General features: G+C 38.8%; 1 protein-coding gene across 2 annotated transcripts; it reads left to right on the plus strand.

The window, feature by feature from the left end:
* Nucleotides 1-31,614: 31,614 nt before the first annotated feature.
* Nucleotides 31,615-137,935, plus strand: TOX3 (TOX high mobility group box family member 3). Of its 2 annotated transcripts, none has more exons than XM_010347856.3 (7): nt 31,615-32,115; nt 108,268-108,333; nt 112,421-112,675; nt 125,706-125,975; nt 130,034-130,261; nt 131,920-132,000; nt 135,974-137,935. In XM_010347856.3, the coding sequence occupies exons 1-7, from the start codon at nt 32,029-32,031 to the stop codon at nt 136,709-136,711; spliced, it is 1,725 nt and encodes a 574-aa protein (XP_010346158.3). In that variant the 5' UTR covers nt 31,615-32,028; the 3' UTR covers nt 136,712-137,935. The 2 variants fall into 2 exon arrangements, with proteins under 2 accessions (XP_010346158.3, XP_039334566.2); XM_039478632.2 differs by having other exon boundaries at nt 31,619-32,115; nt 112,424-112,675.
* Nucleotides 137,936-288,358: the final 150,423 nt, after the last annotated feature.

Raw genomic sequence — 288,358 nt, forward strand, 5'->3', positions numbered from 1 at the left:
CACTATTGTACTTTATTATAATTGCTTTGCACTCATTTAATTAAATTTGAACTGGGGCCAACACAAGATAATTTGTTTTCCCTGTACTGAACAATGAGTATGCAGATTGGATGTACTGAAGCAGTAATCAGCCCTCTGTTTGCAACACTTTTCTACTCTGAGTAGACATTATAATTGATAATTTGATTGTTGCAGCACTCTGTGCAATATATTTTAAAGCAACATTAACATAATGGAAATTATGTTGTGAGCTTAATCTTAGCTTTTCACTGAGAGGCTATCTGGTTCCTCAGTGTAAACCAGTCAGGGTCTGACAACAGCAGGTTGCTTTCCCACTCCTTTCTCTCGCTCTCTCTCTGCCTCTCTCCTTCTTTCCTTTCTTCTTTCCTCTCCTTCGTCCCTCGCTCCCTCCCTGCCGTCTTCTGTCCCGATTCCACCCTCTCTCGCCTCCTTCCACCCTCCCTTCTTCCTTTCTTTCCCATCTTTCTCCCCTTCCCTCTGTTCTTTCCTCCCTCCTTCCAAAACGGCACTATTTTCTTTTCTTGCCTGTTTCTCTAGCTCTATTGAAGAAAGAGAGAAGATGAAATAAAGTGTGTTGACAACAACCAGTCCCAGCTGCATTTCCTAATTTCGAGACCTGTTCACATTCAGGACGTTCAAGAAAAGCAAACAAGCGCCTTTCCCTCAAACACCTAAATGAGAAATTATTCTAGGTGGTCAGTGCGGTAGTCAGCACCACATTTTGCGGTGTTGGTCAATATGGTGAATTAATTCACAAGGCGGTCATGAGCTCTTCGAGGGTATTTCTGCACATTTGGGCAGATGAGGAAAATTCACTGATGTTTTCGTTGTCCAAAGTCCATTCTTCTTTGGCGCTGCAAACACTTTCTTGAAAAGATGAGGCCTTATGAATACATTCTGTGGACTAATTCACTTTGGCCCAAAGTTTTCCTGTGCCGTAATGGAAAGTAGGTGTGTCCGTTTGACAATCCCAGGCCAGAGATCTTGGACGCAGGTGAGGAAATTTGTGCCCCTGTGACTTCTGTTGAATTTTCATAACTCTGTAAATATTGGTTTCTGTGTTTGTTTTGGGAAGAAAAATACCTGTGAGTGGTTAGAAATGATTGTGTCTGTTTTGGAAAAGCTGAAAGAGAGGGGTCTGACCATTCTTTGTTCTTCACTAAACTGTCCGGGCCCTCAATTTGTTGCAAAAAATCTAATTTATTTGAAGAAAATCCTATTCTTTAATCTCTTTGTTCGAAGGCTTGGGCACTCACATTCCAGTCTGCTGCTTTATTTTCTAACTCTCTGTCAGTGTGGAGGAAAAATGCTACAACAAGAAGCATTTTTTTTTTTTTTTTTTTTTTTTGGAGGGGGCAACATTTTGGAGAAGGCAGATTTGTCTCTGAAACGTATTAAATTTCTCCAGTGAACGCTTGGGTGTCATCGCTGCATCTGCGTGGCTTTTCTTTTTCTATGTTTTTATTTTTTATGGAAAATTGGCCTAGAACTTAGTCACATATCAAATACTGAGTTTAGAAGTAGAACTCTTAAATTTTATTTTTTAGCTCACTATTTCCTTATCTGTTTGGGGGAGAGTGTGTTTTAGTCTCTCCCATTGATATGAGACAGACTTCTCTCAGTCGGGTCTACTGTTCTGATTATTATTATTAGAAAAAAAATTTTTTTTAACAGAAATAGGATCCAAAGAGTTAAGTTGGGTTTTGTTTTGTGTTTACATTTTAACCTCTGTTAAAGAAAAAAGAAAGAAAACTTCAACTTGCCTGGACGGAGGGTGCTTCCTCTTTGTGCACAGATGTTGCATTTAAATTGAGAAGCCCACAGCTGGGATGCTGTCACAGCCTAGAGACACAACTTCAGTTTCTTGCATCAGCCCATTCATGGCTCCCTGCCCCCAGGGACATTGCTAAGCAAGCCTGTTCCCAAATAAGAACTCAAGGGTAGATTAGTGGAGCACTGGTATCAGACATACAGCAGTTTTCCACTGCTGGAAGCCAGGGCAAAGGACCTTTATCCCAGTGGTCCCAAACACAAATTACTGGGACTTGCCAACTATATGGACATCATAGCACTTTGAAACATTCATCTTGGCACTTCAGTTTGTATCTGTCATAATTTGGTTTCCCCAAAGCAGACCTTAAGGCAAGGTTTCAAGTGTAAGTAACTGATCTGGGGATCATCCCAGTAAATACCAGGAGGAGAATGAGGGACTGGGAAAAGGCAGAAAGTCAAATGGTATGTTATCAAGCCCGTGGGCAGCTGGGGTTTGATTCTGCTGGGGAACTCCAGAAGCCAGGGTCGAACACACACCGCAGGGAGCTGGGTTATTTATGCAGAATTCCCATTAGTCATTTGTTGAGAGCTTCTCCTGAGGTGGGTGTGAATTCTCCAGGATTGTAGCCCTGCTGAACACATGGGCAGAGCAGACTCTGGATGCCAGAGAAGGATCTCAGGCAAGATGCAGGAGTGCCAGCGAGTGGAAGATGGGTTACAACAGTGCACATGAGCAGCAGTACTGAGACCAGATGGGTGAGCACAAGAAGCACTGACTACAACTCTGCCGTGAAAAATCTCACGTGCACCTATTCTATCTTCCTTCCTAGACTGTAAACTCCATGAGGGCAAGCTCTGAGCTTAAGTGTCAGTCTGTGTTCCACATTATCCAACTGGATAATAACATCACCCAAGCAGCATCCATCCTGGTCCAAGCACTGTGCTGAGCACATTATAAGGGTGACCCCTGTCAATCTTCACAACAGCCCAATGAGGTAGCTGCATCTTACAGATGAGGCAAGAAGCACAGAGTTAAATAACTTGCTAAAGTGGTAGAGTCAGGACATTTAAACTCAGGCATCCTGGAACCTACTCTTTTGGCACTGTGTGTGACCATCTCTCATGGCTGTCTGGTTAGGAATCTGAGTCTGGAAGCACTAGAGACCATCACCACCCTAACTAGAGTTGTCTTTGTTGAATACTTCTCATGTGTCTCATCTTGGGATAAGTGGTTTACATTTGTTATTTTGTTTTAATTTGCTCATTGAGGCTGCTATCCCCATTTTAGAGCTAAAGACAGTGAGGCTCAGAGACATTAAACCACACAGCTCAAGAGTGGCTCTGTCCAAACTCTTCCCCTTCCCTACACCAGACACCAGAGCTATGACTTCAAGATGTGACATTTTCTACTAGAGCCTCTGCAGGAGGTAGCAGGCAAATGATGACAGAAATCAAGAAAGTTGTATCCCCCTGACTCATCTTAGAAGTAGTAGGTGGGCCAAGGGTCAGTCAAGAAATGGAGGTCATTTAGCCTATCACTCAAGAAATAGCAGTCATTGAGGACACCTCTCCCACAGATTCCTATCACAAACCTGGCACAATCAGGTGAGGTGGTTGCTGTTTTTTTTTTTTTTTACTAAATAACCTTTGATAATATTCAAAGTGTTTTACAGTCTACTTCCCCTTCACCTGGTGCAGTGGCAAGGATACCGGAATAGAGCCAAACCTGCCAGGCTTGCAGAAGTCACTCTTCCAACTCACCTTTGAAAACTCTTTTCTCCCTATCTCTGTTCTATCTCTATGTTCCATGCATGGGGGGGAACAGTGAGGGTGCACAGTGGTTATTGCAGGTGGTGGGCTGGAGCAGGTAGGAGAAAGGGATACCTACCGGTGTTCCTCTGAAAGGCATGCTGGGCACTCTCTGGGTAATAACAACTCGGGACCTTCCTCTCTCTTCCTCTTTTTCCTTCACTGTCTCTTTCTCCTCTTTTGTCACTCCTTTTTCCATGTCCTTGCTAGCAAAGGAAGCCCAATGTGGTGGAACAAGATCTGCCTAGGAAATCAGATGACCTTGCTAACCACAACAACCACGGTCTCCCTGTTGTGCTTGGCAAAGAATGATGAATGCTGCATTCGGATCAGACGGCCCCAGCTCTGTGTTTCGATGGTTGACCATCCAGGCAACCTTTCTCTACTCCCTGGATTTCAGTCCCCAGTCTGCAACAAAGAACAGATGCACTCGATTATGGTTTTCAGCTCTTTTAAAAAACAATAAAACTTGTCCTGTGCAGTGTTTACAATTATTCTTGAGGCTGTATTTTCTTTAATGGCAGATTTCATATCAAACACAATCAGGATCCCTGGCATTCCTTTAGAAGTCAGATTTGGACACCCTAGACTCATAGTCCTGCATGGCGCTTGTTCTTTGGCTCTGAGTTCTGGCTTTCCCTTCTACCAGAGACATGCGTTTCCCATCCAGTGCCCACATAGCTTGTCCTACAGTCATCTTGCTTTAGGGTTTGCAAGAGGCTAAGGAAAGATATAATCCCAAAGGGACCCTGGAAGCTCCTAAAGTGCACATGGATAGAGAATTTACATGTCTGCATTTTTATTTTGTGAGAAAGATGGAAAACATAGCAAAACAAAAGGCCAGCAATAACCTGGGACTGACCTTAGGCGACGGTAGAGATGATGTGCCCTGTATGTGCAATTTCAAGGTGCTGTCTCACGTGAGATCTCACAGGATCCTCCAACCTGGAACCTGTAGAGGTTCTGCTTTCTGCATTGCAAGATGAGGAACCTGCAGTGCCGAGAGGTGAAAGGATTTGCCCAAAGTCACAAAGCTGCTGATCATCCAAACCTAGCTTCAAACTCAGATTTGCTTACTCTTGGCCTGGTGTTCCTTCTCTCTACCTTGATTTTAATACTATTTGATTTTCAAAATAAGTTTCTCCATTGCCTTATCTATCTGGCTCTTCTAACACCTTGGACAGGTGTGCAGGGCAGCTGCTCCTAAACACATTTCAAAAGACGAGGACATTGAGGCAGTAAGGTCATTGATATAAAAGCATAGAGAGCCGTTTTCTCTGTTGTATAATTTGAGGGATAACAGGAAGGATTTTTTACCTCTCTCTCTAATTCTAGATGGGGTAGAACTCTAACACACTCTTCCCCTTCTTTTTCTTTTTAAGAAAAAGAGAGATCAAAGAGTACCAAACACCAAATCTTGCTTACTTTGCAAATTTGAAAATATCAGTCCTGAATTCTTTTCTCTTTTTCTCCTCTCCCTTCCTTCCTCTCTTCTCTTTACTATGAAAACAAACAAACAAAAAAACAATCTAACAGTATTTTATACTTTCAAAATACTACATGGACTTCCCAGTTATTCTTACCAAAATTCATAAAGGAGGAAGGGAATGATGTGTTCTACTTCCCAACTTAAAATACCAAAGTCAACACCAGAAGTGTATGTCCAATTTCACTCAATGGCTTAGAGACAGGTGGAGAGTGAACCCCAGAACATTTGAAATTTCAGCCTGAGCCAAGCTAAGCTTCTAAAAAGAACTGTTGCTTTAGTTTTGGGAGCACCTACAGTGTGCCAGATATCTGGGGACTTTATATACAAAATCTCATAAATCCATGCAATATTTCTAGGGTGACATATTATCTCTATCTTACCACTAAGGAAGCTGAGGTGGGCCAAAGATGGCAGAATCCCACAGGCCTGGGCCTGACTCCAAAGCCCATATTCACTTTACCACATTGATTCTGCAGTAGAAACAAAATTGTCTATAATTCCCCACCTCGACCCCCAATAATCCCCTAAATCAGGGCATTTCCTTAATCCATTCATCACCAGTGACCCCTCTGGGGCGCTTGAGGATTTCCTGCAAATCCTCTGGGCTTGTCTGAAGGTTAGATAATGTGTGGGCCATGTTGCCATTGAGAAACTTCAACAATATAAAAGGAAAGACAAAATCTCGCAAGGTAGTCAATTGTGTACTGGAATCAGCTCTTGATTCTCCCTGAGCTTAAAGGGCTGTCACTTCTATGTTGCTTTGAAAGAGAGTGAAGCTGGTTGAAACTGAGTAACAAACATTCAGGAAGTGAAAAGCACATGCCACACCCTTAATGTGGTGTGCTAGGGAGGAGGGAGTAAATATTAACCAGAAGGCAAATACGGAAACATGGAAACATCCTAGAGGTAGTGCATGGAACAAAAAGCAGTGAGACTGTGTAGCAGTAGCTAAGCTTGTGGACTTGGAAACCAGCCAAGGCCTGGGTTCAAATCCTTTTACTGAAACTTACTAGCTGCAATCTACTAGGTAATTGACCACTAGGTCTAATTGACCTAGTGGTCAATTACCTAACCTTCTTAGTTTTAATTTTCTCTGTAAATCTGGGATGGTAATACATTTCTCTGAGTCTTATTATGTAGATTAAATGAGGTAATGTTTAGAGCATGTTTAGGTGTGTTACTAGCATTATTATAGGCTAAATCAATGGTAGCTCTTTAGATACAATTAAACTACCATTTACCTATTTTCAGGCTCTTCTCTCAAATGTCTTTGCTATACTCATATTTCAAGCAAAGGTTGCTTTAGGGTTTTCCTTATATTATGTATTTTTCATTTCTGGAATATGTTCTGTGGATACTACAGACGCAGACTGAATCACTTGCAATGTGAATCTGTCAGCCCTAACAATAAGAATGGCTCCTTTATGATGAGCAGGTGAGACCAGGTAATCACCGAAGAAAGACAGTAATGTATTCATTGAAATCTACTCATGGAGGAAAGAAGGTAGGCAGAAAACCAACAGGTTTTCAGAAATATATGCAAAACAGGCTTTAGGGAGCATGCCAACCCTCAGTTAACCTAAGTCCCAGTCCTGGGTACAGGTATGCCGGTCAACTGATGTCCCACAAAAATGGAGACGCCCTAGAGGCTGAAAAACAGCAGCCCCAAGATTCAGGGAGAAAAAGTTCCTGGTTCATAAGAGGCAGGAGGAAAGCTGACACCAGACCTTCCTGAAAAGAGAAAATGAGGGTATCCAATAGACAGCACGTGGTATCTGCGATGAATGTGGTGATTCTGGCCAGGTACAAAAGTCTACTGTGCCATGTGTGATACCTTATTATGAAAAGGATATTGTGCCATTAGCCAGGGCTAGTGCAATGCAGCCAAAGTGATCAGGACACAAAGATCTGTGGATAGTTTAAAGGGAAGTTAAACCAGCCTGGTATTCTCCAGGAAAGAAGAGATTACGAGGAGGGGATTCACTGGTGACACAGCATTCTGAAGTGAAAACAGAGAATAAAAGTGAAAAAGGCTATTTGAGTTCATCAGTCCTTCTTTCTCCCTGACCCACATCTGCTTCCCCAAGCAAGGCAGGACAGTCTGAAAGAACTGTATATTAGCAAGCATTTATAATGTATGAACACTTTTTAAAAGACTAAAAATTTACCTTGGATCAAACAGGGGAAAGTGAGAAAGAGAACAATGCAATATGTAATTAAGAAAAGGAGTGCCTACAGGAACCATTCTGATGATTTTGGAATAGTATCAAATAAATGGAGAAAAAAAAAGAAACCAAGATATATCATGCAATTAATATGCTGCAGAACTGGCTTTGGAGTCAGACACGGGTTCAACTCTCGCCCATCAGCTTTGTGACTTTGGGCTGGTCCCTTCGATACTCTATGCCTTGGGGGCAACACAAGCCCCTAACTCACTGCATTTTTGTGAAGATGACGTGGCCAGGTGCAGTGGCTCATGCTTGTAATCCCAGTGTATTGGGAGGCAGAAGCAGGAGGATCAATTGAGAGCAGGAGTTTGAGAACCAGCATGGGCAATATAGCAAGACCCTAGTCTCTACAAAAAAAGAAAAAAAAAAATTAGCTGAGATTTGTAGTCCCAGTTGCTCAGGCAGGAGGCTGAAATGGTAGGATAGCTTGAGCCCAAGAGTTTGAGGCTGCAGTGAGGTGCATTTGCACCACTGCACCCCAGCCTGAGCAACACAGCATCTTTTTTTCCTCTGGGGAAAAAAAAGATATATTAAAATGCCTGGAATCAGGCCTGTCATGGAATGAACACTCATGAGATGGTAACCGTTATTACTGTTGCTATTATGAGTGTTGGTCTACATATCATCCCTGCGGGAGGGTTCATTTTATGCATGAAAAAAACAAGGCACCAAGGCTCAGAGAAGTTAAAGAACTTGTCCAAGGTCACACAGGCAGCAAATGTTGAAACTGGCATTTGATCCCTGGTTTGTGTGATACTTTAACTCTCCATCCTGACTTGGTACAGGTGATGAAAGGAAAAGAAAAAAACATACATACTAGCTGTGCTTAATCCATGCTTCCTTCATAAATATACGTTTTTCTAGAAGCCCAAATCATTAGCACATCTTTAGATGCTTTCCACACCTTTGAGGGCTCTGCGGTCTTCTGTGAAAACCTGATTTATATTTGGAGATTCTGGAGAAATGAACATCCTCAAAAGTGGGGCATGGGAGCTGCATGCAGATAAAAACAGTATTCAAGATAGTGGCTTGGTGAGAGAGGCTTCAGTGATTCACAAGTGACTATGGAACCTCTCTGAAGATTCCTAAGGCTTCTGTGTGCATGTAATCCCAAAGCTTCTGTAATCCCAGTACTTTGGGAAGCCAAGGTGGGTGGATCACCTGAGATCAGGAGTTCAAAACTAGCCTGGCCAACATGGCAAAACCCCATCTCTGCTACAAATACAAAAACTAGCCAGGTGTGGTGGTGGGCGCCTGTAATCCCAGCTACTAGGGAGGCTGAGGCAGGAGAATCTCTTGAACTCGGAAGGCGGAGGTTGCAGTGAGCAAAGATTATGCCACAACATGATCTTTTTGCTGCTCACAGCAAGATTACTGTCCCATGGGAGCATCTACTTACTTAAGCTGTTCTTCTGATTCACCACGTAAGGGAAGTTGTGGCCATCCCCACTTCTTTCTTGCCTATAGTTCAGAGTCTAGAGTTTGTTTAGGACAGTCTAACCCCAACAATGGCTCCTGCTTGGGCTTTAAGCAATTTTGATGGCCCATTTCCCTTTGCCAGTGATAGGTCAAGGATGTGCATGTGACCCAGTTCCGGCCAATGAGATGTGAGGCGAAGTCTGCAGGAAACTTCTTGGTTCTGTTTCTCAAGCAAGAGAGATATGTGAAAAGAACACTTTTCCTATGACTGCTTTGTTCCAGCTTGGTATGCTGGTGTGAGGACATGATGTTTGCAACTATAGCAGCTGTTTTGCAACCTTGAGGAAAGACATTGCTGACACATTGGGAAGGCCAGATGTGGAAGAAAGAGCGTAGGTTCTTGTTGGCATCATTAAACTGCAATACCAACCCTGGAATAACTTACTTCCATACACTTTGCTATGTGAGTTCTTGCTTTATTGCTGATACTGCTATTAATTGGAGTTTCTGTTTCTAGACTAATAATATGAGACCATCTTGCGATGGGACCTGGGCATGTATGATTTAAGTATTCTAACATCATCACCGAAAGAGTTGAGAATCACTTTTCTACACCGTAAACGTTTTGAATATCATGAGAAGTGTTAATACCATTCATAAGAGGATGAGAGACTTCTTTCTGGTTGGAGTATCAGTGAAAACATCTTGGAAAAAGTAGCACGTGGTTTGCACTGGGTGGGATGGGTGGAGCCTAGACATGTGAGGATAAGGAGAATGGTCTATAAGTGAGCAAAGCCCTGAAAAGCAGAGGCTGTGTATTGGGAAGGACAGGTATCTCAATTTGGCTGGATAATAAGATGGGAAAGGCAGGAGAGAGACCGCAAAGAGGTTTGAGGCTGCACTGGGTGTTTGGGGATGATTTAATACCATGCTAAGGACTTGGCACCTGACACCGAGATAATGGTTATAGGCAATTCAAGAGAAGTTTAAGACTCAGCATGAACCATTCAAATGCTTCCAAAGCAATTAGGAAGAGAAGAAATACTCATGGAATCTCTTCGGGACCCAAAGAAGCCATATATAATTGGTTCCCCAAGAAATGGCACAGAGAGAAAAAGTTTCAGGATGTCAGAGTCAGGAGGAAGAGTATGGGATAGAACCGGATTATGGAATTTAGGGATGTCAGAGTAGGAGAGATACTGACCGACTCAGACCCTAACTTTCCAAATGCCACTGGAATTCCATCTAGGATGCTCTTGGGAAATTAGCCATTGAACTCTGTCTAATCCCTTCTGGGAAAAAGACTTCACTGATTTGCATCTGTCCTTGGACAGTTCCAACGGTATGATCGTCCAGTTTTTAATTGCCAGAGTTTGTCTTGCTATAACTTCAGACCACTGACCCTCATTTTGACCTGTGAGTTCGGAGTGGAATAGACTGAAGTATTTATTCCACCCCTCTGTAACAGGAATGCATGCAGTTCCCTTCACATGACCTCATAGTGGATGAAGCCCTTAAATTTGGGATGGCTTAACTTAGGCAATGGATATTGGCAGACATGGTATCAGCAGAGGCTTTTAATGCATGCACCCTCTTCGGCCTCTTCTATTACCATAAGAAAAATATTCCCAGGGGCACCTTCTGATTCCCAAAGAGAAAGAAACGTATGGAGCAAACCTAAACCCCAATCATGGCCTGGAGCCAAACCCAGCCAAGCCTACATTAGATCAGACAAATTCTAGCTTACCTGCAAATACATAAGAGATAAATAGATGTTGTTACAAGCCAACATAGTATTAATGTGACAATAGCTGACTAAAGCATAGAGCAAAAAGAATAGGTTTACTCCCTTTTACACCCGAATGCTCGTCAAATAGATGGAGGTCACTATTATTCCTATAAAATATTATCATTTTGTTCTCATTTATTCCCAGTGCTGATAACCAGCTCTTGTGTGACATGCATTCGAAATCCCTCCTGTATGTAATTGCTCCCTCTTTCACCCAGAGCTGAGCACACAATACTCCAGTTGTAGTGTGCTCCTTACAGAACCTAGTAGGATCATCACTGTCCTTCAATGGAGAATAAGATGTTTATTACTGCAGCCTAAAATTGCTTTAAAAATATGCTGTTTTGTGGTTGGATCCTACTGAAATTTGGGTTAATTAAAACCCCCACGTCTTTTCCAACTCAACTGCTGTCCATCTGACTCCTCAATCCTGTACCAACACAACTAACTTTTTAATGTTGAATATAGATTCTATTACTCTTAAATTGCATATGGTTGATGTTGACCTAACATCCTGGCCTGTCGGTACAATTGAATCCTGATTCTGTCATCAAATATGCCAATGATTCCCTCCATAAATGTGGTGAATATGCCTGCTACATCTTCTTCCAAATCATCACGGAAAGAATATTGAACACGACAAAAGTAAAAACAAGCACCTGTGGCATATCTCGAGAACTGAGTACAGTTGATTGAAATCTTTTCAACTGTACAGTCGTTCTACCTGTGTTCTTGCATGTTGTCCAGAAAAATATTATCAGTGTCATGGCCAGAAGCCATGCTTAGATCAATGTACATCAGCGAAGTAATTTTATCAAAAATGGCAATCAGCTGCTACACTGTGATCTATTTCTGGAGAATCAGTTTTGGGTCCTAGCAATTACCTTTCTTTTCTATCTGCTTACCAACCTTTCTCACCTTATAATTGTCAGGAAGCAATATTAAAATAATGTCTACTCTTGAGAATCTACTTTTAAAAATGTTTATGAAATTTCTCCTTGGTGAAATAGTATAATGTACTGCAGTGCACTCTAGGATGCTGTCAGGGCGCTTCTCTTGGGCTTGACACGGTCTCCTTTGTTATGTCCTGAATTAGGTTTCATTTATTCACCACCCTGGATGCATCCCGGCCTTGCTGTTGGATGGAGGCCCTGACATTGGCATGCACCCTTCCCACCGTTGTAAAACCTGCTTACTATGGTTTCAGCTAGTTTAACAGATGGAAGGGCTCACTGGGGCAGCAGCTCTCAGACTCTCAGGGTTATCCGGCACCTCCCCTCCACTCTCCTGCGTTATATACCACTCATCTCCTGCCCCAGTACTTTCCTGTTGCCACTGAGGTGCAAGACACCATAATACACACTCACTAAACACCTTCACATGGACAATGCAGAAGTGCAGAGGAGCTGAAGTCCCCTGGAAATTCCTTTCTTCCTCTTTTACAGAGGCATAACGTGTAGACGAGGTAGCTTCCTATGGTCTCCTAGAGAACATAAGACTAAAAAATCAACTTCTCAGGCCGGGCGTGGTGGTTCACGCCTGTAATCCCAGTACTTTGGGAGGCTGAGGTGGGTTGATCACCTGAGATCGGGAGTTTAAGACCAGCCTGACCAACATGGAGAGACCCTGTCTCTACTAAAAATACAAAATTAGCCAGGCATGGTGGCACATGGCTGTAATCCCAGCTACTGAGGAGGCTGAGGGAGGAGAATTGCTTGAACCCCAGGAGGCACTGTAGGACATGTTTCAGAGATGTCCCATCCAAAGTGGGTGGACTTGGAGAATTTATCCTCTGCTAAATCGTACAGATCAATTCTTTTAAATTGATGGCTATTTAGGTATCTCACATATTTAACATAATCTAAACCCTACGATCATCTGAAAACCTTACAATGTCCACTGCTTTCTTTGCTTACAGTCTGCGATTTGAACTGGACTTGGCTGGACACTTGTGCCGATCTGTCAGTGGTTACGCTTGTAGATGTGCTCAGTTGGCAGACGGGTTTGGATCTGGGCTCAGCTGGGACACTGAGATGGCTGGGTGTCGCTCCCTCTCACTCCACGTAGTCTCAGAGTCCCTCTCTTCTTCCGTTAGCTCTCCATGGTCTTCCCAGCAGAGTAGCTGGACTTCTTACTAGTAGCTCAGGGCTCTGGAAGCCACTGGGCCTTCTTCAAGCTTATGCCAGAAACCTGCCTATTCTTACCTGTGCATTCCATGGGTCGAATCAGGCCATAGATCCGGTCCAGATTCAAGATGAATGACCTTCACAGGAGTGTGGATATGAGAAAATGTAGTCACTGGGGAGTCCCCATACGAAGAGGCTGCTACAGGTGGCTTCAGGGAAGACTAAACTAGTCACAGGAACAGAACTCTCAACAGATGTGCATTTCCTTTTATTAGAATTTATTTGTAAAATTTAGTTTGAAAACATAATTACACTTTTTAATAGTGGTTGAAATCACTGACTTACATCATGGAGTTATAGAAGATTTGGAGAGATTTAACCCTTTGCCTTCATTTGACCAGTAAGGGATCTGAAAACCTGTAAAATATTCCTCTGACTTATGGTCCTGTGGTCTGTACCCCCAATTCTCTGCCCCTCTTCTTACTTTCACATGCCTTCTACTGATTTCCCATCTGTGGGCTTCAACACAGTCAGTTCCTGGATCAAAAAACATTTATGCAGTACCTGCTATGTTCCAGGCATATGTTCCAGAAAGTTGCTATTCTAGTAATTTAGTAATTCTAGCCTCATATATAACAGTGGTGTGCTGGAGCGGGCTTGGACCATCTCATGAGACCTGATTATACCTGTTCATCTCCTTCCATCTCCAAATTCAGTGTCAGCATGTTGGCAGCTTGAATTTTGTCATGACAGGAGTATTTACATCACAATAATGGGCAAACACGACAAATTGGGACTTTTTTTCCCCCCCAAAGAGCTGGTTGTTAAACATTTACTAGCACACCCTGGATTTAATCTTAAATCACATTCTCTTTCAAGCTTAGACAGGTTCTTTCACCAAGGTCCATGCTGACCTATAGGGCTCTCACTTTTCATTCGTGTATTCATTCATTCAGCAAATATTTATTGATCAACTCCCATGCTGTTTACACCATGTCTCAGGGGCAGTCCCCACTCTTTCCCAGCTAATTATTTTCAGGCAGGAATGTGGGGTTACCATTGCTAATTGTTACTTTTTTAAGAGACATGAGTAATACAGATTTTTATGTAGAAATTGTCCAATTCTTAAATGTGAACAACTACTGCCTGTGTCAAAGTAAATACATCTTTAAGTTACCTTTGGGGCTGGGTGCAGTGGCTCATGCCTGTAATCCCAGCACTTTGGGAGGCCGAGATGGGAGGATCGCTTGAGCCCAGGAATTCAAGATTTGAGATCAACCGGAACAACAAGGTTAGACCCCATCTTTACAAAACATAAAAAGAAAAAGAATTAGCTGGGTGTGGTGACGTGTGCCTGTAGTCCCAGCTACTCAGGAGAGACTGAGGTTGGAGAGCGTTGCTTGATCCAGGGAGGTGGAGGCTGCAGTGAAACGAGATCGCGCCACTGCACTCCAGCGTGTGTGACAGAGTGAGACCCTTTCCCAAAAAACAAAAAATTAGAAAGAAAATTACATTTGCCATGGAGTCCAACAGTTTGTGATCTCTGTTCTAATCCTAACAAAAGTAGGTAACAGCAAGGCCTTAGGCTCTCCACTCCTTCAGCTCCGCCAGTCACGCTCCAGTTAAACCAAGGCACACACATAGCACTCCACCCTTTGCCCTATGTCTGTTGTGCTAGTGGTGAGTTTTAGATGTGGGTTTCAAACAATGACCTCTGCTTAAAGGCCTTATAGGGCTTCCTGGCAATGCTCACCTCTCAGCCTCCCATTCCACTGTCTCCTAGATTCTTCCCACTAGGCTGCTCCGGCCTGCTTTCAGTTTCTTGAGCGTCCCATGCTGCCTTCCGCCAGAGGCCCTTTGCACTTGCCACTCTCTTTCCGGAACATTGCACTTTTCCCTCGTGAAGGTAAGACAGAGATTACTTTCTGAAACAATCTTAATTGTCCTAGACTAGATCATGTCCCTCTAATTTACCCTGTTGTTTTTGTGTTTTGCTCTATTGTAGCATGGCAGTGGTCATGAGCACGTACTTCTTAGATCTCCTACTGATGGACAGCCCCAGCTGCTGTACTCCAAATCCATCACCATATCTCTGCAGAGGCCACACTTCCCAATGGCTTTTCCCAGCCCATAGCTAAGCCCACCATGCAAACTAAGCCAGTTCCATTCTTGAGAAAGGGAGACTCTTTTGCTAAGCAACTGTGGCCTTCCCAGAACATCCTTAGGATGACCCTGAATCTAAGACCACCCATCCATCCATCCTCCCTTCTCTCTCTTCTTCACAGAACTACTTCCCGGTCTGATGGCTTTTCCTGGTCTTCTCTAGCCTCCCGGCTGCCATTTTCTTTTATTTTTTCCTTTTATTTATTTTGTTTTGAGACAGGGCCTCAGTCTGTCACCCAGGCTGAAGTGCAGTGGGGTGATCATGACTCACTGTAGCCTCAAACTCCCTGGCTCAAGTGATCCTCTCACCTCAGCCTCCTAGTAGCTGGGATGATAGGCATGCACCAACACACCTGGTTAATTTTTGCATTTTTTTTTTTTTCGTAGAGACAGGGTTTTGCCATGTTTCTCAGGCTGTTCTTGAACTCCTGGGCTCAAGCAATCTACCTACCTTGGCCTCCCAAAGTGCTGGGATTACATGTGTGAGCTATTGCACTCTACCTCCAATTTAGGCATTTTCCCCAATAAATGCCTTACCTGTTTATTCCTGTCTTAGTGTGCATCTTGGTGGACCTGAACTAACACAAGTATCTACTGTGGTGATAAATTTATGCTGATATGTGTAATTATTTTTTTAACTGACTAGTTTTTATTCCTTGATCTCATTCCTCAAAACAAACCTCTTTTTGACTTTTTTTCATTAAACAACTCAAAGCATTTAGTTTTATACATATAAAAAATCATATATGTGCAATTACTTGACACATGCTTACCTCTCAGAGTAGATATGAGGGCAGAGACCAGATTGAGCATACATTTGTCTTTGGTTTATCATTAAATCCCAGGACCTCCGCTAGGGCTGAGCTCTCACACTGTGAGCTCCCACAGTGGGTGCTCATGAACATTTGTTAATTTCATAGTGATTGAAACAATTAAAAATATAATGCAATAAAAATGGAAGGTATGCCTAAATGTAATGTATGTTTGTCCTAATTATAGGCTTTATAGTTATTTTTTTAACATAGAAAACTGAAATTGGGGCATGTTCCTGGAGAAGAAGGTAAATAAGGCAAATGTGGTCAGTCACAGCAGTCTAGGTTGTAATATAGGGACTTAGAATTGGATTACATTTCAGTGTGCTTGTAGGATGGACCTCTGGTTTTTCCTTCCCTAAGCCATAATAGTTTGGTAATGGAGAATACGCTAAAAAGTGTCAATACAAATACTAACCAAGATTGAGCAAGTCAGGTAGTAGGCAAAGAAAGCAGTTGACACTGTTTTGAGACTTGACTTGCTTGAAATCTACAGGCAGCCAGCTCCGGATCTTGGGCAAGTCACTTTGCCTCTCCAGATTCTGATATTTCCATCTTTACTATATGAGGAGTGGCCTGGAACCTCTGAGTCACCTTTAGCTTTGGTAACCCTGGATTCCAAGTGGAGAGGAGAGAGAGGGCGGGAAGGAGGGACCTCTTTCTTGTTCCTTGCTGTGTTCCCAGTACCTACCTCAGTGCCTGCATTTCAGGAGGCACTCAAGAAATCCTGCCTGAACGAATGAATGGAAACCTGAATGAAGAATACCTCTTCTTTCCCCTGGGTACACGCTGTTTCAGGGCCCCAATCTGTGCTAGCAGGGGAGGCAGGAAGCAGCTGTTTACCTTTGAGGGAGCGGCTGGGTGATCTGCCTGTGTAAACAGCCATTTACCCAGGTGTCAAGAGGAGCAACTGAAAGAGAACATACATTTATTCCTTTCCTCATGGTAATGATCCAGAAATCCTGGCTTGTCTCTGCGTTTTTCTGGGCACTGCTGCAGGGGGAGCCTGGTCTTTTTCTAACACAGCCCTGGGCCAAGCATGATCCCCAGTACTAGTCTCCACTCCTACCCCAAGTCACTCCCTCTCTAGTCACCCTTCTAGTCACCTGTTTATGCTTCAGGGCAAAAATCAGTATCTGGTTACCTTTTAATTGAATGTTTTGGCCTGCCTGTTGTCTGTACCCTTTTCCTACTGTGTAAACACCTTGAGAATAAATTGCCTTGCTCCATGCTCTATCCCCACACCTGGAAGAATGTGTGGTACTTGGTGTAACTGCTCAATCAATGGGCAAGCAAGGTTTGTGCCAAGCCTGGTTTAGTGCACTCCCCAACCTGAAAGGGTGCCTGAAATTCTCATTATTAAAGTCACATCTGGGTGAAGTCTGCATTCTGCACTCAATCACAGCATGCCACTTTTAGCTTTGTCATATTTCCTACTTTTACTTACTTATTTCCTTAATTCATCTTCCCTCTTTAAATAAATGTATTTAAAATGCAAATTGTACATCATGATTATAAATGGAAACCAATTGCACTTTCCATAAATAGAAAGTAACCATGAAAATAAATATAATAATCACAAACTGAAGTGGCAAGAGGATGGTGGATGGAACTCTATTTCAACATATTCTTTATTTTTTAATACTGGGTATTTTATTGTAAGTATTCACAAGCATCATTTTGATACAGGGTTCATAGACTTCACCAGATGTCCAAAGGAGCCCATATCATTTTCATTAAGAAGACCAGAGGAGAGATACCAAGACATTGACTGCCAAGCTTGAGATGTTTCTCTGTTAAAAAAAAATTATCAAATAGTATTAGCATGGTATAAAAGACATGTTAGCACCAAGCTGAGACTTTCTCTATGATATAATAAAAAAAATTATCAAATAGCATTAGTATGGTATAAAAGATGTTAGCATCAAGCTGAAACTTCCTCTATGATATAATCGGAAGGACTGAAAGGAAATAGAAAAGGGGCCAGGTATAGCATCTCACACCTGTAATTCCAGCACTTTGAGAGGCCCCGGTAGGTGGATTGCTTGAAGCCAGGAGTTTAAGACTAGTCTGGGCAACATAGTGAGACCCTGTCTCTATAAAATTTTTCTTAGAAAATTAGTTGGATATGATGGTGCATGCCTGTAGTCCCAGCTACTCAAGAGGCCGAGGCAGGAGGATCACTTGAGTCCAGGAGTTTGAGGCTGCAGTGAGCTATGATTACACTGCACTACAGCTTGGACAACAGAATGAGAACCTTCTCTTAAAAAAAAAACAAAAACAACAAAAAACAGAGAAGTGAGTGACTTTTTCCATGTAAATTAGTGTCTGTGGGCTCTATTAAATTATCTCAAGGAAACTGAGATGATTTAATGGAGCCCACAGACAATAAGACTTAGTAAGATGTTCAGAAAACCCAGTTGTACATATATTACTTAGCGTTAAAATTGCAAATATATTAGTACTATTATTTTGGATTATCAGTTCATATCATTAAATATTTGCTGAGGGACTATTATATACACAGCTCATGTGCTAAGCCCATGTACTAAGTATCTCTTGAGTAACGTGAGTAGAGAATGACTATGTAATCATGGCTATTTTAAAGTCTATGACTAGTAACTCCAATATCCGGACACTCTTAGGGTCTGCTCCTCATCTGTTTCTTCAGTCATGTGGTCTTGTCTCCTTAGATGACTGGTAGTTTGAAATTAGATACCAGATGTGTATATAAAACTAAGATAATTTGAGCCTCTTGGTAATTTTATTTTCTTTCAAAGAAGATTCATTTTTATTTTTAGTAAACAGCATAGAGGCAGATCACCTAATCCAATCAGGGATAATGTTTAATCAAAGCTGGACTTTGTTATTTGTGAGGGTTGGTCTATTTCTGGTTCACCTCTATGTTCTAGAGTATAGTCCTTGGTGGATGTCAACTAAAATCTTGAGATACTTATCATGGACTCTTTTCCTTATAGGGCTCTGAATTCCAGTTTTTCCATATAGTATAATAAGACTGCTAGAAGCCTAGCTCAGCTTCTCTGCTCTTAGCCACTACTTGTGAATCAGCTTAAGGCCTTGAGATGAAAAGCAAACTGAACATCGAGCACACCTCTTTGTACTTCCCTTTTCTCAAGAATCTTAGCCCCTCAAGTCCTTGCTGACATGGTAGCTCTCTAATGCCTTCAAACCAAATCAATCGAATATTTTGTCTGGCTTTTCTGGTTGCCCTTGGCTAATGGATTGATCTGTGACAAACAAGTCTGTCATTACAGCCTACAGTCCATATCATTACATGGGAAAAGCAAATTACAAAAGAATATGTAGGGTGTGATTCTATATTCATTAAAATAAAAATATTGATAATTTGTTAGAAAATGTTCAGGGATGTCATCTGAAAGAGGAGTTACCTAATCATTTACATTAGTTATCTGTTATGCAGTATTTCATTTCACTTTATATGCTACCTATTTTTTGTAATGTTTGGACTCTAGTTTTCAGTGAAGATATATTTCATAACATGAGGAAGTTTGTAAGGTCATTTTCAAAAGATGAAAGAAATAAAAAAGGAATAACAAAATAGCTGGAAAATGAGCTTGTTCTTATCTCTGTTTCCTAATCTGGGAAAGCCAAGCTTACAGAGAATCCAGCAATAGAGGGAAAGGTATGGTGCCATGATTAGACTTATGCTGTTAATTACGGTAGCCTTCCTTTACAGTATCAAGAGGCCTCTTGGTTTTGGGTTTTTCAAGGTTGGTGAGTTAACTGTAGTGACTCCAAATTATTTACTGGGTCATTTAAACTACTTGATCTGCAAATAAAAGGGAAACTGAAATTATAGAAATCTTCCAACTCTAGGAAAACATTTACTTAGCCAAACTAACTTTAGCATGCAACTAATTAAAAAGGACTTCCTTCTTGGAAAGAGAGACACATATCCAGAGTGCTGTAATGTATTTAAGAGTTCATTTTGAAAACTCTATTCCATCACTTTGTAAGTGAACACCGTAATCCAACTTTGGAAATTAATATTCACATGAGCTAATTTTTATCTTACTAATTCTACCCAGATTTCTAGCCCTTTAAGATGATTTTGAGTCTAAATCTCATTTCTAACCATCTTAATTAATGTTTTTACCATTTTGTCGACTAAGAATTCAGTAGATATATTTTCTATGTCCTAACCTGCTTATTAAAATATTGGGAATATTTTTTGAAAAAATCAGAACTGAGGGCAAGATAAAGTTGGACTTTACTGCAGACTTCTTCCAGCCTGTCAGTAATGAATCAATACCTTTGTATATGATTGTTCCATCTGCTTCAAATCCACTGACTATATTATAATTTTATCCACATTTTCCTCTTCCACTAGAGCTGCTAAAGAATTTATTCCTATTCAAGTCCTCTTAGTGAACTCACTTAGCTATAGATCACAAGAGGCAGCCCTTGCATACCATCTGACCCATGCCCCTGGCCACAGCCTATTGGACCAAGGGTAAACACTTGATGAAAACTGGGCCAGATTCTCTATCTCAAGAATTTCACAAACACAAGGGTCCTGTAACTTAGGAGCTGAAGCTACCATCATGGGGCACTCATGATGAGCTTCATACAAGCAGAAGTGTGAGGAGAAAGAGAAAACCAAAACATGCATGCTGAGAGAAATATAAATTTGAAACCATGAAGAAGGAAAAAGACAAAGGAGTAGCTGCCTATTGGCTTCCCACTTCTCTGGCGATCTGACTTTGATAACTGCACTTAGGTTCTGTGAAGATTTTTTTCCAAAATTTTAAAATAAACTCCTTATTTTTTTGGCGTGAGCAAATGTTATAGGCTGAACTGTGTTCCCTACACAATTTATTTGTCAGCCAGGTCCAGTGACTTACACCTGTAATCCCAGCACTTTGGAAGTCCTAGGTGGGTGGATCATTTGAGGTCAGGAGTTCGAGACCATCCTGGGTTTTTCAGTAGAAACCCAGTCTCTACTAAAAATACAAAAATCAGCTGGGAATGTTGGCACGTGCCTGTAATTCCAGCTACATAGGAGGCCGAGGCAGGAGAATCTCTTGAACCTTGGAGGTGGAGGCTGTGGTGAACCAAGATCATGCTGCTGCACTTCAGCCTGGGCAACAGAGCAAGACTCCATATAAAAGACTAAAAAAAAAAATTCATATGTGGAAGTTCTAACCTCTAGTACCTCAGAATGTGATTGTATTTGGAGACTGAGCCTGTAAAGGGGTAGTTAGGTTAAAATGAGGCCCTTAGGGTGGGCCCTAATGTAATCTTTCCTGTGACCCTGTAAGAGAGAGGAAGAGACACCAGAGAAGTGCACTCACAGAGGGAAGGCCATGTGAGGACACAGCGAGAAGGTGGCCATCCGCAAGCCAAGGAGAGAGGCCTCAGGAGAATCCAAACCTGCTGCACCTTTATCTGGGACTTCCACCCTTCATAACCATGAGAATATGAATTTCTGTTATGAAAGCCACACAGCCTATAGTATTTTGTTATGACTGCCCTAATGGACTCATATAGCAAGTCTAAGAGGGTTTCACTGCTTTCCATTGCATGTAACAGAAAACTAGGACTCCACTGGATCAAAACATGAGACTGAGTCATTTTACAAACTAGAAATCAGGATAGAAAGTGCTCCAGGGTTAATCAGTGACTCATGACATCGTCAAGGATCTATGTTCTTTCTGTGTTTCTGCCTCTCCAGTCTCATCTCAGCGTGTCAGCTCTGACCTCAAGCTAGAGATCTTCTCATGCTGATGAGCTAGTTACAACATTTGAAGACACGACGCTGTCCAGAAGAAGAAACTATTATATATTTTTTGAGTGTTTCTTTTTAAAAGCAAGAAAACCCTTCTTAGAAGCCCTCTTGTACTCTTTTCAACATCTTATCGACCAGAAATGCATCAGAGACTATGACTACAGCAATCATTGGCAGTGAAAATAGGGTTATCATGAAGGATCCTCCCTGGATAAATATGGTACCAAGGAGAAGGAAGAACCTAAATAAAATAGAGGTAGGGTTAAGGGAAAAGGAGAGGGAATGAATTTGGAGTAGGTAACAAACAGTGCCTCTGGTTTGTTTTACCAATGCTCCCTAGACAGGAATTCTGTGCAAAATGGTCATGGGATATTTTGACAAATGTGTTACTGAAATAGCAACACTTTCTTTAATGACACTCCTCTGATCTATCACTTTACTTAATATATACCAACAACAAGTACAAATTTGGATTTTCATAACCCTGCATAACTTAAACTTTTTGTATGCATTATGTCTTTAGCTATAGAGAATGATTTTACAGAATGAGAAACTGAGGCTCAGAGACTTGAAATTATTTGCTTGAGAACACACAATGTTTGTCCTAGCATGGTGAATAAAATGACCAGGAGGCACATGTCAGTAGTGATGGGTTAGATTGGATTAGAGCAATAAATTAGCAAAATTGTAGGAATCTAGGTGAGATTATGAGGACCTTGAATGTCAGAGGAAGGAGTTTGAAATTGATTAAACGTATAATAAAGTCTTAATCTGAGGCATGATCTGATGAAACAATATATCAGAAAGATTGATCAAACACTGGTTTCTAAAAGCAGTTAATGAGTGGCTTAACCAAATAGCAGACAGAGGCCAGACTTAATCTGAGAGTCATTCATTTTCCTCCAACCAAAATTTATTGAACCTATACTATGTGGGAGGTCCTGTATTCAGCAGTAGGGTTAAGAGGATGTGGAAAACAGGTATGGTCACTTTCCTTGTATCAATTAAGGTCAGAAGGGTCTGTATTAATCAGGATAGGCTGGGCCAAGCTGCTGTAACAAATAGACACTGGATATCTTGTAGTGCAATACCATCAAGACATGTTTCTGCTTGTGGGAATTCTGAGGCATGAATTGTCTTCTTCCATCTGGCGCCTGTGTCTTCCAAGGCCACCATAGTAGGTCAAGAAAGATATAGAGGAAGCATACCAATTCTTAATTGCCTCAGCCTGGAGGTGGCACACATTACTTCTGCTCACAGTCTGTTGACCAGAACTGGCCACATCATTTTCCACCTAACATCAGGAAAAATTGGGAAATACATACTGGGGAACATTATGTATTTGGTGAGAATTAACTGTCTGTGCCACAAAATTTTATAATAAATACCTTAGGTAAAGGTCTGTCTCTTCTTTACTCACTTACAAAGTTGTACTATGCAAGGAGTAGTTATATAAACATCATTTTAATGACAACTTCTGCTTGAGGAGAAAAAGCATCATATTAACCTTGCTTTCAGACTGTGTATCTAAGGAGAAGATAAAGAATAACAAGTCCGTACTAAAGAAAGGTGACATTTTAATTTCTCTGCCCTGCAGTATTGTAGTGGAGAGACCTCACTTTGCATCACTTTGCTGATTTTGTGTCCTTAAGCAAGTCACAGAACCTCGGTGAGCCTCCTTCAGCTTAAGAAAGAGAATAATACTTATCTACCCCAGAGAGATGTCATGAGGATCAAAATTTAAAATATAGATCTTGCAAATGTCTACATGCCACCACCACTGACACACAGAAGAAACTAATTAAATCTTAAATGAGCCTTCTTTATATGGGTCAAAACAAATTTTAGATTAGAACTCACAGCTGTGTTGTTTCCATGCCATCCTATATCCTCTCGCATCGAATCTAACTCAGCTGCTTGAACTTCAAAACTTTATGATGTTTCACTTCCAAGTCTTTCTCCTCCCCATATAACTTCCCAGCATCTTATCTCACCAAATCTTACCCTCAAACACTCACTTACTCCTCCTGCTCAACAATTTTGCTTGCTGCTTGAAACTTTTGTTAGGTCTCTAAAATACTCTTTCCATGGCACTGACTGCATTATTGCAAAATAGGGGGCTCCTCCTTACTCCTTTCCAAACCAGTCCCTCCAGAAGGATCATGTCTTCTGAGCCACTGACCTGGGGCTTGGCCATCTGATTTGCGTTGCCCAGTGAAAAGTGAATGGGAATGATGTGAGCAGAAGCTTTGACAGCCGTAGCAGGTTTGCACTCTCTTTTGCCTCTCTTTCAAGAACCACATGCCCCAGATAGAAGCATCTTTTTCACCTTTGGTCCTGAGACGAAGATGTACAAATGAACAGCAGCTGATGGGTGATAGATAGGAACAGGGCTGAGAAATAGTCCTCTGTGCTGGTAACCCACTGAGATAGTAATGGTTATTTGTTACTGAAGCTTAATCTACCCAACAGATGGCTGACGCAACCCAAAATTCTCACCACACATAGAATCTTTTCTCTTTAATAACTGTGTTCAAAACCTTCCTCCACCAGGGTATTTTTTCATCCCTCTTGCCTCCCCAAAATGCCATGTACTTTCAAATACCTTCTCCAAGAAGGTTCCTCTGATTATCCTGATCGTAAATGATCCTTCTCTTTTCTAAGTAACACCCTACATATTACCTGTAACAATGCCTGTAAATAAATCTCTGTTGACTACACTAGCCTGAGAATGGTTTTCCTATGGCACTGATTACAATATTTCATTATTACACTACTTTCCTCATGTCTTGTCATGTTTAGTGTAAACAGGGATCATGCTTTTTCCATTTCTGGAAACATAGTACCATATAATTAGAAAGGCATAGTAAACATTTGTTGAAAAATAAATGACACGGGTTTCAGCTCTGGGTAAAATGGGGTAATCACACTCTACTCTCTTGCTGGCACTGAACACAGCTCTCTAACTTGGTGCTTAAGCACACAGGGGGAATTCAGTTGGTGATGGTTCCAGATTAAGAAGGCTTAGTCTTTCAGTTGAACAATAGTTGAAATGTGGTTTTGTACTGCAGAACAAGTTTTAGACTGGTGAGATGCAAAAACTTCTTTAAATCCTTTTCTCTGGGCCTGAGAATTGGCCAGTTCAGTTACACAAACATTAACCAGGACATTGGCTCTACAGTGGCTAAAATTTTGTTCTTGTTGTGGTAGGTATGTGAGAAACCAACCAGTGTTCCTAATTCTAATGAACTCTCCAGATTTATGGCTGCAGCATCCCCAGTAAGGGGTAGGGAGAGGCATATAATGAGCTACTCTCAGAAGATCAGAAAGAAAATGGAAGGTGAGGAGGTATGATCTAGAATGCTCAGGGTGGTGTTTACATGACAATCTCCATGCCTTATGAAACTGACTTTATTTCACAGTGAAAAAGATATTTTGAGCAACAGTAGAGAGTACTTCTTAAATAAATAGTTACTTCCTCCTGGGGAAAAATAAAACAATTAAAATGTAGTAGCACCGGGCAGACTGGTCAATAAACAAGCAACTTGGACGGAAAAGGAATCAAAATCAAACATGGATTTTACTCTAAGGTCTAGACTAATCCAGGACACTCATGGAATTTGTTGCGGGTGAATGAGGGAGGAGACCACATGGGGAAAGAGGCAATAGGCAGTAGGGGAGGCCAGCTTTAGAATCAGCCACACAAGTTAGGAGAGTGTCATTTTCAGTAGCCATCCTACCTCAAGACGTTCCAACCAAGTATCAGTTCTGAAGAATCTTCAAAACTTCATTACCATCTTCATTTTCTGCCTGCCCTGGGCTTCCGGGATGTGTGGGTTGGGATAACAGGTGGAAGGGAAAACAGCAAAACTATTTCATTGCACAACTCTAGGGGGCATCATCCACACTGCATTTATGTAGCAGAATGTAATTCTCCCTTTCCTCCCTGTGGCCTCAACATGGAGGAAATGTTTTTCCTGAAGCATTTCAAAAACCACCTTTCTATTTGATTTCCATTATATATTTAACTGTTCTTCAATTCCCAAAGAGCTAGTTCAAAATTTTTAAATCTTTTCCTTTCCTTCAACATGTTGTTGACACAGGTTAGAGAGAGTAGATGAAGCTGAATGATTTTACCTACTCTCCTTAAAAAGAAAATCTCTTGTGCTAACTAACCTCATTTTTTAAAACATGCATTTTAAAAAGTGCAAATCCTCTAATCTAACTTGTAAAACATTTAATATTTTGGATATATGGCTTTAATGACCATCCAGAAGTCACGGTGGCTGGACAATGGGAGCTGCCAGACTATTGTCCATTGGCCACAAAGCCATGAGGTGGCTCTTTTTCCCAGGGCAAGAGGTCAAGCTTCACAGCATTAATTTTGCTGAGTTTCTTTGTTATAAATAACAAACAAGGTCATTTATTTTCATTTTCTGGTTTCTAATTGCATGCATCTTCTCCCGAGGATGAACTCCATAAACAGGTGGCTGGAATGCTGGGGAGAAAACTTGAAACTGTTCCAGAAAAAGAGGGCATGTCCCACTCTGGCGAAACAGTTTGATGAGTTAGAGATTTAGTCACTGCAGGATACGCACCTGCACTATTACTCGAAAAGCAAACACTCATCTGTTTGGCACGCACAGATCTATGTAAATTAGGAGAGATTTTGCTGCGAGTTCTTGGCTGTTCTGTGATCAAATGCAATTGTTTCCCATTTCTTAAGGAACAGAATCTTTATTAGACTGAGTTCTTTCCTTGGTTATTTTTACAATGTTATTGTTCTATGGTGATTAAAAAATAACATGTCATATAAATTAAGCCTAGAAGCATGGATGCTTATTGAAGAAAGGATTGTCATGCAAGGTTCCAACTATGAGAGAGATTTATGTGCAATGGTATATAGACCTGTCATAGAAGGGTTTGGTTAATATCTGCCTAATGATTTTCTCTCCTTAATGCCTCTATAGCTGTCCCTTACTGAAGAATAAAATTATGGACTGACCCCCACCCATTTGCTAAGAATGTACTGGGTCTTCAGCTTTCATTGTTCAGCCGGTGGTCTTTGTGGACAACACCAGGGGCCCCTCCTGCTGAAGACTGTCTGGACTTCCTGATTTTCACTCCTGTATAAACCCCCTCCCCCATTACTACTTTTGTCTCTTTGGGGGGAAAAATCTTTTTCACTTAAGCAAAATAAAAACTACTCAGTATTTGTTTCTGGAGTGTAATTATAAACTTCATTGTACATTCTTCCTGGCTTTGATGCTTATCTTGAAAAGTTCAGTGAAAATAAATTGTTTTTATGAAAGCAGAGAAACTATTTGATAAACACGCTGTCTCTGAAAATTGTTCTTGCAACAGAGGTCATTCTTTCACTTTAAAAGAAATGGAATATATTTCAGAAAACAGGCAAGACAACAGTTTAGGATTTCTGTGAATACAGTTTTTTTTTTAAGGCAGAATGTAGATACACTGAAAATTGCACACCTCCTGATTGTGTTGAGTGTTTTGGTTTCTAAAATAGCTTTATTGAAGAGCTACTTAGGTCACAAGCAAATACGTGCTGCATTTCATATTTGTGGTAATGAATTCTCAGCTTAGTAGTTTTTTGCTACCAGGGTGTTGGAGGTTACTGTTCCATAATTACTATATATCTGTCAGCACCTATGTGTATATCTATTCTTAGTAAAGGTAATAGTCAACCGGCAAGATGATTAGTTTTCTAGAGCTCTTCTTGTGCCCGGTAATACGAGACCAATAGGACTAAAATTGTTCGTAGTAATATGACAACCTCATGTACACAACTGAATATAGATTTATTATCATGAAAGGAAAGTTTGCTGATTTTTATCCCATTTCCCCAGACTTCTGTATTTTTTGACCAAAGTAAAAATATCAAAATAGCTCACATTTCCAGACCAGAAGAGTTTAGATTCACCAAAAACTGAAACTAACAATGGCTATGCTTGGGATTTTTTTTTTTTTTCACACTGTAGTTCCTGTGTGGATCTCTCTATGGTGATTTGTTTTAGGTGTTACACTGGCAATGTGTCATCAGGTCCTCCAGGTCCTAATTCTTCCTGTATGCCACGTGTAGGTTAACTATTGTGAGAGTCTTCGTAGGTTCTGACTTGCTTTTATCTGCATGTGGTTTAGACTATGCATGCAAAGTGTTGATTTGCAGACACGAAACTCTCCTAAATTTCATGAGGATACATATACTAAGAATACAGGCTGGATAGGAATCTTATGCTTTATGACACAACACCCAGTTCAGATATAAAACGGAATATAAGATATTTTAGCAAGATAATACATTAGCTGTTACTATGGGAATAGTAATATGGCCTTGTTAATTTCCACTTGGAGTTACCGTTAATTTGGCTACATTACTTATTGCAAGGATCATAATATTTGGATAGGATTTTTCATCGCCAAAACTCAAGAGAGTTAAACTGTATATACTGTTTAATAGTATTCACATCTTATCTTAAGCAAGCAGAACACAGAGGGGTTAAATTACTTTCATAGATTCGTAAAAGTGGGGGTTTCAGTGAGGTTTTTGGTTATAAAACTCTGGCAGGTTTAATGAAGTCCTCATGGGGGCTTTCTTGCATAATTTGAAACCAGATAAAGTAGACAAAGTTTTCAGGTTCCATCAAGATGTAAGGTAGTTTTCCCACAATGTAAAGTTTGTGCATTTTCTCCCCATTTTTAAGAGATTCTTGGATGACATCAACTATTTATTTAGAAACATCAAGCTAGTAAGATGGATGGTTGTTATCCAAATCATCTCAAAACCCTAAAGGAATTTTCTTATGCCCAGAAGTTGTATTTTGGCTGCAAAATTGATTCTTCTGCTGCCCTTCTAAATCAATAACTGTTAGCATTGTTCAGCATAATTCAAAGCATATTTAAGATATGTTGTTGGAGAAGTTTCTTCAAATTCAAGGCTAATCCGGTATAAAGAAAACCTTTGTCTATGGCTTTCAGAAACAAGACTGCTGACAGACTGAAAATAGTGACACCCTTAAGATAACAAACACCATGACAGTTACAATTGCATTAAATTTTAAAAGCATCATTGTAAAGTTTTTAATGGATAGGCTTCAAAACCAGTGGAACCCTTAAAATTAGATGATAGCACAAAAACAAAGGAGAGAGAGTGTAATCAGATCAGTTCTAAAGGAAACTACATAGGATCCTAGTTTTAATGTATACAAAGTGTCTACAACAGCAGGGTGCAAAAGGCCCCACCCCACCCAAGATAGACTGTTCTAATTTACATTAGAGGCCCTGGATGCACTGTTCTCAAATCCTGCCTTAAGTTTCCCTACAAATAAATCACACTATTAAAGCATTCTAACTTTTTTCCTTTCTTCCTTCCTATGTTCTTTCTCAACTTTCTTTCTTTAATTGGTATTTGTTTCCTGCAAACAAACTATGTACAAAGCATGGTCTGAGGTTCTTGGGATCCAGCACTGCCTCATCCCTTGAGCCTTCTTATACAAATACCAAGGGGGCATAGAGGTTGGCATCCTTTACACTACATGTGAGTTTGTTTTTCATGTTGCTTCTCTCAACAGCAGCTAGTGGTGGTACCATGACAGTATCTTCAGGTGACTGGGATGGTTCAGGGCATATATATACACGTGTGCATGTGAGTACACGTGTGTCTTGTGTTCTAACAGTCCAATTCATAGTCTTTTTTGAGGACTTCCTAATGTGTCATGTTGAGAATTCTCTTTCTCATTCACAAGTGCCTAAAATCATGTCTGGGTACATGGCAGTTACTCAAAAAAATAAAAATAAAAATAAAAAATAAAAAAGCGCCGAATGCATGGAGATTGGGCAAAATGGTCAAATCAGCAGACTTCCCCAGAGCCCTTTTTCTGTTCTCGTAATTTTCTCATTCTGAATGTGTCAACATACACATCTTCAGCTCATCATCCAGTTTCTTCCCTTCCCCCACCATCATAATCTAGACTCAGATCTTGTGCTTACCTTACATTGTAAATCCAAATAACAAAATGCAAACTGATGAGTATTGTTCCCCTCTCAAAGGCATTTGCTTCCTAACAGGGAAGGGAAGTTTAAGGGAAAAAGACGTTTCCAAAACAATGGCCAGGAGTTAGGGATTGTCACTGAGCATTCTTAACTCCTGAGAGCCTCGGGGGTAAAGTTCTCGCTTTACTTTCTAGGCTTCACCGCCCAAAGCTGAATGCAGCACATCAGCCCACTGGCAACCCCGTTCCTGCAGCTAGTGGGTTTCCACTGCAAAGCATATTTATATTCGTGATCCTCGAGGTCTGATTACAACTTCAGGTTTAGTCTCTGTAACTTTGATTATACTTTTCTTTATCCTTTAATCAAGCTCAGATTGCTCCAGATGCAAAACAGAATGAGAAGAAGGTGAGGATTGTGAGTGTACAAAGAAAAACTTAGCTTTCCAGCCTTTTGGCTCCTTGTCAGAGCTATCTGTAAACATTTTTTTAAAAACAGTTCTTTTTTGGTATCCCACATCATCACATTGCTCCTCTCCTGTGGCCAGATCCTGCACTACACACCATTGTTAAATACTAATAGGAAACTTAAAAGATGTTCTCTTGCGAGACAACAGGTGGCCACTGCAACCTCCAACTCTGATTGGTGGAAAGGCCACATGCGCCCTGTGGCCCAGAGAAAGGGCCTCCACTTCTGCGTTTCAAGAACTTACTCAATGGGGTGTTGTCCTGATAATATCTCAGCTCACTGTCAATTTGTGCAACCTGCTGGGCCATTAGGGAGCGCCGCTGGGTCGTCCACGTTAAATGGAGACTAGGGAGACGAGACCAAAGCTTTGGGGGGGGGGGGGACGGGGGGGATCGGAGTCAACCCGGGGACAATGCGAGCAGTTGTTTCTCTCCTGAATGCACACTGCTCTCCCGTGCAGTCTCCAGACCCAACTTTTTGATAAGAGAAAATACACAAACTTTCACCTAACCGAAGTTTATTTTTTTTCTGCTCCGTTCCAGAAAGATAATATGGAGTGAAGGTACACACACAGGTGTCACAAGCCCGATCTACTTTGGAGAACAGAAGAAATGAAAACCCCTGTCGTGCTTGTCTGAAAAAGCTCAGGCCTGGGCCAGCAAGGTGTGACTGGGGGACGATGCTCTTCGCGAGTGTCATAGGAAGTATTTCAAAATGTCTCCATGCTGGTTAGAGTAGCTCGCAGATAACTAAACTGGGGAGGGCGCAGATCTCATGGCCTCTCCACAACGTTCCCGTCTAGTATAAAGCCCCTTCCCTTCCCCAAGGCTGAAGGCCAAACTCAAATTAACTCAAAGCAATAAAGCCGATGAGAAAAAATAAAATAAAATAAAATAAAAAGATGGAGCTTAAGAAAGAGAAAGGAAGAAAGGGGGTCGATGAGTGCAGAGTGGGGAAGTTAATCAGCCAGAACCTTTTAGGAAAATAGGGACATTTTCTCTCCAAGAGCAGTGAATGATCCGCCTAGATCCAGTTACTCAAATGCCTTTCGAATAGAAACAAGAGCAAAGAGAATACGAAGAGAACCGACAGGAGGCTTCACCTGGAAAGCTTCAAGTCCGCCTACCTGTAAAAGGTCAGGCCTCAATATCCCTTCTGGGAAATCCCACAGGTGAACTTGGGGTCCCAGCTCCCGGCTACCGGGAGACACTCGTGCGGGTGGGCGTCTGGGTTAGGTGTGTCCACGCAGGGAACATTCGAGGGGCAAGGCGGGGTTGAGGAGAGGGGCCCGGGGACAGGCACCCACGAGGAAGGAAGGGGGGCGTGGGGAGGAAAGCGACAGGAAGGGAGCAGACGGCGTGGGGATGCCGGGGCCCGGGGAAGCGGTGGTCGGGCAGGAGGAGGGTGGGACACGCGGGACGCAGGGCCGGCGTCCGCTTCGGCCGAGGAAAGGAGGGGAGAGAGGAGCGCTCCGAGGCAGCGGGGACAAAGAGGACCGGAGCGGGAAGGGGGGCGAGGTGGGGAGAAGAGGGGCCCCGGAGAGGGGGCGGCCGCCGCGCGGGTGATGGGGCCGGCGGGGCGGGGTGGGCGCGCCCGGAGGCGGTCCGGGCCGAGGAGCGCACCGGCGGGGCGGGCGGCGCGCCAGCTGCCCGCGGTGGGAGGGGCGGAGCGGCGGCGGCGCGGGGAGGGGACCGGCGGCGGAGGCAGGAGGGGGAGAAGGAGGGGAGGGGCCGGGCCCCTTGTCTCCGCCGCTCGTCTCCTCAGTCCGCCCGGGGAGGAGGAGGAGGAGCGGGGCCAGCTGCCGCCGCCTTCGCCGCCGTCCCAGCCTCGCCCAGCGCACCTGAACTCTCCGCGCCGCCCCGGGCCCCCGCGTCGCGCCCTGCGCCCCCGGCGCCCGGCCCGCTCGCAGCGCTGCCTCGGTGCCCCGGCGGGGCGCGTCCTCCGGGCCGCCTCCCGCTCTCCCGCGGCTCGCGTGGCCGCGCCTTTGTGTGCGGCGGCAGCGGCTCCCGGGCTCCGGTCGCGGCGCCGCTCCGGCCGCGAGTCCCGCGCGCCGCCCCCAGGCGCCCCCGACGGTGGATCTAGCGGCGGCGAGGAGGCGGGTCCCGGCCCCGGCGAACCCCAGCCTCGGCCCCCAGCCCCGGGCCCGGCTCCGGCATGGATGTGAGGTTCTACCCCGCGGCGGCCGGGGACCCTGCCAGCCTGGACTTCGCACAGTGCCTGGGGTACTACGGCTACAGCAAGGTGACCGGGCTGGGCCGGGCCGGGCCGGGGGGCGGCGGGGCAGGGGCCGCCTCCCCATCCCCGGCGAGCCCCGCGCTCGGGCTCACCGCCTGCTGCACTTTTCTTTCGCCTCTTTCCTCCCCTGTCTACTCCTTTGCCTTTGCGCCTTCGTCTCTGGTCCAACTCTCTCCGATTCTCTTTCAGCCCCATCCCACCCCGCTTTTTGTCCCCCAGCCGGCGCTCCCCTCGGCCCCTCCGCCCCCTCCCACCTCCCAGCCAGACTCTCCTTTACTGCCCCAAAGAAGCGAAGAGCAGCCCGAGAACTGACCGAGGGGCTCGCGTGTGATTCTTTGTTGCTGTTAGTAAACACGATCGCAGCCCCCCTGGAGTGAATGGGGGACAAGGCAGGGGTCCCTGATCTGGTCCGACGATCTTGCCCTACCCCACCCCCAGTCTTTCTTACCTCCCCCACCCACTCGCGAGCCGGCCTCCGTGCCGCCTAAGGACGGAAAGGAACAAACTTTTGAGTATGCCTTGGACAGGGAAGTAGGGGGAAGTGGTGGGACCCCGCAGGTGGCCTGTGCTGCCCTTTCGCTAGGGCGCTTGGGACCTCGGAACCGGGGTCCCTGGCCCTCCATGCTTAGCGCAAGTGGCTTCTTTCCTCTCATTATTTTTTTTTTGGGGGGGTTTAAATTTTGCTTTTCGGGGAGATCGGGATTAGAAACCTCCACACCACACCCTGGGGTCACCCCACCTTCTCCACCTTCCCCTGCACCAACTTCTGGGACCCAGCGTTCCAGGTGGTGAGGTGGACCTCAGAAGGGAAGCGGGCGCCGCTTGGAGCAGAGAGGCGGGCGGGAGTCGCAGGCAGCGAGAACTCCCCCCCACCCCTCGGCGTCCTCTGTCCTTCATGAAACCCCCAGCGCCGAATTTGCCGAAGACATCACCCTGAGGGTGAGATTCAGAGAAACAGCCGGGCTCAAGAAGGCCTGTGCCTTTTCAACGTGGTTTCTTTCCCTGCTCCTCCCTTCTCCCTCCCTTTTTCTTTCAAATCGTAGTTTGTTTATGATTGCTTGGGTAACAGGAGGAAGTAAGGAGCCTGCTGAAAGAAAGGTGCTAAACAAAACTAATGAATAAATAACAGGAAGAAGAGGAATTGCATCTAGAGTGAGGAACAGTTTGCTGTGCCCCGTGGCTGATGAAGGCTCGTGTTCCTTTCGATTTGTTTATACTCCTTTCCCAACTCCAGTGCTGAAGTTTGTAAGAGACCATTAGGGTCTCTCTTGCTCGCCCTCCCGTGTCATCATCGACCAGCTCCGCGTCTGGCACAGAGGGGCCTCCCAGCAAGTATAGATCGAGGGGACTTTATCCCGTGTGATTTAACCCTTTGGTGGTTGGAGCGTTCCTGCTCTCCTAATTCCAAGGGCTATGCTAAGCATTTAAAGAGAAGGCAGAAAAGGCCGATCGCTGGAGCCAGAGTTAAGGATTAGTTTGTGGCCTCTGATTTTGGATTTACTCAGGTTATTAAATGCTTTAAAAAGTCCCCCATGTATGCTCAGTCAGGGACTTAGGCAGCCTAATTAAGTATGTAGTGTTTCTGAGAATCCACCTAATTGTTCCAGTGGGATATTATTTATCTCCTTACAACTTAGCATGTGGATGCAAGTCTTATATAAACTGGGCATGCCCTTATTTTTGGAAGCCATTACCTTGCCTAATGTAACTCCTTCTTTCTCTGATTTAAGATCGGCAACACTCGAATGACACCAAAATAGAAACCTATTGTACAAATGCAGTCACTGCAATGCGTGGCAAATCTCTGTTCACTGGAATCCCAAGGGTACTTCAAGGGACCAGAGGAAATTGGGGGTGTTTTGTGTGTGTCTCTTTTTATTTTCTGAGAAAGGCTATTTTGAGTCTGTTTAAGCTCAGAACATTTATTTCAGGGAGGGTATATAAAGCTTGGAAACAGACATTATTTATTGAGGTGCTTGTTCAGCTTCAGGAGTGTGGATGCAAGTTGGTTTACCGCTGTGTTTTCTTAATGCAGCTATTTGCCTGAAATAACTTGCTTTCTTGGTAATTTAGCAATCTGATCATCATCAGTGCTCTGTGTACCCAAGTTATGAAAGTTAGACACAGCGCTTAATATCGGGAGGAATCAAATTATACTTATTCTAAGGGATGTTTGCATTTACTTCCTTACAGGTAAAAATATAACTGTCTTTAAACTGAGCCACAATACTATATTTTGCTACCTTAATTTCAGAAGTGAAAAAAATTTTATTTCCCATAACTTTTTTCTTAATACAGAGAATATAGTAGAGGAGGAAGTATTAACTTTATGGGTATAAAGCAGCAAGTGCTAATTAAAGGTTTATAGCATTTTGTTTCACAGCTAATTTGTGTGTCTGAAGTGGTGGTGTTCAATATAGGTTTATATTGAAAATGCAAAAACTAGCACATAAAGACATGCATTTATTTTATTTGAAAATACCTAAATTATTAAGTCACCTCTAAAGATTTAACTTTTGATGACATGTATTATCTTTCTGGATGGGAAATGATGGATTTCAAAGAAAGTATGTTTCTGCCCTCTCTTGTTTTAGTGACCATCTGGGAAACTTTAGAAGAAACACAGAACTCTCTAGGCTTAACAAGAGAAAGTTAGAGCTTATCTTTAAATTTATTTACAAACCGTGAATAATAGGGTTTCATTCATTTCTGTCTTTAACAAATGACCAGAGTCCTTTGTATAAATTATATGCGTGTGTATTATCTTTACATTCTGTGAGTATATGGATCCTTTACAAAAGTCAGTGCTCATGAAAGTGTACTGTGTCTATGGAGAACAGATGAAAGAGTTTTCTGGGTTGAAAAGTCGTTGCAAGTAGGAGAATAACTTCAAATAAAATATAGCCAGGATCATTAAAATCAGTTAATAATTCATGAACCAGCCACTGATGTATAAACTTAAAGTCATGTCTGTTTCCTAAGGGCTAATTTCCATTTTAATTTCAAGTAGAAAGTTGACTGAACATTTATTTTTCTGGTGTGGCTAACAAATTAAACCCTGTATGTTTAGAAAAAAAAAACTCATTATGTTTCTCAAGTGAATTGGTGACTCTTTGACTATATATTTGTAATTTTTCGTTCCTGGGTTCATTTTGTCTTTTTACCCATAAGACAATAATACACAGAATATCAATTCACAAATATAGTTTCAGTATCCCTAATCTGAAAATCTGAAATCCAGCATACTCCAAAATCCAAAACGTTTATGAGCACTGATGTGACAAAGAAAATGCTCATTGGAACATTTTGGATTTCAGATTTTTGGATGAGGGATGCTGAACTGGTAAGTATAATGCAAATATTCCAAAATCCAAAGAACCCCTAAATCTGAAACTTCTAGTCCTAAGCATTTCAGATAAGGGATTCTCAACCTGTAACTCTCAGAATTCTGCCATCCCAAAATAAGACACTGTATTTAATGTGGATGTGAGGTGAATTCATAAAGTAGGTTATTAATGAATTTGGACTAAACTCTAGTTACTAGCTTTTTCCGCATATTTTTAGGGCTTTTTCTTTTGAATTATGGCTGCTGACTCCTCACTTTTGCATAGATTGGTTCTACGTTGTTTTTATTCTATCAGTCTCAGACTTTGATTTCTAATTATTATGTATATTATTTATTGATCGCTCTGCTTAATTAAGACATTCTTATATTATTGCTTTGACTCTAACTCATTGGGCTTCTGCCTTGGCTAGCTTGAAGGGCAAAAGAAACTGAATGATGTTCTGTCATTTGTCCACCTTCTTGAGGATCATGCTTCAAACTCAGAACATATCGAGAGGGTAATTTGATTGAGGCTCTTCTTAGATTGAGAGATTCCTATATCCTATCATGACAGGTCTTCTTGTAAGATATTGAAGGCTCATTGTAAAAAAGAAGTAACGTTTTTCTAAGAATCTTAGATGAGGGATCATAAACTCAATTGTCTCTAGAAACAGCAAGTTAGCCTACATGCAGATAGGGTTTGTGTCCAAGTGGAGAACACACCCCATTTAAAGGGGTAGCCTTGGTCCACATCAGTAGATTGTTTCCATGCCAACATTTGGGCCCAATGTCTCCACATTTCACAATTCTTTGGTCAAGAGAAGGATAATCTGGATTTTTATGTGAATTATCATGAATTTTAAATGTTGGAATCAATTAAAAAATAATTAAAAATCATTATTTGGGACCCTTAAAACATGCTTGTGTGCTGGTTCTTACACTTCTTGTTGTAAATTCATATGTAGATGAGGATCCAAACATAATTTTTTAATAATACATTTATGGTTTATCTGCAACTATGTGGACAACTCTACTCCCATGTCCAACTGTGTAGACAGTTGAATAGAATGGAGTAGAACTGGGTGAAGAAATTTGTGACACCTGTTAAGAAGACTAGACCTACCACAGAATGGTTGGCTTCAGATTGGTACTCAGGGCCTTTTTAGAACCTTGGCAGCTCTAAGCACTATTGATCTGAGCTCCGTGCCACGCCCCATCAAACATTAAAATGTATCCACATCCTGCATTTAATCTAATATGATATACCATATCTGAATTGATATGGATCAGTTGACTTACGTTTACATTTTGTAAACATTTACTTTCACATCTATTAGTTGTAATTTTGTAGTTTTCTGGTGTTGTGTGGCCAGTTTATTTTTTTCTCACATTTTAAACATTGTTGTGGGCCCGTACGAAGTTTGCAGTTCTAAGTGTGTGGTCTAGTGATTAATGGATAAAACAGTCCTGCTGTTCCTAACTAGAGGTCCACTAACATTTCTGGGCTTTTGATGAAGACCCTGTGCTCAGTAGGGACTAGCATATAGTTAGCCAAAGAAGATGGATTTTAGTCATTTTAAATGAAGTCAGTAAATGTACGTGGTCACAGTTTTCAAAGTATGTGTTGATATTTCAAGGAATCTCTGCTTCATGTCACAAACTCAGCTAGATGTGAATCCACTTGAAGATTTGTTTAATCTGCAGAGTATTTAAAAAAAAAAAAACTTTGGTTATCTGTATCTAAAAAGCTTTGCACATAAACCTGGATTCCGGCTTTTCTTTAGAAATTTGGCAACACTGAACTGATAGCCTTGTATGGCAACATCTGCTAGGTGTCCTTCAGATGGGCCTGTACCTCACAGTTCATCATGGTCTGCTTCACAACTTGTCTCATATTCAGACCTTTTTAATCCTCTCAAGTCCTGGGAGGCTTCAAGTTTAAAGACTTTGATTAAGAAGAGAAGAAATTAAAGGAGAAACAAATGATACTCAATCCCAGTAAGGTTATTGTTACTAGACAAATTGCAGACCAAGTGCACCTCATGCTATGAGGGTAGTAGCTGAGATGGCAAAAAATAATTTGTGATCATTTTGTAGAGCAGTGTCTCTCAAGCTTTACCATGCACAAGAACCACCTGGGAGCTTGTTATAACACAACTTTTGTACTTTACCCTTAGAGATTCTGATTCATGGGCCCAGGGCTGGGATCCCAGGCAATGCCAAAGTTTTGGGTCTGTAGGCTCCACTTTGAGTAGCACATGATGCAGAGGACCTTCTATGGTAAGGTCAAGAGTTTGCTCTGTCTAAGTTGATCAATTAGAGTGTTTTGGGCTGCAGATAACAGAAAACTCAACAAACGGCAGCATAAACCATAAAAGACACTTGTTTACCTTCAAAGAAGGCTTTAGGTTGTAAGTGCCAGGCTGTTTTGGATGGTTCAATTATGTTTTTAAGAGCCCTTCTTTGGTTTTCTTTTTATTCTGCTCTGTTCGGAGGTTTAGCAGTCTTGCCATGGTCACAAGTTGACTGCTATAGCTCTGAGCATCACATCTTCACACGAAAACACATAAAATGAGAAGCAAGGTGATGGTGGTGAGAGTGGTAGAAAAAGAGTATTTTCTCTTCCTGTACATCTCTTAGCAAGAAGGAAAAGCTTTTCCAATAGACCCTCTCTTTTATCTTATTGGTCAGAAATGGGTTGCATACCAACCCTAGGCCACTCACTGGCAAAGAGGAAGATTACTGTGATCTGTTTATACCAATCCAATATCATCCCTTGAGGCTGGGCATTGCCACATGAGCATAATTAATTAATATTATGTCCTGTTAGCAAGGAAGAAGGCTGTTGGAAAGACAGCCAACAGTGTCTGCAACTGAGTGCATTTAAGAATATATATTTGTCTTAAAAATACATACAGTTTTGAGACAGGTTCTTGGTGCGTCACCCAGGTTTGAGTGCAGTGACCATGGCTTACTGCACCCTTGATTTGTGGGCCCATGAGAAGGTTGCAGTTCTAAGTGTGTGGTCTGTAGTGATTAATGGATAAAACGGTTCTGCTTCCTCTAGTTAGAGATCCACAAGCTCTTCATTTGACCATTCCAGATGCTGGGCTGTTGATGAAGACCCAGTGCTCAGTAGAGTATAGTTTGCCAAAGAAAATTAATTTTAGTCATTTTAAATGAAGTCAATGAATGTATGTGGTCACAGTTTTCAAAGTATGCTTCAGTTTTCAAAGTATGAGACCTCCTGAGTAGCTGGGACCACAGGTGTGTGTCGTCATGCTTGGCTAACTTTTTCATTTTATTTTTTTGCAGAGATAGGGTCTTGCTATTTTGCCAGGACTGGTCTCGAACTCCTGGCCTCCAGTGATGCTCCCGCCTTTGACCTCCCAAAGTGCTGAGATTACAGGTGTGAGCTACTGTGCTGGCCTGAAAAACTTTGAGTGTACCAGTGGCTTGGTTAGAGTTGTACTTTGTGAAGATGGATCTGACATTTTTAGTAGATTGGTGTAGGCCCTGGCAAGAGTAGGAGAGACCGAGTAGGATGCCATCACCCCATTGAGGTAAGGTATGGGAAGGATTTTGATAAAGGAGGTGTGAATTGGATGCAGAAGAACAGAAAGTACTCAACAGAACCTCCTGAATTGGGAAGGCAGAAAGAGGAAGCAGAAATGACTGAGGGTGTTTGAATTTGGGGCATGAATGAATGGTAAGACCTTGAGTGAAAGCAGAGTGGACAGAGGAGAAGCTGGTTTTGAGGAAACCAGACCAAGCTCATTTTGGATATTCAGTGGTATATTCTCCAGAGTCATGCACTGGAACTCAAGACAGAGTTCAGGGCTGAACAATCAACACTGGAGTCTTTATGTTTGTGGTAAAGCAATGGAAATGAATTTGAGTCCTTCAGAAGGAAGGAGACAAGAAAAGCAAGGACAACATCCCTGGGCCTGAGGGTTGGCTGATGTTGCCAGTTCAGCTTCCCTGTCAGTGAGGCAGTAATTTAGGAAGTAACGTGAAACTCGGAGAATTTGGGAATCCTACTGCACCATTACAACAATGCCATAAAAAAGGAATGTGTATTTATGTGTGTGTTTGCATGATGAAACATCCTTTCTCTCTTAATAGTCATTTGGAAGGAAACATTCTTAAATGGTTATTAAGGGGGGATGATGTAAAATTTGCAATAACATAATTTAAAACCTTATTAGCCATTTATGGATGAAAACTTTTTTTTTTTTGGTTAAGAGGTACAATTTCAAATTGGATTTTATGAAGTGTTAATGGTGTCATAACTATCTTAGAGAATTTGTTTTGAGTATAGTTAATGAGAAAGGAAAGGATTTTTGTTAAGGATGCTTACAGATTCAAATATATTTTGAAGGTGGATTTAATGCTCTAAAAAAAAAAACCCCTGTTTATAAGGAGTAGAGGCTTTTATTTAAGGTCTGCATGAGCTTCTCACAGGTTTAATCATCTCCCTTTGAGGTAGATCGTTTTATTTTCTTTGTTTCCTAGGTTTGTATCCTTAATCTCTTCCTCAGGGAGGCCATGTTCTCTTAAATATGTTCCATGCTTGCGTAAAACACTCTAGCCCCTGGAAAATGGCCCTTCTTGTATGATTAACATTCTATCTTTAATCTTAATTCAATTTTGCTTTGTTTATAAAAGAAGAGTTTGAAGATAGACAAATAGGCTAATATGAAGACACATTTGAGCTTTTACTCTAAATACATATTTGAATGATGCAGGCTTATTCGTTTGGGGGAGTGAGGTTTTAAGCTGGGTCCTTTTCCAAATGTTGCAGATTTAATGTAGCTTTATCTACATTGACTAAATTGTTTATGCCGAAGAATTATGTCAAAGATGGTGATGAGAGTGAGTTTTAAAATTCAATTTATTTTAAATGGATGTGGTATAACTGTACCATATTGTGAGATTTTTTTTCCAGCAATTTCTACAGCTAATTTGTAATGAGCAAGGGATTTACTGTAGAATAATAAAAATTCTACAGTTTCTTTAAAAAATCTCCTAGGTATAGGAAGTAGAAGTTCAAAATGCTGACCTGACTAGAAAACTTTTATGAAATATGTATGATTGGTTGGAAGTTGATCTTCTTGCAAAAGGGGATGAGTTAAATCTAGAAATATTGAACAGTTAAAAAACATACTCAGTAGATCCATGGTGCTGCTCATTGATGCCAACTTATGTTTAATGGGAGACTCAACCCTTATTATTTGACTTATTTTAAAAATTCTAGTAAAACAGTTTAATGAAAAAGTGGTTAAAACAATTGTATTAGTAAAAATGCTTCAGTTGCAAGTGAGAAAAAGACTTCAGTCAAACTGAGTTAAATAGAAAAGGGATTGTGAGTTTTGTTTCAGGCATAGCTGGATCTAGAGTCTCAAGGGATGCTATCAGACTTTCTTATATTAGTTCTGCTTTCATCTGTTTTTTTTTTTGTTTTTTTTTTTTTTTTTTTTTTTTTTTTTTTTTTTTTTTTTTTTTTTTTTTTTATCAGCCAGGCTGTACTCAAGTGGTGGGAAGATGTCCAGCAGCAGCTCCAACTTACATTCTCACAGCTCAGCATCCTCATGAGGGAGAGATTCTTTCTTGCTCGTTTCAACAAATTTTCTGGATCAAGTCTCATTGGATAGACTTGGGTCCCATGCCCAGGCATGCCAGTGGGGGAGTTGCACACCATCATCTTCTTGGAAGCCACAGGAGTGAAGAGTAGGGAGCAGCAGCTCTTCCAAGGAATAACAAAGTGCTGATGTCACAATGAGAGAATGTGGGTGTAGGATAGGAAAGCAAAGTCCACTGAAACTGCTAAGTGAAATGAAGCTTGATGATTTTGAAGATTTCTGAGGATTTCCATAGTATATGTTTATTATTATTCTTTGTGGAAGCCAAATTAGCCTGGGCTTATGTAATGTGGATATTATAATCATTGTTAATATTAGGAATGTACTTCTTGTTGGGACTGAGATTGGATGTGGTCTGCCTTCAAGAGACCTATAGTTTGGCTGGGGTGCAGGTGTATATGTATATATATGTGTTTATGACATACATGTATGTGTCAATATGTGTATATAAGACAGATGTTGCAGGCTAAAGCCCATAGTGGTGTAAAGTGCTTACAAGTAGAGTGGATTAGGATAAAGATCAGGAAGGGATGGTATGGTCAGGAAAAAGCTTATGGGTTATCATGCTTGAAATGGAAAGTAGAAAGAAATGGGATTTTGGAGGAGAAGGGAGAGTGGGACAGGGAATTCCAGGCAAGGTGCTGTGTGAGCATAAGGGGTCTATGCACGTGGTTCCCTGGAATATTCTATGGAAATGAGATTTCCTCTTTCCATGGTGGGAGATGTGATTGGCTGAGAACAAACTGTGAAGACACTGGAATGTATGGTGAAAGATCCTAGGTTGTATTGAGTAGATACTAGTGAACTATGCGTGTGTTTGTGTGTGTTGGTACATTTGTGTATGTTCGTGTTTACATGCATGTACATGTGTATAGGTAGAGGATGATATTTTGATGTGGGTCTAATGAGAAGATATTTTCAAGACAGTGTCTGAGTATGTTTGAAGAAGAGATTAGAGGTAGAGATTGAGAGAACTATTGAGTGATGGATTAGGTTATCGGTTGCTGTTGGAACAAAGACTGTAGATAAAAGAGAGCTCTTAAATGAAGCATTGATGATCATTTGTGATAGTAGGAAAGAAAGAGAAGGTGGTTGAAGATTCATATATAACTATGTATATATGTACACACGTGTATATATACATATATATGTACACACACACACAAAAACACACACACACATGTGCACGCACGCATGCACACACACACACCGCTGCACTCCAGCCTGGAAAACACAGCAAGACCCTGACTCTTAATAGCAAAGAGGGTATATTAGGGTTCAACTTACACGTAACAGAAGAAAACTTGAACAGCAATGTCTTAAATGAAGTAGACATTCATTTCTTGTTTTTCTAACCACATCTAGGGGGAAGTAGTCCAAGACTAGTATGGGGCTTCTTAAACACTGAAGATCCAAGCTGCCTCTAGCTATCCTCTGACCTTTGTCCTTATGGCTCAAGGTTGACCTATAGTCAACCTCCATGGTCCAACCAGCAAGAAGGAAGAAAGGGATTGAAGGGGATCAAGGGTAAATGGAGGGTTCCAGAAGCTGTCACATGTCACTTTGCTTATATCTCACTGGCTAGCCTGCATTACATGGCCACACCTGGGTACTCAAGGAATGTAGTTTATATTGTGGCTGGCCATGTGCCCAGTGAAATACCCAATTACTGTGGAAGAAGGAGTGAGTGGAGAGGAAGGGACACCAGGTAGTTCAGTAGGTGTGTTGTGTGTAAGTGAGCGATGGGTGAGGTCTGACAGATTCTGCTTGGGTATCTCTAAGTTTGCGATTTTATGTATACATTGTAGTGTTCTTGTTTTTCCTAAACTTCAAAGTTTTAGTTTTTATGTGTTTCTTGGAGGATCCTCTTTTGGTGAGAGAGATACACTGTGGTAAGATTTGTGTCTTTTCAGTCCTTTCTTCAGTTTTGGGATTTTATTTTGGGCATGCTTAAAATACCCAGTGATTTATGTTCTTATTTGCAAGAACCACACATCATTATGTCCTAATTTTAATTGATTACCTGTATTTCAGGCCCAATTTCTCTTCTTTTCAGAATTTTTCTTGAGTTTTTGTAGCGCCATTCCTCAAGTTCCAACTCTTGGTGACAAAGTTTTGAGCGTTAGTTAATCTTTAGTTGACATTTTAAAAACTAGTTTTTTAAACAATTGATGTTTTTCCTTTTTGATCAAACCTAGTTTATTTCTAACTCCTTATATCCATACATTCACTGAGAGTCATGTTCCCACAGTCCAATCCACTGTCCTTTTTCATTAACTCTTGACTTTTTTTTTTGTTTGTTTGAGTCAGGATCTTGCTGTGTTGCCCAGGCTGAAGTTCAGTGGTGTGATCATAGTCACTGCAGCCTCAAACTCCTGGGCTCAAGAAATCCTCCTACTTTAGCTTCCTGAGTAGCTGGGATTGCAAGTGCATACCCTCTGCCCAGCTGAGGTTTAATTTTTTTTTTTGTAGAAATGGGCCTCACTATGTTGACCAGACTGTTCTCAAACTCCTGCCCTCAAGTGATCCTCTTGCCTTGGTCCCCCAAAGTGTTAGAATTATAGATGTGAGCCACTGCATCTGACCAGCCTTTGACTCTTTCACCTTGACTACGAGATATGTCAGCTATGCTTGCCACTACCCAAGCTCCCCTGTCCCCTTTTCTTTGCTGTTATATTTTTCTGTGTCAGCCTTAGAGTCTAATTTCTCAGCTTTGGGATAAACTGTGTCCATTTTCTTTACTAAAAATAATGCTGCCTGACTGTCCCGTGTCCTTTGCTGCCAAATTCTTTTCATATGTTTATTCTATTGGGCATTGTCCACAGTGGATATTCCAAATCTTTCCTACTCTTTTCCAGTCCCAGTCAAACCAAATCTCATTTTTAGTTGGGACCTCTATCTTTTACTTTATGAAGAATTTGATATTATCTGCCTTAGATCTCTCATTTGTTATCCTCCCCCATTTAGGGACCAGTTCTTTCTTTCTTCTGGGTCCAGGGAGGGCAGCTTCTACTCTGGGATAAATTCTTCCAACAATCCTTCCTGCCTGTTGAATATTCTTGGTTCTGCAGACAGCTCCCATCTTTCCTGTCCCTTGCCTTTCTACCTTCAAATGTGCCAGATGTCTTCTGACTTCCACTATAGATTTTTCAGTCTTCACTTTGAGTGCTACCTCACTTGTAACAACTTATGCTATCTTCTCATTTGTGTCCATATTATTATATGCTTCATATTTTTATTTACTTCTTTTTTTCCTCTTAAATAAATTAATGTGAAATTAAGACTACCACAAATGGAAAACCTGATTGGTTTTCACACATAGAAGAAAAATCCTAAAAATAAACACCAAAGGGATATAAACAGTGTTTTTCAAATCTCACTGGAGACCTGGCTTGCCTAAGGGTCTGCTCTCTGTTGAACTCATTGAAAAGGGAGATTTGCAAGTGTTAGAGAGATGTTGAAGATCTTCGTTTTATTTTATCTGGGAGCTTGAAAGGGAATTCAAAACAGAATGACTTTCTCAAGATGTCATTAAATGCTCTTCAGTTCCTTGTCTTTGTACTTGCTAGAGCAGAGCTTCTCGAACTTGAATGGCAGATGGGGATTCTGGATAAAAGACAGGTAGTAGGTCTGGGATGGTCCTGAGAGTGGGCATTGCTAACAAGTTCTCGAGTGATGCTGGCATGGATGGTCCTAGCCACGCTTGTGGTTGTAAGGTCCTACAGAAAGGACCTGACCTCATCTTCAGCATCTCTCCGAATGATTCTTCAAACAAGTAATCTTTACCTAGGGTCCCATATCTTTCCCACCCAGGCCCCCCTTAACACTCCATAGACCACTTCTATTCCTTGTTATGTTACTGACATTGTCTTCTCATTCTCCTCCAGCGAGCTCTGCCTTGCCAGTTCAAAGCTCAATAATTTATGCAAAAATACCAGTGTCTTCTTTAGGCTGTTGCTGTGCCAGTTAAGCCCAGTGCTGCACTTCTCTGATGAGTCCTTGACTTCTACCCTCACTTTTATCCCGTTTCCCCTGCCCCCACATTCCTGGTTCCCTGATATTATATACTTGAATGTTTCTGATCGCTGTCGCCCTGTCCTCTTGTCTATGGCTTTCCCTCTTCTTCCCAGGGATTGAGAATATCCTCCTAAAGCTTGACCTCTTACTCTTTTGCCTCTGTTTGTTTTTCAGTTTTTAGGCAGACTTGTGTTGTTTGTGTCAGTTTTCCATCACTATGTGATAAACCACCTCTAAACTTTGTGACTTAAAAAACACATATTTTGCTTGTGATTCTGCAAATGAGCAATTTAGGCAGGGCTCAGAAGGGCAGTGCTTCTCCTCTTCTGGGTTCTCTTATGTGTTTGCAGTTTGCTACAGATTGAGGGGGAGGGTTTGCTTCAAGAGGTTGGCTGGCTATCTGCTGGGGTCTGTCAGTTCTCTGGCATGTATCTTTCACCTCCAGCACACCAGCCTGGACTTGTTCATGATGACAGTATTCTGAGACCACAGGAAAGTACACAAGAACCCTTGAGTTCAGGCCCAGAAATGGCACACTGTTCCTTCTACCACATTCTACTGGCTAAAGCAAGTCACTGGGCCGGCTCAGGTTCTAGGAGAGGGAACATAGGTTTCATTTCTTGATGGGAGGAGCCACAAAGTTACATTACATTACAGGCATGGATAGACAGAGGTGTGAAGAATTGTGGCCATTTTTGCAGTCTACCCCAGGGTCTCAAATCTTCATCTCTTGTGTGATCTACATTTCTCATCCGCTGCATAGTGGCTCTCTCCAGGCTATGACCACTTCCCTGTCTGCCATCAGTTCAAATCCAACAGAAGCCAAAAGGCAACCTGTCTCCCCCACTGGCTCCCAAGCTCCCCTTTGAATTTCTATTTTTTTCAGTGCCAAAATCATTTCCAAGTGTACAATTTCAAAATTAATTTAGATCACTTGGCTTCTTTTATTCCCTTAGTACAGGGAGTCTTCATGTCTTCTTTATTTTTCCTTCTGATAATCTTTTTTTGTTCTTTCTGCTGTCAGGATCCTAGCCCAGGCCTCATTCCCTGCTTGTGGTCTTTTCTCAACTTCAAGAGAATCTATGCTTTACTTCTGGTTTAATCTTCTAAAAGATAGCAGACTAAGCCATCATTTTCCTTCTGAACACTTCCAATGTCTTGCTTTTGTTTAGAGCAATGCATTCGATTTGCTACGTTCAATTTTACTATATCTACCGATCACAGCTATTATTTATTTTAGAATTTTTTACATTGACTCATTTTTTAATCTGTATAACCATTGCATGTGGCAACCCTGTATTGCTTGCAATGTGTAAAGATTACCATACAATAAATGCATAGCTGTTAAACTTTTAAAAAGTTTCTATTCCACTTAAGTTAATCCAATATGTATAACAGACACTGGAAGCACTGGCCTGCAAGGTAAATTGCTGAGTCCTTACTTGACATTGAACACCCTCCATATTTAGCATCAAACCTACCAACTTAAGCAAAAATAAAATTCCTCGGAAAACAGCTGGTGAGTTTTCTTAAATGTTTGAGTTCTGCTCAGGGATACTATTGACAGTCATTGCAGTGGTGATAGGATTGCCTGCCTTTATATTTTTGCACCTTTCCTGGATATATTTGTTATTTTAAAAATAGCTATTGTCCATGTGACTCAAAACCCATTGTTTATAATAAATAACTTTCTTGTTGGCATAAAAGTCTTGCTCTGTCTGCATTAATAACTTTTTGAATATCCTCCCCAATCCTGGCTTTGGCTAGATTTCTAATTGCCAATGGAGTAAAATAATATATTACATGTTCCTCTTTTTATGTCTTGTCTCGGTCCTAGACTCCTATAAGACACTATAGTTTTGACTATACATACACCTTTAATCATCTGAGCATTTCTTGATAGTTTAAACACTGAAAACAGTGGAGCTTTAAGCAGGTACAAGATGCAGGTGACAACATTTTCCTTCCTCCATGTTTTTCAATGCTGCATGCCTAGTTGGATGAAGCTTGCGGAAGTCCAAGGCAGAAACCAAGTGAAGGAAAACCTAGGCAAGTTCAAAACTAGTAAGATGAGGAAGAAGAGTGGTAACAGAAGACCAAGAGGAGTGCCATAGATGAGAGTGATCTAGAAGATTCTTATATAAGGGAGAAAGACAAAAAACACTATCCAGTTGTGGAGAGGAAAAGAGAAGGGTATCTATCTATCTATCTATCTATCTATCTATCTATCTATCTATCTATCTTCTATCTATATTTTTAAAGAGGGGCCAGGTATTGTGGCTTATGCCTGCAATCCCAACACTTTGGGAGGCCAAGGTGGGCATATTCCCTGAGGCCAGGAGTTCCAGACCAGCCTGGCCAGCCATGGCCAACATAGTGAAACCCCATCTCTACTACAAATACAAAAATTAGCTAGGCACGGTGGCGGGTACCTGTAATCCCACCTACTTGGGAGATTGAGGCAGGAGAATGGCTTGAACCTAAGAGCCGGAGGTTGCAGTGGGCTGACATTGTGCCACTGCATTCCAGCCTGGGCAACAAAGCAAGACTCTGCCTCGAAAATAATAAAAATAAAATAAAATAAAATAAAATAAAATAAAATAAAATAAAATAGAATAAAATAAAATGCCAGTTCAACCCTAAGTTAAGAGATACGTTTGACAACAGACAAAACTCATGGCTTGATTCCAGTTGCAAACTAAAATTCCCATTGTAACACTACCCATACATTAGAATTCAACCTCCTGAGACTTTTTTCTGGTGATAAATGTTGTCAACATATGTAAGGGCTTTGACCCAGGATTTTTGTCCTTCTTGAAGTCCCTGCTGCCCAGTTTGTATTAATAAAATCTGTTGGAAGAAATAACATATTTAAGGAGAATGGCCTGAAGAAGATACCATGTATCTGTTCATCCGGATAACCTAATTTGATGTGAGATTTCTGCCAGACTTGTGAGAGGGCTGAAAGCTCACAATGGCATGTTTTGGTACACCCCACTTCACAGTTGTCTTCATGAGCCCTCTCTGCTTTATTGAATTGCACACTGATTAAGGCTTTACTTCGTATTGAGAGGATCATGAGTAATAGTTTCCTGAACATATATATTTTAAATTCTGTTTACAGTGTATAGCCCATTATACCTCATGGTGTCTTTTTAAATGATGATTTACAGAGAATCTTCTTAGTTTACTATATGAAGAATTGAAAAAAATCCATTTTGCTTTGTTTTATTGGGTATTAATCTTATTATTCTTGTTCTTTCTTTGCATTGATGGCCAAGAAGCTTGGAATCAAACAGGAAACCCATTTAGTAGCTGTCTAGGCCAGTAGGATATGTATTCCTGTGTGCTGGCCATATAGGCTTTATTATTTTATCAAATTTACTTTTTCCTTACCTTGATTCACCTATTACTTATCTTTTAAAAATCAAATATGCTTTTAAAAGTCACCTCACTTCCTTTGTAGAGAAAAGCAGGCTATGAATAAATACTTAAAGTACTTATCAGTACAATGAATATGTTTGTATAGTGTCCAGGCTACTATTCTTATCATTCTAAAAGGGAAATTTCCACATTTAAAAACAAATCAAGTCTACTATGTCAATATTGTAAAGCTAAAAACAAGCTCTTATCTCTTCTTCTTTTAGGCTTTTTATAAAGGTGGATACAATTCTTAATTTACAGTACTTGCTAGAATTTGTTTCTTAAGGGATATTTCCCCCCAGAATTATAGAATCTACTGAAATGATGAAAACAGAAAAATCAGTATACTCTTTGAGCCTTTAAATTCATGTTTGAGCTCTCTTATCATTCAAAAAGTATGAATTCCTGAAAGTTCACTTCCTGACATAATCAGCATTGCTCTTGATTTTACCCAAAGACTGTGCTAAGGTTAACTTGACGTTGGGGGTCCATTGGACCAGTGGCCAAGTGTCGTCTGGTCCACATGTAAATCCTATGATCCCTGAATTAGCTCTCTAGCAGTTACAGAGAGTTTCTGCACTCATGCAGGGCATTTGTCCTTTGAGAAAGTCGCCGTCTTAGTTTCAGGAAGCCTGCCCGGTGCCTGGTGCCACATGAGTCCTGCTCAAACTGAGAGAAGCAGTTAACCTCTTATAAAAACAACCACCCTCTTAGATTGCTTTCAAGTGGCTCATGGCAATACAAATGTACTTCACCATTGTCTTGGGGTCACTGGTTTGTTTAATCAGACTCTTGAATATTGGAAAACTTTTGGTAACTTTGGAAAGCAGCCTAATTCATTCCCCGTAGGTTGGTTCTGCTTATCTAAGGTTAGACTCAAGAGGTCTAATGGGTTTCAGTGACTCCACATATGAAGCAGTTGGCTGGCTGGCAGGGTGCGAGAGAGAGTCTAGGGAACCAGGCAGCCTGCCCAGTTTGAACCGGGGTTCCACCATTTATTGGCCCTGTGATCTCTGGCGTGTTCCTGAGCCTCTCAGCATCATCATTTCTGAAATGGAGATTTCACTCTGCTGGGTGCTGGACAGATGGTAGTGAAAAAAACAGATCAAGTCTTGCCCATAGCACACACTTCCTAGGGGGTTATAAACCCACCTACTCAATAGAGTTATTGCATATGATAAATGCACTTACCTTCTAGAGGATATTAATAACATTTGCAACATAGGGTAGTTGTAAATATGGACTGTAACTCTCTGTATACCAAGCATTTCATTGTTACCATTATCATCATTATTATTTTAAGATATTATTAATATCCGAAGATCAGGTCAGTTTTTTAAGATGTGGATAAGTTGCTGAACATACACTATGGTAGAAGAATCCTACTTCAGGATATTTTAATAGAACTATCTGGGGTCACCGACAGATGACCCATTGTTCTCTGTTTAATGTATAACTTAAGCAGGATTTCTTAATCTCGGCACTGTTGATGTTTTGGGCAAAATAGTTCTTTGTTTTGGGGGACTTTCCTGTTTATTGTAGGATGTTTAGCAGCATCCCTGACCTCTACCCAGTAGATGCCAGTAGCACCCCCAGTTATGACAACAAAATATATCTTTAGATATTGCCAAATGTCCCCTGGTTCAGAACCACTGAGCTAGAAGAATGTTTTGGAAAACTTTCTGGTTCCGCCGTTTAGAATGAGCTAACTGGGATGAGTTATTCCTTTGTTACAAAGGGCATTTATCCAAATATAGGGCAGTTATTTCTCTAGGGCCTGATGGAGCTAAAAGGAGACTCCATTGCTGTGTTCCCCAGAATAGCTAAGAAGGCCAGCACTCATTCTGAGGAGTAGATGGTCACCAGGGAAGGAGGCTTCCTGGACCAGGTAAAATAATCTACATCTGTTTCAGCACCTGGCTCCTTCTTTCTGTTTGAGAACATCTCTGGGTTAGCAAAACTATGTTTTAAACTTATACAGCTGTGTGATCTAGTGGATTGGGAAGAGAAAGCCTTTGTTCATTAGAGGAAATAGTTGTCCTTCAACAGGGGAAGTGTCTCGGTGCTTGAACTAAGTCACAAAGCTATTTAGGAGGAATTGTTAAAACACTGTTAATGACCAGTTCTGTGCAACGATGATATTAAAATAATAAATAGGATTAATATGTCAAGGATTTTGATTTCCTGTTCCATTTCTCCTAATATTGTGGGAACACATTCAGTTTCATTATTTTGTGTGTTTGATTGTCCCTAGTATACCTGCTAGTTTTTATTTATTTATTTATTTATTTATTTAAATTTTGAGTCGTGAACCTCAAGCTCAAAAGTTTTTTTTTTTTTTTAATTCATTCATTTCTCAAATATTTATGGAATGATTACTGTGTCTGGCATGGAGTGCATAGAGATTTAAGAAGCAGTTTTGCCCTTCCCAACTATGATTTCTAGAGAGTAGTGACTGCTGTATTTGGTTTGTTCACTGCTATGTGTTTAGTATCCAGCACTGTGCCTGGTGTGTAGGAGAATATCAATACATAACTAGTTGTGAGATTTTATGCTAACATTTAGTGTTCATTGCTTTAAGATTTCATAAGCTGATTACACATTTTTGGAGCAATTGACAGGATATCTTAAGAAAGTCTGTAGCAATTTGTTTAAAAGAACACATTCCAAGAAAATGTATTGTTGTAGGCCAGCATTTCCCAAGCAGTAAATCGCGAAACCTACCTGGTTAGATCCTTCCCAAAGCGGTTGTCACTGTGACCCTCTTCTCTCTACTATGCCTGGAATTCCCAAAGGAAAGGGGAGTGCTGAAGACAACAATGTACCCTCTCTGGCTCTGATCAGGGTTTTATTGTCAGGAAATCCCCCTTTTCAGGGACTTCATTGTCTGTATCCTCTAACCAGCCCTCCCCCACCACCCCATCCCCCGCCTGCCAACGATTTCAAGGCTTTATGGAAATGAAAAGTTGCTCTTCTTCACAAAAAAGATTGGGGGAGATAAAGTGATTAACACTTATTTTGTTCAGGAATCCATCCGAGCTACCATCCTTGAACACTCATTTGGCTTGTTGGAAGGGTAATCTCTTTCAGAAACATTGGACAGAATTGACCAATTCATTATGTATGTAAGTCTGCTTAAGAATGTTTAATTCAGTGTGCCCTCATCTCCTGGCTTCGTAATCTCCTGCCTTGGCTATTCTGTTCTCTTTGAGTTTCTGCAACTCATTTCTCCCTGATTATTGAAGCTTTCCCTGGACATTCCAGTCAGGCTTGGTCGAATCTTGATGAATAGATTTATGAGGGGAAAAAAATACCATCCTCTTTTATTTGGTTGTTGATGACCAGATTGTTCTGGGGTAATTAAACTTGGGAAACTACAAATTGAGGCAGAAAAGTATGAGAATAGTTAAGCCAATGGGAATGTCGGAGAATATTTCAAAGGCAGTGGGAAATTCTTATAAAAAGTAGCTACTGTGGGAAACATGGGCAGTTCCTGAACAGCCAATTCTGGAAGATCTAGATTAAAACAAACAAACCTTTAGTTCTTTGTGGGTATACTAATATTTGCACTATTTAAAAACAAGAACAAGTAATTTAATTGTGGGCATCTTTCAATGCGATATATTGCATATTTTTTCCTAGTTGTTTTTCTTTTGGGTTCATTAGGCAGGTTTCGATTAAAGTATAATATCACTGCTGCTACAGGTTTCCATTAAAGTATAATATCACTGCTGCTACCCATAACAGGGAAGAGAAAGAGTGGACAAAATACTGGAAAATGTTGGAATGGGGTGTGTGTTTGTGTGTTTGTGTGTTTATGCACACACATGTGCATACTTGGATTTCGCAATGTGCACTCTGTGGAACTCAAATGGACTTTTTCCAGTGTTGGAGAGGAGTAGAGGTGTGAGATGAGCCCCTCTTTTTAGTTATTGCCTTTTTAGTTCATGCCCCCACTGTCTTTGATAACATAGATGCTATGGGATACAGTGATAAATGCCTGGCATTGCTCTTGATTTGAAATTAGTGTTTGCCATCTGAGTATAGATGGTAAAGTTGCTGATGGCAGGCTGCATGCTTCTTAGCAAGTGTCCAGGTGTCCAGAGTAGAATTCGATTATCTTCTTTTGTACGTGCTTTATTGTCTTAGTAATTTAGGTAGGCACTCTGGATTCCATGTAAGTTTTTCTTCCATTGCCTTTCCAGTAGGAGAGCTTCAGAAAAAACGAAAAGAAAGAACACCCATCCCCAAACTTAATGAAATATATCTTTAATATACTCAAAGAAGATACATGGATAGCCCTCCAAACACAAAATATCATCAGCCTTTGCATTCATCAGAAAGATTCTCAAGTTGTTTTATTAACTGTACCTGATTAGATTGCAATGTCATCAGCACACACAAAGCATGCAATTGTCAGGTCCTGCACATTTATTTTTTAAGAAGCAATAAAACAGTGTTCTCTTTTTTCCCTCAAATATCTCGCCTTTCAGGTTTTTGAAACCAGAATAGAACAAAGTAGGATTTAAAAAAAATAATGATCACGGCAGCTCAAGAGACTTTCTGGGGAGTTTACCACCACAGAAGAAGAACATTGGGTTGGGGGGGTGAGCCAGGGAGGGAAAACAGTATTATGCTTAGGTGTGGAGTTGTGAAAAGGCAGAAAATAGGGGTTCTCAGAAAGGAGACCCAGAGAGGAGGGTCGAGGCCAGATTTTGAAAGGCTTTGCCTGTCATGCTGCAGTTTAGACTTTATCTTCTAGGCACTTATAAGCTCAGTGTGCTTCAAGGGCCATGCTGAGATTTCTGTTTCGATGGTGGCTGGAACTGGGGTGAGGGATGGACTGGGGAGAGGAAGAGGGAGGAGTGGCCTTGTTCTTGTAACAAGAGTGAGTCCCTTTCAGCCGTCTGTGGGAAGGGAAGGGCACTGAAGAGTTCATTTCCTTCATGTCTTGTTCAGTGAATGCTGAAATCTTCTCAATGCTCATTAAGAGACTTTGTAATTGAGTACACATACCCGTGGTGATTGGAAATCATTTGCATTTACTGCTCCATACATGTAAATCAAAGTAATTTTAGGAAGAAAGAATTGCAAACATCTAAAAAATTCATTTGAATTCATTTCTCAAATTTCATTTTTAATATATCCCTTTCTTTCGGGCAGTCTAATGTCTTATCAGAATTATTTTTTAAAACTGAAATAGACCACTTTTAGGCCCTTTTGGATTCAGCAAGTTATTAAATTTCACATCTTCCAGGGTTTATTTTTTCCGATGCCATAGTTCAAGATAATGTTTTTTTAATACTACATGCAGAATTCTAGAGATTCATAATAGCTTATGACATCTTAATGTCCATAGTGACATTCCACTGGTCATATCCAACTGTGATAAACAGCTCTATACTCTATAAAAGACGACAGTCACTAAGTAAATGCAGAAAGATGCAAACAGCCCCTCAATCTCATGAATAATGTTACAGATCCTGAATGTTAATTTTGAAGAAAACACATGCTTAAATTTAAAGTTTATGTCTTCAATTCACAGTTCTTTTATTCTTCCAGGAAAAAAATATCAAGCAGTTATACTTTAAATGAATTTAATGAACTGCGAAGACTGACATTTTCACTATAAAAGTCACACTTCATTTAATGAGTAGTTAAATATTGATGCTATATTAAAATACAGGCAGAATAAAAATGGCACAATGGATTTCAAAATAGGAATTCAGGGTTCTTTTATGTTGAAAATTTCATGAACTGAAAAAAAAAGTCTCGTTCATCAGAATGTCTTCATAAACACAAATATTCCAGTGAAATAGAATATTAGCCTGCAGTATATAAATCCCCATAGATAACCAGAGGTAAGTCTTCGCTTTTGCTGTTTGGTTCTCTGTCAGTCTTTATTGCCACAGGACTCGGTGATGTTAAACGTGGTTCCTGTCTTCAGTGGGAGGGGATGCTGAAATTATAGGAGGGGAATCTAGTTTCTTTGGACTGACCTCCTTGAATAACAGGTCAAAACAACTAGATGTCAATGACTATTGGAGAAAAATAAGTGAGCTAGATCCCTGTGACTCCTCTGCTTGGAGCGCTCCGATGGCTCTCTGATTCATTCAGAGGAAAGCCCCATCTTAACTCCATAGTAGGCGTTATTTTCTTGACCTCGTGGAAGCCTGTCTCCCTTCCCTCCCACCGCATACCCACCTCTTCTTGATCACTTGGAAATCCCTGGCACACTCCCACCTCAAGGTCCTGGGCCTGTTTCCCTCTGCCCCAAATACCATTGCATCCGATATTTTCATGGCTCAATTGTTCATCCTCTTCAAGTCTTTCCTCAGATGTCCTTTTTCTCAGCGAGGACTTTGATGGTCACCTCACTGCTTTGCCTGATACTCTCTATCCTCCTGCCTTGCTTCTGTCACTTAACTGTCATTCAACATTCCCTCTGCCTTATTTATTTTGCTGTCTCTCTTCTCCATGCTAGAACATAACCTGGCAAAAGCAGAGATTTCTGTCTCTTTTATTCATTGCTTCATCACCAGTGCCCTGGACTGTGCCTGCTATAGAGAAGACATTCATCCAAGAAGTGCTTGAATAACACATTAAAACGTGAAGGGAAGTGTGTTTTGAAACAAAAGTGAGATTTGCAAGAGAAATGCTTCTCACCGTAGTACTTGGAAATAGGGACCAGATAGGAGAGACACTTGAACTGTAGACTTGGAAACCATCTACATAGATAGGGTGACCATCTTGTCCCAGGTCTCCTGGTACTCTCCCTGTAGCATGAAAGACCAGTGTCCTGGGAACCCCTTTGCTTTCCAAGTGGGACAACTGTCACCCTGAAAGCAGAGGGCATACTTAGAGGCCTCAGAGCTTGCAGAAGGACAGGGCTCACAAACCCCTGTGTCACAGGTGCCAGGAAGATGGTACATGACTGACTGCAGCTGACCTGCCTGTGTGTATGAGACTGCGGGAGACCAGGCTTCTTCAAAGGAGGTGGTTGCTACTTTACTCTGCCTGCCAGTAGCTCCAGGGAATTGTAGGCTAGTGTTGTCCGAGGTCCTGATTTTTCAAGGAGAACCAGAAATTTTGATTTTTGTGATATTTTAAAATTTTTAAATGCTAGCAGTATTTGGAAACTGTCTGAAGTCTGTATCTGGCCAGTGGCCTGACATTTGGCTATCTCTGCTGAAGTTGCACACTTCCAATTTATTAGGAGACAAAGCCTATGACCCTCATTTTGAGTGTTAAATGAGGCTTGTAGTTATTAATTGTCTTTATTATTTGGAGAAAATATTATTTAGCTGTAAGTAAAGGTTTTATGTAGCTTACATGGAATACTATTGATATTTGTGTAGTATTTTCCAGGAACTATTCTAAGTACCCTGTCTGTGTTAATAAATTTAATCTTCCACAACTTTATAAGGTAGGTACTATTAATGTCCCAATTAACAGAAAAGGAAATGGAAACAAAGCTGAAATTAAATAACTTGTTCAAAGTCGCAGGCGAGGCGGTGATTGATGTGGGATTCCTTCAAACCAACAGGTGGTTCCAGAGACTGTGCTCCTTACCCACAGGCATTTCAGACTTCACTGAGCATCAGAATCACCTGAAGGCCTTTGTAGAACCCTCATTGCTGCTCCACACCCAGAGTTTCTGATTCAGTAGATCTGGGGTAGGGCCCAGGAATTTGCAAGTCTAACAAGTTGCTAGGTGACGCTGCTGCTACCTTCTGGGATCACAGTTTGAGGTCTACTGCTCAGAACCATCCAAAGGCCTCTGAAGGGACCCAGGATCATCAGAGAGATCATACTTGCATCCACTGAAGCTGCGTATGCACAGTTGGTCACTGCACTCATGATTAGGTACTCCAGTGGTAACAGTGTCATTGGCACAGATGGCTATGCACAAAGGCAAGACATATTTAAGGGCCATAAAGTAAAATGGGTTTTATGTAAAATGAAGCACTTCATAGACCCCTGCGGTCTTATACCACTGAATTTTTTTTTTGTTAGTTTTTCAGCTGAATAGTACAACCCATGTATGTTTCCAAATATCTGGCAGAGAAAGTAGGGCTGGCCAGACACTTGAGCAAACATGGTGTGCTGGTTGGCATAGGACAGAGAGAAGCTAGGCAGGTGGTGCTGGGCTTCTACCATTGGTAGGATGTAGCTCGATTTTAAGCTACAAGGATATGTTTTTAAACCATATTGAATTACATAGAAAGCATTTCCATTTTCCTTTCAGGCTTTCTTATTACATCAGTGAGAAAATTTCAGTTTGGCACGAATATGTCTTTAACACCTAATACTTGCTAATCTCTTCTTTAGCAGAGAGATTGAGACACATAATAGAGGGGAGACAGAGAGGGAAAGACAGAGGAGGTCATACAGGACCCAGTTACAAACCCTTCTGTAGCTATTGGTTTGCTAGAATTAAATAGATTATTTTGTATTTATTGTATTTCTTTTGATGGTTATGTGTTATTTATGGAAAGGAGTGCTGGTTTTCCACATATAACGTAAAGTTTCCTTTTGTTAACAAAAAAATGCATTACTTTTTATGCAAATACATGAATTAAATAATAATAAAGACTCACAATACTATACCTTAGCTATAATTCAGAATTCTAAATGCTCTGAAAAACGAATAGTAAAAAAGTTTATGGTTACACATTTGCAGCAAAACCTGACCTGAACTCACATGAAACTTTTTTTTTCTGTATTCCTCTTTCTTTATGTGAGTATTCAGACATTTTGCTGCAAAAATGTCCACGTTTGATTATGGGGTGCTGCCTTAGACCACTAGACGTATTATGTAATAATAAAATATGCACCATATTACTTTCCTAATCTTAAAAACTCTGAACTGTAAAATACATCTGGCCCTAAAGTTCTGAATAAGGAGGAATGTGGACCTACTTTAAATGGGAAAATCCATGAGAGTAGTATACTAATAACCAAAATTTGGCAGACACTGATCTAGGAAGAAGAAACGTCATTCAACCTGAGTCTATTAACACGAGCAGAACAAACATAACACCTAATAGGGTTTTCCAGCTTTTGCTTGCTGTAAACAGCTGGCAGTGGTTACATCTATATTTGTTAAGAGGGAGAGCACTGTATTTTGTGTAAGATAAGGTGCTACTCTTGGCCAGGCTGTGAAGCCTGGGCTTTTAAAATAAAAGTTTTAAAGAAAAATTTTAGCATAATAAATTACACAATTTCATTGGAAAACTGAAGACATTCAACCAATATTAGTTTTAAATATACTTATAAATACTATTTCAGGAATTTTTTAATGTGCTAATTACTCTTATGAATCTTCTTTTGTATGTTTGGATTTTATATTCCAGTATTTCATAAAATTGGATATATGGGACATGTCATATCTGCATCCATACTTTAATTTCCTTCAGCCATTGGGGCATTGTGTTTGTAGCTCATTCTACTTCTTCTTCTTCTTTTTGAGACAGAGTCTTGCTCTGTCACCCAGGCTGGAGTGCAGTGGTGTGACCAGGGCTCACCACAGCCTTGACCTCCCAGGCTCAAGCAATCCTCCCACCTCCTTAGCCTCTTGAGTAGTTGGGACAATGGATGTGTGCCACCCTGCTCATATAATTTTTTTTTTTTAGTTTTTTTTTGTAAAGACAGGCTCTCACTATGTTGCCCAGGTTGGTCTTGAATTCCTAGGCCCAAGAGATCCTCCCCTCTTGGCCTCTCAAAGTTCTAGGATTGCAGGTGTGAGCCACTGCACCCAGCCCATTCGACTACTTCTTACTTGGTAAGAAATGATGTCTTCTCAGTGTGACAAACAGCCTATTGCCCAACCATCTTGTTAATTTTTTCTTCTGCCCGGCTAGGATGCACTTCTCTTACCCAACCCCATTCAGCAGAGTACAGAAGAGTCACAAGAGGGTAGGGAGGATTCAGATACTTACAGAAGACATAGGGGAGGGCGATTAGGGCCAGCCTAGCTCGGTGTGCCGGGCACATTGAGGAGAGACTTTGTTACCTGGTAACTACCTATCTGAAAGTAAGACCTAATCTTCTAGTGAGGTTTCTAATGGATCTTGACAGGCTAACTGATAGTGAATTTTATCAGTTTGTCTGATAAATGAACTAACCCTTACATTTCTAGTTTAAATAAGATGAAAGTGGTTGGGAATAATGAGGTGTAGATTTGAATATAACATGCATGAGTGAATGTCATTTCAGGGGCTTTAAACAATTTGTGGCCTCCACAGTATTTACAGATAGCCGAAGATGGATTAGCCCATCCATCTGTCCAGTGCATTTAGCGCTAGAACAGGTTGGTTCTCCATGCCTCACATAATACCATTTCCCCTTGATCTTCATGGCAGTAGTCATCTTGTGAGTCATCCTCACGATGTGGAAGGATTTCCTGATAACTGACATTTTGCTCCTTGTATCTTCTAACAACCTCAAAATCCAGGCTCATTAATCATTGCCATTGGTGTTTACATTCAAGTGTGAATTTTGGTTGGAAAAAATTGAAATGATTTGCTCAACTACAAGATATTAATGATTATTGAAATATGCTTCAAATCAGAATCCTATCCAGCTAGAAAAGGGAATGTTTGGGAAAGCAGTTCATTGATCACTGGGTTTGTAATCCTTGAGAACTAGATCCAGCACAGTGGTTGTTCTTTTCATTTATAGTATTCAAATAAACATTAGGCCCAGCAATTCCAAATTACTATGAGGTATTCTTTATCTCTGTTCCATGTGGTGCTGCATTTTATCAAGGTAAGGTAGACATTTAAGAAATATGTTGCTGGCAATTCTTGTAAATATTAGAATTCTGTATGAGAATATTGATATTAAAGCTGTATTAGGATGGATATCATTAACAGCAATATAGAGAAGATGTTTTATTAAATACTAATTTCATATGTTATTTAACAAGTAGCCGGCTTTGAACACATTAATCTCTCTTTTTAATTCAAGGTTGATGGTCTGGGTCTTACATATTGTATCCCTGAATAGGCCATTCAATAACTATGCAAAATATCTATTTCTCCCATGGGTATTTGTGCTTTGATATATTCTGATCCTTATTAAATTTAAACAGGATCAAATTTATACAGCTCTGGCAGAGATTTATTAAAATACACTGAATGGACAGCTTGTGGGAGTGCAGTGTACTGTAATAACATATGCCTTTTACCAGAGAATAGTAATTATTGAGAATCAAATAAATCTGTAGGAGGTTAAGTATATATGGAAAAGATATCAATTGCAGTTCTTCAAAACTAGCCTGAAATATTATTTGAAGATGTGTTACTGTGCAAAATAATGAATCTCATCTTTTTAGACTCTAAATATTTAGCAATATTTGAAAATGCAGGGTTTTTTTTGGATGTTTTAAATCTCAAAAGGGGAGGGGTGGCTCAACATTATCAGAAGTGTTACATGTATTTAGTATACTCCATCTGTAGAGGCACCTGTTTTTACTTTGTCCTACTTCTTATTAAATAAAATTGAAAGCACATATATTATCCTGTTGGTAAAAAATACTTTGCTTTGGGAAGCAAAAATCTGGGTCTCTTTTGGTCAGAGATTTGGGAGAGAGATCAGAGATGGACTAAATAGAAATGTTTTTGATACTTTTAAAATGGTTTATATTTTAAAAGTGTTATTTTGTTCTGAATTTAGTGTTTTCCTCCATACTTTGAGAGTGAGCTTGGTGTGTTTAATCTGATCAGATTGCAGTAGTTGCAATATATTAGTTCTCTTGGTGGGGTATCACTGCAGAGGGCAGTTAGGATTTCTAATACTGAACGTGTAGGTAAGATGCGTGTAGTCTACCTATTCTTTCAGAGCTCTCATGGCTCTGATATTTTATCCTTCATAAATTATTTAATTATGTTACAATCATCATTATTAGCACTTTTCTCTCCTCCTATTTATAGGCACCCTTGAGAGTGGGCTGGGGCACCACCAAGAAGAAAACTATCCACATAACAAGAGAATATTCTGCCCCAGTAAACCATCTTGGCTTGCTAATACCACCTTCTCCTTCCAGTATTTGAACCTTTCTTTGCCCAATCCTTTTTAGTATGGCATCAGAGGCACAGGTGGGGTAGGGCACCCTTCTTTCCTGGTCAAATCTGTATGAATGTCAAGTGAAGGCTCTGGGAACCAAGGGAATATTTGAGTGGTGGTATCTAGAGGAAGTGAATTAGGATGCTCCCTGAAATTCCCCCAATTCTTTTTTTTTTGTTTGTTTTGTTTTTGAGACGGAGTCTTGTTACCCAGGCTGGAGTGCAATGGTGCGATCTCGGCTCACTGCAACCTCCGCCTCCTGGGTTCAGGCAATTCTCTTGCCTCAGCCTCCTGAGTAGCTGGGATTACAGGCGTGCGCCACCATGCCCAGCTAATTTTTTGTATTTTTAGTAGAGACAGGGTTTCACCATGTTGACCAGGATGGTCTCGATCTCTTGACCTCGTGATCCACCTGCCTCGGCCTCCCAAAGTGCTGGGATTACAGGCATGAGCCACCGTGCCCCCCTCACCCAATTCTTAAATTCCATTGAACATTGGTAAATGATAGTTATGGCAGAGGGTAGCGAATGTGTTTCTGCCATGTATAATGGTGGCTAACCTAATTTTTTTACTCATTAATCCTTAACATATTGTGTATGTGGATAGATTTTACAGGAGAATCACTGTTTATGCATACTTTATAGTGTTTTCTTGGGTCGCGGTTAATATTTGAGTGTTCATGTTGTTCTAGGTAAGTCTCTAAAGGAATTATTTTTAAGTGTCATGGTATATCAGAGGTTTAGAATTTTGGTTGGGGGTGAGTCAGATATGTTACATACAATAAAATCTGCCAATTTTAAGTATGCTATTTGATCAGTTTCGACAAATATGTACACTTGCGAACAGCCACCACATGATAAATATAGAACATTTCTATCACCACAAGTTTCCTTGTACCCCTTTGCAGGATGTACCCTCATCTGTTTACCTGATATGTATGATATACATATTTGTTTATATCAACTAAGTTAAACCAATAAGTATATACATGTTTTGACATATCATATTGGTAAGCCTTTATGGTTATCATATATCTGATTTTTAAAAAATCTTTCATTACATTTTGGTCACATGAAATCATTATCAGTAAAATGAAGAATTGTCAGAAATTTGGAGTTTGGGCGATAAATGTATATTTTTGTAAAAAAGGTTTTTAAATGCCTCCAAGTATTTGCTACTTAGAAAGTAAGTGTACTAGGCTTTATTGCCAAATTTTCTCCTTCATTGCTGCTCATGAATGAGACAAATTTTTCTAAATGCATATAACTGATGAATCCAGTTCCCTTTCTCTTGCAATTAAAAGTTTTCATTTATGTGTCTATTGAAATATTGGGAAAACCTTGTAATTTTTCTTTTATAGGGCTAGTTAGATCTATAGAGCAATATAGGCCTAGTTTCTGAAATTTGAAAATGAATAAAAATATTAAATGAGATGATTTTTAAAATCTAAATGCCTTAATGTTAATCTTTGACTGATTTTCTTAGATGTTAATATTCATTACCATTTAGATAACTGCATGAAATTTAAAAGTTATTTTACAATACCAACACTTTAGTATTGGACTAGATGAACTCAAGTATTCCTTCAGTTTTGTAATGTGTGATTGATTCTTTGAGAATTTTAAAAAAACAAGTGTATATATGTGTATTTGATTTATATGCCTGGTAGATACAGATTCAGGTACATACACACACACAAGCACAGATTTCAAATGGAAAAGAAAAGAGAAAAAAGTAATTGTGCTGTTTATATTCTCCAGTTAGTGTTTCAGAAGATTGATTGTAAAGGTAAATTAAAATAATATAGTTTGCTATAGGTATCATTAAAACGAAAAAGGAAATTAAAAAAAGAAGAAATTTAGCTTATGCCATTCTTCTGTTGTACCTGCTTCTAATTTAGAGTAACATGATCACTAGCTTCATAAATGCAAAGCTCTTAAATCGTTTGCAGTAACAAGAGCATGTTCTAGTGTTGTCAGAACTTTTGTTTGCACCTGGTGTTACGCTCGATCACTGAATAATTGAGTGATAATGACTGTTATTTTTAAACTGAAGCATAACGTCAGGGGAGGATGGTAAACACAAACCGCCCAGCTCCCCAAAGCTGGTAGGGAAAATATTTCTAAGTGTCAAAGCATGATAGAATTGTTGAAAGTAGATGCAGCCAGCTATGTAAACTCAGAAGATAAGACATAGAATGATTTGTTCTGCAGCTCAAAAAATCATACTTTTTAATTCCATAAAGATGTAAAATTCAAACAAGGAAAAACTAGTAGAATTTGAACACCACGAGCTAGGGTTAGGAAACCATCCTCCGTGGCCAAACAGTTATTCAGGACCAAGGACAAGGCTATCGGCATGCTTCTCCTCACTTAATTTTTTTATTTTTTAACATTCATAGCTGTACTTTAAAGTTATTCATTTGCTTCATTTATTCACTCAGAAAGTAAATTACCTATTGAGTATCAAATAGGTAATGTGACAAAACAAGACAGACGTGAGCTCTGTTTTCATGGAACTTACATTCTCCTGGGCCATTTTTTATTTAGCTGTTATCTGCTGTTTTCTTCTGGGGCTCTGCTCTTCCTTCAAGATAATTCCCATCTCCCATATAAATGCCTCTTCTTAGATTCTTGACCTACTGGTCTTCTTCCAATACACTCATCCTCCAAAAGCCTTCACAAGCCTTCTGTCTATTTTCGGCTCTATTGAACTTGCCAAAACTGTTCTTATTTCAGCTTTTACAGCCTTACAGAGAAAACAATACCTATTTTTCTCATTTTTTAAATGGCTTCTCCAATGATGAAGTTTGTCATAGAAATGGTTTTAGTGGTTAGGTATCAGTTGGGCCCAAAACTCATCATGTGAAGTTAAATTTGTAAGCATTGGCTTCTGATTCATGGTTGACAGGATATTCAGAATACAAGGGACGAAGTACAATATTGAATCAAAAAAGTGTTTATTTAGGCTCCAAGAATTTGGAATTCGTTAAATTTGTGTATTTGGATAGCAGTCTGATAAAGTGGAGCAACATGGATTTGGAGCCTAGTAAACCAAGATTTGACTCCATTATTTAGCTTCATGTCTTTGTTTACATTGTTGTGATTCCCTCAGAAATGAGGAGATAGTAATATATACCTCAAGTTCATTGCCAGGTCTAATGCGTATAAAATGTCTAGAAAAATATATGTAAATCTCTTGCTCTCCCTTTTCTGCAGTGGTCAATGACTTTTAATGAAAGAAACTTAGAATACTTTTTTCTGTAAAAATATTTAGAGTTTAACTTTTTCAAGCCAAGGTTTCTGGGAAATAGAGACATACTTTCAAATTATCCTAGACATCTTGATCATTCCATTATGGTTGAGAAACTTTTATATAAATGGTTTATTATTACTTAAACTTTTCATTGAAGAATAACATATATAAAATGCACAAATCATAAGTCTACAGTTTTAAATTCACAATCACTAGGTATTTTTTAAGGAGTCAAGTAAGCAGTGGACATACCTTATTTTAAAAGTTTGACATTTTAGATTTTTTGGTTTTAGATTGGCCTTTGTATCTCAATTCTAAGTCACTGCTTTTATTCAGTAGAGCTTTAACTTTAGATCTCAGGTGGGAACAACACAGAAAAATCAGGTCACTTTTACCTTGTAAAGGAAACTAACATTTATTCAGCCCTTATAGGATTTAGGTTCTCTGATAGGAACTTTGCATATATTATCCCACACTAACTATAGGAGACTCTGTTTTCCCATTTCCAACTCATCTAGAGTTCTATAATTTTAATTCATATCTTTACCCTTGTAACAATTCCAGTTGCATGAATATTTGGGAAGTAGAGGCCTAGTCTTAGGGATTTCTGTACATTGAATATGCAACAAGGAAATGATTATTATCTTTGTGATGAATATACCCTACATCTCCAGTTATAACCCAAAATGTTTCTAGAACACAGAAGTAACATTGTATTACCTGTTGCTTGGAAGATGATGTCATTAATTGTGATAGCTCTCAGAGGGCATGAGAAGCGTTGAACCTGTTGCCTTTTCTACAGCCTATGCCCTTAACATTGTTCTTTGAGTAAGGTTGTGATTTAGTCAGCTTTTGTTTTGGTTCCTGGACTTCTTTTTTCTTAAGCTCCCAAAAGAGTCAGTTGCTGTTTGTTTGCATTATAGCTCTTCTTTCCTTGTGTTCCACTGCAATGGTATGCAACGTGACATTATGTACTTACTTGTATTTTGGCATTGGAAAAAGAAATCTGATCAGCATTTGGGTGAAGAATGGTATTATTTATTCTTTCGCTTATGTTGCTCACACCGTGTTCTCTAGCTCTTTCCTTCCCCTGCAAGCTCACATCTTAACACTTCTTGGCATTCACTTTGTTTAAGCCTTCTTTTCTTTTCTTCTTCTTCTTTTTTTAAATAACATGCCAGCCAACATTCCTAACTCAAAGCTTTTCCGTTGACTCTTTCTTCTGCAAGGAATTCTTTCCCCAGCTCTTCGTAAGGCTAGCTCCTTGTCATATGTGTCTCAGCTCAAAAATGTCACCTCTTCTGAGAAACTTTTCCTGTTTTCCCTTTCAAAAGTAGGCTACCCACCAAGTCATTACAAGTGACATAGTCTTATTTTACTTCATCTAATAGTTTTATTTATTACCATCCACCTTTGCCTGTCCCTAGTCACCAAGGGCATAGACTTTAGCCTCTTTTGTCACTAGCTGCATCTTAAGCCCATAGAATGTGCCTGGCATGGGATCATGAATATGTTGCATGAATGGATGTATTGAGCAGTAACTATGCTCTGGGTAAATGGAAAACAGAGGTTCATATTGATTGGATTGTCTCTGGGTCAAGTTCTGGGTAATAGAGCATTTTGGGTTGGAATCATTTTGAACACTCAACCTGTCAGTTTCCTAATTTTTTTCTTTAGAAACCTCCTGTTCAACTATTTTTGGGGTGAATTTTCATGCCTTTAATTCAAGTAAAACAGAATCCGTTTGAGCCAATCTTTATGTGCCTTTTTCAGAATGTGTCCTGATATTGAGATAGGATCATAAAAAGTATCTCACTATCTACATGGGCAAACTGTCTTAAAGTTGAACCTGCAAATTCAGTGGAACAAACAAAAACCACAGGGACTGTTCCTCAGACTTACCCTGGGAGGCAGATTTGACAGGTTGATCATTTTTTAAATTGGGTAATAGGTAACGTGGTGCTTGAACGTGGAATATCTGATTCCAAGTTCTCTTCCCCTCTGTGTTCTGCTAGTTCCCTCGGGAGTTCTGAATGTGTCCATTCAGGCATTTCCTGTACTGCTTTAACTATTCTTTGAAATTATAAAGGCAAACGTGACTTTACATTAAATATTTTTTCTCCCTGCACTAAACTTTCAAATCATTAGAATACAGGCTAATGGTTCTCAAACTTCTTGAGGCCTTCTGACTTACTCTTCAAACTATTGCTGGCATCGTTCATGTTTTATTAGTATATTCTTACTTTTCTGGAACTATTTGGGTTACAATTCCTTGTATACATTCTTTCCTACAAACACACATAAGGAAAAATGCAGATTTTTACCTCATAAAGAAGCACATGTTCGTAGGAGAAACAGAATATCCTAATCTGTAAATACTTTAACACCTATTACAATATATTTTAGGGCATCTGCTTATATTCACTTTTCTGTGTTATTATGATACAAATATGTTCTCTGTAGGCCTTACCGTTTCTATTTGAGTGTCCTGGACTCACAGCTTTTATGGGATGCACTTGTTCTAATTAATTATAATTCATATTCTCATGCCGATGCTCAGATGGTCACAGCATGACCTGCAGGACTCCCTTTAAATGTCCTCTTTGGTCCTCTTAGGCATTCCTGAAAGCACTGTTGTTTTCTGAGAACTACAAGTTCCAGTGGATCTTGATTTTCTTGTGACCCAATACCTGAAGTCAGCTGTTCTCTGAAGAGCTCCGATTCCTTTTCATAGAGCATAGTGGCATCCAAAATTTAGGTGCTCGGCATGATATCAAGCTGTTTCATTCAAATGTTTCTGGAAGGTAGAAATGACTCCCTAGTTAGGCCATTTTGGGGAAAGAACTGGAAAAGACATATTTTCCATTTTCTTTTCTTCCTTTTTTTTTTTTTTTTTTTTTTTTGAGACAGGGTCTCTGTTTCTCAGGCTGGAGTGGAGTGGTGTCATCTCGGCTCACTGCAACCTCCACTTCCAGGGTTTAAGCGATTCTCCTGCCTCAGCTTTCCAAGTAGCTGGGATTACAGGTGTGCACCACTATGCCCAGATAATTTTTGTATTTTTAGTAGATACAGGGTTTCACCATGTTGGCTATGCTGGCCTCAAGATTTTGACATCAAGTGATCCACCTGCCTTGACCTCCCAAAGTGCTGGGATTATAGGCGTGAACCACCGTGCCCAGCCAAGACAATTTTTCTTTAAGGTCATGAGTTTAAACAGGTATTTCCAATTTAAATCCAGCATTTCTAAATCCATTTTTATTTTGTTTTAATGTAAATTTTTAGTATCTATTTCTGCTCAACATACTCACTCTAGATTCATGAGGCTGTGGTGTCAAATACTACTTTGATTCCTTTCTCGAATCTTTATGTCTTGTCTGTTACTTTATTGTAATCACTTTATTGACAAACAAATATTTTGAGATTATTCATGCCTATTTTAAGAGAAAGGGAAAAAAACAAAGTACCTTGCCTTTTGTCTTGTAAGTAGAGGCTTTTTTTTTTTTTTTTTTTTTTTTTAACAGCAAGGCTTATATCATTGTTCTTTCCCTTGGAAATGCAACAGATATTTTTTGAGGTTAAGAGGCGGAGACAGATTTCCAGGGATTGAAGGGAGGGAGCTGATTTTATACTTAGAAACTCCCTCCTCATCATTACCGGCAGCAAATATCTCTGGTTTCTGGGAGGGGCAGGACTGAGGGCCCCTTTAGACTCATCTCTTGAATAACGTGACTTACCATTATTGTACCAGCCTGAGAACTATTGCTCTGGATCTTAGACTTTGAACCTGATAATTTAAATCTAAAGGTTAATAACATTAGTAGAACTGCTAATATCAGTCATTATGTTTAATAAGTTGGTATGCTTCATGCCTGTTTTAACTAATACCTAGCAGTGAATGTGTATGTATTTAAACATTATGTGTGTTTGTGTGTGCACATGTACACACATACGCATACACATTAGGCCACATTGCATCATCTGGAGGAATTGTGAGTGGGCGTGTGTGATTGGCAAGTGTGAAATTGAATTTAATATGAGATTCTCTGTCTTAGGTAAAATATTTGAACGAACGTTGATAGAGAAAAGCTGTCTAGCTTTGGAAAAAAATGGCTTATGTGTTTTGGGAGCAAGAGGTCTGAATGTTAAAATTTCATTTAAATGGCAAAACACTTTTAGAACTATGCTGAAGAATTTGGTTTTAGTGGGAAAACTTTAATTTGCCTATAACATGAAGTACAAGTTATTAATTGCACTAAAGATAACATGCTAATTAAAAGGTTCATGCATAATTGTCAGAGGTTAGCAGTGCACACTGACAGACTTGGAATAGAAACTAATTATATTATGTTCTCTAAAAGGAATATTTTTACCCATGAATGTAAGATACCTTATTATAGCACTGTTTTTTCTTAGCTTGGAAAAGAATCTTTTAGATGTTCTTTGTAATGAAGCTGCAATGATAAGCGTTCAAACCAATGATGTAGCTGTGTATAAATAGCTTTGTTTGCAACATGAACTTCCAGTGTAGTTATAATTCCAAATAAGTATTTATTTATATTTGCAACTTAGAAAAAAGATACTCAAAGTAGAACCTTCCTAAAATTTATTTTCCTGGAGTAATAAATAATAAATGAGTAATAAAGCAACCAGGATTTCTGGAAATAGTCTAATGTTTTTTTTTGAGATACTTTATGAATAACAATCATCTTTTGATTGGCAGTATGCTAGAGATTTTGGGCTAGTACAATCTTTTATCGTATTTTATACCTCTGAATTGTTTTATATCTGTAACACATACATATATAGCTGTACATCTGAATTATTTAAATTATGAGTATGTTTAAATTATAGTAATAAAATGATCACCTATTTGTCTAACATCCAACTTAATTGAAAGTTATCAATAATTTTGAGGTTTTCTGTGTGCCATTCTCAGTTGCAGTTCCCTCTGCCCCCAGAGATAGTCACTTTCCTGAATTTTACATTTATTGTTCCCTTGTTTTTTCTTTATATAAAATTTTACCATACATCTCTCTATCCTTGAATGGTATTACTTAGTTTTACACATTCCTGGTTTCTTTCTAAGTGGAACGATGCTACACATTTTCTTTTCTGACTTGTTTTTCCCTGCTTCAATATTATTTTTCTAATATTCATCTAAGTGGATGCATGTGTCTGTCTTTCTGTTGGTTTACCACTGCATGGTATTCCATGGTCTGAGTATACTACGTCTGGACATTTGATTTGTTACCAGTGCTTTGCTATCATGGGTGGTATTCCTGCAAACAGCCTTGTGTATGTACTCTGCTGCACATGTGTTAGAATTAGTCTCATGTCTTTACCTAGGAGTGGAACTCATGGGTTTTAGGATATGCTCTTGACTTGGTAATGTCATATTGCTTTTCAGAGTGGTTGTATGAATTTAATACTCACACCAGAATGTATCTGCATTATGCATTTCCTCCAGATCAGCCTTCATATAATGTCTCCAGATATTTGTATGATTAATTGACTTTCCAATTAAACAAAGGAAACATTTTCTTATACAATGGAAATTTACAGGAGTCCTGCTATGATAGCATATTTCTTTGCTTACAGTGCTTAGTCAAAACTGCTCGATATTTTTGATCAAATATTAAACATGTTCAGTAACCTCAAGCTCATTTATAATATTGTTATAGTTATGCAAACATAGAAGCTTAATTGTAATATAGTTCAACCATCTGATTTACCTTCACTCCTTCCTGGGAATTCTGTTCCTAACATGATTTGAAGCCATTATTTACTTTCATATCATATAATCTAGAAATTCTAAGAGAGAAATAAAAGTAGTATTAGGCTTAGTAAAATGTAATTAAGATCATGGACACACTGTAAAAATTATCTGACGTATTTCATTTCTCAGTATCTGACTTCTGGAATACCTGGTATCTTGGATTATTCATGGCATTCCTTTGCTTTATTAATATGAAAATAATTGAGATATATCATTTTTTTAAGAAAAATTTTTTTGAAGCAATATTGCTTGTTTGTGACTTATTTTGCTTACTAAGCCATGTGCATACAATTATGTTGAAATAAAGATTTCAGTTGCCTCTTTTAAGGTTTGCCTTCTTAAACATAATCACAGAAGCACTCCTGATGACAAAGAAGGCAGAGAACTTACACTCTTTGAAGTCACTTAGCCTGCAGCAATTCTTTAAAGCCTCAGTTTTATTTTTTAATGCAAAGATTTTGTGTGTGTGTGTGTGTGGAGATGGGGGTCTCACTCTCACTATGTTTCTCAGGCTGGTCTTGGACTTCTGGCGTCAAGTGATTCTTCTGCCTTGGCTTACTAAAGTAGTGGGATTACAGGCATGAACCACCATGCCCCGACATTAATGATTTTGATAACTTCTTTTACATAGGATCTCCTTGTTTGCTGTGATACAAAACAGCCCCCTTCTTTTTTTTGGTGTGTGTGTGTGTGTGTGTGTGTGTGTGTGTGTGTGTGTGTGTGTCATGGCTCCCTTCCTACCCACTTTGAATCAATTGATAATCTGAGACACAATCCAGTTCATTCTGTAACTCTGGAAACTTTTAGGATACAGGTGTTGAGTGTATGTGAGAAGTGAAGTGCCACACATTTTAACACTACATGTGAACTCTATGGGTCTCTTCACTTTGAGAGTCCATGACCATTTTGCTGTCAGCTGTGGACTGTTTGAGCAGAATTCAGATCTCTATGGCCAATTCTAATCAGCGTTTCCAGCTACTTAAATCCATTAACCTCCAAGATAACCATTCTGAGAATTTGACACAAACAATACTACATTATAAATGCTAACACTTCTTAGATGCAGTGAATGTTGGACATTTTAAGGAGAGCCAGAGTTCTAAGGAGGAGAATGTTAATACGTGATTCAATCATGTTTTTAAATCTTCGATGTGCTTATAGGTGGAATCTCATTGTTGGAGGCCTCTCGAATAATTCCCCATTCTAGCATGAGTGTCCTCTTACCTGCACCTTGTCTGCAGCCTCCGAAGAGTCTGGATCAGTTTATGAACCTGACCAATAAGTTTGTGGTGATGAACGATTTATGGTAGGGTCTGGCTTCTGTGACTCTGTGGGTTCTATCCCTGTCTAGAAACTCCTCTTCTTTAAAATAAGGGCCAAGAATCCAGGAGGCCCTTGGGTTGTGCATGCCAGTTCTTTCATAGAGCCTCCAATCTGTCTCCAATCCAATCTGATACATTGCTTGGTGGGTTGGGTTGAGATGAAGATGTTGGTTAACTCCATGTTGATTTCTCACCCGTGAGAGATGCTTTACCTTCTTGTTCCATCCTCTTTCTTCACCTTGGGCTTGCTGCCATCAGTTGGGGAAAAATGCTCCTTTTTATCTGTCTTTTGGTAGCTAGACCTTTGGATATGTGTGTAAAGGAGCGTGAGCATTTTGCTGTGTTTCAGACATCAGCCTAGTGAGGCTTAAAACTGGGAGGTGAGCTTTGTGCATTGGTTTTAGTGTGAGAAGACTTTTAATTGCAGTGGTCCCAAAATTATTGGTTGTGTATAAAATAGCCTTAGCATTTAAAACGAAGGCTATGGTCCTACAATGATTGCAGTTTTGACCAGGAGTGTCTGTTCAGGGTTAATTTAATAAAATTCATCATTGAATTTTCAGTTAGGTTTAGATAAAAATTGAGACTTTCCTAGAGAATCTTTCTTTTTTTTGAGACAGGGTCTTGCTCTGTCACCCAGGCTGGACTGCAGTGCTGTGATCATGGCTCATTGCAGTCACACTCTCCTGGGCTCAATCAATCCTCCCACCTCAGCCTCCTGGGTAGCAGGAACTACCGGCATGTGTCACCATGCCCAGCTAATTTTTGTATTTTTTGTAGAGACAGGGTCTCCCTGTGTTGTCCAAGCTGGTCTTGGACTGCTGGGCTCAAGTGATCTGACTGCCTCAACCTCCCAAAGTGCTGGGATTACAGGCATGAGCCACTGTACCCCACCTCCAAGAGATTGCTAATTCTTATTGTGATATAAAATTATTAATTAGTTGAATGTGATTTTGACTATTTTGTAGTTTTTGGAACTTGGAGCTTATCTGTGAGGCCATTCTCTGGAAGCCAAAGCAGTTAGTGATTTTTGTGACAAAACCCAGTCATGAGCTTCATGAAAACCTAATCTAGTGATATTGTCTAGCATTATCTGTAATTATTCCTATGCTTCCAAATTGTCAATCAGTTTGTTTAATGCTTAGTTTGGTGACTCTGGCATTCGGAATTTATTATAGCTAAAGAAACAAGCAAACAAGTAATCCCTCTGAGAAATGGATTAACCAGATGATTATTTTTGTTGGAATGAGAGGTTAACAAAATTAGAGTTATTGGTGGCACAAATTAATCACTGTGTGATTTGATTTGATTGCTTTCATTCTCAACTGCATTGATGACTAACAAGAGAATAGTGAAATGAGAAGGTTCAGGGAATCCTAGCCAGGCCTTTTCTTTCCCACTCAGTTCTCTCAGGATCTTCCTATCTTGTTTTTCTAAAAGTCCCTCTTCTTGGCTGGCGTGGTGGCTCAAGCCTGTACTCCCAGCACTTTGTGGGGCTGAGGCAGGTAGATCATTTCAGGCCAGGAATTCAAGACCAGCCTGGCCAAAATGGTGAAATCCCATCTCTACTAAAAATACAGAATTTAGCCAGGTGTGGTGGCATGGACCTATAATCCCAGCTACTCAGGTGGCTGAGGCAGGAGAATTGCTTAAACCCTGGAGATGGAGGTTGCAGCGAGCTGAGATCATGCCACTGCACTCCAGCCTGGGTGACAGAGTGAGACTCCATCTAAAAAAAATAATAATAAAATAAAAAGACCCTCTTCCTTTAAATACATCTCTGGGGACTGCCATTTCATTGGACTTCTTTCATCTCCACTCTTCGGTTCCCAAGATCAAGTCCCTTTCCTTGACTTTCTGTCGCATTGATCCTGTACTTGTCTGTCCCGTGGGTCCCTAAGAGCCTCCTTTACCACTTCTGTGAAACAAACCCCATTTCTTCCATCCTGTAAGTCTCAACTCTGCTTTGAGATGAGAGCTGAGGGTAGGCATGGCTGTGGTCTCTAACTAATGTGTATATGTAGGATGTTGTATGCACGTAGACATTTCTCTTCATTTTAGAACGTGAACTTCTTATAGGAAAATACTTGGCTTTTTCATCCTCTCCCAACACAAAAATTGTTGCACAACTAGGAATGGTTGGCATATGCTACCCTCATGTTCAATTTTGCTAAAAGAAACGACCTAATCCCTGGATTGGTATGACCTATTATTTATTAAATATCTCATCTCATGCTGTAGTGAATATGAAAGTGATGATACTTTTGGAGAACAAATACCAGAATATGACAATTAGATTTTACAAACAATGATAAAGCAGACTTTGGAATGATGTATTTATTTAAACTATCTGACATGATGTATGTAGATTATATGATACATTTATTCTTGGAAGCATTATTTTATAATACTGAAACTGATCAATTTACAACGTGTATGTTGTTTCCATAAATACATTCTTTGGTTCAAATAATGTCTTAACTAAAAAATCTTTTTATTGCTTATATTTGGAAGCTGGAGAAGAACAAATTCTATAGAATTTTCCCTAGAAAATATGTCAATACAGTTTAAATATTAATTATTAGTTCTAATTGCCTTTTCTTTTTGTAAAGCATTAAAAAATTCAGGTTGTACTTTAATTTGGAAATGAAGGTAAAATTTTGCCATCACACTCTCTCCTTTCATTTGCTCATTCATTCATTTTGAGCACATCCTTATGCTGGTGTTGTGCTGGGTGTTTTTATAGCATCATTAATGATAAGCTAGAAGAAAGTTGATATTAAATGCTATGATGGGGTAGGTGTAGGGTTATCCATAACTGTGCTAAGTGCTGTATGCATATTCACTTGTGTGATCCCTGCAGTGAGTGACCTTGTGAGGTGAGGACTGTCATTATCTTAATTTTACAAATGAGGAAACTGACACCTAGAAATGGTAGGTCACTTTCCCAAAGTCACACAGCAGTCTTGGAACCCAGTCCTGCTTGACTTCACAGCCCAAGGCTTGCTCTTCATTCTGTATTTTAATATTTCCCAAGTTACTTTAATGAAAAACGTAATTTTCATAATGGAAAGACCCTAACAAATCTTCTTTTAAAAAAGATAGATACAAATAATAATTTAAAACAAGGGTTAGCAAATCAGGGGCCAGTTGCCTGTTTTTATTAATAAAGTTTTATTGGAACACAGTCACACTCATTTGTTTATGTATTGTCTGTCTTCTGTGGTTGCTTTCCTGCTTTTTGTATAGTTGCAACAGAGGCTATATAGTTTGTATAGTTTCAGTGTGACTATGGATGACTCATAGAGCCTGAAATGTTGACTATCTGATCCTTTAAGAAAAAAAAAAATTGGACCCCTGATTTAAAGTAACTTGCATTGCCATTGTTAGAATTATTCCAGCAAACCAATGTTATAGTTAATGCAAGAAACAATGTTATTTGACAGCGTTTTAAAATTTCCAGAAACTGCATTACCTGGGTTCATTGTTCTTTAGAATATCATGAAATTCTTATGTTAGTGTCAAAAAAATTTGTAATACTAAGAAATGCTTCTTCTGTTGTTTTAGTTTTGTCAAAAATTATATTTCAGAGAACTTTCTGGAATTCTTCATTTTGATGACAAAGTAATTTATTTGGTTGAACTTCAATACTAATATTTTCTTTAAGATCTTACTGCTTTTTATTAAATGTGGCAACCTGGATCAGTGGTAATTTCCCTTTTTTCTATTGAATTAGTTTCTCAATCTGTGCTTTTGTGTTGAGAATAGATTTTTAGATTTGACTGAAAATTATTTCCTTTTCTTGAAGATCCGTTCTTGTAGGTTTGACTTGCATAATATTTATCGCTGCTTGTCTTGCTGGAAACTGGCTTTCTGGCTAACATATGAGGACAGACATTTTAGAAATGGAAACTAAACTTGAAGCATGGAAGAGTGTGGCTTTTTCCATCCATGTTAGATTTTCCTCCTATTTTTTACTTTGAAATCTTGTTCCTGAATGGCCATAGCTTTTATTTTTGTGTTCCTAGTGCTGCCCATAGCCTGGCAAATAGCAGGCACTCAGGAAGTGCTTAGCTATTTGTCTTGCTGTAGGTTTGGAAGGAACTTTTAGGAAAGAATGGAGTTGCAGTGTGTCAGAAAACGGCGTGTTGCTAAGCCACCTGGGAAAATGCAGCCACGGTCTCCCTTGTTGGCATGACTCCAGTTTTACGTGGGTGGGTATTTAAAGTACAGGCAACTGTGTTACCCTTTTTCCCTCTCCTGGTGCTTCCTTCCTGCAGGTAATTGGAGATGGTGAGAAGGGTCCATCTTGGCTCAACCCAGGAGGGAAGGCAGAAGGAACTTTATTTGTTGACATGGTTGTCTCTCTTACAGATCATTTTCAATAGGGAGGCTTCTTAAAAGAAATCCCTTTACATTAGTAGTTTAGGGCAATACTTTCACTAGTATAATCCATATAGCTCAGGGAGTGAGCATTAAGGTTGGAGAAGAAAATAATAGTAGTTTTCCCTCTCCCCCACCTTTTCTTTTCTTTTGGAGATGGAGTCTTGCTCTGTTGTCCAGGCTGGAGTGCAGTGTCGTGATCTCGACTCACTGTAACCTCTGCCTCATGGGTTCAAGTGATTCCCCTGCCTCAGCCTCCCAAGCAGCTGGGATTACAGGCACCCGCTACCAGGACCCACTAATTTTTGTATTTTTAGTAGAGACAGGGTTTTACCATGTTGGCCAGGCTGGTCTGAAACTCCTGGCCTCAGGTGATCCACCCGCCTCAGCCTCCCAAAGTACTGGGATTATAGGCGTGAGCTACCATACCCGGCCCTCTCTATATTTTTATTCATCATTTTTAATTATAATTTTTGGTATGTTCTGAAATACACATAATATATGAGGATGGTGGTAACTATGAATATAGTTTATAAATAAATAAATCTGCATATGTTGGAAGTGGGTGCCCATGTTATTAAAGAGACAGTACATAGCCCAGAGTGTAGTCTTGGAGGCCTGTTTGTCTGCATCACCATACTGGCTTGGCCAAGGTCCTCAGTTTGCTTCTCTGTAGAATGGGTACAGTGATTGTACCTGTCTCATAGGCTGTTGTGAGGAATTCATGAGTTAACATATGGAAAGTGCTTTGAACTATACCTGGCACATGGCAAGTGCTATGTAAGTGTTAACGGTTATGATTTATATGAAAATCATTAGTAGAGGTGTGTAGTAAAAAATAATTGGAGACTACTTATTTAGCACTTAAGACTTCAGACTCAAAACAGTTGTTAGTTTGAGTCCAGACTTTCTTGTATGTAACTGCAGACAAGTTAGCTATAAATGGGCATGGTAATAATAATAAAAGCATATTTTACTGACTCAGCTACATATTTTTTTCACATTGTAACATGTCTGTAGTTAGAGTATATCTTACAATCAATGATGTCTTAGATTTTATGAAATATGATAGTTTATACTTCCTAAGGTTGTTGTGAAGAAGAAAATAAGACAATGAATGGGAAGTGGTTAGCATAATGCCTAGAATATAGATGGTGTTTAATAAATATTAACTGTTATTATTATTAAGATATATTTGGATAGGCATTATTCTAAGAGGGCAGTGAGAACCCAAAAAGCAGTGACAATAGTTGGAAGGTTTTGATCAACCTTGGATATCTAGTAGGATTCTATATTTCTACCTGTACAGCTCTTGGAAGTACTCCTGTGGTACCCAGCTTGGGAAATATGGCCATGTTTTAATATTCTCCAAAAGCCCTGTGAAACACTGCCATGTGATATTATTGCTTCATATGATCACATGCCAATTAGCTGATATCTATGCTCCTCAATAAACCGGGTATTTTTTTTATTAGAAGTCTGTGCCAGGAGTTAAGGTCTAGGCTGAGATGATGTGCATGGGATGTACCTGTTTTATTTACATACTCTTTGGTTTTTGCTCCAGTGATAGTACTGCCTTCACCAATAACCTAAATGTTTAAACACGAGAAGGAAACATAAAGCTGTAGAGTAACATTTGATGCGCTGTGATTTCCTTTGCAGACTAAACATTAATAAGTTTTTAAGAATCTCTTAAATATAGCAGAATCTCTTCTATTTGGAGGAGAAAACCACGATAAGCATTTTCATTTCCAGTATCAGCGCGCTCTCTCTGCAGAGATGGAAAACTTCTGGCCAACACAAACAAATCTCTTGTTACATTGGATCAGACGCAGAAATTCGTAGTTGTCACTTTGTAGCCAGTGACCCTTGTGTTCAGGCCAAAGACTGATGCTTGTCATGGTTTTCTGCTTATCTCATGTTGTACACTCTCAGAACCTGATGGAGAAGTGACTTGGAAAGGCTTTTATAAAGAGCTTTGCATCCTTTCCTTGTACCTAGATGGCTGGAAAGTTGTTGAGCAGCTTCTCTGTTCACCCTCTGCCTGTCTAGGCAGATATGTGTTTGAAGCCATAGGGAAAATGTATTTTCAGCTCAGTAGAACTATGACGTTCAGGTGAGAGTATGCTGGGGTGGGTCTTAGATCTTTCCAGACCGCTGTGGAGGAGATTGGTTTAGAAATAATCACAACTAGGTTGAGCATCCTTGTTATTTAGGGTGAGGGCCAGGTCCGAAAAAAATCTTTTGGCCAAAATCCTCAGGCAATTCTGTTACTTGTGGATTTTTAGAATCAATCTGGTTCTAAAATCTGATTCCCAAAGTGATAGATTCTTCACACTTTCCCTAGCATTATCTCATTTACGGCTTTTTGGTCTTGTATTTATTTTCTGAATCAGAAAACTTTGCATTAACACTGTACTCAAACATATCTTTAGTTAACGTTTTGAGTATCTGGAACGCTTGCCATGAAGAAAAACAAAGGAATACCTCTCAAATAATTTGCAAGGACTGGGTTTTGCATGTCGTTTCAAAGTAAATGCTGCCTGGCTTCATTTGAGCAGCTGTCTGAATTGCTAAGGCTCTGGTGTGGAGCACCTAATTCCCTTCTGTTGCTTACTGGCTTTCTAATGTTTCCCCTGTGATCATAGTTATAAAACCTAATTTCCAGGGGGTCTTGTGAATCATATTAGTAACTTTGTGTTATAATAGCAATTTTATATTGCATTGGTATTCATTTTCACTATTACGGAATAATCAAATCAGCACCTCTCTTATTATGCTGTTGAAATAGAAAATAATGGGACTGTAATGTAAAACTGCTAATGTGATGAAACTCGCTCATTGTGTTAGGGTAAGAATGTCCTCCTTTCTTGTTCCAGCTCACTTGAAGCTGTGATTGAGGAAGGAAATGGAAAGCATTTCTACATCTGTGATAAGGCCTCGCGTACATCCTTCATTTGAATACGTAATTGTCTTTTGATGGCGCGGGGTGTGCTTGTTCGCACACTTGGAGGCCTTCCCTGCCACCGTGATGATGCTCGGGGAAGCGGGATGTGCATGGGCCAGTTTTATCCTGTGGTTTCCCTTTTAATCATGAGTTAACATTGGATGTCTCTTTGTTTCCAGAGGATTTGTTTGCACCCTTTCTTGCTCATGGAGGCCTTCCTCTGGCCTTTTTTACAACTCAAAGAGTACGTTTTGGCTACATTGTTAGAAAATACAACCTTCCCTCCACCCTCCCCTCAAAGGTTCTGATTTGACAGGGATGTTGGGAGGCAGGTCAAGTGACTGCCTAATGAAGATGAATGAAGAAAATTGCTGGTACCAGGATCATGCGGGGGCTCCCAGCCCAGGTTGTTGCAAGTGTGATGGAATCTCATCGCTTCATTTATCAGTGTCATATTTGGGCTAAAAGTGAGCAGTATTGTTCTCATTTTTCCCAGATGGATAGGTCAACTTTAATATTTATTGCTCTTGTAGAACATTTGTTTGATGTATTTCCATTAGCTAGGCAATAATAGAAAAGCAGTGGAGAGAAACATAAAACAGTTCACTTCCTATTCAGTTGAAATACAGTGTACACTAATGTATAACTACGGCTTGAAGTGCCATTGATTTTCCCCCCTTTTGGTTGATGACAAGATTGTATATATTAAAGATTCCCATGAAAATAATGGAGAGGGAGCATGAATATCATATATATTGAGAGCAGCTGGCAGGGTAGAAATTGTGTAGTCTTTTGATTTTCATGATTTGGTCACATAGTTGGTGAATTTCTCTTGGTCGTATATTAAATTCTTAGCCCAATATCATATTTTAGAATGGGAAATAATGTGCGATAGATTGCATCATCCTCTGGGTTCTGTGGTGAATCTCAATAAAGCTGAAATTTTCTTCCCATTATAGAGCAAATTGTTTTCAGTTGCTGAATAATGTTGATTTTTTCTTTGTATCTTTGCAGGAGAAAAAAACCTTGTTATGAAAAGTATTTTCCCCTATGTTTTGAATATATTAAAGATAAGACCCTAAACATTAAAAAAAAAAATTGGCTGTGCAAGGACATACAGCTTCTGAGATATTAGTTGATGATCACATTTTGCAGTAATCTGAACATTGGGTTATTATTTTGTACTGTGGAATAAACCTAGCTCTTCATGAGGTAGGTGTTGTCTTAAGTGCAAAGCAAACATCCTAGCCATATGTTTCTATAATTTAAATTAATTTGGTATAGTCATACTGTTAATCTTTAGTGACTTGTTGATTGGCATTTTGCAGACATATTTCTGGAAGGCTCCCAATACCATTTTCTGCAGCCTTTCTGGCAGTAGCAGAGAGCAACATTTCCACAAATTGGAATCTTGTACAGCACTGGGAAGCAAGCCAAGATTTAAATTAGACAATAACCTCTGCTCTGTATATAGCTTCTATTCTTCAGCTGTAGGCAGAGTGATTTGTTTAATACAGTCAGCCCTGTAGCATATAATAGACTGATATATGAGTCACTCCTTGGCAATGTGTGTTTCTTAAATTTATATAGATTGAACAACTGGTTGGTAATGTACTTAGTTACAGTTGTACAAACAATAACTATTAGCAGGGCTGAAACAGGCCTAGAAAGGCTGCACTGGGCTGCTGTTTGTGAGGATCCTGAAGTATTGCCAATTTGCAGAATAATTCTCCTTTTGAGGCTCAGGGAGACTCTATTTCATAAACATGAGTGTGCTTTTTTAGCAAAGTAGCAATAAAAGTTTTATGTTATAGTTTTCTGTTTCTCATTTTCTATTTGTTTAAAATTGAATTGGGGAACCTAATTTGCTTCAAAAATTAAACTTAACATCAGTCTACATTTAGGGCAAGATAATTCGATTGCAGGGTTTTTTTGATTTGTTTTGTTTTTAAATGATTGCCTTTTTTTTTTTCAAATAAAGAACATAGGTATAAATACATATTTTCCATTCCCCCCGCCCCCCGCCCCAGGTTAGACTGTCATGGGCATTAACTGTTCGTGGGTTGAAAGAGATCTTTCTGAGCAACAAAGATCTTTTCTTAAGAGAAAAGCTTGTGCTCCAAGTTCAGTTCATGTTTATTTAAAAGATTAAAATCATTAGACCAGATCTCAGTTTTTTGTCCAAAAGAAAATTGATTTTGCTTCCCATAAAAGTGGGATCTGAAAGAGGATATTCAGGAATACGCAAATAGAAGCAATGTAGAAATCTGTTTGTGCAGCTGAACAAAGCAATTCTGTTTTTACCGCTGAACATTTACTTAGCCTTGGTGTGAAAATTTCTGAACAGAATTGTCACCTGTCTTTAGAAAGTACTTCTTTTGTAAGGCAAAGGGGATCATTTTGATCTGAAATGTTTTAATGCCTTTTTTTTTAAACTTCTGCCAACTGGAGCATTTATAAAATAATGTACCCTGTAAATATTGAACAATACAAAGACATCTTTCATAACAGTTTATAGTATGTTGCGTGTGCTCAGTGAAAGCCAGGCAGCAGTTAGTGGCAAATGATATGCCAATCAAAAATTATTACTGCAAGTATAACCTGATATAATGCAGTATCTTATCTGGAAGTGTCAACTTGATATAAGCCAACTCTTTGTCTTTTAAAGTTAAGCTCTTGTTTGCCCTCAGTTAATTCTGTCTCCCAAAGGCTCATTTGAATTGCATAAAGGATAATCTGCTTGACAGTTTTATACATTTAAGCAATCTTGATTATATGGTATTTTACATGTTTTTTAAGCTCCCAGTTACTATTTTATTTGGCTTTTAAGTCTCTAGTTAGACAAGAATGAGAGAAACTGATAGGTAGAATTTGATACTCTTTCTGTGAACAGCATTTAGTAAAACTGGATATAGCACCTCTTTTCATTGCCCTATGGTTCAGGATGGTAATATTTGATAATTGTTGATGATGGGGTAGAGGTGAGAATAAATTCTAGTGAGAATAAAGGGAAGAAAATGAAATATCCGAGTTTCATTATACTGAAATAGAGATTTATAGACAGTCTTTTGCTCCTTCTCAACCGTGACTTAATTTGGAGAATTTCTAGATGAATTTTGGGTGAAATTTTAGAATCGAGTGCCTAGTGCAAGGATTTGGAGATTATATATGTGATAGCTGTACTCTGGAAAGGCATGAGTTGTGTGTTAACACTGTGGTGGTAGTTAAGAGCGTACCATCTGGTGTTACACAGACTGGCTTCAAATTCTGCATACACCACATGCGCATGTGCTGTGTGATTTTAAAAAAAGATACTAAACCTCTCTGAGAGTCTGTACCTGTAACCAGAGGAGAAAGTGATACTTCCGCCATAGGGTTATGATCAAGTTGAAATGTACTGAAATGCCAGTAAATGCCACTGTTATTAAGGTCTGCCTTCCCCACACTTTAGGCCCAGTGAGATTTAAAAACGTTGGCCCAGAGTGGTAGCTTTAGTACTTATCTTCCTTTCACTGTCAAATTATTTGATAATCGTTAGCAGAAAGTCACATGGCTGTTCTGTATATCCTGGGAAGAAATGAATTTTGAAGTAAAAATAAGGCATCAGAGAATTGCATTTTGGGGAATTGTGAAGCTCTTCTGTTTCCAGAGGCACATTCTAGGCTCCCAATTCCTTTCCCAGTTTTATTATGATGTCTTAAAATTAAAAGGGTTTTCTCACATCACATTGTCAATTGATGGACAACAATTCTGCAAGGTTAGCATCAGCATTATCTTGTTTTATAGATAAGGAAATGAGAACTTAGAGAAGGTTCTTATAAAGAATTTACCTAACCCCAGCTAGTGGATGGGATTTAAACCCATGTGCCCAGACTGCAAACTGATGCCCCTTTGACCCACAGCAGGCAGCACACCTGTTTTGGGAGAATCACTTCCCCATGAAAGCTCTCCCCTACCTGTATGGCGCTGAGAAGGGTAGTGTAAACAAGGTAATTACTAGCCGTTTAACATAAACCCTTATACCTACTGGCCTGTGCCGCAGGTAGATGGTTTGTCACTTTGTCATGAAAGAGCAAATTGAAAAAACCTCTGTCCTCTAAAATCATGCCATCAGATTGGTGAAATAATTTTACATCTGATGTAAGAGTGCTGAGTCAATATTTACTGATGGAGAGATTGAGTGGGTGATGTAACCAAATGCAAGCGAATGTAATAGAAACAATAGGTTAAGTGTTGAGAGGATGATCTAGAGTGGAAGTTTTTGTTCGAGAGATGGATTTAATCAGAGACTTGAAGGACAAGAGGGGCACAGAATAATCTAACAAATTCTGAACTATTGAGACGGCCTTAAATGATATGAAAAGTAGAAATAAGTAAATCGGAGGTGGTGACTCAGTTAGAATATCGTTAACCACTGTTAACAGATAGACCCACCATGTATAATGAGATAAATGTAATAGAGGTGTATTTCTGTTCAAGTATTAAGTTCACGGTTGTTCTGGTAGGCAGTGGAGGAAGGACCTCCAGGCTGGTGGAGGCCCTGCCATCTTGTCTTATGTGCCAATGTCCAGCTGGGGTGGAATGAGACATAGACGGTGGAGAAGCCACACCTGCTTAGCTGCTTTGGCTCCAAAGTGAGACACATCCTTCTGCTTACATTGTACTAGTAAGAGCTAAATTGCCTACCCCCCAACCTCCATCAAAATGTGAGGGGGTTGGAAACAGCCCGTAATTGTATACCATGGTAAGAGGAGCATGACTCTTAGAAAATAATTAGCCTAGCTGCCGCATAAGACAAGCAGATTTGTTTGTCCATATTAGAAGATTCTTTGGGGAGCTGGAAGAAGAGATGATAAAATTATTATTACAGTTGTGGGTTAAAGGGTTATAGGGGAGTTTTGGATTATCAGTCAGAAAATATCTGTTCACTTAAGATATGAAATCCAAGCCTTTCAATATTGGTGAAGATAAATGTTTAAAGAGCATGCGCCCACAGGGAAAATTATCAACAGTGGAGAAGCATCTGAAGTATTGACATTGAATATAAGGAGTGTGGCAGTGACTGAAGAACTGTCTGGGTAATTATGTGCTTAAATGGGTAAGAGTTTGGAAAATAATTACTACCATTTCTCCAAATGAAAGGGAGACTTTCTAGGAAAGGTAGGATTTCAAGAGATGGAAGCAAAGGCTGCTTAGATGAGAAGGCATGTTCTTTAAATGAGGCAGTTTTCAAAGATGATTCTGTGATGGAGTAGGATAAAAAGAAGCAGATATGGAGGACATTTTCTTGTGAGAAAAAAGGAGTTAGGGAGAACAAATGAGAGTCTTTAGGTTTGTCACATATTTATGACCAATTCTCTCTCTTTATTCTTGCCAGTAAGTAATTCTCTTCAGATGATATTTGGCATAAAATGTACTTTATTGCTTTGCATCACCCTGTAGTTTATATATACATTTATTTTTTAACCTCTCCTGGCAACTCACCATTACCACTTTCATTTTATAGTCCAATTTGTGGATATGCTGAACTTGTATAAAAATTGCACTCTTGCTTTTCCAAAGAGCTGGATTCTGAGAGGAAGAGCACTGATGTGTATGTGAGTGTATGATGTGTGTGCAGGTGGGGGTGTGCATATTATGTATATGTGTGTCCTAGGTGAAGGAGTTCTCAGTGTTACCTTACATGTCTTTCTCACTTGCACCTTATTCTGCACAAGTTCCTTGAAATACTGCTATTGAGAGCCTGTTCCCATTGCCCCAGTTATAAGTCACTGATTGCAGGTGCCTGTTTCTTTTTCAGGACTGGAGTCCTTTGCAGGCATGAATATTGACTAAGCATAGGGAAGCTTGGTTCTGTCCACTTGTTCTGTGTTCAGTGAAAGTACAAAGTACATGTTTGTTTCACTTGTAAGTATGAAGGGGAAAAACCCACCTGTTTTGCCTTCAGAAAAATTCTTTTGATCTGAACGAAAGCTGGAGTGATGGAGTGAACTTTTATTTTTTGCAGTAGGGTTTTCTGATCTACCTTGTGCCTCTCATGAAAACACAATTGGGAGCTGAAAGAATCTACCGTTGAGGAAAAAAAGGAAGATGCTTTTCATCATCCTGCAAATCAGAAACAAAGATAGGGACCCCCCCCCTTTTTTTTCTTGTCGTATCTGATAACACCTGATAACATGTGGAGCCCTAACTCAGCTGGGAAAAGGAATAGTGGCTTAATTTTGATTGGCCATCTGTCTCTTAGGTCTCAGATTCAGTATATGAGAATTTAGTTTTCAAGAACATTCCACCTGAAAGAAAAAATTAAGGAATATATGTGTATATATATGTACATATATATATGCACACACACACATATATATACATATATATGTATCAGTTTGAAAATTAACCAATAACACAGCACTATTTAAAAGTTTCCCAAATAATGACAAAGTAATTTTGATGTCAGAATTCATTGTACAGACCCATTTTGAGAAATAGATTTCATTTATAAAGACAAGAACAACTGAAGAGGAATGCTTCCAAGTCAGCCTTTGCTGTGTCAAGGGGCCTAGCAAAGCTGTTCAGATTGGAGTTCTGCAAAAGCTCAATGCTTCCCACTGCTCCTGGCAATGTGGTATGTAGCTCTGAGCATAGCTTCATCTGTGGCCCTGGGTACTTTCTTTCATGAGAGTCAAGAAGCCATCAGAAAAGTTAGAATGAAATATTGAAACATACTGACATGTCATCTTCTCATCTTTGATGTGAAACCACAGCCAAAGTGCTTCTGCTTCAATTCCCCTCTCTAAGGATGGAGATAACACTGCGAATGACCTTACAGGCTATTTCTTCATCTATGCAGAAAATACATATTTAGCATCAACAGTGTTCCACATAGTGTATCCAACACTGAGAACAAAAGAAGGAGTAAAAAGAGATGTAATTCCTTTTTGACATTTCCAGTCCATGGGTGGGACAAACAGATCAATCTAAGAATTACCCAAAGACATGTAAAATTGCAATTCTGATGATCAAACAAGGTTTATATGTACCAGCACATACTTAGCACTCAATACATGTGAACTCTTGCTAGAAATATTACACAATAAGTCCTTTTCTGCTGAAAAATCTAGATGAAGAAAACATTGTTCCCATTTATTTAACACAGATTTGAGGGGCTGCTGTGAGTCTTTAGCTGTGTGGTAAGATGCCATGTCTAGTGGGGGTGCTCACAGCTTAATTAGGAAGAAAGACAAAGAAACCAATCATAGTCCAGTATGAAAGGGCCTCCATGTCAGGCCAGGAGGAAGGAGAGCTCACCCCACTGGATGTTAAGGGGAAAGATCCCTTCTATAAATGGGACTAGGAGAACCAAGAAAAAGAGAAAGATTATGAGAGAATAGGTGATGAGGTTGGCAGTGGGGGAGAGGAGCAGAAGGAACAGGAGGGAATGAGGCTGTATAAACAAAGTGCTGTTGATTTGTGAATAGCTTTTTCCTTCAATGAGGAAAGGAGTTTTTATTAGGCTATGGGTAACTGTGGAAAAATTTTAAACCTGACAGTGACATGTATGATCAGATTTCCATATTGGAGGACCAACCCTACTGAAAACTGATTAAGTAAATCATGCTGTAGCCATGCCTTGGCATACGACTATCATCCCAGCACGTTGGGAGGCTGAGATGGGTGGATTGCTTGAGCCCAGAAGTTTGAGACCAGCCTGGGCAACATAGAGAGACTTCGTCCTACAAAAAATAAAAAATTAGCTGGGGGTGGTGGCATGTACCTGTTAGTCCCAGCTCCTCAGGAGGCTGAAGTGGGAGGATTGGTTGAGTCCAGGAAGTTAAGGCTGCAGTGAGCCATGTTTATGCCACTTCCCTCTGACCTGGGTGACAGATCGAGACCTTATCTCAAAAAAAAGGAACAAAGGAAAAGAAAAATTACATCTGAGAAGGTGTCAGTGAGGAAAGTGATTACAGAATACTTTTCAATTTTAAATATATGCTAAATATACTTTTTGGTTCCCCCTTGTTTTAGAGATTATATACATTGCAGAGAGGGGAGGTGATAAAAATGGGTAAGTGTTATGCCAAAATATTAAGATACTAAGTGGTCATCTTGGCGGTGGGGTGAGAAATGCCTTTTATGTTAAGTCCTCAGGCTTTCCAGTAGTGTCCATTATTTTAAACAATGCAATATAAATGATAAATGGAAATAAAGGTGTATTGGTCCATTCTCACACTGCTGTAAAGAACTACGTAAATGAGTCTGGGTAACGTATGAAGAAAAGAGGTTTAATTGACTCACAGTTCTGCAGGATTAACAGGAAGCATGACTGGGAGGCCTCAGGAAACTGACCATAATGGCAGAAAGTGAAGGGGAGGCAAGGACCTTCTTCACATAGTGGCAGGAGAGACAGAGTGAAGGGGAGAGTTCCACACACCTTTACACCGTCAGATCTCCTGAGAACTCACTCACTATCACGGAACAGCTAGGGTGAAATCTCCTGCCATGATCCCGTCACCTCCTACCTTGACATACTGTGTTAAAAATTACATCATAGGCCGGGCACAGTAGCTTATGCTTGTCATCAGTTCAACATGATATTTGGACAGGGCCACAAATCCAAACCATATCAAAAGGTAACTGCAGGTACAGTGTGGAGAATGGGTTAGAAGGGGGGAAACTGGCTTCTGAAGATCAGTTAGAATTGGTGGTGTCATTAGAAAGATATGCAGTGATGTGAAAGATGTTTGTGTGGTTGGTATAGCTGAATGACCACATGTAGAGGATAAGAGAGAATCAAAGTTGGTGGCTTTGGGAGGGAAATTTAATAGAGTGAAGGATTTCTAGACAGGAGCATGTCTGAGATTGGTAAAGATAAGCTCTGCATTTGATTTGTTTAATATGAGTTGTTAGTAAGTCATCCAAGGAGATATTCAGAAGGAGTTAGAAATTTGCAACTCAGTATAGTGAAAGATACTCAAACTGAAGAGCGTTCATGGTTGATGCATTGGGACATGATGAGTTGTTAGAACATGTGTTAAGAAGAAACTCACAACCTTTCCGGGGGATAAGATCACTGGCTTAGAGTGATTGTTTCCAAATGACAATAACTCTTTCCAGAGGGCAATGGTTAAAAATGTCAGAAGAGGAAAAGTGATCATTTGATCTAGATACTATGGGGGATGTGTCCATGGGCTTTGGTGGTTAGAAATCCGCAGTAGACTTAATGATCACAGCTTATTAAATAAAGACAGATTGTAGAAGGGTTAAGTGAAGGGGGGCAGATCACAATGTGGAGATGGGCACATAGTTAGTGGGCTTGGGGGAGGGAGGTACAAGATTAATTTGAGAGACGCTCAGCAGTGTTTGCTCCCTTAACTCTAAGGGTGAATGAGATTGGAACATTTCGCTAGGAGGAAGTAGTAGAGTGGAAAAAATTGAAGAATGAAATGAGAGGTAAATTGACAGAGCCAAACAAATCCAAGACGGCGGAGTGGGATTCAGAACACTGGTGAAATAACGTGTTTTGCTGGGCAGAGGAAAAAAGGGGATGATCTGAGGTTCTGGTTTGGGGTGACAGTTGAAAAAGAACTGTATACCTCATGACCTCTGTTTACTGAGTGAGGGACAAAGTTTATTAGTGGAGGAGTAGGTGAGGTTTGGTGCTGAAAGCTTTGCAGAGCTGCTGTGGGGAAATGGGATAGGAAAACTTACAAGTGCTGAGTGCTTGGAGAGGCGCTGCTGAGTCAGAAACCTAACAATAAAAAGTTCATGCCTATTGGAAGAGACACATGTGCTTATGTCTCCAAGGTTTATTAATCCTGTGTGTCTGTATGTCTGTCTGTGTGTGTATATCTATCCCATAATGAGAGCTCAGTACACATTTGTTGAATAAATGAGTCAATTATAGATTTCCGGACAATTTTTTTGGTCTACTTCCCAGAACCCAAGTAAATATAATGCCAAGATTTGAATCTTTTTCTTGAGTCCGCTTTACTATTTTGACTTTTGTTTTCCTTCTCTATACTTGGTATTGCCACTTGCACTAAAAAGAAAGCTTACACAAGAATGAAAAATTAAATCCAAACACTTCTTGTGTCTTTTCTATGGATAAAGCATTAGACCTGCAGAAGAGTCATGGCAACAAGATGATCATTGTGCTTAAGAAGCTTCCAGTGTAGTGGGCATGGGAGTGGGGGGATGCAGCAGAGGAAGAATTAACCATTATCAGCACAGGCTGCATCATAAAAAGAGATGGAAAGGAAGAGCTTTGAACATTCCAGAGAAGGAGTCAGTAAATCTGATGGCTTGAGCTGAGCAAAGTTCCTGCAATCGGGGAGGTGGTTTACACTGGATGCTGATCAATGCATGAAATTTCAGCAGGGGGCCACTGGCTAGGGGCAGGGTGTTTTGGAATGGAGATGGCAAGAGGAATTTCCAGTGGAAGAGAAAACCTGAAGTTGGGAAAATAAGGAATGTGGTCAAGAAATAAAATATATATGTGCAGATATATCCATATGCAGAAAGCACGGTGAGTTAGTTACTCATTGCCAAGTTTTGCCACTAGGAAGTTTCCCTTTGGCTTACTTAAGAGAACTGATAGGACCTCAGATGAAAGAGGAAAGGATTCAATGTGGGTCAGTTTCATTTTTTTTAAGACATATCAGAATCATGGGGAAAGATTTGCTTTTCCCTATTAGTCATTAAATATTTGACTCCCAAAATCACAGACTTATACAGAAATTCACATTGCTCCATAGACAAAACTGTCAGTTTCGAGTGTTCCCAACATCAGCATTTATCAAAACCAAATTATGTTGAACAATGGTTTTAAATTTTGTTAGAAATTTCCTTAAATTCCCAGTTAATATTTTATGTGTTAACTTTAACTGCAAACCCTCCTCTGATTCTGTTGTTTTTAAAACCCTATTGAGAAGATACAGGACAACAGTCATTTGGGGCTTATACATTTTGTTGTCCTAGAGACAAAAACAATCCTTTAATCCTGTTTCTTTTGGTAGATGTCACTTTCTTAAGAACACATTCAGATACTTTCTCATACTTAAAGGATGTGGGTATATAAAATTGGGGTTGGAGGAGCTTCTATGTCCGTACATGTGTGTTTAGTTTTGAACTGTCCCTGCTTTAGAACTATTAGTTCTTGAGGTGAAAGCAATCTACATTACCTTCTGATACATGACATTTTCTAGTAGTGAAAGGATATTGAAGAAATTTATTTTTCTTCATTTTGCCACCATTCATGATGAAGAGATGTTATTTTCTTTTTATTTATTTATGTTTGTTTGGTTGGTTTATTTATTTTTCTGCCTGACTCAGCTGCTCTGGTGGCCCTGATGGAGAGGATGTGGGACTGGGGAGTGAGCTTAGCTCTGCGCATATCACTACCAGAAGCCAACAGTTTCCGAGTTGTACAACTGTTGCCATCCCATGGTGAACAAGGCCTTCTCACTAATCCAAAAAGATGTATCTTCTACTTTGTTATAAGAAAATAGTTTTTGTCCATTTGTTCCAAGGATTTTCATGTATGTACCATTTTGGACTCTGTTTATCTACAGAGGAATAATTTATATGCTAGGGGCAGAATGCTTATTATTTTTCCTCTTAGAACAAGGCAAGATCATATGGTGGATGGTTACCACTTTTTTTTCTCTTTTTAAAAGTTAATTGATTAATTAAAGATGTAGAATCTCGCTTTGTCGCCCAGGCTGGAGTGTGGTGGTACAATCATATCTTAATACACCCTCAGCCTCCTGGGTTCAAGTGATCCACCCATCTCAGCCTCCAGAGTAGCTGGGACTATTGGCAAGCACCACCACACTCTAATTTAAAATACATTTTTGGAAAAACAGGTGTCTCAATATGTTGCCCAGGCTGGTCTTGAACTTTTGGGCTGAACCAATCATCCTGCCCAGGCCTCCCAAAGTTCTGGGATTACAGGCATGAGCCACTGCACCTAGCTCATAATTTCTTTATATCTATCATTCTTCCTTGGCTATAGCAGGCCCTCTTACTCTCAGCCATTTTCCCATTATCCTGCCAAAACTGGAGTTGAGTATTTGAATTTCTTTTTGACATGTTTTTGTGTAGGTGCATGCATGTTTGTTCTGTTTTCACAACTCCTGGAAGGCAGCGGGTATCATCCCTCTCTTACATTTCTGCTCTGCGCTTTTGATAAATACCAGAGTGCCTTTGAGGTCATGGAACCCAACAGATCTATTTCAGCCTCATTGTACATCAAGCTTTTGCAGCATTCAACATTACTGATCACTTTCTCCTTAGTGAGGTCTTCTCTTGATGTCAGCGATCCCACCCTTGATAGGCTTCTCTTCCACATCCATTGCTACCCTTTTTCAGGCTCCTTTGTGGGATCAGTGTCTTAGTTATCAGATATTGATATTCTTCAGGGCTCTCCTGTAGCCCTCTTCTCATCTCACTTAGGAGGTTCTCCCTTCTCAGTCTTAGCACAGGGAGCCTCATTCATTGAACACCAGCATCCATGTGTCTCATAAAGAGTCTCACATGAAAAGGTGACTCTCTTCCAGACTTTTCTGGTAGATGACAGATGTATTTCGGCACTTCAACCCCATCAATGCTTAAAATGTACCTGTGCTTTGACCCACTGCTGGAAGACTGGTTCTGTTCACTTTCCCCTGTGCTGATGAATGGCATTGCCACATATCCAGTTATGCCAACCCCAAACTTGGAAGCTTCCTTGGTGGTTCTTCTCCCTCACCCTCTCAATTTGTCATCAAGTCCAGGGAAAACACTCCTAAAGAAGTTCCTGGGATCATTCATGACTCAACTTTCCCCATCTTTGCTCTCTTCTTTCCATTACCACCTGGGATCATGCTATCATCATCTCTCATCTGGTCTGATGCAGGATTTTCCTAACCGAACTGCCAGTGCCGTCTTCTTCATTCTCCAACCTATATGCTTCCTTTTTTGTTAATTTTATTTTGTTTTAGATTCAGGGGGTACGTGTGCATTCTTGTTACATGGGTATATTGCATGAGTATATTGCAACCCAATTGGTCGGGTTGGTCTTCTAGTGTACCTGTTACCCAAATAGTGAACATTGTACTGATGGGTAATTCTGCAGCCTTCACCACCCACCGCCTTCCTTTTGGAGTCCCCAGGGTCTGTTATTTCCATTTTTATGTCCATGTGTACCCACTGTTTAGCTCTCACTTTTAAGTGACAATATGTAGTATTTGGTTTTCTGTTTCTGAGTTAGTTTACTTAGCATAATGGCCTCCAGTTCTACTTTTATGTGCTGCAAATAACATGATTTCATTTTTTTTAAATGACCCCATAGTATACCATGGAAGATATATATGCATACACACACACACAGACACACACACACACACACACTCACACACACAAACACACACATATATATCACATTTTTTAAAATCCAGTCAGCTACTTATATGTACTTAGGTTGGTCCCATGACTCTGCTGTTGTGAATAGTGCTGCAATGAACATAACAAGTACAGGTATCATTTTTATATTATGATTTGTTTTTCTTTGGGTAGTTACCCATTACTGGGATTGTTGGGTTGAATGGTAGCTCTATTTTTGGTTCTTTGAGAAATATCCATACTGTTTTTCATGGAGGTTAAACTGATTTCATTTTCATCAACAGCTACATCCTTCATGGCATAATTCATAGGTAAAGTCTCACATTCATTCATTTATTCACTTATTTCTATACTATGCTCCATGGAGGCATAGATTTTTATTTCTAATGTCTTTTCACTACCTTACCAAACTTCCTGGCACATAGGAGTTAATCCAAATACATCTGTTGTAAGAATGAGTAAATAAACACTAAAACTTGATTATTGCTGTTTGTTATTTTCAGGATTTATGTTTATTTACGTGCTTCATGCCAATGGAGATGAATGAAATCCTTCTTGAACAGTTTCGTTATAAATAAATATATACTTTTTTTCTGATTGCAGAACTAGTAGGTACTAATGTTAAAACACATGGAAAGCATAGAAAAGCAGAAAAATAAAAGAATTCTATCAAACTGGAAATGGTTTTGAATCATGGTTTTGTGTTATGCCGTGACTATTTTCCTTTGTCATTCAAACCTACTTCAGAATTGTTTAAAACAAAATTGACAAATTTGAGACACAGAACCTTTCTAGAATGTTTATCTTTGATGAAAGAAAACTCTTGGAAAGACTTTGTTTAAAGAAATTTCTCTACAGTATTGAAATTCATAAATTATGATGAATTTTAGGCTCCTTTAAAAATATATTTTGTTTAGTGTCAAAAATATGTTTTCTGCTTCAGTAACTACTGCCATGTTATATAACACCATGTTATTATCAGGATCTTCCATCATTCCCATTTGAAGGCTAGTGTGAGGATTCTTTGGTTAATATTTGTTACAAAGCAACATTGTATATAGTTCCAGATGACCACAATAAGCAGTAACTTCAGGTTCTACCACTAGGAATTAAATATCTCTTTGTTAAGGTTACTTTTCTTGTATTAACAAAACTGCCCTGTGGTTCATCTCATGCCTGTAATCCCCACACTTTGGGAGGCAGAGGTGGGAGGATCACTTGAGGTCAGGAGTTTGAGACCAGCCTGGCCAACGTGGTGAAACCTTTTCTTTACTAAAAATACAAAAATTAGCTAGGCATGTTGTTGCACGCCTGTAATCCCAGCTACTCGGGAGGCTGAGGCAGGAGAATCACTTGAACCCAAGAGGCAGAGGTTGCAGTGAGCTGAAATTGTGCCACTGTACCCCAGCCTGGGCGAAAGAGTGAGACTCCATCTCAAAAACAAAAACAAAAACTAAAAAACAAAAAACAAAACAAACCGTCTGTCTAGTCAAGGAAGCAACTTTACCATTTTACCTAATAGTGGATGGGTAGGCAATGTGTAGGTTTCATCTCAGCTCGTTTCACAAAGGCACATGAAGGGAGTTTATGATCGTACAGTGCTGGGATGAGGTACACCCGTGGCATTTTCCCAGCTCTCCCCTTCTAGTCAATGCAAGAGTCAGGAACTTTGACTTAATATAACATATGTTTTATTTTCTCTGGAGGGTTATTTTTTCCATGGAGAATTCTGATCCCTTGTGTCGAGAGCTTTCTTTTGATATGCATCCTTTTATTTTCAGTTTTGCATTAAGATATTCAGTGTCACCTCTTTATAATCTTATTAAAGTCATTAAAACATGGAAATGAAACAGTGTGGGTGATGCACGTCATTGTTGAAGGCGTGGTTTTCCTGGGAGGGCATATTTTTGGTCTGGAGTATTTAGCACAGTGGAAAAGGGAGCGGCTTATGGCTAGTGCCAGATGGACATCCCTCATGGAATCTGTTACTTATCCCAGGGGCCCTATTATGCAGGGTTTATTTTCAATATTAATCTTGATATGAAGGCAGCTGCAGTTCTTAAAAAGAAATCATACCTCTAACTTATTTTTATTATGGGCAAAGAAATTTATAGATTGGCTTTATAGGTGGATTCTACTATTCCCTTCTGTTATTAACCAGCACTGTGGAATGTGTAGCAATTTTTCCTATGTGCCATATATATTCTTCCACTAGTAGTGATAAGAAAAATAATTCTTTTTTGTTAGGAATAAATGGAGTCAGTGTGTATGGTAATATGTGCACTTTATATAAGAATGGCTGTAAATAAGGTGCTAACATTTTACTTTAAAGCTAAGTAGTGTGTCCCCTCCACCCTGCTTTTTTTTTTTTAGCTTCTCAGTAAGAATTTTCTCTTTGAATTTGCTGCATTTTTAACTGTGTCATTTTAGATTTATTAATCCAGAAGGTTAATAAATTTTAGATAGTATTTATAGTTTTTAGCTTAAAATGCAGCCTAACTGATACCCTTTTGTGGTTGTTTTAAGATTTTTACATCTGTTTTACCTCCCTTTTGGTCACTTTTGCATTTACAATTTGATACAATTTACCTAAATACAGTTGAGTCACTCTTTTAGAATTTGGTTTTTGCTGAAGTGAGTAAAATTTAATATATGATTTAAGAAGAGCTACTTACAAATTGCTGTATAATCACATTTTTTTAAACGTTTGTAAGGAAATGTTAAGGTAATCTTAAATGTGTTAGTATACAGTGCCTGTTTGGGATCCCAAGAATAAAATCCCTCCCTTGTTTAGGAATACTTAAATTCATGGTTATTTAATATAAAATGCTAAAATAAATTTTAGCTGTACACCAGATTAACATTGACATCTTGACTGAATTCTGTTATTTGTCTTCGGGATGAAAGCCAGCAGCCCCTACTTTGAAGGGATTTTATTTTATGGTTATGTTTAAGAAACCATTAGCCACATACTCAAACTAATTAAAATATAGGTTTAGTAGAAACCCTTCTTTTAAAATAAACATAAGATATAAAATCTTAAGTAACAGATTTTGGAATAGTTGGTTGGGAGGAATGTGATTTCTGTTCTGCCTGCCCTAAGCCCTAAGACCTCATCAGAAGTGGGATTTAGAGCCTCTTGTTAGCGCTTTCCTAGTAAAAGATTTGAGATAAACATAATTGATAAAATACAGAGAACTAATGAAAGCTGTATGATCACAAATCTGGTAAAAAGTTGTCCCTACAGAATTCAGGCAATCATAAAATCACAGAAAAATGTATGTAATCAAGATATTCTTGCAGTGTGAGCAAAAGCTCTCTGCCACTATGCAGTAAGGCATTAGCCCTGGCATATTTCTATAGCCAGACCAGTACCAGTGGTTTCACAGATTTCCCTAATTTCTTATCGAGTATCTGAGACTTGCTCTTAAACAATGATAGATGTGAATTGAGAGACATTAATAGACCTTAGATGTAATCCTGTTTGGCTTAAATGATTATATGTTATATATGCTTATGAACTTCTTATCATTGATGATTCGTGAGTTAAGTAGGCTTTACGTATTTGGTTTATCAAATATGATTAAGACTGGAGAATAAACGCATTCAGTCCCTTATCATACTTAAGGAAGAATTTATAGGTTTATCGATCTTTTAAAAAAGTTATCCTTAAAAGAACATGTTAAACTATTTCTATTTCTTGACTTATTCTCAGCAGGAACAAAAAAAGCAACTGAGTGTTTATATAAATGGAAAGCTTTATTGCTGAGAACCTGCTAGTTGATACATATTTGAAACACATTTAAGAGAATGTTTAATTGCAGTCAGTAATCTTATAAATAGATATATCCAAAGGCAACACAATGCCCTCTTGAGGAAAGAACACATTGTATTTGGATAGTGTAGACACAATGATTCTGTAATATTTATTGTAAAATACCTTAAGTCTTGAACTTGTTTAATATATGGATTAGCCTATATCAGAGTTTCTCAGTCTCTGTTGATGCTTTGTATAGGACAGTTCTTTGTTGTGGAGGCAGTCCCATGCATTGCAGTATGTTTAGTGAGTGACATCCTGGCCTTTACCCCCTGAATGCTAGACATGACAATAAAAAACTCTCTAGACATTATCAAAGGTCCCCTGAGAAATAAAATTGCCCCAGTAGAAAATCATGGATGTTTATGCCTATCTGTTTATAACTGTTTATAGCTTTGTCTGCATCTGTGTATTAGCACATTAGTTTTTGGCACCTGAACATCATCATGGTTTAAGAGCATTACATTTTATGCTTTAGAAAGCAAAGAATGGAAGACAGTATAGGAAGTCATTGATGTTTTGGTGGAATTCATACTAACTCATAATTAGAGGGATTTATTGAAATTAGAGAGTGTGTGTTTTTACCATTGGTTAGTAAAAAGAGTTCGGTTACTGAACTAAAGAAATTTTGTAATTAAGTTAAAAGGTTTTCATTTTAAAATACTGAGGAACATTTTATTTAATTTGTTGTTCCCCTTTTTACATTTGAGGTTTCACATGGTTGTGCAAGAAGTAATGCCCAGGAGGCTTACTCAGGGTGTCCAGTATAAATATGTCATGTCATTAGAGGCCTGAAAGTTTGTTTTCAGCAGAAAGTCTCTAAGGTCCTTAGCCATTGGACTGCAGCAAGAACTACAAAGTCTGGCAGTACAAGGAAAATAACTCAGATTTTATCTTACATGACTTTTTATTTCCATTTTGTTTTAAGGCTTGACAGTACTTTGGCAAACCATAATAGCAATGGTTCACCTGAATTTGGTGTGGACTGCGTCATGTGCAGAGAAAAATAAATGGCTTAGTAACAGGTGTCTTTAACCACATTGAAGCTGCCAAGTGCAAGGCTCTCTGGGGTTGATCCTGAGGCCGCTGCGTTATCAGTTGAGTACCTATTGTGTGCCAGGCCCTGATGTTGCAATGGCCAATGAGGCATTGTCTCTGCCCCCAAGGACTCTAACAGGGAGACAGACACTGAAATTGATCATTTTAACACAGTGTAGAGCAATGCACAGGTTGCCTTGGAACTTAAAGGAGGAGAATCCAGTCCAGCTAGGGGTGGGGACAGTGGAGCCAAGGAAGGCTTTTCCAAAGAATTGTTTTCTGAGCATCTTTGAAGATGATACCTACTGTGTGCATCCATAGAACTACTTATTATGAACGAATTCACACTAAAGTACCCATGGCAGACGAGAGCTAAGTTGTTATTCTTCCCAGAGATATTAGAATTTATAACAGGTCACAGCCCTTTCTAAACCCAAGAGAGAATACTGCTAGTAATAGAAACTTGCATGTTAAAGTCATATCTTTTGGACCATGGAGAAGGGTTCTTTTCAGTTCTGATGACATTAAAGAAAGTAACCACCTTTTCCATCTGGACTAATGGGTTCGTCATTTCAGTGATTCTCACAAAATCCAAAACGATCAAGCACATCTCTTTTCTAAGTTGCTGTCATTTTATTAGAGATGCCTAGTAGTTTGCCAAATACAAGAGAAGACACACAGAATAGACATTATTCTTACCTTCTGAAAATTATGCCTTGAATTTCATCTTCCGCTATCATGGTCTGATCTTCCTTCTCCTTTGTGTTTAATCTCTTCCCCACCTGCAAACATTCACAAATCTCCTTTTATTAATAAGCATGTTCAAGCCAAGTCTCCCCTAAGCATAGTGTATACTTGCAGGCTCCTATATCAGCCTTTCCTCTGTCCTCTCTGCCTCGAATGCATGCATCTTTATTTCTTGGTATGCAAGGCTCACTTTGATGACATTAGTTAGGCCTTTGTCCAAGTAGTTTTATCTAGCAGAGGGTTTTTGTCTTGCAGGTGAGATCCTACATATCCTTTAACACCCCACTCAAATGGCTTCTCTTATTTGAAAACTTATGCTGACTTTCCAGGGGGAGTACTTCAAATATCTCCTCCATGTAGTACCTGTCGTGTGGAGTCATATCTGTTTTTTCTATTAGAGCTGTTCTTGAATAAGAACTGGATCTTATTCACATTTTTAGCCCAATATCTACCATCATCTCTTTTATATTGTAGGCACTTAATAAATGCTATACAAAATGTTTCAATGACCCATTCATTTTCCCCAGATTATTGAACTCCAGTCTTCCCAGGCCACTCATTCCCAATTCTGACATTTATCAAGTACCTCTCTGTATGATATCCTTTGCTGGGAGTTTGTGTTGTCTCCCTTCTTGCACAGCCCAGTCCCATGTAGTTCTACCCTTTCCTCCTTAGAAATGAGGAAACAGAGTTCAGAGAGGTAACGTGAAGCAACTTACCTGATGATACCCAGGTTGTAAGTGGTAGAGCTGGGCCTTGAACTTGGATGTTTCTGGCTCACTTATTCACTTATGCATTCAACAGAAACATACTGAGCACCTCCTGTGGGCCAGACACTCTTCCAAGGAAACAGCATTGAAGTAGACAAAAGGACTGTCTATTCTAGAGTGGAGAGGAATAGTAAATGGACAAATAAATGCAGTATATCAGTCAGTGATAAGCGACTTTGTATCTCTGATGAGATATAAAGGAAGAGAATGAGCAAGAGACTGAGGAGGGCATGTGCATGTCCTTTTAGCCAAGATGACCTGGGAGGACTCCCTGAGGAGTGAACATTGAGCAGAAACTGACATAAAGTAGGGATAGAAGGAAGAGTGGCCCAGACAAGAACAGCAGGAGCGATGAGTGAACCAGAGAAAGAACTGAGGGCCCGGCAGTGCAGTGTTCCTGGGGCTTAGTTGATGGGAGCCGCTCTCTTAGGAGGGAGTTTGGAGAAGGAGCCAAGACCCAGATGATACAGGGACTTGTAGCCCATGGCAAGGAGTTTGAATTTTACTCTAAGTGTCTTTGGGAAGCCAGTGGAGTTCTTTAAATAGTAAAATTCTCATAACCTACAGCAGTTTGTAAAAGAGATATGCTTGGTCTCTGTTGGTTTCTTCAAAATTAATTGAAATGTTGCCTGGCCACTCGTATAGATACAAAAGGTGGCTTTAAGCCTGGCATGGTGACACATGCCTGTAATCCAAGTGACTCGCTGAAGTGGGAGGATCATTTGAGCCTAGGAGTTTGAGGCTACAGTGAGCTATGATAGCACCATTGCACTCCATCCTAGACAACAGAGCAAGACTCTGGCTCTTACAAACTTTTAAAAATTTTTGAAAAAGAAAAGGTGATGTTATATGCACTAACCCATTTAATCCTCAAAACCCCTGTGATGTGGCAAATATTGTTCTTATCCCTGTTTTATTGATGGGAAAATTGAAGCACACAGAGAGTAAACAGCTTGTACACAATGACTCAGCTAGCAGGTAGCTCATCTGGAAGTTGAACTTGTTCTTAAGACAATGAGACAGTTTGGGTGACATCCCACAACTAGTTTGGTGCTAGAATTGGAATTCAAAGTTAGTCTGACTCCTGGCAAAGTGCTCTCTCAATTTTGTTCTTCCTACTGTTGCCTCTGCCCAGTCCAGACACTTGCAGCCTCCTGCCAGCCTTGAGGTGTTCTTCACTGGTCTCCTTGCCATCAGCCTTTCTTAATACTACTCGTGGGCATCTCACACTAGTGATATGCTCAGGTGTGGGCTTTACATCTCTCTGTCTCTGGCTCCCTCCTCTAACAAAATCCTTTGTGGACTTTCCTATTTAATATATTTCAAAATAGGTTGGACTTCAAGGCCCACCAGAGCCAGGCTTCTTACCATCTCCTCCAGCTTTTTTCCCTTTCTCTTGTAGCCAAATTATTCTCTGCTTTGTTCTTTGAACAGTGCCTATGTACAAGTAGATCTGAAACTTCACTCACTCCCTCCTTTTTGCCTGGGACTCCCCCTCTGCCTGCCTTCTTTCTTGGTTAAAGATTTCTTTCTAACTATTGGGTACTACGCTCACTACCTAGATGATGGGATCATTCGTATCCCAAACCTCGGCATCATTGCAATATACCCATGTGACAAACATGTACATCTACTCCCTGAATCTAAAATAACAGTTGAAACTATATATTGAAAAGAATACCTGTTCCTCTGAGAGGCCATTCCTTTCTGACTCCTCCTCCCAGATTTGCAAGCCACTTGTCACAGAGTTGGCCCTTAGCTTGATACATTTTTTTGTCTCATCACCCTGAGTTTTTATCCCTTAAAATCAATGATCATATCTTCTACTTCTCTGCATCGACAGAGAAGTAGATATATTCCACTAAATATATCCTATTAAGTAGCATTTAATAGGGACTCAGTTAGGTGTTGGTAAGGCTCTCAGGGAGAAGGGAGGAAGAGAAACTGGAATTAACACAGAAGGTGTAGTCACTTAGCAGCCTATGTGTCACCACTGGCTTTTTTTGTTGGTGTGTATTTGAGGAAAACCAGAGATCAGAGGCCTTCTCTTCCTGTTCTCTCAATATTGGTGATGATTGGTTGCTTGGCTAATCTCAAAGATGGCCCCATTTTTGTTTAAAAAAAAAAAGGCAACAAAAACTCCCCAAAAACAACTCAAAACCCCCCTCGATTCTGAAACCTTAGTCTCCACTCCTAGTTATATTTGTTTTCCTGATATTAAACAAGTGCAGTTGGGTTTGAGAGGGTGTTTTTTCCTTCTTGCCACTTTTAACTAGTCCAGATGGTTATGCGATTCACAGACTCAAATGTGTCCAGATCATGAAAATCCCAAGGCCTCCGTGTTTGAGCAGAGTCCATATGTTTAGGCATTGTTGTTGCTTGTGTGGGTCCACAGAACTTGTTGAAGAATCCAACAGTGGGACTTGTGTTCCTACTTGATCCAAGTTTGGATGTTCCCATCCTTCCTCCTGGTGATATGGGTAGGAGGGGGCTGGATGGTCACCTCACAAATGGTTGCATGTCCCTGTCATCTAGGAAAGTGAGGGGAGATTGTAAATATGCATGCCAAGCCTTCATTGCTATAAACAAAACAGCTTGTGCTCTATCAGCATTTCTGGGAGATGTGTAGAAACATTTTAAAAAAGGAATTTCCACATTAGTCTACAATGAACTAGGCTAGTAGTTCTCAAATATTAGAGTGCTCTGGAGTTCCTTCAAAGTTGGTTAAAAATACACATAGAATAGGGTCCCACTGCCTAGAGATGCTGCCACGGTAAATCCAGGGTGAGGAGCGGGTAATGTGCATTTTTAATGGCCATCTGGTTGTTCTGTGGTCCCTAGCACAACACTTGGAGAAACCCTGACCTATAATATAAAGCAATTTTTTTTTTTTTTGGGAAGAGGAAATTTTAAATTAGAAAAAAATTAGCTGTCAAATCTAACACTTGAATCCTTGCCCCTGTTGACATCATGCTGTTGGTTCTCTCTTCCCTCAGCATTTTGCCTGCAGGCCAGAATCTGTGTTGTTCATTGCAGTTCGTGCTCAGTCACCGAAAGCACCTATCCCTAGCGCCCAGTCCCCATCCACCTAGGGCTCTATAAAAAGGTTAGTACCTTTTTCTAGAATAAAGCCTTTTTCTATGTAGGTAGCTCTAGAGTTCAAAACAGGACTTTTATTATAAAATGGAAACCTTACTGTTACCGTGTTTTTCCCATAGATGTCATTTGGGGCGTGACTAGTGGTGGTGGCCTCTGGACATCTTGTTTTACTTGGACTTAAATTTCAAGTCCTGTGTCTGGATGGGCTTGGACAGCAGTTCTGAGTATCATTATTTTGCATCCAGAATTAATTTGTGCCTATTGAACACCTACTATTTACCAAACACTCTTCTTCTTACTGGGACATCCGTATAAAAGACAGACAAAACCTTCTTATCTTCATTGAATTCATATTCTAGTGAGAGGAGAAAAGCAGTAATGATATTATGTGATGTTGAAAACTTCATGGAAAAAGTAGACTTGAAGAAGAGGGATAGAGAGTGTTGGAGGTGGAGAAGGGTAGTCAGAGAGAAGATAACATCTGAGAAAATACTCCAAAGGCAGGGAGTGAAAGAACCCTGAGAACATTTATGGGGACAATAGTCCAGACGGAAGAAACAGCCAGTACAAAGGCCCTGGGTTGGGAATCTGTTTGGGGTGGTCAAGGAACAAGGAAGCCAGTAGGCTAGAGTAGTGTGAGCAACGGATGATGGCCAGAAGGTAAGAAGAAATGGGCCATTGTAAGGATTGGGCATCTCCCCTGAATGAATTGGAAGCCACTGGAGTGTTTTGAGCAGAAGAGTGACATGGTCTGAGTAAGAGTTCCTCATGTCATCCCTTTTTCTCTCCCTCCCTCCTTCTCCCTTCCTTTCTTCCCTTTTTCCTTTCCTCCTTCCTTCGTTCTTTTCCTTCCCTCTGTCTCTTACTTTCTCTCTTTCTTTTCCTGTGTTCCTCTCTCCCTCTCTTCTTTCTTCCTTTCCTCTTTCTTTTCTTTCTTTCCTTTTTTATTTTTATTTTTGGAGACAGGGTCTTTGTCACCCTGGCTAGAGGGCAGTGACGTAGTCGTAGCTTATTGCAGCCTCAACCTCCTGGGCTCAAGCAATCCACCAATCTCAGCCTCCTGTGTAGCTGGAACTATAGGCGTGTGCCACCACACCCAGCTATTTTATTTTATTTTATTTTATTTATTTTATTTTAGTAGAGATAGGGTCTCACTATGTGGCCCAGGACAAACTTAGATTTTTGAAAGGTCTCTTTGGCTCTGTATTGAGGACAGTCTGTTGGGGAGTATGGAAGAACCAGAGGGATTTGCTGGAAATGCAGTTGCAGAGGTCCTGGAGGGGATGGATGGCTTGGGCCGGGTGGATTCTGAGAGGCAGGCACACATGATCCATTTGAGTACAGTTGGAAAGATAAGCCAACAGAATCTTGTGACAATTGGATGGAGGAAGGGAGAGAAAGAGGGGATTGAAGAATGGTATTTGACCTGAGTCACTAGAAGTGAGTCATTTTCCCATCAAAGGAGATGGGAAAGACTGGGGGTAGGACAGGCGTTGGGGAGAAGATGAGTTCAGTTTTGGACATAGCTCCACGATGCCTATTGGCATCTAAGTGGAAGTGCTGTAGACAGTTGGATGTATGAGTGTGGTGCTCAGGGGATCATGATCTAGGAGTTTTAGCGTGTAAAGTTGTGTGTGTATAATTCTATGTATGTGTGTGTAAATTATATAATTACATGTACATAATAAGCAGAATTGTGTGCCTATATGCTTGTGTGTATATATATCTTTATATAATTATTTACAGATTCCTATATTATACCTCATAGCCTGTTTGCAATGTTTTGTTTCTAGACTATTGTCCAAACCTCCAACCTTTGGTATAGATGGACTTTAGCATTCTTTGCTTCCTAATGTGGTACTCCAGACCCATCCGTGATAATACTGTTTTTTTTTTTTTTTTTTTTTTTTTTTGAGACGGAGTTTTACTCTTGTTACCCAGGCTGGAGTGCAATGGCGCGATCTCGGCTCACCGCCACCTCCTTTTAATCATCATCCGCCATATTGGCTTGTTTTCACTCCTTTGGGCTTTCTGTCTTGAAACAGATTACTAATGCTGAAAATGGTTGAAACTTGATGATCTCTCCCAAGTTCTCCTCCAGGAGGTAGTTAACTGAGCCTCCACACGTGTGTGGACTTCACATTTCTTCCTCCAACAGCATGTGACCATGCTTGGCACACTTGATCCATCATGGCACAGTTCATTTGTGTAAGCGACTTGACAGATGTCCGTAGTGAGGCATCAAATTGGATAGTGTCTGCTAACAAATCTAATGAGAAAAAAAGAAAAGAGAATTCGAAGGATTATCTTTTTTTTTTATTTTTTAGGATCAAGTTTGTGCCATTTAGCTGTTTGAGACCCTATGGTTAATGCTGCTTTATTAGAAGCCTATACAATTCTTCACATGGGTGTCAAAAGAATTTCGGTGAAAATGATGTTGTGTGGATGCATTAAGCTGAAGTATTCGTCTTGTGATTACAGATGGGTTTTTGTCTGGGCTGTTCCACTTTCCTCCAGTCTCTTTGCTGGACTAGCTAGACTTAACAATCTGCATTAATTTACTTTGGCACTTCACACGGTCAAACAGGCCATGAACATGATGGTCTTTAATAAATTTCTAAAAAAAATCCTGCAGTGCTCCTTTTTAATTGACATCCTTCATAAATTGTATTTGCCCAAGCTATAATTACTCATCAAGCAGCAAAAGCAAATCTACCTCCAAGTACAATGAAGATGTTCTTTTATGAAATTATTAAGATACAGAAGTTCAACATAGAGTAATTTAGTTCTGCTTTATAATGATATCTTTGGGGACTCTACCTTTGGGGATCACGTCTATTAGAGCCTATCAGCATGGAAAAGGACCTATCACCATCAGTGTGCCTTATAAATGCCAAATGCCCCTGCTTCCCAGTGACCATTTATGTGTCTTTAAAACACTGGGAATTGGCTGATTTTTTAAATAATGTTTGTATGTGACCTTTAGAATAATTAACTACTTCACTTAATATTCATTTAGTTAACTTGGAGTATTTTGTTTTGACTCTTGAAATTGCGTGGAAGGTCCCATATATGGTTGAGTAGGGGATCTTTGAGAGAACATCAGTGTAGGGTTATAATCTAGAAAGTTTAGAAACAGACCAAGTTAAGGTGACTTAGAATGAATAATTACAAATTCTGATTTAGTTGATTCACATGAATAAAACAGATACATTTTATCGTGGTGTAAAATTAGGATATTAGCTTTCCTAAGAAAAATTCAGGAAAAATAAAGTAATACTGCCATTAAAGGGCTTGGAACAAGCCTTCTTGAAGTGTGTTTTCACAAGGTATTGCAGGGGAAACAAAAGAAGTGATCCACAGCTTTTTATTTGTTTGTTTCCTGCCTCCCCTTAAAGAAAAATGGAAGCTTCATCCAAGTAGAAACCTTGCCATCTTTTCCATCATTTTGCCTCCAGTGCCTAGTACAGTTTCTTGTACATAAGAGGTGCATAAATATTTGTTGAACAAATGAACTGTGGGGACTTCTCAGAGCCTTTCAGTTTATAGCAAGCTTTGTGACTCATCAAAGAGAAGTCAGCGTTTCCCAAACTTACTGGACCGGAATCATTTCTTAAGAGCATTTTACTAGACCTGGGTACCTTGAAATACCCTCTGGGAAATTCTAGCTATGAGTAAAATAGATTTAAAAGTAAAACTGAATTGATCACTGAGTGAAATATTCATTTGTGGATATAGGAATGTAAGTGATAGATAGAAATCATGAGGTAGGGAGGATGCCAGACTTCCATGGTTGAATCTGCAACCTTGGGCAAGTTACTTGAGCCCTAGAAGACTCAGTCTACTGATCTGTGAAATAGGAATGATAATTATCTTACCGGATGTTGGGAAAATAGATTATGACTAGCTTCAGTTTGGAAAACTAAATGAAATAAAGTAGGTAGAGGGTGTCACTAAGCTAAATACTTATTACTACTATCATAAAAAAGTAAGCGAAAATGACTCCAGTTAGGATGGGAGATTTGGAGACACTGAAGTTTACATGTGATCAACCTTTCTCCCTCTCTCCCTCCAACAAATACTAGAGTGATTGTGATATTCCAGGCATTGTTTGTTTTGGGGGAGATGTCAGTGAACACAGTTAAGGCCCCTTCCCCATGGACCTGTGAGGTTTTTGTACTATAAAGTGTTTACTGATGTCACTGTCTCTTAGAACGTAAATAAATTTAATTGTACACAATTCACTTAAATTTAATTGTTCTGAGGTCATTATATTAAAGACCTGCCCCAAAGGAGCACTTTCACTCTCAGAATCAGATCTGTTCTTACACCAAATGACTAAAGCAGGATTCATAGGTCACATTTGAAAATAAAACAAATAAAATCAAGCTAGTATTACTAGGTAAGGTGATCAAATGAAAATGCCACCCTTTCATTTTGATTAGTTAACCACCACCATAGGGTGGTCAGATTTAGCAAATAAAAATACACAGCACCCAATTACATTTGAATCTCTATAAATAAAGGATAGTTCTTTTAATATAAGTATATCCCAAATTGTGCATGGGCTATACTTACACTAAAGCAAATTTGCTGTTTAGCTGATAAATTTAACTGGATGCCGTGTATAGTATCAAACTACCTTGCCACACTGAACTAGGGTCCCAGGTACCTGTGCAGGAGAAAGACAATTGCCTGCAACAAGTCAATATTTAAGGCCCCCTTTGTAGAGGGGCTGTTTTACCCAATGCGGAACAGAAAGCTTTACTTCTATTTGAAATGATTTATAACTATTCCCGCCTGATCAGCAAGTGTTTCCAAATTAAAAGCCATTAATTAAGGCCTTCTATAGATACAAAAGATATGCAAGAAGCCCTTTGTAATTCTAGCTCAGTACTTCAGGTGAGAGCTTTTCAAATTACCTGGACCACTGGAGCCACCTGCTTGACTAAACGCCGCGTGGCCTGTGCTGCTCATCAGTGTGCACCATGGTGCCAGCGTAGTTACTGATTTTTCTCATTTCTCCAGGGCAAATACTAATTAATGGATACAATTCACAGCTGATTAGCTGTAGTTTCTTCAGTAATTACATTCGCATACTAACTGTTCTGAAAAGGATTTCTAACCCAGTTCTTATTTCACTCTAAGCTTAATTTGTTTTTTGAATTGTTTAGGCCTTTAGTTTAATAGCCATTTTATTTTTCTTTGTTGTTTTAGGTGCTATTAGATAATAAGTAAGTTTAATCTTAAAAAAATACTCTCTGATAATGAGCTGTTTGCTTTAAATGGATTTCTAATTCCCCAACAAAACCTACATTTAAATAATGTTGAAGTTGTGATACCGGCTGTTAGGCAGTTTGAGGGACCAGGATTGGTGAATGGAATATTCATCTTGAACCCAGGTTCTCGTAAATATCCAAAAGGAACATTTTAATGGAGGCCTGAGATTTTAACTCTAGCCTCATTCATCAAAAATTTCATAATAGAAGCCTGTACTTTTTCTTGCATGTATTTAGCATTGTAGAAAAACGGGGGAGAATATGCGTGTGCATGTGTGTGTGCCCATGTGCAGCCATGCGCATGTTTTTGATATCACATGCCTTCAGTGAAACCAGATAAAGGTCTTTCTTAAGCACCAATTCATCTTTCAGAAATCTTTATAAAGATATTTACCTAAATGAAGCTGAGTGCTCAGTGAGAGCTTTACGGATGGCTCATTGTGTGTGTATTTCGGTGTGTTGGCTGGGGTAGGATTTTGCTTCTGTAGACCATAACAGCACTCTGGAACTGTTAGAGTCTTTCGTATAAATCCTGCTTAGTTCTTGGATCCCTGACATGATAAAGTGTAGCATGTCAATCCTGCTTCTGGGTGCAAGTCCTTCAGGTTCAGAGTCAGGGATTGAGAGCCCCCCAGAAATAAGTGTTAGTTTATCGAGGAAGAGGATTATATGTCTTCCATATCTGTGTATCTCTCTCCATATTCTATTTATTCTCTATATTTATCTGTGTATCTATCTACGTACCTACCTATTTATATTCATCCATCCATCTATTGCTCTCCTTTGGAAAATTGGATCTTTTACTTTAAATAATTGCTAGCTTTATGTATGTTAGAGAATAGATATATACATTTCATCCTCTGGAGACCAAACCTGTGTTTTATTTGATGCATTAAAAGAAGCAAATAATACATTTTAAAAAAAGGACATTCTTTTACCAGTTAGAAATCATGAAAATAATATAGCTCTAGATCATTACATTCACAGAGCCTTTCCATATTACCAGACTGATAACAGAATGTTTAAAGCAACAAAATGTGCCGATTTAGACCATTTGAACTTGAAAATACATTTCTGCCAAAATCCAAGTTTTACATTTTGATAACAGGTCCCTAAAAGTAAAGAGCTTAAAGTCTGAAATGCTGATACGGTCTTATTTGTGATGATATGAATGGCCCATTGTGTTAGGGAATGAAGTAAAAATTGCTGTGTTCATAAGATCCCACTTATTTTTAAACCTCTTTGCACTTAATGTTACATTGAGAGATTAAATATCACTGTTTTCAGCAGCTCTGATGGATATAGATATTGCTTTAAGCTCTGTTTGGAGATTTAAAAAATATTCTTTAGTCTTGTAATTTATTTATATTCATGCCACACCCCATTCACTGGAAAATAGAATTTGAGTCCTGGGAATTGAATTTTATTTCCTTTAATTCACATTTTAACCTACCCACACTGGTGACATCTGTTCTTGAAAAGTAAGCTATAAAATCCGTATGTGCTTTAAAAATATGTCAAGGTGATTTTCTTGGAAACTCTTTTCCCTCTCACCTCTCACAAATGCCAGGTCAATAAACAACACACACTGGTGACCAGTGGCTTAATGTTTATAATCCTCTCCCTTCACAGTTAGTCTTGATGAGAAACAAAACTATTTTATAGAATTATTGAGTTAGCTTAACTCTGTGCTTTATTTTCTGAGGGAAGCAGCTGACTGTATATAGCATAGTGCTTTGAAACCTTTGTCATGTTTCACATTTGGGCTGAGTTGCAAACCCCCTTTTGTTTAGCAACACCAGCGTTCTTTCCAAATCACAGCCAGAATGCTTTATGATGCCCCATATTAACATAAAACAATCTATTTTCTTTCAGTTTGGAAATAATAATAACTACATGAATATGGCTGAGGCGAACAATGCATTCTTTGCTGCCAGTGAGGTAGGTGGCTGTCTTAATGTGTTTGTTCATGTTTTGTGTGTTATTGAGATAATTTAATAGGCTTGAAGGGAAAAACAAAGTATCAGATTTATCTCTCTCTTATGTGGCACAAGGTAATGACTTTGGAGGAGAAATGAGAAAAGCCTGCTGGAAAAGAAAACCTGAGAAGTCTTTTATCACTTGTCCGTAGACTGTTACTATTAGTAACTTCATACAAATCTTTTGATTAAAAAATAATGCAAACAAAAAATAAATATGTAAGAATATATGTTAAAAGGCACACACACACACACACAAACACACACACACACACGCATACACACACTGTTGGTATCTAAGCAAATAAATGGTTATTTTTTTAGATACCAGGTTAGAAGTGACTTTTAATGGAAAATAGTTGCATTTTATGGAAAATAGTTCACATATCTCTAGGGATAATTGCATTAAGTTGCCATGGTTTGGGAAACTATGTGTCAGAAGAGTATTGTAGTTTCTTGGGGTTTGAAAGGGGTGATGTGAAATGAGTGTTGAAATGTGTTCCCAGATCCCCATAGCCCAGTACAGTGCCTGGCAGTAGTAGGTGCTCAATAAATATTTATAGAATGAATGAATGAGTGACTGGTATGCTCCAAGACTTGGTCACAGCTGGGGAAACTGGGTGATGGAATCTAAATGCAGCACCTCTTTGTCTCTGGGCCTGTCTTCAGTTTATGGGTGCAGACGAAACTAGCATTGTCTTCTTGCTGCTGTTTTTCCTGCATTTCCTGTTACTGATTTTGGACTGCTGTTTGGTCTCACTGGCCTGCCCTCCAGAAAACCCTCCATCTTGATTAGATTAAATATGGTTTTCTAAAAATGGTAGACTGTGTGGGATTTAAGATTTTAGAAGAAGAACAAACAGAAGTGAAATTGGCCCAAATGGAACATTTCCTCTTGCGGTTCATGTAATAAAAAGTCCTCATTTTTCAGATACATTCAAATATAGGAAACTGAACTAGCTTGACCCCAGAGAATGAAAATAATAATGGCTTCATAAATGATCTTGGTAAAGGGAGGCAAGTGATATGAAAGAAATTAACTTTGAGAAATTATTAGAATAAATGGGGAATCAAGAATTAAGGGTATTCCTAGATTAATCATTTTTATAGTGACCAGCATCTCTCTAACCAAGAAGACAGCTCAGATAAGGGAATATTGTTTGGCACTGGCTGCTGTGTTGTTTGTGATAATGAACACAAACCCCATCTGTAAGGACAACATGATGTTTCATTCTGTAGGATTTTTTTTCCCTACATTTGAATCAAACATTGATGAAAGCTCTACTGCCAGCAGCTGTTCAGAGACAATTTAATTCCAGCTGTGATAATTCACCGTGTCAGACATTGGCTGTTATATGTTGATACAACAGTTCTCCAGATTTGCATTTTTATCAAAAGGAACAAATGTTTTGAACATTTCAGTACAGATGGTATTTAACCATGTACATACTACTTTAACATGTTCAAGGTAAACACTGAAAAGTCAATATCTGTAAAAAATAATCACGTAAACTCTAAATGATTAATCTGATATTGGTCAGACGACACAGTTACCAAAGTCACTGTATCTTTTTGTTGTTGTTGATGCTATATATGTTTTTTTAAAAAAATAATCTCAGATATCCAGCATTTTAGATTCCTTTTTTCTCTAAGAATGGTTAACTTTAGTATATTACCTGTCTTTAAAGGTAATATAACATTTTAACATTTTCTTGGTTATTGCATTGGATTATTTATTAGGTTAGTATATAGTAATGTGCTAAATTGAAATTAATTTGTCATTAAAATAATTGTACCATAGGGACATATTGCATATGGCATCTCTCTCTAGTCCTTAACAAAAATAAAAACCTTCCTAATTGTGACTGCTTAACATAAACATGTTTTATGTTAGTTTAGGAGGTAATCTTATGTAATGATTTCTCTGTACATCTTTTCTTGAACAAAAAATAAAGCCCAAGTAAATGTTAATGCTACATTATAGCATGTGCCTAATTTCCCACTCACTGCATTAAAAGTAAATTTATTTAGTTTTTTAACATTTTATTGAGTGTAAACTAATTCAGGAAGACTTTAGGTTTGCATGCTGTACACTCTAAATTGTGCCTGAAACCAATTCCCTTCACATGGATTTTGTCCTGTAGATAACACTGCAGGGACTAGGACACTCTGAGTTTGAAATTCACACATTTGCTTTATGTTTTCTGTCTGTGTCATGATTACCCTGACCATTTTTAAAGTACTTTAAATATTTATTGAAATAATATTTCAAGTGTTAATTACAGTGGTAATGAAAACAGCCAAATGCCACATATCAAGAATGAGTGTTTATCCGTATTGTTAATGTGATATGTTAGATTTCATTAAGCAGTAATGGGGTAGCAAATGAGTCACAAATTACAGTTGCATCTGTTACTAGACCACATTAGTGCCAAAATAACGGCAAATACAGCCATAGGGTTATGTTCATTAGCCAACCACGTTTGTGTCCGATTCATCCCTTTGTGTTTGGGAACTAGGGGTTCCACAGTTAGAAACTGACAGCTTTTGGGGTCATTATTAGAATACATGTGTCAGAAAATCCAATTTTTCAGTCTAGCATTTAGATGTATTATTATGCTATGATGTTTTGCATATATTGAGTCTGCTAAGAACCTCAAGATTTTCAGTTGTCCCACTATAGACTGCCATAGCTTGTGACCTCTTTTTTTCTGGTGAGATACAAATAGCATTTGACAGGTTCTATATGTAAGAAGTGTTTTTTTGTTGCTTTCTTTTTTCTTCAGTTTTTCTTTTCTCTCAAGTGGTTATTACATTGTATCATGATTGATAGCTTGAAGAATGATGATTTTCGGCACTTAATTAGTCCTCTTAACTGATAATAGCAGACCCAAGTTATCTTGCACCAGTTCATTTTTTTCAAATACTATTAATAATAAATGAACTATAAATTTGACCCTCCAAGCTAGGAATAAAAAATATAAGTAGTCCCCCAACCCCTTCACCTGACCAAAAAAAAACAAAGAAACAAAATCAAACCAAACCAAAACAAACAAACAAAACCTAGACCTTGCTACTTCCCAAGACCTCTCGCCAAAAATCTCCCCCCAAAATGGTTAGTGTGGTTGGGTGGAGCAACCCTGATTTATATCATGGGGCCCTATTTTAAAACATTGCCTTTAAGAATCTCAGTATCAGTGAAGAAAAACAATGCATTAAGATTACTTAGGTCCTGAGATATAATACTTTTCTAAATAAGTGAACAGCATCAATCTAATTAGTATATCTATGTCAATATAGCTCTATGGTCTCTAAATCATCTTTGAAAAGTAGAAGACTGGTAGAAAATGTTCAGATAAATACATATTAAAATATTCATGTGAAAGAAAATAACCCTCTTTATAGTTTAAATAAAAGCACTTGCATCTTTTAATATGAGCTATGATAGTCCTTATATAAAACATTGTATTACATACAGTAACAATTTCCATATAAGTAGTCATTACACTTGAGAATATACCAATGAGGAAATAAAAAAGCAAACCACAAATTTAATATTACTTGTTTTATATGTTGTGGCAGAAAGTAAATATATGTAATATTTAATTCTGGATTAGTGTGTGTGTGTGTGTGTGTGTGTGTGTGTGTGTGTGTGTGTGTATGCACCACAGAATCATCAGCATTTTATAAAGCATGTGGATAGTGTCAGTAGTTTGAGCTGTTTCACTAACATATCAATAAAGTAGCAATTTGTTATATGCTTCAACTAACAACAAAGACAGATGTTGCTAATTAAGTAGGCATTAAAAAAACTGTTAATAGTGATACTCCATTAAAACCATATGATAATGAGACTTAAATCTTTAATCAGAATGATCAGCAAAACTTTATATATGGAAATCTGTGTTTAAGATATTTTCATTTGAGAGATAACTATTTGGCCTAGATCTGTAGGTAGTGTTTTCATGCAATGTCTTTCTTTTCCCCTCCAGGGGGGAATAAGATATAGGAACAGAATATGAAGATATCTATATTTTGTTTCCTTTTAGCAGACATTCCATACACCAAGCCTTGGGGATGAGGAATTCGAAATTCCACCAATCACGCCTCCTCCAGAGTCAGACCCTGCCCTAGGCATGCCGGATGTACTGCTACCCTTTCAAGCCCTCAGTGATCCATTGCCTTCCCAGGGAAGTGAATTCACACCCCAGTTTCCCCCTCAAAGCCTGGACCTCCCTTCCATTACAATCTCAAGAAATCTCGTGGAACAGGATGGTGTGCTTCATAGCAGTGGGTTGCATATGGTAGGCACCATATTTATTACTTACTTATTTTTTGTTTTTGGTCATTTGCACAAATCATGGTAAAGATCTGAGAGTCCATGTTCTGAAACATCTTTTGCTTGTTCTTCGTGGATTGATCCTCATGCTGTTTAAATGCAGGCACTGGATCGCTGCCTGGTATTGAACAAAAGGGTATTGGGTTGGTTGACAGTAACCTAAAAGAGGATGATCCGAAAAGATTCTGCTGATCTCAGATGATGTTTTTTAAAAAAGTCTGATCTGTTGGTTTGGAAGTGGCCAATCTTCCCTTGCCTTTGGTTTAACACAGAGGTGTGCTCGAGTTGAAAGTCTGCCCAGGCAAGATTTTAGAAATGGAAGTCCTTATCAGGTATCTAGGCATTTTGAGTTTTTAGTATTATAATGCTTATGATATATGATTTACTCTTACTGCAAATGAAATACCAAACTGAGATACCAAAAAAGGGAAAAAATATAATTGCTTATAACCAGCAGAGAAAAATATAGAACAAGTGATTGTGTGAAATACACCTAATTGTGTTATTTATTGTCATAAACATGGAATAAGGCACTCCAGAGAGCCAGGATAACTAATGCAACAAGTTTGGTTCTATTTTTCTTAGTGTGCAATTATAGTCACCCATCACTAGAGTAAATTTGCTTAAGTATTTTAAACTCTTCTGCTGGGATTTTTCTTTCTTTTTTTTCCCCATGATAGCATATAATGAATTTGGGTCTATCTAGGTGAGGTACTAAGTAGACATTTTTAAAACAAGATTAATAGTTTATGGGGCTTTTTCTTTTAAACCCTGATAAAATGAAACAGATGTGTTGGTATAACAAAAAACAAATCCTCTTGCTTGTTTACATATTTCTCTGCACATTAGGACCATGCCAGTGATGTTTATTGGTTTCATTGTTAATTCCCCAGATAACAACATATGATTGCAAAATATGTAGTGGATTAGCGGCGCAAAGATTCAATGTGCTCTCTGAAATATAAGATTACTTTCCCAAATAGGATTGCAGCAACATAATTTTCTTTGCCTGTGATCTTTTGTGTTTGAGCTGAACATCAGGGTTTTTATTTTTACTCTTTTTTTTTTTTTTGGTCAGAAAATAATGCAGTGAACAGTCGGGAAATAGTCATTAAGTATTCATAAACATTACTTGACATCACAAATAATTGTTTCCTGGGGACTTTCTTATATTTTTGTCCCTTTGACACTGGAATGGAGGGTTCTATTCTCTGTTTCTCTACAGCCAGGCTTTCAATGTTTTGCTTAGAAAATAATAAAAATAAAATGGGAGTGTTTTAGTCACCAAGGAAGTTTGCCAGGGTTCACTGTCATTCACAGATGCTCAGTGAGGCTCATTTAAGTTGCAGAAATAGTTAAATGTATGCTAAAATGTGTACTTTATTAAATTAGTAAATATTTATTAATAATATAGGAATCTGCCTTTAAATTAAACATCTGATGAATTACCTTGCCTTAAAGCTATAAAAAACTGTTATTGCTGCCATAAAAAAGTGTAAAGGAGGCATTTTGACTATGAAATTTCATTTCATGGTCAATTGAATTTACTATATTGGAAAGAACTAAAGATGGAATCATAAAATAATTATGATATTCACATACACTTAAAGAACAGTGCTTTCACAGACGGGCGTTGGGAAAGAGGACTCAATTTTTAATGCTTCTTTTGTAATGTATGGCTAATCACTAAAGCAGTTGAATTATTTCATTGATTTTTAAAAGTATAGGTACTTTAGCTAAGTGCAGGCTGTTGTCATGGTATTTACATGGACCTCATCACGTTTATTGGTGCCTTTTTGAAGTTTTGCTGAACCCGAGTGATATTTATTTTGGCTTGAAACAAACTAATCTTGTTGAAATTCTAGTAGAATTTCACCTTGAAGAAATGTCATGGGATTTTAAATCACAAATGTTGGCAAAAATAAAATGTGCTAGGACAGAATTATGATGAATACATTGTGTCGTTGGCTTTGTTGTATGTACTACCTGACATGTTCACCTATAAACTTGAATGCAGAATCGCCAGAGGCATGGTTAAAAATTGGTTATGTCAAGGTTCTTCTATATCTCCCTCCGGGTACTGAGTTGGCTGGCTACATCATAACACTCCACAGAAGCCTCCTCAGAGATTTCCCTTAGGAAGGTCACCAGAAAAATAATAAATAATACTTTATACATCATGCATTCAGCTTCCCAGTGTGTATTGGATATTTCATACCTTATGCAAGTAAGAAGTTTTATTATCCAAATGAAGATGGCTGTCTGTTAAGGATTGCTACGGTGAATTAAGACTGTAATAGAAGAAGAAAAGCCAGCTTGTTGATGTTGTATTGAACCAGCTTTTCTTCAGAGCTTCATCGGTTTCCCTTTAGAAAGAGTGACAGTTTGTCACATTACTGATTAGCAACATTATTGTTGGCAACAAGCACAACATGTTTATCTTCCTTAAATTTATGGCATTATATTTAAAAACAGAAGGCAGGAACTAAAAAGGGGGATTAAAAGGAGTCCAGTGATTAGCATTCACATTTCAAAATATGCAAATAATGCCTCAGTATTCAAAAGCGAATTGCTGAAAAATTGAATGTCGACGCATTTGTGACTTCAAAGAACAACCTTGATTTGCTTGTCGTGAATACGTGTATTTTAAAACAGGATGTGGCTGGCAAGTCAAAATCAACGGTATATTTTGGTTAAAAATTTGTTACCTCTAAGCATTATTGCCAGTTCAGATGATCATCTGGAAATTGTTTTAATCTACAAAAGATTGCAGTTCTAAAAATCTACAATGTACGTTCCAAAAGGTTGTGTTGTTTTTTTTTTTTTAACACCTCTCTATAATCTGCCCAGCCTGCTGAGTAGCATTGACATCAGTAGTACATCAATTTCAGAAAGTGGATTATTTTTACTAGACAGCTATTGTGACATATTGGGTCAGTCATAAATGAAAGATATTCATGCAAGCATGCAATACTTGTAATGAAGTCTCACTCTGACCTTCTGTATGATTGATTCTGTAATTTAGTTTTCTCAGGCAGTGCCTGAAATGAAATGAAATCATGTTGAACAAGTTTTGAATACCCACAGTGCACCAGGAGAAGAAAAATCTGCAGCCCTAGAGGCTTGAGAGAGAGCAGATGAACGATTTATCTCTATGCTATTATAGCCTTTGCCAGCATTCAACATTTCTTTTTTTTTTTCTTATTTGGCTTAAGTACTTAATTCTGCAGGTAGCAGTAAATGGGAAAATAAAATGCTGTTCAGATTTAAAATGACAGGACAGGAGTATGTGCAGGGGACTGATAAAATATCTTGAATAGAACTGACCTTTCATGTAGCTGAAAGTTACTGGGGGATTCATCCTCATAATTACCATATAGATTATTTTTATTTCTTTCCTGCAATGAAACATTTCAGAGAGCAGTAGTGCTGATTGAATGAAAATTGAACTTGTTAACATTCTTTTCAGCTTAGCCTGTTGTACATAACAGAAGGTTAGCTTTGATGAATTTCAAAATTCTCTTTGATATCTAAGAAACAGACAGTAAAGTAATTGTCTCTGTTCTGATATTTTGTATGCCCCCCCAAAAGGGAATTTATAAAACACACTGATAATTCACATACTTTTCTTCATATATTATGTTTCCATGTTTAGAGGACTGACATTTTCTATTTGATATTACCTTGAATTTAATTGTGATCACACGTATTTATAGAAAATACTATAGTGGTACTCTGGCAATATCAAATAGAGTATTAGAAAATTGAAAAAGATGGAAGTAAGAGAAGTATTTGAGTATGGTAGTATTCTTATCTGTTAAAGAGAAGAGAAAAAAAGAGGAAAAGTTCCTATAGGAGACACTTACGCAGAGAAGAAAATTATGAGCTTTTAAAATATTCATAAGCCTCTTAAGTCATAATCCAGACAGGTATCATTTTTCATAGAAAAATGGCAATTTGTCAAAATATTCCATCTAAAATTACCAGGCTTATTTTAGAAGTTTTTATACCATCATTTGGCATGGCTATAATTTTGAAGTTTAATTATTATATTTGTTTTCTAAAAAAATGACTTTCATGCCACTTTTATACTTAAAAAAAATCTTAACGTTAAGAGAAATAGCAGACTTTCAATTAATACGTTGTTTTTAGCAATGTTGCTTAATGTGTTACAGATAAAGCAGTTATTTCATGGGCCATTAATGTGCTTAATGCATGGAACGTTCTATTAAAACAAGCCCTTATTATTGTTATGAACGCATTCATTGCCATTGTCAATAGAGGCTGCAGAGCTGAAGTCCACAGGATGATGACTATTTAGCCATGGGGGGACAGGCAATTTCTCATACAAGTTGAATGCTTACAAATTTCTCATACAAATTGAATAACTTTGGTCAAGTTATGGCCAAAAACTATTTTTAGTATAAATTAACAATATAAAAGTCACAACTTGCATAGGCAAAAATACACATTGAATGGAATAAGACCTATCTGCGCAAAGTCTAAATTATAGAACTGAAACCGTATGTTAACCTTCAATGAATATTTACTGAGCACCTACTAAGTGCTGTATACTGTTTGTTGCTATTTTTTTCAAATTTTACATATTTTTTAGAGATGAGATCTCACTCTGTCACTCAGGCTGAGATACAGTGGTATGATCATAGCTCACTGCAGTCTCAAACTGCCATGTTCAAGCGGTCCTCAGCTTCCCAAGTAGCTGGGACTACAGGGGTGTGCCACCATATCCAGCTAGGTTTTAAATTTTTTATGGCAACAGAGTCTTGCTATCTGTTGCCCAGGCTTGTCTTGAACTCCTGGCTTCCAGCTGTTCTCCTATCTTAGCCTCCCAAAGTGCTGTGATTAGAGGTGTGAGTCATTGCACCTTGTCTCTTTTTAACCATTAGACCTTGATTATACTGTTTGTGAAATTGTTTTTTTTTTTTTCTACTAGCGTCCCCTCAACATAATACAAAGATTCAGTCTGACTGCTGCTTCAAAGAAGCTTATTGTCAAAAGCCAACTTTAATTTAGCTGTTACTATACCTTGACAATTGTGGCTGCAGACATTTTTACAAGCTGTCTTCTTTGTAGAGCAAAGAGCCTTGTACCATACTGAGCTTAAAATAAATACTCTTTATTCTTGACCTGTGCATACTACTGACTCTGAACAGATAGATGTTGTCTTTAGGGCTGAGTTAACATGAAGGTCATCTGTCAAAGTAGGACTATGTTCCAAACTTCTGCTAAACCTAATTAGCCCTTGTGCAGTGTTATACATGATTACTTGTTTGGTTTATAATATTTAAAGGCAAGTGTTATGAGAAGACTGCCTGTGGTTTATGTCCCTGTATTTTCTTTTTAACATAGATCATCTAAAGTTGAGTATTGTAGTACTTACGGAGGGTCCAGAGACAGCAAAGGCACCCTTTATAGTGCTTAGATTCCCACATGAGACTGACATGATGGCTCAAATATTTTTTGGAGAGGTGAGAATTACCCTGTATACTATTATCCCATTCCTTTCATTCACAGCCCTTGTCATTCTTTGCAGTGGTTTCCTTAGCTTGCTTCCCACCTGCCGCCTTTCTACCAGAATGGAAGCTCTAGGAAGGCAAGTGCTCCTAGGGTATGTTTGCTGTCATCCCTGGACCTGGAATACACTTGGCTTTCAATAAGTATTTTATTTGTTCAATATATGAATGAATAAAAGGACAATGAAAGGATATTGTTATGAAGAGCCTACCTATTCTGCTGAGTTAGAATGGAGGGGAGGGGACTTAAAAGTATCAGCAACTATGAAGGTGGAATTGCTCTTTAAAATTTTAATTTAGGACTGAATAACATAGCATGGAGCTGTCTCTTTGGTAAAACAAAAGCAGTTGCAGGGTACATGAGTAAAATACCATTAAGTGTTCATAATAAACTCTTGAAAATTTTATTTTGTCAAGAAACTATTAATTAACTTTAGAGAACACTGTTTTTTACAAAACTTTCATGTATAGGTATGTCTGATTACAACCCTGAGAGTAGTTATCAAGTAAAAATGATCTATTTCAGTGCAGATACTTTGATGAATATAAAATTGGAGGTATGTAGGTCTGTAATTATCATTGGTATGCATTTGGCATAACTGTTTCAGGGTCTATTGGGGTTACAAACATAGCAGCTATGCATAGCTATTTGATTGTTGTTAATTGGGAAATAAAATTTTAACATTGCTATAGGACATAACTAAATAATTGAACATAAAATTATTGGCCTGCATTTCCTATTTGCAGTTACTGTTATTTATTAATATAAAGTAACTTTTATTACTGATAATTGCTTAATTACTTCATTTCTCAAGAAATATTGATTAGAAAACTAGCACAGTGAAAACATATTTAGTCACACTCTAATATATTTGGGTTATTTGCTTCTTAATTGGATGTTATGCTCTATTTTGAAAACCTAATATTGGATCATTATGGAGAATATTTATGTGCAAGTACAGATAGAAGATGCATTAAACACATATTAGAATTTTAAAAATTTTAATGATGAAATCAACCCAGGTAGAAATGCCATTGTAATAAGTAAAAACAGGTAGTATAGAATAACAACTTATAACATTTAAAATAAAATATCAGTGTGAAAGCTTATGTCTCACATTTTCAAAAAGAAACAAAACAAAGCAAGACTAGGGTGTGTGTAACTATGTATTACTAAGCGTGCAGCACGAAGATAAATGCGATGCTGCTCCAGGCCTGAAAAAAATGAGTGAAAAAGATTTAAATATGTAGTTTTCTCATAAGGAAATTAGAATGAGTTTTATCCATTCTCTTCTCATATCCCTCCACCCTAAGACATATCTTTCTATGAAGTACAAACATGATATTATTGCATTGTGATTTACACAGAAAGGAAGTTTTTCACCTTTCAATTCTGTTTCAGTCTTGATTAAGTCCAGGAGAAAGACTCAGTCTGGGGCTAATTAAGTGTTTCACACCTTTCTTTTAGCCTTCTTAAATTAAAGAAAGCAGAACTCAGGCCCAGAGCCTTAGGCAGGCCCCAGTATCCACACTGAGTATAACAGTATTAATTTCTTTTATTGGTGTTTATTTGGCATTCCATTTATCATGAGTGATTTTAATTTTTTGTTTATGTTAGTGATCTAACGTTTCCTTATTAATATAACATTATTCAGATTTTAACAGTTCACTCAAATGATTAATGTTCAATAATAGACTGGGTTTCAAGCAATTTAAGAAAATGAGGGATTGCTACCTGAAATATCCGTTCCTTGGATTTTTCCTATTTAAAAAAGACAAAGAGACTTTCATCAGGTGGAGAGAGAATCGAGCCTCGGCTAAGCACTCCCCTACCCCCGCCAACACATACAGAAGCCGGAAGGCTTTGTTGAACACCAGAGGCATGAATCTTACTTACAGGCCAATAGATAGAAGGCAGTGCCCCTCCTATTAGTGAGAGCATTTTATGAGATCCATGGCCCACCCATTCTGAGTGACCTTCTGTGACTGCAAAAATTAATCTTTGGGTATTCTTCGAAACACAGATTGAGGCAGTAGGCTATACATTTATATTGAAACTAAATAGAAATGTCCACTATTGATTTAGATGAGTTGGTTGCCCATGAAGTATGGTCAGTTAATATTTATTGCAATAAATAGCACCACTAGATAGACACCATGCTTTCAATGGCAGCCTTCTATACTGTGAATATAATCCAGATTTCCTAACACAGACGGTAAACCTTGCCACTTTATGGCCGTGACTTGCCGTTCCAACCTCAGAGCCAGCCGTGGTCTTCCTGGCCCATTCACACTGGACGGTCATTTCCTTAACTGTGGTGTGTTTGCTCATGCCCCAGGTTTGGGTATGTGTTCATCTCTGCCTGGGATGCCCTGGATTGGTTAGCTTCTCCTTCCTTTATACCTTAGCACAGTGGGTTACCTCCTCAGGGAAGCATCCTATGATTTCCCCACCTTACACAATCAGACCAGTCTCTCCAAGCCTATTGCATTTCATCCTTCACCTTGCCTACCCTGCACCCAGCTTTCCCGTCCACCCTTTCATTTCTCAAACTTGTCGAGATCTCTCCCACTTCAGACTTTGCACATGCTGTTCCTTCTGTATGGAACATGCTTTTCCCTTTACTTCACGGCTAGCTTCTCCTCATCCTTCAGCATCAGCTCAAATGCCATCTTCTTTGAAAGGCCTTTCCTGATGACCTAATCACATGTAGCCATGCTTCCCCAATAACTCTTTTTTGTATAAACTATTTATTTTCTTCCTGATATTTATCACAATTGATATCTTGTTTATGTGGATACCTACATATTTTTAGGGACAGAGCATAGGCTTTGAACATCTCTACCTGCACCTCCCCAAGAAGATGATTCTTTTGTGATATTTGTCTAATACAGTAGTTTGCAAACAAAGGGGGTTTTGACATTTGCCAATGCCTGTATACATTTTGGTTGTCACAACCTGGTACAGAAGGGGTGGCTACTGGTATCTAGTAGGTAGAGGCCAGAGACGCTGCTGAAGATTCTATAATGTATAGAATGGCCCTCCCCCAACAAAGGATCATCCAGACCGAAATGTCAGTACTGCTCAGGTTGAGAAAATTTCATCTAATATTGCCAATTAGAAGACAGAATGCAACAAGGAAGAGAGAATGAGTTTTTCCCAAAGACTGAAAAATTCAGGAAATGATATAAAGGAACAATACATATAAAATGTAATTGTGAAAATACTTGAGAAAGCTACCAGCATTCAACTCTTATTGTTGTTATGATAGTGGCTATCTCTTATAACCCAATAGCTGGCAATGATCTATTGGCCTTTAAATGATCACTGATAAATCTTTTAGGACTTAATTTTTGTAAGTGAGAAGTAATATTAACAAAAGCACATTAAATTTATCTGGTCTTTATTCATGGTTATACATTGCCTTATTGTGTCATTACTACTGGGAAAAATTATGAGCAATTTTGGTAGGAGTATATAAAAATTATTCTGGCCTACACTTTGCTGTAGTGAATTTGTTAGTCCATTTAAGATTTTGTTTAATATGTAAAGTAATCACACGGTAATTTACTGGTTCTAAATATATAAGCTTTGATATATTACCTTCTCTGACCTGATACATCGTAGGTGCTCAATAAATGCTTTTAATCTGAGCTGACATCTTTTCTCTTTTTAAATGGTAATCCTAAGATCAAGGGTAACATCTTAAAGGTTACTTTTATGGAAACTAATTGGAGCTGTTGAGGATCCTCAAGTTCCCCAAGGCAGTTGCTAATAATTGGTGGCCCTAAAGGAGCTTGAATTTCTGAAGAGACACGTTAGCCATTAATCTTCTTACATCATAATCTTCACTCATAGGAAGTTATTATTGAATAACTGTGGACCATGGTAAGTGGTAGCACATTTTGATGCATCAGTTATGTGGGTCTAAGGTTACTTTACAAGTAGTGTAAAGGTCCTTGGTATCTTGTCCAGTGGGAGATAGCATCTTTTTTGGATCTGAAGACTATGTAGATGACTCTAAAGTTTGGCAAGGCTATGGCCCCACCACCAGTACTCTTCAGGAATGGTTTCCATACCGTCACCACTGCAGAAAAACTCTTTTTTTTTTTTGGTAATGAAATATTATGAGAAACCTCAATTTATAAAACAAATAGAAATGGAGTTGATTTTGTTAAATGGGGATGATGACAGTGGAGATCGCAGAGTCTCATTCATCTCTCTCGGCCAGGACATGCCTCAGGTACCTGGCTCTCTAGGGCCCAGGTTTTCTGTCAAGCATTGACTGGCTAGCCTGGGGACCCGGGAAATCATTCCTATCTGTCTAAGAATGAATACAGTACTAGTATCTAATGCAGAAAGCAATTTAGGGAATTAAGTTAGAAAGGGCATATTAAGCTGAGCACAAATGCTGGCACATAGTAATAAACCACAGCAAAACTTCCTTTTTAGTACAGTGAACTTTGGCTGTCCATCAACAGAAGCTCCCCAGCAACAAGGTCCATAATAAAGGCACAAATTGCAGATGGAATTCAGGAAGAGTTGATGAAGCCAAGGAGCCTTCTTGGCCTTGTATTTGGCCATGAGAGCCATCTGAAAAATGCTAGAGGTGTGGGGTGAGTCAATCGAGCACCTGTGTGTGCAGAGTTTTCACAGGCATTGGAGCAAAGAGCGTTAAGTAATTCTCTGTTAATGAGAAAACCGCATAAATCAGATTATCACATTTCATGGCCATGCCAGTTAACTAATTTATTATTATACATTCAGAATTAAACTACTTCAGTTAAATGTGCCCTGGTATTTGCCTGTAGATACTTTAAAACACCTAGATTTAAATAATATGGAAAGACTTTTAAAAAGCATTCTGAAAGTCATATATGAAGAAGAACATTTAGAATAAGATAAATAGCTTAATTATCGGTAGTTTGAGGGTGAAAGTGATTATCAGTGAGCAGTGGTTAAACTTCAAGAGAACATGGAAGACTGAATAGATAGCTCACACTTTCTAGGGGAAATGAGTAAATATGGTAGAATGCCAATCAAAAAAATAATTAGGATGAATGGATACCATAAAATCCACACAGTCTGCAGAAAGACACCTGCAGGTAGAACGTAATATTACAGGAACAACAAAGGAGTGCATTGCTAATAATACAAGGGAATGTGGTGTTCTGATACTTGGCGATGCTTTCCTCCAGGATTTCATAGTCATTATTCAGAAATTGTTAAGAAATGGGAAATGTATGTATTTAATATTTAACTCTAACACCTAGCGATGGACTGTTTTAACCACTTGAATTATCTTCTTTTTTTTCTGATTAAAGTGTTTTGTTTACTTTCGCTTTGTATTGTGGTCACAGCTTATCAAAACAGCATACACATGTACATAGAAAAAGCTGAAACTCTCCCCTCCTTGCCCCTCCCATTCTACCCCTGATAATGTAACCATTATTACCGTTAGCATATACTTCTTTTTTTCCCAAAGAAAATGAGACTGTACTTTATAATTGTTTTGTAGTTTGCCTTTTATGTACTGTATCTTGGGTATCACGCTAGGTTAGTGGTTCTCAACTGGGAGTGGTTCGGCCCCACCAGGGGGCAAAGTCTGGAGACATTTTTCATTGTCATGATTGACAGGGGGAGGGAGGTTGTCAGCATCTAGTGGGTAGAGACTGGGGATGCATCTAAGTACCTACAATATGCAGGACAAGTCCCCTCAATATGCAGGACAAGACCCTACAATAAAAGTTATCTGGTCCAAAATGTCAAGAGAGCTGAAATTGAGAAACTCTGCCCTAGGTCAATGCACATAAATCTAATTCATTATTTTTAAAAGCTTCATAACACTTTGACTTATGGGTAGATCATAATTTATTCAACTGGTTTTCTTTGATAGAGCTTCTTATTGAATGACATTTATATATTTAATATGAAGAAACCAAGTGCTCCAATTTAGTTATTTACAATTCATTCTGCTTCTTTAAAGAGCAAAAATAAGCCTTATCAGAAGGGCTCAAAAAAGGAACAGTTAAGAATTCATAGGCTTGTGTATAAAATTAGATTCTGGGTCACTGTGAGTCAAGAGAATTTGGTTTCAGCAAAATCACAGACTCACTCCAAATGACATGTCTTAAAGTAAGTCATTTGAAAAGCATGTCTTCATTTTTTGATTCTTTGGAATTAAAAAAGAAAAATAAAGAAGCAGCAGCAACAACTTGTCAGGCCTTTCTGTATGACTACCAAGAACAGAGACAGCTGCATTTGAAGTAACTGCAATAACTTTCATAAAAAGCTATTTCGGATGCTCTTTACCATCTTTTTTATGTATTTAAGAAAATTCATTAGTACATTAAATCATGGTGGATGGAACAAAAGAAAACAAAGTAGGTTTAAATGAAAAAAGTGATATCCAATCCAAAAGACATTGAATGACTTCCAGATGCCACTGACAATGTAATTCAGAATCGGAATGACCGTCTGGTTAACCACAGAGGATTTCACAGAAAGGGTGCCCTAAAGCAAACAGATGTTTGCTCTGTGAAACCAAAGCTCTGTGATTTGCTGGCCTATCCTCTGCATGTCCTGTGCATTTCTGCACAGGATAAAATAAAGAATGACTTTGCCTTCTCTCATAACAGCTATGTGTGAGGGAAGGATGTAAACTGATGGACGAGCCTGAATGGGTGGGGCCTCTGCTTCAGCCCTTTCCCTGCCACATCTTCCTCAATAAGAAACAAGAGCTGTAAGATTATATTTAGTTTTGCTAATTCATTCCCTTCCTGCCTCCCTCCCCGCTCCCTCCCTCCCTGTCTTCCCCTTTCTTCTTCCCTCTCCTCCCTTCCCACCCTTCTCCCTCCCTTCCTTCCTTCCTTTCTTCCTTCCTTCCATATTCATTGACAGTTCTATAATGAAATAGTCTGGGCTGGTCCCCAGCACAGTGTCTCACACCTGTAATTGCAGCACTTTAGGAGGCTGAGGAAAGTGGACCATGAGGTCAGGAGATGAAGACCATCCTGGCCAACCTGGAGAAACCTGGTCTCTACTAAAATACAAAAAAAAAAAAAAAAAAAAAAAAAAAATTAGCAGGGTGTGGTGGTGTGCACCTGTAGTCCTGGCTGCTTGGGAGGCTGAGGCAGGGGAATCGCCTGAACCCAGGAAGTGGAGATTGCAGTGAGCCGAGATAACTCCACTGCACTCCAGCCTGGCAACAGAGCAAAACTCTATCTCAAAAGAAAAGAAAAATAGTCTGGGCTGGATATTTGGATTTTGTGCTTTTCACCTTCCAGCTTCTTGGCATGGGTCCTTATATTTAATAAATGAACAGAGACCATCATCCTGCAATAGGTCAGACCTATCAACATTGCAACAATTCAAACCTATCTAAGGAGCTGCTAACCTGATAAGTTCACTGGTATTTGGAAAAACTGAAATCTTTTCCCCCTTCACTACTTCCTTTCCAGGATCAGAGCCACACACAAGTATCCCAATATCGGCAGGATCCCTCCTTGATCATGCGGTCCATCGTCCACATGACCGATGCTGCACGCTCTGGGGTCATGCCTCCTGCCCAGCTCACCACCATCAACCAGTCTCAGCTCAGCGCCCAGTTAGGGTTGAATTTGGGAGGTGCCAGTATGCCTCACACATCTCCTTCACCTCCAGCAAGCAAATCGGCCACTCCCTCCCCTTCCAGCTCTATCAATGAAGAGGATGCTGACGAAGCCAGCAGAGTAAGTTAGAACTGCCTTAGTATATAAACTTCCAGAGAACATGGGATCACCCCATACTATTTGTATTTCATTGATAGTGTTACTGTGTTTTTTCTTCATGGATTTGGAGTAGCATTTAAATGTATGATGGTTTATTGTTTTTCTTCACTCTTTCATTTATTTTCTATAGGAAGCATGTTGGACTGGAAATGGAGAGATCTGGCTTCTCCTACTATAGATAGCTGTAAGGCATTGGATATGTTATTTAACTGTTGTAGGCCCAAGTTTTCTAATCTGCAAAAGGAGGACGCCTTGCTACAAATTTCCGGAAATCCTAGACATTCTAGAAATTCTAAACTGCTCTGGTTCTAAGTTAATCTCTGTGTGAACAAGTTTGATCCAGTGTGTTGGCCAAGCTGCTGCCACATTTGACAGCCGTGTACCTTCAGTGATGTCTATCACTGAGTTCGTTCTCATCATCTTCCATTTTTGCCTTTGTCCTGGGAGATGTATAATTTTAAATGATACATAGTTTGAAATAAAAACTGTCCCAGGTATGACTTTTCCGAATGCTTAGAACAAATAATGAAAAAGAATACTGTAATAGTACATAATTACTCATTAGTCACTCGTTAACTATGTGTTGTATACCTACTCTGTGCTTGACATTTTGTTTGGTTCTTGAGATACAAAGATTTACAAGAGAATTACTGCTCATGAGACTCCCCACTGGGGATGAATAGCAAAGTTTAAAACTAGCTCCAGATGTGATTAGTGATATAATTGATGTATCTGGTGTGCTGAGATTCTAATCGATTCTGCTTGGGAGAGTGATTTGAGGAAGAGTTTATTAAGAAAGTGATATTTGAATTAGGTCTAAGAGGATAAATAAAAGTTTGTGAGGCAGAATAGAGAGTCCAGCATTTTGGTGGGGGACTAGTGAAGAAGAGTGGAAGTACATGGTATTTATGGGTAACATGAAGTTTGATATGAGGGAAGAGAGAAATAGAAGTTGAAGAACAAAATGGCTTAAATGTGGTGGTCTTTCTTCTGTTGGTAGCTAAGAGCTGATTAATTATTTGCACCGAGGAGTGGCATAAGTAATTTGTGCTTTAGAGAGATAACTTTGGCTCTACATAGAATGCCTTATAAAGGGAGGGGCCAAAGAAAGGGAAATTAATTAGAAGACTGTTTTGTTATGTTTTCTTTCATCAAGGGAAGGAATGGACAGGAGGTACCAGATTAGCAGGCATTTTAGGAGTGAGAATCACTTTAAAGATTTGGTGATCCACCAGCATTTGAAGAAGAGATCAATTGGGTTTTAGTTTGAGAGCCAGAATGGAGATCAGCAAATGAGAGGAGCAGCCCACAAAGAGAGGAGTGTCCTCGCCCATGAGGAACACAGGAGTTTGGCTTGTTAGAGTTGGGTTTGAGGTGCTTACGTTGGAGTCTAGAACTCAGTTCATGGGAGCTGGAACTGTAGATTTTGGGACCATCAGGGCATGGATGAGAAGAGGTGAAAGTAATCAGGACTTCTCAGAAAGTATAAGGAGCAAGTCAAGGACAGAACCCTGAGCATCATTTGCTTCTAAGTAGCAAAAGGAAGAAGAGGAGCTAGAGGATTAAGAGTGTTGAAGAACAGAGGAGGGAGGTTCGAGTGATGCTGCAGAAATCGAAGGGGTCTCAAGATGAAGAGTTTAGTCTATAATATCACATTAGCACCCCATTGGACCCAGGAATGGTAAATGCACTGACAGTCTTCTCTTAGTCACAGAACTTCAGTCCAGAGGATGGAGAAGAAGTGGTTAAAGACTCTTGAGGGATATGATCAGATGGAGTTAGGTAACAGCTTAGCCATTACAGTTCCAGTGGATTCCTTTCCCTCCAATCACATGTCCACTGGTCTTCATACTTGCCGCTGTACCAAGCTGAAATTGTAATGTCTTAAAGAGGACCTCTTATGGGACTCCTAGCTTGCTCTGTTTTAAGCGAGGGTCTAGGTTTTGTGTAAAGGCAATGAAGCCAATTTATCTTTATTGAACCTTAGCTGAGAAAGGAAGATTAAAATTATCATTGATTATGTCTCTTTGGGGTAAACCTGTTTCTCCAGCTTTCTGTCCCAACCCTTTAAAGTCAATGAAACAAAAATTTACTTAGGAGAATTAATTCTGAGTTTTAATTTAAATTGTGAGACTCCTCATTTCTAGTTTATCCTTAAAAAGTAATAATGATTGGGGCACATCATGGTTATCCAAGAAAGACATCAAAGGTGGTCAGTATTTGAATATTGTTTTACTGATAATGAAGTTGAACTCCTCTCATTTGGAAAAAGGCTGCTCTGGAAATTAATTTCATCTTGCCATCGGTCAAGATATTGTGGCACTAACAGTGCCAGATTTTCTTCCAGGTGTAGAATATAGTCGTTTGATTCAACTAGAAAAATATGTCTGTCTGTAGATAGCTTTTCTTGTTAAAGTAATGTTTTTCATTGAAGGAATACTTGCCTCCAAGTGAAGCTCTAACTGAAAGGCATCTGACTCTCTTGGAAATTCACATTCATTAAGTAGAATTAAACAAGTCTCACTTATTCTGAACATTTCGAAAAAAGACTATGTGCTCCAGAGAATTATTGAATTAATTGTGTGAGTTATGAAAGATGGCATTTTGGAGGAGAAGTGAGATATGACTTAACACCATCTGAAGCTTATAAACTACTCAGATAAAGTGTAGATGCTGTTACCTCTCAAATAGTACAAACAATAGCCTCACTCAGAAGTAGACCAGCGATTTCTTAACACTTTGAGGGTTCAGAGTTCTCTAAGAAAAGTTTCTTATCGGTTTTCTCCCGAAGAATTTTAGTAAATGGTAAAAATTCAGTAAAAGTTCTGAATGGCCCTCATTTAGAAAGTAAATAATACTCTAGGAAAATTTGAACTAGAATTCAAGCCATTAAAAGGCAATCTGTTAGTAACTTGAATCTACCTTGCCCAAGGCTGGCTTTGAAAACAGATTTTGTCAAGCGTTGGGAGATTCTTGATGAAGTTAACTGCAAAACTATCTTTGATAGTTATATTGTAATCTAGGGGAATGAAACAAGGTTTACAAATTATTTACCCTGCTTCTCTGATAAATATACTAAATGATTAGTGAACTTAGATGATGGTAGCTGGCAAATATGGAGCTTAGTCGTCTTCGAAGTGGGAAACTATTCCCATATCAGTTCATGGTTCTGATCTCTTAGAGTTCATGTTGTGAATAAGCGTGAGTCTCTATGGCAGTGTTCTTGTGGGCAGGGTGACTTGCCATAGATAACAAACATCTTCTTTTTAGTCTTAGTGATTTTTAAGTATCATATATTGCTTTTTTTTTTAACAGGTTTTATATTTTACGGAGAGTATCAATTTCCCTTTTATCTCCACTTAAAGTGGTTTTTACATTTTTACATTTGTTGTTATCTTAGTCTTTAGAAAATTATTGTTATTTTAGAAAGTAAAGATGACCTTTCCCTTATGTTGCAAGTATAGAAATTGGAACTAATTTCCATTTGAGTTTCTAGAGAACCATTAGCAAAGTAACCTTCTGGCAAAATCAAAAAATCAGCCTTAAAAAAAAAAAAAAAAAACAATTAATTCAGATCACACATCTGGCCTATGACCATGGCTAGGGATCTCATTTAAAATATTTGAATATGATCAACATCCTGAATATTATTTAGGTTTTACTTCTAAAACCTCTGAAAATATAAAATATTTCGCTGATGTATGCATGTGTAGTATAGCATATATATAGCATTGCCTGGTACAGAGTGTTCTGTTTTTTATTACTCATAATTGCTATTTAGAGCATATGTTGTGGACGTATTGAAGATATTTCTGGGTCTCATTAATCGATGTTCTAAATGCTAATCTCTGCTGTCTGGTTAACTCCAAGCAAGTTTACCCCTCCCCCGGTTTTGGTGGTGATTCATCTGTTGATGATGCCTAACAAAACCTTCAAAGAACAGTTATGGATCTGAGTTAAGTCTTGTTGCATTCTCTGCAAGTACATTCTAGGCAGTGAATTTTCTTCTTGCTTTGCAGGCCATTGGAGAGAAAAGAGCTGCTCCAGACTCTGGCAAGAAGCCCAAGACTCCAAAGAAAAAGAAAAAGAAAGATCCCAATGAGCCACAGAAGCCAGTGTCAGCATATGCCCTGTTTTTCAGAGACACACAGGCTGCAATTAAAGGTCAAAACCCCAATGCAACCTTTGGAGAGGTCTCAAAAATTGTAGCATCTATGTGGGACAGCCTTGGGGAAGAACAAAAGCAGGTGAGACAGAGACCCATCAAGGCCCCGTAGTAAAACGTTACCCGGAGTATTCCTCACACCTTTTCTGAGTGCATGTGTTCACTTAATATGATTGCTTCTTTTGATAGCCTTTTTCTAAGCGATGGAATTAAAAAACCCTGGCATATAAATCTAAACAACTCTCCAGTTATATTGATTTCTCTGTCAGCTTATGGGTGCATGTTCAGAACTCACTCAGAGGAAGGTTGGAAGAAATCCAGGCAGTATCCTGCAAGCATAAACTTTTGATGATAATCTTTTCATTTTAAATAATGTGGAATTTTTTCCTCTTTATTCAAAAAGGGCACTACAAAGGGATTAGGTCCATCCCGCTTGCCTTTCCATTGATCATCTTTCTGAACCCTTGTGCTGTCCTGGTGGGTTTCCAAACTTTGAAGCTGCCTCTGCGTGTCTCATTATTGTCACTGGGCATTTGAAATTTTATTCCAAGTTCATTTTAAAGCAAGGCAGTATGAGAGGTATTCAGAAATTAGCCATGCTGGTGGGAGATACTTCCTTAGGGGCTTCGTCTCCTCTCCTTGTCTTTGCAACTCCTCCACACAAATGGAGAGAAGAATGGGTACCTTGAGGGTCGGTCCTGGTCCCTCCTCGCCCTACCCCCAGCGGCATGAAACTCCAATTACCATTAATAGAAGTTAACTTTCACATATCTGCCGAAGAATAGATTAATCCCTAAGAGTGATAAAATAGAGGAATTGTTTTAAGGAATGAAGAGTGGAAAGCCCTTGATTTTTATTTACAAATCATGAACTTATTTCAGGAACTCATTTCTAGGATCTTATTTTGTTGGGATGTTGCAGCACTAGAAATTTCTCATTCCTTTGCATTGAGTTTATTACTGCAGGCAACAGACTGATTTTCTGTCCTAGAAATACAATTCTGAGGGACTGGGAAAGTGCTGTGCCTAACTTTTAATTCTGGAGAGAAAGATAGTTTGCACATGGATCTAACTATCTGGCTGGGTGCTACATCAGACGACTTAAGAAAAGGAGAAGCCCAAATCATGTTTAATATGCTGGGATTTTATTTATATAACTCAGTGGTGTCACTAATGGAAATCTCCTATCTTCGATGATTTTTGACTTTTTATTTTGCTCCAGAAGAAAACCAAGGTTGAAACGCCTTGCTCTTTTCTCTTCTGTCTTCATCATTCTACCTGTTGTTTTTATCCTCTCGTTTGGTATAGTTTAGAAGGGTATCTGAGGGAAAGAAGACATAGATGGAGAAACTCATTACTTTCTATAAAGTAAGCCATTTGCAGCAAAGCTTATTTTTCTTGCTACCTTACTTACTGCCTTAGCTTGAGGTTTTCAGCTGTTCAAGGAAAAGTGATTCTCAAGGAATCTCTACTGCAACCAGAAATCTTTTTCTTATTTGCAATAGTAAATATAAAAATTGTGCTCCAGTGAGGATGGCAGGTTTTTTTGTTTTGTTTTCATATCCGTGTGTGTGTGTGTGTGTGTGTGTGTGTGTGTGTGTGTGCTAATATTTAAAAATCAGAGCCAAGGAGACCAACCTTTTTATGTGAGTTGTGTTTATATGATCTAATTTGTGCAGCAGTGATTTTATAGCTGAGAACTTATACGCTAAAGGTGGCACTAATTGTGGTCTTTTAATAGGTATATAAAAGGAAAACAGAAGCTGCCAAAAAAGAATACCTGAAGGCCCTGGCGGCATACAGGGCCAGCCTCGTTTCTAAGGTAAACTTGGGCAGGGGCGGCTGGTCTCCAAAATAGTTACAGCATGGAAAACCACCCTTAAGCATTGAAAACATAATTTGTATCTCCCCTAAGAGTTGATAAAAAGGCGTCTTGAACAACTTGTAAACTGACTTGTTTTCTTTAGAGATTACCCAAATGATGATCTGATAATACAAGTTAATTTAAGCAGCTGAATCTAAATTGTTTCTGAGATTCCCTGATCTTACATATGTGTATGTATCCATATAGACAAATTTTAAATAGGCTTGTATGCTTTCTTTTGGTCAGAGATTGGGACCTGTGTTAATGGTCCTCTGTTTAAACTGGGAGTTATGTTTGTCAGGCATTTTGGACATCATATGATAAATTCTCTGGTGGTTGACATTACTGTAATAGAGGATGTTATATTTTTGACCAAATTCTTCGGTATCATATAAATAAATAGACCTCATGATCATTTAAAATAAAATTATACTCCAAGGACTAAAAAAAGCCTTTATGTATTATATATAGAGTATACAATGGACCCTAATGTGTTACAAAATGCACCAATATCCCAAGCAAATGTCACTCTAGATTGTAATCACCTTGATTCAAAGGAATATGAGCTGTTACATTATAGTAACATTTAATTAGTTTTGTCTCTTGCCTTTCTATATTTTTACAGGTTTGGGGAAGGGTAATTTGATCTACTATATTTTTGCTATAGATACATTTTTTTCTGACAAGTAGAGATACCATTTCCTTGTCACTATTGCTGTTTCAAGTACAACCTAGGGCCTTAAAGCCATTTAAAAAGGGTTCATTCCCTTTTTTCTCTTTTCACTTGAGTTGTTTCTTCTTTACATAATCTGTATTAAGTATTTGTATGAAGATCTATCATTTGCAGCTACTCAGAATCAGATCGACAGAGGTCCTCCTGTCTTTGTCAGCAGCTCTTAGGACACTTCCCACTTCATTGGATAGAGAAGACATTTATCAGGTCAATAGCCAAGCCTCTTTATCAGACACTGGAAGACACATACTGGAAGTTATACTGATGTTGTACTCAGACTTGCACATTGGCAGAAAACAGCTGACTGTATGGGCTGCAGATGTTAAGAATTAAAATATAGTTGGTGGTTAATTAGATGGAGTGAAGTGAATAGAGTAACAGTGTGCATGTACTTCTTAAGTGGATCATTTATTCATTCATTTATCCAGAGCAGGTATAGGTGATTTTGTGCATTAGAGTATGAATAATTGACCGTATATAGATTTAAACCAAGATCTAGTATCTCAAAAGGCATTCAGGGAGTATTAACCATGATTAGGCTCATGAAGTCTGTGACTGACTTAGAAGGGATAACTTAAAACTTATACATTGCATACTAGAATCAGGATTCAGAAATATCTCCAGATGGAATTCAGTGACACCAAAAAGGAAAAAAAAAAAATTCAATAGGATAGAAGTTAGAAGGAATAAATTTAAAATACTGGAATTTTGTTTGCTTTTTAATTCAGTGAATGTACTTTGAGAGGATCCTAAATCTCTATTCAAAGTACTGGGAGGCAACTAAAATAGTCTTTAGTTATAAATTTAGAATAATTTCAAACTGAACCAAAAGTGTGAAGTAGCTGCTAATATAGTGATCCCACAGGATGCAGCATCTAATTGTACCATGATTATTAGACCACTTCTAAAGAATTGGTTCTGTTTTGGACCCCACAATTTTTATAAAGAGTGATGGCAATCAATTGAAATCTCTCTAGAGCATTGCTTCCCACAATGGCGAGGACTGAAAATCACGTCATGGTAGAATAACTGGAAGAATCAGGGAGGCAAGGACTTGGAGGCATATGATCTTAGTCCTCAAATCTGAGGACCGTTATGTAAGGGAAATGAAGTCGATCTTTGTGCCCAAGAGTGGAGAACTCATCCAAAGGGTGATCTTACAGGGAATAAAAGTTCAGCCCCAGCATCAGAAATATCAATAGGGTTGCATCATATGCACATTTAACTTATGCCTCTGCACGCAGAGCCTCAGACCTCCTCCCTTAAGATGCGACTCTGCTATCACTTTTAATCTTTACAACAACCAAATAAATTCATAGAGGCTTACTATTAAATCATAAAGGAACAAGAAGGCAAGCAAGGAAGAACTCTGTGCAATCATCCACCCATCTCCATTTACCATTAAGGCAGCATCTTAATAGCAAAACTGTGCAACTGAGCTGCCCAGGTGTTGAAATACAGACTTTCTTTGTGTTTTTTTTCCTTAAGACTAGCTTGTTAATTTTTAACTACTAGAGTGTATAAGAATTATGCACATGTTTACTGTGTGTAGTCTACTTTATGGGTGATTTAATTTTTTTTTTTTTTTAAAGATGACTTTGAATATTTATAGGCTGCTTCTTACCCTAAGACCTTAGAACATGACCGTTCAGGAACATGCAGCCCCACTGAGTTTTGTAATGTGGAGAGCTGTCCACTGAAGGGGAGTGCCTTGAATTGATGACATGTGTTCAAACTGAAACCATCAGAGATGATTTTTCCTACAGTGGGTGACATCTCAGTTTCTTTCCAATGGGAAGATTTTATAAATCAGAGTCATAAACATTTAAAAATACAAAATTGTTAGAGACAGCGGATGGCCACTTGATGTCTCCTAGGTGTTCCTGCAACACTCCCCCCACCAATATCCTAACTGAATACAGTGTAAGAGGAAAAAAAATCATATTTGGAATGGATCGTTCCAATCACTGTCATGTTAGTGGAAGAATTTCTTTTTGTGGAGGCAGTGAAGTGTTTTTAGTACAAAATGTAATAGATAGTTTCTCTGTATGTTGAGCCCTAGATCTGCTATTTATCTTTTAACAGGCAATTTGGTCCCATGAGGTTGAACATTTTCCCCTTATCTATGACTCCTTTGATAAATTCTAGAAGTCTTCAAAAACAGTTGATGAACTAAAACCTTTCTAAGATACCAAATTGTGAAAACTTCAATTTGGTATCTCTAAGGAAACCAATAATGGTTTTCTTATATTTGAGTGAACATTGTTATAAATAATCACACAACACAGGACTTTCAAGTGTTTCAATGGCTGTTTTCTGGTAATGGTAATTGTTATCTAATAAAAATAGCTAATATTTATTGCTTCCCATGGGCCAGGCACTTTCCTAAAATGCTTAACATATGAGTTCATTTAGTTCTCACAACCTCTGCACAAGAAAAATATCATATAACCCAATGTTATAGGTAAGGAAACAGGAACAGATGAGTAAATTAACTTTCCCAATGTCACAAAGTTGTTAGGTAAGACAGCTGGATTTGAACTCAGGCAGTCTGTTCTTATTGTCTTTCAACATATGGTACTCAAAGGTAAGCTGGTTAGTATACACTTAAATGCAAAAGAATTGTTGCTCTTAAATATGTGTATCAGTTATCTTTTACCACAATAGTGCTGTGTAACAAACCATCCCCAAAGCTCAGTGATATGATGAAAGATAAACATTTATCCTGAGAGAGTGCCAGTTAGCTGGCTGGTTCTTCAGACCTAGGCCAGACTTGGTAGAATCAGCTATTCTTGATCCTTTGTCTGGAGTCAGCTTGCATGTTGGAGGGGGCTGGACTCATTCACATTGATCTCAGTTGGCTGGCAGTGAACTGACTCTTGAGTGGGGTAACTGGGTCACATGTCTGGGCACATGGCAGGGGCAGGCTTGAGGCCTCAGCTTGGAACTGGGACAGTATCACTGTTACCACATTCTGTTAGCCAAAGCAAAGGCACAAGACCAGCCCAGACTCAAGGAGGTAGGGCATTTGACTCCACCTCTGGGAGGAGTGAAAAAGTCACAAGTCAAAGAGCATAGATACAGGAAGGCATGAATAATGGTCATTAAAAAATATCAATTTATAATACCTAAAAATGCTTAAGTAGTTTAAACACTTATGTATTGTAATATTCTGGAATTTTCTCCCCCAAAATGCAGGCTGCTGCTGAGTCAGCAGAAGCCCAGACCATCCGTTCTGTTCAGCAGACCCTGGCGTCAACCAATCTAACATCCTCCGTCCTTCTCAACACTCCACTGTCTCAACATGGAACAGTGTCAGCAGCACCTCAGACTCTCCAGCAATCCCTCCCTAGGTCAATCGCTCCCAAACCCTTAACCATGAGACTCCCCATGAACCAGATTGTCACATCAGTCACCATTGCAGCCAACATGCCCTCGAACATTGGGGCTCCACTGATAAGCTCCATGGGAACGACCATGGTTGGCTCAGCACCCCCCACCCAAGTGAGCCCTTCGGTGCAAACCCAGCAGCATCAGATGCAGTTGCAGCAACAGCAACAGCAACAACAACAGATGCAACAGATGCAGCAGCAGCAACTCCAGCAGCACCAAATGCATCAGCAAATCCAGCAGCAAATGCAGCAGCAGCATTTCCAGCACCACATGCAGCAGCACCTGCAGCAGCAGCAGCATCTCCAGCAGCAGATTAATCAACAGCAGCTGCAGCAGCAGCTGCAGCAGCGCCTCCAGCTGCAGCAGCTGCAACACATGCAGCACCAGTCTCAGCCTTCTCCTCGGCAGCACTCCCCTGTCGCCTCTCAGATAACATCCCCCATCCCTGCCATTGGGAGCCCCCAGCCAGCCTCTCAGCAGCACCAGTCGCAAATACAGTCTCAGACACAGACTCAAGTATTATCACAGGTCAGTATTTTCTGAAGACCCACGTGGCAGACGGATTTGTGTATACCGAGGAGAGTGGCATAGGAGGGTAAAGCATATGTGGCTGAAACCTGTAAGTTGGTGTTGGTTATGCAGAAATGTGTAACAGATCAAACGGTCCTCTCAAGTGTCTATTAGATAGGCAATAAGAACTACAGTGTAGCTGAGTAACATCTTTTAGCTGACTATAAATTACTTTGTTTTTAAACAAGGAAAGCTGTGCTCTTTTATGTGATGCCTTTTTTATTTATTCAGGCTATACCTACAATATGTGAATCAAACTGTTTAATGAATCCTGGGACATATTGATGACTATAAACTGGCCTCTCTGAGTCATAGAAAATGGCCTTATTTCTCCAGAAGTGAGTAAACCACACTTCCAGGCTATCTGAACTTCCGAAGCCCTAAAAATAAAAAGCACAGTTGTAACTACCTGAAATATGAAGATCCAGTTTCATACAAACATTTGTATGATGTGAATAGTTGATGGCATTTTTTTGTCATAAAAAATAATGTAAATCACAGACTTTTGCCAAAGCTCTTATTTTTTTTCCTAAATCTCTCCAGAAAAAAAAAATGCAAGTGATTAGCTTCAATTATTGACTTATTTCCACTTTTTATCCATGGCTTCTCCAAATCAAACCATAGTATATGTTGTAACAATATCTATGACCACTGTTAGCCCATTATATTCATTCCAATTAGAAGAAAAGAAATGTGAATATTATATTCCGTGTTTTGAGTGACAAGTTTCGAAAAATAAAAACACTGTATTTTTAAAAGGGAAATGCACTTAAATGAAGACAGTTATTACAAAAGTTAAGATTTAAAATGAAAAAGCAAGAGTTTTTATTATGATGTAATACCAGTAGAATATTTAAAAGGCACACCACATCTGAATAATCAATGTAAATATTTTCTTTCAAAGTTGTAAGTTTTCATATCATGTGCTGTAAAGTTTTCCTAAATGAGGCTTTAACGTAAACACTGGTGACATAAACCATTCATTGCTATGTTGCTTATTGTGTTTTTATGCTGTTTTATACTTTTTTATGAGTTATGATAGCAGCAATTAAGTTGTTTGTATTTTGCTTAACTAAAACAAAAATGCTTTTATCTTGCTATAGAATAAACACATTTCAGTAAAAACTGTGGACTGTATTTTGATGCAACAACGAGGAAACTGTTCACTTTTCAAATAAAATGATATGTCAGATTTCATTTTTGGTTCCTTGAATACATGTAAGATGGGAAAATATGCCACATACCAAGTTTCATTTGAGTCCACGCATCATCTTCCATTTTTCAACTGGAAATGTGATATTTATGGCCAGGAATATGCATTGCACAGCCTGAAATCAAGATCCTTGAAAAAACCAAAAGAACCCATTGCAAATATTTGTGTAATTGTCTTTTTTTAACATGCAAGTACAAGGTAAGTATAGAGAAAATAGTAATCGCTGTTTTCCTGGGGGGTGGGGGTGGTTAGAACTAGCTGGGGATCATGATGTTACTGCTATTAAAATGGATGGTGAATGCTAATTTTTAAGCCAAAATAATTATTTCGGTGCCCATTTCTTTCCCCCTCTCCTTGCTCTGTAGCAGTTCCTCTTTGAGAGCAGTGTGACCACTATCCCCAGTTGTCTTGCATGATTAATTACAGCATCTGTCCTGTCAGAAACTATAATGAAGAGGTCTTGATAAAAATTGCAAATTACCACTGGCAACAGTCTTAAACTGCTTATGATAAAATGAAAATTAAAAACAGCAAGTGTCAACCCTGACCAGAATCCTAATCTGGAAAGAATGAGGGTGCGTGTGGTATGCGCCATAGCTACTTTGTGTAAGACATTCAAAAATAATGGAATATGGATCCCTCAAAGTTGTTGTATTTCAGGGAATATTTACTGTATGTTGTGGGTTATGAATAATGAATTCAGCTTTCAATATTTCATAATCCTCTCCTACTCTGTATTATGTACAAATATTGAACAGCAAGAGATTCTAATTATAAATTTATGGATTTCTTGCTGTAGAAAAATTTATGTCTAAATTGAAGCTTTTCATAAGATGTATTAGCTGACAGGTATCAGTGTTCAAACAGCCTTAGAATGATGCCTAATCACATCTACAAGGGGGTGATTGTATTCCACAAAGAAATGATCTGCTAGCATCAGACCCATCAGAAGTACAGCTCGAATAGTAAAAGATTTTCTGTGAATTGAAACTAACATTACATAACAATAACCATTTTATATTCTGTTGTGAAACCTTTAGACAAATGTCTTCAAAATTAATTGCTAAACTGCATGTGACAGTAATTGTGTATTAGTTCTGTAATTGTCATTTTGAAAACCCATGAAGTATTGCTTGGAAAAAAATGTCACTAGTGATAAGACTTAATTGCAAGTGAAGTCTGTTTTCAACTGTTTGCAGTTAGAAGCAGGTGTTGTAACATCTATTAAATGATTTTATAAATCTTAGGTTTTATCACATTTGATTAAATGCTGCTAAGCCACTGATGGTCAATTCCAGAGGAATAAAAAGTTTAATGACTACCACTTTACAAAAATAATCACAAGGCAGATCTATATATTTAAAATTTCCAAAGGCTTGAATCATGAAGAGAATTTCTCAACCTTGTTACCTAATTAATGTTTTCAAGATTTACAAAGCATGTTATGTATCAATTTATATTTCAGCTTATACATATGACTGGTTTCTATTCCTGATACTTAAGTAAGTACTTGGTGCACTTTTTTTTTTTTTTGTTACAGGTCAGAAATAAATCAGGATAATGAAAAATAGACATGAGAAATGTGGTATCTCATTAGCTTCATGAAACCTAAATGGCCCAAATGCCTTCCCTCTTAAGTGGTCTACAGACACACCCTCCTTCATCACACACACACACACACACACACACACACACACACACACACACACACCCCTTGTCTCTCTCACTGCCATGTAGACATTATTTTATTACTCTGGCTAACCATGTTCTCTTTTTGCATTAACCTGTACTGCTGTATGATGAAAGAACATAAGGCATTTTCATTTTTAGCTGACATGGGGTCATTAGTTCTTGACTCAAAAAACAAAAGCTTAAATGCCTTCATGCAGCATAATTTCTGCAATATATTACCACCTGACGGAGGTTTGAAGGCTTTCTAGACAGATGGATTAATATCTCAAGTTTAAGTAGAAGTCCTCTGCTGGGTCCATTCAGCGAGCTTTAGACATCTGAATGGTTTCTTTCCCATTTCTCACTTCATGGAGCATTTTTCAGCACTGGACTTCAATATAACCTTTTCTTCCCCCCCCACCCCCCTTTGTTTGGCTTTTGTTTTGCAACAGCTGTTATTATCGTTTTTGGTCAGCTGTGATTGCTGGAGGCAAAATAGGACCAGATGGTGTTTTGCTATGCATGAATGGAGAGTTAGAGGAGTTGGGATTGAATAGGCCAAGTTTGAATGGTGTCTATGCACCACCTGCCTGCCTTAGCTGTGGTGTACACATCACAGTAGCATGATCCGTCTCAGACCTACTAGAATCGGATGGGAAAGTGGAGAGCTGGGGTGGATTTTCCCCATATTTATTGATCTTCCATGCACTAACAGAATAATGCAGTGTACAGTCAATTTGAGATAATTGGATATGACACAGCATGGACATGTAATCTATCACTTCAGAATTCTGGTTCGCTTTAAGGATCTGACTGCTCTTCCAAACACACACACACACACACACACACACACACACACACACACGCTCAGTAGTAGCAAAAGCTGGGCTAGGTAGGCACAAGTGAAAAAAATGTCTAAAACAGACTTTTAGGAGTCTGAGATTTGGAGAAGGGAAGACATTGAAAAATGTTAATGCAAAGTGAAGAAAACCTGATATTAATAGAAAGCCCTCATATTTGTACATTATACTTCAGGTATTACACATTTGTAAAAATGTGCCTTACTGAGAAAGTCAAAGAGATAACCAGACTTGAATTCTCCTAGAAAATATTCTTAACTTTATAAATGTCTTCTCCCTATCCTCTCAAATATAGTTAGCTTTACTGAGGTCTGAACTGACCTCAGAATAAAGACTTTCCCTGAATTTTAAAGCTGGTAAGCAGATTAAATCTTAATAGATTTTGATTCTACAGGTGTGTGGGTTGTGTGGCATTGTGTATTACTGAGGAAATGCTTAACATCCAGGAGACATGGCATCAGATATGCAGACAGACAGTTCCATTTGCCTAAGGCCCTAATTACTTAAATTTACTTCTGTTACATGCAAAACACTGTGATAGGTCCCAAAGAGATGCAAAAACAAACAGTGCCTTCTGTTTATCTTGTGTATGTTTGAAATTTTTCATAATAAAAGTTTAAAAGAAAATAGTGAAATAACAAAGCCATTCTGAACTTCAGGAGCTTTCATTTTTTATTGGGGTAGAAAAGGTACCAACCAGACACAATGATTTGTGTGCCCGTAAGAGCCATTTTAAAAGTGTGTTTTTTAATCTGAGAAAATTAAAATGTATTTAGGAAGGAAGATTGCCATTGGTTAAAGTATTAAGGAAAGCTGCATGAAATTATGGGCATTTAAGATGTGCCTTGGAGGTTGTGTAGGATTTTAATAGGCCAAGATAGACGTCATCGTGGTAGAAGTGAAAGATATCTCCAGACAAGGGGAGAGCAGAGAAAAGTCATTCAGGTTGAAAGCACAGGCACCTCAAAACAGCGAAGAGAATCAAACAAAATTGGACATGCAGCTTCCGTGGAGGTGAGCAGGAAAAACACCTGAGAGGAAGTGTGGGATCAGATTTGTAGATCTGCCAGGGAATTATGATGAACTGCAAAAGCCCTGAAGGCATCCCAGTAAGGCAGGTATGATCAGAATTGATTGAATGCATGAAGGCTAAAGGGTTTTATCTAATTTTTTGGAAGAAAGTGTCCAGGAGGCACTGAAAGCTGAAAGAAAAATGGAACAAGATGACCACTTGAAAATGTATCTCAATATTTAATTATTCGTATGCATAAATAAAGCCATCACTTCATGCTCATTCTCGTGCCACTCCTATCTTCCTGGTGCAAGAACACACCATCAACAAATCCAAATCAAATCAAGGTGTGTGTGTGTGTCTGTGTCAGTGTGTGGTGGCAACTGTAGAATAAGCCTTATCCTTCCATTAGCATCAAGAGGGAGCTCATTTTCTATGTTTCTGCTGTGAAAAGAAAGCTATTTTCACCACTAGCAAAAAGTGCCCTCTTGGTGCTTGAACTCAAATGTGATGAAGGATGAAAGAAGCCCTTGCTTTGTTGCTGAGTAAAACCTCAGGCAGCACTGGGAGAGATGTTGGTTATGGTCTCAATTTAATTTCAAAGAAGAACCTTCACAGATAGAAAACGTGAATGTGGATGTACCCTTCTTAGCAAAGGAATAATGCTCTTTTGTAAAACGTATCATTATCCCTGGCATTTGTATAGCACTCTGGACTTTTCAAAGCACTTTTCTGTGTATTCCTTCATTTGGTTCCCTCTCTAGATAAGGCAGAAGTTAACCTCATGTAACAAATTAGGAAACTGAGGCACAGAGAGGGTGGTGGCTTGTTTCAATATCTCTTTGCTTTTAAGAGGGACAGCCAGAAATGGAATGGAAATGTCCTCGCTCTAGGTCTCTTGTCTCTTGCTATTTTATTTGCTTTCAAATATTCGTATATGTATGACATATACATTTGATGTAGATTTATGCCTATCATATATTTGTATATAGGATGTGTAAATATAGTGTTTGTATGTGTAACTAGCTAGATGACACATCCATCACAACACTGAACAGAAGCATTACTCCATGCTTTCCTCACGGTGAGGCAAGCGTAAGGCAGAGTGAGTGCCACAAGTAGTAGCCCATGTTCTCAGTGGGGCTTAATGCCACATGGCACTTTTTTGGGGTGTGAATCCTTTCCGGTCTATTTTCCCTACCTCTCTGCCATTCTTCTGTATTCAAGCAAACAGCTTTGACTAGTGGGGTTCAAGTGTTATGGCTGGAGGTACTACAAAAGTGCGAAAGCGAAGTATCCTTCTGTGTGTTTAAAGAGAAAAAGAAGATTTTAGGAAGCTTGAGATGGGTGAGCATTGGGTAGGTGTTCATTGTTATACATTATTTAAGGAATCCAATGAATCACTCCAATGTTGAGAATGAAAAAATATAAGGCAGTATAGGGTATGAATCTTCCCAGGAATTATGCAGTAACAAGACAGTATACCGCTTCGTGAGTTTCCACTCAGTTTCTCAGACCACATGCCCCTTACTAAGTGGGGTGCATGCTACCACTCATTTGTCAAATGAGACATGTCCCAAGTCCACAAGATTTTATTATTACCTTAGTTTTAAATGAACAGAGCACTAAAGCTACCTTGCAAATGGTCACTTGCTAAGATTGAGTAGAAGCGAATGACAGTTTAGAACATATTCATCCAGATACCAGATATGAGGATTCTGGTATTTGAAGCTTTCATTTGCAAGATATTCATTCGAGTGACTTAGTTAGAGTCAATTAAGCAGTGTTGTGTTTTTTTTTTTTTTTTTTTGAAATCCAGGTCTTATGTTTATTTTCAGATTGTTGGCCTATTTTTTTTCTTTCCAGTCAGTTTGCCTTGTGTCTAAGGATGTATTTTTACCAGGAAAGATGCCTCTGATAGCATTTCTTGTTATGTCATTACTGTCATCCTTCTGACTTGCAGAGCGAGCCTTTATTTCCAGTTTGTCACAGTGAGTGAAAATGATGCCATGTTCTAAACCTGCCTTAATCGGTAATTTGCAAATTTGATATAAGATCTTAGTCCAAATCATTCAGGCCTGCTGTTGAAGCCCTCATGCTTTTTGCCTGTTCTCTCTCCTTTATAATTGGTATTGAGTATGTGGGATCCCAGGGGACAAATAATAGCATCTGAGGAAATTACCTACATACAGTCTGACTTCTTGTGTGTTTTTTGGATGCCAGATTAAGACATCTATCTTTGGATAGTTGGACAGTTACCTGGAAGGAATGATACCATTTTGTCCACATTAACAGTTTTATAAATTGTGTCCAAATGCTGGCATACCTCGTAACTTTGAAATGATGCTAAGAACATTTTTGCCAAAGAATGTGAATATAGCTGTAGTTCTTTCCAAATCAGAAACTAATTCCATGGGGGAAATGCAATATCCTTTTGGATGCAACAAATAAAATCATTGCTTATGCTATTTGGTGGTAGAAATTTCACAACAAAAAAAGAGAGAAGAAAATGTATGTTTTTTCATAGCTTAAATCTTAAACTCTTAGCAAGGATATCAGGCCTTCCAATAGGGAAAGTTTTAGATTAAAATATGCTGAAAAGATGACAATGTTATTTACTTCTAGATCATCAAACACCCAGAAATATGCTGATTATGCTCAGTCAGTGGCTAAGACAAGCAACAAGTGTGAGCAGAATGTTTTTTAAGAATGGGTACAATTTCTCTTTCTTAGATTTGGTTAAATTTCTGTGAAGATATTTCTGTTTATTTGTAGGTTATATCTGCAGTTTGTTTCCTGCTGAAGAACCACTTATCGATTGGAGACAAAATGTATACTTTGTTCAATACTCTCAAGGTCAGCCTGTCTTGAGTAGGTTAGATAGCTCTCAACAGAGGTTTAAATTCTTGGATCAAAGGTTGTGCAGAGATCAGTCATCTTTTAGAAGTTGCTATTGTCTTTAATTGTTAAAACATTTTACGTAGTGAGGGGGCCTCTTCAGGAGGAAACCTTCATTTGGAGATTTGTGGAGGAACAGCTTGGAAGGGGCACAAAAAGACCCTACTGGCACTTAGTGAAGGGGACTTTAGGAAGCATCCCTGTTGTCCAAGTTTAAGGACCTAACCTAAATCTGTATCACACATACAGGAAATGAGCCGAAGTCTATAGCACAAAGTAAGTGCACTTAATGCTAAACTGAACTGCAGAGGTGTGTCAACATTCCGGGCACGTGGGCCATGATTTCTGCCAAGATCCTGAGCTATCAAGGTAACTAACCAGGCTTCAAGTCAAAGAAACAGAACACAGCTGGAGAAGATCATCAGATTCATGTGGAATGTGGAAGCCTAGGCAATCGCCATGAAACTGCTTGGCCCCAGAACTAATAAGCTACATGTAAGCCTGTGTTCTTACAACAACTAAGAGTTTTATGTCTGATACAGATGGTGTTTATATAGAGTATGTGAGCTCAGCGTGAGAAGTAGTCATAAAACAGACTGGGGTTTGGTATAATTATTCACAATTACTATTGTATAATTGAATGCCGTAACTATTATATAAAAAATATTTTAAGAAGTAGACTCACTCATACTTCCACAATAGTTCTTAACAATAAGAGACATATGCTGTAAACATCGTAACATATTTTATGGTGTTTACAAACTTACACAAGGTTTGGCGAAGTTGCAAATATAAAAGGCCGGGTTCTCTTTCTTGCATCCTTAGAGGAACCAGCTGCCCTTATCACTGTCAGTAGCAAGCTCCCCTTCTAGTCACCTGTGGACTTGAGAAGCCAACTGCATTGGACCACCCAAATAAATGAATGAATACGGATAACAATATTTTGGCAGACACAAAAGAGAAGAGAAGAACGGGCATGTTCTGTGGAAAATATCCAGTTCTCTAGCTTTCTCCAGGCCAGCAAAGGAGAATTCTACTGGGCCAAATTGTGGGAATTGGCATGTTGGCATGATTCTTATTTTAATATTTCTGGATGAAATTAGTGAATCTATAGTGTCTAATTGTTATACTCTCCTATGTTTTCTCATAGAAAGAAAGCCTGTGTCCCTGTCAGCCCCAAGCTACAAAAAAATCAAAAAGAAAATTCATTAGAATTTTTAGTGAAACTTCATTTCCTTTTAATTGCATTTACAAAACAGGTCTGTGTTCATAAGCATGGCAGCTCTTCATGCAGGGAACAGCAGAGCACAGGAAGCAAACTTCAGAACAAATGACTTTGTGATAGTTTTGTTTTCTAACACACCTGTAATGGGCATGGAAATCATGCCCCCCTTTGCTCCTACTCATGGGTGGCATCCGTTGCTAAACTTTTGTCTGTTACTCTCAAGGCTAAATGCTAAGCTTTGATGACACAGTAGTTACAAGAGATTTCCAGTATGTGCTGTGTTAGCACTGAGAATGAGAAGCATCTTTATTGTCTGGACCCCTCTCCAATTTTCATGATTCCTAATGCAGGGGAACATGTGCCAGGCCGGAGAGCATTATTCGTGCAATCCCATCTTCTCTTGTCATTATGATGGTGCCCTTGAATATTTGTCTGCCAGATGACAAACAGGACATCTTGTGCCTTAGCAGCCTGGGAGAGTGAGAGTAAGCTCTCTTGTTATGTTGGAAGCCAAGACTTAATGTTCCAAGCCTGAATTGAAACAACCTGTCTTAGGCATGGTTTCCAAAGAGAATGCTTCCAAATGTCCTCCTTAGCCCTGGAGGGTGGAGGCAGTGAAGTATGGCTTCAGTACTTTTACGCCTGAGTGTGTAGCTTCAGCCTCTCAGAGACTCTCAACTATCTTGCTGTTTCCTACACCTGGAAGATGGCCAAGAAGGCTACTGACTCAATGAGAGCAGCAACACATCCAGTGAACTTCAGGATCAGAGTTCCTGAGAAAGAGAATGTGAATGCTTAGTGAGCAAGGATGTTTGAAGTTTTACCTACCTGGGTCTGGACTTGCTCATACTAATATATATATATTTGCAGATGTAATACATATCTACATATTTATGTACTGCTAAGTTTAACCTATGCATTACAGCTGTTTCTTTATGATTGTATAGTACCACTTTTTACCAACCTGGCTTAATTCTATGGTGCAGACAGCCCAAGAGACTACTACTAAAAAAAAAAAAAAAAAAAGAAAAAGAAAAAAGAAAACAATTGTGCTTTCTGATGTTAACCTCAGTGCTTAGGATTTTATTTCAAACACTCTAGCTTCCATTAATAGCTTACTGTGAATGCGCTATCTATTAATTATTCTCACCTTGCCATGTTTACAAACGTTATTGTTTTCCTCTTAGCTTTATAGAGTATCTGTTTATTTGACTTTTTACCCTTTATCTCATCATCTCATTGGCTTACACACAGGCATAATAATATCCAATTGAGTGATTCATTTGTGCAGTCATTCAGTGAATGTTTACATGATGCCTTCTTTCATGGAGTTATATTCTGATGGAGAATGTAGTTTTATTCAGTAAGTATTTGGGCACCCAATAAATGCCATGAATAAAAATAAGCATGGAAGCGGGAGAAGGCAGGTATGGGTGCATAGGGGATGGGCTACAAGTTTATAAAGGGTAGGCAAGGAGAGGCTCATTGAAAAAGTGACAATGGACAAGGGAACAATGCTGTGTGTCTATCTGGGAGATCATCCTAGCCAGAGAAAAGGTGACTAAAGGCTCTCAGCTGTGCAGTGTTTGAGACGCTGCAAGGCAGCCGCTATGGTTCTAGAGGAATGAAGGAGGGAAAAAGCAGTGGATGAGGTCTGAATGGGAAGCCCCAAGGCAGGCTGTGAGGAGCAGTGGTTCTCCATTCTTGCACTGGATCACAATAGCTGTACATTCTTCCTTAGAGGAGTCAATGATATTGTGATTATGTTGGAAGAAAAATGAATCCTGAATTTATTTCTGAAATATTTATAGATATTGATAATCTAGATAATGACTATCTAGATAATACAATGATATCTGAATTTGCTCTACAGTAATACAAGACAGGAGAACTGGATGGAGATGTGGAAGGGGCAGGATTGGCATGGGTTGAGAGATGTGGGGACTGGATGACGGGTACACAGAAGTCAAAGCACTACTTTGTCTACTTTTGTGTATGTTCAAAATGCTCCATAATAATAACATTAAAAGAATTACTTGGGGAAGCGTTTGGAAACATAACAGTTCCAGGAATTGATGTAATTAGTTTTGGGTGCAGCATTTACATTCCTCACTTGTTTGTTTCTCCTAAGCCTCTCTAAGTTTTGTTAATTTCCTATTAGTAAGAGAACCATTGGTGTAGGATCTTCTAGGTCATTCTTAGGGCTTGGTATTTTATTGTGAGTGAGAAATGAAGTCAATGGAGAATGTTGAACAGTAGACTGACACAGTCTGCCTTTTGTTTGAGACAGATCATTCTGGCTGCTGGGTTGAGAATAAACTGTAGAGGAACAAGGGCAGAGGCTGGCAGATCCAGCAAATTATAGACAAAAGTAATTATAAAACAGTTTGGTGAGGGCTGTGATAGGAGAGAATTTAGGGCACATAGAAAGGTAGGCTGAACACACATATTGTCAATCCACCCAACCACTGCTGAGCAAACAGGGGCATTCCAAAATGTGCTAGGATGATGTACTGTGAAGAGGTAATGATATTTCAGGCCTTGGGTAGAGTATAGTATGCGAGAGAGTGCAATGACTTAGAGAACCTCCCATTGCAGTGGAAAGTCACTTGTTCTTTAAGACCTTTGATTTCCTTTACCCAAAGCAATTCACGCATTGCAGTTATTTGTCCAATCTTCACTATTTTTTCTGATTTTTAATGAAGGGGGCAAGACTAGGAGGGGTAGAAAGAAGAAATGTTTTCAGAATCCAACATACAGAAACTTAGCCTCTCATGTTTCACTCACCTGTGAATGTACAGAAGGCTTTGGAAGTCCAGCCAAACCAATCAAACCACAGTCTTCATTGACAGTTATGGTATTTTTCCCATACAATGAAATCTTCCACATTTAGAAGCAGAGCATTGCCCGTAATTCTGGGCTGTGTCTTCCAAATATTACTCTCAGACACCTTCTTCAGTAAATCTTGTATAATCCCCAGCAATATATGGAATGAGCCTTTGTAAGGTTCTGTATTGGATCTAGCAGGGAATAGCCTAAGGTGCAAGCTTTGCCTTTAGTAGCTTTTAAAAATGTATAATTATTGCTATAAGTATTATTTTATTTGTACAAGTTTATGAAGTATATGCACAATTTTATTAAATACATGGTTTGTGTAGTAGTCAAGTCAAGGCTTTTAGGGTATTCATCACCCAATTAATATATGTTGTACCCATTAACAACTTCTCATCATCTACCTCTCCCATCCCTTCATGCATCCTAGTCTCCACTATCATTCCACTCTCTGTGCACATGTGTACACATTTTTTAGCACCCACTTATGAGTGAGAATATGTGATGTTTGACTTTCTGTGCTTGGTTTATTTCACTGAAGATAATAACCTGCAGTTCCATTCATGTTGCTGCAAAACACGTGATTTCATTCTTTTTTATGGCTGAGTCATGTAGGGAGCTTACATTTTGATTCTCCCTCTTTTTGAACTAACCATTGCACTTTAATGAGTGCACATACAGCATTTGTTGATAATCTAATTTGTTATGTAGGTCACTACTGATTTTAAAGCTCCATGGAATACAGCGTTCATGCCTTACACATGAATGTTTACATTTTCCTCATCACAAGGTGGGTTCACAATAGATGCTTAAAGATGTTAGTTAATTTCTAGATAATTTTTCTATGTGAAGTCAATAATATGACATGAAGTTCAAGAATAGTGCACCTTCCAAGTTATTGTAGGTATTAGGGTATTGAGATGACTGTAGCTGATCTGACTTAACCTTGGAACATCTGGAGAACTCTCCAAATCCAACATGCCAAAGAGCACGTGGGAATGGGAAGCTGAATTGATTGATTTCCCAGTGGCATCTAAGAGTATTGTAGTGTTGGCCAAGACTCTTTACTGCTGTCTCAAGCCTAAACCTTTTGGTCCAAGCCCATCTGGCTAAGGCGGGGAGAAATAACCAAATTTGACATTGACCCAGCTTATTTCTCTCCAAGAAAACTATACCTCTGCCTCCCATGTTGACCTTTCTCTTTGCACCACCTCAGCCCTTCTGTATTTTATTTGCTACACAAAGCCCTTTTTATTGCTATAAGTTGAAGTTATTCTATACTTTATGCATGTGTAAACACTGTCTTTTCCTTCAGCACCTCAAAAGGACAATACCTTTTACTTCTTCAGAAGCCCAAAGTACATTCTCAACAGTTTTAAAATAAAACAGAATTAACACAATACATTATTCTGTTTATTCTTGTTTTAATTAGGACTCTCAATTGCAAGAGATAAAAACCCAAATCAAATTGGCTGAGGGAAAATAATGGGCATTTATTTGCTTGTGTAACTGAGAAGTCCAGGGACATAACTAGCTATAGACACAACTGGTATCAAGAGTGCAAACATGTCATCGGTACTCATTTTCTCTCTATGTCTTTGTTCTGACTTCTACTGGATTGTCTTCATTCTCTGTTCTCACTCAATAACTTCTGGAAGCCCAGTTCACAAGATCCTCACTGCTATTTCCAGCAGAAAGAGAATGATCTCTTCTCTCACCATCTCAATAAAATCTCTGTTAAGCTGGGTCTAATTGGTCTTCTGCCTAAGTATAAAGCAATGACACTGAGCTAGTGTAGGGTACTCATCTAATTGGTTAGGCTCAAGTCACCTCCTTATCTCTGGAGCTGAGGATGGGTTCAACTCGACTGTTGTCAGAAGAAAAGTGAATGGATGCTGGTGACATAAACAGTGCATATGACACAATTTTTGCAAAGAAAATTCTTTCAGAGTTGGCTGATAACAAAGCATTTATCAGAAGTCTGGGAAAAGGAAAAACTTACTTTTGGTTTAGGCCCACATAATAAGTGTTACGGCTTTGGGAAGGTGTACTCTCAGCCTGCCTTTTACATGAGGACATTGCCTAGAGTCAACGCCAATTGTCTAGTCTTCAAAGTGAGACCATATGACCTACCTGTTGTTCAGATTCCCCGTCTTTGGCTTTTTGCAGAAAATAAGGAGAAAAACTTTCCTTTGCAAAACCCACCAAACAGCCATATCGCACTTGCCTCCTCTTGTTAGCTTCCCCATGTGGCTGTTGAATAAATGATTGAACATAGGGCAGCACTTAATCTTCCTAACAATAGCCCTCCAAACATCCAACACTGTCAGATGCTTTCCTGGCATTTGAAAATATGCCTGCAGCAAAACCATCTATTGAATTTTCACAATGACTAAGACCTTACGGACAAAGAAGACTGTCTGTTAAGCTGCCATCATTTGTCGAAATCAGTAGCCATGAGGCCTCCCGGGGAAGAGCAGAGACCTGGATGGTAACCCCCAAGAGCCAGCCAGGAGTGGGGTGCTGGGGCTTTCCCAAGCTTGTACACTGACTTCATGACTTGACTGCACTCCAATTTGGGGACATTTCAGGGTGTGGGCTTGGAGGTTGGGAAGACAGGTAGTCCTCCAGTATAAGTGGGATCCTAGATGTCCCAGATGTAGCATTTGCCGCTGTAAGCCTCTATGTCTTGGCTGTTTTCCTCTTGCTCCATGCAATCTCCCGGTCCAGGTTGGATTTGCCACCAGGACACTTCCTCCAATTTTCCAGACAGCCTCATTTTATAATTTCAAAAAATAGTTGATAAAATATTTCAACACCCTAGATGAGATTTAAAGAATGGATAGTGAAATGTACATAGCTTTGGCTTATTTTATTGGTAATAGACATTACTTAGCAGTGATTCCTTGCTCTTGGCAATTTCTCCTTCTCCAGCACTGGACCCTGATACACTGAACAGTGTTTTCCAATACATAGTCTTTCTGGTAGTAGCTAATTGACTCGGGGGCAGACACCTGTCCCTGGGTGAGCCAATCAGATTATCCCTTCCTGTAATTTGCCAATTGGAGCAGAGCTTGAGGGTCAATGGAGTGGAGTTAATATTGGCACTATATTCAGTGTTTCTTGGTCTTTTCTACTAAGTATGCAGATTCTAGAATACCCAGCCCCCCACCCAAAATTCTGATTCAGCAAGTGTGGGTTTGACCCAGCAATCAGTGTTTTGACAAACATTTCTAAGTGAGTCCTATCATCAAGTTGACTTGGAGAACACTTGTTAGAGAAAGTTTAGGAATTTCCGCTATGGGATTTCTAAGGCGGGCTTGGTACTTCCTTCTCAAGTCCTTGCAAGTGTTCCACTCTTCAATCCATAAGTAGGCCTATCACCCCCTCTTTTGTCTTTATTTACTTTACTGGTTTCATTTCTATTGCTTAAAATTAAAGACTATGAATTTGAAAATATATCATTTATTGGGGGAGCAGACAAAGGAGATTACATGTTGAAATCAAAAAAGAGGAAAGAAACCATTTGATGCATATGGCAGAAGTAGATGAGCTAATTGAATAAAGCCCATAGCAGGGTGGGGGACGACTCCATACTGGAATATGCTTTACGTTCATTTTCCCTGGAAAGGAGAAAAACAATAAATGAGGGACTCTAACTCTTTAAGAAGATTAACAAGCTGTAGCTATTGTTTTTGCAGATGTATGTGACCTGTTATATGCCTGATGTCTTATTTTCTTTCCTATCATTTCATTTTCAGAAGCTAGCTAATGTCCTAGGCCTTCATGGTCAACATCCCTTTTGTGCAAAGATGTCCTGTGTTCATCTTTAGATATAATGTTGATATAGGCGATAAATGAGGCTAAATTGGAAAAGCACCATGATTGCCTGTTGGACAGATGGGTCGAGAAAGGCCAGGTCAAAGGGATTTTTTGGTTTTATTTTGTTTTGCTTTTGAGCACACAGTCAGTAAGTTGCTCAGAGTCTCTTAATTCCAAGCCACTGATAGCTAGCTTCTGCCTACTTAAGTGAGGTGTGTTTACTAACTGTACATAGATGTTCTTGCAAAAGTATCAAACTTTAGTGGTCAGTTACTTTGCTAGTCTTTTTTTTTAATTGTACCCTAAGTTCTGAGGTACACATGCAGATCTTGAGGATCGTTGCATAGGTACACACATGCTATGGTGGTTTGCTGTCTCCATCCCTCCATCACCTACACCAGGCATTTCTCCCAGTGTTATCCCTCCCCAACCTCCCTGCCCACTGCTGACCCTTTCCTAGACACCCACCCTCCAACAGATCCCAATGTGTGATATTCCCCTCCCTGTGCCCACGTGTTCTCACTGTTCAACACCTGCCTATGAGTGAAAACATGCTGTGTTTGATTTTCTGTTCCTGTGCCAGTTTGCTGAGAATGATGATTTCCAGATTCATCCATGTCCCTACAAAGGACACAAACTCATTGTTTTTTATGGCTGCATAGTATTCCATGGTGTATATGTGCCACATTTTCTTTGTCCAGTCTATCATTGGTGGGCATTTGGATTGGTTCCATGTCTTTGCTATTGTAAACAGTGCCTCAGCAAACAAACCTGTGCATGTGTCTTTATAATAGAACAATTTATAATCCTTTGGGTATGTACCTGGTAATGGGATTGCTAGGTCAAATGGAATTTCTATTTCTAGGTCCTTGAGGAATTGCCACACTGTCTTCCACAATGGCTGAACTAATTTACACTCCCACCAACAGTGTAAAAGTGTTCCTATTTTTCCACATCCTCTCCAGCATCTGTTGTCTCCAGATTTTTTAATGATCGCCATTCTAACTGGTGTGAGATGGTGTCTCAATATGGTTTTGATTTGCATTTCTCTAATGACCAGTGGTGATGAGCATTTTTTCATATGTTTGTTGGCCTCATCAATGTTTTCTTTTAAAAAGTGTTCATATCCTTCGCCTATTTTTTGAATAGGTTTGTTTGTTTGTTTCTTGTAAATCTGCTTTAGTTCTTTGTAGATTCTGGATATTAGTGCTTTGTCAGATTGGTAGATTGCAAAAATTTTTTCCCATTCTGTTGGCTGCCAGTTCACTCTAATGATTTCTTCTTTTGCTGTGCAGAAACTCTTAAGTTTAATTAGATCCCATTTGTCTATTTTGGCTTTTGTTGCCATTGCTTTGGGTGTTTTAGTTGTGAAGTCCTTGCCTATGCCTATGTCCTGAATGGTATTGCCTAGGTTTTCTTCTAGGATTTTTATGGTGTTAGGTCTTATGTTTAAATCTTTAATCTATCTAGAGTTAATTTTAGTGTAAGGTGTAAGGAAGGGGTCCAGTTTCAGCTTTCTGCACATGACTAGTTAGTTTTCCAAATACCATTTATTCAACAGGGAATCGTTTCCCCATTGCTTGTTTTTGTCAGGTTTGTCAGATCTCAGATGGTTGTAGATGCATGGTGTTGCTTCTGAGGCCTCTGTTCTGTTCCACTGGTCTATATCTCTGTTTTGGTACCAGTACCATGCTATTTTGCTTATTGTAGCCTTGTAGTATAGTTTGAAGTCTCGTAGCGTCATGTCTCCAGCTTTGTTCACTTTGCTTAAATTGGCTATGCAGGCTCTCTTTTGGTTCCATATGAAGTTTAAAGTGTTTTTTTTCCAATTCCGTAATGAAGGTCAATGGTAGCTTGATGGGGATAGTGCCGAATCTCTAAATTACTTTGGGCAGCATGGCTATTTTCACGATATTGATTCTTCCTAACCATGAACATGGAATGTTTTTCCATCTGTTTGTATCCTCTCTTATTTCCTTGAGCAATGGTTTGTAGTTCTCCTTGAAGAGGTCCGTTACATCCTTTGTTAGTTGTATTTCTAGGTATTTTATTTTATTTTATTTTATTTTTATCATTTTTGAATGGGAGCTTGCTCATGATTTGGTTCTCTGTTTGTTTGTTATTGGTGTATAGGAATGCTTGTGATTTCTGTATATTAATTTTGTATCCTGTGACTTTGCCGAAGTTGCTGATCAGCTTAAGGAGATTTTGGGCTGAGACAATGGGGTCTTCTAAATATACAATCATGTAATCTGCAAATGGAGACAATTTGACTTCCTCTTTTTCTAATTGAATACCTTTTCTTGCCTGATTGCTCTGGCTAGAACTTCCAGTACTATATTGAATAGGAGTGGTAAGAGAAGGCATTCTTGTCTAGTGCCAGTTTTCAATGGGAGTGCTTCCAGTTTTTGCCCGTGCAGTATGATATTGGCTGTGGCTATTTGTCATAAATAGCTTTTATTATTTTGAGATGCGTTCCATTGATACTTAGTTTATTGAGAGTTTTTAGCATAATGGGGTGTTGAATTTTGTCGAAGGCCTTCTCTGCATCTATTGAGATAATCATATGGTTTTTGTCTTTGGTTCTGTTTATGTGATGGATTACATTTATAGATTTGCATATATTGAACCAGCCTTGCACCCCCAGGATGAAGCCTACTTGATTGTGATGGATAAGCTTTTTGATGTGTTGTTGCATTTGGTATGCTGGTATTTTATTGAAGATTTTGCATGGATGTTCATCATGGATATTGACCTGAAGTTTTCTTTTTTAGTTGTGTCTCTGCCAGGTTTTGTTATCAGGATGATGTTGGTCTCATAAAATGAGTTAGGGAGGATTCCCTCTTTTTGTGTTGTTTGGAACAGTTTCAGAAGGAATGGTACCATCTCCTCTTTGTACTTGTGGTAGAATTTGGCTGTGAACCCCTCTGGACCTGAACTTTTTTTGGTTGGTAGGTTATTGCTGCTTCAATACACCTTGTTATTGGTCTATTCAGGGTTTCAACTTCTTCCTGGTTTAGACTTGGGAGGGTGCAATTGTCTAGGAATTTATCCATTTCTTCCAGATGTAATGGTTCAGGTGCATAGAGTTGTTTGTAATAATCTCTGATGGTAGTTTGTATTTCTGTGGAATTTGTGGTGATATTCCCTTTATCTTTTTTTACATCTATTCAATTCTTCTGTCTTTTCTTTTTTATTAATCTGGCTAGTGGCCTATTTTGTTATTTTGTTGATCTTTGCAAAAAACCAGCTTCGGGATTTATTGATTTCTTGAGGGTTTTTGTGTCTCTATCTCCTTCAGTTCTTCTCTGATATTAGTCATTGCTTGTCTTCTTCTAGCTTTTGAATTTTTTTGATCTTGCTCCTCTAGTTCTTTCAATTTTGATGATAGGGTGTCAATTTTAGATCTTTCCTTGTTTCTCATGTGGCATTTATTGCTACAAATTTCCTTCTAGGCACTGCTTTAAATGTGTTCCAAAGATTCTGGTACGTTGTGCCTTCATTCTCATTGGTTTCGAAGAACAGCTTTACTTCTACCTTCATTTCATTGTTTATCCAGTCATCATTCAGGAGCCAGTTGTTCAGTTTCCATGTAGTTGTGTGGTTTTGAGTGAATATCTTAATCCTGAGTTCTAATTTGATTACCCTGTGGTCTGAGAGACTGTTATGATTTCTATTCTTTTGCTTTTGCTGAGGAGTGATTTACTTCCAATTATGTGGTCAATTTTAGAGTAAGTGTGATGTGGTGATAAGAAGAATATATATTCTGTGGATTTGAGGTGGAGAGTTCTGTAAATGTATATTAGGTCTGCTTGGTCCAGATCTGCATTTAAGTCCTGGATATCCTTGTTGATTTTCTGTCTCGTTGATCTGTCTAATATTGACAGTGGAATGTTAAAGTCTCCTACTGTTATTGTGTGGGAGTCTCTTTGTAGATCGTTAAGAACTTGTTTTATGTATCTGGGTGCTTCTGTATTGGGTGCATATATATTTAGGATAGTTAATTCTTCTTGTTGCATTGATCCTTTTACCATTATGTAATGCTCTTTGTCTCTTTTGATCTTTGTTGGTTTAAAGTCTGTTTTATCAGAGACTAAGATTGCAACCCCTCCTTTTTTTTTTTCTCTTTATTTGCTTGGTAAATCTTTCTCCATCCCTTTATTTTGAGTCTATGTGTGTCTTTGCACGTGAGATGGGTCTCCTGAATACAGTACACTGATGAGTCTTGACTTTTTATCCATTTTGCCAGTCTGTGTCTTTTGATTGGAGTACTTAGGCCATTTACATTTAACATTGATATTGTTATGTGTGAATTTGATCCTGCCATTTTGTTACTGGCTGGTTGTTTTGCCCATTAGTTGACAGAGTTTCTTCATTGCATTATTGGACCATTTGGTATGTTTTTGCAGTGGCTGGTACTAGTTGTTCCTTTCCATGTTTAGTGCTTCCTTCAGGAGCTCTTGTAAGGCAGGTCTGGTGGTGTCAAAATCTCTCAGCATTTGCTTGTCGATAAAGGATTTTATTTTTCCTTCACTTATGAAGCTTAGCTTGGCTGGATATGAAATTCTAGGTTGAAAGTTCTTTTCTTTAAAGATATTGAATATTGGCTGTCACTCTCTTCTGACTTGTAAGGTTTCTGCTGAGAGATCCACTGTGGGTTTGATGGGCTTCCCTTTGTGGGTGACCTAACCTTTCTCTCTGGCTGCCTTTAGTATTTTTTCCTTCATTTCAATCCTGGTGAATCTGATGATTATGTGCCTTGGGATTGTTCTTCTGCTCTTCCCGAGGAGTATCTTTGTGGTGTTCTCTGTATTTCCATATTTGAATGTTGGCCTGCCTTGCTAGGTTGGGGAAGTTCTCTGGCATAATATCCTGAAGAGTGTTTTCCAGCTTGGATTCATTCTCCCTGTCACATTCAGGTACAGGCACACCAGTCAAGCATAGATCAGGTCTTTTCACATAATCCTATATTTATTGAAGGCGTTGTTCATTTCTTTCCACTCTTTTTGCTTTAATCTTGGCTTCTCATTTAATTTCATTCAATTGGTCTTCAGTCTCTGATATCTTTCCTTCTGCTTGATCGATTCGGCTATTGAAACTTGTGTATGCTTTGTGAAGTTCTTGTGCTATTTTTCAGCTCCCTTAAGTCATTTATGTTCTTCTCTAAGCTGATTATTCTAGTTAGCATTTTATCTAACCTTTTTTCAAGGTTTCTAGTTTCTTTGCACTGGGTTAGAGCATGTTCTTTTAGCTCAGAGAAGTTTGTTATTATCCACCTTCTGAAGCCTGCTTCTGTCAATTTGTCAAACTCATTCTCTACCCTGTTTTGTTCCCTTGCTGGTGAGGAGTTGTGATCCCTTGGAGGAGGAGTGGTATTCTGGTCTTTGATGAGTTCATCCTTTTTGCACTGGTTCCTTCCCATCTTCATGAATTTATCTACCTCTGATCTTTGAACCTGGTGATTTCAGAGGGGTGTCTGAGTGGACACCCTTTTTGTTGCTATTGAAGCTATTTCTTTTTGTTTTTTAGTTTTCCTTCTAACAGGCCCCTCTGCTGTAGGACTGCTGGAGGTCTACTCCAGACCTTGCTTGCCTGGAAATCACCTGTGGGGGCTGTGGAGCAGTAAGGATTGCTTCCTGATCTTTCCTCTGGTAGCTTTGTCCCAGAAGGGTACCTGCCAGATGTCAGCCAGAGCTCTCCTGTATGAGGGTTTTTTTTTTGGTCCCTTGTCTGCCTGCAGAAGTGCTACTGGGCTGCCTCGGACTCAGCCCAGCTGCTCTGTAGGCTTCCTCTGGCTTTTGTTTACACAGGTGAGATTAGACCTGCCTTTGCAATGGTAGATCCCATTCCCCCGACTGAGTTCAATCATCCCGGGTGGAGCTCGAACTGATGTGCTGGCTTTGAAACTCTCAAGTGAGAGGGCTTCAGTTTGCTGACCTTTGTTGGGCTGGGACCTGCCAAGAAGTATCACCTGTCTCCCTGCTTTCAGCTCTCCCTCTTTCTGAAGGGTAGGTAGATCTGCCCTGCAGGCACTCTGGGCGCTAGTCAAAACTTCTGCCCAGATCTGTGCTGATAACTTGCGGTGTAGGGCCAGCCAGAGCTGTTGCTCAGAACTGTGTTAGTAACTTGTATTGCTTTTCAGCCTGGGGTCGTTCTCCTGTACTGTGGGTTGCAAAGGCCATGGGAGAAGCGCAGCATCTGAACTGGAGTGCCGAGGGGATGAAATCCCCGATCCTCAGGCCAGTGGCACTTCCAGTATAGGGCAGCACCCCATCCTGCCTCGGTTAGCCCTCCTTGGGCTACACCCCCTGTCCAACCAGTCCCATTGAAATGCAGAGATCATTCGCCTTCTGCATCTTTCTCCCTGAGAACTGTGCTCCGGAGCTGTTCTTATTTGGCCATCTTGGTGGAAGTCTTCAACAAATTCTTGAATAAATATATCTTTTCAAGCACCATTTCTAGGCTTCCAGGGGATCCTGGTGTCTTAGCTGTGGATCTCCAGTACCAGCAGGTCACAAGGCCACAGAGGCTGGGCCTCTAGTAGCAGAAGACACAGAACAGCAAGGACAAATCAACTAGTCTTTTATTTAACCAGAAATCTCTCATTTAAACTTTAGTCTGGAGCATTAGAAGATTTATGATACAGTGCTCTGCATATAAATAATAATGCCACAGACAGGTTTCCAAAATGGACATTTTCTGTAAGAAAGAAGGGAATATCTGCAGTAAGGCAACTGATTTCTACAGACCTAATATGCTTTCTCTTTCCTTTTTTCCTGAGAACCAAACTTTACAAACAGCCCTCACCACCCCTTTCCCATATTTTGTATATGGATGGGATTCTAAGTTACTCTAGATTTCCCTAAAAATACCAGTTTGCACTTGGTTGACAGTATGACTTTAGACAGCCCAAGATAACTTGATAGTAACAGTGTTTACTACAATATATCAGACCTTTCTTCTTATTTTTCAACTCTGAACTGCCTTTTTGTCCCTTCTCACATTGACAGCCTGCTATCAATTCCAACAGGGAGAACACAGCCTGGATATTTGCCAGGTAATTAGTTGGCTATAAATCAGTGAGAGTTGGTCATGTTATTAAGCATGTTCAGATCTTGTTAGCAGTTCCTCACCAGGGCCCATCAGCACGGTGGCAGCTTTAGTTGGTTAATGTGATATTAAGTCTCCAAGGTAATGAGAAATTGAGAAAAAACCCCATTCAAATTGGGTAATGTTTGGTGTCCTTGTTTTTGCTTTGTACATTGGTATCTAATATCAGCTGTATGAACTCACTGTCAGGAAGCAATGCCATCTCTTGTTCTATTTTTAATGCCGTCTCTCCTTGTGAACATTAAAGTTGCTCACAAAATACCAGAGTGATGTTCTTTCCAGGAAGGACTGGGAATTCCAATCCTTCCTGATGTCTCCTCTGATGCAGGGAAACTGCCTTTAGATCTATACTTATTTTTGCTAATCTGAGAAGGTTAATGTGTGTGCCTTAGAGTTAGGCAACTTTTCTATTTTTCTTGTATCAAATGATGATTTCACTTACAAGCCAGATCGATCTGAATTTTTTGGGGTCACTGGTTTCAGCATCAAGTTTAGCATCATAAAATTCTATCTTCTACTTTTTCCCTATGAAAGTATAAGCTCTCATTTTGCTTTTGCTTTCTGCTTGTCTGGTAGCCGTTCTTCTTAGGGTAACTGCATTCTGGTGTTCCTTCATTTATGTGGCATGGATGTTGCTGACTCCATTTTTGGCCCAAGTATAGATGTGTACACCAGGCCTGGTCACTGAGAGCATCACGTCTTATTGCTCACAAGAATAGGGTTACAGATGGACATGTGACTCAGTCAGTTTATGGAACTGAATGCTGTGAGGTTTTTTCTAAATCTCTTAAGAAAAAGACAGTCTCTAATTTTTCTAAGGTTGCTCAGACCTTATCAAACATAACAACCAACTCTAGGAGAGACACCCTATGAGTGGAAATGGTGTCCAACTATGAAAAGTGAAGCCAAGAAATGGAAGCGTAAACCTGAGTCTGGTGACATAATTTAAGTCTCTGCATCCAGCTATGCCTGCAACATGAATTGGACTTCTTAATTATTCATGCCAATAAGTTCCTTTTTCTGCTTCAGCTATTGAGTTGGATTTTTGTCACTGGTAGCATAGGAGTCGTAATGCCCACATGTCTTTGCCTTCTATGCCGCCTGCCTATTTTTCTTACCTTGGCCCACTCCATTATATGAAACTCCATCAAAATCTGCTTATCTTTGAAGATTGAATTCACATGTCCTTGCTTCCAGAAAGGTTTTCCTAGTACTTCCCCCAATAAATTTAATTTATCACTCCTGCTCTTTTTCCACAGCATCTTAAAATTCCCCAGGACATTTTTTGACATTCATATTTCCATTTATTATAAGTTTCCTGGTGATGCTGTGTCCCGAACACTGTAGATATTCAATAATGTAGTGAATTGAAATTAGTGCCCTTGGAGGCTGCAAGCATTTTTCACCTTTCTTAGGAAACAACTAGATTAGCCATGAGTCCTCTAAGCAACATTTCCCAAACTAATCCATTAAATAACAGTGTACATTAAAGTACTTGAGTAACAGGTGCTTTGCTATAAAAAGGTCTTGTGGTCCAATAAACCTAGGAAACTCTTAGTTAAACAAAATTAACCCGGTGCCTCTTAGAGCCTTTATTCCACTAAGAAACAATGTGACACAATGGGCAAGATGTGGGGGATGTGGATATCAAATGGCATGACGATCAGTCAGGGTCCAGTGAAGAGACAGAAGCCATAAAGTAATTTGACCTGGGAAGGTTTAATACAAAATGGTTATTCACAAGTGTCAGGTGACTAGTTAATGAGGAATAATGAGAACTAGAAAGAATGTAGGAAGAGATTCACATCTGACTGTAGAGTATGTGGCTCTACCCCACTGGAATGCAGAGAAGTTCACTGAGGTGCCATAGACCAAGGCTGCAAGCAGAAAACTACCGGCTGAGAGCTCAATAAAACTTTCTCAGAAACTGCCCAGTTTGAACTGTTGAACTGACTTCTCAGATCTCACCTTCAAGGGAATAAACTCTTTATAGTCCTACTCTGAAAATTGACATGTTTTAATCTTTCTTTCTTCTAATGTACTGGCATTGATAAACTGCCAGCATGTGCTTAAAGTTGCCTGAGGTCAGTGCTTCTGTGCTCCACAGCACCTTGGAAAGTGCCAAGTATAGAGTTTTCCCTTTTCCAAATTTACAAAGAATTATTTGTACTTATTTGTGGCACTTATTATTTCTACCTTGCATGAATTATATTAGAGGTTCAACAAGAATTGTAGCTTAAATCCAATTTATTTCGCTAAGATTTCCAAGACTGACCCAGAAGGACATTTTAAAAACCTGTATTTTACCTAAAATCTGTATTTCAACTTTATTGCCATTTTCCTGCATTCCTTAGCTTCCTGTTACAAGGTCCCCATGAAAGTGTCTGACTGTCTTGACATCTTGGTAGTCTTGATGGTATGTGGATGATTTTAGCTGAAATGAAAGAAAACCCTATTTAACACTGGATTAAAAGCTGAAGACATTTACTTTTCTCACATAACAAGTGCTCTAGAGGTCAGTGATTCACAAGCGGCTTGGTTGTTTAATGGTGTACATAGATCTCTAGCTCTTTCTGTTCATTAATCCTTCCACCTATAGTTTCCTGGTTTTGCACACCCAGAGTTGTCACCTCAGATTTGCAAGATGGAGTCTGTACTCTAAGCATTAAGTTCTCCTTTGAGAATATCCAAAGGAAGAAGGGAAAAACTAATTTTCTCTCATATCGTATCTTTATCACATGACTACACCCAGCTACCAGGGAACCTGGGATAGTTGGGATCAGGCATTTGTATAATAGCTTCTGTCATGGGACTGGACAAGAGTGAAGGAGTATCAGAATGCCTATTCATATGCAGTCTGTAGTGTAGGCTAGAATAGATGCTTATTAAACACTCACTGAGTGAATGCATGAATAAAGAATAGATTTTAGTGTGTACTTTTTATATTAAATGCTATTTATAGGATCCCAGCCTTCAATTAGAAATCATGACAGATGAACAAGAGACGACTCTTGATCTCCAGTTGCTTGTTCCTTAGGAAGCTGTTTTCTTTGGTTGTTTTCTTATTTTCCTAATGATTAAAACATCATGTCATTAGCACTTCACTAGTCTGAGTAACACAATCAGAAGTAATATGTGGGAAAATTGACGTAGTTAAAAAATTTTAATGTCATCTCTAATTTATATGTTATGCCAATTTCTTCTTTTGTGTGCATGTGAAATTCTTTATTTTGTCTCTATTTGAGGCATTCCACAAGACTCTACATTCTTCAGATATTACCCAGTTTTTCTCTTCATTATTATTTCTCACAAATATTGATTGGGGTTTTCTCTATATCGTACTACAAATTTGGCATGCATTATCTAATTTAATCCTCCCTTTATCCCATTGTTTAATAATACGTAATTTTTTAAAGTCATCACAATGCAAATCTAGCATTGGAACCAACATCTGTCAGACATTAAAGATTATTTCCTTAACCAGAATGCTATACTACTTTCCATAGAGATAATTTTACATTTATTTTCCTCTGTCAAATATTCTTTAACCTGTGTTTCAAACTGTTCTCCCATATTAAGGGTGCTGGACTTCCACTTCTGACCATGAGAAAGTAGTTGCTATCTAACTATGGTTTCAGACACTGGACAATAAATAGCACAGGACTGTGATTTCTGAAAGAAGGGAGACAAATGTGGTGAGGCCAATGATCCCCAAAACTTTCTGCTTGAGATGTTTTATGGATTACAACAGTGTGGGAAAGCCTAATGAAAGCAAAGCAGACCCCCTGAGTTCAGGAGAAGGAGATTGAAGATTGGACAGGCCTAGACAGCTGGAATTTGTGGGCCAGAGTACAGAAGAATAGGGCGTATGCTTAGAAAGAGCTCTCAAAATTTTCATATGAGTTCTTGAGTCTTTTGGCTAAATACTAAATTGCATGTACACAGTAAGAAACTCCATGAGATTAGCCCAGAAAAACTACTGAAGCCAAACAATTCCTAGATTTCACACTGGACTGGGAGACATTTAACTTCTCACATACCACATGGAGAGAATTCATTGAATATTAACACTTGGTAGAAAGCCCAGAGAGTCATAGCATAGAAGTGGGATGTGCCCTAGAGTAAAGCCTACTCCATGTATTTCATAACGAAAATTACAAACAAATCTCAAAAGGAACAAGCAAATCTACATGAAATTGCTTATTAAAATAAAAATCAATACTCTTTGAAGATAATCAAAATCTAGAAACTCAATATTGTTACATTTATAATTTCTGGAATCCAATTATAAAATAATAGAAATAATAAGAAAATGGGGAATGTGACCCATAACTACAAGAAATCAATCATTAAAAATAGACCCAGAAGTGACAGAGATGGTGGAAATAGCAGACAAGACTGTAAAACAGCTCTTATAAATAGGCCCCAAAGTTTAGAGAAAAATATGCACATAGTTGAAGAGGGAAATGAAAGATATAAAAAAGAACATTATGTATTGAAATAAAGAAAAACCAATATTGAAAATAAAAAATTCAATGAATTGGATCAATTAGTTAGTCACTGATGAAAAATATTAGTGAATTTGAAGATACAGCAATAGAAACAAACCAAACTGAAACCGAGGAAAAAGAATAAAATATAAAATAAGGAATATTCATTGACCTTCATTGTATATGGGGCAATATACAAAGTCCTAAAATGTGCCATTGAAGTCTCAGAAAATGGAAAAGAACAGAAAAAAATTTTAAGAACCAATGCCAACAAAATTTCAAATTTGGTAACAACTTAAAATGTATAGATCCAGGAAATTCAACAAACCAAAGTTGGGATAAATGCAAAGAAAACTGCATCAAGGCACTAAAAATCAAATTGCTGAAAACCAGTGATAAGGAGAAAATCTTAAAAGCAGCAAGAGAAAAAAGTATACATTGTATATACAGGACCCAAGGTAAGAATGAATGTTGACTTCTCATCAGAAACCATGCTGGCCAGAATACAATAGAATGACATCTTTAAAATGCCAACAAACAAACAAACAAACAAACAAATGAACAAACAAAAACTTCCCCATTACCTAGGATTCTCTATCAAGAGAAAATACCCTTCAAAAATGAAGGCAAACGAAGATATTAGTAGGCCAAATAAAAGCTAAGAAAATCCCTATCGATGGTGCTCATAGCAGATAATTTAAGACCATATCTCTCTCTCTTACTTGACTTCTGTTTCTTTTATTGGGCTTACTTTTTAAATGTTATATGATCCAGGTAATATTCTCTGTATTTGACTATGCCACCCAGTGAGATTTAAACATAGCTCCTCTTTGAAATAATGCCAGTGTTCTGATTTGGAATCTTGACACTGGAAATTCCTATATTCACCTTATCCTTGATCTTTTCAGTTTTTTATCCTTTCTTTCCAATTCTTGGTGGATTTGTAAGCTCATAGAAGGCAAAGACTATGTATTATTCATTTTTTTGTAACTTTTTGTAGCACTTTTAGCTATTATATGTGCTTTAAAAACGTTAATTTATAATTGATATTAAAACTGTACTCCAAAGAGTTAAAGAAAGAAATGCCTAACAGATTTTTGAGTTTGTAGGATGGCAGATAAAGAAACAACTTGCTGAAGTGATGGAACTCTCTCTGCTTGCAATATTAAAAAAACTTGCTGAAATTGACTGAAACCAATACGGCTGACTAGAGTCTATGCAGAATGAGCTTGCTGACATCACAGCCCAAATTCCCACCACGTTTCATACTATCTTCTCCTGAAATTGCACATGTGACTCACAAATAGGCATGAAGATATAACTGCATGTAACTTTTCTATTACATGCAGTTATAGAAGAAGAGGACTTTCCAGACCTCTTCTTTCCTTTCCCCAATCACCTACTAAACCCAGCATCCACCTCTGAACATATTCTAATAAAAATACTGCCTAGAAGCCAGCACCAGGAGACAGATTTGAGCTGGACTCCTTTCTCCTTGTTGGTTGACTTTCAATAAAAATCTTTTCTTTTTTCAAAAACCCAGTGTCATTGTACCGGCTTCTGGAGCATCTGGCAGTGAGCCTGTTTTGCTTGATAACAGTATTAGAAAATTGGTAAGTCAAATTTGTTACTTTTTAATGAATATTTTGCCTCTATCAGGTAAGGATTTTTGATATTGTTATAGTTTTTTGTTTTTGTTTTGTTTTGTTTTCAGTCTAGGATGTTTAGCAGATAAATATTTTTTTCAGAGAAATGATAGAAAGGGAAACACAAACACCATGACAATCTTCAGTGGAAAAGTAATTTCAGTTTTATTATGACACATAGAGGCTTCCTCTGTTAGAATGTAGCTTCATGAGGAGAGATATTTTTTGCTGTTCTATTCACTATTATATCCCTAATGTGTAGAACCATAGTGGCCACTCCATGAATCTTTGAGTGATTGAATGAATAGTTATTGAATAACACCTGCCCATCACAGGCTTCTACTCAAGAAGCTATATCTAAGGAAAGCTATTCACCAGGGAGAGTTAGAAAGAAATAGCCTCACACAATTATTAAGAAAAGTTTAAAAAGGATCAAAATACACATAAACATTTGACATAGACATTATGAATTTATTATGTCCTACTAGTAAACATTATCATGTCTTCATTGGGGCCAAGAATATGATATAATTGTGCATTTTTTCCTTTAATATTTGAGAAAATAAGAAAACATGATGAGGAGGTGGTGGGCAGTATTTTAGTTGGAAATAGATGGCCTGAGGTTTGAATCTGAATCTGGGCTTTATTACTAGCTCTGCGACCTTGATCAGAGCTTGTTGTTTCCCTATCTTTAAAACACAATAACTTTCTTTGCAAAGAGGTTGTATAAAGAAATGTAGTATATGAGACACAATGCCTTGCTCAGGAGGGTTCAAGGGATTATAGATCTTATATTGGTGAGACTAAGGTTTCCTTCTGCTTTATTAAAACCTCACATAGCCCAGCATCTGAATTCCTTAAAATGACCTGAAAGGCCTTATATAACCTGGCCCTGACAGCCAGTCTGTCCTGGCTTACTACCTCTTCTTTCTTACCAAGAAAAGGGGCGTGCTTGCCGCTTGTCTCTTCTTTCCATAGACTAAGCTGTCCCTGCCTCAGGGCCTTTGCATTTGCTGCTCCCTCTGCATAATGTTCTTTGAAAAACTGGCTTCTATTCAGCTAAAATGTCATTCACTTATCAAGGCCTTTCTTTCTCTCTCTCTCTCTCTCTTTTTTTTTTTTTTTTTTGAGGCAAAGTCTCACTCTGTTAGCCTAGCTGGTGTGCAGTGGCATGATCATGACTCACTGCAGCCTCAAAATCCTGGACTCAGGTGATCCTCCCACCTAAGCCTCCCAAGTAGTTGGGACTATGAACACATGCTACCATGCCTGATTAAATTTTGTATTTTTGGGAGAGGCAGGGTTTTGCCATGCTGCTCAGGGTGGTCTTGAACTCCTGGGTTCAAGCCACCTGCCTGCCTTGGCCTCCCAAAGTGCTGGGATTACAGGTGTGAGCCAATGTGCCCAGCCAGTAAGTTCTTTTGTGACCTCCCAAATGAAATCTCCATCTCCATCTCCATCATTTTCTATTAAATCATCCTGTTTTATTTTCTTTATACAATATATAAGTCTGAAATAATCTGATTTATTTACTTGTTCACTTGGATATTGCCTGTCTCTTTCCACTAAGATGATGATTCCTAGAGAGCAAAAACTATATCTGCTGAAGCCCTAGTGCCTAGAACAGTACCTGACATGTAAAAGCTTTAGGAAATATTTTCAGAGTAGACATACTTTGATTAATCATGATCTTCTCTTCCTGCCTATTTGAACAAAAATAACTCAATGAGTGTTTTTCATTAAGATTTGAAATCCTGATGATACCTAACTGATTAAACTGGGAGTTAAGGAGATAGGGTTGTTAAAGATGAGGAAAAGTCTTGAAAAGGAAAACTCCCAAACTTCTTTTCCCCAAAGTAGGGCAACTGATCTTCAATGTTTACTTCAGGGTCCCTTTGCGGCATTTGTTTTTTTTTTCTCCATCATCAATCATTGTCAATTTGAAATAGTACAATACTTAGGGTCATTTATCTAGACCTATTGGAGTCTAAAATTATGCAGCTCAGTCAAATATATGTGAATAAAGACTGTCATTTCTGATTAATGACATGTGACTTGAATGTCTTACAGAATCATTTGTGCCATCCAAGCTTTACGGAAAGGTTATTATGTAAGGTCTTCCCCTAATGTTTCTGCTTTTCCCTCTAAGAACCCTAGAGAATCCAATCTCTCCATAGGAGAAAACGTGGATGTTTAATGATTTCAGTTGTAATTGTTACTCAGGTCCTTGGATTGTTAGACCAAGAGTGTTTTTCAAGTTGAAAATTCTCTTCCACTGGATGGTTAGGTAAGCTTATGATGTTGCTGTTTTGCAATTTTTGTTGCCAACATAGCCTTCCCTATTATTGAAAAAATAATCCATGTAAGACACTAATCTTATTCAGTTGATGCAGAAAAAAGAAGAGTGAAAAACATGCCAATTCTTTGTCAATTACACTTTCCATGAATCATCAGCTCTCTTCCTGAAGCATAAAATTCCACTTCAGCATAGTCCCAAAAACACGAGGAAAAAAAAAAGATTTAGAAAGAAACTTTGGATAAGAAAAAGTCAAGACTGAAATAATCAAAAAAGAGAATTTTTTCTTTTTATAAAGTAACACCAGGTTTACTTCTCCTCAATGTTACTACCCAGTCTCTCAGATCATTTCCACACAATCTTTGTGGCTTCTTCTTTTTTTTTAATCACTGGGAACATAAGAGACCATTAGCAACCATCAGTCATGTGTCTGTAAGGTATGACTGGAGTGAGTAGCTGGGAGTACATGTTGAGAGATGGGAACGCTTCTTCTCTACTTTTGATGTTTCCTTCAAGTGAGAGGGAACTCCTTAGGTATGGCGCTTATGGTCTTACCCTTTCTATTCTATGCTTGGGGAGGTGGAATGACATCTGATTGTAAATATTAATGGAATAACTGGGTATAGTTGGCTCTGTTCTGACTTTATTCATCTTGGAAGTGAGCTGTCCACAGAGAGCATAATTTATCTGTTTCTCCTTCTACCCTAGAAGAAGTGGGGAGGTGAAGCATCCCTGGTTCAGTGCTGCCAAGACTAGGAAATTCAGTCTTCCTATTCTGGGGATTCAGTATTAGTAAGCTCATATGACAATTGTTCCCAATGGGTCAGCTTCCATGATGGTCTCCAGTAATTGAAGAATGACATTTTGGCCTTCATTTTTTTCTTTGTTTTTTTTTCAAAGTAAGTAGAACTCAGTCGGGTTTGAGGGATTCTGGTTTCAGAAATCTCCCTCAGAGACCCAAATAATATATGTGTCCTCTTGGGTCACAGCAGACAAATGACAGAAACTCACAACATGATATTTTCAAAGTTCAATAGCATTTTGACCCCTTCCTAAGTACTGTATGCATAATAAGCATCTCTAGTTCATATTTTTGAGAAATGTCACATAATAAATTAGGGAGTACCTACTATGTTTTAAGCTCTGTTTCAGGTTTTGAGGTGAATAAAAAAGAATCATAAAACATAGCACCTATTTGGAAGATTGTACTTAGAGTTGAAACTCATTTTAAAAAATTAAATAGGCAATAAACAGATAAAATTATTCAGAAAAGAGAGAGAAGTGAAGATGGGTGGCTGGAGAAGACTTCTTAGAGAAGATGCCACTTGAATTGGTCCTTTAAAGATAAATTGAATGATGAAGGATAAATAGAATTAGAATGAGGGAGGAGGACCCATATTAACCATAACTCTCTTGTTTACAAGAGATAGAATCATATTCAAGATAGCTTTAGTGAAAAAGAGAAAGCCTTGGTTCACATCTGGAAAGTCCAGATGTGACTGTGTTTCAGGCATAGCTAGCTCCATGGGATCCAGTGTTGTTCTGAGAGTTCGGTCTCATCTTCACCTATTGGTTTACATCTTCTTTACCTTATGTTGGCTTCATTTCCAGGCAGGCTGCCTCTTCAGTGACAAGATGGCTGCCAAGATTTCCAAATTTAATCCCTATCAGCAACCCAAACAAAAAGCCAATGTGCTTTCCCAACAGTTCTAAAAGTCCTGGAATTCACGCTAATAGACTTCAGTCGACCCAATTGTCCATCCTTGAAGTATTCATTGTCGCTGTCTGATCATGATTCTCTGTTGACTGCAGATTTGTGTTATGTGGATTGAAAGTAGAGGACGGGTATTTCTCCATGGAAATTTGAGATGTCGTCAGCAAGACACTAAGGGATTAGATGTTGGAGAGACAAATGCAAGATACGTTTACCATAGCAGGTAAACCAATAAATGTAGAGGGGAAATTCTGCTTATCTAAGAGATGCTATACAAATACAAGAAAGTATCAGGAGTTGGATATGAAATGGGAGTTGAAGTAAACCTGATTAGGACATCACTGGGGAAGAAAACACTGTACTTATGAAAGAAGGGAAACTAGTGGCTGATTAGAATGTAAAATTATCTGGGAAATGGTAAGTAAATAAAGATAGAGAAACAGAATGGACTAAAACACAGAGGGACTAGGAGTTAAACTAGTGCTCATTAGATTTTATGTGCTATGTAAAATCAATTAGCCATTGAGAAATGTTAAATATCTTCTTTAAACATTGCACCACACTATTTGCTATGTCAATATGCTATAAAGACCTCCCTGTCTGTTTTCCTTATTTTGGAGGGAAAGGTACTTGATTCACCTCCTAAGGAATTTGCAGTAAGCCAATCAGGTTAAGTTCTTTTCCCTGACCCCAGACTGGGTCAGAAAACGTGAGCATGTGACTCAACTCGATCTCATGAGAGGTAAAGGAAAGCCTGTTGGAGGAATTTCTGCAGCACATTTTCTCTTTTCTATGATAGTATTATTTTCTACAAAACTATTATTTTTTTTTTCCCATGGAAAGCTGACCTTGATACCTAGAGTGGCTGAACTCTTTTACTACCAGTCTGAGGATAGAGCTCACACTAGGAAAATGTACGAAGCCAGGTCCTATTGTCACTGTCAAGCTGGTCATTGTACCACAGTCTACTCTACTTTGGTTTTCTTTTATGTGAGATAATACATCGCTTTATTGTTTCAGCCAATTGGAGTTGGGTTTTTTATTACTTGCAGTCAAAAGCAACTTAAGAGATATACTTTTTGTACTGAAATTGTGGGCATAGAGACTCTTATTAAAAGTGATTTATTTATTCTTCTATTATCTGTACAATAACCCTCATTTAAAATATAAAAGAAAATGTTATGCTCTCATGCTAAAAATAAGGCACAGAATTGTATTTGTGTGTGTGTGTGTTTGTATGCGTGTGTGTGTGTGTGTGTGTGTGTGTGTGCGTGTGTGCATGTAGCACAATTAAATGGAGAAAAAAGGACTGAAGGAAAATTGGCCAAAATCTTAATAGTACAACTGTCTCTTTAAGGAATATAACTACAGATGATGTGAAATTTTTCTTCTTTCTATTTTTTGCAGATATCATATTGAAAAATCTAATCACTTTTTTCAAAATGAAAAAAAATCTAAGTTTTCTTTTCAAGATCAACCCAAATTCAATTACTCTGAATTTTGAGAAATGGGCTATTTTTGACATTTTAATTATCTGGGTTATTCAGAACTCTTTGACTTCAAATGTTGTGATGACACATTGTTTTGAAATGTATGAGTCACTTTTCTAACTTAGTAAATTGTGTAGTAACCATAATGAAATTTCTCTTCACTGATGGCAAATGTCTCAGGCTTCGGGTCATCTTTCTGAAGGTCAGGTCCTGAAGATAGAGACTGAGCCAGTGCTGGAAATTAGGCATAATGTGTACTGACTAAGCACTGTTATGGAAATTGCCTTCCTCTCTGTCCTGTAAGTGAGTTCCTGACAGTCATATATTATTTGAATGACATACTAAATATTTATTTTTAAAGTGTTTCATACTTCTTTGAGAAAAAGTTAATTAAAAGGAAAAATACACATCATCATCATATAATGGAAAACAGTGTCATTTGGCATAAATAAAATAACCCATAAACAAAACCCAAATAACATTTAATAATATTAATTATATTATGTCTTGATGCTATTGAATACTAGAGGTTCTGAGCCTGGGTCCTGCTGTCTTTATTTTAAAAGGGAGATTAACAAGAGTTAGAAAGATGATAGAGTCTCTGTTCGTGCCAAACGAAGTTGTTTTGAACAGTGACAAGGGTAGAAAAAGATTCACTTTCTCACCAAGAGATTCAATATTATTCAAAATTACATTACACTGCCATTTTAAATCACACCTTCCAGATCAGGCAAAGTTACTTGTTTACTACTTAACATTTGTGTGTCACCAGTGTTACCTGCTATATTCCATTTTTTAGGAGACAGGAAATGACATCAGTGACTATTGACTCTGTATATACATCAAAAGCCCCGGGAAGACACACACACACACACACACACACACACACACACACACACACAGAGAGAGTTCACAAACACTAGCATTCATCAGAAGGGTTTGTTGAAACAAAGGGTTTCTGACGCACAGGACCTCATCATTTACATTTCTAACAAGATCCCAGGTAACACTGACACTCCTGTCTAAGACTATACTTTGAAAACCACTGCAGTAAATGATAGAGGGGCCCACGCATTACTACCTTCAACACCACGTCGTCTTCTTTTTTTTTGTTGGGGCCAACACATGTTGGTCTATACAGTAAGCGGAAGACTAAAGCAGAGTTGAAATGCAGATGAATTAAGACACACATATTTCTTAACCTTTACTCCAACTAGGAGTACATCAGTTCCTACAAGTTGAACTGCATTATAAAGTAAATAGATCTGCTCTGAGAAAAGGTCAATACACATGTTCTGCTGCAATCTAATTTAAGTCTATTGCACTATGCCCTATCGCTCACTCTGTTGCAAGAAATACAATGGTGAAAAGCTGGAATTTAATTGTCTTTTCTATACTAAAAGCTTCCTGGCCCACAGAATATACATGAGAGCTAAAGAGATGAGCCCAAGAAGACAGGCTTTCCTAGACATCGTATTGCACACATCTCTTATTCTCAAACTCTGCTTCTTCTTGCGTTCCCCATCAGTGTTGAAGAGAAGGCTCCTTTTAAATCTTAAAGTGGCCCTCGAATCTGTTTTTCTTTCTCTTCACTCGCTCTATATCATTACCAAGAACCCGATACCAGGAATTATTTCAGAAAGCAGCTCTGAACACATTTCTCTGACCATAGTGTGCTAGCTATTTGTCAGCCTTCTGCCTATTATGGAATTGTGTTTACTTTCTATGACTTAATGATTACTTTAATTTCACTTCATACAGTTTTGAGGAACTGTTCTTGAATGAAGGGCACTTAGCGCACTCCTAGTGCTTGCCTGGAACAGACACAGCTAATCAGAATGTGTAGAATTAAATAAAACAATAATTATGAGAGTCTGTGATGTGTTATAACAGATGCACCAAACAAGGCTGTATAAACTCATTGCTCGGAAGAGAAATAACTTATTAAGGAGTTGCAGTCATGAATGTCACAAGCACAAGTGGAAGCTTCTAACAGGGTAGAAGAGGGGAAAAAAACGGAAATCTTTAAAGCATAAAATTTTTAAAAATTCCAATTATTTTAATTATTCTCTGTGCTGGTTCCTGTTCAGGTGCATCTTCTTAGAGTCTATGGTGCTTAATACTGTTTCAAATTACCTATCCAAGGGAAATGGATTCCTTTCTTGGTTCAAATGGTCACTACCCTACTGACCATGAAGCAAAGGTCACTAGGGTAGAATAGAGGTCACAGAGAGCTATTAAGTGTATTCCCAACCCTAAGGGTCTGAGGTAAGTCTCTAGTCTGCCAAGCTACTCATTTCTCCCTTTCTTTTACGGTAATCCATGGTCTACTAGGTGGAAAATCAAAGGTAAGAAAAATGAGAATCTGCTACTGAGAGTATCCTGAACTTACGATGTGCTATTTCCCAGCACATCTTTTACGATGTTCGCTTTGGTCCCACCCAGTTCTCAGTTATGTCAGGATTTCAGGGAGTGTTTCCTAAACACTTCATGGTTAAGAAGCTATACACTATGTTTAGAGCTCATTAGCTAAATTAACTTTACTTCCAATAAATACTAATACCAGTTTATAGTATTTCGCTTTGGCTATGAATATAAACTCTTGCTAGGCATGGTGAGATGGGGTGGGAAAGATAGAGAACAAGGTTTCTGAACTGCTAAGGTTTATGATTAACTAATAAGGCAAGCCCAAGCACCTCCAAATTTGAGAACAGTCAAGGTCGTCATTAACTAACTGCTAACAACAATGTCTAATTGTTCACAAATGACCTAAGGACTAGGGTTTATAATGCATTTAGAAGGATCCAAGTCTTGACCTGGTCTTAGAGAAATCCTGAATGCAAGCCATTAGCCGTCATCAAACAGGTTTGTTGGCAAGAAGGGCCTTTTAGTGGTGGATTTGTCAGATGCCATCTTGCCATTGAACCCTTTCTCCATTATTCCTCTGTACAATTTGTGTGCGAGTTTATCACAAATTGTGTAGGGTCACCATTTCTTTTATTTTGTCATAAGCTCTTTTACCTCTATGTATCTATGCATCAATCTATCTACTTATCTAAATTTTTATTATTAAAAATTAAATTTTAAATTTTATTTAGGTTTTTAATCTTTTTCTCAAATTAGTCTTGTGTCCACAACTAGACATCAAGATTTTGAAGATAAGTAACATTTCTTATTAATTCATCTGTGTTTCTTGACAGAGTATCTAAGACAGTGGGTTTTTTCTTTTCTTTTTCTTTTCCTTTTTTTTCTTTTTTTTTTTTTTTTTCCATAGAAGCAAGAAAACTGTCAATTGAATATAATGACTTTGGCTGTCCAGGTTGTAAGTAACACAAATCCCAGATGTGGACGATGAGTGAATGAGTTTTTTAAAATTTATTCTTTCTTTTTAACATTGAATTGGTAAAGAATGAGGACAGAGGGTGTGTGAGTGGTGTTATGGTTGGGAGCTGAGTCCAGGTATGACAAGATACGCCAGAAGGAACACAGTCTTCTACCAGAAGAGCTGGGATCAAAACTCTGCATGCCTGCCACCAAATTGAGTTCTGGAAACAATCACTTAGGTTGCCAATGCTGCCATCCATGAACCGGGCCTGACAGTAGTACTGACCTTTGTTCCACATGTGGGATCAAATGAAATAACATATGAAATACATAAAGAGAAATTCTGGCCCTGTGTAAATAAATAGAAATTGTTGTTTATGATACTAAAGTGGGGAGAATAGAACACACATTTAAACCAGGATAAACCAGTTTGATCAAGTCCAGACAGTTTGGCAGTTTCGCTAAATCTCATGGCTTTATACACTTTCTACTGTTTACTTGAAAAAAATCATAACATTTTTCGAAAAAGCAAATACAGGCCTCTTTAATTTGGGCCAAATTTAGAAATGAGAAGGACAGATGGTCACCAAATGGGCTGGGGGATTACTGAGAGGCAGCTGGATACATTGCCCTTTCATCTGGCTGGGTTATCTTGGCTGGAGGAAAACAGGGCTGTCCTGTGCTTACCTGGTACCTGCCTGTGCCTGTCAAATGCCACAAACATGAAGAGATCCAGGATCTGCCCTGAGACCTCCTCCCTGCTCCAAACCAAGCCATAAGGAAAGCTTGGAAAAGGTTAAACATAGCTGTTGGTGCTTACAGAACCATCTGCCGATTTTTGCATCTATGCCATCCCTTCCCAGTAAGAGCACCCTCACTTTTCTTGAGGAACCACCTTTTTCTCAGTTTTAGTCCGTATGTATCAGGATTAACTAATAAGACAAGACAAACCCAAGCACTTCCAAATTTGACAACAGTTCCCGTGCATCATTAGTTTACTGCTAAATAATAGTGTCTAATTGTTCACAAATGACCTAAGGAGTAGGGTTTATGACACTATTAGGAGAATCTGAGTCCTGACCTGATCTTAGATAAAACCCTGACCTCCAGGCAATTAGCTGTCATTGAACAGGCTTGATTTAGCAAGAAGGGCCTTTGATGGGTGTCTTCTTCAGATGCCATCTTTCCATTGAACCTTTTCTCCATTTTTCCTCTATACAATTTGTGTAGAATTTTATTGTCAATTGTATAGGGTCATCTTTTTATTTATTTTGTGGAGCAACCAACTCTCTTCCAGCCCAGAAAAGGTCAGGTGACCTGTACCTGGTCAATCAGAATATCATGTTGTCCTGAACTAGCAACTGGTTCTTATAAGCACCTGACCCACGCAAGGCCATCCAGGCCCAAAGAGACTGGATTCTAGAACTTGTGTTTGAACTGTTAGAAAAGAGAAATGCTCTTTCTCTTGATGCTGAAAGCATGGCAGATTGGAACTCCTGGTGCCATCTTACTTATACATGGGAGACTGTCCAAGAATGGAGCCAGTGGTGAGGAAGACAAAGCTGAGAGATAAGGACACTTAGCTGGCCTTATCACTTGATTGCTTGGATCTAGTGACTCATTGGCAATTTCCTCCTTAGAGTTCAGGATAAGAGTACAATCAGCACAGACTTCTCAGAGGCAAGTGGGGCAAAAGGAAAATAAAATAAATTGTTATCAAAAATAGAATAGGGTGTTTTTTTCTGCCTTGGATTTATTTTGAAAAGTTTGCACATACAGATTTTTAAGTTTTATTTGTATAAATTTATGGCGTGCAAGTACATGCACTTGTATGTTCACTGAAGCACTAGTCACTGGAGCAAAGATTAGAATAAACTTGAATGTCCACCAGTGGATGACTGGATAAAGAAAACACGGTGTATATACACAATGAAATATTATTCAGCCATGAAAAAGAATAAAATCATGTCTTTTGCAGCAACATGGCTTCTATTGGAGGTCATTATCTTAAGTGAAACAATTCAGAAACAGAAAGAATAAGCTATTATATATTGGAATGTGCTTTGTTTTTCTTTAAGTCAAATTTCTTCTAAAAAGACCCTCCCCCAAATTGTTCCTCCTTTTTACCTGGAGCCACACAGATATAATAGTGTTTTCTCTTTGCTCTCTGCATTTGGACTTCTTGGTAGATTGACTTATCTTTGAAAGCAAAGTCTATTTGAGACTTGTTTTCTCTCACCTAGCATGCAGAGCTGGTTAGCGCATACAGGCTTGAAATCCGTTATCTCTGTTGTGACTCCTGGGGAAGGGGGAAGGCCTGTTCAGTGCTCACTGCAGAAGACAGTGCCTTCTTCACCATGTCTGTGGGTAGTTAGAGTGTGCAGGTTGCTTGGCCTTAGGTGAGATTCCCCCTCTAACAGTCATAACAGTCATAAGAGAACTCTACCTGAGCATTTTAGGGCATGCCCAGATTTGGGGCTGAAAATTTGTGTAATCAAGAGCAAGTGAACTGATTTCTTCCTGCCTTTGGCATCTTCTCAAAATTTCTATCACCGCCTCTATTTCATGAAATGATACCACATCAGGCTGTCTGGTCCACAGTATGCATAGAGAAGTGGCTCAGAAAGGACTAGGGACCCTTAACAACCTTATCCAACATGCCCTGGATTAGCACTTCCACTCCACGTCTTATGGAGCCATGGCTCTTTTAGCTTTTCCCTATTCCTTCTTCCATAGGGCCGTCAATAAGATCATTCAGGCTGATGAGGTGCCAGAGACTCTGCTGTCACACCATTACCAAAGACTTCTTTCTCTCCTTCTGGTCATCCCCCTCACTAGAATACCTTCCTCTTCCTATAGCTAAAAAGCAAGAGAGCCATTCAATGTTAACGGTTTCCCACAAGAAGCAGGCAAGTCCCACGTCCACCCAGCCAAGGTGTTCTAGGATGCAAAATGGTCATTGTTAAGGAGTGTTTGATTATCACTTTACAAAGTGCTTCCATGTACATAGCCTTGCTGGTGCTTCAGAACACTGTGTTGAGCCAGGACACTCAGTCTGAGAATGTCCCCCACCACCCACCCCACAGAGGTTTTGGGGGACCAGGCTAAATTTGGAAAACCTGTCACCTAACTTTTTTGCTTTTCAAGATTATTTCTCTTTCCATAATATCAACTGCCGGGCCAATGGATGGAAATCAAGCCCATCCTTCCTCAACTCTTTGCATAGCATTCTTCTTCAGCTTCTCTGGGTATTAATATAGCCCCCTTCTGCCCTGATCCATCTATAGAGGCCCAATTAGGCTGGAAATTTAACTCCATTTTTTCTAGACACGTAAGCATCTGTCTAGCATCTGTCTCAGTACTGCCCAACCATGAGGGTCCCATGGGGTTCAAAGAGGGTTCTGATGAGGTGGTCCTCTAGACCCTTAGGGTAGAATATCTTTCTCTCCAGATGAGTTCTGATTATTATGATGATAAAGAGGTTCAGTGCTTTATTATTCTTACTTTTAAAAATGTTGAAGCAAATGTTTCTCTCTGCACCATACTGATCATTTTAATTTCCTTGCTTTTGCTATAATAAAAATTGACGTTAAAGGATGCCTGAGGCAGTGTAATGAGAAAATGAAATTAGTTTTTCAGTTGACTGATCAAAAGCATTTTATATGTGATAATAAACAGTTTATTTTACTCTTTTGCTTATGACATAATTAATGGCAAAAATATTTTCCTGAAATTCACACTATCTGCCAAACTCTACTTCCAAGTTCCAGGAAAATAATATTTTTGCACTTCCTCAGACTGAGCAAGTAAATAAATAAATAAATAAATAAATAAATAAATAAATAAATAAATAAATAAACTTTACCATCCCCTGCTGAAGAGAGCTGGCAATCTTTGTTTACCCCTTTACAATGTGTGCCCAGTATTAGACCAGTCAGGTCCGGGAAATGATGTCGATTACATTTTGTTCCTAGGGGACAGCAACGTTTCTGAATTGAAACCGAATCCAGCCTTCTCAGTGGTCTTGCTTGTTGGAACTCTTTTCCTAAAAGCCTGACCATCTCAACTTTGTTGTCAAGATTACAGGACACAGGTTTAAAAAAATGTAGGCTTATTGCAACTCGGCAAACTGAATTTAAACTTCTTTAATTTTTTTTTTTTTTTTTTTTTTTTTGAGACAAAGTCTCATTCTGTTGCCCAGGCTGGAGTACAGTGGTGTGATCATGGCTCACTGCAGCCTAGGTTTCCTGGGCCTCGGACTCCCAAGAAGCTGAGACTACATGTGTGAGCCACTACTCATGGCTCATTATTTTATTTTATTTTTGTAGAGATGGGAACTTGCTTTGTTACCCAGACTAGTCTCAAACTCCTGGGCTCACGTAGTCCTCCTGCTTCGGCCTCCCAAAGTGCTGGGATTAAAGGCATGGGTTCACTATGGCTGACTTTAGTATTTGACTTTGAAAAATCTGTTGCTTTTTCTCCATCGACAAGAGGATGTTACGTTTGAATGAATGTTGAATTGGGATTTGAAGACCTGGCTACTAATTCCAAATATCTTCTTCCCCATGTGTGAGTTTGGTATTTCTGTTTACTTTAGCTGTGTCTCAGTTCCCTCACCTGTGCAACTGCCTAGTTTATCTTAATCACAACTGCCAGTTACAAGGACTTGCTATCTATTAGGTGCACCGGAATATACATGCAGACACATTCCTTAAAGCACTACTTCTAAGACCAGAAAACTTCAGTCAACATGCCTTAGTTAGCCTTTTCTGGTAAAAACTACCCCCAAATGTAGCCCAAAACTATAACTATTTTATTTAGCTCATGATTCTATGAACTGGCTGGGTGGTTCTTCTAGTCTGAACTGGCTTGGCTCACCTCTGTTTGGATCTCTGGTGTCTAAGATCAGCTCACACTTTGGCTTGCAGCTGGATGGTCTAGGATGGGCTTCCCCATGTGTCTGTTGTTTGGCAAACTGGATAATGTATGGGGCCTTAGCTGGGACAGCTTCTCTCTGCTTCATGTGGTCTCTCATATTCCAGGAGGCTAGCCTTGAGCTTGTTCATATGGTGATCCCAGGGGTCTAAGTGCAGCAAGAGAGAGAACCCATTAATTTGCACAGCATTTTTGGTCTCTGTTTGCACCAACATTTGCTATTATCTCATTGGCCAAAAGAAATCATATGGCCTAGTCCAGAGTCCACGCAAGAGGGTACTGTTCAAGGGAAGGGAATCTTTGCAGCCTCTTTGGCAGACAGTCTTCCTTTTCTTTTTCAACTTTCTTTCCTTCCTTCCTTTTTTCTTGTTTCTTCTTTTCTTTTAACTTCTTTCTTGCTTGCTTGCTTGCTTTCATTCTTTCTTTGTTACTTTCTTCTTTCTTTTCTTACAAAAGCATCAGGTTGGTGAAAACTCTTTGGCAGACTTCTCCCACAAAACCTAACTAACCATCAATACCAAGAATGGTTGATTCAATCATGATTCATATTTGGTCTTTGCCCATATTCTTTCCATGTGCTCTTCTCTGTGTTTGGAATGCTTTTTTTCTCATCTGTTTAACTCTTTTTCTTCCTGTGGGGCTCAGCTCCAGAAGTCTTCCCTAGTTCTTTGGTCAAATTCCATTTCCAAAGCTCTTACAGCCCTGTGTGCATCCCCCGTAATCCTTCCTACACTTACAATATTACATTAATTCACATGGTTACCTAATGAAAGGCAAAGACTGTGTCTGTTTTCACTTATCACTTTATCCTCAGTCTAGCAGTGCCTGGCATATAAAATAAAAGTGTTTAGTAAGTAATTGTGTTTAGATTATCTTTAATTTCTCTCAGTGCTATGTAATTTTCATGATGGAAGTCTTATTTATCTCCCATTACATTTATTCTTGGTATTTTTAACATCTTTAAAAAATTATTTTCTTTTTCATTGTTGCTGGCATGTAGTAATACAATTAAGTCTTATGCATTAACCTTGTGTCATGAGACCTTATTCAATTCACTAATTAATTCTAACATTTTGTAGATACTTTTGAATTTTTCTTATATGAAGTTGTGCCATTCATGAATGATGGCTGTTTTGTTTCTTTTAGTTTTTATGCCTTTATTTTTCCCCTTATTGTGCTTAGAAACTTCATTAGAACATTGAAGTGGTGATGTAAGGCATCTTTATTTTGCTATGGTCTCAGAGAAAAGTGTTCAGTAACTCACCATTAAATATGAGGTTTGTTAAGTATTTCTTTTTATATTTAACATGGAAACTTTCAAATATACATAAAAGTAGAGAGAATAGTAAGCTTCATGTGTCTAATACTAGGCTGTAACAATTATCAATATTTACTATTCTTGTTTATCAATATCTCCACATTTTTATGTCTTCGCTTACAGAATAATTTAGTATAATTTTAATAAATAAATTACTTAATACAATTCTATGTAGTCATTAAATATAAAGTAGATCGACCTGTATGGACATAGAAAGATGCCTACTATATGGTAAATGAATACAAACACATAACCTCACACACACACAGACACACATATCCTATTTTTGTCTTAAAACTACATAGATATAGGAGTATATATGTCTCTAAATGTATATATATATGTATATATGCATAGAAAAAAGGAGGATATTATTTATTAAGCTGTTAACAGAGGTTACATCTGTGAAGTGAGAGAGAAGATAAACTTCATTATTTTCTTTATATGCTTCTGTGTTATTAGAATTTATTTCAATGAGCATGAATTACTTTTGCAATTTTAAAAACAAGAAAAAATACATTACTAAACAGCTAGTTTATTAGCATTAAGTAAAGAATGCAATGATCAGGAGCTAATAAGTTTTGCAGAACTAATATCATTTATTTATCTCTCTTTTAACAATAAAATTATTAGACTGGTAATTTAAGAGAATGCAATAGACTAGTGTATCTTAACATCCCTTGACCTGGTTTCTTGACAAGGTGGGTACTTGAAGGCTGATGAATGTTCTGCTGTCATCAATATTTATTGAGAATCTGCTACATGAAAGGCATTCCTCCAGAATCTGGGGTATAGCAGACAAAGTCAGACCATGTCCCTGCCCCCAAAGTACTTTCATTCTAGTTGGGGGAGATGGGTAGTTTACACACAGATGGACAATCTCACATGAATATGGCATCTCCTCTGAAAATACTTAAAGAAGGTGATAGAGACCAGTGAGTTGGCTCAGGGAAGGTCTCTTGAAGAAAAAAGAAGAAAGAAAGAAAGAAAGAAAAAAGCTGAGATCTAAAAGCTAAGAAGAGTTAGCCAGGTAAAGAATAGGGAGAAAATCTATATAGAGGTCCCATATGGAGGGAATGAGCTAGGAGGGCTTGAGGAGCAGTCTGAAAATTAAAGAGGCTGCAGGGTAGATGGAAAAGGAGGAAGTGAAATGACATGAGGGCAGGGAAGGACGCAGGCCTCTGGTTAGGTTGCACTGTGAAGCCAAGGTAAAGATTTACACTTTAATCTCATTGCAAATGGGAAGCCATGAAAGAGATTTAAGCAAAGAAGCAATATAATCACATGGATTTTTTTGGTCTGTATTGTTTTGGTTTAGTTATAATGGTAGCTGTGTTGAAAATGGATTAGAACTGGACAAAAGAGAAGTAACAGGTGGGGATGCTCTTCCAGGTAAAGGAAGATGCCAGCTTGGACCAGAGTGGTGGCAGAGGAGATGGAAAGAAGTGAGGAAACTTGGAATGTTTTGGGGGTAGAATCCCTGAAGACTTGTAGATGGACTGGATTGAATTAGAAGAAGAGAGGAATCAAGGGTAATGTTTAGCTTTATAGCTTTAGAAAGTGGCAAAAATACCTTTTATAGAGGTTGAGAGCACTGGGAGAGGAGTAGGTTTGTAGACATGTTGTTTCAGATGTCTCCCAAATATTCACGTGGAAATAACACATAAACATCTTGATAAACAAATCTAGATTTTCCAGGAGAGGCCAAAATTTGAGATACACAGTTATGACTCTAGCATAAAGATAATATTTAAAGTTGGTGATTTCATTATCCATTGAAAAATCTGTCTTTGAAGAGTGTGGATTAACTCTTGACAATGACACTCCAGGACTCTGCTAGTTGACTACTCTGTTCAACACATTTAATCATTTGGCAGAGAGAAGAGAATTTGTTTTCATGAGATTTACGACCAACATTCCACTTGGACTAAGGCATTGTGTGCTGGATGAGAGAATGAAGATGTGCAGGCAGGCCTAAATCAAGATGACTGACATATGTATTAACTTTATTTCCAGTCCCCAAAATCAGAGTGGAGGATGGCAAACTGATTAGGTAAGTCCTTCATATGAAAAAACATCCAGGAGTTTTGGCTGCCCACAGGTTTAATCTGAACCAATAGTGTGTTAAAAAAATGTAGACACATGACAAGAACCAGATCAAGACATATTGGCCTCTAGACAGACTAACAAGGAGGACTTCTCTGAAAATATAATGTTTGAATAGAGACCTCAAGGACCCTAAAGGAGGGAGCCAAATCAGTGCCTTGGCTCTCTAGATGTTGGAAAGGAAGTGCAAAGATCCTGAGGTAGGTGCTTGCTCGACGTGCTCAAAAAACAGCAAGGAGGCCAGTGTGGCTAGAGTCGTGTGAATCGGAGGATGAGAGCAGTAGACACGAGGTCAAAGAGTTCCCAGGGAAGCAACTCACATGGAGAGCATTGAAACACTTTGGCCTTTACCCTGAGTGAAAGAAGGTGCTCTAAGAGGGTTATGAGCAGAATATTGATACTGTCTGACCTACGACGCATACAGGTCTTGAGTTGACGTGCCAAAAGCCCAGGCATGTTGCAAATAATGATTTTTCATTCTAAAGATCTCTATGAAATCTTATAACATACCGGTCTCTTTCCTTCTTTAAGGTCTGTGTACTGTTTTTCTGCCCGAGTCACACTTGCCCCAGAACCCTCCAAATTATTGTCCTCTCTTTGGTCTCTGCTTGGATCACAGTCTTTAAGGGGCCTTTCATGAAGCATCTCTCTGGCACTCTTCATTACATCACCCTGTTTTACTTCCTTTATAACATTTATCACTATCTAGATAATCTTGTTCAATTCTTTATGCATTTTTGAATGTCTCTTGCACAAGAGTTAAGCTCTGAGAGAGCAGGAACCTTGTCACTGTTGAATAGTGCTACATGTCTAGTGCCCAGACATTGCCAGGCACATAACAAATGACAGATGCTTAATAAATGTATTTTTGCATGTAAAAACATGCACACTTATTAACACCCACATGGATCATGATGCAATGGGGGCAACTCCTCTTCCCTCTAGTCTTTTATTCATCCCTTCCAATTCAGATTCTCTGAGATTTCCACATGATTGTCATCCAAAAAACATTGATTTCTTAACTGCAAATGAGTCAATGCTGAACAACATACAGGAAGAATCACGGAGACCTCTTGATATGGTTTGGCTCTGTGTCCCCACCCAAATCTTACCTTGAATTATAATAATCCCCACATGTCAAAGGCAGGACTAGGTGGAGGTAATTGAATCACGGGGGTGGTTTTCCCCATGCTGTTCTCATGATAGAGAATGAGTTCTCATGAGATCTGATGGTTTTATAAGCATCTGGCATGTCCCCTGGTTGCTCTCATGTCTCTCTCCTGCTACCCTGTGAAGAGGTGCCTTCCACCATGATTGTACTGCCTCCCTGGGGTGCCTTCTACCATGACTGTCAGTTTTCTTAGGTCTCCTCATCCATGCAGAACTGTGAGTCAATTAAGCCTCTTTTTTTAAAAAAATATAAATTACCCAGTCTCTGATATATCTTCATAGCAGCATGGGCATGTACTAATACACCTCTCTAACTATGTAATCTAAAATCTACTGTTAGGTTTTTGTTAGAGAACACATGTACAATGGACTAGCACAGTGTAGTTGGAATGTAACAGCTGCTCAAAAATGTGTGTATTGAATCTGAGTCTACTGTAGAAAAAAAAGGATGGTGAGTAATTACAGTCTGTCTAAGTTAAGAGTAAATGTATTGAATGCTAAATTTTATCTCTTTCTGTACATATTTATACAGTATTATGTATAAGAACCTTGACTAGCAGAAGAGAGCTAAAATGTACTGAGTACTTAGTATGGGCAATATATATAAATGTCTTGTATCTCACTTAATCTTAAAAATAATCATAAGAGGTGGGTAATAGTACTAATTTTCAGTTGTGAAAATTTTATGGTTCAGGGAATCAGTAGTTTGCTCAAGGAAACAAGTTTTTCCTGTTTGGCAGCATCAACAGCTGGCTATTCTACATATTTCAAATTTCTGAATTAAATAAGGATATGAATTAAATAGGAAAATTCTATTGCTTTTTAACTTTTTATTTTTGAAATGTTTTCTAAGGAGTATGTGTTATTTTCTCATCTTGGCAAGTCTAGGGAAATACCCATAACTTATGTCCTTGTCAGACAACTAAGGCTATTATAGTGTTATTGCTCTAAATTCTATGCATCATTTTCTCTTCCTACAGTTGAGTAATATACATTCAAATATTTAGAAAGCTTTAAAACAAACAATGGATAATAGATTTCACAGTAGAACACTAGATAGTTCCATTAAAATCAAGAATAAGATAAAGATGTTGGCAATTGCCACTATTATTCAATATTTGGGAATCTTAGCCAATGAAACAAGATTTGAAAAAGAAATCAGGTATAAATATTGGAAAGAATAGAATCATCTTTTGTATAATATCCATATATACATATGCATAATGTCATATGATTATATACATAAAACATCTCAAATATAAAGCAAATAAAAATCTATTGACTAATAATATAGTTCAATAAAAATATAAGACTAGTATAAAAAAAATATGTGCTTTCCTAAATTCGAGAAATAATCAGTTAAAATAACAATAATTAACCACACTTATGCAAATAATAAACACCAAGAAGTAAAGATAATAACAACTAGGCAACATCCCTGTAAGAAAACCGTACAATTTATTACCATAGAAACTTTGTAATTTAGAAAAGATTTGAATAAATGGGAGGTCATACCTGACTCTTTAATGAGAAGAATGGATCGTGTCCAGTTGCTTCCACATTAGTTCATATATTGCATACAGTATCAATGAAAATACCAATAAGACCTTTTTGAGTATATACTGTTCTGGAGGAAGACTCAAGGTGATACTATACATTATTGGGAAAGATAAACCTAGAAAAACGGCAATTTAAATTTTTGAAAAGGAGACTCACTTAAGGGGATGACATACTCTAAACTTACTTAAAGGTAGCTGAAGAAATAATTAGCAAGTATTGACCAAGCTTCTACTCCGTGTTCAGCACTGAGCCAGTATGAGACGTTTGTGATGTCTCATCATGAATTTCTTTTTAGAGGCAGGGCTGTGAGGTGCTTCTTCCCCTTAGCTCCCTAGCTCAGTTTTAAAATCCCGTGTGTAGAAATAGCTTATTTATCTGCCTTTCTTTCTAACCTGCCTCCTTAGGAGTAGAAATTTTGTATTGTTTATGTTTTAGCCCCAGTGGCCACCCAGACATGGCACAACTTTTAAGAATCTAATTAATTGAGGCATTATTGCAACTTGGGAGAAAAAGCAAATTGAATATCCACTGGTTTGCCTCACGTTTTCTTCTGATTAAGCCAGGAAGATTTCCTGGAAGAGGTTAAATTCTAGAAGTTCTTTGACAGATCATTTGGACTTAGAGAAGGAAGGGTAAAAATCATCTTATACATAAGGAAGAAACAAGTAGCCCCAAGTTTTGCTTGGGGAGAACTTGTGACCCTCGCATATGCCTTCTGGTGGTTTAGTAGTGGACCAGGCTCTTTCTGCTCTTCCTTCCTCATGGGTACTTGACTTGGTGAAAGATGCATTGGTCAGTCTTTATGGGGCAGCTAGTACACTTATCCATTTCATCCAGCCTCTATTGCCATCATGGGTAGAAGTATAGTTGATTTACTGTCGGAGAGGCACTTGTATTTTTCTCCCATTGTGTACTCCTGTGATATGCATTGGAAAAGCAGCTTAGTGTTTTTTATTGCAGTAAAATATACGTAATATGTAATTTGCTATTTTAGCCATTGTTAAATGTATGATTCAGTGCATTAAGTGCATTTACATTGCTGTACAACTATCACCACCATCCATCTCCAGAATGTTTTCATCTTCCCAGACTGAAACTCTGTACCCATTAAAAAACAACCCTCCATTACGTCCTCTCCCCAGCTCTTGGTAGTCACCATTCTATTTTTTGTTTCTATGAATTTGACTACTCTAGGTACCTCATGTAAGTGGAATCATACAACATTTGCCCTTTTGGAACTGGCTCATTTCATGTGGCACAATGTTCTCAAGGTCCATTCACACTGTAGATTATGTCAGAAAGTGCTTGCTTTTTAAGGCTGAATAATATTGTATATATTTACAATATTTTGTTTATCTGTTCATCTGTCAATGGATACTTGGGTGTGACTCTTTCATTTTGTTTTATTTGCATAACTACAAACCCTAGAAAAAGGCAGATCCTCACATTGGACTTGGATGTCTCCTCACTGCTAGATGAGTAGTATTGACGTATCTTTACACATCTCAGGATGTTACTTGGTATAATGTATGGAAATAATAACTGCATATGAGCAAAAGTTACAGTCTGGCAGATTTCAGCCAGAATTCTCTAGCATTAGAATTCCTAATAAGGGAGACATCCAAGTGAACTCATCCAACATGAACAAGGGATATTACAGAGGGAGAGGATCACATTGTACCACTCTCAAAGGCCCTGCCACCTCTGAGATTCTGGAGGTGGTAGAAAGTGGATAGAAAGATTCAGGAAATTTGGGCATGTTATTAAGCAGGTAGCATTTCCTCTCTGGGCAACAGTGTCCCTGTCTGTGGAATGAGAAGAGTGATCCAGGCCAATACAGTATTCGATTTTCCTCTGGGTTTTACTGTAAATGAACCTGGGGTCACCTCAGGATACAAGAAGGGAACTAACTAGTGTTCTAAGCCTCCTCACCGGCACTGGTATCAACCAGGGAAATTCTACTTCAATCTGCTTTATATTATGAGTTCTTTCTCTATCAAGACTTTGTCTGGGAAAAATAGTTTCCAGTTTAAAAAAAAATATCTAACCTAAATTAAACCAAATTCCCAGACCTAGACAACAGTAACTAACAGATATTGAGGGCTGGCTACTGCTTCTTTTTGCTTAACATATGCTGTATCATTTAACTCTTACAACAACTCCATAAGGTATCTACCATTATCATCCCCATTTCACAGATGAGGAAATTGAATCTTAGAGAAGTTAACTTGTACACTCAGAGTCATAGTTTTTACATGTAGAACAAGTTGTCTGATTACAGAGAATAACTTTGATGCTGTAATTACCTTCAAAGGGAAGGTAGGGACCTAGATTATTTCTGAGTCTCTTTGGATTGGAAAGTTTGTAGTCTGTGTTTAGTATTCCCATTCAGATATTAAATATGTTACATTAGTACTATTTAAGTTTCATTAATTCATTCAATGAGTGATGTTTGAGCACTGTGGGGAAAAAAAGGGCCCCTGCTCTCATGGAGCATTCACCTGCTAAGTCAGTCATAAATACCGCCCAGGAAACTAGACTGGCCGTGAACTGAGCCAGTGGGTGTTTGTTTCATGGACTCTGCCTTTTGTTCAGCCTGCTCTCACCTCACAGTTTCTGAAAGCACAATTAATTTATACTCCCTGACTATGGTAAGCGTCATCTGTCATGGAGACCACCATACACTTTGATGGGCTGCAGAAGTTCTGGGGCAGTTCTAGAGAAGTCAAATGTGTATGTCAGGTCATAGATTCTACTTGCGGGCAAAGATAAAGTGATTTGGAACTCCCAGAGAAACAAGTAAAACGATTGGGAACTAGTGGTCAAGAAAGGGAAATTGGAATTTAAAATTCTCTGGAAATGTCAACAGATCTGTGATAGTTTTTGCAGCTCAGGGTTCTTTCAGACTTACCTAGAAGGAGATAATGAATTCTAGAAACATCAGCGATCACCAGGTACTCAACACAGATAAATATTAGTTAATTAGGTGCACTTAGTTAGATGATTTTATAAGCACTGCTATGCAGATTTATCGATGGGAGAAAAGTACACTGTTAAGCTCAGGTTGGAAAGAATATTCCCTCAGCATGTGTGCACAAGCTTTATTCAGTAGTTTGGAAAAAAAAATCTGATGAAATGTAAAATTACTCTATTTAATCTGAATTTCTCATGCAATGTGTGTTAATATTTGTCTTCTTTTTTTCCTTTCTTAAGTGGCTCAATCGTTAAGTTTTCAATCACATAACCACTGAATATGCAAGATACAAACCACAGGCAATTAAATGATAGCTAAGTTAGTAAGGCTGACTTGATTAAGCTGCTGTGCTATTAAGATTATAAATACAGCTTGGCCCAGCCACTGAGTAAAATATGTCTGGCTGAGGGTCCCCTGTTTCCAAGAGACAGCTAGTGTCCTGGTGCTGGCAGATGGCTGTGTTCATGTGATGGGGTTTGAGAGGCATCCTCCAAATTTCTCCCTACCATTCTGCTTTGTATTGGTTTGACTTCTAAACATTATATTTCTTGAAGGCATTGATTAAAATATAAATTTATTATGGGAGAAAGAGGACGAATCACAGGAACACCTAATGGAGTTTTCTTCTTCTCTTCTGGCTTGTTGATAGCTCCCTTTCCATGTCCTTTCAGGACCACTTTTCTCCTGTGTAACCCTTTTCTTTCTGTGTAATATTAGCAATCCCCAATTTGCATTTGTAATCCTTCCCTTCTTGCTCAGAAGTGAGAAACTGACACTCAAGATTCATTCATAAAATATAATCAATGCCACATAGTCTAACAGAAGACATTAATAATGACAACTGGTTTTAAGGGGGTTGGGAAAGTATCAAAGACAAACGGGTAGGTGAGACAACCCAGATAGCAACAACAACAGAAATCTGCCACAACTCCTAGGGCTAGAGGAATAATGGGAGCAGGTGGCAGTACCAAAACCCCAGAACGAGGATTGTTCATAGAGGCTGAAGCCATGGCAGAGGCTGCCCAGCTGGGAACTAGGACCACAGAGAAAGATGCATCCCCTGTTGGAGACGTCACTGAAAGCAGAGTTAGAGGCAGGGAATATCCTGACTTCTCTCTGCCCTGCCCTTCTGTATCCTCCAGGTTCTCCCGCTGGATGAAGCTAGGCAGCGGTGAGTCGTCAATCACAGCTAGAAATATACTACAACTAGCAGGCAAATTGACCCAAAAGGCACCAATCAGCAAGAGCCAATGCTTGTGTTCTGAAAAAAAAAACAAAACTTTACGGGGTGGGGAGCATTTGAAGATCCTGATTTCGTAATTATTTCTGGAAAATTAATGAATCTTTAATAAATAACAAGCAATGGATAATCTACACAGAGTCTTTCCAAAACTTCTCAATTCTAATAAGAATTTTCAATTCAGCATAAAGCCTCAACTTCCTAACTCTGTTCAGGAGCCCTCCTGAAGATTTTTTGTTTTTGGTAAAATAACTGCTTTTATTCAGATGGATTATTATTTCTGCCCAAATACCTTCATATTCACATTTCATTGGATACAGTGATCCTTCTGTGAAGGTGGGGTACGATTTACTTTGTTGGTCTTATTCCAAAGACGAATAAATAGAATCTTAGAGAACTGAGGATGTTCAGAGGTTGCCTAATTGGTCATGGCAGAAAAAACGAAATTCAGACCTTCTAGATGGAGGTAATGATAATAAAGTCAACAGGGGAAGTGGGAGGGTGGAGGAGAGAACTGAATTGTGTGTAAATGTGTATGCCTTTCCATCATTTGGCCAATTATTTTTTATAGGGATGGGAGAAAAAGGAATGAAAAAATATTTTAGGCAGAGAAGACTGTTTATTTAAATATTTTGTGTGTGTCTTTTAAAAGAGATCTCATTTTGATCTCCTCACAATTTTGTTGTGGAATTTTGGACATTTTGGCCCTGGACATTACCATAATGTGAGGACTGGTGTGAGAACCATTACTGATCACTGAGATGTGCTGAACTTTAGGACTGACCCACTTGTTTTTTGAAGGTGGAGACAGTGACCTTGTTGCAGATTATGTTACACTATTAAGATTGACTGATACCTGTGGTGGAAGTCATTTTTGTCTTTTGAAATTATTATTATTTTTTAAATTTCGTTTAAAATTGACCCATAATAGTTGTACATGTTTATGGAATATAGTGTGATGTTTCAATGTAGGTCTACATCATATAATGACCAAATCAGGGTAGTTGACATATATATCACCTTCAACATTTATTATTTCTTTGTAGTGCTAACATTTCCAATCATCTTTTCTAAGCAAAATTGAAATATACAATGCATTGCTACTAGCTGTAGTCACACTACTATGTAATAGAGCACCAGAACCTATCTAACTGACCAACTTCTTCCCAGCTTACCTCCACCCTCCCTTCCCCAGCCTCTGGTAACCGCTATTTTATTCTCTACTTCTATGAGATCAATTTTTTTTTGTATTCCACATATAAGTAAGATCATGTGGTATTTGTCTTTCTGCACTTAGTTTATATCACTTATCACAATGTCTTCCAGATTTATCCATGCCACCGCAAATGACAGGATTTTATTCCTTTTTTATAGCTAATAATAATCCATTGTTATATATACTACATTTTCTTTATCCATTCATCCATTGATAGACATTTAGACTATTCCATCTCTTGGCTGTTGTGAATAGTGTTCAGTAAACATGAGAGTGCAGATAGATCGCCAACATACTGATTTCATGTCCTTTGTATGTATACCCAGTTGTAGGATTGCTGAATCATATGTAGGTAGTTTTATTTTTAATTTTTTGAGGAACTTCTCTAGTGTCTTCCATAATGGTGGTACCAATTTATATACTCATCAACAATCTAAAAGGCTTCCCTTTTCTCTATATCCACATTGGCATTTGTGACTTTTGTTTTAAAAATAGCCATTCTAACTGGGGTGAGATGATAGCTCATCGTTGTTTTGATTTGCACTTCCCTGATGATTAGTGATGTGGAGCATTTTTTTCATGTGCCTCTTGGCTATTTGTATGTCTTCTTCGAAGAAGAGTCTATTCAAGTCCTTTGCCCATTTAAAAAACTGGATCATTTGCTTTATTGCTACTGAGTTGTTTGGGTTCCTTATATATTCTGCATATTAACCTTTTGTCAGATGCATATTTTGCAAATATTTTCTCCCTATCTTTGGGTTGTGTCTCATTTTATTGATTCTTCCTTTTGCTGTGCAGAAGCTTTTTAGTTTGATAAATCCCATTTATCTACTTTTGCATTTGTTGCCTGTGCTTTTGAAGTCTTATCCAAAAAATCGTTGTCTAGTCAAATGTCATGAAGTGGTTCCCCTATGTTTTCTTCTAGTAGTTTCATAGCTTAAAGTCTTTAATCTATGTAGAATTTATTTTCATATATGTTGAGAACTAGGAGCTCAATTTATTTTTTTGTGATAAAATACACTAACATAAAATTTCCTTCTTCTTCTTTTTTTTTTTTTTTGAGACAGAGTTTTGCTCTTGTTGCCCAGGCTGGAGTGCAGTGGTGCATTCTCAGCTCACCGAAACCTCTGCCTCCTGGATTCAAGCGATTCTCCTGCCTCAGCTTCCTGAATAGCTGACATTACAGGCATGCATCACCATGACTGAATTATTTTGTATTTTTAGTAGAAATGGGGTTTCTCTATGTTGGTCAGACTGGTCTCGAACTCCCAACCTCAGGTGATCTATCCATCTTGGTCTCCCAAAGTGCTGAGATTATAGGCATGAGACATCTCACCCGGCCTGAATTTTCTTCCTTTTTAAGGCAGAATAATATCTCGTTATATGTATAAACTGCAGTTTGCTTACTGATAGACACTTGGGTTGCTTTTATGTTTTAGCTACTATTAATAATGCTACTATGAACATGGGTATTTAAATAATCCTCTGAAATTCTCAGTTCTTTTGAGTATATACCTAGATGGAGAACTGCTGAATGATATGGTGATACTATTTTTAATTTTTGGAGGACCCATCATACTGTTCTCCACTGCAGCTCTACCATTTTCCATTCCCATTAACAGTATACAAGGACTCCAATTTCTCCACAACCTCACCAACACTTGACTGTATGTGTGTTGTGTGTATATGTGTGTATTTATAAATAGTAGCCATCCTAATGGGTGTGCGATAGTATCTTATTGAGGTTTTGATTATCATTTTCCTAATGGTTAGTGATGTTAAACATCTTTTCATATGCTTATTGCCCATTGGCATATCTTTTTTGGGGAAATTTCTATTCCAATTTTTTTTGCCCATTTTTGAATTGGGTTGTTCATTTTTTTTTTTTTATTGTTGAAGAGCATTACCTTTTATCTGGAATCTTTAATGTATACTGGGCATTCTTCATGTGCCTAGCTGTGTGCTGAGTTTTAGAGATACATTCTTGGAAAAGTAAGAGTTCCTCCCTTCAGTGTGCTCCCTGTGCAGAGGCCCTTTGGGTAGAGTTGCAGCTGCTGGGATTGAGTGAATAAAGGATGTGGTGGGACACAAACGTGAGGAACAAAGGTTAGAGAGAAGACTCTTTTTCCCCATTCCTTCAGAGTCATAGGTTCCTCTCTCCTCTGTTTACTTGGAGTTTTAGGTGGCATATGAAGATTAAGCCTTCCATAAAAAAGAAGGAGATCCTGTCCTTTGCAGGAACACAGGTGGAGCTGGGGGCCATTATGATTAGAAACTAATGCAGGAACAGAAAACCAAATACCGCATGTTCTCACTTATAAGTAAGCGTTAAATAGTAAGAACACACGGACACAGAGAGGGGAACGACTGACACCGTGGCCAACCTAAGGGTACAGGGTGGAAGGAGGGAAAGGATCAGGAAAAATAACTATAGGGCTCTAGGCTTACTACTTGGGTGACGAAATAATCTGGAAAATACACCTCAGTGCCATGAATTTAACCTATATAAGAAACCTCCATATGTGCCCTGAACCTGAAATAAAAGTTAAAAAAATTACAAATTAAAAAATAAAAAACATCAAGCCCCCACTTCTCTTGAGAACAGGGAACATATCATTGTGTTGTTAATATTTGGTCTTTGCATTTAATGGGCTGATGCATCTATCATGAGAATGACAAAATGAAAGCATGTTTTAGGAAACAGGTAGAAAGCTATGGGAATACAGGAGAGAGTGGAGATTCCTCTGGCTTTGGATGGAAGAGAGAGCTGTGGATGAGGCCTGGGAGGGTTGACCCAAATACTGCCCTGACTCAGCCCTCAAGGGGTGGGCAAGCCTTAGAGGGTATGAATACAGTCTTGTGTCATTTAACAAGGAGGATGTACTCTGAGAAATGCATCCTTAGGTTTTGTAATTGTGTGAACATCACGGAGTGCACTTAATAAACATGGATGGTATAGCCTACTACACACCTAGGCTGTGTGGTGTAGCCCGTTGCTCCTAGGCTACAAACCCATATAGCACGCAACTGCACTGAATCCTGTAGGCAATTGTGACACAGTTGTAGTATTTGTATCTCTAAGCACAGAAAAGGTACAGTAGAAATACAGTATTATGATCTTATGGGACCACAGGCATATATGTGGCCCATCATTAACCAAAACACCTTTGTGCCATGTGTGACAGTATAGGGTCTCACTAGGGAGAAGAGGGTTCTCAGTCACTGTATGGCTTTCACAGACCTTTCATGGCACGAAAGTGGGTAGCAACCAGGCTCCAAAAGACCAGTGGAAATGCAAGCAAAGAGATTATCAGCAGAAAACACAGAGGGGTGTGGTCTAAGTGCTTCCCCACTTTTTGTTCTGCTTTCAGAGTTGTGGTACAACTCCAGCAAAGGCTGAGAAAGGACTGCCCATCAATCATGCAATGAGGGCTTAGGGAAAAAAATTAAGATGATTAATGAAATATATGGAATTGCGATAGTCATTGCTTGTCTGAGGTTTATGTCTGAGATTCATGCCTGGGATGGGTATATTTAATTGGAACACAGTTGCGGAAGGACCATGGTCTCTAGACACTTGCTCAACGAGGATGGTTCTCCAGCTCCACCTCTGTGAAAGATGCTTACTATTCTTAATTCACAGGATAATTACAGTCTGTCCCCTCTGCCACCTTTCTTTACAGTCTGTCCAGGAATTCAAGGTACTCCCGGTCAGAGGTTTCCAAGGAGAAAGGGAAATTTTGTAGCCTTAGGGCTCCTCACCCAGGGAGCCTAAGCAGTAGAGTCTGACTCTCTGGCAGGAGTTACAATGTTGCCATCTCATTTAATGGGTAATATTCACAGGGATAGGTTAGATTGCCTCCATTATTCAAGGAGCTACATGTGCCTGGTAGCAACAATTACCAAGTCGCATAAATACAACAAAGTTAATTAAAATGTTAGCTGATATAAATAACCTAAGGTTATTGAACATTGTTCCATTTTAAATTAATAAATACGCAAAGGTAATGTTTATAATTAAAGCTATAATTTATCTTCATGCTCTGTTTGTTTAATAGCAGTGGTAATATAACGCTACATGCAGAAATGTAGTAATAGATTTGTTTAGCACTGACATTATAAACAAATGTCTCAGTCTATTTATTCTAAGTTATGATACAGATTCTTTTCACATGCATCTGATGGCCTTTAAACCATTTAAAATGAACTGCATTAACGTAATCTAATCTTGATACTGAACATAACATTTCAGTTTGAATTATCCTGAATCCATGATCCATTTTATTACTCACAAAGCACTTTATACATTTATGATAATGGCAAACCTTGCTCTGTTATTTAAATCCCATTTCAAAAGGGATGCTATTTTTTTTTAATAAATAAACCCCACACATTTGGGGTAGTAAAGTACAAATAAGGAAAAGTCAATGCCCAGCAAGCCCTTTAACAAAGCAAACAATTCAGATTTTTATGACATTAGCAAATAATAAAGGGAAGAACTGACATTTACAGTTGATGAAATTTTATGTTATAACAGATGATGAAAATGGAATAAAAATCACATGGAAAAATGTGTCCATGAGGTTCAGCCTTCTGAGGAAATCTCTACCTGTAGACTGTCTTTGGGGACACTTTTCTAACTTCAACCTTTGTTCGGCAGCCAGGAAAGTCCCAGATCTATCCTGGGTGGAAGTTTGCTCAGTTAGCTGAGAATGGGTGATACCTGCCTAGTCTCCTTGGTTATCTCTTCCTTCATCTTCATTCTGTGCTCCCCCCTACTTCCTCCTCCCTTTCATTCATTCAGCACCTCTTAGACTCAAGGGAACACTTATTCTGCACAGTCTCATCTAAATTATAATAAGCAACCAGCCTGCTCTTTTCCATGGTGTTATGAGGAGTTTTAGAGAAAGGAAGAAGAGAGTTCTGTATTTTTTTCTGGTGTACTTCTATTTTTTGTTTTCCCTTAGCATAACTTCTTGTTTCTCTCTCTCCTTAATCCCTTTTAAAATAAATGTTTCTTCTAGTTTTATTTGCAGTCACTGAAAGAAGTTTCACTTTATTTTAGCAAGACTATCTCATTGGATGTCTTAGAAACGGTTGCCCCTTAAGTCAAATAAACAACAAAAATAATTTTTTAGAAAGACATTTCTTTCTTTCTTGTTTAAGGAAGTTAAAAATGTAGCAGGCCTATTTTTGGAGAAAGAATGGACCAGAGAGTTCTTAAAAAATTCTAAACAGATTACACACTTTGAAAAATCCTAAAAGGATTTTAATACTGGAACCTCTGAAATTTGGGAAGGATTTAAATTTAGGATTATAAGCTATCCCACCGCAAAATCCTCCTGTGATCAAATATCACATTTTAGGAGATGAGTGTCTTTGTAGCTGCCACTCAGGCTGCATCTGCTCATTATGTGCTGTATTAATAAAACAGGAAGACCGCAGGGTTCAGGGAGAAGTCTGTGGAGTCAGGGCTGCCTGGCTGGCCTGCTGTTAAGGGCTCAGTCTTCAGAAATAAGTCCGAGGGCTCCAGTCTTCCTCAGAGGCTCGGAGGGGCTAGGGGAAGCTGAAATGTTGCCTGCACTGCTACATGGCGGCTGCAAGCTCTGTGCAAACAGGCAAAGTGGTTGGGGGAGAGGAGGCTGTGGTGGAGGAGAAAAATATGGTAAACTCTCAACTCTCCCTCTGTCCCCTCACTGCCCTCTCTCTTATTCTTTAAATTCAGGCTTTCCAAAATGGACCCATTGCCCTCTCTCTCTTATTCTTTAAATTCAGACTTTCCAAAATGCACCCAATTTTCGGTCCTTTTCCATGGGGTCACCTTGGGATTATGTGGCCACAGTTAAAGTGAAGAAGAAATGGGTCAAATTTCTGCACTCCCCAAGTGTGATTTCTAGTGGCCATTGAAGTATTTTTGTACATAACATTATTTCTATGTTGAGAGTTTTTCTAGATTATTGGAACTAGAAGAGTTCATTGAGGTTATCGAGTCTAGTGGTTCTAAAACTTTAATAACAATAACATGTGTATGTGCACACACACACACACACACACACACACACACACACACACACGTGCATGTTTGATCTTAAAACACTCTCTTGAGTGGGGAGGAAACTAAACCCAGAAGCCCAGTATGTAGAATAGGTAAGAGTAAAATTGCTCCGATTGGCTTAGCATTCAAGGGTAGCCTGGAATCTTTCATCTCATGTTTTCTCTCATCTCCTAATGTGGCTCCTGAGATAACCTTTATCAGACTCTTGATCTGATCCATCCTCTTCTTTTGCTACCCTTTTCCATGGAATGAAAGCTAAAGAAGCCTAGCTGATGGAGAGAAGAGGAACTGCCCCTTGGTACCCAGCCACAGATCTGGGCCCCAAAGCCACTTGCCTCAATTCTAAGCTTAGATCTGTTGCTCCAAGCCTATTACCCAGGAATGTCCAGCTTTGCTCTCTGTACCTACTCTAAGAAACTAAGAATCCTAAGTTGGACCCAAACATTGGCTAATAAATTCAGGGATGAAATTTAAAGCTGGAAGTTTGATGTTCAATGGGTCAATAGGAATGCATGGTTTCATGTTGATTCTCAGAAGAGAGGATGACAGGGTGGGTCAAAATCATTATGGGGTTTGGTAGGGAGTCCTGGGGGACTAGAGTAGGGAAAGGCATGATGTTCAATGATCCCATGTTGGAAACCCTGTAGCTTCTTTTCTCCTAACGTTAATGTCTTTTCATGAACATGGTGTTAGCACTGGCAGTTTCATAAGCCCATGATGCACTAGGGCAGCAGTTCTTACCAGGGTGATTTTGCCACCCAGTGGATATTTGGTAAACTCTGAAGACATTTTTGGATGTTAATAAAATGTCCTATAATGCACAGAACATCCTTCCCAAAAGGTGTTTGGTCCTAATTGTCAACAGTGCCTACCTTGAAATAACCTTCTTGAGAATTTAGCAATTATTCTCAGATATATGGCCTCATAATTTTCCAATTAAATCCTTACCTTCACCCTATTTCTTCCAGTAATTCAAAGTCAGCACTAATTGGGCAACAAGTCAAGGGAAGCGCAGAAAACATGTTGAACAGTTTCTGCCGTATGGGGGTCCCATTAGGATGGGAGAGGTGGGTGAACTGAATGGTACAGGCAGAGAAGAGATGGGGAGTTTCAGCCTCTGGCTTCTTGCCTGCATGGGAGGGGTAGCCCGTGAACGGTGCTTGTGCCAAGTTTCTTTGTTCACTTTTGTTAGGGATCAGATGAGTCAGATAATTGCTCAGCTGTGAGGTAGAGAGGTAAAACTGAGAGGGGAGCAAAGACAGCTGATTTAGTTGCTTAGGATCAGCATGGAATACAGATGGCAGAACACCATGGTGAACAATTGTGGGTAAAGGTTCAGAGGGTAATCTGGCCAGAGGAAGGAAGTTAAAGATACTGACCAGATAGGTGCAGCCTTTCCTTTGGAAAAATTGCACATAAATGTGAGAGCTAAAGAGACCCCCTGAAGCAGCTTACACCTTGGATCCTATTTTCTAAAAGCACTGCCCATTGCCTTGAAAAAAGAGCTCTCTCCTCTGCTAGCCCAAAAGACAAAGAGCAATGCTTTGCAAAATCCATAAAACAAAAGACTCCAACAGTGTCAAGCCTCTTTAAACAATCACTTGTGCTACGAGGCAAAACAACTGAGACGTCCGGATAAGCACTGTGGTGGTATTTTTCATGTTGATTGCAATAACACCATCAAAGCCATGCACATTCTGTGTAAAATCAATGTCTGCTTGTTCGAGGAGGAGGGGGAGGGGAGAGGCCCGGGGATTTTATCTTGTAAGTCAGCTTTGCAGATAATCGCATGCCTCGGGCTTGGAAAAAATTGATGGCAGATCAATGGTCAGGAACATGAACTGTACTCATTTTTTGACTGTGCAGTGCCCAGTGTTGGCCGAGAGTATCAAGGTGTGGATGAGAGATGAGGTGACTGGGACACTACTTTGAAGTGTGCTGGTAAGGTCTTGGCATCATCTGCAAGGTAATTATAAGGAATACTCTGGGAAGGATCAGGTATTAGATAAGATGAGCTACAGAGTAAATTTCCAAGAGCTGGAGGATGCTCCTATTCAATAACGGGAGCATGTGTGTCTGTTTGTGTGTGTGTGTGTGTGTGTGTGTGTGTGTGTGTTTGTGTGTGTGTGCACATGCAAAGGAAAACTTGAGTTTATGTCAACGACATTTTCACAAAGTATGTATGTCTCAATCATGGGAGTATTTGCTGGTTTGCTTGTTTCACAAACTGGAGGAATGCTTACGCTGCCTCAGGCTGGAGCAGGGGGCTTGAATTGTGAGTTTAATTTGGTAACAGTCTCCTTATTTGGCCACAGGGATTCTAAAACTTTTCTTTATTGGTTGGAATGCTTTGGAGAGAGATGAGTAAGGAAGGAAAACAAGGCCATCATCTTACTGTTTCTTTATTTCTAGATGAAGCTCTTGTAAGAGTGAACCCTTTCCCCCCAAATTTCCCATTAAAGAGGTCTCACGTTCTCATCTTCGGTGGAGAAAGAGGCAGTGATTGGCCCCCTGTCTTAGTTGATTCCTAGGAGGATTCAATGAGTTATTTCTTGGAAAGCACTCACTCAACTCAATAAAAAAACTTCAGCTGTTGTGTTTTCATCACTTTTGCTGTATATGCCTCATAGACACAAAAACAGAGGTTCACAGAGCTCTTCACTTGTTGATATTTCTCGTGATGAAAGTTTACATCACAAAAGGGCAAGACGGCTTGGTAGAGGGGACAGCAATTCATCCATGCTCTGGTTTGTTCTCTGTGAAGTCACAGTGACCTCACTACCAAGACCTAAAGCCAGCACATACCCTGTTGAGTTCACCTCTATACCTCTCTCCCTTTTTAGTTTCTCTGTTCTTTTAAGTCTTTCTTTCCTCTAGAATTCTCCATTTTTTCCAATGTCTCCTCCTTCCTAGTTTACTAATTTTACTCCAGCTGTGGTAGCCTCAGCCCTCCTCTGATGTCTATGGCTCTCCCAGCCTCCTGTTCATACATTTCTACTTCTAGGTGTGTGTGTGAGAGTCACTTTCAAGAAACATGTTGTGGCTGGGCATGGTGGTTCATGCCTATAATTCACGCACTTTGGGAAGCTGAGAAGGGTGGATCACTTGAGCCCAGGAGTTTAAGACCACCCTGTGCAACATGGTGAGACCCCATCTCTACTAAAAATACAAAAAATCAAAAAATAGCTGGATGTGGTGGTGCAAGCCTGTAGTTCCAGCTACTCAGGAGACTGAGGTGGGAGACTTGCCTGAGCCCAAGAAGTCGAAGCTTCAGTGAACCATGATCATGCCACTGCCCTCTAGCTTGGGCAATGGGAATGAGACCCTGTTTAAAAGAAAAAGAAAAAAGAAAGAAAAAGAAAAGAAATTTGCTGATGCAATGTTCTATTCCAGGTATACAGCTGACTTTCTATTTTTTTATTATCTCAAAGAATCTGAGAAAGAAATTCAACATACCTCTGACTGCCTAATAATTTTGTATGCATTAAAAATTGATACATAATATTTCATGGATTTCTAGGGTGTATGTGATACCTTGTTACATGTATAATCTGTAATGATCAAGTCAGGGTATTTGAGGTGTCTATCACTTTGAGTATTTATCATTTCAGTCTATTGAATGAGAGAAAATGTTTGCAAACTGTTTATCTGACAAAGGACTAATTTCCAGAATATACAAGGAGCTCAAATAATTCAACAACGAAAAAAATCAAACAGGCTGGGCACTGTGGCTCATGCCTGTAATCCTAGCACTTTGGGAGGCCAAGGTGAGAGGATCACTTGAGCCCAGGAGTGAGAGACCAGCCTGAGTAACATAGTGGAACTCCCATCTCAAAAAACAAAAAGCAACAAACAAACAAAAAAACCCCCAAATAATCCCATAAATAAGTGGGCAAAGGACACAAATAGACAACCCACAAAAAAAAAAAAAAAAAAAAAAGGCCTAATGCTGTATTTTAATCTGCACGCAGTCCTACCTAGTAGAATACCCTTAGCCTTATAACACATTTGTCCCTTTTCTGGACTTTGGATATATAAAACTGTGACTTTGCAATTGCATTTTCACAAACTGATACAAGTTCATCTTGAATTAACCTGATGCTGGAAGACAGCTTCAGACTGTAATAGAGTGCAGAGGTGCATGCACAGGAGGGGAGATTAGAGTTAGGGCTTACCTATATGGAGGCCTTACCTTCCATTGCTATTTCAACTCATACTGGTAGCTCTCTTGGCCAAGATAATGGTACCACCTTTATGTAATATCTCACATTACTCACTGATAGAATGCCATGCTTTATGCTTAACAACGCAACTAGTTTGTAAACTCCCTGAGGACAGTGGCTATTTCTTTTTTTCTTTTTTTGAGACTGAGTTTTGCTCTCGCTGCCCAGGTGGGAGTGCAATGGCACAATTTCAGATCACTGCAAACTTTGCCTCCTGGGTTCAAGTGATTCTCCTGCCTTAGCCTCCCTAGTAGGTGGGATTACAGGGCCCACCACCATGTCAGGCCAACCATGAATTTTTAGTAGAGATGGGGTTTTGCCATATTGGCCAGTCTGCTCTCGAACTCCTGACCTGAGGTGATTCAACCGTTTTGGCCTACCAAAAGCATTTGAATTATAGGTGTGTGTCGCTGTGCCCAGCCAACAGTGGCTATTTCTTCCCTCTCTCTGTGTCCCATAGTGTGCCCACAAGTTTTGGGCTCACAGTGAGCTTGAACACATGACAGGCTACTTCATGTATACAAGTATACGAGAACTTCACAGCTTTTAGATTGTTGATAATGTTTATTAGTGATTTTTGTTTGATACCTTTTTCTACCTTGTTAAAATGTTTTTCTTTCTCGAGGCCTGAGACTCCATTAAAGCTTATCTGTCCAGTCCTGCCATCCTCAGCTTTGTTTCTTTTGGCATTCCTTAATTTAATTGTTAGAAAACCATGCTATCAAACCATTTTATTTCCAAATGAGATCACTTACCATTTCTGAGACCAGGCTTCACATGTACTCTCTGAAGCCAGATTCTCTTTATTTTTAAAGAGTAATCACCACTACACATGTTGGCTTCAGAGAGAAATTCTTTAGAAATTAGGCCCAAAGAGAGTAGTCATAAGATTCTGGGTAGTGGTGCCAATCACAGAGTAGTTGGATCCAAATCTCAAACTAGAGGGAGTCTCTGGTTTAGTGCAGAAGGTCTTCACAAAAGCTTTACATTTGTCTATACATGAAAGCAGAGGCAAGGAAGTGGAGGCTTAGGGTTTGAATCTCAGCTGAGTTGGTGCTAAGGTACATAAAGCATTAGCTTATGGGCACCAGTGGCTCAGACCTTAAAGCATGCCATTATTGTTGGTCAGTCACACCTGAGTTAACTGGGTCCTAGGTGTGCTCATCCAGAGGAAGCCAGATGCTTGAATAGAGAAGGGGACTCAGGGGTCTAGATTTAGCTTTAACTTCAGCCTTGTGATGACCCGGCTGGGACAGGGGACAGGTCACACCATTTATCTGAGCCTCATTTTATTGACATATAAATAAAACAAATTTAAGATTGGGTTTTAAGACTAGGTGATCTCTAAGGTTATTTTATTGGAGGACTGTTAATAAGTTATGCCCAACCAGGCTTGTAGAGAGAACAATATTTGGTTCTAGTAACTGCATGTTGCTCTCCTGGAGACACCTTGGTTGTGAAAGATACAATTTGAAGATTGTTTTCAGATCTTTTATTTATTTTTTTTTTGAGATAGTCTCACTCTGTTGCCAGGTGCCAGGCAGGAGTGCAGTGGCATGATTTTGGCTCACTGCAACCTCCGCCTCCCAGGTTCAAGGAATTCTCCTGCCTCAGCTACTCCCGAGTAGCTGGGACTATAAGTGCATGCCACCATGCCCAACTAACTTTTGTATTTTTTGTAGAGAGGCGGTTTCACCATGTTGGCCAATATGGTCTTGATCTCTTGACCTCGTGATCCACCCGCCTTGGCCTCCCAAGGTGCTGAGATTACAGGGGTGAGCCACTGCGCCCAGCCTCAGATCATTTAAAGTAAGACTTCATAGTGAAAGGTATCCAAATTCTCATAGCTTGATTCTCAACTTTTGGAAGTCGAAGATCCCTTTGAGAATTTGATGACACCTATAGACCCCCTCTGTCCAACACACACACACACACACACACACACACACACACACACACACATACACACACACAGGGAGAGAGAGAGAGAGAGAGAGAGAGAGAGCTTTTTAGATAATACTGGGAGAGTTATTTGTTGTTGGACCCTGGAAAGGTAGTAGACCCTTTGTTAAGTGTTCATGCTGTATGGTGAATAATGAAGTGAGCTCCTCTCATTTATGGTCCATTGTTACTCTAGGTCTCTGCCTTCAGACTGAAAATCACTCCAATTCAGCTTCATTATTCAACAATATAGTGTAGGAGTAAAGGAGGAGGCAAAAGAAGTCCCTGAGTTGCTCTTACTCTAGCAAGCTTTCAACCCTGTACAGAACATAGCTTAGGCAAGTCACTTCCCCTGCTAGGGCTTCAGATTTCTCATCTCTACAGTAGGGATCATAGTTGTAGCTACTTCATGGAATTGCTGAGAAAATTCAACAGGGTGGAAGTAGCATGAATAGCTGTGGCACTCACCTAGGTTGCAAGATCTAAGGGAGCACCTCAAAACCAGTAATTTAGATAAGCAATACTTTACTGCAATATTTTTAAAAGTAAAAATTTATGCAAAAAGATGAACAAAGTATCAAATTCTTTTTGTAATATTTTAAGTGAAGACAAGATTAGTATTACCGGGGTTTCCTTTTTTCTCAGTCTCCAATATGGCCAGCACAGCACTGTTACTGATTCTGAGAATTTGGTGGCTAAAATATAAGTGAAACTGTTTCATCAAACCCAACTTTTCTCTGGAGCCATAATCCTATATAGCCGCTACTTACACACTGGTGAGGACACAGCTTTACTCTTCTTCAGGGAGCATAGTTGTGGGACAATCTCCCAATATTTCATTCCTGTGAGTCATATTTCCACCAGGATAAGTATTCCCAATCTCTCTAGCTGTTCTTCAAAAGAATAGCGTCAAGTCTAAGAGCTTGTAATGTTGGCCAGTGTTCATTTTAAAGGTGGATCCTAGAACTCAGCTTATTTCTGATGTGATCCCCTGAAACCCAGGAAAGATATTGGGGGGAAGAAATAGCAAGACTTTACTCTCCTCCTTGCAAAGCTTAAAAGCTTGTTTAGAGAAACCAAGTCTTCACGACAGCACAGGTTATAATTTTTTTTTTCCTGTGTTATGTTCATGACATACCTAGACAGTCATATATAGGTAATTACGATCTGAAGTGACTGTGAATTATGATTCTCGATGATACTTCCTTGTGATTTGTTGCAATATAAATAACGATGATTTATTGCGGCTTCGCCAACCGCTCCGTTGGTGATGGATCATAATAGTAGATCATGATAATTATGAAATCAGCACAGAGCTGTTTTCCCTCTTGTAATTCAATTGTAACACGGCCGCCGAGGCTGCTGAACATCACAGCCTGTCTGCTGGATGCTGGATTGCGTTCAAGAGGGGTACAGTGGTCTTTCATGTGACTCACAGCAGTTCATCTCTAATAATTGTCTAGGTGGTTGTAGTATTACAGGTTGATGGGATTTTACTTGTAGATTTTTATTCCAGATGCAAATTAAATTCTAGAGTTTGTCATTTCTAGGCCAGAGGAATTAACAGAGAAATGCTGAAAGTCTGGGGAGGCCTGAGCAGGTGACAAAACCCAGATCCCTTTTCTCCCCTCTTTGCTGAAGGCCCCTCCCTATCTCAGGTCTGGGCTTTGTCATACAGACTGTGTCGCAGTGTTTATTAATTTGTCTGATTTATGCAGAGCTTTTACTCCAAAGAACACAAGATACCCTCATTTGGACCCTGCTTTAAGCAACTCGAAACTACAAAAATCTATTTCATTTAAAACAGTCATTTCTCAAACTGCGTGCAAAAGTGCTAGTTCTAGGTATTCTGTGAAAAACAAGAGCACCTTTTTTCAACTAAGTTTGGAAAACACTGGGTTATAAAAGCAAAAAATATGTAGAGGTTGAAATCAATTAAATGTATTTTTATAAAGGTAAGTAAAATAATAATCTTTACTTCAGGACTTTTTAGAAACTCCATTTTGATAATAAACATGGTTAGTATCTAAGAAAAAGACATGGTATCCAGTGTTCCTTAAATTCAGGCAGTCCTTAGCTCTGCGTGGTGGACCAAAGATGGCCCTCAATTCTCTGCATGTCCTTCCATGAACAGGTAGAGCTGTATTTCCGTACTTTTGAATCTGGGATGGGCCCATGACTTACTTTGATAAATAGAATGTGGCAAAATTGACCCAGTGTCACTTTGGGGCTGGATCTTAAGAGGTATGAAGCTTCCATCTTTTCTACTTGGAACACTCTCAACAACCATGCTTGTGAAGCTCAGGAAGCTTCATAGGAAGGTGTCTGTGGGCAAGAACTGGGGCTCCTGGCTGGAAGACCCAGTTGAATCCCCAGCTGGTAGCCAGCACTACCTGCCCAGTTTATGGGTGAGGCCACTGGGAGCCTTCCAGCCATCTTCACACCCTAACCAACACCACAGAAAGCAGATCCAGTCAACCTACAGAATTGTGAGAAATAATAAAGTTACTATTTTAAGACACTAAATTTTGAGGGCGTTTATTATATGCAATAGGTAACTGAGACTCTGCTACATTAAAATATGAGATTTTACCATATGTTGTATTATACAACTCCTATTACTGCATTTTGCATTATCCACTCTTAGTTTTTGGGATTTGTCCACCAAAAATTATATATGTTAAATATATATATATATATATATATATATATATATATATATAATTATAACACAGTATTCGTTTCTTTTACAGAATTTAGCACAATCTGTTTACTTGTTTTTTTTCCCCCACTGTAAGCTCTCAGTGCAGGATCCATATTTATTTCATTTATCTCTGATGCCTCTCCTAACTTAGTGACTGGCACAGTTTGTCTTCATGAAATAGACATTAACTAAATCTAAATGAATATCTTTTGGAAAACAGTTTTTAAGTATTAATTTAAACTATAGACAGAATTAGGAGCTGACTAATTATATAACAGAAGGATTCTTTGCTAAGGCTAAAATTATCAAAGATTCTTTTAAATATTGACCTTACCCATGGTACATCTAAAATAAGATTCAGCATGAAAAACCCCAAATTACCGAAACTTTACTAGAAACATGAAGTGGACCAAAAGGCAATCATGTAGTTCTTATATCAGAAACATCAAAATTTCACTTATGTGCTTTTACCTTTTTCCTTCCACAGAGGAAACAATATCGGTAGATTATTGAATATCATTCCCAACCATATTTTTATTCTTTTAGTAGATAGACAAACATTAAAATATGGGATATATGCCATATATTCTATTACATACCTCCTATTATTTTCATTTTGCTGTATCCACTCCTGGTTTTTGAGATTCATACACCTAATTGTATCTATCATATCATATCATATCATATCTATCTATCTATCTATCTATCTATCTATCTATCTATCTACCTACCTATCTAACAACTATCTAGTTTGTTCATTTTAATCCTGGCAGAGTATTCCATCTTATAACTAAACATCAGTCTATTTGTTCAGTCTCCTACTGATGTATAATTAAATTGTTTCTTATTTTCACTATAGCAAACAAGACTGTAACCAACATCTTTGTACACTTTTCTTTGTGCACGGTAGGAGTTTATTGTTGCCATTTTCCAGAAAAGGAAACTGTGGCTTAAAGCATTTAAGGAACTTGTCTGATACCAGGCAGTTAATCAGGGCCGGAGTTCAAATCCAGTCCATGTTCATTCCTTTGCAGCATTTGGCTTCCTGGAAGGCTGGAAGGCCCTCCAGACAACGGGGGTACTGTTTAGAGGAGGATCTGAAAAAGGAAGTTTCACGGATGCTTCATTGACCTGAAATTTACTCCTGTTTCCCAGAGCCAGTCACTGAGCAATGACACATAGAGGGGCCTATGGTGTGGGGCCAGGAAAGGATTGACTCTCAGAAGTCGTGGAGTCACGACTCAGCTTTGCAACCTCTCAACTTTGGAACTTGAGGGCTGTGGCTTCACCTTTCCGAAGGTCATCTCTGAAATGGGGATTATAACAATCGCAGCTCATAGGCTGGTTGTGAGCCTCAAGGAAGATAATGTGCAGGGGAAAATTTTATGATGAAAGTGTGCTGTATTCATGGACATTGTTAAATCTGTAGGTGGGAATTCAGAAAATCTCACTCAGTTTTTGACTCTTGACAATTTGTCACCTGCAGGCTGGAGAGAATATGTTAAATTTAAGGTCAGCTTTACTCTGGCAAACAGGAGTAAATCTGGTTTCCTTGAACATGGAGAGTTAAGGTCTGAAAGCAGGAAGGGGGTGCTGCCTCAGGGATGGGCAGCTTTGAATTCTGTGAGGTGTGAAGGGAGGGCTTATGCTGCAGGGATGTCTGCTCTGGCTTGTGGCAGAATTCTGGTCCTGGCAGCATAGAAGTGTCTAACAGCAGTAACAAGTGGCCAGGGTTCTGGGCTTTTCTGATAACGTGAATGTGGTTCCTTGTTTCTTAGCATTAAGACAGATGCTGAAAGGCAGCGAATCCATTTGCTTAGAATGGGTGAGGCCTTGGGTTCTAGATTGGAAGAAAGGTGGGTTGGTTAGTTAGAAAGAGGAAGATGTGCTTTGAGGGATGTTGAAGTGAAGGGAGTTTGAGAGACTAAATAACTCCAGGTCCACAAAAAGCATTTGATTCCTTTGAATTTGGGGATAAATGCTGCTAGGTGTATGCCAACCATCAAAGACAACATGGTGACCTTCACACTTCACCTGATTTTCTTCTGTTGTCCTCAGCATTCTTCAATTTTATGCACAAGTCCAGCTCTGTGCTCCCTCAGCTAAGTGCTGGAAAGGTACTAGCATCTTCATTTTACTGATTGGAAGGGACTTGGCTTTGGGTAGCTCCAGGTACATACAACATCTGTGGCAGCATTGAAACATTCACGTTCAGGTGGGCCCCGACCCCACCTCCCTCATTTGGAAGAGGAAGAAAGACTTAAGGGCCATATAGGGAAGTAACTTACTCAGGATCTCACAGCCACTGAATGGCATACGAGGACTCAGAATCAGATAGACTAACACCTGCCCAGAGTTCTTTTTACTTTTGCTTGTGGCCTTTTTGCCCTTTGCAAGGTCATGGTCTGTTCCACTTGCTCGTCTCCTGGGACTAGCTCTGATGTTGTTTAGATCTGTGTCCCTCCCAAATCTCATGTCGAATTGTAATCCTTAATGGTGGTGGCGGGGCCTCATAGAGTAATTGGATCAGGAGGGCAGGTGGTTTCTTACAGTTTAACACCATCCTCCTTGGTGCTGCCATCAGCGATAGCGAGTTCTTGTGAGATCTAGTTATTTAAATGCATGTGGTACCTCCTCTTCCCCTCCTTGCTGTTTCAGCCATGTGAAGTGCTGGCTCCATCATTGCCTTCCACCATGATTGTAAGCTTCTTAAGGCCTCCCCAGAAGCCAAGCAGATGCCAGCATCACGTTTTCTCTGTAGCCTACAGAACCATGATCCAATTAAATGTCTTTTCTTTATAAATTACCCTTACTACAGTAAGCAAGACTGTAACCAACCTCTTTGTACATTTTTCTCTGTGCACTGTAAGAGTTTATTGTTGCCATTTTCCAGAAAAGGAAACTGTGGCTCAAAGTATTTAAGGAACTTGTCTGATGTCAACCAGTTGATCCAGTTAGGGACAGAGTTCAAATTCAGTCCATGTTCATTCCTTTGCTGCATTTTTTTTTATAGCAATGTGAGAATGGACTAATACCAACTCTTCATGTTCTTGCCAGTACCCAATAATTTTGTGTCTCTTTGGGCAAGGTGGGGTCAGTTATCTGATTGTCCCTCTAAGATCTTGCCAAGAGAGAAAGTGCTTTTTAATCTAGAGCTCTCCCCATCCCACTGGTCAATCCCACAGCCTAGTTACGGATGTGAGTTGTTTGCATCAGTTAGAAATATCAAGCCACCTACTCTCACTGGTGCTTTCCTCCTACTAGAGGTAGCAACGGTTGGTAATGCCTACCTGGAATGCCGTATCAAGAATGATTCACAGTCTGAAGCTGAATCTAATTAGTTACTGTCTGTCATAAGCATGTGCATGGGGTGTAGTCACCCACGTGGCACATATTTACATTTCTATCTTCCCCTTATCTGATGCCAGTATTGTCTCCAGAACTCTCCTCCAGAACGAGCCTGGGAAATGCGAAGGTGGAGGTGCGAAGCCTTTTGGTGGTTGTTAGAGGAACCACCACTCACATAAGGAATTTCTTTATCAACTCCAGGGCACACACCAGGCAGGCTGTGCAACCCTCTTGCCTTTGTACTCCTCCCAGTAGAGCAGCTGACACACTTCTTGGTTGCCGAGATCCTGACTAATCCCCACCCCTCCAAGCAGAACTTCAGAGAATATTAGAAGCAGAAAAATTCTGAAACAAAAGCAAGAAATAAAAGAGCTGTCAGAAAGGATCTACATAGAACCCTGAAGTTGTGCTTTCATAACTGAATAAATAACTCCTTGAGCAATAATTTGTTTGCAAGCTGTTAATTAGCAGCATAATTAATTTCTGCAGATTATAAATAACAGCGCACAAAGTGGCATTCCCAGTAGAGCCAATGAAAAATTACCTAAACCATTTTAAGAACCAAAAACAGCTCACAATGTAACAGATTTAAATGGGCTCTAGAATCTACATGATGCTGTTTTCTTCTTCCTATGGGTTAAAAAAAATTATTAACTCAAAAAACTCGGGAACTGTGAGCTTGTATCTGAAGTCAGAAATGTATTGGCAAAAAGCAGAGTTTCATTAATCACCCTGTTCTCTTATGCCTGGCATGTTGAGAAGGAAAAAAAAATCTCTGTTTATCTCTGCTTCAAACAAACAGCCGCATAAGTAGATTATTCCCAACAGAAAGATTTTCCCTACACTCTAATCTCAGAGCAATCATTCACTGCTCTAAATGAGCAGTTACTTAAAATGTTAAGAAGAGATGCTAATTAGCTCAAGGAAAACCCTGCCAAGTATTTAATTTTGAGAAAATAAAATAAAGATAGGAAAGGCCTGTCACCTTTTGCAATCTTAAGGCCATCGGTTTATACCTAATCTTTTGCCTTGGTTACCTTTCCAGTGTTAGGATCTATACTGTGGGATGCTGACTCAGTGGTAGGAATTGATCTCTAGGTTCAGAAACAAACTTGAAGGTAAGAGTATTGTTACCACTTGAGGAGAAAGAGCCTTAACTTTATTTGTAATCTGGAATCTTTTTTCAAAGGGGTTGTGACTTGCCAAAAGCAAAAAAATAATAAAAAAATAGAAAAATAAAAATGAATCTAAGACCAACTAGATGAATGTTAAAAGGAAATTGACCCAAGAGGAATGAAACTGATATTTCAATAATAGTCAATAGATGCTGGAATTTAGTATCACTTAGCTCTGAGCTTCCTGGTAGCCAAGGTGAGGAACAACCTCACCTTGGAGCTGAGGAACTTGTGTTATCTGAGAGGAGAAAGGCTGAGAAATTGAAAGCATGGCCTGTAAATAGTGTAATGCTAGTTAAGGCATGAACTCTCACCAGGTGAACCTGGGTTCAAAGGGACCCACCCCTTCATATTTGAGCTTTGTAATCTGGGCAAGCTATTTAACCTTCTTGTGTCCCAGGAGTTGTTTTTGCTTTATAAAGTAATCTTTTTATTTTGAAATAGTTCAAGGCCCATAGAAAGTTATAAGAAAAGCAGAGACAGTTTTCTTTCACCTTTCTGTAAGCTTCCTAATATGTAATATATTAGATGAATTAGTACATTATCAATACCAGAAACCTACATTAGTAGAATACTATCAACCAAACTATTAGGCAATATTCAGATTTCACCAGTTTCAAGTTTGGCATCTAAAAAAAATATGTAAAATACTACATGGTAAATACACATGGCTCACTTAACATATTATTGGCACTGGCCATATAGTATGCACTTAAAAAACAGAAGCCACCACCTTCCTCCTTAAGATGAGTTATGAGTTAATGAGAAGGTCATTAGCCCCAGCAACTGCAAGATGCTTCCTATACACTAATCTATCTTATCTTTGTTATCAGACCAAATTTCCAGAGGAAAAAGATATTTGGTCAGGTATAACAAGGCTTAGGTCAGAAAGATGGTCTATTGAAGAATAATGGAATGCAGACAGGCACATTTAATCAGGGATCTGGTAATAAAATGAAAACAATTTGAGCATCTTCATTTTTGTTTTACAAAGAAGTTTATTTTCTGTTTTTCCAGCCACTCAGAAAGTGAGAACTCCTTTCTTATCCTGTAGATATAAAAAGAACAAAATCCTAATTATAGATAGTGCTTTTCTAAGATCCGAGCCAATGCTGCAGAGGAAGAGGGTATGAGTTTGCAGTTTTATTGTTGCCTCTCGCGGATGTTTGAACATTTCTGCAGATGCTTGTGCTATTCTGTTCAATTCCATTTGAGATAGCTAAGCTCTTATTATAAAAGTGCATTTCATGGTGCTTGCTGGGCACTACAGGAAGCACAGCAATGAAGAAGAGTTGACTTTTACCCCCAAGGAGCTTATAATCTAGTGGGGATATGCCAAGGATTCATATCCGAACAATACTTCCCATTGAATTTAGTTATTGGCAGCTATTTTATTCGACTGTTGAGTAATACTCTCTCAAGCACAGTAAATTGACTCTAAAAGTAATATCTGTTCCAGATGATATTGTCCTGAAGCTTCTAATAATATTTAAGGAAAAAGAAAAAATTATTTATTCATCCAGTAACTATTTATTAAGCACATGCTATGTGCTAGGTAATGTTCTAAATGCTGGGGGTACAGGTAGAGCAATGAACAAGATAGAGAAGTTACTAACTTTATTTATTTATTTGTTTGTTTGTCTGTTTGTTTATTTATTTATTTTGAGATGGAGTCTCGCTCTGTGGCCCAGGCTGGAGTCACTGGTGTGATCTTGGCTCACTGCAACCTCTTCATTCCAGATTCAAGCGATTCTCCTGCTTCAGCCTCCTGAGTAGCTGGTACTACAGGCAAGTGCCACCATGCCTGGGTAGTTTTGGTATTTTTAGTAGAGATAGAGTTTCACTGTATTGGCCAGGCTGGTCTTGGACTCTTGACCTCAAGATCCGCCCACCTTGGCCTCCCAAAGTGCTGGGATTACAGGTGTGAGTCACCGTGCCCAGCCCACAATATTCTTATACTAATAAAGTTTACCTTCTGATAGGAAAGAAATATGTAAAAATGAAAACAAATGAAAAAAGCAGATTGAGCTGGCCACAATACCTCATGCCTGTAATTCTAGCACTTTCAGTTGCTAAGGTGGGAGGATCACTCCAGCCCAGGAGTTCAAGGCTGCAGTAGGCTACGATTGTGCCACTGCACTCCAGCCTGAGCAACAAAGCCAGACCCTGTCTCTAAAAAGTAAATAACTAAACAAATTTAAAAAAAAAAGATTATTGAAGAGCAACTGGTGGAGAGACAGGGAATGCTACTGGAAGATCAGAATAGAGGAAGGCTGCTCTGCAGAGGCAACACTTGACCTGAAATCTGCAAAACTGAGAAGATCCAACCCTGTGAATTTGTTGGGGAGGCAGTAAAACACAGCAATTAGAGACCAGCAAATCAAGGCCCAGATGCAATCCCACATGATAGCAGAGAGTGTGATTACAATGTTTAGCACAACATAGGCATGTTATAAGCATATATGGACTGAAAGAAATGCCAGAGAGCATGGTACAGAAGATCTTCTGGGAAGCTCTCTCACTACCTAGGAGATGCCCTTTGTTTTTGATCTTCTGTACCATGCCCTCTGGCACTTCTTTCTTATGGCTAGCTGGAGGAAGGATGGCCTTTCCCTGAGAAATTGAATGAATTAAAGCTAATTTGGGAAAGTTTGAGACTAATGAGTTGCAAGGGTAGTGAAGCTAAGTAATTATGGGGGCAGAGAGAGGTAAGCAAATGTCTATTATTATTACTAGTAGCAATAGTAGAAATTATTACTATTCACTACTTTTTACTCTCAATATGAAAATATTTAATAATATTAAGAATTCATGAAAAGTTTACTATATGCCAAGAATGATGCCTCATATCTTACTTTCATTATCTCATTGTTACCTACATTTTATTTTATAGTTGAAGCACTTGAGACTCAGAGAAGTTAAGTAACTTAGATAAGTTCACGTAATTAAGTGGCAGAGTCAGGATGTACACCCATGTCTGTCTGACCTCAAAGTCATGCATATTTATTGACTATAAGCTGTTGAATTTGCTTCCCTAAATCTCTCTCTCTGATACTCCAGAGCATACGGCAAATGGTGATTAAATTCTATGAACAGTGGAGCAGCAGAGTGCCTGCAAGTTAGATAACTTTAATGTCATCACCAATGGCAATCTTATATCTATGCCATAATCTTGTCACATGTTAGCAGTGGCGATGGTGGTAGTATTCTGTGTCAGGGAGCGTTGAATGGTGTCTGGTAGAGCAGATGAGTTATACTAAGCTACTCATTTTCTTATTTGGCTCTTTTTGTGATAAAGGATAGTTCTTGGCCAAAGTGGAAAATAAAATACTTGCGATTAATGCAACATGTGGTTCCAGAGCAAGTTTTTCTAGGCCAAGCGAATTGGCTCTCACACATATTAAGTACGTACATGCTGAGCTTATCACTGGATGAGGTGTGGCAGTTTCCTTTAAAAGTGCCATTCTTTCTGGGCATAGGCTTAAAGCCATAATGCTAAAGTGGAATTGGGTGACGAGAGCACAGAGATAAGGGAAATGAGGTCATGGCTTTCATCACATTGCACTCATGTCCTAGTTAGCATCACTCAGCCCTTGGCCACAGTTGGATTCATGATCTTGGCACATTGTCTTGTATATCTGTGCTGTTGTCCATAAAGGACAGTGATCAAGAGAGTAACTAATGCAGCACACTCAGAGTAGAACTGTGTTCTACCTTGAGATGACATATTCAAAGCAGCAAACACAACACCTCAATAAATACAGCACAGACGCATTCAGAAAGTGAATTTCTTTTCTTTTCCAAACATCTCCCTATGCCATTCTCCCTGGTTCTACTGCTTACTTCTTTTGTGCTACTAGACATTTTCCCGTGATCCTTACCTTTATCAATTTGTATTTATCTCACATACAAAGTTGGATGCATTTTTAGAGAGCACCAAATGAAAGAGAAATTTGGAGCTATATCTAGGCTCCAAAAAAGAGAGTTCTGTGATCAATTGGTAATGTCTGCCATGTATATGGACAGGAAGAGTGTATGTGTGTGCACATGCCATACATTGATCTGGTTGGTTTCTAAGTTTCTTTCATATCAAATATTCTGTGATTATGTCTCAACAACCCATTTTACATGCAGGAAACCAATTTAAACTGCCATATTAAGAAGGGTGGATCAGTAAGGTTATCTTGCCTAGGAATTTCCTGGCCTGGCTCACTATTTCAGATGAATGGGTGACGCCATCATCTCAGGGCTCCAATCGCCAGCTGAGAGGGCACCTGGACCAGTGTCTTTTGTACAGAGAACTGCCGCACCAGGGTGCGGGCAAAGCAGCTGCGTGGGTCAAAACAGCCGGGCCAGCCAAAACAGCCATGCTGGCGACCCACTGGGTTCTTCTGCCTGGGAATCCCCTGGTCTGTGGGCAATAAAAATCCATCTGGAAATGTGACATCCACTCACCCTCTGCACTTTCACTGGGAGCTGCAATCCTGAGCTGTTCCTAGTTGGCCATCTTCCCCCAATCTCCAAGGTTATCTTTATATTGAAGAACAGTATATTGTCATGGTAACTTGAAAATGTAAGACAGACCAGCAATGACCAAATGTTGGCAGCTATAGAGGGGGTGGGCCAGGCTCGGAGAGTCACTGCAAACACTTCTGTGACTCTGGTCTTCTTGCTAAGTGTACAGATCACAAAAGTGCTCTACTTTTTAGATCTGCTGTGGAATAACAAGCAAATGAAGACCTGGGCCTCTGCATGGTGTAGTTGATGAAATGTCCCCACTGTGGTTAAAAGTGGTGAACAGCATAGGAGGCACAGAAAAAAAGGGTCAGAGTGACTTTTATCAGGGATTCACCCCTGCCCTTGACTTTGAGCCTGAACAACACTGACTTGCTTGGCTCATTATTATTTAAAGCTGCAACCTCTTTTTTCTCGTCATCATTTTCAGTTCACATTTCCTATTCTGTTTTCGATTTTGGAATGAAATTTCTTTTTTTCACTGGGCTTTTCATTGGGGTTCCAAATTCTTCTCAAATATGCTGTTGCAACAGTTATAGACTTTTGAGCAAATCAACCAGCTTTTTTATTCTTCTCCATGCCATGTTCTATTGTCTAAGGGTAAAAGTTTAGAATCACAAAGACCCTCTTAGTATATTATAAGTATTAACCATTTATGTGTCCTACACACATACATACATATACATATGTATGTTGCATATTTTCCTAAAATAGTGTCTTGTGGTTTTGATTGCATCTTGTGTATCATCACATTAATAATAAAATGACAGTGCAATAGAAAAGTATATGAATAGCTTATTTAGAGAAGAGCAAATCCAAATGGTCAATAAGCATATGAAAAGATGCTTAACCTCAATACTAATCAGGGACATTTCTAATTAAAGATACAGTGCAAATATTTTAAGTGTATTATCACTGAGACCTGGTGATATGCCAGAGAGAAAGAGGTATCACACATTGCTGATGGAAATGAAAATTATTTTAGTCCTTTGGAAATCAACCTGGCAATATGCCTTTAAAGTGAAACATATAGATCTTTTGACTCTGCAATCCTACTTCTGGGAATTTGGCTGATTAAAGAAAAGACACCAGGATATAATGATATCTTTATTTCAGCACAGTTTTTAGTGGAAGAGAGAGGAAAGAATGAAACAAATGAAATGAAACAAACAAAATACCAAGTGATAGTGGAAGGGCTGAATAAAACATGGTACATCTGCAGTAGGTAATATTTTGCAACCATTAAAAATAGACAGTCCCTGACTTATGATGGTTCTAATTGAGAGTTTTCAACTTCACAGTGGTACAAAAGCAATACACCTTCAGTAGAAACTATCTAAAGTACTTTTTTTTTTTAATTGTACTTTATGTTCTGAGATACATGCACAGATCATGCAGGGTTGTTGCATAGGTACATACATGGCAAGGTGGTTTGCTGCTTACAACCCTTCTGTTTTTCACTTTCAGTATAGTTTTCAACTAATTACATGGGATGTTCAATGCCTTATTATAAAATAGGCTTTGTGTTAGATGATTTTGCTCAATCAGCAATTACTGTAACTGTTCTAGGCATGTTTAAAGTAGGTTGGGCTACACTATGATATTTGGTGGTTAGGTGTATTGAGTACATTTTGGAATTATAATATTTTCAATTTATGATGGGTTTATCAGGACATAACCTCATTGTAAGTTGTGGAGCACCTGTAATGAATTAAATTTGTATCATTTAACCTGAAATATTTCCAGAATTACTGCTGTAGGAGAAAAGCTACATGCAAAGGTAGGTATACAATATAATATCATTGTTATAATAAGAAAAACAGCAATAACAATATAATTCTAATAAGCATATTAATGGTTATTTATATTTATTTGGTCATGAAGAAATAGAAACAAAAACACTAGGCCCTTAATATTTGTTGCTGGAAGGTTGGGTGGAGAATTGAAAGTGGAGAGAGGAAGAGGGAAAAGCAAGATGTAAAAAAAATTAAATTATAGAATATAATGAAAAATGTTTGTGGTAAAATAGTACATAATATGATTGCATTTATGAAAAACTATATGTGTACGTTTTTACTTAGAGATATATAAAAGCATGGTCATAAACATGTTAACTTAGATTATCTCTGAATGGTAGGATTTCAGGTGTTTATATTTTGATCGTACTTTGTTTTTCCAAAATGTATCAAATAATGTCATCAGAATTAATATTTCTTTCTCCACCGCTGAGTTCTGCTTTCTGTTGGTTTCATTTTCAATGTCTTCTCAAATGATACTAATATGGCAAAGTATTCCAGACTTCTGTTCCGTCACCCGAGGGAGCCCAGTGCAAGAGTGACATGTTCATGATAGTTCTAACATAAATTCCCAAGCATACTCTCCTTGGTCTGACCCTGCATCACAATTTACTCCTTAACCAAGATCATAGAGTATGCTGATTGGCCATGTTTGGTTCACACACCCTAACTACCTGGACTGAGATTAGGGGAGCATAGTTTCCCAAAGGCAACACAATATACTTTTATCAGAATATGGATAAATTACAGGGGACTGTCATCAGAATATGTCCACTGTAGAGGGTGAAGTAAGAGAGAGTTGAGCAATAACATAAAATATTACACTGAGAAAAGTGATGAACTATGAGAGCATACAGCAGGCACTGAGTGCAAAGAAAGGGAAGTGAGCCTTTCTAGAGAAAAACATTGTTAAGATAATAGTTTCTGTTTGAATGTTTGAGATTTAATGTTGCATACAACGGATACATTCTGATACGGTACATGGTATGAAGTATTTTATTTAAGGTCTGGGTCTGGGAGAGCCAGGAAACCAGGCATGGGTGGTATATACTGGGACAAATAATCTGTCTACTCTACCAAATGGCTATTCCAGCTGCCTCTGCTGCTGGTTTAAGCTCAGCACCCATGAAGCTAGGGAGTGAACGTGAGAAACTTTGATACAACTACCACAGAAGTAATATTTATTTACACTATGCCAGAAAAGCCAAGTGTCCTTAGACGTGTGATATTGTTTCAGCCTTCTAATTTCATAACAATGCATCCTCTTGATTAATTAAGGCTACTTGCAGAGCTGCAGCTGCAAGAGAGCTAAGGAAATGTCATCTTTAGCTTTGTGTCTCCTACTGTGAAGAAGGAACGTGAGAAGGCATTTGGAGTCGTAGTGGGTGAGCCATTCTGCATTTTCCATCTCATTCTATCATGTTTTTTTTTTTAACCTACTCTTCCTATTCCCTTAAGTCTCCAGAAAATAAGAATAGCCTCAATAACATGCTCTTGCTTAATGTAATTAAATCTGCCTCTTGAATGAACAAAAAACCTCAACCTTACTTCCAAAAAAGGAAGACTCTTTTTTTTTTTTTTTTGAGATGGAGCCTCATTTTTGTCAGTGATCACACCCATTTCCAAGCTATGTGATAGACTTTCTCTAGTCTTAATCCTATCTTGATTATGGCAAGCTAAAGTGTAATTTATAAAGGTAATTACCAAGAACACATTCCATATGAAACAGTAGGGAACAGATACTTCTCAGACATTTATGCAGCCAACAAACATATAAAAGCAAGCTCATCATCACTGGTCATTAAAGAAATACAAATCAAAATCACATTGAGATACCATCTCAAGACAGTTAGAATGGTAATCATTAGAAAATCAGAAGACAACAGATGCTGGAGCTGATGTGGAGAAATAGGAATGCTTTTACACTGTTGGTGGGAGGGTAAATTAGACAGTGTGGCAATTCCTCAAGGATCTGGAAATAGAAATACCATTTGACCCAGCAATTCCATTACTGGGTATATACCCAAATGATTATAAATCATTCTGCTATAAAGACACATGCACATGTATGTTTATTGCGGCACTGTTCACAATAGCAGAGACTTGGAACCAACCCAAATGCCCATCAATGACAGACTGGATAAAGAAAGTGTGGCACATATATACCATGGAATACTATGCAGCCATAAAAAAGATGAGCTCATGTCCTTTGCAGGGACATGGATAAAGCTGGAAACCATCATTCTCAGCAAACTGATACAAGAACAGAAAACCAAACACCACGTGTTCTCATGCATAAGTGGGTGTTGAACAGTGAGAACACATGGACACAGGAAAGGGAACATCACACATTGGGGCTTGTCAGGGGGTAGGGGGCTAAGGGATGGGTAGCAAGGTGTGGGGGTTAGGGGAGGGACAGCATTAGGAGAAATACCTAATGTAGACAACAGGGTGGTGGATGCAGCAAACCACTGTGGCATGTGTATACCTATGTAACAAACCTGAATGTTCGGCACATGTACCCCAGAACTTAAAGTATTATAAAAATAAATAAATAAATTAATTAAAAAAAATTTAAAAATAGTAGGGGGATATAAAATGGTTAATATAATAAATATCTAGATACTAGGGCAAGTGAAAAATGTAGATAGCTTTTTCAGTGTTTGTTTCTGAGATGGGTCATGAGGTTTGGTTGCCATTTAAAGCTTCCTTCTTCCACATCCTATTTCATATTCCTTTGCCTCTATCAGCATCCAGCTTCTTGGAGTCATCTGTGGCAGGGAAGGGGGGTCATTCATTTCTAGGGGTTTGAGTCACGGAAGTATAATCAATTTGGTGTTTCTGCCATTTTCTGTCTTTTGAAGACCATCAAGTAGCCAGCAGGAGTCTCACTTCATATTCAATGGAACAATCATTACTTTTGTGGAAGAAAGCGTTTCATCCTTAGGTGTCAAAACCCCTAAGCCAGCAAAGTCCAGAATTGTGTAAATATAAAGGAAATACTTCTCTACATTATGAGTTGTGATAGTGAGAGGAGCCACATACCCTCCCATCCACTGTGTCCTGCTCCATTGTAGTGTGGCTATGAGAGAAATGATACCATACATTGGTCTGTGGTTTGTTCAGAACACCTATTACATAAGACAATTTTATTCAACTCCCAAGAGACTGCTGTTTCTAACAGGTGATACTTCCATGGACCACTCCATCATTCTGTAAGACCAACTACTTTTGGGTGATAAGGTATTGGGAAAGACAAGTAAATGCCATGAACGTTAGATATTATCTTACTACTTGTGCTAGAAAATGAGTATACAGCATTGTGTGTACTACCGTGATCATGAACAAAGCATTGAGTGATTGCATGCCTGGTAGGGCTGTAGGAGACATTATGAACAAAACACAAAATTTATCGAGGATAAGTATCTAGTCCAGAGACAAATGTCCGTCCCTTCAACAAAGGAAAGGATTAAAGATAATCACTTGCCATCAGGCTGTAGGCTGATCCTCAGGCAGTTTTGTAGCATTTAGGATGCTGGTACACTCAGTAATGGTGATCCCTGAGACTAACTTTGTGCTCTTGAACCTATTCATACCTCTGTCTTTGCTACCATGGCTACATTATCCATGAACCCCTTCAAAAGAGTATATGGAAAAAGGCTGACAGATATCTACAGGGGTTTGATTTACCATATGACTATTGAGAAGCTCCTCTACAATGGGCTCTTTGCTGAACTTTCATATGGGACACAAGTACTTTCATATTCTGGATCCATTTAGAGATACCCATTCTTCATTAAAATCTCCTTGTTATTGATCCTGTAATCGTATTCTTTTTGAATGCCTGAACCTTGCATCATGAGACTGACTAGTTAAAATCCTACCTACATGAAAACTCTACTTTCTCCATTGTCCTTCAAGGCCATCCTTGAGTGGGTATGCAAACCACAGCAATTAATTTCTCACTGGCACTGTAGATTAGACTCGATTTTCCTCCTCAGCCAACTGATTATAGGGATTTCTCATGAGTCTTGAGGCTACAATGGGCAGGAATGAATATACTGGAAGTGTGAGGCTCCTGTGAATAATATATGCCTTAAAGGTCTGCTCAAGTCCAATTCCATCGGTACCACATTTACTGGATGATGGAATGCAGAAGAGTCTGCTTGACACTATAGCTTGGTGGAGCTGACAACTCCTACTTCATGAAGGACAGCTCAGTTTGTGAGGCTTCTTGGCATTAAGGAACTTTGAGAAAGAACTGTTTCTTACAAGGAGAACATCTACTTTCTGAAAACAGAGACTGTCTTTGTTACAACTGTGATTCTAAGAGCTGCAACTGTGATTCTCCTAACATGTCTTGACTCAAGCCTTATATAGCACCTGAATCAACCACAAATCAAACATGACTGGATCTGCAGAATCATGAAGTTTAACTGGCTGAGCTGGACAAGTTGGAGTGCCTTCTCTTGCTCTGAATCTTCTTCTAAATTGTCAGTTTTATGAGTTACTTAGTAATTGCTTCTGGTATTTTCTGCTAATTGACATAGAGCAAAATGCATTAGACAGATCAATATCTGCACAATAGGTGCCAGGAGCTGTATTGATTTATTCCACTAAAATGACTTGGTCTTAGTGGGTTCAGGCTGCTGTAACAAAAATACCATATAGTCAGTGACTTATACAATAAATGCTTTATTTCTTATAGTTCTGGAGGCTGGGAAGTCCAAGATGAAGATGCTGACAGAGCCGGTACCTGGTGAGGGCCTGCTTCTTGGCTTATAGATAGCTGCCTTCTCACTCCACATTTCATGATGCACAGTCAGCACACATGGCCAGGAAAATGTCCTCTTCTTTCTTTCTCATATAAGGACATTAATCTTCTCATGGGTTCTCCACTCTCACGACCCTATCTAAACCTAATTACCTCTCAAAACTTCACCTTTGAATACTATTCTTTTGGGAATTATAATTCCAACATATGAATTTGGAAGGTGGCCCAAAGATGCAGTTCATAGCATTTTCAGCCTCCCAAAATTCATGTCCTTCTCACATGCAAAATACATTGATCCTAACTTAACAGCCCTGTGACTCTAAAGTCTAATGTACAAATTCTCCTTAAATATTATTTAAAGAGAGACTTGAGGTTTCACCCATAACTGTTTTAAATAATATTTAAGTCAAAATTTTGAGGCAAAATTCTTGTCTAGGTGTGAACCTGTAAAACCAAACAAATTATGTGCTTCCAAATACAATGGTAGAACAGGCATAAGATAGACATTCCCATTTTAAAAAGGAAAAATATATAGGAAAGAAAAAAAAGATGATTATGGGCTGAGGGTCTGAAACTCAGCAAGATAAATTCTGTTACATCTTGAGGAGTGAGAATAATCCTTTTCGGTTAAATGCTCTGTCCTCTGGGCCCACTGGCAGTAATTCCACCTCCACAGCTCTGCTGGGTGCGGATCACATGCCTGTGGCTCTGCCCCATGGTTCCAAGTGGTCCCATTTCTACAGCTCCTGGACCTCTCCGTCTGACCTGTTAGGATGCAGGTGATAGCCCAACTCACACAGCTCTGCTGGTGTTGGTCTTGGCCTTTGAAACTGAGGTGGAGGCACCTGCACTTCCCCAAGGCATGTGGACTTTGGGTCTGTGGTGAGAGTGACAGCCTTGATGATCTCTGAATTGCTTTCAAATTATTCTTCCCTTGTCTTGTAGAATATTTACGGTCAAACATCCCTGTGGTCTGGTCCTGTAGAATTTAAGAATTGTGACAGCTTTTTTTGTTTTTTTTGTTTTTGTTTTTGTTTTTTCATTTTATTCTTCTTTTTCTGTCCCCTTTAGTTCAAATGGACAGTGTCTTTGCCCGTATAATCCCATTTCTATTCCTGGCCCCTCCTGAGATGGCTGATTAGGTTAGTGGTTCATACCCATGCTAATTTCCCTATGGAAAGATCAATCAACCAAACTTTTGGTGTTCTTTTCTGAACACACTTTCTTACTTTTTGTAATATGAGCAAGCTGAGAATTTTCCAAATTTTTAAGTTCTGGTTTCTTTTTGTTTAACAATTCTGTCTTCAATAAATTTCTCTCTTCTCACATTTTATAATAAACAGTCAGGAGGAGTCAGGCTGCTCTTTCAACACTTTGCTAAGAAATCTCAGCTAAATTTCCAATTTTATCTCTTGCAAATTCTGCCTTCCACAAAACACTAGAACTCAAATACAATTCACTCAAAGTCTTTGCCACTTTTTAACAAAGATCTCCTTTTCCCCATTGTCAAATGACATGCTTCTCATTTTTATCAAGATCCCAAAGTATGTCCTTAACTGATCATATTTCTATCCACATTCTGTACATGGTTATTTATGTATTGTCTAAGAAGATGGAAGATTTCTTTACAGCTCTACTCTTTGCTTTCTGAGCCCTCACCAGAATTACTTTAAAAGCCCTTTCATAGCAATATTGGCTTTCTCTTGTATGCATTTCAAAACTCTTCCAGCCTCTACCCAATTCCAAGTTCCAAAGCTCATTCCACATTTTTAGGTATTTGCTATACCACCACCCCACTTCTCAGTACCAATATCAGTATTTATCAGGGTTCTTTGGAGAAACAGATCCAGTAGAAGAGAGTGTGTGTGAGTGTGTGTGTGTGTGAGTGTGTGTGTGTGTGTGTTTGCCTGTGTATTCACATGTATTTGTTCACATTTACCTTCAGTGATTATAGAGGCTGATAAATCCCACAATCTTTTCTTTGCAAGCTGGTGACCCAGGAAGGCTGATGCTATAGCTAGAAGGCCTGGGAGATGGAGAGCCAATGGTACAGATTCTAGTTTGAGTCTAAAGACCTGAGAACCATGAGTGCAAAGGACAGGAGAATATTAAAGCCCCAGCTCAAGCATGAGGGTGACAGAGTCAGGGTCAAGAGTGAGAGCAAATTCTCCCTTCATTCACCTTTATATTCTGCTTAGGCTTTCAACAGATTGGATGATGCCCACCTGTATATAGGAGGGCAAACTGCTACTCAGTCTACAAATTCAAATGCTAATGTTATGTGAAAATATCCTCACACACAGACCCAGAAATAATATTTAACCAGATATCTGAGCATTCCATAATCCAGTCACCTTGAAATATAAAATTAACTATTAGAAGTCCACTTCTTGTTAACTTGGCACTCATATGCATCCCTTAAATCACATGTAGTCTCCTAATAGGCAATAATAAGGTCATAATTCCACATAACATGATACAACTATCCTGTATGCAACTGAAAACACATAAACTCCTTCCCCAAAAGAGTAGATAAAGTGTGATAAAGTATATGAGTTATGTTTATACTTCCTCATATCTTTTTTTTTTTTTTTTTTTTTTTTTTTGAGACAGAGTTTCACTCTTGTTACCCAGGCTGGAGTGCAATGGCACGATCTCGGCTCACCGCAACCTCCGCCTCCTGGGTTCAGGCAATTCTCCTGCCTCAGCCTCCTGAGTAGCTGGGACTACAGGCGTGCGCCACCATGCCCAGCTAATTTTTGTATTTTTAGTAGAGACGGGATTTCACCATGTTGACCAGGATGGTCTCGATCTCCTGACCTTGTGATTCACCCGCCTCGGCCTCCCAAAGTGCTGGGATTACAGGCGTGAGCCACCGCGCCCGGCCACTTCCTCATGTCTTGTAACTTAAATATGATAATGCAATACTAACAATATATCCTATAGATTTTGTTTCTGGAGTACTTTGACTAATACGGACTACATCTGGAATAGTAGATATAATTGAAGTCAAAACCTTATTAAATTTAGAATAATCCACTGTAATTATTCAAGATTCATCCATTTTCTGCACAGATTAGATAGGCAAAGGACATGAGACAGTAAGAAGGTAGATCTTCTAAGATTTAGTTGGTGGCCCTAATATTTGCATTCTGGTAGGAACTGGTACTATTTTTGATTACCTATTATTGTATGGCAGAGAGTTTTAGGAACTTCCCTTTGGTTCTTCTCTAATAAACCTCTCATTCCATAGGCATTCTGAGAATATTTTTTCTGCTATGAACTCAAGAACTGGGAAAATAACCAAGTTGGGTTAATATATCCAATGAACCCACTGTTAGATGGCTCAGGCCTAAACTCTATTTATCAGCTTCAGTCCACAATTAGTCATCAGCAATTCATAATAATTCACAACAACTCAGTCCAATGCAAGGCTCTGTGTATCTTCCTTTTTCCACTGCATAGTATAATATGAGGCCAGAGTTTCCTTTGGGGAACCATAGAGGTAAGTCTTGCAATACATAGCTGTGATATAATTGTAGGCTTCTTCATCAAGTGTACTTGGTTTCTCTTTTATTCAAAGGATTCTGGATCTGTAACCAGAATTAGACCACATAATTGGGTCATAACATTTATCTTCTGTCATGCTAATGCAAATGGAGCTTCTAATATCAGATGTGGAATTTTTCAATGATCAGATCAAGTTGGATCTTAATGAACTATCTTAAGAACCCCATGATAAATTAGTCATTGCTAGAGATTCAGTGAATCAAACCATTCTGATCATCCCTTCAGTCATGGTGCTTGCCATGATTTAAATATATCCCCAAAAGTTTATGTGTTGGACACTTAATCCCCAAAGCTACAGCGTTGGGAGGTAAAACCTGACAAGTGGCAATTAGGACATGACTCTGCCCTCATAAATAAATTAATGTCATTACTGGAGGTAGGTTAGTTATCATGAGAATAGCCTTGTAAAAGTAAGGTCAGCCCCCTCTTGCTCTCTTGCTCTTGCACTCTCTTACTCTTCTGCCTTCCACTGTGAGATGATGCAACATTAAAGCCCAGACCAGATGCCAGCACCATACTCTTGGACCTTCCAGCCTCCAGAACCACAGGTCGAATAAACTACTATTGTTTTTAAGTAACCCAGTCTCATGTATTCTGTTAGATGATGAAAATAGATGAAGACAGTGACTATTATAATCATGCCCATTTTGCTTCTGCTTCTTCTGCCATCCTATCTTCTCTACTGAAATCAGAAAGCCCATTTCAATGGCAGCATCTTGAATTCTTACATTTAGCTTACAGAGTGCAGACACTGAAGTTCTTCTTAAGAGTCCTGCCACTCCTTTCATCAATGCATTTCTCAATGCTTTGCTAAACAGAGTGTTTTTGAACCCTCTCAAAAGTGGGTGAATAAATGAAACCTAACAAATTTGCTAAAACCTTTCTTTATCTCTATCTTTGGAGTCTTCCTTCTACATTATACCAAGGAATTACATGACTATCAACTTTATTTATAATAGGCCACCACTGAGTCAAGATTTCAATCAGCTGTGTGGAACCACTCTTATCTGCTTGAGTGAGCCCACTGACTTTAGAATCTGTGCTAAATAAACTAATAGCATGAAATCAGCCTCATTCAGAATTTATCATTCCTTCTGTGATCTATGATCTTATCACATATATTTTTCAAGTTTTTTTTCTGATCTAATGTAGCATAAACTTTCAGTTCTCTTAGTGCATCTTTTTCTTTCCTGGTTTTATTCTATAACTGATGCCCCAGGCCATGTTGAGATCTGACTCTATCTAGTTTTAGGTATGGATCCTATAAGAGGTAGTACATTGAAGCAAAAGTATAATTGATCTTCCTGTGAGAGTAAATATCTTCTATGCCATCTGTATTGGTTATTCTAGGAGTCAGGGTCAGCTTCATCAGACAGGAAAAGAGGGGCTGCTTCTGTTTACATAAATGGTCAGATTTGGAAGGTTAGGGGTTCTCAGAATTATTCAGATCTTCCCCAAATGTCATGATTCTTGTTTTCAGCATCCTATTATTTCTCAGACAATTCTCTAGCCTGTATTCAAGACATCCAATGAGGCTGTTCATTCAATCTATGTCGAATTTTAAGCAACCCACAGGATTAGAATTAGCATCTTATTTTTGTGTCTACATTCTTTTAGGTTAGTCATAGAAACCTTCTGATTTTCTGATTGTGCCTTGAATAAAAAATTTAAAACTGAACTTGTCATTTGATTTTTTGAGTGTGCCAATGCAATGAAAAGTAGTCAGCTATTTTGGTTATACAGTACTGTGTAACAAACTGCTCCAAAACATAGTGGCTTAAAACAACACCCAGTTCTTCTCTCACAATTTTATGTATTGACTGGACTTAGTGGTGACCACTGGTACTACAATCATCTGAGGGTCAACAAAGGCTGAAATACTCAAGATAAATGACAAAAATGTCTGGTATTTGATAGTAAGTGTTGGTTAAGGGTTCAGGTGAGATTATCAGCTTAGGATATCTTGGTTCTACTTCCTATACCATCTCAACATGGTTGCTTGAGATGCCTTATAGCATGGTGGCTAGGTCCCAAAAAGGAGTGCTCCAAGAAGTAAAGGTGGAAATTGTAGATATCTTAAGGCTCAGCCTTTGAAGTTACAAAGAATTAATCTCGTTATATTTCTTTCTTTTTTTTTTTCATTTTGTACAGTTGTTCTTTTTTTTTTCTTTTTTTATTGCATTTTAGGTTTTGGGGTACATGTGATGAACATGCAAGATTGTTGCATAGGTACACACATGGCAGTGTGCTTTGCTGCCTTCCGTCCCCTCACCTGTATCTGTCATTTCTCCCCATGCTATCTCTTCCCACCTCCCCACCCCCCCGCCCCTCCCCCATTTCCCCCCAATGGACCCCAGTGTGTAATGCTCCCCTCCCTGTGTCCATGTGTTCTCATTGTTCAACACCCGCCTATGAGCGAGAATATACGGTGTTTGATTTTCTGCTCTTGTGTCAGTTTGCTGAGAATGATGGTTTCCAGGTTCATCCATGTCCCTGTAAAGGACGTGAACTCATCGTTTTTGATGGCTGCATAATATTCCATGGTGTATATGTACCACATTTTCCCTATCCAGTCTATCATTGTTGGGCATTTGGGTTGGTTCCAGGTCTTTGCTATTGTAAACAGTGCTGCAATGAACATTCGTGTGCACGTGTCCTTGTAGTAGAATGATTTATAATCCTTTGGATATATACCCAGTAATGGGATTGCTGGGTCAAATGGGATTTCTATTTTTAGGTCCTTGAGGAATCACCACACTGTCTTCCACAATGGTTGAATTAATTTACATTCCCACCAACAGTGTAAAAGTGTTCCTATTTCTCCACATCCTCTCCAGCATCTGTTGTTTCCCGATTTTTTAATGATCGCCATTCTAACTGGTGTGAGGTGGTATCTCAATGTGGTTTTGATTTGCATTTCTCTGATGACCAGTGATGATGAGCATTTTTTCATATGTTTGTTGGCCTCCTGTATGTCTTCTTTTGTAAAGTATCTGTTCATATCCTTCGCCCATTTTTGAATGGGCTTGTTTGTTTTTTTCTTGTAGATCTGCTTTAGTTCTTTGCAAATTCTGGATATCAGCCCCTTGTCAGATGGGTAGACTGCAGAAATTTTTTCCCATTCAGTTGGTTGCCAATTCACTCTACTGACTGTTTCTTTTGCCGTGCAGAAGCTGTGGAGTTTGATTAGGTCCCATTTGTCTATTTTGGCTTTTGTTGCCATTGCTTTTGGCGTTTTGGTCATGAAGTCCTTGCCTACACCTATGTCTGAATGGTTTTGCCTAGATTTTCTTCTAAGGTTTTTATGGTATTAGGTCTGATGTTTAAGTCTTTAATCCATCTGGAGTTAATTTTGGTGTAAGGTGTCAGGAAGGGGTCCTGTTTCTGCTTTCTGCACATGGCTAGCCAGTTTTCCCAACACCATTTATTAAACAGGGAGTCCTTTCCCCATTGCTTGTTTCTGTCAGGTTTGTCGAAGATCAGATGGTTGTGGGTATGTTGTATTTCCTCTGAGGCCTCTGTTCTGTTCCATTGGTCTATATCTCTGTTTTGGTACTAGTACCATGCTGTTTTGATTACTGTAGCCTTGTAGTATAGTTTGAAGTCCGGTAGTGTGATGCCTCCCACTTTGTTCTTTTTGCTTAGAATTGACTTGGCTATGCGGGCTCTCTTTTGGTTCCATATGAAGTTTAAGGTGTTTTTTTCCAGTTCTGTGAAGAAGGTCATTGGTAGCTTGATGGGAATAGCGTTGAATCTGTAAATTACTTTGGGCAGTATGGCCATTTTCACGATGTTGATTCTTCCTAACCATGAACATGGAATGTTTCTCCATCTGTTTGTATCCTCTCTTATTTCGTTGAGCAATGGCTTGTAGTTCTCCTTGAAGAGGTCCTTTACGTTCCTTGTTAGTTGTATTCCTAGGTACTTTATTTTCTTTGTAGCAATTGTGAATGGCAGTTCATTCTTGATTTGGCTCTCTTGAAGTCTATTACTGGTGTATAGGAATGCTTGTGATTTTTGCACGTTGATTTTGTATCCTGAGACTTTGCTGAAGTTGTTTATCAGTTTCAGGAGATTTTGGGCTGAGATGATGGGGTCTGCCAGATATACAATCATGTCATCTGCAAATAGAGACAATTTGATTTCCTCCTTTCCAATTTGGATACCCTTTATTTCTTTTTCTTGCCTGATTGCTCTGGCTAGAACTTCCAGTACTATATTGAATAGGAGTGGTGAGAGAGGGCATCCTTGTCTAGTGCCAGATTTCAAAGGGAATGCTTCCAGTTTTTGTCCATTCAGTATGATATTGGCTGTTGGTTTGTCGTAAATAGCTCTTATTGTTTTGAGATACGTTCCGTCAATACCTAGTTTATTGAGGGTTTTTAGCATAAAGGGTTGTTGAATTTTGTCAAAAGCCTTCTCTGCATCAATCGAGATAATCATGTGGTTTTTGTCTTTGGTTCTGTTTATGTGGTGAATTACGTTTATGGACTTGCGTATGTTGAACCAGCCTTGCATCCCCGGGATGAATCCTACTTGATCATGGTGGATGAGCTTTTTGATATGCTGTTGCAATCGGTTTGCCAATATTTTATTGAAGATTTTTGCATCTATGTTCATCATGGATATTGGCCTGAAATTTTCTTTTCTTGTTGAGTCTCTGCCGGGTTTTGGTATCAGGATGATGTTTGTCTCGTAAAATGATTTGGGAAGGATTCCCTCTTTTTGGATTGTCTGGAATAGTTTCAGAAGGAATGGTATCAGCTCCTCCTTGTATGTCTGGTAGAATTCAGCTATGAACCCATCTGGATCTGGGTTTTTTTTGGGTGGTAGGCTCTTTATTGCTGCCTCAACTTCAGACCATGTTATTGGTCTATTCAGGGTTTCGGCTTCTTCCGGGTTTAGGCTTGGGAGGTTGCAGGTGTCCAGGAATTTATCCATTTCTTCCAGGTTTACTAGTTTATGTGCATAGAATTGTTTGTAATAATCTCTGATGATGGTTTGGATTTCTGTGGAATCTGTGGTGATATCCCCTTTATCGTTTTTTATTGCATCAATTTGGTTATTCTCTCTTTTCTTTTTCATTAATCTGGCTAGTGGTCTGTCTATTTTGTTGATCTTTTCAAAAAACCAGCTCCTGGATTTATTGATTTTTTGAAGAGTTTTTTGCATCTCTATTTCCTTCAGTTCTGCTCTGATATTAGTTATTTCCTGTCTTCTGCTAGGTTTTGAGTTTTTTTGATCTTGCTCCTCTAGCTCTTTCAATTTTGATGATAGGGTGTCAATTTTCGATCTCTCCTTTCTTCTCATGTGGGCACTCATTGCTATATATTTTCCTCTAGAGACTGCTTTAAATGTGTCCCAGAGATTCTGGTATGTTGTGTCTTCGTTCTCATTGGTTTCTAAGAACATCTTTATTTCTGCCTTCATTTCATTGTTTATCCAGTCAACATTCAAGAGCAAGTTGTTCAGTTTCCATGAAGCTGTGCGGTTCTGAGTTAGTTTCTGCATTCTGAGTTCTAACTCGATTGCACTGTGGTCTGAGAGACTGTTTGTTATGATTTCTGTTCTTTTGCATTTGCTGAGGAGTGATTTATTGCCAAGTATGTGGTCAATTTTAGAGTAGGTGTGATGTGGTGCTGAGAAGAATGTATATTCTGTGGATTTGGGGTGGAGAGTTCTGTAAATGTCTATTAGGTTTGCTTGTTCCAGGTCTGAGTTCAGGTCCTGGATATCCTTGCTGATTTTCTGTCTGGTTGATCTGTCTAATATTGACAATGGGATGTTAAAGTCTCCCACTATTATTGTGTGGGAGTCTAAGTCTCTTTGTAAGTCATTAAGAACTTGCCTTATGTATCTGGGTGCTCCTGTATTGGGTGCATATATATTTAGGATCGTTAGCTCTTCTTGTTGCAGTGATCCTTTTACCATTATGTAATGTCCTTCTTTGTCTCTTTTGATCTTTGTTGCTTTAAAGTCTATTTTATCAGAGATGAGAATGGCAACTCCTGCCTTTTTTTGCTCTCCATTTGCTTGGTAGATCTTCCTCCATCCCTTTATTTTGAGCCTTTGTGTATCCTTGCATGTAAGATGGGTTTCCTGGATACAGCACACTGATGGGTTTTGGCTTTTTATCCAATTTGCCAGTCTGTGTCTTTTGATTGGGGCATTTAGTCCATTGACATTTAGGGATAGTATTGTTATGTGTGAATTTGATGCTGTCATTTTGATGCTACCTGGCTGTTTTGTTGGTTAGTTGATGCAGATTCTTGATTGTGTTGCTGCTTTTTTACCATTTGGTGTGTTTTTGGAGTGGCTGGTACTGGTTGTTCCTTTATATGTGTAGAGCCTCTTTCAGGAGTTCTTGTAGAGCAGGTTTGATGGTGATGAAATCTCTGAGTGCTTGCTTGTTCACAAAGGATTTTATTTTTCCTTCACTTATGAAGCTTAGTTTGGCTGGATAGGAGATTCTGGGTTGAAATTTCTTTTCTTTAAGGATGTTGAATATTGGCCCCCAGTCTCTTCTGGCTTGGAGGGTTTCTGCTGAGAGATCTGCTGTGAGTATAATGGGCTTCCCTTTGTGGGTAACCCGACCTTTCTCTCTGGCTGCCCTTAGCATTTTCTCTTTCACTTCAACACTGGTGAATCTGACGATTATGTGCCTTGGCGTTGCTCTTCTTGAGGAATATCTTTGTGGTGTTCTCTGTATTTCCTGGATTTGAATATTGGTCTGCCTTGCTAGGTTAGGGAAGTGTTCCTGGATAATATCCTGAAGAGTATTTTCCAGCTTGGATTCATTCTCTTCATCACATTCAGGTACACCTATCAGACGTAGATTAGGTCTTTTCACATAGTCCCACATTTCTTGAAGATTTTGTTCATTCCTTTTTGCGCTTTTTTCTCTGTTCTTGCCTTCTCTTTTTATTTCATTGAGTTGATCTTCGACCTCTGATATCCTTTCTTCTGCTTGGTCAATTCGGCTGTTGAAGCTTGTGCATGCTTCACGAAGTTCTCGTGTTGTGTTTTTCAGCTCCATCAATTCACTTATACTCCTCTCTATGCTGTCCATTCTCGTCAGCAGTTCGTCCAATCTTTTTTCAAGTTTCCTATTTTCTTTGCGATGGGTTAGAACATGTTCTTTTAGCTCATCGTAGTTTCTTACTACCCACCTTCTGAAGTCTGATTCTGTCATTTCATCACCCTCCTTCTCCATCCGGTCTGGTTCCCTTGCTGGAGAGGAGTTGTGATCACTTTTAGGAGGAGAGGTGTTCTGGTTTCGGGAGTTTTCATCCTTTTTACGCTGGTTTCTACCCATTTTTGTGGGTTTATCCACCTGTTGTCTGTCTCTGTCCCAGAGAGTTGGAGCTTTATGAGTTTCCGTTGCACTACTGCCTTTTTTGATTTTTCTTTCAGGTCGGACCCGCCCAGCTAGCAGCACGCCTAGCCACTGCCTGCCCGCAGGGGCTTTGCTGAGCTGTTGTGGGCTCCGCCCAGCTGCCCTGAGCTCTTCCCTGCAGTCCTTTTTATATGGGCATAGTTAGAACTGTCTGGGCAATGGTGGCCCCGCCTCTGTTATGGCGGACTCTCTCTGTTGTGGCAGGTTGCCTCGGCAACGGCGGGTTGCCTCGGCAACGGCAGCCTGCCTCCGTAGGGGTGGAGAGTCTCAGTAATGGCGGAAACCCCTCCCCCACGGAGCCGGACCGTCCCGGTTCAGCTGTGCTTGGTTTGAAGGGCTTAACCCAGAGGGTTTCCAATTACTGTTTTTGTTTTGGTTGTTGTTGGGGGTGGAGGGGTGGGACCAACCGAGCCTGATCACCTGGCTCCCTGACTCAGAGTCTTTTCTTTTAAGTTGAACGACCCCGCGTTCCGGTCGCTTGTTGAAAAGGCGCCGGGATCTCCCGTGCTGCGACTCACGGAGTCGGCTCGAACTGCGGCGCTGGCTCCTGGCGGATTTTTTGCCTAGGAATCTCCTGGCCTGGCTCGCTATTTCAGATGAATGGGCTATTCTGCCGTCTCAGGGCTCTGCTCGCCAGCTAAGAGGGCTCCCAGACCAGTGGCTTTTTTACGGAGAACGGCAGCAACAGGGAGTGGTCACAGCAGCGGTGCGGGCGGAATCAGCCCCGCGGGGGCCAAAACAGCCGCACCGGCTGGGACTGTGACGCTGGCGACCCCTCTGCCTGGGTATCTCTTGGTCTGTGGGCAATAAGAGTTCGTCTGGAAATGCGGCATCCACTCACCCTCTGCACTTTCACTGGGAGCTGAAGTCCTGAGCTGTTCTTAGGCGGCCATCTTCCCAGCATTCCTCTAATCTCGTTATATTTCTATTCATTGAGTCAAGTAACAGGGATACCCAGTTTCAAGGGAATGAGGGAATAGATGGCGAGTGATGAATAATGTGTGGCCATCTTTAATCCACCGCACCAACCCACTTTATGTCTTGTCATTTCTTGTGCCTTGCAGTAGTCTATAGCAGCTAACACTTAGTCCTCCAAAACCTTACAAGAGTTTCATCTTCTAATGCTGACTGGATTTGCATTGACTTCAAACTCAACATGGTCCTATAATCAATCTCTTACTCTCATTTTCTTGAAGATTGATTGCCTATAATAATTTACTGTATCATTTAAGGTCCTTAATTGCAGACAATACACTCTGGTTTAAGAAGAAAAGGATTTATTATAGGTCATTAAAAATTTCTAGGAGGGCCAGAGAAACAAGATTAAAGGCACACAGCTGGGAGCAAAGGAACCGAGTAAAAAAGGAATCACATAAGGTGGGACACTTTCAGTAGAAACTTTGATGCTGTTATCTGACACTGAACAGTCAGACACTAGGGACCAAATACTAGAAATAGAATTACAGTTTTGGCAGAACTAAACATCTCTGTCAATGAGTTCGTAGGAGGACTTTACAACTGTGGTCTCATGTATCTCCCTTCTGCTTTTCAATTGACTATAAGTAGAACTTTAGCTTCAAGAATGTCTTGAAAACATAATCTTGTTTTTAGCCCCTAGGGATGGATTCACAACTTCCACACTATTGGCATTTTAGACCAGATACATCTTTGTTAGGAGATGTGAAGCATCTTGTAAATTGTAGGATGTTTAGCTGCATTCTTGGTCCCTACTATTAGATCCCAATAGCATCAACCCCTACCCTCCCCAACTGGCGTGGCAATCAAAAATGTTTTCAGTCATTGCCAAGTATCCTCTGAGGGGCAAAATTGTCTCTAGTTGAGAAGCACCATTCTAGGTTAACAAAGGCATGATAAGATGAAATAGAGATGGGACTAAGTAAGCTGTCACAGGCTGCAAAATAGATTAATAGGAAGTTAGTGTAGTAGAAAAAGAAATTCCATGATATCTAAAGGATCAGAAATACAAATACAAATATCATTTTAGATATACTGATTTCTGTTTTTAAAGTGGAAAGGAAATGTCTAACCAGATAGTGGCGAATGACATAGTGGTGAATGCCAGGCCATATTTTTTAATGACGATGACAATTAGAGCTTAGAATAAGAGAATCTATGAACCTAGGAAGACATCACCTAGAGACTGAGAAGACTATAGACTCATTTGGCTGCTTCATATAGCAAACATAGAGGTTAGGAATGAATTTTAGAGAAATCTCTTTCAAAATAGTTGCCCTCAGATTAACTCACTTCAGTACTCTATCTCTGCTTATGGTTTTGTGAACTTGGCAGGGATGGTTTTTACTATATGAGTGCAAAGTTCCATTAATCTGTCTACATTTCTCTTTATTTAACTAGCTTGAAAACCCTAATATGAATGTATAAGTGCAATATTAATATTGGTATCAACAAGTCTCCACTGTCTATCTCTCATAACTTTTATTCCTTAAACCCACACTCTACTGGGATATTTTTAAAACATGGCATTAGGAAAATGGGAGACAAGAGAAGGGAGCAAAGAGTCAGTATGTACATCATTGTGGGTCAAGGGGGTTTATCCTGTGCTATAAGGGTGTCAGTCCCATGGGAAATTTCTTTTGATACAGGAATCTCTGGAGAGACCAATGTGGAAGACAGAGTGGTGTTACGTTGTGTGACAGCAGATTATTATGAGAATGCAGTTGTTCATCCAGGTCTAATATTTACATTAAAACAAGTATTGCAGAGGGACAGGAAATTGAGTTGGCTGGGTTTATTCTGGTCCTTTTTGATATACTGGTTCATGCTGGTCTATTTATTAGACACTTACCATGAGCTCAGTCCTATGAGAGATAAAAGACAGTGGACGACATGGGCTTGCTATTAACAACATTGTCAATTATTCATCATTACCTCCATTTGGTGAGAATTCACAACAGGCCAAGCACTGGCAGAACTGCTGTACCTATATTACTTTAATAAATACTTCAAATAATCATGCAAGAGATGTACCCTCATTATCTCCATTTTACTCATAGTATATTGTGCTCACAGTCTCATAATAGAGCTAGACTTTGAAATAAAATCTATGTTCCTAACCTTTATGCTTGCTACATAAAGCAGCCAAATGAGTCTGTAGTCTCCTCAGTCTCCAGGTGATGTCTTCATAGGTCCAAGTGCAGCAGAAAGAGAGAGGTCTTCTTAACACACCTATGTTTCCCAATTGTTCCCACAAAATCCCAATGATGCATTCTCTTGGATTAATTTGGTCCTTTCTTAAATAAACCACTGGGGTCAGATTATAGTGTTAGACCTGCTCCGGTGGTAAGCTGAATCTCTACCTACACCCTGTATCAATGAGACTGAATAAGGTAGCATGTATTGGAGCTAGTCAGCACCCCTTTTTCTCGTTTCCCAATTCCTAGTGCCAATAAGGCTCAGTGGACAGCTGAACCCCCATACTCACCTGCAGCAAGAAGACTGAATGAGGCAATGCGAGGCAGGGCTAGTCAGCACTCTGGTTTCTGCTCCCCTCTTCTGGGTCTTCACCCTCACTTGTCATCAATATGATGGAATAGGGTGGTAGAAGATGGAACTAATTGGCATTCCACCCCTCACTGCTCCCCAGTAGGGATCAGCAAGAAGCAGAGCTTCCATTCTTACACTGCAGCAACGAAGTGGCACTTCAGCCATCTGTCTCCTTCCTCCCCTCTGTGTCAGTGGGGCCCAACAGGGATCTGAGCTTACACTTCAATTTAAAAGCAATAAGTTGGTTTGAATTGGAGGCTTACTTTTGCCAGGAAGTGTCAGTGGGTTGAGGACAAAACTAAACTTTTACCCCATCTGCCTGCAGTGAGGTGGTATGAATCATTTCTTCATTTTTTGAGATGGTGTTGAAGGAAGGAACCCAGGGGAAAGCTGAACAAACACATCCACCCAGCCTTTGCACTACATCACCATGAGAGGTCTTCCTTCTTAAAACAGAAGAGTAAATAGAATCTAGAGTCTTATGATATACAAAAATATCCAAAATATAATACAAGTTACTCATCACACCAAGAACCAGAAAAATCACAACTTGAAGGAGAGAAGAGAATCAACAGATATTAATATCAAGATGAATCAGATGCTGGAATTATCTGATAAGGATTTTTGAATAGCAATCTTAAAAATGCTTTAGTAGGCAATTATGAATTCTCTTGAAACAAACAAGTAGAAAATCTCAGCAAAAAATTTATAAAAAGAGCAAAATGAAAATTATGAAACTGAAAAATATGGTAATGATAGGCTCACTGGATGAGTTCAATGGTATAGCAGAGAAATTGTAGGGGAAATTATCTGTAAACTTAAGGATAGATCAATGAAGTTTACCCAATCTAAAGCACTGAGAGAAATAGAATGAAAGAAGATGAACAAAGTCTCAGGACCTGTGGGACAATAACAGAAGGGTTGCCGTTTGTATCATTGTAGTATCAGAGGAGAGGAAAGAGAGTAGTACTGAAGAAGTATTTGGGGAAAAATAATGAAACTGTCTAAATTTGTTAAAAATCATAAAGCTACATATTCAAGAAGCTGGGATAACCCCAAACAGAATAAATACAAACAAGTCCATGCCAACACATATTACAATTAAACTTCTGAAAAGTAAAGACAAATAAAAAATCTTTAAAGCAACCGCAGAGAAACAAGGCATTATTTATAGGGGCACAGCAATTCAAATAACCGTAAATTTCTCATTTGAAACAGTGGAATCCAGAATGAAGTGATATGATATTGTTCAAGCACTGAAATCAGCAAACCATTGACCATGAATTCTACATCTAGCAAACTATGTGTATTTGCTGTGGGGATACACAGAGGTGGGAAGGTTACACATAGAAAGTGCTATTCACAGAAGGGAGTAAGGCTACTAAAACAATACACGTCATCTTACAATGTAAGGGCTACAGTTATTTTCAAACTAAAATATTTTTTTCTTTTTTCTTTTTGCAATCATGACTGTTTCTGTATTTTTTAGAAAGAATTCTGGATGTTTCCCATCACTGACAAATCTCAAAACATTTACCATTACATGTTTCTCTTCCCAGTGCATGAAATTACCTGCTTTGCTACAACTGGGGAATAGTTTCTGTCCAGGCAGAGTAAGCAAGACTGAATGAAGAATGAGTATGTCTCTTTGGGGCACTGTATCAGGCATTTTGGAGATGAAATCCTTTAACTGTCTTTGGCCACTATGGATTGCCTGAGCAAACGAAGTTTCTCTGAAAAAGAGACTGAGTTGATTTGGGTCAGATATTCATAATGATGGCACCAAATTCTTATCTACATTAGACCTTTACCATTCAATGGAAGTAGGCATTCGGTTATTGAAAGACACACAAAAATATTTGTTCTTCTGATGCCTCAATGCAAAAGCCTTAACAGTTAGGACCCTAAGGAGAAGAAGAGAGGGCCTCAGAAACAGAGGTGAGGAAGAAGGGCAGAAACATTAACAGTCAGGGAAAACAGGGAGCTTTGCCATTTGAGCATAGATCAAAAAGCTCCATTTATGTCTGGATTCTGTTCCTGGAAGTTTCTAAGCACCCTTAATCACTCCAAGTTTTATTTAATAACATTTGTCTTATTTAATATTCCTTATATTCCTAAATTCATTAGCTATGTATTATTATACCCATTCCAAAGATGAGACAATCTTTATACAGTTTTTACATGGTACAGCTAATTGGCATCTAGAACTTGAAGCTATTTTAGTCTCCTACCTACTGTACCACAGACCTTTGCTAAACATGTAAATCTCCATATGACTTAAATAGCTCATCCCCCACACTGTGGTCCTTGGCCAGCAAAAGGACTCCAGATAAACTTTGCGACACATTGAAGAGGAGGTAGTTCTGTCATGACTAAATGGATCTTGCAAAGAATTACTGAAAAGAGATCCTTTTCACTCGAGAAACCACAGCTTGAAGGCTCAAAGCTGTGAAAGATAAATTAACCTTCCCTCGGACTTCATCCAACCTGCCAAGTAAACTGGAAATAATTATTTTATGTGGGATGCTTATTGCCATTCATGTGGCAGGGACTTGATTTCACCATTTAGCAGACCCATCTGTTCCTTCCTTGGCAGGCTCGCTTTATCATATCTCACCTGGGGCCCTGGCACTCTTGCTCCTCAATTGCAGGGCATGTCTTGGGCTAAGGTGTGGGGCACAGGGAAAGCTAGAAAACCTAGCTTCCCTCCCCAATCTAGCTGGAAACATAATGTGAAATGTGAAATAATAAATAAATGAAATAAAGAAATAAATGTGAAATGATAAATACCTTTAAAAAGTATGTTAGTTCCCAGGGTTGATTCAGTAGTACATATTCCAAAAATTAGCAGTAAGTCACCTTGGTCATAGCACAGGCCCTGGTTCCATTACCTGTTATCTCTGTGATTTGGGGCAAGCTATATAACCTCTACATGCTTCCATTTTCTCAATATAAAATGGACATAATAACAGTTATCTCACTGAGCATTAAATGAAAATGGTCTCAAGTGCTTAGTGTATAATAAATATTCAGCACATGTCAGCTATCCTGAAATAAAACATTCAGAGGAGGGAGAGAGTCGTAGGGCTGTTCAAGACAGGTGTTCTTCGGACTGGAAACACTGCTTTGTCTTTTCTGCTCTCCTCCCACAGCGTTGTACTGCTGTGTTGGTCTCATTGGTCACAACTGATTGTTCTAAGCACGGTTATCTGACCAAAGGGTAGCCAATCAGAGTTCTTACCCAGGAAGTGCGGGGAAGAACTGGGAAAACTGAGAAGCCCATCATGCCCCTAACGGTTGAGATTGAAAGTAAAACTTGGGGAAGATGGCAGCTGAGTTTTCCATTACATGGTCACAGGAAGGCAGGATGGGGAGGATTTTGAAGCCCAGATAAGGTTGTTAGCTCTTCACTTGGTAAATAAAGGAAGTTTTGGAGCAGGGTCATGACATCGTAAAATTAGAGTTCGAGGACTGGCACTTTTATTCTAGTCCTGAAAATTCCATTTTCTAGAAAACAGTTGCTTTTAAATGATGCTGAAAGTTAGCACTGAATGTAGATGCTGCACCAAGTTTATATTCAGGGTTTAGTAACATTATAGTCCCTGGATTTTAGCACATTGACAATAGTTTTCTTCTATAGGGAAGTTTCTGCAGTCCTGGCTGTACCTTAACTACCTTTCCAATTGCACCAATCTAATTTTTCAGACTAGACAATTACCTCTCATTTCTCATGGGGAGAAGTTGCCAACAATTTCTATTTAGATCAGGAGCCATTTGGTGTTAGGTACCACGTGGCAGCAAGAAATGATGAGCACATATGAATCATCACTTAAGTTCTTGCTGAGACCTTTGTGTTGTCATGATGAGGAATACACATTGAAAAACACCCTTACATCTTCATAAACAACAAACCCATTGTGACAAATGACATGCCACTGTGTTCTTGGAACTCCAGTTTCTGACAGAGACTGTGAAGAGACAGAAACTATTCTTCTGTCTTTACATGCTTGGTAGGCTGGATGTTGGATCAGTCTTGGCTTTGACACTATTTATAATAGTGTTATGATTATAAACACTATTTATAATATTTATAGTAGTGACACTACTCATAATAATGTTGAGAGGATTAGATGACAGAAGGTATCAGTAAAGGGCTTGGCAGAGGGTAAATGCTTGATAAATGATATGAATTAGTATATTTTAGTGATAGCACTCCAGAATTGGTTAATTTTGTTTCTTTAGCTAGATTACACATCTTTTTAAGAAGGGATGATATGTTGGCATCTTATGAAGTTTAGGATTATTTATTCTGTACTCTTTATTTTGTTTCTTCCTTTCTTTGTGTTTTTAAGCTCTCTCTATGTGTATGTGGCAAGTACAGTTTGATGAGTTTTAACATAGATTCTCACAACCACTCCCACAGCCAGGATTCCATCATGCCCCAAATACTCCCTTGTGATACTTTTGCAGTCAAATCTTTTATCCACCTTTGGCAACTGCTGATCTGTTCTCCATCCCTATACTTTGTCTTTTTCAGAATATCATGTAAACAGAAACATAAATCTAATGTTTTGAGACTTTTTTCACTCATCATTAATGTCATTGTAATCCATCCATATTGCTGCATTTATTAATGAAGCATTCCTTTTCTATGGCTGAGTGGTACGCCATAGCATGGATGTACCAAAGTTTATATTTGATAATTAAAGAACATGTGCATTGTTGTTAGCTTTTAGTGATTACAAATAACTTGTCTATGAGCATTTACATGGCAAGCCTTTACATGGACATATGCTTTCATTTTGTGGTATGTGTATGGCAGAATTGGAGATGGTAACTACTTAAGGTAGAAGGGCTGGGTCATATAAGTGTCTATGTAACTTTATAAGAAACCATCAAAACGTTTTCCAGAGTGGCAATACCATGTTGCATTCCTGCTGGTAATATATGAGAGTTCCATTTTCTCCACATCCTCACAAGTACTTGGTATTGCCAGTTACATCTTATTTTTACCCGTTCTACTAGGTATATAATGGTATCTCATAGCTTCTGCCCTTTTTAAAAAATAGAGAAGTATATCATAAAATTCACCATTTTGAAGCATACAACTTAGTGGATTTTTTTAGCATATTCATAAAGTTTTTAAAATCATATTCATAAAGTAACTACCACCACTAATTTCAGAGCACTTTCATCACACCAAAAAGAAACTCTATACTCATTACTGGTTATTCTCCCTTCTCCCCTTCTCAGCATCCCCTGGGAACCACTAATCTGATTTTTGCCCCTATTTGTCTATTTTAATATTCCATATAAATAGAATTATATGTATGTGGTCTTCTGTGACTGGCTTCTTCAACTTAGCATTAAAATTTTAATGTTCATTCATATAATAGCATGTATGGATACTTTCTTCTTTTTCTAGCTGGATACCATTCCATTATATGAGTATATCATGTTTTGTTTATTCATTCATCAGTTGATGGACATTTGGGATGCTTCTGCTTTTTGGCTATTACGAAAAATACTGCTATGACACACCATATACAAGGCTTTATGTGGATATATTTTCTCAATTCTTTTGGATGTAATTCTTTAGTAGTAGAGTTTCTAAGTCATATGATAACTCTATGTTGACCTTTTTGAGGAAGTGACAAAATGGAAGTGACAAGTGGTAACACCAGACATCCTTGCCTATTCCTGATCTTGCAAGGAAAGCTTTTGGTCTTTCACCATTAAGTATGATACCTGTGGCCTTTATTGTAGTGGCTGCACCATTTTACATTCCCATCAAAAATGTATAAGGCTTCCAATTTCTCCACATCCTTGCCAAAACTTATTGCTTATCTTTTTGATTATAGCAATACTAGTGGGCATGAAGTGGTGTTTCATGGTGGTTTTGATTTGTATTTTCCTAATGACTAATGATGTTGAGCATTTTTTATGTGCTTATTGGCTATTTGCATATCTTCTTTGATGAAATGTCTATTTAAATTATTTGCCAATTTTTAAATTGGGTTGTCTTTAAATTGTTGAGTTGTAGGGTTTTTATGTATACTGGATGCTAATCTCTTATCAGACGTAAGATTTGCAAAAATTTTCCCTCATTCTGCAGTTTTTTTCACTTTGTTGATTATAAACTCAAGTTTTTAATTTTGATTTTGTCCAATTTACTTTTTTTCTTTTGTTGCTTGTGCTTTTGGTGTCATATCTAAGAAATCATTGCCTAATCCACAGTCACAAAAATTTATGCCTATATTTTCTTCTAAATGTTTTATAGTTTTTGCTCTTCCATTTAGGTCTCTAATCCATTTTGAGCTACTTTTTGTATGTGGTATAAGAAAAGGATTCAATTTTATTCTTTTGCATGTGGTTAGGAAGTTGTCCCAGCATCATTTATTGAAAATACTATTTTCTCCTTACTGGATTATCCTGGCACCTTTGTCGAAAATCATTGCCCATAAGTTTATGGGTTTATTTTTGGAATCTCATCTATTTCATTAATCTGTAGCTTATCCTTATACAAGTGTCACAAATTCATAATTACCATAGCTTTATAGTAAATTTTTGTATTGGGAAGTGTGAGTCCTACATCTTTGTTCCTCCTTTTCAGTATTGTTTTGACTCTTGACTCCCTTTAATTTTCACATGATTTTTAGAATCATCTTGTCCATTTATGCAAATAAGCCATCTGAAATTTCAATAGGGATTTCACTAAATCTGTAGATCAATTTAGGGAGTGTTGACATCCTAATATTAACTCTCCAATCTATGATTACAGGATGTCTTTCCATTTATTTAGATCTTCTCTAATTCCTTTCAACAACACTTTATAGTTTTCAAGGTATGAGTGTTGCACTTCTTTCATGAAGTTTATTTCTATGAATTTTATCCATTATAATATTATTATAAATGAAATAGTTTCCTCAATTTTATTTTCAATTCATTGTTGTTATATAAAGAAACACATTTATTTTTTGTAGATTTATCTGTTATCTTGCAAATTGCTGAACTCTTGTATTAGTGCTAATGATTCTTTTTTGTGGTATGTCACCTGCAAATGGAGACTGTTACTTCATCCATTTGGATGATGTACATCGTTCATTTCTTCTTTTCTTAATTGCCCTGACTGGAACTTCCAGTGCAATGTTGAATCAAAATGGCAGGACTAGACATTCTTGGCCGTTCTTGATCATGCAAGGAAAGCTTTCAGTCTTTCACCATTAAGCATGGTAACTGTGTTTTTTTCATGAATGCCTTTTGTCATGTTAAGGAAACTCCCTTCTATTCCTAATTTTCTGAGTTTTTAACATGAAAGGTAAGAATTTTGGTAAGCAAAATGCCATAATGCTTTCCAATCTAAGTTTACCTTTTCTTTTCTCCATGAAGCCCTCCCCTGATTGCTCCGATTTTATTTATTTATTTATTTATTTTGAGACAGGTTCTTCTGTTGCTTAGGCTGGAGTGCAGTGGCACTATCATGGCTCCCTGCAGCCTTGACCTCCTGGGCTCAAGCCATTCTCTAACCTCAGCCTCCTGAGTAACTGGGACTGCAGTGTGCCCCACCATGATGGGCTACTTTTAATTTTTTAAATACAGACAGGGTCTCATTATGGTACCCATGCTAGATTCAAACTCCTAGGTGCAGACAATGCTCTGCCTCAGCCTCCCCAAATGCTGAGTTTACAGATATGAGTCACTGCATCTGGCCTCTAACTCTTTAAATTAGATTCCAGGATTGTGAACAAGCTGATTCTGTAAACTTATGTTATCTTACTGGTTGCTCAGTGGAGGAACTGATTCTTCAGGCTCTTGACTCCAACCCTATGATGTCATTCGACAGTGTCTTTTGCAGAGGGAGAGTTCATAGTTTTGAAGAAATCTAATATATCAAGATTTTCTTTACAAATTATGCTTTTAGGTCATGTCTAAGAACTCTACCAATACCTCAACTGAAGATTCTCTGTGTTCTTCTAAGAGTTTTATAGCTACGTATTTTACATTTGAATCTAGACACGGCATCCCCAAACTATGGGGTCGCATGCAGCCCCCTGAGGCCATTTATCCGGCCCCCCACCGCACTTCAGGAAGAGGCACCTCTTTCATTGGTGGTCAGTGAGAGAAGCACAGTATGTGGCAGCCCTCCAACGATCTGAGGGACAGTGAACTGGCCCCCTGTGTAAAAAGTTTGGGGATGCCTGATCTAGACACATATTAAGTTTTTGTATAAGGTGTGAGGTTTAGGTTGACATGATTTTTTGGTACTTGGGTATCCATTTGTTCCAAAAGTATTTGTTGGAAAGTCTATCTTTCTTCTATCGAATTGCCTTTCCATCGTTGTTTAATATCAATTGGTAATATTTTTCTGAGTTTACTAATAGGCTCTGTATTCTTTACTATTTACCTATGAATGTATCCCTTTACCAATACCACACTCTATTGATTAGCTTTTTAGCAGTGTTAAAACTGAATTGTGTAAGTCCTCTAATTTTATTTTTTCAAAATTTTTTTGAATATTTTAATTGTTTTGCCTTTCTGTATAAATTTTATAACTAGCATATGTGTATCTGCCAAAAAATTCTGACAGGGTTTTGATTGGAATGGAATCAAATCTATAGATCAGTTTGCTGACAATTTATATCTTAACTATATTGAGTGTTCTAATCCATGGATATAGTCTGTCTCTGCATTTACTTAGAACTTCTTTGATTTATTTCACAAGAATTTTGTAATTTTCAGTATATAGAAACTGTATAAGCTTTGTTAGAGACCTAAATAGTTCATATTTTGAAACTATTTTATATGGCATTACTTTTCAAATTTCAGTTTCCAATTTTTCATTGATAATACATAAAAATTCGATTTTTTTTGTAAATTAACATTTTATACTTACTGAACTCTCAAAGAACCTTTTTTTGGGGGGGATGCACTACTCTTTATTTTTCATAGACAAATCTGTCTGTGAATGGGGGTAGTTTAATTTCTTTCTCTCCAATTTGTGTGCCCTTTATTTATTTTGCTTGACTTATTGCACTGGGTAGGATTCTCAGTATAATGTTAAATAGGAGTGATGAGAGTGGACATCTTTGGCTTCTTCCTGATCTTGAGGAAAAATAGTATTCAGTCTTTCTTTTTTATGGGTCTGCTTTTTTTGCACAAATGTATATATTTAGGTGGTTTTTCTTCTTTAGTCTATTAATATGATGGGTTTTTAAAAATTATTTTTACATGTTGAACCAAGCTTACATTCCTAATATTAATCCTATTTGGTCGTGTTGTAGTATTCTTTTTTAAAATATTGCTAAATTTGATTTCTAACATTCTGTTAAGGATTTTTACTATGTTCATGATGTATATTTGTCTGTGGTATCTTTAACTGTCTTTATTTGGCTTTGGTAGAGGTAATTCTAGCCTCATAAATGAGTCTGGAAGGTTCATTTTTTCTGGAAAAGATTGTGTAGCATTGGAAATATCTTCCTTCAAATGCTTTGCTTAATTTATCAGGAATCTTGACATGTATTTTTCTTTTAAAGAAAATTTTGAACTAAGAATTTAGTTTTTGATAGGTTACTAGTCAAGTTATCTATTGCTTCTTGAGTGAGTTAAGGTAGTTTAGGGCTTCAAAAGAAATCGTTTATTTCATTTAAATGGTCAAATTTATGTGAATAGAGTTATTTGTGGTATTTATCTAATATTCTTTTAATGTCTGTGGTTCTGTTGTGATAATCCATCTTTCATTCATGACTTTGATATTTTTTGTCTTCTCTCTTTTTTCTTTGCCAATATTATTAGAGATTTATCAATTTTATGGAACTTAATTTTTTTCTATTAGTTTCTGTTTCAATTTCATTAATTTCTAATTTTATATTTATTATTTTTTGCTTTGGTTTATTTTGCTCTTGGGTTTTGAATTTCATATGGTGGAGGCATAGACTATTAACTTGAGACTTTTCTTACTTGCTAATATAAGCATTAAATGTTCTGTTTATTTCTTCTATTTTTGTGTCTCTATTTTCCTTTCCTGCCTTTTTTGGATTATTGAAATATCTTTCATATTTCGTTTTAATTTACCTATTAAGGTTGTGGGATGTTGATGACATGAACACTAGATTTTTGACATTGTTCTACAGGTCTCTGTAAATCTGCTCACCCTTTCTTCCCCCAATCTCATTTCCCACTGCTATTTAGATTTAATATTTCTATTGATCTATTTGCAGGTTCACCAACTCTTTCTTCTGTCATCTTCATTGGCTATTGAGCCCACGAAGTAACTCTTTTGATTTCAGTTATTGTGGTTTTTCAGTTCTAATATTTCTGTTTGCTTTTTAAAATCTTTTCTGTATTTTACCTACTGAAATTTTCCATCTTTTTCATTTTAGAGGATTATTCACCTCAGCTCAGCCTGGGCAACATGATTCACCTTTACTTCGGGGGCATGTTTAAAAGACATGTTTTCATGTTTAAGTCTGGAAATTGCAGCCTCTGTCTCATCTTCAAGTTGGTGTATGTTGTCTTATTCCTTTCCAAATGCTGAGATTGTTTTGGTTCTTTGTAGCTTGGACTTTTTGAATGTTGTCTTAGACACTCTTGCTTTTATTAAATTATATAAAGGATGTTATTTATTTGTTTGTTTTAGCAGGCATCCAGCTAGGTTTTGTTCAGGCTACAAGTTTCTACCTGCCTCCTCTGAGCTCCTGTTGCAATGTTAGTCCAGGTTTCAAAGCCTTTGCAGTGCCATTTTGATCCATCCCATGTGAATGGCATGCAGGTGCCAGGTTGAGGAGGGAACCGTGGTCTACCATTCAGTTCAGTTCTTAAGGTTTTCAGTATGTTGTTTGAGATCAGATTCATGTGTGCATAGCTCAGGGTAAGCACAGGAGTTTATACAAAATGTTTTGGTACTATTCTCTCAAGTCTACATTCAGTGATCTCTCAGATACTAAATGGGCCACAGGAATCCTGTTTCTTGGTTTTTAGACTTAAAAGTTGAGACTTAATTTCTCCTCTCTGCCATTCTCTTCCCACAATATGCCTGCTTCTGGGGCTAAATGCAAGATAATATACAGAGAAAAAGAGCAGTACCCATTATCCTTACATCCTTGGTATCAGCCTCTCTGGTCTGAAAGAGGTGCTCCCTTCCATCTGAGTTTCAGGCACATGTCCAGCTTCTGTTGCCACCACTTCCACCACCACTGTGTAATTGCCCTGGGGCTGGACTGAGAGAAACTTTTTTAAAAAAATAAACAAAAGGCATTTCCCCCACTATTTTTTATCCAAAGGACCTCCTCTTTTCCACTCCTTGGACCATCAATAGACATATTTTTGTTAATCCTTCCCTTCTGCTCTCCACATGCAGTTCCGGATCTCAAGATACCTTCAACTCTGGGTCAGGAGGAACTCCAGGGGGGAAATATAGGGAGCTCATCACTAACCTACTGGTATTCAGAGTCTGGTTTTCAGCCCTAACCTGCCTGCTACCATTTACTTCTCAGTGTACTAGCTGCTCTGTGCATTTGGTTCAGGAGTTTTAGTTTTGTTAAGTAGGAGAGACAGAGTGAAATGTGCCTACTCCATTTTGAACAAAATTTGAACTCTGTTTCTTATTTGTGAATTTGTGAAAGAGGGAAGAAAACTCTTCAGGCTCTAGTTAAGCTCTAGTTCTCTTTTTTAATTACACAGAGTGGTAGTTAAGCACATGGGCTCTGGAGCCACATACGTGGGCTCAAGTCTAGATTTCACATGCGTTTATGTGTATAGCTTTTGGCAAGTTACTTGATCTCTTTGATTCCAAGAGACATCTTTGATAATAATAGAAGCTATTACATAGGGCCCAGTGCGGGTGGCTCATGCCTACGATCTTAGCACTTTGGGAAACCAAAGTAGACAGATGGCTTGAGCTCAAGAGTTCAAGAGTTCCAAGATCGGCCTGGGCAATATGGTGAAGTCCTATTTGGTATTATCTACCAAAAATAGAAGAATTAGCTGGGTGTGGTGGCATGCATCTGTGGTCTCAGCTACTCAGGAGGCTGAGGGAGGAGGATTGTTTGAGCCCAGGAGGCAGAAGTCACAGTGAAAGTGACTGTGCCACTGTACTCCAGTCTGGAAACCTGGGTGACAGACTGAGACTCCATCTCGAAAAAAAGAAAAAGAAAAAGAAAATGAAGCTATTTCATGGGGTTAATACTATCTGAGTCTGTGTGTGTGTCTGTGTGTGTGTGTATGTGTGTGTATACACACATATTTGTGTTTTTGAGACACAGTCTTTTTTTGTCACCCAGGCTGGAGTGCATGCGGTGGCTGGAACACAGCTCACTGCAAGGAGTTAATATTTGTGAAACGTTAGAACCATGCCTGGCACACAGTGAGTGATATCTAAGTGTTTGTTATATAAAATGATGTTCATTAGCCTTATAGATTATAGATGTCTTTGAAGAAAGAATTGATTCTTCTGCATTTCTTAGTTTCCTTGGTTTCCAACTTATCATTTGGTTTGTAGAAGGCCACAGAGGAGAGTTAAAGGGCCATGGGCATTAGAATCAGGATGATCTGATTTTAAATCAAATTTACAATATGTATCTCAATGCCCGTCATGCATGCAGAGCAATGTAAATGTTCCCACCCCTTTAATTTAAAAGAAAATGTGCAATGCCTGAAGCCCATTATTCTTGATTATTATCCTAGTCCTCCTTTCTCATCCATTCATCCATCAATCTATTCTTTCATGTGCTTATTCATTAGTTCATTCATTTGTTGATTTACTCAAAATAGTTATGAAGTACTTCCTTTGTGCCAGGGCATCTGCTAGGTGCTAGGGAAGTAATAGTGAGCAAAATAGGCATGATTCCTGCCCGCATGAAGCTTACATTAATCAAAGAATCACCTAAACATACAATCACAAATATGATGAGTACCTTGAAGAAAAAGTACATAGTATATCTTAGTCTGTTTTGTGCTACTATAACAGAATACCACAGACTAATTTATGAGGAACAGAAATTTATTTCTCACAGTTCTTCAGGCTGGGAAGTCAAAGTTTGAAGGACCTGCATCTGGTGAGAGCTTTCTGGCTATGTTATCCCATTGCAGAAGGCAGAACAAGAAAGAGTGACAAAAGGGGGCAGAACTCATCCTTTTGTGAGAAACCCACTCCTGAAGTAAGGGGTACTGACAACCTATCAAAGATGAAAATCAGAAAGCTTTTTTGGCATCAACATCTAGAAATATGATTGATGTAACATACCCTCTGTAATATTTTCCCCGTACCTTCTGGGTATATTTTGTTTGTTTGGACAAGTTATCTTCCTCAGGAAGCTAACTTAAAAAACAACAGGGACCAGTTTCTCTGTGGTGGGAAAGAATGAAATAGACCCACTGAGAGAGGGACAAACGGAGGACGGAGGGGGTCCCTGCAACATTTGAGGCTCTGGATGTTATCAGTCTCGAAACTGCTTCTACTCCTTTTTCCATGGTTTGGGTTTCCTGGGTTAAGCTGCTCTTTGTGCTTAATCCAGTTTGCAGTTGGAAGAGTCTTGTCTCATATGTTCTTTCGGAAGGTTCTCAGGGACCAAGTTTTGCTTCGTGTGCTAATTAATTTAACTCAAGGATAAGCTGAGGTCACTCTGCCCTTTGGATGTCTATAAAATTTGGCACGAATCCCCATCCTACCTGCAGAGGGAAGGGGCAGTGTTTCTTCCTTGGGGATTCATGTTTTTGTTGTAGGGGACAGATGCTAGAGGAAGGGGAGGGAGGGATTGTATGAAAATTCTCTGTCAAATTAGTGGAATTAGTAGTCTCTGAAACCATTTTCAGTTCTCACATCTGGATCCTATTCTCTTCCTCTGCCTCCCAGATCAGGAATATAGCCCTGTTACCTTGCTTACCACAAGCTGTTCTCACCAGGCTTTGGTGTGTTGAACAGATCTTGCTCCAAGCCTGAGTGGCAGAGATGCTGATGTTTTGAAATTGCAAACAGCTTAAAAGTACATATTAGACCTCAAATCTTTTAAAAACATGACAGACTTTCTCAGTCGTTACTCTTTGCTGTATGCCCTGCCTTCCACCATGGTGTTCTCACCTTATCCCTTGCTGCTCTGTCCAGTTCTAAATTCCCATCAACTTTCTATGCAGAAAAGTTTGGCTGTCTTCTGATTTCATATTGTTGTCTTGTAGAACCTTCCACCCAAAGCAGCCCAGAGACGTGAACCTCTTATAGTACACTTCATGATCAATACTCTCCACCAGTTTTTAAATGACAAGGTTTCTTTTTTCAGTCTGCTATACTATTTGTTTTTACCTCTTAACATCTTTACTTTTTATCATGGATTTTTATCCCTCCTTCCAAATGCAGCAAAACCCCCGCCAAACCTTGGCATCGATTCCTAATGGTATGCTTTGCTTTCGTTGAGTAAATGACTTTGAAAGAAGCATTTTCACTCATTTACTGAGATCTGGGAAGAGGCCCCAACACCCCAGCCTCAACTCGGTAATTCTAAGGTACCAAATTGGCATCAGCTCTGAGCAGTCTCTTTTGTGTCATGCAACTCGTCCCTTTTCCTCCCTTCTCCCATGGCCAACAGGGGCTTTGGTAAAAGAAAGAAAGGGGAGAAAAAACTCTGAGTGGATTCCAGCTCTTCTCTTGCCTTTTTCTCTCAGGTCTCATGTTACTTGAATGAGGGGCTCTCTGCTGATTAAACCTTCTGTGTTCAGCTGTTTAAGCTGACAGCTTCCCTTTCTTCTCCTGCCATGAGAAAGCTTTCCGGGGCTTACACAGGCTACTTCTCCCCTGTCATGGAGGTAGGACAATGCCCCCAATCAGGTGGGCCTCAGAGGTATAGGATGGCTCAGCCCCTTGCCTCACAGTGTCTGGTCTGGGCACCGCTGTCCCTCTGCAGTCTACTCACATAGCACCTCCGAGGAAACACCAATATGGGTAGATGATCTTTTCTCCTTGACATAGCTTTTTTCCCCCTTAAACACAGGGGAAGGAAATGCAGAAAGAGCAGAACAGTGAGTATGCCTTCTACAACACAAATCCATTGCTTCATAAATGTCAATGGTTGAGGAGATTTTCCTAACAGCTGTAGCCAGGAAGAAGGCTTGTAGGAGAAAGAATAAGACTGTAAATGCCCCTTTCATTTTTCCTTCTTCCCTTTAAATGGAAAACTCTTAAATGTAAGCATTGTTTTTGCATGCCATATAATTCCTAGCTCATACATTTTACATGCCAGTCTTTAAAAAACATTGAATTCAATGTAAAAGGTGACAAGATACCAGGTGTCACTAAAAATGCTAATCATAATAATAGTCATTATTAACAAATGTAATAATCATAAACATTATTACTATTTAATGAACACTTAATTGTGCTCTAGGTACTGTGTTAAGTGCTTCATGTTGAAGGTCTCATTGAATCTTCCCAATAATTCTATGATTTAGATTTGTACATTCTCTCCAGTTTATGGAGACAGCGAAGTTAAGCCGTTTAAACCCAGAAAATTTGTAGTGGAGCCAGAATTTGAATGCAGACCACCCCTGTACTCTGTGCCAAGTCACATAATGTATTCATTTCAGGTATCTCTTTGGATGACTTAGCAGAGTAGGGAAGGGCATATTCATTACATATTTATTACAAAAAAAATAGAGAACATTTCACTGTAAGAGTGTTCTAATTTTAAAGTGCAAGGTATATAAGTACAGCAGTAAAGTGTTTGAACACTGATCAATGAATCTTTCAGAAATCTTAGATTTGACACAGTATCAGTGAAAGTATTGACAATACATGGGGCAATTACTGATGACAGCTCATTTTTTGGGCTAATGGAACAAATAATGATTCTGTAAAGTTTCAGAACAGATGGACAGTTATTTGTTTTTCTACAAAGTCGATGCTCAGGATAGGAGTAAACTCATTTGTCCTAACCAGGGGATTTTGTTTATGATATGGAAAACTCACTCTTCATAAAGAACAGGAGTTTGCCTGTTATTAACTTTTAGGGCCTAGAAAATTCCAGGCAAAGATTAGTCATTTTTAATATATATTTATCAAATAAATGAGTATTATCTATCAATTACAGAAATAACAAACTGGTAGCTTGTGATTTGTGTTCTTCCTATCCACAAAGCGTTTTAGAAAATCAGGTGAGTTCACATAAAACCCAGATCTCCCAGTTCTCTTTGATGGGGAAGGCTCCTTGGTAACATACTTGGTCCCTCTCATTCATTTACATTAGTTGCATGGCCTATGTATAAATTTTCGTTTGCAAGCCCCTCTTCAATATTTCATTCTTCCTGTTTTTTTTTTTTTTACCTTGAAAGTTCCTCCTTCATAAAGATAATACTTGGAATATTGTAAAATATTGGAATAGTAAAAATATTGTAAAGTATTGGAATAGTAAAAATACATCATTAATTAAGCAGAATTGGTCTAAGACACACTTTATTTTTTATTTATTTGTATCTTGTGGTGATTTGAAATAATTTCCACCGAATCTTTGACACTCCTCCCAGTGAAAGAGAGTATCTATGTCCCTTCTCTTATTTCCTCCCTCCCTTTGAATCTGGGAAGGTTTGTGAGTCAATTAGATTCAATAGAATGTGGCAGAAGTAATATTGTGTGACTTCCTAGTCTATGTAACAAAAGGTAATGCAGCTTTTGTCTTGTTTGCTAAGATGTCCACTTTTTGAGTTTAGAGCTATTATTTATTTATTTATTTGAGACAGAGTCTAGTTCTGTCACCTAGGCTGGAGTGCAGTGGTGTGATCTCAGCTCACTACAACGTCTACCTCCTGGGATCAAGTGATGTTCCTGCCTTAGCCTCCCAAGTAGCTGGGACTGCAGGCATGCACCATCATGATTGACTAATTTTTGTATTTTTAGTAGAGACAGTGTTTCTGCATGTTGGACAGGTTGGTCTCAAACTCCTGACCTCAGGTGATCCACCTGCGTTGGTCTCCCAAAGTGTTGGGATTCCAGGCGTGAGCCGCTACATCCAGCCTAGAGCTACCATTTAACCTAAGGCTGCCAAATATATGCAGGGGAAGCCCAAGCCACATGGAGTAGAGACCACGGTCCACAGCACCACCTGAGGATCCAGCCAGCAGCCATTATGAATTTCCTGAAATGAGTAAAGGTACCTCGAGATGACTTCAGTCTGCAGTCATCAAATCATCCTCAGACATCAAGAACTCCAAGCAGACGTCCCAGACATTTTGGAGCAGAAACAAACCATTCCCTCTGTGCTCTTCTGTCTAGATATTGACCTGCAGAATATGTAAATATATTGTAAAATTGCTTTAGGCTGATAAGTTATAGGGTAGCTCTTCAGAGAGCAATAGTAACTAGAACATCGCTATGTTAGTCAGGGTTTCTCTAAAGGGACAGACCCAAGGAATAGATGTGTATATAAAAGGGAGTTTAGTAAGGAGAAATGACTCATATGATCACAAGGTGAAGTCCCAAAATGGGCCATCTGCAATCTGAGGAACAAGGAAACCAGCCCGATTTCCAAAACCTCAGAACTAGGGAAGCTGACAGAGCAGCCTTCAGTCTGTGGTCAAAGGTCCAAGAGTAGAAAAGCTAAAGAACTTGGAATTCGATGTGCCAGGGCAGGAAGCATCCAGGAAGGGAGAAAGGTGAAAGCCTGGGAGACTTAGCAAGTCTAGTCCTTCCACGTTCCTCTGCTGCTTTTATCCTAGCCACACTGGCAGCTGATTAGATGGTGCGCACTCAGATTGAGGGTGGGTTGGCGATTCCCAGCCCACTGACTCAAATGTTAATCTCCTTTGGCAACACACTCACAGACACTCTCAGGAATAATATTTTGCATCCTTCAATCCAATCAAGTTGACACTCAGTTTTAGCCATCACAATAACTATTTATTTCAAATATTATTTGAAATAGTCTTATACTAAGAACACATAAACTGCTTGAACCTGAGTATCTATCTGTAAAATAGGAATTACAGTTTCTCTGGGATCAAAGGAACAAAAGTATGTAATATGCCAATCCGATGGATAGGTTCTTGCTTTTAAAGACACATAGTTAGGCTGGGCACCGTGGCTCAGCACTTTGGGAGGCTGAGGCAGGAGGATGATCTGAGGTCAGGAGTTCAAGACCAGCTTGGTCAACGTGGCAAAACTTCATCTCTACTAAAAATACAAAACTTAGCTGGGCATGGTGACAAGCACCTGTAGTTCCAACTACTTGGGAGGCTGAGACAGGAGAATCACTTGAACCCAGGAGGCGGAGTCTGCAGTGAGCCGAGATCACACCACTGCCCTCCAGCTTGGGCGACAAAGCAAGAGAACGAGACTCTGTCTCAAAAAAAGAAAAGAAAAGAAAAGAAAAGAACAAAATAGAAAGAAACAAACTAAAAGCACGCTGTTAAAACAGTAATAATTTATCTGTGTGCAAGGCTGCTACTACAGTACGAATTTAGAAGGATTACTAGTACTAAAATGATTTTATCTTGTCCTGCTTGTCTTCTTCCATCTCCAAATTCTAACCTTTTGTTGCCAGATGGAAATGATGTTGGAGAAATTATTTGGATTCTGGCTGAAGAACCTGATTATGTGGAAGGCTCACTAAATAAAGGCAACCTTCTTGAAAAGGACAAACAAATTTTTTTTTTTTTTTTTTGGTCCTTTCATCAGCTGCAACAGAGACTTTTAGGTTTTTCAGATACTTGAAAAAGTCAGTTAATTCTGGGAATCATAAATCTTTTGATGCCTTAGATGCCTTAAAGACTTTATTTTACCTAAATATATCCCCGTCACACACATATATGTAAATTATATTTATTTTTCTCCCTCTCTAGGGCCAAGTCCTTTTCTGTAGGTAGGAGTGCCCAAATTGGGGTTTCATATTACCTTTCTTGCATTAAACCATACTTACAGTATATTGGCTATGATTTTTACTTCAGCTTCCTCAAGAAGTGTGAGAACTAAATGGAATTCAAGCAATTGAGTGCAGACCCCTTCTATGTTTTTGCAGCCTTTTACAGCCTCTTGCTGATTCCTAATCGGATGGCCACTTTTAAAGTTACTCACCAAGTATTGATTCTTTCAGTATCTGCCTTAGTTTTGAACATCTGTTCTCTTTTTGCAGTTATATTGCACATTAGCTACACCTATGAATTGGTCATGGTAGCTCCCTCAAGGCCCTTATATTTTTGCATATATATTATAGTTAAATGCCATAAAAGGGTTATAGGTAGTGTTCAATGGGAAGAAGGAAGGAGTTAGAACTTTCCAGTCTAGAGCTGAAAAGTTGTCAACAAAGACATCTTAAGACAAGAGGTCCTTTGTATGATCTGGAAGTGTTGCAGAATTGGAAAAAGTCGAGTTACAGAGGTGGATACTCTTTGCCGGTGGGAAATAATGTGTAAAAATGGAGGCAGCCAAGTTTAGGATATGTTTAGCAAATGAGCATTCAAGTTTCCTGGGGATAAGACGTATCTATAGAGAGATGGATTCCTACATCCTACTTTTCCTAAGACATTCTGACTATGCTCTTGAACTTACGTTCAAGAATCCCATTCAGCTAGCATTTGTTCCAAATGAAATTGTCCTGATTTGAACGACAAATTAGATAGCCACCCTACCTACAGGAGAGGAACAGGAAGAATAAAATGCCAGGAAAGGATTTTCAATGTTAGGAGGCAACTGAGAATCATGGAAGATTTGGGTAATTGAGAGAGTCTGGATTTAGTTTTAGGAGGGTTAATTTGATGACACTGCAGATTATACAATGGGGGAAGGAAAAAAGAGGTAGAGGAGAAGAAATTGAAGTTTCTGGTATGAAAGAGTTCAGTAAAACAGGACAAAGGCAGGGATTGGGAAAATTCAAGTGAAGGAACGGAAAGAAGCAACAACGATTACATTCTAATGTTGAGGCAGCCGCTTCATTCATAGGTGAGGTGGGCAACAAATGGGCAGGTAACAGGATTTCCTGTTATTTTCCTTGTGTTTCTTAGTGGCATGGCTTAATGGTAATTCAGATCACTCTTAGATAAATGAAATAGAAGTCAGCCTTCAGGTCTTATCACTCTTCTGACTTGGAGATGGACCTTGAAGTATGCACCACTTTGCTGTTAAGAGTAAATTTCCTTCAAGATTATTTATCCCACTGGGATTGTGGAAGATGAAAAGATGGGAAGTAGCATTACTTCCTTTCTGGATTTACTTCCTGTCTTTAGTTCCTCAGTGGAAACTTAAGGAAAGATGGGACATTCTTCTGTGTATTGGGGAAGAAAAGAGGAGGAGGCCAGAAAAAAAAAAAAAAAAAAAAAGCTGATTTAGCAACAAACGAATAGAGAAAGATAATGGTATATACACATAATGCAATACCATTCAGACTTTAAAAAGAAGAAAATCTTGTCATTTGTGGCAATATGGAGGAACCTGGAAGATATTAGGCTAAGTGAAATAAGTCAACCACAGAAAAACAAATGATATACTGCACAATCTCACTTATTTGTGGAATCTAAAAAAATCGAGCTGAGACGTATAGAATAAAATGGTGTTTATCAGATAGCTGTACAGCTATTTTAGATGCAATTCATCATTATCTCTACATTTATCCTGATTATAGTATCTGTGGATTCCCCTCTTCAGGGTAATGAAACACTGATACCAATGTGGCTAGTGCTGGATTCAGTTATTTTATTGTCAGGCATGGTGATGACAGGCTGGCGTGGGGGAAAATTCAGGGGCTGTTTGTCAATAGGTTTGAAATTTCAGTTGGACAAGAAGAATCAGTTCAGGAGATCTATTGTACAGCATAGTGACAACCACATATTGTATAATTTAAAATTCCTAGGAGAGTAAATCTTAAATGTTCTTGCCACAAAAAAAAGTATGTGAAGCAATGCGTATGTTAATTAGTTTGATTCAGCCACTCCACAATGTATCAAAACGTGTGGTACACCATGAATATATATAGTTTTTATTTGTCCATTAAAAATTAACTAGAAAATTAGAGGTAGGAGGCTGAGCACTTGCAGAGTTAATTTCTTTTTCTCTTTTTCCAAGGCAGAAAAATCACCTTTCCCCCAAGTCCTCTCTTGCAAAAGACTTTGAGGTTCTGTTTTCATCTTGGTATCTGGAAAACATTTGGATAATACCAAGTTTTCTACACAGATATGGAACACTTTGAGTAAAAGACACCTTTGCAACCTTTCTCCTCCTTTAAATCCTGCTTCTCTACCTTCAGCACACATTTTCCTTGGTGCTTTTCAACCTGTTAGAGAGACTCTGAAATGAAACAGAAACTTGTTGGTGAGTTGACAGGAAGCGCTTTTTCCCTTTTCTGAGAAGCAGACTTTACAGAGGGAGGCTTTGTGTTCTTGCGGGTCTGGTTCCCGAGCTGGAGCTCACTGAGACAGGTGTGCTCTTTCTCTTCATCTTCCTGCCAGATCACAACCAGCTGGCCCCGGGCTCTGCTTTGGCCAGTATCTTTCCCTTCTCAGCCAGAGCAACATTTTTCAGGTGTTCTTCAAGCAGATAAAAATCTGTTTGGATGCAAAAAAGCATGTGTTGGGGTACCGTGTAGAAGGTTGACTCACTTGTTGAAAACCTGGTTCCTAACTATAAAGATTAAAATGACTCTTAGTATCCACCTTTGAGAAAAGGATCACTAACTACTGTGAAACACAGTCAAAAGGCACTCCTTTTCCCAATGAATATTTGACCACCTTATCTGTGTCAAGGACTATTTTTGATCCTGGAAATATTGCTGACTCATGGAGCCTACATTCTAATGGAGGAGAGAGAAGAGGAGACAGAGAGAGAGAGAGAGAGAGAGAGAGAGAGAGAGAGAGAGAGAGAGAGAGAAAACACAACATAGTAAATACAAAATATAACATATTCAAGGGTGACAAGTGCTAATGAGGAAAACAGTGTGGAGGAGTAGGAGGAAATAATGGGAGTGAGTTTGAAATCTTAGGGGAGCCAGGAATGTCCTCATGAGAAGGTGACATTCTAGGAATTATGAAAAGGAAGGCAGAGACCAAGCCATGTCTAGTGGAAGGATGTCCCAGTCAAAGGTCACAGCAAGTGCAAAGGTTCTGTGGTAACATGTTCAAGGAATAGCCAACAGCAGTGGGCTGGAATTTGCTCTTTATCCATAGTTGCTTTTTCCACATTTTCTCCACATAGTGGAGCATGGTGAAGTGCCCAAGGTCTGAACTAACATGGTACATATTAGCAGTTCCATATACTTGCTGGATTATCTCTAATCCTAGGGAGCGTTTGAAAAATACAAGTTCCTGAATCCTTGCCCAGGCTATTCCATTTAAGTGGATCTGGGACAAATGGTGGCCAGACATCTGTCTTTGTAGACCACTTAGGTGATCTGTAGGGGATCGGCTATCTAGATCCAATCCATCATGATTTCCAAATTTACCCTGGTTAGAGCATCTATGGATCCCCTCTTCAGGGCAATAAAACACTGAGACCAATATGGTTAGGGTTAGGATTAAGTTATTTTATCAGCAGGGAAAAGGTGTGGTGATGACAGGCTAATGTTTTAGTGTGCTATGGCTTAGAATTACAACACCATGTGGGGTTACAATAATTTTCAATTGTCCTACAGATGTGTCCTTTGCACTCCTCCCATGAGACCTAGCCTCTGTATTCAGCAGGTTCTAGCTACTTGATTCCATGCCTCTCTATACCCAAGGAAGGCTTAGATAAGCTAACTCTGGGAATCCGTGTGTGTGTTTGTGGGAGGAGGGGGCGGGAATTGACCAGGAACATGAAATATTCTGCTCTTGTTTGCTGCTCTCTGTTTGTTAACCTCACCCTCCATCATTTCCAGAAAGTAGAAAACATGACCACCCACACTCCTGAGTTTTGCACCTGAGAGTTTCTGTTAGGAGAGTGTCTCACATTCTCTGAGTCTCAAGTCTATAAAGTTCTCAGGAAGGAGACTCGGTCACTTGTTCTCAGTCAGGTGCCTCCTATTGAGTGGCTCAAACATGGCCAGTGTCATGTAAGAACATAGCTGCTGCTTTGGGTGCCATCAGTGGGGACCAATGACAGTTCCCAAGAGAAGGAAGGGTTGGGGTATGGATGAATATTTTCTTAGATGTTCAGTCCAGAGCTGAAACTTGCCTTGAAACACTTCTTTTGAAATTGATTTAAGACCAAAGTTCTTAACATTGGATAAATGCCTCTACCAGATCTAGTGAGTCCTTCCTTGTTCACCTTACTTAAAATTGTATTTCTTTTACCCCAGAGCTCGCAGTGCCCCCTAGTAATTTTACCCACAGCACTCATTACCATATGAAACACTATGCGTTACATATTTGTTGTCTTTTTTATTCACTAAGTCATCAGCTCCAGCAAACCATGGATTTTTGTCTGTCTTGTTCAGTGCTGTATTCTCAGCACCTAGAACGGCGCCCAACACATAGTAGGCATTCAGTAGTGACTGATAAGAATGCTTACGTATCTTTTTAGATTCTTGTAATTATTCCACAGCCATACTTTGCTGTGACTCTCCCTGATTAGCCCACCTGAGCCTCCTTTGGAATGAATCCAATGATGATTCCAGAAAACAAACAGAAGGGCAGGGAGGCTGGTATTGTCATAGCAGCTGCTGAGTTGGGAAGGGGACAGCATCTGTATTACTCAAACACAGCAGCTTCCCTGGGGAGAGGGTAACCCTGAGGCTTTGCAGGTCTTTTCAATATCTTGAATTAAATGAACTGTGAAATATTTGTTTTATTGGAAGAGCTTGGGTTTGTTTCTGAGGCCTTAAATTGTGTCTGTTCTGGGCAGCTGATACGTAACAAAGTGGAGCATGCACGGTATTTAGAGAACTCATGGGAGCCTCTCCCATCATTTGGGGCCTGTCTTCAGGGCCCGTCTTATTTCTCCTCCAAGACTAGCAATCCCTTTGTTGGCACAAGGCATGGGGGAAAGACAAGCTTACAGTGGGTAAAGGAATGTGGGGAGGAGCAGCCTTATGTAGCATGGAGTGCACAGGAACTCAGGAAATTCTTTTTGACAGAATGGCTGCAGGCTATAGAATTTCAGACTGGGGCCAGTGCACTGAATGAGGATTGGACTGGGGGTTCAGGAAGAGTCAGTTCTCAAATTTAATAGAAATCAGAGAGCTTTTAGGGGGCATGGAAGAAAAGCCCCCTCATGTGTACAGATATGCTGAATACAGTTCCAGAGCATTTCCTGTCAAATCTGTTGTTCTTAAATGACATTTCCCACCTATGCCTAGGAAAGCTGAGGGCTGAGACTCTACTTTCAGAGTTGAGAATCATAAAACTCAAATTCCATGGTGAGCTTCCATGGTGAATCAGAGGGATCCTCTACATTCTTAGCTATGGATATTGAGCTCCTTTCTGCCTGCTAGAGATTTACAATTATGTATATATGTGTGTGAATGTATGTGTTTATATGCATGAATATATGCACATGGAGGCGTGTGTGAATGCATGTATGTAGATATATGTTTAAATGCATGGGACAAGTTTGGAAATACTGCATATAGTTTCCCAAAGGTTAAGCGGTTAACTAGAGAGGAAGGAAAGAATAGGGTAGGATGAAATAAAGAGAAGAAAGTAAGTTTTATATTTCACCTTGTACAATACTAAAATGTTTGCATCATTTTGCTGTCAAAATGTATTCATGTGTTGTGAGTTTTAAAAAATTTCCCAAAATTGTAATTGACAAATGAAGTCATGAACCAATGGCAAACTGAATGATGGTTCCTTTTCTACTCTGCTCCATTTTCTGTCCATTCTGAATGACTGCAATGATAAGAGGTTGGGAGGGAATCTATCACATCAGGAAGCAGTCATTGTTTCTCTAAAGCCACTGACTTACCTTCCAAGGTACGTACTGCCGTTTTTTTTCATGCTGTCCCTTATACCTAGAATACACCTTTCCCCAGCCCTCAATGTGTTCAGCTACCAAATGTTGCTTATTTTTCAAGACCTGTCATGATTAAATCACCTCTATGAAGCTTTTTCTTAGCTTTTCATCATCCATGTATTCATCCATTCATCATTTAGTGAGGGCCTACTCAATGCCAACTACTGTGTGAAACTTTACGTTAATGCAGATGTCATTCTTGCCCTCTTGATGATAATATTATAAAGAAAACAGACAGAAAATATATAATCTGACAAACACATGAAATAAAACTTAAAATGGTAATAATCACTAGAGAGAAAAATAAGTATGGTTTCCTGATAGATAATAGTGAAATAACACCCAAATTAAGTAGGGTGGTCAGAGATGGCATTAATTATAAGACACAGAATGAAAAAGTGAGAGACACGTTTTCCAGGGTGAGACAGCGGAAGTACTGGGATGTTTTTAGGGAGGGTGTAAAATGCATATGGTTCCTTCTGCTTCCGAAATCCTATATTTGTTTATCACATTGTTCACTGTATTTATCATTTCTATGCTCATATTTTTTTATTTCAAGGTATGTTTACAAAGCTTATAGTTGCCTGTCATGTAGTAGACTCTCAAAAAGCTAAATCAAGCTTCCAGGAATGCTGTAGTAGGAAGAAGAAGCTCTCTTATATTGCCTCAAAGACAACTTACATTTCACTAATACCCTTTCTAGAGGGTCTCTAACGATGCAGAGGTAGGTTCCAAAATTACCATCAGAACTAAATATTACAATGTTTTTTATTTTCCAAGTCAATTCCCTGATAGATCACCATTATCTACAAATAAAAGAAAGATCACCATTAGCTAAAAATCAAGTTCTGGTTGGGTAAAGTCAAATCCTTATGCCAAAATGTTTTTAAAAATCATTTAAAATCCTGTCAAAGGGAAATACTTTCTTCCTTTTGTGTTTCATTGGGCCTGTGGTCTTTCTTTATTTGTAGAAAAGAAAAAGCATATTTTTGGTGGACCAGAAACTATTTTCTTTATTGTTAATATATGAACTCATGACTATACTCAGCCTATAATCACCTCTCCATCCCTGTAAATTGAACTGGTGCTCTTTTCCCAGCTTCATGAGTTGCTTGTCAGTCATGTTGATTTTTCTCTAAGGTCTGGCCTTGAGGCAGGGAAAGGCTTTTATTTTCTAAACCAGTAACTAGGAAAGATCTTTGCTCTGTCCCTCAGGGATAGCATCTTTAAGATAGAGGTACTGGAAAGAACAACTCCTGTTTTAGAAACATTTGGTGACCAGAATAAAGTGAAAAACACCTTGCCATATCTAGAAAGTCATAAAATCTTCGAGTTAGATGACATCAAATAAATGATTTAGATCACTCTATTACTCAGTGCTGAAATTTGTTTAGAACAGCCCCGCAAAATAACCATATGATCACTTATACATCAATACTTCCCTTGATGAACAACTCATATCTTTAAGAAAGATTATTCTGCCTTTTAGTTATCTCTGCATCTTAGATCCTTTCTTCATACCAGTTTCATCCTGTAAATGCCAATGAATCAGAAACCTCCATTTCTAACCTCTCCCTTGGAATCCTAAGGATGCTCAAAAGGGTAAAGAACATGTCTTATCTATGGCCTGATTAAAACTAAATTGGGCTTTGAATCAGAAGATTCAAATTATAGCTCCATAAATTAATTGACTTTAGACAGGCTTTTAATTTCTGTGTCTCAATTCCCTCCTCTCTAAAATGTAGATAGCATTACATCACTGAGTAATTGTGAGGATTAAATAGGAACATCTGAGTAAAAATGCTTCACATATGCTCAGCACATAGTGGGGTACTCAAAATTTTTCTTTTCTGTCCCTTTTTTTTTTTTCATGATTACTTAGAGAGCTTGAGAACAGCTAGCTATACAGATAAGGAATACATTTTGGCTACAAGTAACAGGAAATAGAAATAACATTGGCTTAAATCATGAGGATGTTTATTATTTATTTGGCAGGAAGCTCAAAGATAGACAGCCCTGGGCTTGGGCCGTTAGCTCACTCTTTCATCATGAACCTAGGCTCTATCTCTCTGCTCTACTCTTCTCAGTGTTATTGGTTTTTTTCTTCCTGCTTTCTGTAGCATAGCTGTAAAATGACTGCTATTGTTCCAGGCATCATGAAGTCAAGGCAGGAAAAAAGAAAGAAATGGTATCTGCAAGCTCTTCTTTCACTCGCTTCCTCTTTGTGAGGAAGTGAAAGCCTTCCTGCAGAAATTTGCTCATCTTTCATTGGCAAGACTGGGTGAAATGGCTGTCTCTCACTGACAGGTGAGCTGGGAAAGGGATTTAGGTAAGGCGGAATGAGGTTGGGGATGCATTAGCCAATTGACTGTGGCTGCCTTAGAAGATCTCGGGTCTCTCCTACTTGTCACTTCTCCAGGCTTATCATTCCCTGCACCCTCAGCAGCCCTGAGCATGACTTGGACTTGCACGCTTCTTTGTCTGTTTCATCTCCTCCTTTGGATAATTTACGGTCAGAGCCAAGCAATGGCTGTATCACTTGGGGTTCAGCCAGGGAGCAGAACCCACTCTAATTATTAAGGAGTATAGGACTTATTGTGGGATTCGATCTTACACAATGTTGAGGGAGTTGGACAAATAAGGTCTGGAAAGGGGAGTTGTTGAATCAGATAAAAATCAGTAACCAGCTCTCTCAAATCATGGGCACAGGGCAACAAGTTAGAACTTGTAGGAAAATCTAGGGAGCCAGGTGTGTCCAGCTGCAAAAGTGGACTACAAAAGGGATCTGCTGAAGAAGTTTCTGGAAGTCTGTTGCCTCCATGTCTAGAGATGAACCAGAATCATCGTTGGGCAGTTGGATCAGCAGTCAGTAAGAAGAGCTGTGGGTAAGAGAAAACTAGGCCAACTGGAGCCTGTTGACGTCTTCTTTGTCCGTCTTTCATTTAATCTAACCTCAGTGATCTTCAGAGAATAAGGTCAGAGGGATTTGAATAGGCTCAGTGTGGCTTCTCCAAGCCTAGAATGTATCAAAGGATAAGAGAATGATGCTGGGCTCCCAAGTGCACGTTCACTATCATGCCTTTTTGAACATTTTCATTGCAATGAGAAGCACTGTTAGGGAGATGTTGAGGGTGTATTCAATGATGGAAATAGGGTCTGTTTCAAAGGCAAAAATAGGATTACCATGGGATATCAACACAGGTTGCTTTTAGGAATTCACAAGGGAAAGGAAAAGCAGGAAAGAAGATTGTTAGGATAAAGAAGAAAAAGAATGAAATACTGAAGTGGAAACTATGGCCCCACAATCGTATTCCTACATAAGCTCTTTAAAGCTCCATTATTAATTTTTATCTCTTTAACTTATGTTTGAAAACCCCATGACAGCAGCTTTTCCTTTGGATGGTGTATTTTTCCTTTGAAATGAAATCTTTTTTCTTTGTCTTGACTTCTATATCAGTAAATGTTTAGCAGTATATTAGCTGTTATCTTTTGTATACTACAGCACAAGATTGTTTAGAATAATTAAATCATAAAATGTCTCCTATGCCCATCTTAGCACTGATATTCTTTTCATCTAGGTGATAAAAAGCCAGCCATACATTAATCTACATCAAATTGTCTCCTAATAACTTTAAGAATTATGAAGGAATGTACTTTAACAGTGAAAATAACCTGAATTCCTCCTTTTGTATAACAAAGAATTCTTTTTCTGTTTACAAAGTAAGCAGAAGATCAGTGACTAGGACCATTTTTCTATTCTATTATGGAACACATATGATGTATTTATTGTTTCTAAGATCTGTTCTTTGGGGTCAGTTTGTCGAAAGGACAGACTGACCTATGTCTTCTCTGTATGGCAAGACAAATGCCAAACAAATGTCTCCTTCATTCCAAAGACACCATTCTGCTTTGTTAAGGCAGACGACGATGCTGTCTTAACTTAGCAGCAGGAAATTGATTGACCAGAGTACTTCTGATGATAAGCTAATTTCACAGACCTTTGTAGAGAGGTAGTTTTCATGCCAGTCCCAGTTAAAGCAATAGATTCAGCCTAATTTCCCAATTATTGTCCAAACGGGAATATTCAAGTGCTGGGATTTCTTTACAAAACTTGTAATCCTAGAAAAGTCACTTTTTGTTTGTTTTGAGACAAAGTCTCACTCTGTCACCCAGGATGGAGTGCAGTGGCATGATCTTGGCTCACTGCAACCTCTGCCTCCTGGGTTCAAGCGATTCTCCTGCCTCAGCCTCCCAAGTAGCTGAGATTACCTTTAGATATCCACAAAAGAAAGGAAAAGCAGGAACAAAGATTGTTAGGATAAAGAAGAAAGGGAGGGTTTACAGGTGCCTGCCACCATGCCTAATTTTTCTATTTTTAATAGAGACAGGGTTTCACCATATTGGCCGGGCTGATCTTGAACTCTTGACCTCAGGTGATCCACTCACCTCAGCCTTCCAAAGTGCTGGGATTATAAGCGTAAGCCACCACACCTGGCTGAAAAGTCACATTAAAAAACAAAACAAAACAAAAAAAGCATGACTTAAGGGTATATACAAAAGCCAGCATTGTAAATTCCATATTGCTCTCAACGTGGAGAAATAAGCAGATGGAATATATTGGAAGGGCTGAGGGCACAGATGTCTTCTTGGCTTGGGTTCAGAATGAAAGAAGAAGCCCATTTTGTAGCTGAGTCTGTGATAGGAAACATCTAGATAGACAGAGGGCTGAAAAATCAAGTGCACAAGGTTTAATGAACTGTTTTTCAAGACAATTATTACAACATGTAAGCAACAAGTTATTGTTTCGGAGCATGCTCTTCTAACTAATTCAAGCACATGTTTTCAGTCGAAAAAGCTTTTCAATGATGGTGGTTGAGTTACATAAAGTGTCCTTAGATCTTCCACTTACAGTAGCATTGTTATTGCTCTGGCCAAAAAAAAAAAAAAAAAAAAAGACAAAAATCCCCACTTCCTCTATTGAAATCCTAAGCCCTTTGTTCATTACAAATATTGTCTCCACCATGTTTAATAAACTGAGAATGGGTGTTTACTGTGTAACCCTTTCCATAAAAAAGTTAAAAATAAAACCAACTGCCATATTCCGTGCAAAGATCAGATTCCTAAATGGTCCAAATAAAAAGTAACATCTGTTATTTAGTTCTACAAAAATTATAGAAAATATAAGAAAATACAGACAAAAGATCAAAATCATAAGAAATCGTCTATTGGGAAATAATTACAGTTAACATTTTTTATAAAACTTTTTAGTCATATATAAAATTACTGTGTTTTCTTTTTCATATTCCTGTTCTCTTTTCTTCCAGTAATATGTTATGGAGGTGGTTCCTTGTCAATAAATGCAAATAAAAATTTCCAAGTTTATTGAGTGTCTATGTTTTATCTAATCAGCAATTTATTTATTTGACCTATCAAACCATTGTCTATCTATCTAATATATCTAATCTATCTTTCCATCCATTTATTTACTTTCAACAACATAGCAACAACTATCTTTGCACATACTTCTCTCTGTGCTTGCCTGATTATTTCCCTGGGTTGAATTCCCAGAAGTAGAATTGCTGCATCAACGGGTCTGCACAAGTTTAACTTTTGATAGATATTGCCAAATTGCCTGCCAAAATTTCATACCCATTATACTCCCTTCAACAGGGTATGAGAGTGTCTTTTCTCCATATGCTCCTTAACACTGGGCAATATCAATCCAATTAATCTTTGCCAAGCTGAAAGGCTAATACAACCATAGTAGCAATACTTCTTCTTATTGAGTGTGCACAGTCAGTTAATGTTATTTAGCCCTTTGCACAGAACACTATATATTTTCAGACTGTGAACTTCTATTTATTACATTTGTACTCTTCTTGTATTTTAAGGAGATTATATGAACCTGGAAGTTAGTAGGCTTGACATGTAATCTTTCCTGACACTAGCTAAGGGATGAATGAGAAGACTATTCTCTCTTCAGATGCAACTGTAAAATGGATGCAGGTGTAATCCAAGCACAGCCATGAGTACTACTTTGTACTATTACATAACTGAAAAGGAGATGTTTTGTGTTTGGTGTTTTTGTTTGTTTATTTGAGAAAGATCTCACTCTGTTGCCCAGGCTGGAGTGCAGTGATATGATCGCCGCTCACTGCGATCTCAAACTCCTGGGCTCAAGCGATCTTCTCACCTTGGCTTCCTGAGTAGTTGGGACTACAGGCACACACCACCACAGCTGGCTAATTTAATTATTTTCGTTATTTGTTTAGACATCTTGCTGTGTTGCTCAGGCTGGTCCTCAACTCTGGGTTTACAGTGATCTTTCCACTTCAGTCTCCCAAAGTGCTGGGATTACAGACATGAGCCATTGTGTTTAGCATTTGTTTATTTTTAAAATTTCTGCTCACTCCTGTGGTAGGCAGCCTATAATGTACCCCCACTAACAATCCCCACTACCTGGTAGTCTCACCCTGTGTATTCTCCCTTTCTGTGTGAGCTGGACCTAGTGGCTCTCTTCCAAGGAACAGAATTCAGCAGAAGTGAAGGGATGCCACTTCTAAGATTAGGTTACAAAAAGACTCTGGCTTCTGTCTTGCCCAAACTCTCCCACCCTGTTTCATTCCCTATTACTCTCTTGGGGACCTTGTTCTGAGAGAACAAGTGCCGTATTATGAATACTCAATGGAGAGCTCCATATAGCAAGAAACCAATGTCTCTGATGTCTTATAGGTCGAACATCCAGCAACGACCACCAGCTTGCTAACAGTTGTGTGAGTGAGCTTGGAAGCCCATCTTGTCCTGTCCAACCTGAAGATGACTGCAGCCCCAGCCAGCCAAACGTCGATGCTTGTGAGAGGCCCTGAGTCAAAGACATCCAATTAAGTTGTGCCCAGATCCTAGTGCCTAAGAAACTCTGACAAAGTACTTGTTTGTTGTTTTAAGCCGCTAAGTTTAGGGGCACACTGTTCTGCAGTGATAAATAACTAATATGACTCCTGATTTGCCCTCTGGGCAGTTATTTCTATACCTCCTGTGCTCCAGCTTCCTGCTCCTGGTTCAGCCAGGCACTGCACTGCTTGTCTGTCATCACTGGTCACCATTTAGAACATGGAGGCTCTCAACTCAATATACTTAGCCTGTCCTCAGCAGAGAGGTTGGAGAAAACTACCCTCATGCATTAACCATGTCTTTCACTTCCCGTGTACTGATGCTTTGACATCTGGGGCTGAAGGGACTGCCCATCTCAAGGCTAGCCAATTCCTAAAGACAGTAAACAGTTCACCCATGAGCATGCTTTTCTAATGCAAACCAACCAATCCAGAGCCCACACCCCCAACCACCTCCCTGATGGGGTTTTCACACTCCAGACCACAATCCACTTGCCTTAATCATCCCAGCACAGGGTACCAGAAACTAGGACAGCCCATGTGCCCCAGAGCCCACTGAAATTATTCAAACTATGTAATCTTCTGCCTGTTTACCCTGCCTTGCTCATTTCTTCCAGAGAAAACCACAGTTATGGCACTTGTCGGAGTTTCCCCCTCTCTCCCTCTGTCTTCTAACTGACTCCACTGTTTCTCCATGTGGCCCTCTCCCCACTTGGCATGTCCCCTCTTCTTGAAATCTGTGGGCATAACATTCATTTGATGGCAATCATTTCCTGGTCTGTTGGTCTTACCGTACCTAATAGTAAAACCTATATTAAAACAACTCCCCTTAACACCTGCTTGTCTTATTTCCTATACTTCCTCCTCTCAATACATTATTGAATTGTTCAAGTAAATTAAAGTCTATGACCATGTATAACAAAAGACAAATACTGTTACACAGAGACCCACCTTAGCTAAAAACACAGTAAGAAAGAGAACCACTTTTGAAAGTGCGCTTGATCTGGACGGATTCCCTTGCCTATTAATATGCAAATTGGCATCAGTTTTTCTTTGTTTATTACAACTATCAAATTCTGCCTTAGGCTCACTCATATTTAAGGAACTGCCTTGTTAGAGCACAGGCTGCCCATGATGGTTACCCTGAGTTACATAAAGACTGGTTTGGAAGTGCAACTTTAAAAAATAAAATTATTTCCTCTGTACATTCTCCTTGCCTCTTCCCTCATCAAGTAAAAGGGGGAAAAGAAAGAGGCTGGTTTTCCAATTACCGTATTTTATCTAAAGGGCTTGAGCACCTGATCTTTCAATGTTCCATTTAGCCCTTAAGGATGATTGCTTATTTGTGGATTGGTTCTTCAAATGGCAGAATGAAGGAGATCATGGTTCCCTCCATTTACTCATTTGTTGTTATTGCTCTTTATTTTTGCTCCTTTTCCTTTTAAAGAAAAAGCTCTTCCACTTGCATGTCCCATAATCCTGTCTCAATTCCTTACTTTCTAATGAGGTGGGGAACACACATGAGCATAATTCATGTAGACTGTTTCCCAGATTTTCCACACACTTGTTTTCATGAGAAAGATGTTATCTTTTGTATGTAAAGAGGATGGAACTTTAAGGTTATTCCAGAAGAAAGAAAGTGAAAGGTTGTGCTTTCCTAAGGTGCAATTGAATTTTGTCACAATTTGTGTTTAATGAGCCTATTTGTCAACATTGCATTGTATCTAAAGATGCTTTTATCTACTCTTATTTGTCTTAGGTTGAACTAAATGGGATGTAATTTGCTAAATCACTAAAACATGAAAGAGAAAAGGAAAATCTTTCTTACTCTTTGTTCTGCATCTCAGCTGTGAGAAGCAAAGAATCTTATACTTCAGGACTGTCAATCACTTCTGGTTCTAGAACTACTTTAGCAAAAATTAAGATATTCTGACAGGTTATATTCAGACTTTTTTTGAGACTCTTCTCTTAGTTTAATGAACTGCCTCTTAAATAATGCTTTGACTCTGTTGAGGAAGGGAACTATTGAATTGTCGTGTGTGTGTGTGTGTGTGTGTGTGTGTGTGTGTGTGTGTGTGTGTTGACTAGCAAACACATATAAATGGGATGGTGGCAGGGCTTCTGTAACTGAGAGAAGTTTACGAAACATTAAATTGCTAAGGGAGCCACAGTGTTTCAGAGATTGACCTTGAAGTTTTAAAAAAGTGAATTGATCCACTGGAACAAGTACAAAGCCAGCTTTGGTGCTAAATGTAAATTGTTAAAAATGGTACAGAATAACATCTGCCTTGTAGTATGCCTTAATCAGCACTGTGAAAAATGAAAGTTAAACGATCTACTATAGTGGCTTCTAAGTGAGGGATAAACAAAGGATGAAAGAGTTTCTTGCATGGTTTGTAACTGATGCCATGAAAAATGTCAAGAACCATCTGCCTCAAACTTATCCAAACTGTCATCAAGTATTCTAATCCAGTCAAACGAGATACAACTAGAACAACCTATGTAACTTGCTGAAGGCTTATCAAAAGAGTTGTAAATAAAGAAGAAAAAAAACCCATCAACTGTGTAGCTGCAGATTGCAGCCAGCTTGCCTGTGGCTTTGAAATTCAATCCCATTTCTCTAGTCTGACAAACTGTACTAAACAGCGAAATGGATTTTTATTGCTCTTAGTCATTTTCACTTTAGTTGCTATCAGGAGATAAATACAGTTTCCTCACAGAATCAAATCATGACTTATTTTTTAAAATGCACAAGCCAGTTTAGACCTTACCATTCAATCCGTAAGTGTGTACCAAGTGTGTGCACAGGAGCTTAGCATTGTATTTTGGTCAGTTAGAAATCATTTACTTATGTGTGGGTAGATTTTCATTGCTCAACACCCCATAACTATTTTTTAATTCCAATTTCTCTTTATGCAACTTAATAAATCTTTATGCAACTTCATAATCTACCCATTAAGAATACAGAATTCAGACTAAGACAGTTGAGCTTTAAATCCCAGCTCCACCACTTACTGGCTGAGTGACCTTAGGCAAGTTGCTTAACTTCTCTGAACTTATTTTCTTCTTCTGGAAGACTGAGATAATGATAGCCACCTAGATTATAGGTGCTTGGGAAATTGATGCTTGGGAAATTCCCAAAACATTGAAGCCAAGTATGGCAGAGGCAAGTAATGCTAACTGAATCTCAGTGCACTCACCTCAGTTTCGCAGTTACCGCTGCAACTGGGTTGGGGCTATGAGATCTCAGTTGGATCAATTCTGGCCAATGAATTGTGAATGCATGTCATTTCTGAGCTAAGATCTCTAACTGCCTATGTGCCTCCTTCATCTTTCTCCTTTCCTACAAAGGCAATTTTGCAATTGATGTATTCCATATGGCGGAGTTAAAATACAGAGAAAGACCACTGGTCTCATGTTAGACTTCCCATGAGAAGGAAATATATATTTGTTTGGTTTAGCTGCTGACATTTGGTGCCAATTTGTTCCTGCACATAGCAGAGCTAAGGCAAATACATCAATCAGTGTGTTGATATTTATAAGTACATATACCTCCTTTGCTACTAGCAGATATACAATAAGTATGTATTTAAAATGGCATGTGATTTTCTGACTATTCTATTCTCTTCTTCAGTGTTTCTAAGTGAGTAGAAACTAAGAACTTTTTTGTAGAGAAAAGAAAGATGATAAAACAAACAACTGTAGAAGAATGCAAAGAGTTGTTAAAGCAATAAGAATAGCTGATACCAATAAAGAATTGGTTAAAACAAAACTATGATATACAGGAGAATATTGCATTTAATGGAAATGATACATATATAAACCCCTTGAAATGAAAAGATTTACAGTATACAGCTAAAGAAAAAGATATCTTAAAACATTATCGACAAATGATCCCATTTGTATTCTATAAAATGACCTTTAAGAGGTTAGAGGAGAAGATCGCTGACGGCTGAGAAACTCTAGAAAAAAGCTTCATGGATACGGAGTCCCTTTAGCTTACATTACAGGGAATATGGAGGACATTCCTTGTCCCTGTTGCCAAAACACCAGGGGTTGGTCTAGATCCTGCTACTTGCCACACAGAAAGCCAATCACTGAGATGACAAGTATTGCCAAGGAAGAAGGCTTTAATTGGATGCTGCAGCTGAGGAGATGGAAGTCCAGTTAAAATTGGGAGAGAGATATACACAGGTAAAACCTATTGTACACATTTTCAATTTGTTTTCAAATCCATCTCTCTGATGGACTAAAACTTAGGGTTTACATAGCTGAGAAAAAAACGTAACAATGTTTAAGAAAACAGGAACTAGAGTGGGACAAGGAGGCACTTGGTGCATTGATCTGGTGAACTTCAATTCTTTGATAGTTTCTGAGAGGCCTGAAGGTCCTTTCCTGAGAAAGAAACTCAGATTAAAAAAATACAGGTTTCAAACTTTGACAGTAGAGGGTCAATTTCTATGTTTATCCAAAAATAATGTTCTATGGGACTATTGGGCCCTTTTCATTCCCAATCCCTGCCTCTAAAGATGGAGAATAATACATAAGTCTTTATACAAAAAGAAAACGACATACAAATGACCAGTTTATATATGGAAAGATATTAATCCTCATAAGTACTCAAAATAATCCAAGCAAAATAGATCAAAATGAAAGCAAGGAACAGATATTATTTTTCACCTGTCAAATTGGCCAGAATAAGAAGTCTGATAACCTCCGGTGCAGGTGATAAAGCTTATGGCATGTTCACTGATTTCTAATAGGAAGTTAATTGGCTCCATTTTTGCGGATTCTGGCAATTAATATTAAAAGTCTTAAAAATGTGCTTGTCTTTCACCCAATGATTTCACATCTAGGATGATTTCAAAAAGATAGTTGTAAGAAGATACTAATCACAAGACAAAGTTTAAAATGGTAAAATCAAATAAAACGTCCCACAAAAACAGGAAACAATCTAAATGTCCATCAGCAGGAGATTGGTTAAAAAAAATATATATATGGCCAGGTGCAGTGGCTCATGCCTGTAGTCCCAGCACTTTGGCAGGCCAAGGCGGGCAGATCACTCGAGGTCAGGAGTTCAAGATTGGCCTGGCCAACATGATGAAACTTCATCTCTACTAATAATGCAAAAATTATCTGGTTATGGTGAGGCATGCCTGTGATCTCCTGATCCCAGTTATTCAGGAGGCTGAGGTGGGAGAATCACTTGAATCTGGGAGTCAGAAGTTGCAGTAATATGATCACACCCCTGCACTCCAGTCTGGGCAGCAGACTGAGACTATATATATGATAATATCATATTAAATTAAAACGATACCTATCTAAACCTTTTGACATAGATTCACAATATATAGCTAAATAAAAGGATGTCTTAAAACATTGTGGGCAGTATGATTTCATTTATGTTTGTATTTATGAAGTTATCTACTGTCTATTTTATATTTTTAGAACTTAGAATTATAATTTATAATTACATAATATCTAATTATATTTGCATACCTGTTATGTTGTATATATTTTTATGAACTTAATTAAATTTAGATTTATATGTACATGCATATCTTTTCTGAATTTACATTCATCAAAATTTTAACAATATTCATACTTGGTGATTTTAGGTGGTAGAACTGTGAATGATATTTCCTCTTACTCCCATTTTCTGAATTATTTTCCATGTGTATCTGCTACTTTTCTAAAAAGAAGAAAGCTATTATAACATTTCAAACACAAAAAAACTAGAAAGAGAAACACTGTTTGGGAATGGTCTTCATTTTGTGACTTGGACAAAGATCTCTTCTAATGAACTCTTCCATATATGGTGGATGGAAGTATTTTTTAGCCTGGCTGTATCTACTCTCTGTAAGGAGATGAGCTACACCATCAAATGGACCATTTCCTGCTTACATAAGTCATATTGGATTGAGGAACACCACCTACCACCACATTTTTTCATCTTTTTAGTATTATCTGCCATTTCTCTAAAAGTAACTATACCTCTAATTTATAACCAGTCTGTAGTGATTGGCAGGCCACAAAAGAAAAGAGAAAGGATAGCTTGATACTTTGAGAATTAGAGGACTGGAAATCTCTCACCTTGTATAGTCAAGGCAGAGAATTCTTAGTTTTGTTATATTTAAAAAAACAATAGCTACCACTTATTAAGTGCTTCCTATTTGACACGTCTGGGCTAAGCTCTTCCTGTGCAATATCTCATTTCAAACCCTATGAGATCAGTTCAGTGTTTATTTTCATTTTATAGATCAGAAAGCTGATTAAATGACTTATTGAAGTTCAATAGCAAAAAGTAGTAGAGTCATTGTTTTGTCTGATAATTAGAGATAATCAGATTCCAGATGGTGGAACACCTTGATAAATGGAAAGGGGTCGGGTGTAGGGATTAGATGATCTAGGTCATATTGCCACTAAATCTTGGTAAGTTTCTTCCTCTTGGGTTGTAGCAAATATAGTAAATAGAGCATACGTGTGTATTTATACTCTGTTACTCACATGGGAGTAAAGGAATAAAAACTATATAACCATGTATTTAGATCTATACCAACAAAGACATAAAATGAAAGAGGAAGGGCTGCAGATAAGAGATGTCAAAGTGTTTTTGAAAGATTGAAAGCAGAAGAAAGAAGAGTAATTAGCTTAGCAGAGCAGTGAGAGCTGAAATCTAAATGCTTGAAGTATAAGGAGATGATGCAAGGATATTTGCTTTAGCAATCCATGTGAAAGTTCAGAGATTAAATTAAAGGAATACCAAAGAATACGCATTTGTTTATCTATTTGGTTACTTTTCTCAGAATCTTTTAATCCACTCTGTAGAAATCTTACTTTCCAATATATTGCTTTATGGTTGTTGCTTCCTTTTTTATTCCTTTTAATTTTTGTTTCAAATTAAAAAGGTCTGGGGTTTTAAAATTATAAGAGTATTATGTTCATATTGCAAGAATTTCAAACAATACAGAAATGTAGCAAGTTTTAGAAACTTTTGTATACCTCCATCTGATTCTCTAGCTGTGCTACCCCATATGGTATCAACTAGCTACATGTCACTTTTTCAATTTAAATTAATTAAAATGAATTACATTAAAAATAAATTAGTTGCATTGGCCACTTTTAACTGCTCAAGTCACCTGTGGTTAGTGGCTACTGTGTTGAACAGTGCAGAACCAGAACATATTTATTATCATAGAAAGTATGTTGGAAATTATTCTAGAGATAGTCACAGTTAAAAGTTTATTGTATAAATTCTCAATTTGTTTTCAATTGTACACTGAAAATAAGGTATCATCATTAGAGATATGCAAATCAAAGCCACAATGAGATACCATTTCACACCAGTCAGAATGGCTGTTATTTAAAAGTCAAAAAATAACAGATGCTGGTGAGGCTGCAGAGAAAAAGAAATGCTTATGCACTGTTGGAAGTGTAAATTAGTTCAACCATTGTGGAAGGCAGTGTGGCGATTCCTCAAAGACCTGACAAAAGAAATAAAAATGAGACTCAGCAATCTCCTTACTGGGTATATCCCCAAAGGAATATAAATCATTCTGTCATAAAGACACATACACAAGTATGTTCATTGTAACATTATTCACAATAACAAAGGTATAGAACCAACGTAAATGCCCATCAATACTAGACTGGACAAAGCAAATGTGGCACATAAACACCATGGAATACTATGCAGCCATAAAACAGAACAAGATCATGTCCTTGGCAGGGGCATGGGTGGAGCTGGAGGCTATTATCCTTAGCAAACTATTGCAGGAGCAGAAAACTAAACACTACATGTTCTCACTTATAAGTGGGAGCTAAATGATGAGAACCCAAGGACACACAGAGATAAGCAGCAGACACTGGAGCCTACTGGAGAATGAAGTGTGGGAGGAGGGAGAAGATCAGAAAAAACAACTAATGAGTACTCGGCGTGGTATCTGGGTGATGAAATAATCTGTACAACAAACCCCAGTGACACACATTTTTTCTATATCATAAACCTGCACATGTACCTCTGAACTTTAAACAAAAGTTAAATTAAAAAAAAAAAAGAAAGAAAATAAATAAGGCATCATACTATACATGCTCATGGTTTTTCACAAATGCTTTTGTGGAAAACAAATATTGTTTTCCAGCTGCTTTAAAGGAAAACAAATATTATCTCGTTCTGTTCCTCCCTGTTCTCACCTCAGCGCCCCAGAAGCACTCACTTAAATTCTAAAAATCAAATTATAGTTGATGCAGTATAACAAATTAAATAACATAGAAACATAAGAAAAGAACTTCTCGTCACCTCCAGTTCTACACTATAGGGACAAAATCTATTTAATATTCATTTTTAGTTCTTTTGGTGGCTATTTTCACAATTCCATTTCTTGATTTATCACTCAGTCAATATCTATTAACTCCTTAATATGGAAGATGAGGATTCAGTGCATTTGTGCTGAACTGTCCCCTTTATATCCTCCTTTTCCTGTTTAAATTTTATATAATTACATTGTGTTAGTTGCCACTCTAACTCTAAATAACATTATCTAACCTTTATTTCTTATTTTCTTCACTTTCTCTTGACTCGTAGCATTGTGGTATCAGCCCCTGAAACTTCCTCCATCACTTCTTCCCGTTTCCAGGTTCCACGCTTTTACCTATGTATTGTGCATTCTGTCCGCCCACCAACACTGTCTTTCCTATGCTTTTCTTATAGGTTTACAGTAAAAGTCCAAAGCCAATCAGTGCATTAATTTGAAATATGTGACTTGAACTAAATGCATTCCAAGGTCCCTAAATGTGTATATTCTATAATCTATTTAGCTAGATTTGATGTTAGACCATTTGATGTAAACGTGACTCATGGCTGGTGAAAAGAGTCTTTCTCTGTGTCTGTGTGTGTGTATGTGCGTGTGTGCATGTGCCTGCATGCACGCTCATGTTTGTGTGGGCAAATGCTCTTCCTATTCTAATCATGTGAAGTGGGAGGTGCATATTTAGGAGCTTTGGAGGTCCCTGGGAGACAAGCTACAGCAGCGTGATTCTAATCCCTTTGATTGTATACAAGTTACACGTCCTCGATCTTTGTTCAGACACTGTCTCTCTGGCATGGCCTGAGGGCTGTGGATATCATTTAGCTTTCTGATCTTCCAAAGTGTAAAAGATTCTCTTGACTGAGGTAGAAGCACATGGACTAAAGGGTATAGAGTGCAAGATTTCAATCCCAGAGATCTACACAAACACATGGAAGACATCCTTATTACATATGCCATGAAAGTTGACACAAGTTATTCATAATTTCAATGACCATATTGGATTGCCTTTAATAGACACCAGTTGAAAGACGGTACTAACCGAAAGCTAATATCAGAGCTTGCTCTCAGGCTGCTGGGAGGCCCCCAAGAATCTCATTGGCAGTCTCTTTTGAAGATTAGTTCCCTATGTCCATTAAACCAAGATTAAATTAGTTTGTGGGAGCTGCTTTTAGCATTTGCACTATTACATTATGCATGATTCCTGAATGCACATCCCATGAACAAACGGCACTGAGCTCCATTAGCAATTTATTTAGGGCTGTGCTTAACTTGGAAATGGATTGATTTTGTGTAGGTTAATGTATAGCTGTGATGTTGCCATGGCCTTAAAAATACCCTCTTATGTTTGATACCAATAGGGAAGCACTCTTTGGGGATTATGGCTCATTTTAAAAGGATAAATTATGTAGATTGCATGATCAGAGAGCAGCAAACCCTGTAACAGTATATTGTATATCAGGAAAAGCTGTACGCTCCTCCTCCTACCCTTGGTGAGGTCAGGCTACCTTATTCAATGTGTTTCCTACTGGGACCTTCCCCATGAAGCTAAAATGATATTCCCAGGACTATTCAACAAGTCAGTAAATTTTGATTGTGAGAATCAGACAACTGGATTTTTAGGGGCCTTAGGTCATCCTCCCTACTAGAGGGATGCATCCATCTTTCTGTCCTTCCCAGAGCCAAACGAGGTACCTGGTAGGATATAGGTGTTGGTAAGTACCTACTGAATTGAACTAATGATTCACCTTCCTCATTTTGTAGAGAGAATGACTGGAACATGGTATAAATATTTAGTCAAAAAGTACCTTTATTAAAGTGTACCCTAGGCCAGGCAGAAAGGTAAATCAGCCATAGATGCTTGCCTTCTAGGAGCTGAGCATTCAGGGATGAGCATGGCGTATGGGGAGAGGCAAGTGATACACAGTCAATGCCCCTGCATGGTGAAAGGATGCAGCAGGTGCCCTGGGAAGGGAGAGAGTGGTCCTCAGCTTCTTCGGGGTGATGATATCTGTGGTTAGTCAGGCAAATGAATTGGCAGAAGGCATTCAGGCAGGAGTACAGGCTTGAGTCCAGGCACAAAGGGACAAAGCAACTTAGAATGAGCAAGGGTCTACAGGCCATTGTGGGCAGTGGGGAGAGAAATCAGGACAGAAAGGTGACTGATCAGGTAGGAACCTCCTTGTCAGGTGAGCTTGCCTTGCCCAGGGACACCTGATATTTCATAGCAGAAGCAGGACTGAAATTCACTTCTCTTGATCCCAGAACTGTGTCTCCCTCTGTTGCCATTCTACTGTATCACCCTCTGATGCCATTCTTCTTCCCCTGTCTCAAGCCTGGAGTCTCTCTTTTGCTGCTTTTACTAAGGGGGATTCTGCTGCACCCCTTTCTTTTTATTTGTATTTTCTAATTAGAAAAGTAATATGTGCTATTTTTTAAGGGATAAAAGACGAAAAGAAACATAAAATTTCTCCACTTGTCTACTTTCCAATCCCAAACTACTAATAAATAGTTCCTTTTAAATCCTTCCAGGTACGTTCTATGTATGTAAGAAGTATGGTAAACACATTGCAACAGACAATAATTACTGGTCAGCAACTTCCTTTGTTTTATTTAATGATAAAACTCATATTTTCATGAATGTGTAGTTTTGCCTGTGATTTTTTTTTAGTATGAATTGGCTTTAATTTATTTGAATAGTATGCTGTTAAGCATCTAAGTTTTTCTCTTATTTAGATATTTCATATATACACACACACACAAATGCATACATACACACAAATGCATATATGTGCATACTATCTATATGCACACTCTACTATATAATGTATATATGTACTATACATCTTTTATTATACGAGAGGACTTCAAAAAGTTTGTGAAAAAATGGAACTAAAAGATTAAAATAAAAAATAAAAACTTTACTTTTTAAGATAAGCTGTATCAAAGTCAAGACAGTTTTGTAAGTAATGATGCTGGCCACTTAGTCCATCCTTAAAGAACGGAGGGTCCTGGGAATGTAACCATGTCAGTGCAGTCTTTTTTACAATATTAACTGAAGAAAAATGGGTGTCTTTTACAGATTTTTTTTTTTAAGATTAGGAAACAAAAAGAAGCCAGAAAGAGCCAAGTCAGGACTGTAAGGTGGATGCCTAAAGATGTCTTACGAAAACTCTTGCAAAATTGCCCTTGTCTGCTGCGAGGAATAAGCAGGAACATCATCATGGTGGAGAAGGACACTGGTGAAGCTTTCCTGGGTGTCTTTCTGCTAAAGCTTTGGCCAACTTGCCCAACACACTCTCATAAGAAGAAGATGTTACTGTTCTTTGGCTTTCCAGGAAATCAACAAGAAAACTGTCTCAAGAATCCCAAAGAATAATTGCCATGACCTTTGCTCTTGACTCGTTCTCTTTTGCTTTGACTAGACCATGTCCACTTCTTGGTAGCCATTGCAGTGATTGTGCTTTTTCTTTAGGATGGTACTGATAAAGCCATGTTTCATTTCCTGTTACAATTCTTCAAAGAAATGCTTCAGAATCTTAATCCCACTTGTTTAAAATTTTAATCGAAGGTTCTGTTTCTGTCTGCGTCTGACCTGGGTGCAACTGTTTTCTTACCATTGAAAAGAAAAAAAAAATTTCTTACCATTGAGGGAAATTACTCAACTTTGATTTTTCAGTTGGAATTGTATAGATTGAACCAGTTGAGGTGACTGTGATGTTTTTGCTGTTAATCATCAGTCCTTTTCAATTAGGGCATGAACAAGTTTAAGTTTTTCCTTGCAAATTGATGTGGATGGTCTGCTGCTGTGGCCTTCATCTGCAACATTATTTTATCCCTTCCCTTCTTAAAATGACTTGTCCATTTGTAAACTGCTGATTTCTTTGGGGGCACTGTCCACAAAAACTTTTTGTAAAGCACCAGTGATTTTACCATTTTTCCACAAAAGTTTCACCATAAATTTAATGTTTTCCTCTTACTTCAATTTTTGCAGAATTCAGTTGCTTCAATGGGGGCTCCCTTCAAACTGATGTCTTATTATTCTTAGTGCCTCATAGCAGATCCTATTCAGACATGTTATAACAAGTTACCATGAGTTTCTTTTGTTGCTAAAAAAATTCAAAATCCATGCATGCATGGTGCAGTTTCTCTGATGTTTTTGAAATCCCCTTGTACATATACACCCACTATATATGTGTAGATATCTATATACACACATAAACACACAATAGAACAGTATGAAACATGGACTATATATATTCAGAATCATGGGAACAGCTGTCTCAAAAGAAAGAATTGGGAGAAGAATATAAGAGACTTCATCTTTACCTGTAATATTTTGTTACTTTAAAATATATACTTATCACAAATAAAGTAGGTACTTCATTGGTTATGACATCATCCTTTAGATACACCAATAGTTATAACATCATCCTTTGTAACTGCATTTTTCAATTCTACAGGTTTAATGAAAAAATACACACACATACAAAGCAGGGTGATGTTTTCATTCTATAACACCCTTTTATCTCCTGTAGGTTATTGAAGAAACTGTTAATGAGATCATGACAGAAGCCATGGTGATAGTCAGTCTTCCCAGATTGAACCATAGCACTAACAGAGATTATCTAAATTTTTATGTTGTTTTATGCCATTGAAATCAATGGAAAGCAAAGGACGGGAAGAAGGCAAACAGACAATTTTTCCCTCTCAACTTTATGGTAAGGTTCATCCTTATAGTTCTTCTGGAAAAGTCCAGAGTGCCAAGCAAATAGGCTGACCGTGGGGTCCTGCCGTGCTGCACCATGGCTCACTGTGAACCAGTGGTCAATCCAGGAACCCATCTCCATGGATGCTTTGCATTATTTCCTTTCCCTCCTCTTGACTACTAGGAGCTTGCACCTCCCAAATGAAATATCAGTACTTCAATCTGTGTCTCTGCCTTCTAGACCCTCAGCACACTCCCATGACTCACATGCTGATGAGGATGTCAAATTCATGTGGAGCTTTGGTAATTTTGGTCAGAAGCATGTTTCTAGAATCGAGGTAATGTGGTTTAGTAAAATGCAGATGAAATTGTGGAGCCACGTGTCCTAGATTCTAACTTTGGCTCTAGACCTTATTAACCAACCCGTGGCCTTTATAATCTCTCTCATCAGTCTAATGGAAATCATATTACCAGCCTTCCTTATCAGGAAATGTGATCATCAGGATCCAGAGAGAGAAGAGTTGAGAAAGTAATATGTAAGCCATTAAGTAGCACACAGATGACCATTATTGATGCCAAATGAGAATTTGATCTAATGAACTCGGTTGCTCTTTTCTGTCAACACAAATTCAGTGTTAAACATTTATACAGTTGTGAAAACTTCAAGTCGGTTGTGTGTGTTTTTTGACTTTTATACAAATTATATCCCACCAGAGCAGTGGTCAAAAAACTGTGACCCACAGGCCACATTCTAAAGACAGTCCTTTATATAAATAAAGTTTTATTGGAACTCAGCCACATCCATTTCTTTACATCTTGCCACAGTCACTTTCACACTACCATGGCAGAGTTGAATATTTTCAGTTGTGACAGAGACTGTCTGGCCAAAAAGCTGAAAGTATTTAGTATTTGACCCTTCATAGAAAAAGTTTGTCAATGTCTCTACTAGAGAAAATGCTAAATATTGTGTCCCTTTTAGTTAACATTATATATCAGAGCTGTGGTCTTAAAATATTATGTCTGCAAGGTGATCCACTGGGGTCCACAAGAAAAATATTGTCATTTTTATTTTTTAATCTCATAATTTTCATTTCCATCTTAGTACATATCTTAGAAGGTATAAAACATATTAATATGACTGAACAAGTTTGTAATTTATAAATAAATACATAATTGGTGAATCATAAAATGTAGTTTGATGACTACATGTGTCACTAAATGCATACAATTTAGCCATGTTACTCCATATGGATTTGGTTATTTTGCCTGAACTCTTTGCATGGAGCTGCATTATTTGAATTCACCACAGTGCAAGTATCAATTCCCCTTTCCAGTAGTATTTGGGCCACTCCCAGTCTTCACCATTGCAAACAATGATGGAGTGAACACACATGATTTGCTTTTGTTTAGACTCATGGCTACTTGATAAAGCCTGGTGATAGTAACTCATTTTGACCTCCAGGTTGGAGAACTGCATACAGCTAGTCAAATGCACACCCAGATAGTATTCAGCTGTCTCTACATTATTCTTGGCTGACTGCAGATGTACTTATCTGCCTTGATAACAAATGAATTACACTGAGCATTTTCACAAGTTTCAGAAGACAAAGAGAACAAAAGATCTTAACGATTTCAAACACCTAGAAATCTATAGGATCTCTAGGAAGAAAAAACAAACTAATCTGAGGTGCCTCTGACTCTACTGACTTCTTTCCCGTCTCTATTGTTCTCCGACATCAGCAGAACATTCTCCCCCGCACTTTGCAGGGGGAACACGCCTCCCTCCTTTCCACCACACCCATGTTTGATGCTGGCTGACTCTTTTTTTTTTTTTTTCCTTTGGCGTGATCTCGGCTCACTGGAACCTCTGTCTCCTGGGTTCACACGATTCTCCTGCCTCAGCCCCCTGAGAAGCTGGGATTACAGGTGCCCACTACCACACCCAGATAATTTTTTGTATTGTTTGTAGAGACAGGGCTTTACTATGTTGGCCAGATTGATCTCAAACGCCTGACCTTGTGATCTGCCCACCTCGAGCTCCCAAAGTGCTGGGATTACAGGTGTGAGCCATGGCGCCCGGCCGCTGGCTGACTTTTGTGCCTTGCAATGTGACTGCACCTTTTCCTGTCTTGTGTATCTCTGATTTTAATGCAGCATTCCAGAAGATCTTAGAACCTGTACTCTGATCCGAATTATTTAAACAGGTCAGTGCTTGCGCATTTAGAAGCAAGATTTTTTTTTCAAACATCCTCTATGATTTGGAAAAAGATAATATTGCAACAAAGAGTTGCCTGCATAAATGGACATTCTGTTCATTCCCTCTTTTGTTTATTTTTTTGCAGTTTCTTCATTCCTGCTCTCTCTCTTTCTCTCTCTCTCTGTCTGTCTTTCTCCAATAATATTTACTGAGCTTTGAGACAAGGAGAAGTCTATAACCTGTAGGAACTGATTGAACTGATTCGCATCAGGTGTATAAACATTGTTGTTTTCTCCTTGATTTTTCAGTTTTAGGTTGATTTGACTAAAGTCATTTCCATCTTTAGCATCAAAGTGAAATGCCACTTTGACCTGCAAGGCCAATGGTTTAGTCACCATGAAACTGTAATCTCTGTAAGGCTTGTTTTAGTCATTGTTGGAACCCAATACATAGCACATAGATGTCTAGCAATATTCAGTAAATGGATGAATAAATGAATGACCAAGGACCGAGGTGTAAAGTAGCTATAACACAGCACTTGGGCCATTCAGATTCTGTGTGTAGGATAATCTGTAAATGAGAGATTCCTCAACTATAAAACTTGGGCACTAGCATGTAGAGAGATTGGAGGATCATCCTTCATTGATCAGACTATATCTTTGATGTTGTTGAGTTGATAAAATGATGTTACACATAGTGTTTTTACACATAGCGTTTACTAGAGAATTCAATTGAAAATAAGGAGCGCTGTCTTGGTGTTTTGATTCAAAGCACAAGGATTAGAGTCCAAAGTTCTCCCGTGTACTCTGAGTCTTTAAGCAGGACCCTTTACTATTTGAATTTTAGTTTGCTCATCTGTAAAACAAACACAAACAGTGTTTATCGGTTGTCTGTGATGATTAAATAAAACGATTATTGTAACCTTGGATAATGAAACAGACTGTAAATGTGAAATAAAATGTGAATTTCTTTCTCCATTTTTTTCCTCTTTTCCTTTTAGCCGAGATGATTTGGTTATCGGAATGTTGAAAAGTCATCTTTAAAGGATGGCGCAGACTGAAATGACTGCTATAGAGCCAAGTTTTGATATATTTGGCTCAGGGGGTTTTGAACTAAAAACGTGTCAGGTTTAGCATGGATGTTGAGAAATTTCTAAGAGGGAGATTATTTTCCTTGTTAAAAAGAATTGAGCTTCTCTTCATGTTGTTACCTTCATAGATCCATATGTTGAAGACCTAACCCCAGGTACTTGTGAATGTGACCTATGTAGAAACGAGGCCTTTGCAGCTATAATCAAGTTATGATGAGGTCATATTGGATTATGGTGGGCCCTAAATCCAAGGACAGGTGTCCTTTGATTAAGGGTGACACAGAGGTGCCTAGAGAGATGACCATGTGAAAGCAGAGGGAGAACTGAAGTTACACTGCCACAGCCAAGGAACACCAGAGGTTACAAAAAGAAGAGAAGATTCTTTAGAGGAAGTATGGTCCTGTCACTACCTTGATTTTAGACTTGTAGCCAACAGAACCATCAGATAAAAAATTCCTATAGTTTCAAGCCAGCTAGTGTGTGGTACTTTGTAACAGAGGCCCTAAGAAACTAATACAATGCAGTACCTAAAGTTTTCATAATTTTATAAATTTTTAACACTTGTGTTTACTGTGTTGACAGCAAAGGGCAACAGAGTTAATTGCACCAAATTCCTGTTTAACACAGTAATGGTCATTTGTGTACTACTTAATGGCTTACACATGACTTTCTCAAACCTTATCTCTCTTGATCTTGATGATGACATTTTCAGATAAGGAAGGCTGGTAATATGATTTCTATTAGAATGATGAGAGAGATTAGAGGCCACGGGGTTTGTTAATAAGATCTAGAACCAAAGCTAGATCTAGGACACGTGGCTCCACAGTCTCATCTGCATTTGACTAAACAACATTGCTTTGATTCTAGAAACATACTTCTGACCAACATAACCAAAGCTCCATATGAACTCGATATCCTCAACAGCATGTGGTTCATGAGAGTGTGCTAAGGGTCTAGAAGGCAGGGACATGGAAGTGCTGATGTATTATTTGGGATATAAAGCCCCCAGTAGTGAAGGGGAGAGGAAAGGAAATGATGCAAAGCGTCGATAGAGATGGGTCACTGGATTGGTGACTAATTCACAATGAGCCATGACGCAGCATAACAGGACCCCGCAGTCAGTGTATTTGCTTGGCACTCTGGACTTTTCCAAGGGCTGCAAGGAGGAACCACATCGTGGAGAAGAGAGGGGGAAATTGTCTGTCTGACTCCCTCCTGCTCCTTTCTTCTAATTGCTTAATATTCACTCCATGCTGAGCCTACTCTTCTTCCATCCACTTCCTGGCGACTTCAGCTGCCCCCTGCAGCTATAAATATGTCTTCCACAGTGAGGAGAGAAGGTTGTACTGCTTATGGATGCTCCACTTGGTGACAGTTTTTTTTTTTTTTTAAATTAGAGGATTTTTCTCCTCTGCCCACTAAAATGGTTTTGTAGAAACGGTAAGAAAACCAACCACAGTTCTCTGACAGCCTCCTGTTCACAGGAACATGGAAAAAAAAGAAATGTTTTTGAGTCTCTGGCCAAAGCAGATGAACAATCAAGAGCTTCTCACATGTTAAGAGCTTGTGGGCCCTCTGCTAAGTGTCCAACATGCATTCTTTAATTCTCATCACTATTATGAAACAGGCACCTGCATTTTCTAGATGAGCAACTGAGCCTTCAAGATGAATAATTTGAGAAAATCAACTGAAGGAATATGTTGTTGAGATCAAAAGTTGTGCCCAGCTTATCTGCCATCAAAACTAGAGTTCACACACACAGTGTTTTACTACCTGATAATTATCATATTTCATTTTATCTATGACCTCACTGATTAAAAGGAAACAATTATGTAGGATTAAGACATTTAAAGAAAAAGACTGCCAATTAAACAGGCTCACTGGTTTCTTATCATTCATAACTTTTACTTTTTGCCTGGTAAAACGTTTATTTTAAACCCATTTAGACACACTTTTATTAGAAAGGTGAAATGTCAGTGAAATAAATGCGTTGAGACATCCCTAAAACTTTGAGTTTTTACCTATTAAAATTGAGTTAAAACTTATTTAGAAACATCTTTATAGAAAAAGAAATAAAAGTGAAATACGTTTGTTGGGACAGTCCTAAAACACCTGCACTTTTTAGTAATATTTCCCCTGGGTTGTCAATATCTGCAAGCTGGATACCACTAAGCACCTTGGTGATGAACTGTAGGAGAATTTGCTATTGTCTCAGAATTTTTTCTGCAAGCCATTGACACCCATTCTGCACATTTTGATGCCTATATGCAGACAATGACAATTCCATCATGACTGACACCAGGCCAACAGTGGTTATGCCATGCATTCCAATTTCTGGGAGGTGAAAAGGTAACAATAGTCATTTTAGAATCTATGAAGTATAGAAATTTTATCCCTGGTCATAATGTTGATGTTATCTTCCATTTAGAACAAAATGTTTTTCTCTCATAACCTAGGGGATTTCTGCTAGCTGTATAGGCTTCTTTGGGGGAAATAATGTGTAACATTTTCCTATGGCTGGCTTCAGTAATCCCAGCCACAGCATTAATGAATTGGATTATTTTATAGGCAAACTCAACTCCCTCCATTCTTTGCAAGCTGTGAGATTTAACTGTGTTTGAAAAAGTTTCTGGAGAAAACGCCTGGGCTTTTAACTTACATGGAATTTTAAGTACAATTCATCATCTTATCTAATCTGATATCCAAGGATAGCTTTGTCAAAGCAGAGTCAAGTATTGGCAATCCTTCAGCAATCTCTGAAGAATGAATAAAAGAAAAATGATTTAAGGCTGAACAATTTAAGTAGAAGTTTGAAATCTTTTTAAAAACGGAACAATGGACCCCTTCTTGAGTCTGCTAATACCAGCTTTGGAATATGAATAGAAAACCAAACTCTGGGAGCAGAGATGGATCTTGGATATTATCATGTCTACTGTAAGAGGTGTATCCAGCTCCATCCTGGGTGGATCATAATAGAATGTATTGATTCCATGGGAGATTTCACAGAAGACCAAACTTTTTTTTACCTGTGGTAACCTGCAAAATGCCTCCCCTCCTCTATTAAAAAATGATCCCAGATTTTGGTTGACATTATTTATCTTTGACCTTGATATGGAGGAGTAAAACATTGTCTCACATGTAGCGAAGGTGTTGCATTGTGTCAAGGTTAAATGTATGGGTTCAGACCCAGGTTTGAATCCCAGATTTGGTGCTTGTTAGCTGGATAAATTCTGTAACCTTTCTCTGCCTTTGCTTTCTCATATATAAAATGGAGAAAAAAGCTGTGTCAATTGAATGGTAAAGTTTTGAGGACTGAATGTTGATAGCTGTTAAGCCCTACCTCATAGGAAGTGCCTGGCACCTCATAGGTAGTTTTTAAATAGAACAAAAGTAACAACCGCTCTTATTAATTCAACTTCTATGTAAACTAAATTGGGGTCCTTTATTATGTCAAATATCTATTGCTTTCTTCAGTTTCTAAAAAAGAACAGTGAACTGGCATTGTCACTTGGACTATTTTTTCTTCAGATGTTACCTACCTCAGAAGATATACTTACATGTTTTTCCTAAGTTCTGATAACTGGAAATGAGAATTTTTCTTCTTTAAAATAAGTCAGTACAATTATAGTGGCCATTCCTGTTGCCTAACCAATATTTTAATTGAAAACATAAATCACATCTAAAGAAACAACACATTCACTCACTGAATATGGAATGAGGGTCCATCATGAAATAGACAACATGTATGTGAGTGCAATACGTATATTTGATTTTCTTTTTGGTTGACTTCAAGTTTGTGCTTCTTATTCCATGAGGGCAGAGAGAATGTACAGGGTCTTCTGGAAAAGCCAACTTGAACATTGCATTAAAAAAAGAAAAAAATGCCAGGCACCAAAGTCTGAGTTCTTTACTGCAGGACTTTGAGCTCTTCCCTGAAATGCTTTGTTATTAGTGGGACTCAGCTTCTCTCTGTCCTGTTACCTTCTGGCAACGTCCTTTTTAGATTTCAATTTCTGACCGAGAGAATCTGTATGCCCAGGTCCGTTTTCTTTCAGTCTGGCTAATTATTAGACCATCAGCCAGACTTGCCCCAACCATAGATAGCCCCTCATGGGATCCACACAGTGCTGGCTCCATGACCAGGGCATAAACAGAGGCCACATGTACACTGATTGGAGCTTAAGAAGCAAAATTTCCTATGTTAGCAAGCAGAACAACGTGTTTGTTGCACTCTATGCCTCCTTTGCTCATTCATGTAGGCAAAATCTAGCAAATTATCATGAGCACTTTTTTTGTTCTACAAGTTTTCTATTCTCATCTCAGAATTTTCAACCTAGATTTGCTAGTAGAACATGGTCTCCACCAGAGCAGGGACATGGGACTGAGTCAGCCT

Source organism: Saimiri boliviensis, chromosome 1 (assembly GCF_048565385.1).
Source record: "Saimiri boliviensis isolate mSaiBol1 chromosome 1, mSaiBol1.pri, whole genome shotgun sequence".
NCBI lineage: Eukaryota > Metazoa > Chordata > Mammalia > Primates > Cebidae > Saimiri > Saimiri boliviensis.

Coding starts and splice junctions, on each gene's coding strand:
- TOX3 (XM_010347856.3), top strand. CDS start 32,029: ATGGATGTGAGGTTCTACCCCGCGGCGGCCGGGGACCCTGCCAGCCTG. Junction 32,116..108,267: donor GGTACTACGGCTACAGCAAG/GTGACCGGGCTG, acceptor ATTTTCTTTCAG/TTTGGAAATAATAATAACTA. Junction 112,676..125,705: donor ATAGCAGTGGGTTGCATATG/GTAGGCACCATA, acceptor CTTCCTTTCCAG/GATCAGAGCCACACACAAGT.